Source organism: Oreochromis niloticus, linkage group LG17, assembly GCF_001858045.2.
Source record: "Oreochromis niloticus isolate F11D_XX linkage group LG17, O_niloticus_UMD_NMBU, whole genome shotgun sequence".
Taxonomy (NCBI): Eukaryota; Metazoa; Chordata; class Actinopteri; order Cichliformes; family Cichlidae; genus Oreochromis; species Oreochromis niloticus.
The window spans coordinates 19,475,575-19,726,112 of record NC_031981.2 but is presented as its reverse complement, the minus strand read 5'-3'; the positions used below and the strand labels follow the sequence as shown (position 1 = coordinate 19,726,112).

Sequence of the window (250,538 nt, the reverse complement as noted above, 5' to 3'; positions counted from 1 at the left end):
TCGCTTCTGCTCATTTCCACCCACCCCATTTTTTTGTTCTTGGACTCTATCAGAGCAGCTTTGCATGATTCGCAGTTAAGAATAATCCTCCTTTCTCTTACATCAGTCAGCCTCTCTGCCTGCATCAGAGGAAGAGGAGCTGAAGCAGCTCAGGGAACTTTGAAAAAAAATTGGTGTGGGCCGAAACTGAAGCACAGCAAACACAATCGGAGCACGTGTGTGCACTGCGTGTGTGTGCGCGTGTGTGTATGTAAAATCCTCGATAGACGGTGAGTCAGGATAGATAGGTTCAGGGTGTGGTGACATTTGTTATATTTGTGTGCGCGGAGGTCACAACCTTTTTCCTGTTTGTCCCCACCAGTTTCTGTTCATTCAGAAGCAGAGCGGGAAGTTTGCAGAAGTATCTTCTGCAAATTCCCACGTCCTGCTCCTGGCTGGAGCTCCAAAGATGAACTTTGTTTACCTTCAGTCAAGTGTGTGTGTGTGTGTGTGTGTGTGTGTGTGTGTGTGTGTGTGTGTGAGTACAGAAAGAGAGATGCAGTGACTAGAGTTCCTATATCAGGTTTCACGTGGCAACGGGTAAATAAAGAGCACATGAAGGTGTGTCGGTGCTGACATGATGTTTATCTGTAAAACGGGCGTGATTTAATCTGCTCGGACCACTCCCACATCATCGCAGACATAATAAAGTTTGACTATAAATAATTGTTTTGATTCTGTGTGTTTGCCATTTACCTGACTTCATTTAACCAGCTCAGAGTAAGCTGAATGTGACGATGGATCTTATGATAACTGGTAGATGTTTTGGTAACCCTAGTCAAACATAATATGCACGTTTATTGATTTTTCTTTATTTGGACTCTGTCCCTGTATTCCTCCTATAAGTGTTCTGTTGTGACTTTTATCAAATGTATTTTAAATGTATTGATCTTATTCTAATCAGTATGCTGGATGAAAATAAATAAACAACAATGTTGTAATTTTTACTTTAACCTGATGGTGGCAGTGCTGTGTCATGTCTAAATATGATGCTGCTGCACAGCTTTGACCTTCATTATTGGAGGACTTTGATAATGGCAGAATGAGAAAATCAAAATTAAACATTTCAGCAAGATGACACAAATAATCTTTTACTCGCAAGAAAGTCACCTTTAAGTAGACATGCACATTTTATTCCTGCTGGCAATAGTCTGCTCTATATTAAATATTATCTTGTGTATATACCTGGAAATATTGCCATGCATTACAAATTCTGAAAGCGTTTCTTTCCCCTGACTGAGATGTTAAAGGAAAGCTTTAGAGCTTTTACCTCCAGGGAGCATTGAAGTGCTCGTTAACCACCATGTCTATTTTGTTATTGTGCTGCTGCAGAGTTTTAACACCTGATGTCGCCAGATTCTGTGTAAAGTTGGCTCATTCAGTTAATCTCAGTCTTCTTCTCCCTCCAGCTGAGTGGTTGCCTCATCCTGGCCGTCTCCATCTACCTGAGAGTCAGCAAGGGTGGAAACAAGGTGAGTCAGCGATGGACTTTAAAGAGACTGCAGTATTGCATAGATGCAATACTTGAGCTGTTTACATCCCCCCACATGCTGATAAAGCTACAGCTCGGGATGAACTGTATGACGTCATTGTTGGATTTGAGAACTGAAACTGAGCTCAGAAGTGCATGTTCTAAGTCTTTGGGCAGGCGATGATGTAGTATAGTGGTGTGACAGTGGGTCTCTTCAATGGATTCCAGATGATGTGTGGACTTCACACACAAGAATAAGTCTTTACCATGTTAACACTCAGAAGGTGACTTGGTTTCATTCTTCAGGGAGAATATGTGGTAAATAAAACACTATTACTGTGATTCCAGCTTTCCCTTCAGAGCTTTATGTATCGCATCAGAGCTACTCTGATGCTCAGAAACCAGGACCAATCATCTGAAACTTGCACTCACTTCACATCGCCTATATCGTTGTATTTTCCCATCTGTCACTCAGACATTTATCACATTATCTGTGTGATCACACTAAACAATTCCATAAAGACAAACCTCAACATCCTCTCTAACACATGTAAGTGCTTTTAAAACTTTAGATCAACCTCTGCTTGTCCTTGACTTCCACCTCATCTGTCCACAGATCACCGATCAGTACTTCCCTGCTGTCAACCTGATGATCGCCATCGGCGCGATCATCATGGTTCTTGGCTTCCTGGGCTGCTGTGGAGCCTACAGAGAGAGCCGCTGCATGTTGCTGCTGGTGAGCATTACATTTTGATTACTTTGGAAATGGTTTTGGAGGGAGGCGAAGCAAAACGCATCATCTAGTTAATGAAACCTACACTGAGGGATTGTACTGACACAAATACCTGATGTTCAGTAACTGAAACAGGCCAACAGCTGGTTTGGTTTCCATCCAGATGCTGAAGTAATTTCAGCTAAATTTTAAGATAACAAAACAAAACAACAACAACAAAAAAACCAAGTATGTTGGTTTGTTACTATGACACAAATGCTATTGTTTTGTTGTTGTCTTTTGTTTATTTGTTTTGATAAAAAGATGTGTGAACTTCAGTTGGACCGCAAACACATTCTGCTTTATTGAACTTTACTGAACTTTCCACCACAGAAAATGTTACAAAAATCTTTGCTCTGTATCATGTGTGTTCCCTTAGTTCTTCATCTTCCTTCTCATCATCTTCATCCTTCTGGTGGCAGCCGGCATCGCAGGAGCTGTGAGCCAGAATAAGGTAAAATAGCAACTGTGTGACTACTTAATTTTATTTTTATTTTTGATGAGGCTCAAACATCATGTTGCTTTTCTGTTTGCAGATGCAAGACTGGGTGAACGAGCAGTTAAAAAGTTTGGTGCCACTCTCATCCCAACCTCAGTCAGTGATAAATGACCTGGAGAATCTGCAGAAAGATGTAAAACTAACTCTCACTCTCACTCTCACTCTCACTCTCTCTCTCTCTCTCTCTCTCTCTCTCTCTCTCTCTCTCTCACTTTTTTATTTTCTGCAGTAAAGACACTGCTAGAATCAGTCAATTGGATACCTAAATGTTGAAACACATCTTTAGTATTTAAGAAGAATGTGCTGGCAGTGTACAGTGTATCTTATTGTACTATGGTTTACATTTACTGAAGCACAACATGTAATACAAAAATGAAATACCAGTTAACTGCTGCTCACACATGACCAGAGGGTGTAAACTAAAATGCTGGAGCATCAAATTTAAGATGAACTGCGCCTGAATACAGCTCCACATGTTATGAGACTGATTCTGTTTACTGCACACATCCACCAGAGGGCGACTGTGCGTTCAACTGCCCGTAAGTTAGTCAGCAGTATGATGCAATGTAAATACATGACATCAAATGTCAGTTTTCTGACCCTGAGGCATCTATATGAGGTCTCTTGCAACACTTGGGTCCATAAGTTTTTGGATGGTGACACCACCACAGTCTATTTGAAATCAATTAAGATGCAATTGAACTGCAGTCTTTAATCCATTAAATAATTAAATACTTTGGAATTACAGCAAATTTTATGCTTTTACACTGGCTCAAAACTCAATTTTAAAAATATCGATTGTTTTCAATACTCAAAGGCTGCCTGATGAACCAGAAAATCCTTACATTTGAGATGCATGAACAAGAGAATATTTTTGCATTTCTGCTCCTAGTCAAAGGAACTCTTTTAAGGGGGATCGTTGATGTTAATTGATGAGTAAATGCCTGCTGGAGCATGCTTCAGTTATTTTGAAGAGCTGCTGCTTTTCACCAACTAAACTGAAAGTATAACTTAGTTTAAACCCAATATTGTCCCCTTCAGTGAACCAAGAGTGGGAAAGAAAAAACCTAAACAATATTTTCCTAAAGCTAATGAGATAGCTATCATTATTACCTACAGCTAAGTAAAAATGGACTGCTCCAACCTCCTGTTAAAAATGTTTGAGGTCGTCACAAGGAGTCCCATCTCTTGGCTGCTAATATTGCGACAGGCTGAACAGAAATGAAGGGTTTACTAGGATAATCTGATACTTTGGGAGAGTCACAGTGTATTACACTAGTTCCAATCCTATTTACATTTTCCTCCCAGCTCAAGTGTTGTGGTATCGTCAACGGAAAGTCTGACTGGACTTCAGTTCCAGAATCCTGTCGCTGCAACTATACCATAAGTGCCACCGCTACCCCCGGTGCTGAGTGTGGCTCAGATCGTTACTACAGCACGGTAAGGCTGTGCCTGCTGAACACTGGATTGAGCATCCCAGCAGGAATCTGATTTCAATTTATATTTGTACAAGACATCCACACTCTTACTTTCCTCTCATCGCTGAGACACAGTTAAATGAACCATAATAACCCACGCTGCTCTGCTCTCACCCTGCAGCCCTGCTCCACCCGAATCGTCAACCTGATGAAGGAGAATATGGTGATAGTGCTGGGAATTGCCTTCGGCATCGCCGTCCTGCTGGTCAGCTGACACACACTGTCACCACATCAGTTCAGGGGACATTTGAGTTCACTAGATAAAAAGTCATACTCTTAATTTTTAATTTAATTATTTTTTGTTGTTGTTTTTCTCTTGATAGAAAAATTGTGAAACATGCAAAAAGCAGATTAATTAACTAACTGGCATTAAGTCAATTTTATTTATAGTGCCAAATCACAAAAACAGTTGCCTGGAGGTGATTTATATTGTAAAGACAAGACCAAATTGCCCCACCCCCACCCACCCCCGTTTGAAAGCGGTGGGAAGGACAAACTCCCCTCCTCCCCTCCACCCCAGCGGCGACTGTGGAAGAGAACCAGAGATTAACAATTACCGTTTTTATATTTTCTTTTATCTTATTTTATCAAAGTTTTAATAATGAGCCATTTGTTGTTCCTGCAGATTTTCGGCTTGGCTTTCTCCATGGCTCTCTACTGTCAGATCAGCAAGAAGGACGGACCTACCACCAACGCCTGAGGCACCATCATCTCTGCCCAAATGTAACCACCATATATCCTCCGTGCTAATCTAACTCATCCTGTGCTTTCACTGTGAAGGAGCACACTGAGATTAAAGCTTCTTATACACGAGTATGGAGTCCCAATGGTTACCAAAGAAACAGACCTTTCATATAATCTGTATGTTGTGGAATAGGCATCATGTCACCTGAAATGATAAAATAGTTTGTGTCCAAGAGAGGTGAAGCGAAACAGCTTTACAAATCACCCAGTAAATGCAAAGTAAATAACTGCAATATAATTCAGTTTTGTTGATTTAAAATTTCCCAAACCTTGAACTGTTATGAGTATGTTGGTTATGATTTGATTGTGTATTTGACAATGTATGGAAGCCAATTGAAGGCAAAAATATTCAATCAATAGCCAAGTTAGTGCACAAAATAAAAATTAGTTTCTCATGTTCTCGTAAAAGTGACTTTTTGCTTGCTTGTCACTTTCTTGCTTCTTTTTTTTTTAAACTTTTGAAACTCTGGGTTGTATGGAGGACACATCAAATCTAAGTTTCCCTACTCTTTTTAAAAGGTGAGTGTATAGTCTGGATTTTTTTTTTCTTTGTCTTTTTTTTAAAATTATTTTTTAATAATTATATTTCTGGTTCTAACTGGCTTCCATACATCTTTCTTAGTGTGTGCTACCATATTATTTATATTCTGTTTTTTGGGGGGGTGGGGGGGTTCATTATTGCAAAGACAGTCCTCAGGAAGTTGAAATTGTTCTAACATACCTCCATCAATAAATGTCGCACTCCATCATGGTTATTATTATTAATATAAAAGTTTATGGTTTATGTTGAGAAAACTTTGTTTCTTCTGCTTTCTCTTGTTGGTGCTTTTTAAAAACTGTCACTGGGTAATAAGGGATGCTGGGATTTTGGTTTTTTTGTTGGGCTTTTTTTGTCCGTTTGTTTTATATCAAATGTCAAGCTTCTCGAGTGCTCCAACATTTGCTTGTTTTGCTTCATTTATTTTGTAGTCCATTTTAGGAAAGATGTAGAAAAATACAAAAAAATAAATTCAGCCAACTAAATAAAACTTTCACGTATCCCATAATTTATTATTCTTTTTGTCATGAGTTTGAGTTATATGGTAGTTCCAGCTGATTTGCTTTACTTGTATGCAGAACATTTTACTGTGATAGGAAGTGGCCTGTATCCGCACACTGCTCACATTTCCTTCCCTCGCTTCCTTCCCATTATAATTGCAAGGAACAGAAACCTTCCTAATGTGGTTTACTTTTACTTGCTCCAATCAACTATCAGATGGGGAGATCAAAGTGAGGTAATGATCTGAGAAAGAAAATTCTAATATATTAAACCATTTTTATTAATATTATTATGGCGTTGTCACATTTTCATGTTTAAATGAATGAAAAATGTAACAATAGAAATAACATTTAGAATTCTAAGTGGCCGTCACACAGAATCTGGTTACTCCCATTAATTCTGAAATCAGATAAAGCAAAATCTAATTTGGTACACGGACAGAAACAGGACTTTTAAACCCAAAAGAAATTAAGTTGTGGAATACATTTCCAAAGCTTGCTGCCTTAACTATTTACCCCATAAAGACAAAATCTGATGACCTTCCCTGTGCCTTCAGTGATGAGTTCTGACACCTCAGTATATAGAAACATTTGTTTATTTAGCTGCATGTTCCATGTGAAATGATGTGATAGCTCTGCTTAGCTTAGCAAGTGGAAAATGGGGTCCCAATTCAGTTATACTTGTATAGTGCCAAATCACAACAGCAGTCGCTTCAAGGTGCTTTACATTGTCAGGTAAAGACTAGGAATGGGAATCGACAAGAACCGTTCCTAGTAGTCAGATTGATAGGCAAGCAGACTTGGAATCATTAGTCTGCTTGCCTATCAGTTCCGCTTACCGGTTCTTTTACTTGCGCTATTATCAACTGATTTCAGTTGTCAAGGAGCATGGATGTGGACATTACTTTTATTTTTATCGCACAAAAGGACAAGAGCATAATGTTGAACTGCAAACTGCATCCAATGACAGAAACAGCTGTATTATTCTGCTAACTAACACTTTCAACTCTTTTTCTCGCTGGAGTAATTAAGTAGCGTACTGCATTACTTTTAATAAATGTGTTCTGTGTACTATCTGTAATACATTACTTTTTTGAGTAATGACCCAACACTGAGGAAATGCATCCAAAATGCACAAACATTTGAGCAAAATGCAGCTAATTTGCACAAATGTAATGTTTGATATGCTGCTTAGTGATGGTGGTAACTCTCAAAGCGGAACTAGCAAGAACCCAATGAGAGTCGATATGAGAACTGATAAGGAATCGAATCCTTAAGTGATATCGATAAAGGTATCAGAGTCGCTAAATTCATCTAAATTCCCATCCCTAGTAAAGTAATAACAGTAACACACAGAAAATCCCAACAAATATATGATGCCCTGTAAACAAGTGCTTTGGTGACAGTGAGAAGAAAAATACCCTATTAACAAGAAGAAACCTCCAGCAGAACTAGGCACCCTAAATAACTTAACTCGTACCTAAGGAAGGACGGGTTGGTTTGTGGGTGCCTTTTTAGGTGATGAAGTTTAAAGTTAAATATTGGATTAACTTCATACAGCATTTGGTTACTTGCAAAGTCCAAACGGTCAGTTCTGTGGTGTTCAAGGAGACAAGGCCTTTGGCATTTTTTGTTTTTGAAGCCCTTCAGTCTCAAATGCCATCTGATGTTATGGGGCTGCAGTCGGCACCAATAACAGCCTTAATTTGGGTCCAGTGTCTTGACAGCCAGCCAACTGGATCCTCCAGCTCAGTGCTGTGAAAATGTTTTTGTCTTCCACTTGACTTTTATGTTCCATAACCCATTTAAGAAATTCCAAATAACTGTCTTACTGCCTCCCACCTCAGATGGCATGCTGCGAGAGACCCTGCTTATGTAGTTCAACAATCCGACTGCGTTCAAAAAGGGAACCTAACTTTGTTTTTGCCATCAGAACATCATGACAGTGTGACTACCAGACAGAAAATGAAAATGAATTCATATTTTTGCACAGATTTGTCAAAATGTCCTTTGTCAAAATGACAAATCTGTAATTGATGTTGTATAAAAATGCTATCATTAGCCTCATTATATATAAGTTTAATAATCAAGGCTAAACCATTTAGATCTGTATCTATAAATTACATACTAATAAGGCATAATGCTTTATAAATGAAGTATTCACCATTATCTCACTAATGCTTAATACAGTGCGGTTATGTGTATGTGTCAGGTTAGATATTTGGCGAGGGATTGCAGATGAAAATAAATAAGTGTTTATTAATGTACACTGTGCCTGTTAAAAATAAACAAATAAAAATAAAAATATGTTATGTAACATAACAAAGTAAGGATTTTTCTTTTAAATATTCATTTTACACTTTACACTTTCAATTTGAGTACTTTGGGTGTTTAAGTTGACAGTGCAGTTTTTATCTGTTTCTTGCCATCCATAATTAAAGAAAATAAGATAGCTGACTCACTACCCAAACAGAAATGACAGGACAAGCAACACCACTGTTCTTAGTGAGTCAAAATCAAACTGTGTGATGGCGTGAAATTTGGAAACTAAACCTGGCCCCTCCCCCTTCTGCATAAAATTTAAACTCCTCAGAAAGAAAACCACCTGCGTTCAGCAAAAACAATCAGGAGGATGTTACAGAAACAAGCTTGGAACAGTCAGAATAACAAAGCAGCCAATCCTTATGGTATTAATTACTCATAGAACAAGAGTTACGTCTGGTATCTCACAGCTGCAATGGATGTTTGCACCGCACACGTCATTACCACTGTTTTGGCTAATGTGGCTGATTCCAGAGATATTTTTATATTTCTACCCAAATCTGTAAATGTCTGCTGGGAAACAACCCGGGACACTGTTTATGACTGTTTCTCTAACACACATAAGTTTGGCCATAAACACACTCTGCTGGTCCATCCCCTGCAGCTATTTTTAACCTAAAGTCAACACAGCACCCAGCTTAATGACGCTGCTGGATTCCAGTCTATTTTACTCCCGTCCTGGTACAGCACTTACTACAAAATAGCACTGATATGAAATCGAAATATTATTTTGATAACAGCCAAGTCCATGCAAACAACTCGATCACAAATATGCAAATCAAACTGAAGCCAAATTAACATTTTATTGTAGCTGACTTTGTGCGTCAAGATCATGGAATCCAGTTTTCCATAGCAAAACCGCATCAATCACAGCTAGAAGATGTCCCTGGTATTAAAACGTAGGTAAAAATGAGACTGTGACAATATAATGTGAAATGTTCAATTTGACTACAGCTAAAACATCCTTCCAAAAAAATCCTGGAAGCAGTTTGGGATCTAAATCAGTTTAAAAAGATAATCACTTTTGGAGGTCGTATGTGTGATGGCCCATAATAGTATTTCATAAAGACACAAACAAACTGATCCACTAATATAATCACCTTCTGGTGTGTGCTGAGAACTTGTTATGTGTGAACACATAATGACCATAAAGGATTCTTCTTCTTCCTCTTCTTCTGGGTAAAGATAATTGTAAGAAATGTAAGTTTGCAGCTCACCTGTCCTGTAGAATGATGATTTATGCTCAGCTGAGATGCTTTTGGCCCATCACATGCTGTTCTGATCAGTGCTGGAAGGAGAGAAGGAAAAGGTGAAGGAAGGAGTTGTGGAGCAAGATTGTTGCATTGTTGGGTCTGCAGTTGCCATGCAACAATGAAGTTGGGCTGTTGCTGCTGTGTTTGTTTATGGTGTAAAAGTAAATACGTTATCACATTAGAAATGCTATTTGTCTTCCCTGTGTCCTTTCATCACATTTGTTACTTGTTTTCCTCCCTTTCCTCCTGTCACTTTCACTTTCCTTTTCATATTTCTTTGTCACTTACCTTCCTGTTTTCTTACTGACATTCATATCTCTGTTTCAATCACCCTCCACGCCTAATTAGTTGTTATTGTTACCTGGAATAACCTCTCCTCTCCTCTCCTCTTCTCCCCTTCTCTCTTTTGCTCTCAGCCAATCTTCCAAACTTGGTCATGTTATTCATTCTGCCGCCAAACACGGAGCTTTAAACAACATCCATCACACACACACACACACACACACACACACACACACACACACACACACACAGGAGTGGGCTCTGGTCTTTACTCTGTTTCTATTTTAACTGGACTCGCTCAGACAGCAGCCATGGCTCGCTGCAGGAGCTACTTGCGAGGACTTGCTATCTGTGTCACTGTATTGCTACTGGTAAGCACACTGCTAATTGTTAACTGCATGTTTGTGTGGGCTGTCGGAGGTGATTGGATCTTTAAAAAATGAAAGTTTTAAAATTCTAATTGTCTAAAATCTTAATCTACTATTTTTGAAATACACAGTGTGTCATTCAGGTGTTGATTCAGTGTAACTACTGTCTTGTAAATAGAAGGTGAAAAGCAGAAACATTGTGTTTGTTTTTAACTTTTTTTCTTTTACTTATAATTTTGTAGACATGTAGTTATTTTGCGTTTAGCACACTCAAAATTTTGTTTCATATTGGGTTTAAATACATATTTGTGATAATTGTGGTAATAACTAGCAACTGTTTTCTGGTAGCAGGTGCAAGATTATATTTGTCTAATTTGATGTTTTTTGCACCTGTTGTGTTTAAATCCAATCCATCTTTATTTATAAAGCACTTTAAAATACCCAGCACAGGACCAAAGTGCTGTACAATAAATAGGTTAAGAACAATAGAATAAAACAAAACAGTAAAAAATAAAACACATAATACATAAAAATTAAAGCAGCCCTATATTTAAAATGAGATAAAACAGCATAGAAACAACTAAAACAACTAAAATAAAACTAAAACAAACAAACAAAAAACAGCATTTGCTATTTTTTTCTTTTTTTTGGTGAAGTATTTGTTTTCATGTATTTTTAATACTTATCTAAACATTAAAATATTTTAGGTGCTGTGTTATGTTGCCACAATGTTGCAAGGTGTGGTACTCAAATAGATTTTCTTTTATTTAAAGTAAACATTTAGTCTTGATTTAATCTCTTTACTAATAAATCTCTCTTCACAAAAATGCTAAAACACTAAAATAAAGTGGAGGTCTTTTAGCAAGAATTTCACTTTTTAAGTTCATAAGAGGAAGGAAGGAGGCTGAGGACTAGGGAGCGTCATAATCACTGTCTAGGACGAAACAACAAAGATCCATGAGTACATCAGGAAGATGGCCACACAACTGATAGTGTGATCAGTGAATACCTCAGGCATCAGAAACCCGAGAAAGGAGAGGAGCAAGAAGAGGAACCATCATGGAAGGACAGGCCCCTGCATTGTATGTACCACCAGGAGATAGAAGAAGTGGCTATCAAGAAATCCAACCGGTGGTTAAACAAAGCTGGACTGAAAGACAGCACAGAGCCACTAATCGTGGCAGCACAGGAAAAAGCACTAAGCACGAGATCCATACAGAGTGAGGTTTACCACACCAGGAAGATTCCAAGTACGGGCTGTGTAAAGACGCCTCTGAGACAATCCAGCAGATAACAGCAGGGTGCAAGATGCTAGCAGGCAGGGTAACATTAAAATACCATAACCAAACAGGTGGCATAGTATACAGGAACATCTGTGCAGAGTATAGCCTGGACATCCCAAAGTCAAAATGGGATACACCCCTAGGGTGGTGTAGAATGACCAAGCTAAGATTCTGTGGGACTTCCAGATACAGACAGACAAACCAACCGGACATAGCAGTGGTGGACAACCAAAGGAAGAAGGCCCTTAGTGAAAGATGTAGCTATGAAGCTGTGAAGCACCAACAGCTGAGAGGAGCTTGAGAAGATGTGTAGGGTGAAGCCAACAGTGGTCCCTGTGTTCATCGGAGCACTGGCTGCAACAAATCCCAGGAACAACCTCTGAGATTTTTATCCAGATGAGCGCAGTCCTACCCTCAAGCTCCCAGGCCTCTGGTAGAGGACCAAGATTGAAGCAATTTTTTATATATGTGAATACATTTGTGTCATTAAGAGAAAATTCATTCCACAGCTAGGCTGATGATATACTGCTATATGTGGTCTTTGCTCCTGATAACTCATGACCAATTGATGCCCTCCTTTTTAGATATAGTTTTAGATTTATTTAGGGAAAACAACCACATCGTTAAAGGAAATAATTTCAAATTTTTTCTTATCACTTTTAAGTATCTCAATACTTTTAACTGTTATTTCCTGGTCTTTACACAGTGTCTTTGTGCTTCCTTGTGTTTCAGTCAAGCACATTTCTTCTAACAAAACATTAGATCGAAGTAAAGTTGACAAATGCAAATCAACTTTGTAGAACAGACATTGTCAAAGATTACCTTTGAGGCTCCAGCATTATTAATATAGCTACTATCCATCAGAGAACAGTCCCACTTTCCACATTACATTATAACTTCTTATACAGCAAGTTCACACACTTTTAAACCAAAAAGATTAAGAAAGTAAGTTTTAAATAAAGTGTGTGTCACAAAACGGCCGGAGGCCGAGTACCAAAAATCAAACCCACGTGCAGAAAACCCAAAGCGGAGGCTGAGGAAAGGGTTTAACAAAGGTTTATTAACTAGCACAAGAATGATGTTTACGATGGCACTTGACTTCAGGCTTGACACATGGGGTGTGAGGGTCTTGGCCAGGGGAGAGGGATAAAGCAAGGGGACAGGTCCAAGAAAGCAACGGCAGCTGGCTGATGACGTATGTGCAGGTGGGAGATGGAAGCGTTGAAGGAGAGGTGGTATGGTCCGGGTGTGTTTGGTGGTGTGTCAGCTGTCCTGAGCGGTGAAGATCCCGTGGTGGTGTAAGGGCAGGAGGGCAGGCAGGTGAGGCAAGGAGATGATTCTAAAAGCAGGCGGGTTAACCAGATTTCCAAGATGAGTTGTTCAGTGTGATGGAATTTCCAGGAGTAACTAGAACACAAGATTGCAAGGTTAGTAAAGCACTTGAGAATCATAGACATGAAGCGTGAGGCCTGGTTACCAACATAGGGTAGTTGACGAACTGGCGAGGAAGCAGTGTCAGCAAGCAGCTTAAATCTCCAACCTAATTGCTTCAATCAGCTTCAGGTGAGGGAGGCTGTAGGCCCTGACCATGGGTGGATACCAGGGAGGTCCAGACCTTCAGCTGAATTTTCCAGCCACACACCCAGACCATGACAATGTGGATGGAAAAGTTGTTAGAGGTTAATTTTGTTCATTTTTAAAATCTCTTTTCATTTATTTACTGTTGTTTATTTACTCATTCGTTCTTCATATTTCACCTTCTTTGCATTGAGTCAGTGATTTCATCAGCTTTTTTATTCCTCCTGTTTTACTTCCCAACTTCTCTTCACCACCTGCAATCAAATTTAATGCTTAAAATGACAATCTGCGGTATGATTACAGCAGCTTTTGTTGCCAGTTTGCAATAAATAGAGATTATTTCACAAAAACTCCAACATCGGTATTTCTTTCCTGTTTCCTGTTGTGGCTGCTTCGTTAAGTGTGCACTCTTTATCAGCTGATTATGTTCATTTTTGTATGTTCCAGTTCAGCCCAACTTTAAATCACAAGTGACTTTCACGTCTTTGTTGTTATCATCACACATGAAACCAGAACCACTTTGGAAAATAGTCAGATGCATTTGCAGTGTTTTTGTTTTGGATAATTTTATGACTTTCATTTCAGTACACGCCCACAGTCAAAATTGCCCTCAACGCCCACCACAAAAAAAAGAAAAAAATAGTGGTTTGTAATATGTGCATGCATGGTCAGATTATAAAATGGGAATGTGGAAGTAAAAGAAACAATGAGAGTTTAAGGTGTAGCTGGACTGTTTTGGAAAGTTTCAACTTGCTGACTGTGAGACAGATTACATTTGTGATATAAAGCTGTCAGAGTTCCCAGTCTCTCTGGGGAAGAAAATGCGTTTCACAGGAATGTTTCTGCTGTTAAAGACTTCCTGATCTGTGAACCCAACCAGCAGCCACTTTTGTGTAAACCAGTTTGAGTCATTGCCTTTTACTATTTTTTATTCTTCATTTTCATTATGCAGGTGTCTGGGTTTGTGATGATTGGTGCTGCTTTTTCCTCCATTGATGATATGCCTGTTGCGGAGGTAAAATGGGATTTTTTTTTTTACCACACTTTTGTTATGAAAGAATCAACTATGTAGTGAAGCAGCTCTAATTTCACATTATATTGCCTCAGACTCACAGTTGACATTTTATAACACAACTTCTACTTTCTTGTCAGATTCTGGTGTGTACATTATCCACAATGTAACTGTGAGGCTGCTACATGTAATGTAGCTTGGACTCTAGCAGTGATTGGAAGCAGACTAAAAATGTCTAGTGTCATCTCACAGTGAGACTGTTTACTGAAGACTTCATACTGCTTCCTGTAGAGACACCAAGGGTGGCTATATATATATATATATACGTGTATGATTTCCAAAATTCTTTCTATTTTTTGCTAACAACAGACTATGGTTAAATAAAGGCAGATGTGAATAAATAACTACTGAGTAAGTTTAATGTCATTGTGTATTGCTGTGCTGTCATTAGTTTCTACATTTAGTAGTTATTTTGTACATTTTCATTCTGATATATTTTATCTTTTATATTATTGTTAAATAGTTTTAGTTGAACTTTTATTTATTTTACTTTCCTGTATTTACATTACTGTATTACCCATCACCTGTCATTTGGTTATAGTTTGCTTCCAAGTAGCCAGACCTTCTTGAAGTCTTTAGAGTGGTCTTTAATATAGTTTTCCAGGATTTCTGAAAATCTTTCAGTTTTCTTTGGACACTGGCTGCTTTATCCTCACTTTCATTCCAGCCAGTATACTTAACCATTTTAGAGGATTTATTTCTGTTTTTAGCCACAGAACAGCAACTTAAGAATCATTCAAGCACAAAAAGGAACCTAACTCAAACAATGAACCAGTGTTATGTCTATAATTACAACCAACTTCACCAATAAATCAATTTTCAGTAGCATCTTCAGGCACTTTATTACCAGAAGTGTGTCACAAACATGTTCCTATTTCTTTAGTTGAATCTATAGAAATGCCAAAGATGGCACAGTTTTACAGACATAAAATGGTATTGTTTTGCACCAACAAAGTGATTCCCAGAGAGCTATCAGCTGAAAACTTGGCATATCTCAACACGGTGTGCTATTTGTCCTTAAAATATCTGAGGAAACTGGACAAGTAGTGGACAAAAGAAGTGGCAGGCCTAAAGACTAACAACAGCAGATGAATGGTATCTCAAAGTCATGTCCTAAATAGGAAAAGGGCCTACAAGGACCTGGCACAAGATCTAAAAGATGCATCTGGACCTTCTGGTGATCCATCCCCTGTTCACTGCCTCATTAGAAATGGTCTCAGATACTGTCCTGCATATTCATGTTATTTGTTATTTATTCCTTTTGTTTACGTTGAATAAAATATCTTTCTTATCTGACTTTCTCTCTTTCAGTTGTTTGACCAGCTGTCCAGTAGTAATGGCTTACTGGTCCTGCAGGTGTTTGGTCCACTCACAATGGTTTTGTCTGTTCTGGGCATATCTGCTGCCTCTTTGGACTACAAATCTTTGCTGTTGGTGGTGAGTAACACAAATTCATACATGCGTTTGTTCAAAACTAGCATCTTTGTAGGGATCCTAGCTGATACAAGTATTGCCAACCTCTAATCCCTAATTGCATATATACAAAAACATGATTTTAACCAAAATCCTAAAGCTAAGTTTGAAGCTGCTGTCCCTAAATGAGGCTGGCCCCCAAATGCCCCTGTGTTCCAAAAATGTCCTCACTACAAAGGTTATTACTCTAAATTGGTCCCCACACATAGTACACATACAAGTACAAACACACACACTACAGTAGTGGCATTGACCTGTAATCTTTTCCAGTTTTCTGCTCTGACATTTGTGGAGTTTGTGGCACTAATGATCGTTGCCTCACCGCTGGTTCGGGTTCAAGCTCAGGTAACTTTTTTTATACATTTTTTGTATTTTTATACAGTCCTTGCTTTCTTGTCACCAGTGCCCCCTGGAGGTATGAAATGACTATGAAATATGAAACTGTTATCTTTGGGCTGTAAACTTACTAAATAAGAAAGTAATACAGGTGAAAGTTAATTATTCTTAAAACTCTGCTTGTGTTTGTTTTTGTGTGTCACTCTTCAAATGTTTATATTATTTACTGTAGATGGACTTTGCCGTGGATGAATTGTTTCTCAATGTAACACCCCTACACAAAGCAGCTGATGACATCCAGGAAGAATTAAACAAGCTTCAGACGTCGGTAAGTGTAACAAAGAAAAAATTTAGGATAAAGAAAAGAAAAGAAAAGAAAAGAAAAGAAAAGAAAAGAAAAGAAAAGAAAAAACTTTTTAGCTTCTACTCTTTTTTGTCCTGTTGTCATAGCAACAACTATGACTTAATTTTATACACTCATATATATATATATATATATATATATATACACACTAAGGATAACCTTGAGCTTTAACTGATCATAATATTTGTGTTTTCAAGGACTCCTGTTGTGGTTTGAGGAAATTTGAAGACTGGGAGAATCAGCTTCCTGTTTCCTGTATCTGCACACCTCCCACAACCACCTATACCAGGGAGTCAAGGTATGTGAAGATTGGCTTTTACATAGATTAGCTCAATATTGAATTGCAGAGTCACTTTCTATCTAATTTTTTAAATAATTTCTATTTCATAAGTTTAGAAAATGTGCAGTTTGCTTGAGTTTTTAGCTGTTTTTCACAATAAGGTAGACCCTACAATATAGGGTCACAACAACAGAGGCGACTGTTGTTGTGATTTGGCACTGTATAAAGAAAACTGAATTGAATTGAAGTTTAAGTTTAATATTTTTTTAAATTATAGCTCTTGATTTACCTGTTGATTTACGTCCCTACCCTCACCTGTGATAATGAGCTGTGGGTAGTAACCGAAAGAAGGAGATCGTGAATACAAGCAGTGAAAATGAGCTTCTTCCAAAAGGTGGCTGACGTCTCCCTTAGAGATAGGGTGAGAGGTTTGGCCATTTGGGAGGGGCTCAGAGTAAAGTCGCTGCTCCTCCACATCAAAAGGAGCCAGTTGAGGTGGTTTGGGCATCTGACAAGGATGTCTCCTGGGTGAAGTGTTCCAGGTATGTCACAACAGGAGGAGGCCCCAGGGCAGACCCAGGACACGCTAGAGACATTATATCTCTCGGCTGGCCTGGGAATGCCTTGGCGTTCCCCTGAATAAGCTGGAGGAGGTGGCAGAGGAGAGGGAGATCTGGGCTTCTCTGCTTAGGCTGCTCCGCCCAGCCCCGGCGGAAAAAGATGGATGGATGGATGGATGGATGGATGGATGAATGGATGGACGGATGGATGGACGGATGGATGGACGGATGGGTTGTCGTGGCGCTTAAATTTTGGCTTACTGTTTTTTGGCCACAGATCTCAGCCTGGTAATTCCAGCTCATATGAGCCTTGTGTGATGGTGGGCAGTAACCACAGAGTGCAGTTTGTGCACTCCAAGGTAAATATTTGTTTTGGGGTTTTTTTCTTCTTTTTCTATCAGTAATTTTCAGACATTTCTATTATTTTCCTCAACATCTTTCTTTCTACAATTCTTCCTGTGTTTTCTCCCTTTCTCTGGTTATTTTTTTATTTTTTCTTGCTCTCCTTTACTAGTTTTCCTGATTATCTTTATTTCTTATGTTTTGTTCTATTTAATATTTTCTATTATACTTTTAATTTTATATTTTGTACATCTTTGATCCAGTGGCAGTCTGGTTTAGTTTTTCTATTCCTTAATTCAGTTAATCTTTTATAATGTTGTTTAGTTATAAAGACAAACAGAAGCAAATAAACATAAATGTACGCCAAAAACAGAAGTGTTTTTATTCACGTTGATTCTTCACCTTCATATTTTTGGCAGCCCTGTGGTCCCATCCTAAAGAGCTACTTGAGTTTCCCAGTCAAGCTCAGGATAGGAATCATTTCAGCTTTCACCACTATTGCAGTAAGAAAAAAAAACACTCACCTTTTTTTCCTACTTTAAAACCAAGATCCATATCTTTTTTCTTCGAAATATATAAAGAGCTGAAAAGAGAACAAACTCCAGCTGCTTGAAGAAACTAACAAATGCATGAATGCAAAAATTCTAAAATATAAAAGTTATGATGATTGTAGATATGTTTACATGATTGAGGAAGAAGCAAACGTTGTTCTATACCCATATAAACATTGTTTATATGGGTATGGAAGGAGTAGAGGACAAATTTAAGTTCATAGAAGTTCCCAAGACGTGAATTTTAATTTCTGGAAATGTCTACTTTATAAATGTGTTTGTCTAGAATTTCTGGAATAGTTTCTCTGATAGTGTCCATCCATTCAAAAACACTGGAAGTTTCAAGAAAAGTTTTTACTCTGTGATTTCATTGCAAAATTGATTGTTTGGAAACAGGTTGACCCTAATGGTCCACCTGTGCAATCGCCTTGCAGTCAAAATTAGTTGCCCAGATTCAGGGTGTTACACAGAAATTTGATTTCAGTCTCAAACAGCCAAAAATGCAACAAGATAAAGTCACCAGGCAACCACTGATTTTTGCAGTGCAATTTTTACTGTAATGTAACTAAAATATTATACACAGTGTGTGTGTGTGTGTTGCAGATAACAGCCATTGCTCTGTGTCTGGCTTTGGGTCTGGAGAAATACTGGAAGAAGCCTCCAGTTGAAACTACAGTCGACGACTACAACAGAGTGAAATACCAACCTAAACCTTCCCTCACCTGACCTCTGACCCCTTTTCACCCAAAATTAAGATAACAATACCAATGCGCTTCCACTCTCTGGACTTCTGGTGCCGATGAGATGGTCCAGCATGAACAAATGGTGCTTTATGGAGCTGTTGCCTGAAAATGCTAGTTTTATAGTGTAAAAACAAATCCTTCTTGAAATGTTCATCTTGTGTTTGATGGAAGGGGGTCAAAACAATAGATACCTTAAACTTTTTCATTGTAGCAAAATACCTTCCTGTATTCAGTAGCAGAAGCAAATTTCTAACAGCAGCATCCTGGTGGCATCACCTTCAACCACCACAGCTGCTTCCCGTATCCACATGGAAATTTCTGTTACTGTTTAAACATGCTTCTGGCATCTCGTTAGCACAAAGCAGGTGCCATCAGAGTGTCCTGTCATTAATCTTACCAGGTAATTTGTGTTTTTCCAGAATGACAGTCTTTTATGGGCATAATCATTGTTTATTGGAGGAACATCTAAAGGATGTTAGTCTGTTTTAGACATATTTTTAAGATAAATTGGCAATCACTCTATTTGCAAATGCTAAAATAGAAAGTCTGGGTTTTTTGGTGTAGAATCACTTATAAATAATTATTTTAGTCTTTTAGCTCCATTCAGAGGACTGTTTTAGGACTGTCTCTGGACAAATTGCCACCATTTTCTGAACAATCACAGTAACAGAGGGTGTAACGGCTCTCCTGGATCTGCTCCATATTAATTCTGATTGGTTGTAAAACTAAATTTTTTGGGTAGGCAAATGTTATTACAGGAGCATATTTAAACCCTGGCTTATTTGTCTTGTCTTGCAACCATTTAATGGAACTTATGACACATTAATAAGTCTCTAAGCAGACTATAATATTTTTACTTTTATTTAAGGATATGCGCTGGGTGTAAGTTTCTTTTCTCTGTATTTCAGCAGATGTTTGAAAACTTTCTCCACTTGTGGTATTTATGTGATGTTCACAAAATCAGTGCCAGTAACACCAGCAGCTGTACTGAAAGACTACTGGGGCACAAACATACCTCTAAATAAGGAGGTAAATGTTCTTTGTTTCAATATTTGAAGAGTGATTTTTATTATTATTGTTGTTGTTGTTGTTGTTGTTGTTGTTACTAGTATACATGAGTTCTCTCCTATTCACCTGATAGCCTGCATCATCTGTTTTTTTGGCATTACAAGCTGCAACCTGAAGATGGCAGCGATGGTATACATTTTGCAGCAAGTCAGTGTGCGGGTGGTGTGCTTTGTAAAATTAAATTCTTTAATCTGAGCTTGTTTCTAATCATCCTTAGTGACTAAAACCCTCAAAGAAAAACATCTGAAAGTAAAATGTTAATTCCACATGGAAACATTTCTTTATAAAGAAGATTACCACAAACAGACATTTACTAATTTATCCAACTGGAAGCCTCTCCTTTTATATACAGGGCTCAAAAAAATTAGGAACACTTTTTAATCAGAATTTAGCATCCAGCCAATTAAACTTCTGGATTATTGACCTGGTTGGTTAGGTAGTAGAGGGGGTTGTTAATCAGTTCAGCTGCTTTGGTGCAATACAGAGACAACAATGAGACAACCACCAGAACAGGAATGGTTTTACAGGCGGAGGCCACTGAGTCGTTTTCCCTCCTCATCTTTTCTGACTGTTTTTTGTTTTTACTAGTTTTGCATTTGGCTAGGCTCAATGTCACTGCTGGGGGGATGAGATGATACCTGGAGTTTACATAGGTAGTCCAACTCCTCCAGGATGGCACATCAACAATACGTGCCGTTGCCAGAAGGTTTGCTGTGTCTCAGCACAGTCTTAAGAGCTTAGAGGAGATTCCAGGTGACAGGCAGTTAGTCTAGGAGAGCTGAATAGGGTTGTAGAAGGCCCTTAGACCATCAGCAGGATGGTATCTACTCCTTTGTGCAAGGAAGAATGGGATGAGCACTGCAAGAGCTAGAATATGACTTCCAAATCAGATACAAACTTCATAACAAGCAGTGTAGACTGGGCACTGTGCTCACTCTGGAGCCCAATTAGCATAGAATACCAGAATTGTCAGGTCCAACACTGGCCCCCAGTGGTCGTAGGAGTCATATCCATGGAGCCACACACAGACACCCTACAGACTAGGCAACAGGACTCTACCGTTAGGGATCAGGATGGACCTATTTTTAGATCCTACTCTCATGCAGTAGGTCCCGGGTTTCTCCTGGTGCACAACAATGCCTGGCCTTGTGGCGGCCTGTAACAGTCAGTTCATGGCGGATGACGCAATTGATACCACTGACTGGCCCCCCACATTTACCTGACCTACATCCAATAGAACTCCTCTGGGACGTTATGTTTCGGTCCATCCAATGGCACCAGGCTGTACCTCAGTCTGTCAAGGAGCTCAGTGATTCCCTGGTCCAGACTTGGGAGGAGATCCTCACAGCACTATACATCATCTGATTAGGAGCATGCCCTGACATTATCAGACATGCATGGAAGCATGTGGGGGCAGCAGAACCTACTGAGTATTTCACTGCAGGAACATTCTGAGTTCCTGCAATGAAATTTTTAGTCTGTTGCATTATTTTGTTGCATCACTTTGATTTCAGGAGTCTTTTTGAAATTCAGCCCTCTGAAGGTTGAGCTTTTTGAGGGGTTATGTCAGACCACTTCCGGTTCTGGTATGATGGCGCCTGTGTTTGGCTTTGCCGCTGCCGGCCGTAGTTTCTCTGTGCTGTTTTTCTCGGCCTTTTTGCTTTCGCTTTTTGTCACTAATGTGTTGGCTGTCCTTGTCTATGATCGCCTGACGCTGTTATCCATCCAATCCTTTATGTTAAATGAAGATGCCTCATCCTCCTGCGGTATTTTCCATCCTCCGCTGCCGACACCGGTGTCTGGCTCTTTGTTAGGTGTCATCAGTGGCGCCTTTCTGGGTCCACGCAATCACGGAGGAGGACAGGAAAAAGAGCAGGTGTCCAGGTGAAACTCAGACTGTTCTGGAAGCAGGGACTAGCTGTGCCTGGATCTATGAGACGGCGCTACCTCAGGAGTGTTCATCCAGACTCTCCGGTTGTTTGGCCTTCCATCCCCGTGGTGAGTGGAATTTATGAGCGTTGTGGATCAAACCCTCTGTTTCTACGTCCCCAAATCGGGCCGCTTCTGTTAATATTATGACTTCTACTTCGCTGAGCGTGGCGCTTTTTAACGCCCGATCAATGAATAATAAAATGTTCTTGCTGAACGATTTTATTCTTTCAGCGCGATGGTGACTATCCATCCCTCATTGAACTTTGCCCGAGTGGGTACGCCTTCATCAGCCAGCCTTGGACATTGGGTCAAGGAGGCGGTCTCGCTGCCATGTTTGGAAGCTGGTTTCACTGCTCAGTAATGGTCGGACATTTTTCATCGTTTGAACTACAGCTGGTTAGAATTGGAAATAAAGATCCGTTTTACTGTGCTGTAGTGTATCGTCCACCTGGCATAAACAGCATGCTTTTTAAGGAGTTCAGTGACTTTTTATCCTTGACCTTGAAGCTGTCCAGACTGGTTATAGTCGGGGATTTTAATATACACATTGATGATGACTCTGTCCTCTTATCCAGAGGTTTCCTTAGCGTCGCGGATTCTTTTCATTTTGCACAGCATGTGTCTGGTCCCACACATACCAAAGGACACACACTGGACCTTGTTTTTACTTTAGGTTTAAACATTGATTTTATTTGTACTGAGGACATTTTTATTTCAGACCATCGTTGTATTCTTTTTAACCTGTCTTTTCATCTGTCCCTCTCTCCTATTCCACATGTGGTTAGCTCTCGCATCTTAAATTCCTCTACTGCTGTTAAATTTTCTGATGCTTTTAATTTAGTTTCTCCTTATAACGATATTCATCTTTTAACAAATCTTTTTAATAATCATTGTCTTTCTATTTAGACAATGTTTGTCCTGTCAAAACTAGACTAGTTCCGGTTTCAAAGTCGTTCCCCTGGATAAATGACAGCAATTGCTTCTTAAAGCGATGCTGCCGTATGGTTGAGCGTTTATGGAGGAAAACTCGTTTGCATGTCCATCTCCTTCATTTAAAGGACCTTTTAGTCTCTTTTAACACTTCAGTTCAAGATGCGAGGGCTGCCTATTTCTCAGACTATGTGTCTAAGATCAGAGGTAACCCCAAGGTACTATTCAACACTATTAGTGATATTGTTGCTCCTGCTCCACCTGCTGTCCCAATTTCATCAAATGAAGATTGTGAAAAATTTCTTTCTTTCTTCGTTGAAAAAGTCAGTAACATGAGGAACAAGATCTCTCCTTCTGTGTCTCTGTTGTCAGCTCCAATTCAAGCTAGGCGTATAATTTTAGAAAGATTTTTACCTGTGTTCTTACCAGAGCTGGTCAATTAAGTTGATTCGATGAGAGCATCCTCCTGCTCTCTTGATATTTTACCTGGATCTTTGTTTAAAAATGTCTTTCAGTCTATCGGTCCCTGTGTGCTTACAGGTATCAATACCTCACTAATTTCTGGTCAGGTCCCTGTTTATTGTAAGAATGCTGTTACTCACCCACTGTTAAAAAACCTAAGCTTGATGCTTCTCTTCTCAGTAGCTACAGACCAATTTCAAAATTACCGTTCATTGCTAAGATTTTAGAAAAGGTTGTGACTAAGCAGCTTATAGCTGTTTTAGATGAATACAACATTCCGGGTAAATTCCAATCTGGTTTTCGTAGAGCTCACTCTACTGAAACTGCAATTCTTAGAGTCTCCGATGATATTTTGATGAGATGTGATGCAGGAGAATGCTCCGTTTTGTTGATTTTGGACCTGACCTCTGCCTTTGATACTGTGGACCATCATATTCTGCTAGATAGGCTGAGATACTGGGTGGGTATTTCAGGGGCTGCTTTGGACTGGTTTGAATCTTATTTGCATGAACAATCCTTTTCTGTGGCTACCTCTAAGTACAGTTCCTCTTCTATTTTTCTTGCCTATGGTGTGCCACAAGGTTAAGTTTTGGGACCTTTATTGTTTTTGTTGTATTTACTTCCTCTTCAGCACTTATTGCACACTTTTAAGGACATTTCATATCACTCCTATGCAGATGATATTCAGTTATATATCTCCGTTAAGCCCCAAGATGTTTCCAAGCTACAGATTTTGCATAGGTGCATAGACTCCATTAGAGGTTGGATGGCTGGAAACGTTCTTCAACTAAATGAAGACAAGACTGAAGTCCTTGTTTGTGCTCCTAAAAAATTTGTACAAGGCGACAGAGCTTTTGTCACTGTGGCTCCTAGACTATGGAACTCTCTCCCTTTGAGGTAGAGATCTGTGGACTCAGTGGTCACTTTTTAAAAACAGCAAAAAAATCTTTTTAAACGTACTTTTGGTTGATTTTTATTTTTATGTTTTAGTGTCTGTGAAGCACTTTGTGATTTTTATCTTGAAAGGTGCTATATAAATAAAATTTTACTTACTTACTTACTTTTTCATTTCCATCAAACAATGTGACATCCTTTCATTCCTAACACATTACCCAGTCCACATCAGTGCAGATACCCTGGATGATTTTTTCCCATTGAAATCATTGATTTGTTGGTTTTTTTTAAAACAAAGTGTATAGAACCAGCTTTCCAAAGAAGTGGAAGACTAAAAGTACCAAACAGCCCTCTCTGCATTGAATCATACTTGTTGTTAATCTTTGGCTGTCTTCCACAGCATGTCTTTTATCCTGTCTTCCTCCTCTCACCCCAACCAGTTGAGGCAGATGGCCGCCCCACCATGAGCCTGGTTCTTCTGGAGGCTTCTTCCTGTTAAAGGGTGTTTTTCCTTCCCACTGTCGCCAAAATGCTTGCTCACAGGGGATCATATGGTTGTTGGGTTTTTCTAATTATGTATTATTGTAGGGTCTACCTTACAATATAAAGCGCCTTGAGGCGACTGTTGTTGTAGTTCGGCACTGTATAAATAAAATTGATTTGAACTGAATGGAATTATTACCATCTTCTTGCTCCATCAGGTTAAATGTAATGACAATAAAGAATATAACGCAAACAAGAGCTACTGAAGGGGTAGCTTCCGCCACCATGGACGAAAATGATTGTGTCAGAATGGCATTTAAGCTGTCAGTTAGTGAAAACATAATACAATGAACTCTTACTTTTTAAAAAAAAAATCTATCTAACTCATTGTTGTGTTTAAATAGCTGGTTTGAAGTGTGGTAGTGTCATCATAGATTTATTTATAGCACAGAATATAAAGCAAAAGCTGAATAACATTTAAAATGAAGTTAAACTGAAAGTACTTATTTGAAAAGCAACAAAATAAAAAGAATAATATCTAATAATATGAGTATATACTTACACTAGTATTTACATTGTCCTTCATTAAAAGGCTCAGTATTGATATTTTTTTCATTCATTTTTATATAAATTGATTATTGGTAATAGCAATATTTCTTCTTCTCCTTCTTCTTCTTCTTCTTCTTCTTCTTATTATTATTATTATTATTAATAATAATAATAATAATGAATGTGTCCCTTTCCCCCTTGATGTGTCTTTTCTTCAGTGCAGCTGTCAGAAGAATAGACTTAGAAGACTCTTAGAAGAGTTCACTCTCCAGCACTATCAGTCACCTCGACTTCTCTTTGGATGAAGCTTAACTCTCCATATCACCTCCTAGTAACACACGCTGCTGCTGCTTCAGTTTCTTGGGATCATCAGAACACAGCTCATCCACTTACATTATACACTGTCACCATTGCCAAGATCATCATTGCCAGCTGTAAAAAGAGAAGAAACGGAGATGAATATTCTGTTTACTGAAACTCAGTTTATTCGCTTCATTGATGAAGCACAGCCAGTAAAACATGCAGCAGAGGAGCAAATGGGCAGCGTAACCACTGTCCTCTCAGCTCTCATGTTCAGATGTTGGAGTAAATATATAGAACTTCACACAGAATTTTAGCATCATGTTTGTTCCACTCAAATTCACATTGGAAATGAACTGATGAGAATCTTTAATACTTTGTTGCACTTTAATGATGAGTTTCTTGCTGTTTCAATGAAACAAAGAGTTTCTGCGCATTGATGAACATCTCATCAGCTAATAAATAAACATGCAGGCTGTCACTGAATATATCTAGATGAAGCCACTGATGGGGAAAAAATGCAAATGTAACTCTGGACTTCAAAAGAACTTCTGCTCTGTATGAAGACTAAATGTAGATACTAGATTATTAAATGTAACAGTGGTTCTCTGAACAACAGTCTGCAGGCTTCTTTTAGAACAAAAAGATTCAATGCTCCCACAGTCTGATGAATGAGGACCATTGTTTCTTTAAATCTTATAAGACTGTCAGCTAGAATCCAAGTTTATGTCCTTTAGACTTGAACAAAACAACAGCAATCATCTTTACAACAACTCAAACACATGCTCACAATAAAAAGGGCTAAAAACAACTTAAGTACCCTTAATCACAGGGTCTCTACCCTACAATATAACAACCCAGCATCACGGCAAAACATGTAATAGACGCTTTGGTCCATTGTGTCCATTCATCGCTTTGCCTCTCCTAAGCATGAAATGGACATGCTTGCAGAAGCTGCAGTAGGCTGCAAAATATATATCATCATCACATCATTTTTATTGATAAAGCACTTTAAAACAACCACAGCGCTGTAGATTGGAACTAAATAATAACATTTACACAATATATAAATAAAAACCAAATTTTTAAAAAAAATTATTCATTAGTTAGTTAATAACTAATTATATTACAAGACAAACTAAGTCTCACTGAGATCAACAGCCAAAGAATAAAAATGGGTTTTAAGATGTGTTTTAAAAGTCAACGTGAAAATAATCACAGTAAAGCATTTAAAAAGACATTATTGACACATTTATAAGTAAATACCTATTAGCCACCTAGCTTAACAATTTCTGCCGACTGATGGATTGATGGAATGTACTTCATTTGTTTTTTGCTTTAAATATATTATATCCCCCTGCTGGTAATGCAACCTGCAATCAACTTGCGTGTGTATATATATTTGACGCTTTGGAAAGGCAAAGTGTGAAATGGACACAGTGGTCCAGCGTGTCTATTACACGCTTTGCTATGATATCAGGTTGAATATAAGGTATACTGAGGCGCCTGCTGTTGTGATTTGGTGCTATATAATTAAAAATGAATTGAATTCAATTGTCTTATCACACTGGTTGACTGTTTTCGTCTCTCATAGTTTCACTGAGGAAAGCCAACACTTGGATGATGCAGATTTACAAGAAAAGTTGGATTACATATGTGTTGACCTTTCATAATAACTGTGTTTAGAACAATACCACTCAACTTTTACTGACCTCAGGGTCTCCAGTTTATACTGTGGACTCCTCACAAGTTTAGACAGTTGCTTAACGTCTGAATCCTTCAGGTTGTTGTCACTCAGGTTCAGGATTCTTAGATGTGAAGGATTGGACCTCAGAGCAGACACCAGTGCAGCACAGCTGATCACTGACAAATTGCAGCGCCTCAGTCTGGATAAACAATTAAACATGTACATATAATCAGTGATAATTATATCAAATGCGTTCAGGTTACTTCCCCAATTTTCTTCAGCATGTAAACTGTACTACACGTGGGAAAAGCTACTCTGCTACATCTAGTACTGCATCACCACTGCATCTGGGTGTATGCCAACCAAAAGTTTGGATGGCAAGTGCAGTTAGGACCCTGCTGAGGAACAAAAACTCCCTTCAGGTCTGGTCATGTGGAACTGTACAGTTCAGCCAGAACAAATCTAAAAAAGGGCATCAGATAGGCCAAGCTGGATTATAATAATAAAACTGAGGACCACCTCCACAGCAACAACTTGAGTCGGGTGTGGCTGACTTGTTAACTACAAACCCAGACCCAATGCTGTGGATGGTGACACTGTGCTAGAGGAGAACATGAACTGCTTCTTTTGACAAACTGGCCAGAAGTTACATCATCTAAGCACTTCCACCCACATTCGACAACCACCAGATTGCATGCAGGGATAATAGATCAACAGATGATGCCATAGCCACAGCTCTAAACAGAACCCTGACCAATCTGGAATACAAGGACTGTTATGCCAGGCTTCTTTTCATCGATGTCAGCTTGGCATTCAACAAAATCATCCCTAACAGACTGATAACAAAACTAATCAACGTTAGCCTCCCACACTTCACTTGCCTCTGCATTAGGGACTTCCTCAGAGACCACCCACAGAGAGTCACAGTAGGGTCTCACCTCTCCCCACCACTCAGCCCCAACATCAACTTGAAACAGGGATGTGTGCTAAGTCCACTACTGTATACTCTGTACTTCACCCATGATTGCACTCCCACCCACTGAAACAACTCTATCAGTTGTATGTTGTATGTTGTTAGGGTTGTATGTCCCTTTCTCTAACTTGTGCAATCAAGAATGATTCAAGCACACACACATATGTACATATTAAATATGTACATATTTAATCATGCTTATACTGTATTTATTTATTAGAAACTTTTATTTTATATTTCTTTATTGTTATGAATAGTTAGATTGCTTTCTTTGCTTTCCTTGTTTTTCTTTGCACTGAATAGAACAGCATATAATATCAGTGTGTTTTTGGCATAATGACAATAAAAAAAGATTCTAACGATTCTGATTTAGCTATACATGACTTTATCATTATTAAATGAGCAATCCCTAATTTCTGAATTTCTTTGTGTCTGTGTGTATCCATAATGTAATTATGTATTACAGAATTACAGAAAGTGAACCGACCTCAGAGTCTCCAGTCTACAGAGAGGAATCTCCAGAAAACCACAGAGATGCTTCACTCCTGAATCCTGCAGTTTATTTACACCCAAATCCAGACATTTCAGATTGGAGGGGTTGGCCCTTAAAGCAGAGACCAGAGTAGCACAGCTGATCTCTGACAAACTGCAGCACCACAGACTGAACAAAGAATTACAAATGTGGATAAAATCAAACACAATCCAGCCACATATGGACAGTTTTTAAATTTGCACATATACCACACTATGCCCTCATCAGTAAGATTTTCTTACTCATAAATCATTATCAAAACAATTTTTTCAACTTTAAAGGAAGAAGTTAACTATACTATACACATAAATTAAAAGATTTAGTAATAGCAGACAGTAAGCAAACTGACATCAGAGTCTCCAATCTACATAGAGGAATCTCCAGAAAACTGCACAGCTGCTTCACTCCAGAATCCTGAATTTCGTTTCCACCCAAGTCCAGGTGTTTCAGATGGGAGGGATTGGACTTAAGAGCAGAAACCAGAGAAGAACAGCCGATCTCTGAAAAACTGCAGAGCTCCAATCTAAATAGAGAATAAAACATGTAGATAACCTAAATTTTAATCATTTATACATGGAACTCATGGAAGTCTATCAAATTTTGGTTTTTCAGTAGTCACAGAATAGGTAAACTGACCTCAGAGTGTCCAGTCTACAGTTTGAACTCTCCAGAAAACCATATAGTTGTTTCACTCCTGAATCCTGCAGGTCATTATAAGTCAGGTCCAATTTTTTCAAATGGGAGGGGTTAGACTTCAGAGCTGAGGCCAGAGCAACACTGCTTTTCGGCGACAAACCCCTGAGCTCCAATCTAAGTAACGAATAAAACGATAATAAACAAATTAGATGTGGAAAGGTTGGTAATGTGAAGTTCAGGGAATCTTCTGTGCACCGATGTGACTGTTTAGCAGGCATATGAAACATTTATTTACTTTATTAACTAACAGTGGCCATTCACTTCAATATATGTGCCCAACACTAGTCTTTAGTGACTACAGACCAATTTATATTCAAATAAAACATTGGTTTTTGGATGGATGCTACACGATGGAAATGAATTAATAATGAAATATATAATAGTAACAGAGAGTAAGTGACCTAACCTCAGAGACTCCAGTCTACAGTGTGGACTTTCCAGAAAACAACACAGCTGTTTCAGTCTTGAATCATCCAGGTTGTTGTTGTAGCTCAGGTCCAGATCTTTCAGATGGTAGGGGTTTGATTTCAGAGCAGAGAATAGAGCAACATGGCTGATCGCTGACAAACTGCAGCCCTCCAAGCTGAATCAGGAATAAAACACATTAATATAATAGCATGTTTTTACCTTCTCTCAATCAAATGTGTACTTAGTATCTGTCTTTCTTTCACTTTCACTTTAACACTCATGTTTGGTCAGAGTGATATTATAAATGTAACATGAAAAGGTGTTTGGCCTCTTCCTGATTTATTTTTTTTTTAATTGCATATTTGTCATACTTTAAATTTAAAGTGATTTTAAATGATCGCTTTAGTTTTAATATTACCCCGACCTATTATTCAAACAATATTATACACACCTACCTAGTCCTATGTGAAAAAAAATAATAGACATGGGTTTCATAGAGAATTGTGAAAGTTTCTGTGGAAAAACTGGTCTTGTTAGGAAAGATGGCATTCATCCTACTTTAGATATAAAGGACATCATTTCTATCACATCATTTCATCATTTGGTCAAATTAATAACAAAGTGACTATCCTGAGTTGGTACCAGGAAAGAGAGTTGCAGTCTCACACACCTCTCTGAAGTTTCTGTCTTTATGTTATCCTCGAGAAACCCCATCCCCAAAGAGACTGTGTCTGCTCGCAGGTCATCATCAAACAAACCAAAAATCAGCATAATAAAAAAGAATAATATAACACCCTAAAATGATTCACAGACTAAAACAATTAACTGTGGACTATTAAACATTAGATCGCTCTAAGTTACTGTGAGTAAATGATTTAATGATTGTTCAACATATTGATTTATTCTGCCTTACAGAAACCTGGTTACAGTATGATGAATATTTTAGTTTAGATAGATCAGTACTACTGAGTCCCACTAACTTTCAGAATCCTCAAATTTAGTTCAGTTCAATTCGATTTTATTTATACAGAGCCAAACCACAACAATAGTCACCTCAAGGCGCTTTATATTATAAGGTAGACCCTAGAATAAAAAAGCACAGGCTGAGGGGGAGGAGTGGCAGCAATTTTTCACTCCAGATTATTTATCAAACATGTTTATCAAGCCAGTTTTAGTTCTTATCTGTTGTCCTCCTGGTGCATACTCATACATACAGAACACCTTTCAAGATATTTTTCTGGTTTGCTCTGTCAATTCACTTTCAGGCCTTTATTTTGCACACTAAAATTTGAGTTAATGATTAAACATTTATATATTTAAAACTATTGACTGACTTGAAAGCCTGAATATTTCACTGGTCTTAACATAAAAATCAGTCTCTGTAATTTGTGATAGATACATTTAAAAAAAAACATCTGAGTATTAAATTAAATTTAAATTGAATTTAATTTAATTTTAAAAATTCCAGCACCCCAGAAAATAAAATATCTCATATCACAAAACAAAATATTGTTGTTTTAAGTTTTGAGTACTCTGTGTCTGTCAGGTTTCCTCTTTCCTTTTGATAGTCCTTGTCTCTTGTGTATAACGTTCAGTTTGCTTCCCTTTACTTGGTATGTCTAATTTGTTCCACCGTGTTTCCCAGCTGTCTCCACTCCCCTAATCTTCCCCTTGTTTATATATTTTCTCAGTCTCTGAGTATAGAGATCTGTATGGAAGCGGTTAGTGCAGAAAACAACATGAAGAAACTAAAGGCAAGACAAGCTGACACATGGCATTGCATCAGATAGTGTAGAGTATAGGATTTAACCAATTAAGCTATGTGCACAATCTGGTGCCGAAATTCGAGTCCTGGATACCCAAAACCAAGATACCATAAAGGAACTGGAAAAAGATGGGTCATTCCATCTGACAGTGCTCGAATCAGGTTATAAGGAGAAAACTTTACAGTTCAATTTATTGAAATATCTTCAGAAATAGTAATCAGTGAACTGACCTCAGAGTCTCCAGTCTGCAGTTTGGACTCTCCAGAGCAGCAAAAATGTTTTTTGCATCTAAATCCTGCAGTTTGTTTCCATTCAGGTTCAGCTCTGTCAGATGGGAGGGGTTGGACATGAGAGCTGAGGCCACGATTTCATAGTGAGTCCCTGACAGTTTACAGCCAGAGAGTCTGTGATGACACATATTACAGAACAATTTATTATAAAGAACTAGTGTTTTGTGCATCTTCCAAAGTAAGATGTCATTGAACAAAAGGAAAAGAGCACAATGTTGCAAACTGCATCCAGACAGAGATAACATATTTCCAGAGCGACATTAGCTGCAGCCAGAGGCTGAGTTCAACAAGTAACAATAGCATTGATGAACAGTTAGGCTTGTAGCATTGTAGCCTTGATTTCTAGGTGCGCCTGCTCCGAAAGTACAATCATTATGCTGATTTTAAGTCTCTTTGGACAAGATTTCATCTTTGGTTTTTATTTTTGATGCTGTGCTTAAACATTAACACCAAAAACACAAACACTAAAATACGATGGCAACTGTGTCCTCATTAGGATAAAGATTTGTGTTAACGTGTGTAACATGAAATAATAATTCTCCTCAGTCTCTCTCAGACCTGCAGATTTTAGGGAAATTTCACATTTACTCTATTTACTCTGGTCTGAATTAGTTAGAGTTTGTAAGCAAACAGTGATGCATCATTACAATGCATTTTTACAGTAATTCTTTCATAAGAAATAAACAACATTTTCATAGCAGCTCAACAGCATCTGTGACAAAATCTAACCAATGTATTATTTGCAATAAAAAAGTGGAATAATGAAAAAGAACAATGAGAGCATTATAGTAAGACATTTTGAACACCTTAACTACAAATGTACATTGATTCACAATTTTAATCAGATATTTACTCACTGAGCCTTTTTACAGTTCCTCACAGCAGGAATCAGTCTCCTTCGTCCCTCATCTGATGTGTTATACTTCTTCAGGACAAACTCATCCAAAACCTTCTCTGACATCTGCAGCATGTAGGCCAGAGCTGAGCAGTGGATCTCAGAAAGCTCCTTCTCTGATCTGTTTTTGGACTTCAGAAACTCCAAAATCTCCTGATGTACTGTGAGTTCCTTCATCTCCATCAGACAATGGAAGATGTTGATGCATCTGTCAGGAGAGGTATTCTCATTGGTTATCTTGCAAAGGTTGCTGATGATTCGCTGTATAATTTCTGGAGTGCTCTCTGTCTGGCCTAGCAGACCTCCTAAGAGTCTCTGGTTGGACTCCAGAGAGAGACCATAAAGGAATCGCACCAACAGGTCCAGGTGTCCATTTTTAATTTGGAGGGATTTCTGTATGACTCTGCTCAGAAAGACATCTAAAGATGAGATGTCACCACAATAAACATGTTCACCATTCCCTAGAAACTGCTTCAGCACTTCTGTTTTTCTGTTAGTATGACAGTGAAACATGTAGACTGCAGCCAGAAACTCCTGAATGCTCAGATGAACAAAGGAATAGACTGATTTCTGGAATATCACACAGTCTCGTATGAAGATCTCTGTACAAACTCCTGAGTACACTGAGGCCTCTGTGACATTCAGACCACACTGCTCCAGGTCTTCTCGGTAGAACATGATGTTTCCTTTCTCCAGATTTTCAAAGGCCAGCCTCCCCAGCTTCAAAAGAACTTCACTGTCAGCCTCCATCAGCTCCTGTGGACTCGTCTCATATCCCTCATGGTACTTGTGCTTCTGTGTCTTTGTCTGAACAAGCAGGAAGTGTGAGTACATGTCAGTCAGGGTCTTGGGCAGCTCTCTTCTCTGCTCTGTGGTCAACATGTGCTCCAGAACTGTAGCAGTAAAACAGCAGAAGACTGGGATTCTACACATGATGTGGAGGCTCCTGGATGTCTTCATGTGGGAGATGATTCTGCTGGACAGCTCTTCATCACTGAATCTCCTCCTGAAGTACTCCTCCTTCTGGGTGTCAGTGAAGCCTCGTACTTCTGTTACCCTGTCAATATATGTAGGAGGGATCTGACTGGCTGCTGCAGGTCGGGAAGTTATCCAGATGAGAGCAGAGGGAAGCAGATTCCCTTTGATGAGGTTTGTCAGCAGCTCATTGACTGATGACTTCTGTGTGACATCAGACACAAGCTTCCCTTTAGTGAAATCCAATGAAAGTCTGCTTTCATCCAGGCCATCAAAGATGAACAAAAGTTTGCATACAGTGAGCTGCTCTGCTGTGACCTTCTGTAATGTTGGATGGAAAACATGGAGCAGCTCTAGAAGACTGTACTTCTCATCTCTGATCAGGTTCATCTCCCTGAATGAAAGCAGAATCACCACACTGACATGTTGGTTCTCCAAACCTTCAGCCCAGTCCAGAGTGAACTTCTGCACTAAGAAAGTTTTTCCAATGCCGGCAATGCCATTCGTCAGAACCACTCTGATGGGTCTCTGTTGGTCAGGCAAAGCTTTAAAAATGTCATGACAGCTGACTGGAGTGTCATTGGTGGTCTTGTTCATGGAAACTGACTCCAGCTGCCACACCTCATGTTGGGTATGAACCTCTTCACTCTGTCCTTCTGTGATGTAGAGCTCAGTGAAGATCCTGTTAAATAGGGTTCCACTTCCTGCTCCTTCAGTCACACGTTTACATCTCCTCCTCAGACTGACCTTGTGTTCGTCTAAGAACTTCTGCAGATGACTATCTGCTAAAAGATCAATGAACATATGAAGCAAATTTATATATTATAACTGAATTTTTAATTTTAATGTATGTACCCAGGTGGAAAATGGGGAGGAGGGGTGTGTGTGTGTGTGTGTGTGTGTGTGTGTGTCTGTGTGTTTGGACCATTTCAGCTGTGCATTTGTGAGTGGGCTCTAAGCAATGTAATAGAAGAAGACAAGCCATTGTAGTTGCTGATGCACTCAGAAATGTTTTCTCCCTAAGGTTTGAATTGCTTTTTTTATAATTCAATTTGTTAAGAATGAAGGCCCTTTATGTATATTTTGTGCTTTATCATTTGCTCATTTGGCAAGACACCACATTTTATTTTAGCTTTTAATACCTGAACAACACAAGAAGTCCAGCTTTCAGAAATGAAATAATGAGACAGAGGTTCAGTCTTACTTTCATAGCTTCTCTGAATGCATCCACAGGTGTCCACACTGTGAAAAACAAGGAAAAATTATTCTGATCAGAACGAAACACAGTGAAGCCAGAAATACAAAAATTTAATACTAGCACTGAAATATATATGTCATGGTCATGCTAAGTCTGTAGTGGGCTGTTGGAGCCTATCACAAAGCATGGAAAGGCTGCAGAGCCTAACTTAATGGATAGAAAAACATGCAAGCTTTCCAGATATCATGGGGCACATGTGGTACTTGCGAAAGATGAAAAAGCCTGGAGCCTTAATTAAGACCCAGAATGGATACGAGTATAGTAGGATGTGCTTCATGGAAATGTGGTTAAACTCACACTTCTTTGAACATAACCTGTCAAGCACATAGAGTAGAACACACCTAAACACACCAGAGATGAAGGAAACCATCAGACAGAAGACTTCTTTCCTTCAACCAGAACACTGAGGATGGGTATTAGTTGGGACTTCCATCACGACAGTGACTCAAAGCATACCTCCATGTCAACAAAGAAGTGACTAAAGAAGCACATTAAACCTCGAAACTCAAGTCTTGGTTTGAAACAAGTTTGCTCAACCAGTCTACATGTATTTTGTGCACTCTTTGAAGGTATCAACTTCTTGGTTTGTCCACTGGAGGATCCTTCAGGAGTATGGAGTATATGGCCCATTACTATGGGCTCTGCAGTCTCTATATAATACCTATAGCCTATAGCCTATAGCAAGAGCTTGGTTTGCATTTTCTGGGAATAAGTCAAATGTAAATATTCTAATTTATGAAGACTTGAAGTTTATTGTATTTTACTATACTATATATACTATATTCACTATTTAGGATACAAAGTCTACTAAAAACAAAGGTGTATAATTATGTATTGCTTCATTTCTATTTTTCTGCAGTTGTTTGTTTTGTTTTGTTTTGTTTTGTTTGTTTTGACCATCATGCCTCTAAAGTGACTAAAGATTTGAGATCTTTATCATCCCAAATCTGATCTTTATGTCAGGTTATCCTGCTTACTTATATTTAGCTGTGTATGTATACAGATACATTCAAATAGAAGAATTCCTTCATATGTTTATCAGTGAGCTTTTCACACCAGATAATTTTTTTTCTGGTGGGGAAATACACTGATTTTCAACATCCTCACAGAAGCTTTGCATATTTAGAGCTGAGTGAAGGGGGTCTAACAGTTACTGTAAAGCAACAGTTGTTCTCTTATCATGAATTGTCTTTAGCTTCGTTTACAGAATAAACACTGCCTTACTTTGTGTTTGAGGGTCCAGGTTCTTCACTGAAGATTAGGTTTTCAACTTTGGACTGGTTACTCTTCAAAGACACACAGCTGCATCTTGGAAGCTCTGCACGGTGTCTGTGTTGCTGATCTCTGGAAACACAGGGTTGAGTTTATGAAGCCAAAACTTGTGACGTCTTCAGTAAATTCTTAATTTTTTCCTCTTCTATCCTAATCCTAAACTCTGATCATGACTGTGTAAGGACTGAGAAACAGTGAGAGTGTAGTGCTGAGAGAATAGCATTACACTCTGATTATTACCATCCTCTGTGTAGTCTTTCTGGACAGACCCAAATCTTTGAAGCAGCAGCAGAAAGAGTTTCCACTGAGCAGCCTTTATATCATATAAAATCTGATGTTAACGCATTTTTTATGTCAGGTTATACTGCCCACTTCTCCCGCCATACTTATGTGCTTGCTTGTGTATAGATAGAATGAAACAGAAGCACTCCTTCACCCCTTTGTCAGTAAGTTTATGTTGTGCTTTTTAATCCAAATAATAGTATCTCCTGCCAAATGAATCATCTTCCCCTTAGTTTACAGAAGAAGCTGTGTCCTACTTTATGTCTGAGGATCCAAGTTCCTTCAGTTCACTCATCGTTCGTCTGAGAAAGAAAGCAGCAGTGAGCACAGAACAAGTTTCATAATAAACATGTTTGTCACACCCAATACTGGTAGCACAAGAATTACACACACCGACGCACGAACACACACAGTAACTCAACATTTTTTGTTGGGCAGACTATCAACCAAACAATTTTGCTGACTCGTTTAAGTTTTGCTCCGACTTGAGAACAGTCAGAAACTCAAAAAAACGTTTCTGATTATTCTGACTGAAAATACATTCGCAGTTACACTCACCTTGCTTTGTTTCTCCTGCTCTGTCAACTGATCTCACTTTTAGTTTCCTTCTCAGCTGAAAAGAGCAGCCACTCCCCTCTACATTTAATCACCTGACCACATCACAGGTGAGTGATGCAAAGATTAGCTTCTGTTCTTGCACTTTGGCGTGAGGGCTCAGTCTGCATTACTGTGGCTTCTTACCCTCTTCATCAAGTATGTAGACAAAGGCACACACACAAGCCATTTACTCACTTGTGCAGTTCTAAAATTGTGATTGAACCGTTTTGCTTTTCTACTTGTGCTGTGTCTTCTTCTTCTTTCTTATTAAGTGTGCCTATGCCAAGAGGCACACTTATTACTATTCGTCGGATTTATTATTCTTATTATTAAGCGTGCCTATGCCAAGAGGCACACTTATTACTATTCGTCGGATTTATTATTCTTATTAAGTGTGCCTATGCCAAGAGGCACACTTATTACTATTCATCGGATTTATTATTCTTATTAAGTGTGCCTATGCCAAGAGGCACACTTATTACTATTCGTCGGATTTATTAATAAGTGTGCCTATGCCAAGAGGCACAGTTATTACTATTCGTCGGATTTATTATTCTTATTAAGTGTGCCTATGCCAAGAGGAACACTTATTACTATTCGTCGGATTTATTATTAATTAAGTGTGCCTATGCCAAGAGGCACACTTGTTACTATTCGTCGGATTTATTATTCTTATTATTAAGTGTGCCTATGCCAAGAGGCACACTTATTACTATTCGTCGGATTTATTATTAACTGTGCCTTTGCCAAGAGGCACACTTATTACTATTCATCGGATTTATTAAGTGTGCCTATGCCAAGAGGCACACTTATTACTATTCGTCGGATTTATTATTAATTAAGTGTGCCTATGCCAAGAGGCACACTTATTACTATTCGTCGGATTTATTATTCTTATTTTTAAGTGTGCCTATGCCAAGAGGCACACTTGTTAGTATTCGTCGGATTTATTATTCTTATTATTAAGTGTGCCTATGCCAAGAGGCACACTTATTACTATTCGTCGGATTTATTATTCTTATTATTATTTTCCTTTGAATGGTGTGCCATGACTTTTGGTGTTTATTACTTCTATAGTTTTTTAAATATTAATATTTTAATACAAGTTTTTGCCCATTGACATGAATGGGAAAGATTTATTTTTGGTGTGTTGGCTCCATCTTTTGGTCCCATTGAAACGAATTTCAAACTTCATTTGTGGTGTGTTGGCTCTCTCTAGTGGAATCCCGGGAGTAGTTGAAAGGGTGTATGCTTGCTGGAAAACTCCACATCCCACAATACATAGCACGAGTCAAACAATGGCGGCCACCACTTCGTATTTATATTGATCTTATTACTGTTTCTAGGTCACAAAATAAACCTTTAAGATTTTTCCAGGCGAGAATGTAGGTGTGTAAACTTCAAATATCTGCTCGATTTATCAAGACATCCCATATTAGCAACAGTGCTCTGACAATGTCGGTGCTGCCTGACAGCTAGCCGGCTAGCTAGCTAGCGCGGCTTTGCTGACAAGCGACAGCCGGCCTGGATGACAGTGAGGGCGGCTTACTCTCGTTTCACCCCCCGGTCTTTTGCAAAGTCGTGGTCGAAGCTGGACTTATTTTTCGTTTATATGGGCCGATGATTCATTTATTCATTTTTAGTAACGATATAAACAGTGAAAGGTGGTTCTCCAGATGCTGGTCGATGTGGGAAAAATAACTGAGTTGTTTGGTGGTGGCTAATGCGGAGCTCCAACAAAGGGCAGCTAGCCACCAGTGTATGACAGAAAGGACATGCGGGGAAAGAGACATACGAGGCGGCGAGGCGGCCGCCGATCGACCGGTGGTGGCTTTTTTTTTTTTTTTTTTTTTTTTTTTAACCTGTCCCGTTTGGTTCTTTTGCCATCAGAATTATTGTCTAAAGGCGAAGAAGGATGCCCAACGGATTTACTTTACCAAATGGACCATCCCAGCCTTGCTGTAATGGTCCATCTGATTCACCTTTTATTGTTTATTTTATTTTCACTTGCTGAATACGGGACAGACTTGACTGGTGGAAAGAAAGGGGAGAAAGAAAGAGGGAAAGAAAAAAAAAACCTGAGAAGAGGGACGGGGAAAAAGGGCAAAAAACAAAAACCAGCAGAATAAGCAGACAAAAAAAAAATACATATCGATCACCTGGATCACCTGTTGAGAAAGAAAAAGAGAAAGCAAGCAGAAGAAGACAAGAGTAATAAACAAGATCACAATGATATATGGGAATATGACAGTAAATACTAAATATTAAACATTATGGTGCAGCACGTGAGATCGACAGCGCACAGTGTGCTTTGAGGTAGGAGCTCAAAAGGGTGTAGTTTGTGTGTGTGATCACCCGTGTGTACACCTGTGAGCATGAACGCGCTTGTTTTTAAAAGGTTCCTTCATGTTCATCGACCGGTGGTGGCTAACGCGGAGCTCAAACAGGGTAGAAGCAGACCCAAGGCGGCTGCCGGTCAGAACGTCAGGTTAACTGAATTTCAGGTAAGAAGTTATGAACTGCACTCTATTTGGGTCAGATATAAACCGAGTTTAGGTGTAGTTTATTTTCGTTGTGCTGACTTTTTACAATCAGTTACAATAACTCGTACTGCGTGCTAGCTAGCACGACGGAGTTTCTATACAGCTTTGTGCGCGCTAAGTTACTGATGTTGAACTTTATGACAGCCTCCCCTGTCATTCTCTCGCCTGTTGAAACTTCAGTCATGAAACTGATCAATGATCGGCTTTTCTCTCTTGTTTGTTTATCGCGCTAAACAACAGCAGCACGTTTAAGCTTGATCAGCTGTTGTTAGAATTCATTTGATTTTAATTTCTAGTATCAGCTGATGTTTGCTGGAGCCACAGCTGAATAAAGGGCTGGTCCAAACCAGGAGAGGTCCTTACTGAATCATCAGAGCTGAACTGGTGATGGAGAAACAGGTTTACCTTTTAGGTGACATGAATGAGTTGAAGGGAAGTTATGAACTGTTTCTGAGAGACAAATAAACACCAAGCTCCTTTTTTGTGTAGCTGACAGTTGGTAGCTGTGCAGGGGCGGATCTAGCAAAGCTTTTGCCAGGGGGCCAGGTAGGGCATTAACAGGGAAAGGGGGACACAAAGATATACTTTTCTTTCTTACTCTCATATAAAATATTTAGCTTTTATTAAATAGTTATCTGAATCTTACAACCAAAGTTTGTATAGCAATACACAAGATTGGCTGTAGACCACTGTTAATCATTCAGAACACTGTGTAAAAATAACAAAACACAAAAAGTGAATGCAAAAGTGCATAAATATTTATTTTACGTGTTTGATGTGCGTGGCGGGGCGTGGTCTGCAGTGCCGCTGCAGGGGAGGTGGACCCACGGGTGTAAAGTCTGTGCTCTCTCGGCTGTTTTTTGGGTGTGTGTCGGGCTGTGAGTTGAAAAGCTACAGCTGGCTGTGTGGGTACACCAACCATGTGTGAAAAGTGGTCCATAACGTAATGCTTCAAAGCGTGTTCATGCAAACATTGTCGGGTCTGCCGTGGTACAATGGGACTTCTGCTCATGAACTTGTGTGCACAGCATCTGCAAATCGACGCTGTACGAAGTAACTTCATCTTTACACAAAACTGTAAGCTGTCATCTGTGAGGCGCGAGCGGTGTTTGTTTTTACCATAGTTCATGGTGGAGAATGGCTGCTCTGCTGAGTTTTGCTCTCTGTAGTCGTATGAATGGCAAACTACACTGATTAGCAGCGGCATAGGCACACTTAAAATTTCTTCCGAAATTTTTGCTTTCTAGTTATTTCTAGTTATTCTAGTTATTCTCAATCTCAATCTAAATTTCAGCGCGTAACTCGCCCCACAGTTTTGACACAAGGTTCACATATGTTACCTCATTTTGTGCGGCTGGATCTGGAATGGTGTGCTATGACTTTTGGTGTTTATGACTTTTTTAGTTTTTTAAATATTAATATTTTAGTGCAAATTTTCCCGCGCTTATCTGCCGCACAGTTTTGACACAAGGGTTACATATGTTATATCATTTTGTGTGGCTGGATCTGGACTAGTATGGTATGACTTTTGGTGTTCATGACTTTTATAGTTTTTTAAATATTAATATTTTAGTACAAATTTAGAAAGATTCTTCTTTTTGCCCCATAGAAACACACTTCATTTGTGGTGTGTTGGCTCTCTCTAGTGGTATACCAGGAGTACTACAGCCGAAAGGTTGTATGCTTGGTGGAAAACTCCATATCCCACAATTCATAGCATGCCTCTACAGCACTCAAACAATGGCGGACACCACTTGGATTCTATAATGCTTTTATTCGTGTTTCTAGGTCACAAAATAAACTTTTAAGATATTTTCAGGCGAGAATGTAAGTGTGTAAACTTCAAATATCTGCTCGTTTTATCAAGACATCCCATATTAGCAACAGTTCTATTACGTGTTGCTGATAGCCTGCTAGCTAGCTAGCACCGCTAGCGATCCTTCGTGAAAAAGCACCCGGGCTTGGCTTACAGTGAGGCGGCTGACACTCGTTTCATCACCCGATCGCTCGCCAACAGTCTGTGTCTCAGCTGGACTTATTTTTCGTTTATATGGGCCGATGATGCTGGTCGATGTGGAAAAAATAACTGAGTTGTTTGGTGGTGGCTAACGTGGAGCTCCAACAGAGGGCAGCTATCCACCGGTGTGTGACAGAAAGGACATGCGGGGAAAGAGACATGCGAGGCGGCGAGGCGACCGCCGATCGACCGGTGGTGGCTAACGCGGAGCTCAATCGTGGATCAGGGAAACCGAAGGCAGGAGCGTGAGGTGAACTGAATTTCAGGTAAGAAGTTATGAACTGCACTCTATTTGGGTCAGATATAAACCGAGTTTAGGTGTAGTTTATTTTCGTTGTGCTTACTTTTTACAATTGTACTGCGTGCTAGCTAGCACGACGGGAGTTTCTATAGAGCTGTGTGCGCGCTAAGTTACTGACGTTGAACTTTATTTTATTCATAAGGGTTAGTTCGTAGAGTTGCCGTACAAACGGAATCGTCCCATATTCAGAGAAAATATTACGATTTATAACCTCCCCTGTCATTCTCTCGCCTGTTGAAACTTCAATCATGAAACTGATCAATGATCGGCTTTTCTCTCTTGTTTGTTTATCGCGCTAAACAACAGCAGCACGTTTAAGCTTGATCAGCTGTTGTTAGAATTCATTTGATTTTAATTTCTAGTATCAGCTGATGTTTGCTGGAGCCACAGCTGAATAAAGGGCTGGTCCAAACCAGGAGAGGTCCTTACTGAATCATCAGAGCTGAACTGGTGATGGAGAAACAGGTTTACCTTTTAGGTGACATGAATGAGTTGAAGGGAAGTTATGAACTGTTTCTGAGAGACAAATAAACACCAAGCTCCTTTTTTGTGTAGCTGACAGCTGGTAACTGTGCAGGGGCGGATCTAGCAAAGCTTTTGCCAGGGGGCCAGGTAGGGCATTAACAGGGAAAGGTGGACACAAAGATATACTTTTCTTTCTTACTCTCATATGAAATATTTAGCTTTTATTAAATAGTTATCTGAATCTTACAACCAAAGTTTGTATAATAATACACAAGATTATTATACAAGATTGACCATTGTTCATCATTCAGAACACTGTGTAAAAATAACAAAACACAAAAAGTGAATGCAAAAGTGCATAAATATTTATTTTACGTGTTTGATGTGTGTGGCGGGGCGTGGTCTGCAGTGCCGCTGCAGGGGAGGTGGACCCACCTGAGCGGCATCGGCAATCACGCCTCTCGGGCGTAGTCTGTGCTCTCTCGGCTCTTTTTTGGGTGTGTGTCGGGCTGTGAGTTGAAAAGCTACAGCCGGCTGTGTGGGTAAACCAACCATGTGTGAAAAGTGGTCCATAACGTAATGCTTCACAGCGTGTTCATGCAAACATTGTCGGGTCTGCCGTGGTACAATGGGACTTCTGCTCATGAACTTGTGTGCACAGCATCTGCAAATCGACGCTGTACGAAGTAACTTCATCTTTACACAAAACTGTAAGCTGTCATCTGTGAAGCGTGAGCGGTGTTTGTTTTTACCATAGTTCATGGTGGAGAATGGCTGCTCTTCTGAGTTTTGCCCTAAGCAGCCGTATGAATGGCAAACTACACTGATTAGCAGCGGCATAGGCACACTTAAAATTTCTTCAGAAATTTTCGCTTTCTAGTTTTTTGTTTATTGCTGTGACTTATGTTGACATTGTTATGCATTTCCAGACCAAAGTTATATCTCTTTATGCCAGTAGATGGTGCTCTTGCACTGCTGTCGAACTACCAGAGAGACTCTAGCTCAGGGGTCGGCAACCTGCGGCTCCAGAGCCGCATGCGGCTCTTTAGTCCTTATACTGCGGCTCCGTGTGGTTTGGGCAAATAAATTAGAAGTATTTAGCTGAAGTGTATTTTATTTATGTTAGTTCTTTTTAACTCGTAGTTCTAACTTGGAAGATTATTGTGATATTGAAATATAAAAATAAAATTATATTCTATTATTTTTTCATCGCTCAAAATAAGAGTCACACTCGCGGAAGCCGGTATACCCGCCGAAACGCCGTGCATTTATCGAGACTTTCAACCCCAGGTAGGCCAATTATGGATCTTCGGATCCACATTATGTCAGCAGCTATTCTCCACTGTGAACTATGTTAAAGACAAACACCGTTCACGCCTGACAGATGACAGCTTACAGTCCTGCGTAAACTGACTTCGTATAACCCCGATTTGCGGACTCTGTCCGCAGAGGTTCAGGAGCAGAAGTCCCATTGTAAACAAATCACGGCAGACCCGACGATGTTTCCATGAGCATGCTTTTGAGCATCTCTTTATTGAGCACTTTTCACACACGGTTGCTGTACGCATACAGCCGGCTGTAGCTTTTCAGCTCACAGCCCGACATACACCACCAACAACACAACAGCACAGATAGCGCAGACGTAAAGGCAGCGAGGCGTGATTGCGGGTGTCGCTCAGGTGCGTCCGCCTCCCCTGCAGCGGCGCTGCAAACCACGCCCCGCCGCACTAGTGATGGTAAATTTGATTCTTTTTACTGAATCGAGTTTTAATGAGTCACTCACCAAAGTGAATCGGGTTTTTTGAGTCATTTGATTCACTGAGTCAGTTGACCAGAGAGTGCAAAAAATGTACATTTTCACTCAAACTTAATTTCTTTTCTCTTTTCATGTATATCCTACTGCCTACTGCTAAGATGAGTGATTCTAAAAGAAAACAACTATTTTATAGAGCAAAAAAGAGCAAAAAAATTTCTAAAGGGAACATTTATTTTGTTTATTTTTATTTTATTAGTATTTTCCTTAAATGTGTCAAATATATATTTTCTCATCTAAATGTCCACTGAGCTGTGAGCCAGGGGGCGGTAATGCGCCTTAACATTGGTTGCCAACCAAGAAGAAGAAGAAGCTGTGAGCCAGGAGGGAGGGGGTGAGTGAGTGAGTGAGTGATTCATTCGCTCTATGATTCAGCACAGGAGGGAGGGGGTTAGCGAGTCCTGAGTGATTCGCTGGCTCTATGATTCAGCACAGGAGGGAGGGGGTTAGTGAGTCCTGAGTGATTTGCTGGCTCTATGGTTCAGCACAGGAGGGAGGGGGTGAGTGAGTCAGTGAGTGATTCGTTCACTCTACGATTCAGCACAGGAGGGAGGGGGTTAGTGAGTCCTGAGTGATTCGCTGGCTCTATGATTCAGCACAGGAGGGAGGGGGTGAGCGAGTCCTGAGTGATTTGCTTCCCCTACGATTCAGCACAGGAAAGGAGGGGGTGAGTATCTCAAATGTGCTGTTAGCATGTTAGCAGAGCGATGCTACTGTGAACCGAGGAGCTATTGTCTTGATGTGAGCTTCTACTCAGGGTTTTTTCTTCCAGTTCAGAGCAGAAATGTTTTTGTTAAGATACTGGATGTTGTGTTTTTCTCCACAATTTTAATTATAAGCTAGATATGTTGCTGCTAACAGCAACAGGGATGAGTCAGTGAGTCAGTTGGGCTTGTGAATCATGATTCACGAGTCAGTAAAGTGATTCTCGAGTATTGAACGATTCGTTCATGATTCGCGCATCACTACGCCGCACACATTAACCAGGTAAAATACATATTTAGGCAGAATTTTGCAAATATCTATTTTTCATTTTTCAGCAGCATAGTGCTTTTTTCCAATTATTTTTTAAGAGTCAGGTCAAGGCTCCAACAGCCCAAAGGTGATATAAGGGTGGCGGCTGACAACAGTTTTTGTTTGCTACATGGATCATTTTAGTTCAGGTTGGTGTCTTTCCTTTTGTTATATTTCTTTAAGAGTTCAAAATGTGTTGATTACATAAATATAATTTCATTTTCTCTGTAGCACTTCATGGGTTTCATAAGCAGCACACCTTAGTTGTTCACAGAAAGCATAAAGATAAAAAACAATATATACAGTGTTATCTTCATTTTAGATGTCAAAAAGTATTTGCGGCTCCCAGTGTTTTCTTTTGCATGGAAACGGGGTCCAAATGGCTCTTTGGGTGTAAAAGGTTGCAGACCCCTGCTCTAGCTATAGGCTCCGTGCATGCGCAGCTCAGAAATAAATGAGCTCCGGCCTGAGCAAGATGCTAACTTCGGTGTCCTCTCTATTAATCCACAGTTTGTTCATACTTGGCTACGCAGTGCTCTGTAGCCTGTGTGCCGCTTGTTCCAGATTAACTGGCGTTGGTTGAACAGATGTGTGGTAGACTTGCTTTTCAGGAGCTGCTACCGACAAACCAGCAAATAAACACCAAATGTGTCATCTGTGACACTTGTGAGGTTCCCTCAAACACAGTCCATCAGTCTTGTTGCTCTTGAACAACAAAATATTTAAAAATGTTGCGAGTTTACCTGGTGATATTCTCATGCATGAGGCGATCGCGAAAACAGCAAACAATTAACACCACGCCGATGCTGTTCACAGGACAGCAAGAGTAAACGATCAGGAGAATCTTGTCGTTCCCCTCGTACATTTTATTACTCCGATTTCAGCATTTTCGCTGCACAACTAAAGCGTGCAGTTTACTTTGCATGCACTAACATGGAGTCGAGTCAACTAGCGCCACCTGTGGCCAAGTGCCATAGCCTACAACCATGATCTTCAATTTGTAGCAGATCCACTATCACATAGCAGCTCGAGCAGTCTCAAATGAGGTCAGTCCACTACTGCCACCTGTGGCCAAATACCATAGCCTACTACTAGATTAACTTGTGACACATCTGCACCTGTTTCTATGACCACATTGAGTAGAGACCGAGTGGCTGCACTTACACCTGGTGCATTCAAATCTACCCACAAACATGTTGAAAGATGCAATGCCAGCAATGTGGATTGTCAAGACTAAAACCAATCATTAAGCAAAGACAACAGGGATCATTTTTTTGTCTATTTATTTAGCATGCACAACATTTGTAGTCGCCTTCTGTACAGGGGAAGTCCACACACACTTTGTGGTACCACCTTCTGCAGAAGGTGCATTCAATCTGTAAGAAAAATTAGATTGTCACAGTCATGCATCTCAAGTCAGGCTGTTGAGTGAAGCGACTAAATATGTTTAAGTGTGCAGATACTGCAGATATCTGTGCAAAAGTCTTATCTATAGATCACTCAATGTTTTCATGTGTCCTTTAGTTGCTTCAGTGTCTTTAAAATGCAAAGGCATGCAGGTTACCTGAACTATAATTTTGCTGTTAGTGCATCACACTGACATGTCACCCAGTGATATTGAAGTAACCCATTCAGAGTGCTTCAGGCTCTGGTATTGATTTGGTGATCTTACACACTCGTCGGTTTCTGCACCTGAGCTTCTCTCAGCACAGTCATGGCATAGCTAGGAAAGGTCTTTGAAAATATGCCACAATGAGGATATACATATAAATGCTGACTATGCTGACAGAATGTGTTGTGAGAACATTGGTCAAATATTAATGTGTCATATATTTGTGAAATAGATATTTATTTGCTGTGAAATGATATAAACAAAGAGTGGTGACTTGTAACACTTAAAGTGTATGATAAGGTGAAAAAAATACACAACTGCATGTCATGTAGTTGAAGGTTTTTTTCTTTTGGAAGACCGGAAAACACTGAAAGTTACAAATGTATTGTGCATGAAATAAATTCAAACGTGGTGAGAGAGCCAGCTGCAGACGTGTGTCACAAGTTAATCTGGCTGTATAATAAATAGACAAAAAATGATCCCTGTTGTCTTTGCTTAATGATTGGTTTTAGTCTTGACAATCCACATTGCTGGCATTGCATCTTTCAACATGTTTGTGGGTAGATTTGAATGCAGCAGGGGTAAGTGCAGCCACTCGGTCTCTACTCAATGTGGTCATAGAAACAGGTGCAGATGTGTCACAAGTATCTAGTAGTAGGCTATGGTATTTGGCCACAGGTGGCAGTAGTGGACTGACCTCATTTGAGACTGCTCCAGCTGCTATGTGATAGTGGATCTGCTACAAATTGAAGATCATATGCAAGTTTTGAAAATTACATTATAAATATTCATAACTTAGCTTTAAAACCAAGAAATTCTAACTCTCCCCCACACTCAAAAACAGATGACACACCAACTGACACACATGAGTCACTCATTTTCTTAAATCCACTCACTCTCACTGGCTCTGTTTATTACTAATCACTGTGTAACTGCTGTAAATTCGCAGTAACTGCCATCTCCTTACAAATGCTTATTATATTAATCACACTTATACAGCCTGTATATAACTACCAACTCTCTCCAGCCATGTTGATGTATTTCCTATATTGGCTGAAAATATTCATTTCCAGAGCAAAGACACAGGCAGACTATGCTTACAGGATGTGATGTTACATGTTATTATGTGATGTTATTGAAATCATCAGGAACAACGGGAGTGGTGATTTCTGTAACTTTGTGTATATAATTTGGCATTTCTTACTGATGTAGGCCAAAAATAAATACATGATATCATTTTATTCAGTTCAAAGGTTTATTTGCAAGACACACAAACAGACAAAATAGAAAGTTGAAAGTTACAAATGTATTGTGCATGAAACGAATTCAAACGTGGTGCAGATGCGTGTCACAAGTTAATCTGGCTGTAGGCTATGGCACTTGGCCACAGGTGGCGCTTGTTGACTCGACTCCATTTGAGTGCACACAAAGTAAACTGCACGCTTTAGTTGTGCAGCAAAAACGCTGAAATCGGAGTAATAAAACGTACGAGGATAACGATAACGACAAGATTCTCCCGATCGTTTACTCTTACTGTCCTGTGAACAACATCGGCGTGGTGTTAATTGTTTGCCGTTTTCGCGATCGCATCGCTCATGAGAATATATCACCAGGTAAACTCGCGTCATTCTTAAACATTTTGTTGTTCAACAGCATCAAGACTGACGGAGTGTGTTTGAGATAACCTCACAAGTGTCACACATGACACATTTGGCGTTTTTTTTGCTGGTTTGTCGGTAGCAGCTCCTGAAACGCAAGTCTGCCACACATCTGTTCGACCAAATCCAGTTAATCTAAGCGCCAGTTAATCTGTAACACCGGTCCAGATTCCCCTAGGTCTGGTGGCGGTAACCCATACAACCTGCTGCAGTTGTTTTTCGTTTGATTTGTGTTGGAATAAGTTCCTTTTACAGCAGTGAAACAGAAAAAAAAATTCCCCTTTTAATCCTGTAATCTGTTTAGATTTACAGTTTTAATCAGAAGAAAACACGACACGTAGAGACGTCAAAAATGCAAAGATATACAGCTGTGATGACACAGCTGCTTTTTACAAGCAGCTGTGTCATCACAGCACTCAGGTTTCAGACTGCAAGCTTGGAAGATTCTGTACTACTAACAAACTTCACATGAGGTCGCAAAAGAATGTGGCTTTTCTTTTAAGTACATTTAACATTATCATGACAAATCGAATCAGTAACATTAACAGGGATCTCAAGATGGCTGATAGCTGGTGGAAGCTGCTTGTTCTGTTCAGAGATGGAATGCAGGAAATTCTGTGAAAGACTGTTTTTACAGTAATGGTATTTAAGCAAGGGCGTAGATTTGGTTGTGGCATTGGTGGGGACGGATGATTCAACCACCGGACCCTGCCCTGTTTCTTTTTTTCCCCTTTTTGTCTTTGCTTCTTGATTTTAAAAAAAAGGAGAAATATACTTGCCTACATATGCTATTCTACATGCTTTGAAACCATTTAAAATTACAATTCATAGTGTTATATGTGAATTATGTAATGTTAAATTACTATTAAAAAATGACTAAGTATTTTAGACTTTAGTTTACTTCAGCCATATTTCATACAAATCAGGTATTATACAAAAATAAAAATAGCTTCAAATACAGTCATGACAATTAAAGAATATGACTTTAAGGACTTAACAGCACTACTTCAGTTATAGTACAACAACATCTCTTATACATTAGCACTAAGGGAACACTGAATGACCTGCTGGTTTTTGTCCATAAAACTACTCATCTAAGATTACCACAAAGTAAAAGATCTCTCAGCAAAATTATGCAACATTTTAGGCACTATTGCCCCGATCAACTCAGTGAGCTGGGATTTTTTTATTCTAAACATGAACTACTGTTACAGCAACAGACATGGACTACTGGTGCCCCACACAACAACTCAATGTCCACTATGTGAAGGAGCCAAACACATGCCTTCTCCTCTCGTTAATCTATAGCACCAAATCATCAGTCAGTCACCTGTGACCTCGCCTCTTCACCTCTGTCTGAGCTACAACATGGCAGAGCTGCCTCTGTCACCTGATGAATAACAGTGAGACATTCCAAATACATGCAGTCACACATGTGCTTCAAATACAGTAATGAACCACCAAGTCATCATCCAATTCCACCTGTGATCTTGTATCACCATTGCTCTCTGAGCTTTGTGTTGGTTCTTCTGTCACCTGACAAATAGGACATACATGACAATAAGAATAAAATGGGTAGCTGCTTCAGTGTTTCTGTCAATATGTGCAGATCTTGACTCATCAGTAATGTTTGTAGGGTGAGTGCATTTTTAAAACTAGTTTTGCAAACCGCACTACAAGGTGGAATATTTGCAAAATCATGACTACCTCATGATATTTTGTCTCAAAAATCAACCCTATGAATATGTCAGTACCATTAGGATGAAATTTTTGTGTCACAAACATTTACCGTTAGACATATAATTTTAACAGCCTCTGTAATCTAATATCGTGGCTTGCTCGAGGCTGCCGTTTTGTCTGACAGTTTCAATCAAAATTAGAAATGCTACTCTGAGACTGAGAGAACTAATAGTGCTGCCTGCTGTGCAGTTAGTTTCCAAAACACGTTATTCATGGTTACATACAATTTTAGACTGATGTGGGCCAAAGCCTAGCATAGCCTGTAACGTTATTATGACAGACACATTTTATGAGTGAACTTGACTTTAAGTGACTTACAGGCTTCTTGAAAAATACTTTTTTATATCCAGGTTCTTCCTTTTTGCTGCCATCCTTCTCTCCTCCTTGCAGGTCCGCAGGGTTGCCGCTGCTAAATCGAAACAGAGCTCCCAGTAGAGAACGTAATTTAACTCTTTCTGCACCGCTAGGTGAATGAGACGTTGACAGATCGTTTTTTTCTTTCTATCGGTTTTGTTTTTCTTTACTCGAAGAGATCAAATTATTGGTGGGGACAATTCAATAATCGCTGGATATTGGTGGGGACATGTCCCTTCCGTCCATGCCAAATCTACGCCCATGTATTTGTCCTTGTGTTGTCCTTGGGTCATTTTTGTCCCCTAAAGAAATCTTTTGCTATCAAAAATGTGTTTTTTTATTCATCAAATGGTCTGAAAATAACAGAAGTTATTCATTACTATGCTATGCATGATTGGAATAAGTTTTAAGTAATTTGATTTATTTATGGGGTTTTTATTGGATTTTATAACACCTGTGGTCCTTGTGGACAAAAATGATCCCAAAGTACAAAGTGTTGCAAAAGGCCGTATTTTCACACCATACTGCTTTCAAACATCTTTGATCTTGGATCACTTATGTGTGGGGTCAAGCACTGGTCATAACAACCACAACAACAACAACAACAACAGGCAGCACAATGAGGAAGCAGGTGCTCTATATTCAATGAAATTTTATTTATACAGCGCCAAATCACAACAACAGTCACATCAAGGTGCTTCGTATTGTAAGGTAGACCCTACAATAATACATACACAGAAAGTGCGCTCACAAGCCTTCATTGCACTAGAGATTTGCATACTTTGATGAGCATACTTTTTTTTACCATGTTGTGCAAAGCAATGACCAGTAGAACAAAGCATATACTGTCCTCTAGTATAATGAGGAGGGAGAATCAATGTTCAGGAAGATCCAGGGTTAGAAGATAAAGAAAATATTGTCAATATTTAGAGCACATGCTACCCTTTCTCTGAAAAAGCACATCACCCACCTGCAGAAGTGGAACAAGGTTATGAAGTGAAGAAAAGTGATGAAGAATCTGAACTATGTTCAAGTAGGTTCTCAGGCATCCAGGACATGGTAGTCTGAGGAGCTTGGAAAGAAAGTGACTGGGCTTCTTGAAGTTTCTTGAATTTTCAGAATGTGAAACTCAAATAGAAGGTGTGTCAGAGGACTACACATCTTCCATTTCAATTATGATGAACACAAAGAATCAAGCAAATCAAGCAAGAAAGAGGAGTCAGCTGAGACAGAGGGATATTTGCAGTAATGTGAGGAAACATTGATCTGGTCTTCTATCCTTCCCAGTGACAGACGATGCATGACTCTCTCATGTGCCACAGAGAAAGACAATCTATCACGGTCCAAGCACATATGCCAGGTCCCATACTCCTTCAGTGGCTTTGCTACTCGAGTACTGAAAGCACTATACACAGTGTATTCTGCTTGTATTCTGCTTTTTAACGTTCACATGCCAATAGATGCATCAGAGACCAAGTTGGGGTTCAGTAACTTGCCCAAGGACACCTTGGTAAGAACTCCAGACTAGAGCACACAGAGATTGAACCAACAACCATCCAATTAGCAGATGACCTGCTCTACAGCCAACTCAATGACGAACAAGGAGGGACAACGAGAGAGGAAGAAAAATGGATCGAATGCAGCTGTAGGCATAGGTGATATGTATCCCATTTTGAATTTAAAAACTTTTTTTTTTTTCAACACAAACAGAAAAAGTCACATGAAAAGAACAATTTCTATGCATCAGAAAAGCAGTGAAATTTTTCATGCTGCTTGAAAAATATTTCACTTTGAAATTCAAGAAAACAAAAAACAGGACTCTATGAAAGAAAAAAAATGCATCGTACTTTGGCTAGTATGCCGGGTAGTTGTGCAGCTCCTTGTATTTTGGTGGCATCACGGAGACCATGATGGTGGCTCTGTTGGGGTAATACAGCTGGTGGATCATGATGGAGGACAGAATCATGCCAAGCAGCTGTCGGGGAACACAGGAAGTTGAGTTAAACATCTGCAAGTTGTGAAATGTTGATTCTGATTCTGTATTCATAATGAACTAATATTATAATGAACTTAGACTCAAACTGCTACGTATTTACCTACAAGATGATTTTTCACACGGTTTAGATTTTAGTTCTAGTTTACTTTTTGTTCAGCTACAGATGATGTAATTCTTGAACATTTGATGGAGAAGATGGAGAATTCAAACTTTGTGGAAAAAATATATTACATGCATACTATGACTTTCTCATTGTCATATAAATAATAGCAGGGACTAAATGCAGAGAATGCAGATGTGACATTTATGCTACTGAATCCCTGAATAATTGAAAATACTCACAGCTAGAACAGCCAGAGTGAAGCTTACTGCAAGACCGATTTTGCTAATAAACTGGATGTAGTCCATGATGGTGGGAAAGCAGGTCTAAAAATAAAAGGAAAAATAAACACTGTCAGGTTCTGATATAAACTGATGAATGATTTAAGCTTTTTCAAAGTGGTGCTGGGTCACTCACCTTAGTGTAGACGGACTTTCTCTGCAGCATGAAAGTCTGGAAAAGTTACAGAAATAAAGACGTTACAAACTGTGACACACTGAACAGAAGTGAAGCGAGCGGGTGCGTCGATACTCACGTTGTTTTCGACAGTCTGACACTTGCCCTCCTTCTCCTCCTCCTGGCTGCACACACAGGAGTCGGGGATGTTCTCCCAGTCGTTGTAGCTGAACAGACCACAGCAGTGAAACTACAAACAGCAGCAGGAGAAGAAAGAAAGAGGAGGGTTACTCATCTTCAGGAGGATCATCAGCTGGAAATAGACATTAAAACGTGTGTGAGGGTTTCTTTTTCCCCCTTTTGAAATTTTTTTTTTTTTTAAAAAGTGATCAAATTACTTGTGGACAGTTCGCTTGCTCTTATTCTGAAAGCTCACTTGCTGCCAACTATTATCTGTATATAAATAATGGCACAGTGTATTATGTCATGTTTCAAAGCCCATCTGATGTTATTTTACATCATCACCAGTTTGCAAGTGCTAAATGTTTTATGCCCTGATGGAGTGCATCTTTTTTTCCATGAATGTAACTTGTATGTGGCAATAAAAAAATAAGAAAATCAAATTTTAAATAGATTAAGAGACCACAGCGAGCAAGTTAGAATATCTCACCTTCTCCTGAATGCCCTCAGCCATGTTCCTCACATCCTCTGAAGATTTGTCCAGAGGCACAAACCCACTGAAGGTCTCCTTTGCAATGCCTTTGAGCTTCAAAAAACAAATATTTTCATAGCATGCATTACATTTTGTTAAGTCAAATTGTTAAATGTTGTCATTGTGTTTCTTAAATTTGTAAAGTCTTAGTTCAAGCAGCAGGATCAAAGACATTCCTTTGATCCTCACCACCTCTCCAGCCACTCTGGTGCTGGAGGAGGTTTTATTGTAGATACATCCTATCTGGGAGATCTGTTTCTTGTGTTGTAAGCTTCCTGCTTTTATGATCCTTTTGGTGAGCAGGAGGTCACACAAACACACACACACACGTTCTTGCACATGCATACAGGTGCTTACACACACACACAGAGTGCCTTGCCTTTTGCAACCAAGGGGGTCGGTGGGAGGTGCTTGTGTTGTATTGTGTAAACTGTAACTGTCATGGGAATAAACAGCTGCGAGGAGAGCTGCTCTTTGAAGGATTTGGGCTAGAGACAGGTGAGGAGCATTAAGCTCCACTGCCTGGTTCTGACCAAAGCTTCCCTCGTTAGCAAGTAAAAGACCGGTTGAAGATGTTCTGTCTTGATTTCGTTCTTCATGAGGAATAAGTCTCTAAACTAGCGGGGCCTGTGGAAACACAGACTCAACACATTTATATTTATTTAAAATTAAAGCATTTTAACTGTTATGAAAGGTAATATGGGTAAGGTAAAGTAATGAAAAAGTAACTGTATTTATGTGTTGATTATTTTAAAAATGCATAATGTTAAGGAAAAATATATTTTCTAGTGCTTATTTGCTGTGTATTTTCTTTATGTATTTTAATAACAGGCCTGTATACAAGAAGGCCAGCTTTGAATCACAAACTGTGTCAAAGGTCGTAAATTGCTTAGCCAGACTGAAACTGTGCAGAACAGGAAGTTTTTGTTCAGAGGTGCAGAGGCAGTATTCTAAGAACAGGATGCAGATGTACACACAGGAAAAGCGGAACTAGGCAGAGTGTAGCGCATGTTATCACCCCATCAGCAACACATACACACATACACATTGAGTAAGGGCAGAGGTAAAGAAGTTGTTTTGATCGAAACTGTGTATGACGTATAAGTCGAACAGAGTACCAAATAACATGAGGAGGGAGCAGACTATATTATACACATCCGGCCTGTAATGCTTCAGATCTGCAGATGCTTAGCACCGTGCACATCTCTCTTCTGGAAGATAATGATTGAATAAAATGATTATAAATACTTTGATCACACTGAGTTGCGTCTTCTCTGTCCAGTTAGAAGAATAAAAGAACTGGGGTCAATAATAATTAAAAAGTTTTTCCAGTTAAATCAAATAAATCTCTTCACGTGACTTCGTCCAGCATCCTGCCTTTACCTGAGGATAAATGATGGCAGCAGGGATTCCAATTATGAGCATCAGCAGGGATCCAATGACCATAAACACCAGGAACTGCAGAGGAAAATTCATTCAGTTTTTGAACACTTGCATCATCAAAGCAAGACTGTTACATTCATCACAGATGGTCTTCATTAAGAAATACAAACAGCCTATACCGGAAAGAGACTAACAAGACAAGAGGAAGCAAAACTAAACACAGCACACAAGATGGGAGACCATCAAAATAATACAGGAAGTAGCAAACACTGAGGCACTAGGAATATAGAACATAAAAGACGACTTTGGACTTCAAACACACAACTCATCTTAACATACAGTGAACGTAAGGACCTGTAAAATCAGAGCACCCTACTGTAATGCAAAGATAATAAAAATTAGAAAACCCTAAAACATCCCAAAAACTCAAAACCCATCAAATTCACTCACCATGATCAGGGCCACTTTGCTCTCCTTGTGGGCTCCGTAGGCTCCCAGCACAGCGATCATCATGGTGATGCAGCCCACCATGTAGAAGAAGAAGAGCTGGGTGGCGCGACCCTCCAGCTGTAGACAGACGTGTCATGAAAAGGTTAGTGGGCTTTGTCTGTTTGTTCCCACGTGTTACATTTATGTTTGAATGTGTCCTCACGTTGTGTCCTCCTCGAATGTTCATGAAGAACTGGCACCACAGAGCGAGGGCGATGGCCACTCCACCAACAACCTGAACAAACAGAAACAGTCTGGTTAGAGCTGCTGGATCCTTTAAACACAACCAGGACATCGAATGACTGCACAGCCACACATGTGGACGAGCACAACAACAAACTCTGAAAGTAAGAACAAACATGTTGTGTTTATGTTGCTTTATTTTACTCTTCTAAGCTTAGGTTTCATTTAAATGTAAAAAAGGAGGCAAATGTGGTTGTTTTTGACTGCTGAGTCTGCCTGCTGACTGGTTGAAGTCTTTACTGAGATTCTGGATTAAAGTCTGTGATTATCATTTGCTGAATAATCTCTTTACTCACGATGAAGAATATGTTGAAAACAGTGAAGATGCGTTTGAGGCAGATGTTGATCTGAGCCATGTTTGCAGCTGGAAAATGCAGTTAAAATAACAGTACTGTTCCCAAAGTCCAGACGAGCTCCGACTGCAGCAAAGTGAAGTGAGAGGAGAGCAGCAGTGAGCTGCTTTTAAGGATTTCAGGGCTCCACTGGGCAGGACGTCCGGTATGTTAGAGGTGGAAACTTCTGTGAAAGGCTTTTTTAAGAAGGGGAGGTTCAACACAGGGTCTTCCTCCTTCCAGTAAATTCTAGCGGAAACAGTTGTTGCTGTGAGCAGGGAGGGAAGGTATTTTCAGGCTGGGAGGAGGGGGAGGGGGAGAAATGGTGATGAAATCCAAATGTGGAGACATGACTCATTTTAATTTCATGAGAATCTGTCGTTAGCAGGAGGAGAGATAACTTACCAAAAGTCAGTTTATTCCTCTACAGCTCAAAGTAGTTTTTACTGCATCTGCACACAATGTACTCAGAGTTTTCTTTTATAAGAGTGCTGCACTTATGCTAAACGATTTGTATATAACTTTTTATGTTACATCATTTCTGCTGTGGTTTCAAATGTAATGCAGTATGAGTACTGCACTCAAATACAGATTACATCGACTTTAACTTCCCCCCTTAGTACTTTTATAGTTGCATCTTATTAAATAATACTTTTTGTTTTATGAAGTAGGTTTTGTAGTTTTTTGTCCACATCACACTTGATTCTTTTATTGATTCCTAATCAGTTTTCATTGTGGAATAATTTGATCCACAAAGACTTTGAGCGTCCACAGAGCACTTTTAATCCTCCGAGTGTGAACGAGCTGTCAGACAGAGCAAAGCAATGCAAACACTACCCTCCAATGAGTCCCACGTCACTGTTTTGGAATCTGCAGCTGTGAAAAAAACAGAAACTGGTGAGATGAAAAAATGATCACTGAATGTAAAATTTGGAATTGATGCCTACAACATGTTGGAGTGGTTGGTTTGATTTGTGTTGGATTTTGGATTTTGTGCAGTCTTGCAGTTATTTTTAAATCCTTTCTGTCTTCTCATTTTATTTCTAAAGTTGTAAAGTTGCATGTTACCCTTTTGCGACCCTTTCCTGTTCAGCAGTCAGCACGTTTAAAAACAATTGCAGTTCAGCCTAAAGTGCTGTTTTTCCTTTTCGGGACAAAGATATGTAGGAAGCTAAAGAGCAGCAGAGAAATGCCAGGAAAGAGAAAGTGAGGGAAGGAGGGACAACTTTACTTGGAAGTTAACATGTGGGAGGTACGAGATTAAGTTACTGTGACGCAGCTCAGAGGAACAACAATGAATGCTTTGTGGGGTTTAAAGGAGAAACGTTATTTGCAGGACAGGAAGAATTCATGAAACTGTTTAGTCTTCTTGTGTTAATCTAATAAAATAATAATAAAAAATATATTATAATCATAATATTCCATGATCAGCTGGAAGTGGTATTACTGCAAAGTGGGATCATTTAGTTTTAATTTGGGACAAATACATAAAGTCTCACGCTTACATACTTTTTTATGTTGGATTGAACAAATATGATGAGTTGCACCACAAAAACAAAATTAACAGTCTCACTTATAAATAATCCTGATGTTTTCACATGTTACACTAATTTAAACTTAAAATAATCCTGCTGACTATCAGCATATTTATTTCACTTTTGAGACCTGAGTAGTTTCTCTCACATCATCAAATTTTTAAAATAAGTATTTGCAGTTTGCCTAAAGAGTTATATATTGATTACTTTTCTGTCCGTCCACCGATTTTAAGAAACCTTGTCCTCACCGGTCAACTCACCGTTCTCTTTCTCTCTCTCCCCTCTGTCATGTGTGTCTGTCTGTTCTGGTTTTGGTGCAGAAGCAGGACTGTGTGAGGTTTCCCATCTTCTGCCTTCACAGCCTGGATTGATCACGCACCTGTTCCTGATGCCCTCGTTGTGGCCTCTCCGTAAGGGAGCGGCAGCCCTTGAGTACTCGCTGGATCGTTGTCTTACTAAGTTAGTGCGACCCAAGTACAAGCCAAGCCTTGAGCTTGTGTTTCTACTTACCAGTGATGGGCAGATGAAGCTTCATGAACCACTGAAGCTTTTCATCCAATTGCTTCACCCCAGCGCAAAGCGTCTTGAAGCTTCATTTGCTCTAGTAGGACATCTACTGGACGTAAAAATATTAGTTGGCATGAATTTGAAGAGTGTGGCATTTTGCACACAGCCTGTAAATGTCAACAACAAAAGGAGTGTGTAAAACATGTATATTGTAGTGATGGCAGTATACTGTGTATATTTATACTGGCAGTACGGAAAATGATTATTTGGAAATGCTTAAAACGGAAATGATCATTTACTGTGAGGTGAGGTGTGGTTGGGGTATGGACAGTGGTTGTGCTTTTGTAATGTTGAGGTATGGACAGTGATTAGTGTTTAGGGGCCACATCATTGGTTTTTATTTAAAAACAACAGTTTCTCCACTGTGGCAGGTCGTAGGCGATTTCTTTTTTTGGACAATATTTCCCCTGCTTTTGAAAACACTTGCTCACAGGGCACAGATGAGGCAGGGGTACACAGGTATGTCAGTGCTAACTTATATAAGTGAGGATAGACATATTTTTGTCTCTCCCAGTATTTAAGGGGGTCCTCCAGCCTTCCAATATTTGGCTCCATCATGTAACGTTGGACCTCAATATTCGCGTCTGCTGTCACATTTTGTGTCTGTGTCTGCCTGACACTTTCATCCAGGCGACGCCACAGGTTGTTACCTAAACAATAAGGACAGTTTTATGTGATACTAACAATTCAATTTTCAATTCAATGTTATTTATATAGCGCCAAATCACAACAACAGTCGCCTCAAGGCGCTTTATATTGTACAGTAGATCGTACAATAATAGATACAGAGGAAGACCCAACAATCAGTTTATATAAATGCACCTCAAATGCAATAACAATAGTACCGTGGGAAACAGCCTCAACAGTTTGTGACGTTGATGGCTGTGGTGGTGGTGCGGAAGAAGAGGAGGTGGTGGAGGCCCTCATTACAGAAGCACATTCTGCTTTCAGTCTTTTTTCTGCTTCGCTAGCTCTTGCAGGGCTGAGAAACCCGAGTTTTCTGAACCTTGGGTCCAGCAGTGTCGCAAAGAACATAATGCTCATGGTTTGTATTTTATCTGGCTTCTCTCTCAATAGCATCCTCAGCTTCTGAGCCAGAGAAGACCCAATGGATGGTGATTTTTCCATTTGTTCATTGAGGCAATGATCCAGCATAGCGAGCAAAGGTATGACCTTTGACCCAGACACCCTTTTTTCCTGAGAGAGCTCAGTGGTTGCATCGTTAAATGGTGCTAGGACAACCACACACTCTGAAATTATACCAAATTCCTCAGATGAAACAGGTGGGATGTCTGTTGTGAGACTTGCCAAAGCAGCACCCACTGGCTCCCTTTGCTCGAACAGTCTTTGCAGCATATTATAAGTGCTGTTCCAGCGGGTTTCCACCTCCTGTATTAGTTTGAGTTGAGGCTTCCTTAGTTGTTCCTGCACCACTGAAAGCCTCTCCTTACAAAATACAATTATAAAAGCATACATTAGATTGTCAAGGGAGCAGAACTATACACTTAAGTAGCATTAAAGAAACTGTAATTAAGCCACTTAAGAACTTACCTTTGCAGTGGTACTGCTCCTGAAATATCCCACGATCTTCCTGGACTTGGCTCGGATGTCAGAGACCTCAGCGGTCTGGTCAAGGGCCTTCTTCACCACTAAGTTCAGGGTGTGAGCTATGCATATGGCATATTTGAGTCGTAGCTCCCTTGCACAAGCCCCCATATTGGCAGCCCCATCTGTTACTAGGCATGTGACTTTGTCAGTAATTGCCCATTCTGTCATGAGTGAGCCTTTCACTTGTGCAATATTTTCTGCAGTGTGTGCATTAGGAAAATATTGCACTCCTAAAACAACAGTGTTTAATGTGCTGGACTCATCAACAAAATGGCAGGTGACTGCAAGATAGGCCTCTGTGTTGATGGAGGTCCACATATCTGATGTCAGACTCACAGCTGCTGCCTTCTCAATGCTGGCCTTAGCTTTCTCCTTCATCTCCTGGTACCTGGCCTCCACCATGACTTTCAGGGCCTAAAGGAAAGAAAAAACATTTTGTTTAAAAGTACAACGTGGCTGTGAAGCAGTGTGTAGTGTAGCTACACACTGAGGCTTTGAGCCTCAGTCCTGCCTGTTCACATTTTATTCTGTAAAAACAAAATTTTCACTGCTTTTATGGCCTTTTTAGTGGGGAGAACATAGCTACGATTTAATGATTTAACAAATCTTTTAAATCCTTTGTCCTCCTCAATGCTAAATGGCTGGGAGTCCTCAATCACCATGCTAACCAGGTCTTCATCTATTTGAGATTGTTCTCCTGAGGAAAGACAATAAAAACAAAGCACAAATATAAATATCACACACGTAACTTATTACAGTTGTATAATATTGTTATATCATTTAGTAACATTACTGCATGCTATATTATCATGGCATGTGATGGCTCACCTGGTCTTGCTCCACAATCGGTGTTCTCCTTATTGTCATGCAAAGCTCTGTAGTGCGTAAGCATGGATGAGGTGTTGTTGTTATATCCCAGCTCCCTGGCACATAGCAAACACTTCACCTTGTAGAAAAGTAAAGACAGCTTAACATAAATTGTATTGCACCATCAGTATTATGAAAATACATCTTCTGTAGAAATTTACATACCTTGTTGGGAGGAATAAGATCAAAATGTTCCCACACAGGGGAGGACATCCTCCTCTTCTTAGCTGGCTCCATTCTCTCCTGACTTTCTCTCCTCACTCTCCTAAACCTCCAAACTCTCTCCAAACTGTCTCCAAACTGTCTCCAAACTGTCTCCAAACTCTCACTAACCGCAACTCTCCATCAAACACCCACATTTTCAATGAAGTCTGAGGGGTTTATATCGCTGTCATAGCTCGCGGCAAAGTTCGAACCACTTCCTGAACCAGTCACGTGGTACAGCCGGGCAGCGAGGCTTCAGACGTCATCATTTTCAGCTCCTCCCATAAATGAAGCAAGCCTCGTTACGCACATCGCGGAAACGCCCCCTCCATTACTCGACACAAGCTTTGAAGCCTCGATATAGAACGTCACATCACTACCTGTGAGAGAGATACTTACAGTTGTACGTTCCTCTTCTGGAGTCTTGCAGTCATTTTCACATCATTTCAGTCTTCTCGTTTTATTTCTAAAGTTGCGTCTTACCATTTTGTAACCCTTCTTATGGAAGCCTGTTTCCGCCACTTAGAAAAAACAAAAGGATCCGTAACTTGAAATTTCTAGTTATTTTCTCGAAATTTCAAGTTATTTTCTCAAAATTTTGACTGATTAACTCGAAATTTCGACTTATTTACTCGAAATTTTGAGAAAACTAACTCGAAATTTTAGAGTTAGCACTGCCAATCGGTAATCTACGTGACTGACGTCATTTCCTTGTTACCCGGAAGCTGAAGCTCTCAGGTACAAATGCTACAGCTAAGCTACCGGTATTACATCCAGTCATGAATGCACAGATTGCTCAGTATTTTCAGGGTGGCTTCAAAAATAATGAAATCCTTGTGTTATTAGCTGAATCACATGGCGTTACTATCAGCAAACGTACTCGCGAAAGCGCCAGTATGTTGCGATCCAGTTTTGAGAGCATATTACTCTGCGCCATATGCTTCCGGGTAACAAGAAAGTGACCTCATTCACGTAGATTACTGATTGGCAGAGCTAACTCAAAATTATGAGAAAAGTAACTCGAAATTTCGAGTTATGTTTCTCCAAATTTTTAGTTAATAAGTCGAAATTTCGAGTTATGGATACTTGTTTTGGGGTTTTTTTAGTGGCGAAAACGGGCTTCCATACCTTCTTGTACAGTAGTCCGTACAGCATTTTAGAGTTGACCCTAAAGTGCCGTTTCTCCTTTTTAGAATGAAGAATCTGTGAGCTGTTGGCTTTCAGCCCCGACGACGTGTCCGTGTACGTGCCGTCGGGTGAGAAAGCCGAAATCTCACTGATTCTGATGCGTTGGTCCCCGCTTTGTGTTTTCTGTTTACCTGCTTTCATTTGCTGTTTTAGCTGTTTGGTGGTTGTTGAAATAGTTTTATGAGCTTTGACTTGAGGTTCTGGCGTTTCTGGCAAAATACATTTATTTAACAATCAATTCTGGATTTAATGAATCAATATCACATTATTCAAGCTAAAATCGATTTGAATCTGAAAATGTATTATTAAAACCCACCCCTACTATTAAGCACATTTATTTGTGCAATATTACTAAAATTTGAAACATCATGTCTCAGTGTGATGTTGAAGAGTCAGTTCATAGATTTCTTTTATTATTTCGCTCATATTCGCGTCTCTCCAGTGGTTCAATTAAATTCAGAGTTCATATACAAATTTGAGAAGGATCATATTTTAAAGACCTCACACAACATATTATGCCAACAGAGCAGCTCGCTCTCAGACTGCAGGCTAGCTCACCAAATGCTACTATAACCTTTGTCTACTAACAGTCCATTAAAATGCAATGAGAAAAAGTTCTTTTTGGGGGGCACCAGAAAAATATTTCACACCAACACAGATTTTTTTTTGTCACCTTTTAATCCTGTAAAACATTTAGATTTAAAGTTTACATCAGAAGAATCAAATATGACACAAAGAAAACACCAAAAATACAACGATGTACAAAAATATTTCCCTTTATAAACATTTTTACAAGTAACTGCATCAGCAGTTCTCAGTTTTTCAAAATATAACTTCAGTGAATTCAATGTATTACTAACAAACTTCACATGAGGTAGCAAAGGAATGTGACTTTTCTTTTAAGTACATTTAACATTAGCGTGACAAATCGAATCAGTAACATTAACACTGTCTTCCACAAACACAGCAGGTTACACGTGTCCAGGTGTGAGTGGTCTCCGGGATCTCAAGATGGCTGATAGCTGGTGGAAGCTACGACCTCTGTTCAGAGATGGAACGCAGGAAATTCTGTGAAAGACGTTTTATTTTAGAGATTAAATTTAAAAACTTTTTTTTAACTCAAACACAGTAAAGTTTACATAAAACGAACACTTTCTTTGCATCATAAAAGCAGTGACATTTTTCATGCTGCTTGAAACTGCTGATCTCGCTTGAGTCAACCTCATCATAGAGACATGAGGCACTTTAGACACCAACCTCAACCAAATATTTGAAATTCAAGAAAACAAAAAACAGGACTCTATGAAAGAAAAAAAAATGCATCGTACTTTGGCTAGTATGCCGGGGTGTTGTGCAGTTCCTCATATTTTGGTGGCATCATGGAGACCACGATGGTGGGTCTGTTGGGGTAATACAGCTGGTGGATCATGATGGAGGACAGAATCATGCCAAGCAGCTGTCGGGGAACACAGGAAGTTGAGTTAAACATCTGCAGGTTAAGAAATGTTGATTCTGATTCCGTTTTTATAGTGAACTAATATTATAATGAACTTAGACTCAAACTGCTACGTATTTACCTACAAGATGATTTTTCACACGGTTTAGATTTTAGTTCTAGTTTACTTTTTGTTCAGCTACAGATGATGTAATTCTTGAACATTTGATGGAGAAGATGGAGAATTCAAACTTTGTGGAAAAAATATATTACATGCATACTATGACTTTCTCATTGTCATATAAATAATAGCAGGGACTAAATGCAGAGAATGCAGATGTGACATTTATGCTACTGAATCCCTGAATAATTGATAATACTCACAGCTAGAACAGCCGGAGTGAAGCTGATCACAAGTATGATGTTGTAATGAAACTGGATGTAGTCCATGATGGTGGGAAAGCAGGTCTGAAAATAGAAAAAAAAACACTGTCAGGTTCTGATATAAACTGATGAATGATTTAAGCTTTTTCAAAGTGGTGCTGGGTCACTCACCTTAGTGTAGACGGACTTTCTCTGCAGCATGAAAGTCTGGAAAAGTTACAGAAATAAAGACGTTAGTGATCAAATTACCTTTGTGAAAAAAATTTTTTTGAAAAAAAAAAAAAAAAAAAAAAAAAAAAAAAAAAAAAAAAAAAAAAAAAAAAAAAAAAGTGATCAAATTACTTGTGGACAGTTCGCTTGCTCTTATTCTGAAAGCTCACTTGCTGCCAACTATCATCTGTATATAAATAATGGCACAGTGTATTATGTCACGTTTTAAAGCTCATCTGGTGTTATTTTACATCATCACCAGTTTGCAAGTGCTAAATGTTTTATGCCCTGATTGAATGCATCTTTTTTCCACGAATGTAAATTGTATGTATTGACAACCAAAGAAAAAGAAAAACTCATTTTAAATAGATTAAGAGATCGCAGCGAGCGAGTTAGAATATCTCACCTTCTCCTGAATGCCCTCAGCCATGTTCCTCACATCCTCTGAAGATTTGTCCAGAGGCACAAACCCACTGAAGGTCTTCTCCATGATGCCTTTGAGCTGCAAAAAACAAATATTTTTATAGCATGTGTTACATTTATATTTTAAAAATTAAAGCATTTTAATGGTTATGAAAGCTAATATGGGTAAGGTAACGTAATGACAAAGTAACTGTATTTATATGTGTTGATTATTTTAAAAATGCATATTTTAAAAGTTTTTAAATCAAATAAATCTCTTAACGTGACTTCATCCAGCATCCTGCCTTTACCTGAGGATGAATGATGGCAGCAGGGATTCCAATTATGAGCATCAGCAGGGATCCAATGACCATAAACACCAGGAACTGCAGAGGAAAATTCATTCAGTTTTTGAACACTTGCATCATCAAAGCAAGACTGTTACATTCATCACAGATGGTCTTCATTAAGAAATACAAACAGCCCATAACGGAACGAGACTAACAAGACAAGAGGAAGCAAAACTAAACACAGCACACAAGATGGGAGACCATCAAAATAAAACAGGAAGTAGCAAACACTGAGGCACTAGGAATATAGAACATAAAAGACGACTTTGGACTTCAAACACACAACTCATCTTAACCTACAGTGAACATAAGGACCTGTAAAATCAGAGCACCCTACTGTAATGCAAAGATAATAAAAATTAGAAAACCCTAAAACATCCCAAAAACTCAAAACCCATCAAATTCACTCACCATGATCAGGGCCACTTTGCTCTCCTTGTGGGCTCCGTAGGCTCCCAGCACAGCGATCATCATGGTGATGCAGCCCACCATGTAGAGGAAGAAGAGTTGGGTGAAGCGACCCTCAAGCTGTAGACAGAAGTGTCATGAAAAGGTTAGTGGGCTTTGTCTGTTTGTTCCCATGTGTTACATTTATGTTTGAATGTGTCCTCACGTTGTGTCCTCCTCGATTGTCCATGAAGAACTGGCACCACAGAGCGAGGACGATGACCACTGCACCAACAACCTGAACAAACAGAAACAGTCTGGTTAGAGCTGCTGGATCCTTTAAACACAACCAGGACATCGAATGACTGCACAGCCACACATGTGGACGAGCACAACAACAAACTCTGAAAGTAAGAACAAACATGTTGTGTTTATGTTGCTTTATTTTACTCTTCTAAGCTTTGGTTTCATTTAAATGTAAAAAAGGAGGCAAATGTGGTTGTTTTTGACTGCTGAGTCGGCCTGCTGACTGGTTGAAGTCTTTACTGAGATTCTGGATTAAAGTCTGTGATTATCATTTGCTGAATAATCTCTTTACTCACCATGAAGAATATGTTGAAGACAGTGAAGATGCGTTTGAGGCAGATGTTGATCTGAGCCATGTTTGCAGCTGGAAAATGCAGTTAAAATAACAGTACTGTTCCCAAAGTCCAGACGAGCTCCGACTGCAGCAAACTGAAGTGAGAGGAGAGCAGCAGTGAGCTGCTTTTCAGGATTTCAGGGCTCCGCTGGGCGGGACGTCCGGTATGTTAGAGGTGGAAACTTCTGTGGAATGATTAGGAAGGGGAGGTTCAACACAGGGTCTCCCTCCTTCCAGTAAATCCAGCGGAAATAGTTGTTGCTGTGAGCAGGGAGGGAAGCTGTTTTCAGGCTGGGAAGAGTGGAGGAGAGGGCGGTGTTATGCCCCGTTTAAAACAATCCAGATGTGGAGACACGATTCCTTTCAGTTTCATGAGAATCTGTCGTCAGCAGGAGGAGAGACAACTTACTGAAAGTCAGTTTATTCCTCTACAGCTCAAATTAATTTTTACTGCATCTGCACACAATGTACTCAGAGTTCTTTAAATAATGAGATATATTATAGGAGTATTATACTTATACACAGCGATGTAGGTTACATACTTTTTATGTTATATCATCACATTTCTGCAGTGATTTCAAATGTAATGCAGTATGAGTACTGCACTCAAATACAGATTACATCGACTTTAACTTCCCCCCTTATTACTTTTATAGTTACTTCTTACTAAATAATACTTTTTGTTTTATGAAGTAGGTTTTGTAGTTTTTTGTGTCTTTGTAGTTTTTTTTGTCCACATCACACTTGATTCTTTTATTGATTCCTAATCAGTTTTCATTGTGGAATAATTCGACCCACAAAGACTTTGAGCGTCCACAGAGCACTTTTAATCCTCCGAGTGTGAACGAGCTGTCAGACAGAGCAAAGCAATGCAAACACTACCCTCCAATGAGTCCCACGTCACTGTTTTGGAATCTGCAGCTGTGAAAAAAACAGAAACTGGTGAGATGAAAAAATGATCACTGAATGTAAAATTTGGAATTGATGCCTACAACATGTTGGAGTGGTTGATTTGATTTGTGTTGGATTTTGTACTTTGTGCAGTCTTGCAGTTATTTTTAAATCCTTTCTGTCTTCTCATTTTATTTCTAAAGTTGTAAAGTTGCATGTTACCCTTTTGCGACCCTTTCCTGTTCAGCAGTCAGCACGTTTAAAAACAACTGCAGTTCAGCCTAAAGTGCTGTTTTTCCTTTTCGGGACAAAGATATGTAGGAAGCTAAAGAGCAGCAGAGAAATGCCAGGAAAGAGAAATTCAGGGAAGGAGGGACAACTTTACTTGGAAGTAAACATGTGGGAGGTACGAGATTAAGTTACTGTGACGCAGCTCAGAGGAACAACAATGAATGCTTTGTGGGGTTTAAAGGAGAAACGTTATTTGCAGGACAGGAAGAATTCATGAAACTGTTTAGTCTTCTTGTGTTAATCTAATAAAATAACAATTACAAATATATTATAATCATTATATTCCAAGATCAACTGGAAGTGGTATTACTGCAAAGTGGAATCATTTAGTTTTAATTTGGGACAAATACATAAAGTCTCACGCTTACTTTTTTTACTTTTTTATGCTGGATTAAACAAATATGATGAGTTGCACCACAAAAACAAAATTAACAGTCTCACTGATGTTCCTGATGTTTTCAGATGTTACTCTAATTTAAACTTAAAATAATCCTGTTGACTATTTGCATTTTGTTTAACTTTTGAGACCTGAGTAGTTTCTCTCACATCATCAAATTTTTAACAGGGCAACTTGCAATACTTGCAAAGCAGATATTTCATTTAAAGGAGGAAACACTACGAATATGCAAAAGCATTTGCTCACAAAACACGCGATAACCTTAAATGAATGTCGTGTTTTTAATTCCGCTCCGGACTCGTGAATCTCAACCCAGCAGCAGCGGTAACGTTTGCACGTCCTCTCCCGTTAATGCGGCAGGTAAATAATCAACTAACAGCGCATATTATGTCAGCGCGATCTGCCTTATTACAAAACCTGCCATTACTGTGCATTTAGGTGACCATGATGAGACAGACAGAGTCTGGCTGGCAGTTCTCGCTGCAGTCTACCGGTAGCGTCTCCTTTCAGGCCAGGATAGATGAATGTCACCGAGCAGTGACTAAGTTTGTGGTCAAAGGCTTGCACCCATTTGCCACAGCAGATGCCCCCGATTTTCGGTAAGTGAATGTGTTTAATTGTAGGCAGGGACATTACTGGATATTCTTGTGTAATTGCTACAGAATAATTTATGTTATACTTTGTTATTGCTACAGAAGAATATTTATTTAATTATTTTACATTTACAATTTTTCTCCTGGGGACCCTGTGACACCCCATTGAAGAGCCGTAGACTGTGGATCTCTTAAGATCTCACTGTTGGGTTTGTAAGGCCATGTTACTCCTAAATTTCTATCTTGTTCAAAGAGAAGATATAAAACAAAGTTCTAAGCTAATCGACCTTAGTGTTCTCCTTTTTAAAAAATAGGAATCGATAAGAGAATCGATAAAGAATCGGAATCGTGAAAATCTTGTCAATACCCATCCCTACTCTTGAGTACTCCCTGGATCGTTGTCTTACTAAGTTAGTGCGACCCAAGTACAAGCCAAGTCTTGAGCTTGTGTTTCTACTTACCTGTGAGAGAGATACTTACGGTTGTACGTTCCTCTTCTGGAGTCTTGCAGTCATTTTCACATCATTTCAGTCTTCTCATTGTATTTCTAAAGTTGTGTCTTACCATTTTGTAACCCTTCTTGTAGTCCGTACAGCATTTTAGAGTTGACCCTAAAGTGCCGTTTCTCCTTTTTAGAATGACGAGATCTGGGAAGATGTGAAAGCTGAAAAGCTGCTGAGAAATCCAGGAAAGAAAATGTGAGAGGAGAGTACGCAATACTGCGTAACTTAGGTAAACAGTATTCCGTTTAAAACGATACTCAGTTAGTGCTGAGGAGCCCAAAGTGTGCCAAGAATATATCCTGCACACGATTGCCAGCAGCAGTGAACCACTGATACAAGGCAGGATGGATCTTTTCATGTTGTTTATGTCACATTCTGACTACACCATCTGAATGTTGCAGCAGAAATCATTTTCGCCTCTGCATCACGCTCAAACACTCCACACAGCATGCTCTGCAGACTGTGACAAAGCACAGCTGTTGTTGAATATAAAAGGCCCCTGTGGTTCACTTTTTATTGCCTGTATAATGACTAATACTATAATAATTAAGTAATTATTGACTATGACTAATTATAATAAAGTAAGTTTAATCTGATCATCTCTGTAGACTCACAGGGCTATATTGAGTATATTGTGATTGAAAACATATTTTTGTGCAACTGAGTTAAAAAGACTTGGAATAATGTAAAGCGTCATGAAATTCATGTGTGACCAACTTAATGAGAAATCATGTTGAAGTAAAATGTAGAGAAGAAGAAAATGTAACCCTTGTGATGAAATGATTATAACCGCTGACTTAGCTCTAAATGAAGTATGCAAAAGGTTACTCAGGGGGAGAAACTACAGGGTTTGACTTGTATGGGATGCTGTAGATGTCATATTGTACAATGTGGACATAAAGGAGGGGAGGAGAAAGAAGAAGAACATGATTTAAAACCCCCTGCAGACCAAATAAGTTGTTCTTCCTCTTGATAAATTTCCACATTTTGAGCCACAAATAGGTTAATGTAAGAAGACGCCAGTAGAGATTATTGAACCCCAATCCTTTTTCCCCATGACAGAACAGAGAAAACCGACTCATAGTGTGTTAAAACAGTTATATTTCTTTTTATTCAATCATCTTCCGGAAGAGAGAGACCCCTGCACAGCTCAAACGCCAGTTGCAAGAGCTCTAACATTAGAATCATAAGCTGTGTCTCATATAGGTGTTATTTTGGTACTTTACACGTCACACAGGCTCGAACACTGCTTATATGGAAAGTTCCTCTTTTCTGTGTCTTTATCTATTAATAGGCCTGTGCACTAAAACTTCCTGTTTTTCAGTCTGGCTGAGCACTTATTTGTGAGTCAAAGGTGGCCTTGCTCTACAAGCCTTCATTATTAAAGTACATAAAACAATATAATGAGCAGATACACATTAAAAATATTTCTTTTATTCCTAACAAGATGCAGAAATATCTTGGACTGCTACTGTACATGGCTGTGATGCGCTTCCCCAAAGTGTTTAGACTTTTGGAGGACAAAAACAATTTTCCAAGTTCCCTTTTCTGCCACTATCATGTCCAGGAACCAGTTTTTTGCCAACTCAGCCAATATTCACATGAGCGACACTGCTGAAGATGTCAAAAATGAAAAGAAAACAGGCAGTGAGTCTTATGACTGTCTCCACCGGGTCAGGCTTCTGCTGAAAATGATGAGGACCCAATGCATACCCATATATCATGCGAGGCAGAATATTTCTGTAGATGAGAGAATGGTTGCTACGTTGTTTCCAACAGTCTGACACCTGCCCTCCTTCTCCTCCTCCTGGCTGCACACACAGAAGTCGGGGATGTTCTCCCAGTCTTTGTAGCTGAACAGACCACAGCAGTGAAACTACAAACAGTAGCAGGAGAAGAAAGAAGGAGGGGTTTTTTTTGTTTTTGTTTTCTTTTTTTTAAATGAGGTTTTTATTGACAGTTGAATACTTTTTCTTTTTTTGTTAAATTCATTTTCAATTCAAAGTATGTATTCATGGATTAATAATTCATTTTGAAATATCGATTTATAAATACAGTTTTCATTATCAATTAAATGAATAATAAATTACGAGTGAAATGATTTCTCAATGTGTGGATTCACATTTCAAATTCAAAATTAAAAAACTGTTTTTCAAAATCTTTTTTAAAATACAAAAAAGAAAAATAAGTAAATGCATTCAAAAAAATAAAGATTTATTTCTGACATTTAGAATGCACGTGGCTCTTTTAGTCCCCCATATGACCTAGCCATTTTATCAAGTGGAAGATTTAACAGAGGAGAGCTGCAGCTGCAGGAGTCACGGCTCACTGCACCTAACTAGCATTGCTAGTGGGTTGTATCCTCAGAGGATTATGGCATTGTACTCATTTAGGTCTTTGTTTGGTCTGGAAAAATAATTTGCTACTCTACATCTTATTATTTGTCACTATTTGAGGAAAAAAGGAAGAACCCCAGGTTTCTTTTTAGGGAGGCTGAGGAGTAAAAGATCTGTTCTGAGTCAAGTATTCCTTATCAGAACCATCAGAATGATCCCTTTTTCACTTCTATAGATCTTTCTAAGTTACCTTCACTGATTTCTTCCTTTAAACCATCAATGTGCCTCTTAGACCACATTCCTACAAGACTGTTCAAAAAAATTTTGCCACAAGAATTCAATTTAAAATCTGATTAATCTCTCTTTAGGAACAGGCTACGCATCACAAGCTTTAAAGTGGCCGTAATTAAATCATTAATTGACCTAGTTGTCTTAGCTAATTATAGACCAATTTCTAAGTTTACTTTTACTTACAGAGTTCCTCGCGCCACAGAAACAGCATTAGTGAAGTTTATTATTAATGTTCTTATGGCCTCTGACAGTAGACTCATCAACTCAGCATTGGAGTTCCACAGGGTTCGGTGCTAGGATCAACACATTTTATAGCATACGTGCATCCCTTATGCAATATAATTAGAAAAAAACTGCATAAATTTTGATTGCTATGCAGATGACACCATGCTGTATTTATCTATGAAGCCAGATTATAGAATTCTGCAGATTAAACTAAAAGCTTGTCACAAAAAACCTGGATCACTTTTAATTGCCGACTTTTAAATTCAGACAAAAATTGAGGTTTATTGTACTCAGTCATAAAAAGCTTGGAAACAGGATGTCTAACCAGATATTTACTTTAGATGGCAATTAGATGGGCCCAATAACACTGTGAGAAATTGTAGATCTGTTGTTTACCAGCACATGTTGCTCAGCGCACTTATTAAACACATTAATTTGCACAATATTGCTAAAATTTAAAGCATCGTGTCTCAGCGTGATGTTGAAGAATCAGTTCATAGATTTATTTGTTTCTTATTATTTTGCTCATATTAGCGTCTCTCCAATGGTTCAGTTAAATTCAAAGTTAAAGACCTCACATAACATATTATGCTAACAGAGCAGTTCACTCTCAGATTGCAGGCTTCTCAGCTCACCAAGTTCTACTATAACCTTTGTCTAAATAATCAGCATTATCCAGGACCACCAGTTTCTCTGTTACTATCAATAACTCGCCGGTCTTCGTTTCTTCCTCTGTGAAAAGCTTGGGTGTCATCCTTGACAGTACTCTATCTTTCAATTCACACATTAATAATGTTACTCGGTCTGCATATTTTCAATTGCACAACATTAATCGTCTCCGTCCTTTTGTCACCCCACATGCCGCTGCCGTTCTTGTCCATAGCCTTATTACTTCCCGGGTTGATTATTGTAATTCACTTCTTTTTGGTCTTACTCAAAAATCCATCCACAAGCTCCAACGCGTCCAGAACTCTGCTGCCCGTATCATCACCAGGACCCCTTCTATCCACCACATCACTCCTGTCCTGCAGCAGCTTCATTGGCTCCCGGTCAAATATCGTATCAATTTCAAAATACTCTTGTACACATTTAAGGCTATTCATCATCTCTCCCCTCCATATTTCTCTGATCTGGTTCAGATCAACATCCCATCTCGGTGTCTTAGATCTTCTTCTTCCCTTTCTCTCTCTGTCCCCTCCCCCCGTCTTGCCACCATGAGGAGCAGGGCTTTCAGCTGCTCTGCTCCTCGACTCACTCAAGAAATACCTCTTCCTTCTCTCTCTTTAAGTCCCAACTCAAAACTCACTTGTTCAAAATAGCTTATCCCACATAACCTCTCCACTCTGCTATTTTAAATTTGTTTTGTGTCTTATGCTTTTATGATTGTGTAAACTGCTTGCTTTTATGTTGCTTTTATTATTCTACCATATACAGTGTCCTTGAGTGTTCTGAAAGGCGCTTTCAAATAAAATGTATTATTTGTAGTAGTAGTAACAGTCAATAAAAATGTAATGAGAATAAGTTCCTTTTTTTGTGCAACAGAATAAGATTTCACACAGACACAGACTTTCTTTTGTCACCATTTAATCCTGTAAAACCTTTAGATTTACAGTTTACATCAGAAGAATCAAACATGACACAAAGATGACACTAAAAATACAAAAAAATATACAAAAATATTTCCCTTTATAAACATTTTTATAAGTAGCAGCATCAACACAGTTCTCAGTTTTCAAAATATAACTTCACTGTCTTTGTATTATTAAGAAACTTCACATGAGGTAGCAAAGGAATGTGGCTTTTAATTTCATCAAATGTTACCATAGCAAATAGAATTAGTAACAGTAACACTGCATTCTAGAAACATAACAGGTCACATGAGTCAAAGGTATCAGTGAGCAATAATTTGCCTGGGAAGGGTCTCAAGACTGAATAGTAGGTGGCTAATAGCTGGTGTTGTAAGACATCACCTCTGTTTATCTTAGGAAATCTCTAGATTCAGTTATTTTTCCTTTTTAGACATTTTCTCATTGTTAATGTAATGAAAATAAGGATTTCTGATAGAGGTTGAACGTAAAAGTAAAAATTTTTTGACATTTCCATTTCAATTTAAGATTATTAAGTATCGTTTTTCAAGTCGCTTGAAACTGATGATCTCAATTTAGACAACTTCATCATGAAGACATAAGGTACAATGGACATGAACCTCAACCAAATATGTCATTTTCAAATTCAAGAAAACGGACTCAACAGGGCTCCAGAAATCTGTGCACAAGCTAGCAAAAGAAAAAACTCCATCATCATGACTAGTATGGTGGAGGCTTGCACATCTCGTTGTATTTTGGTGGTCTCATGAGGATCATCATGGTGTGGCTGTTGGAGCGATACAGCTGGTAGACCATGATGGAGGAAAGAATCCCACCAAGGAGCTGTTGGGGAACACAGGAAGATGAGTTAGGCATCAGGTGTTCTGCAAGTTAACAAATTTTAATGTTATTAAATTCTTTTTTTACTTTTTGGAATTAAATTTTGTACTAGTTTCCTTTTTGTTCAGAAACAGATGCTGTCATTTTTCAGCATGTCAAAGGTGGGGGAATCAAACTTTGCTGAAAACAATATATATCCATAGTATGGCTTTATCCTTCCCTCACATTGCTTTGGGCCAGATTTAGGTGGTGGACAGATGCCTTGTATTGGACTCTGGAATACTTTGGTGTACACACGAGTATACCTGACAAATTTCTGCTTCTGTAGAGGTATCCACACTTCCTGATGATCATTTAATCAGATGCATTCGATTAGCAGGTCCTGGCTGCTATCTGCCCTATTCAAGCAAGTAAGGGTCTTCTTAGTTTTTCACCATGCTGCATTAAATAGCTTTACAACACATTTGACTCCCAATATCTGACCACAAAAACATCTCTGCCTGATGGTAAAAAAGATGAATTTCTCACCACTGTGGCACAGGATTTAAGGACCTCACAGTCAACAAAAAGTTATAACCCTAATTTTAGATGTGAATAATAAATAGTGACTAACAGTGACTAAAAGGAGAGAATCCAGATTTTAAGTTGTAGATTAGACATTTATGCTACTGAATCCTTGAATAAGTGATAATACTCACAGCTAGAATAGCCAGAGTGAAGCTGACCCCAATGTTGATTTTGTTAGTAAACTGGATGTGGTCCATGATGGTGGGAAAGCAGGTCTGAAAATAGAAGGAAAAATGAAAACTGTTAGTTTCTGTCATGGACAAACAAATGATTTAAGCTTTTTCAAAGTGGTGCTGAGTCGCTCACCTTACTGTAGACGGACTTCTTCTGCCGTGTTAAAATCTGGTAAAGCTGCAAAAATAAAGACGTTACAAACTGTGACACACTGAACAGAAGTGAAGTGAGCGGGTGCGCTGATGCTTACATTTTTTCTGAGAGTCTGACACTTGCCCTCCTTCTCCTCCTCCTGGCTGCACACACAGGAGTCGGGGATGTTCTCCCAGTCTTTGGAGCTGAACAGACCACAGCAGTGAAACTACAAACAGCAGCAGGAGAAGAAAGAAAGAGGAGGGTTACTCATCTCCAGGAGGATGAGACAACAGCTTGTAGCAGACTATAAAAAGTATGTGTGATGGTTTTTTTGTCAAACTTGTTACAAAAACAACAACAACAAATTAGAGAGAATGATAATGTAATCAAATTACTTGTGGACAGTTTACTCGCTCTTATTCTGAAAGCTTGCTTGCTCCTAAACATTAACTGTAAGTGACACACAGAAGTGCAGTGATGGGAAAAAGAAAACACGTCTTCTATCAGTTCCAAGGTTTTACATATCAGGGCTTAAAATGCAATCTAACACAGGGTCTTCATTTATAAAAATTACATCAAAATGCTGGAGTGCTGTGTGAAAAACTAAGAACACCCACCGTTTAGTATCATGCAGCAATAACTGGCAAACATTACTTGTTGCAGTCTTTTCCTATATGTCTCTCACATCGCTGTGGAGGAATTTTGGTCAACTGTTCTGGTTAACTTCATTAACAAGTTCATTGGTGGTTGTGGACACAGCTCTCTGGAGGTCCCACAACACCATTTCAGTCAGGTTGGGGTCTGGACGTTGACTGGACCATTACAGCACCATGGCTCTTTGCTTTTTCAGCCATTCTGTTGTAGACAAGCTGCTGTGCTTGGGATCATTGTTCTGATCATACGCGGACATACGCGGACAGACAGCCTCACATTAGACTCTAGAATACTTTGGTATACAGAGGGGTTCAATGTCGACTCACGGACTGTAAGTTGACCAGATCTTCCTGGCAACTCCTCCTAACTAAAGGCACTTGTTCAATCTTTTTATAATTGTACTGTCATTAACTCTTTATTCCCCATGCAAGCAGTAAGAGTTAAGTTTATTGTCAGACACTCTAACATAGATTTGTTAAATAAATGATGGCACAATGTAATATGTCATGTTTCATAGTTCATCTGAGGTTATTTATTACCTAATATTAAGACCTGCTTAGGGGCAGATTACGGGTATTATGTCCTGATACGCAAAACGTTCGACTTTAAAGGTGTACTTTCATTTTCCCATCACTGTAGCTGAGAAATGTAGCCAACACTCAAGGGCCCTGAATTCACTATTTGAAAAAATAACATCTAAAAAATTAAAATAGAAAAAAATAAGACATTTGAAATAAATACAGAGCCAACCCTGAGGAGGTTAGATAATCTTACCTGTTTCTGAATGTCCTCAGCCATGTTCCTCACATCCTTTCGAGATTTGTCCAGAGGAACAAACTTGCGGAATGTCTCCTCCATTCTGCTTTTGACCTGCAAACATGAAATATTTTATATCATAAATTTACAGGGTAAAAATTTTAATCTAGATAGATCATCATTAAAAAAAAAACATTTGGCATTTCAAGGTAATGAAAAAGTGTCTGTATTAACTGAGTTGACTTTAAAGTACATATTTTAAAAACATTTCTAGTTAAATCAAATCAAATACTTTTATGTACTTGACTCCAAAGCGTCCTGTCCTTACCTGAGGATAAGAGCTGGCAGCAGGGATTCCAGTCATCAGCATCAGCAGACATCCAGTGAACATGAACACTAGGAACTGCAGAGAGGTAAACAAAGACTTTTAATCTGATATCTTTAACCTGGGGGATTACAGAAATTACTTTACCCTGACCAGTTTCACAAACATGTTGAGGCTTCAAAGTGACATTTCAGAAACACATAATTGAAGCAACACTGTTACATCATCATTATTATGGTTTTCTAAGGAAGAAAAACAAGACAGTGCTGGTCAGTTGGACAGTGCTAACACTGATAGAGTCCTCTAAGTATTTTTCACAGCAGCTCATTTTAGAGCATTCGGAGCTAAATGGCTTCATTTAGGTTGATGAACGATTTCTTTTCAGCAGATTGTTTTTTTCTTTATTAAGTCAATGAGATTGCTGGCAGCTAAATGACTAAACTTTCATTCTGAGGTTATGCAGATCTTTGTGCTCACCATGATCAGGGCCACTTTGCTCTCCTTGTGGGCTCCGTAGGCTCCCAGCACAGCGATCATCATGGTGATGACACCAACAATGTGGAGAATGAAGAGTTGGGTGGTGCGACCCTCCAGCTGTGGACAGAAGTGTCATAAAAAGGTTAGTGGGCTTTGTCTGTTTGTCCCCATGTGTTACATTTATGTTTGAATGTGTCCTCACGTTGTGTCCTCCTCGAATGCTCATGAAGAACTGGCACCACAGAGCGAGGAGGATGACCACTCCACCAACAATCTGAACAAACACAAACAGTCTGGTTAGAGCTGCTGCATCCTTTAAACACAACCAGGACATGACATGACTGCACAACAACAAACTCTGAAAGTAAGAACAAACATGTTGAATTTATGTTGCTTTATTTTACTATTCTAAGCTTTGGTTTCATTTAAATGTAAAAAAGGAGGCAAATGTGGTTGTTTTTGACTGCTGAGTCAGCCTGCTGACTGGTTGAAGTCTTTACTGAGATTCTGGATTAAAGTCTGCGATCATCATTTGCTGAATAATCTCTTTACTCACCATGAAGAATATGTTGAAGACGGTGAAGATGCGTTTGAGGCAGATGTTGATCTGAGCCATGTTTGCAGCTGGAAAATGCAGTTAAAATAACAGTACTGTTCCCAAAGTCCAGACGAGCTCCGACTGCAGCAAAGTGAAGTGAGAGGAGAGCAGAGTGAGCTGCTTTTAAGGATTTCAGGGCTCCGCTGGGCGGGACGTCCAGTATGTTAGAGGTGGAAACTTCTGTGGAATGCTTGATTAGGAAGGGGAGGTTCAACACAGGGTCTCCCTCCTTCCAGTAAATCCAGCGGAAACAATTGTTGCTGTGAGCAGGGAGGGAAGCTGTTCTCAGGCTGCGAAGAGTGGAGGAGAGGGCGGTGTTATGCCCCGTTTAAAACAATCCAGATGTGGAGACACGATTCCTTTCAGTTTCATGAGAATCTGTCGTCAGCAGGAGGAGAGACAACTTACTGAAAGTCAGTTTATTCCTCTACAGCTCAAATTAATTTTTACTGCATCTGCACACAATGTACTCAGAGTTCTTTAAATAATGAGATATATTATAGGAGTATTATACTTATACACAGCGATGTAGGTTACATACTTTTTATGTTATATCATCACATTTCTGCAGTGATTTCAAATGTAATGCAGTATGAGTACTGCACTCAAATACAGATTACATCGACTTTAACTTCCCCCCTTATTACTTTTATAGTTACTTCTTACTAAATAATACTTTTTGTTTTATGAAGTAGGTTTTGTAGTTTTTTGTGTCTTTGTAGTTTTTTGTCCACATCACACTTGATTCTTTTATTGATTCCTAATCAGTTTTCATTGTGGAATAATTCGACCCACAAAGACTTTGAGCGTCCACAGAGCACTTTTAATCCTCCGAGTGTGAACGAGCTGTCAGACCGAGCAATTCAATGCAAACACTACCCTCCAATGAGTCCCACGTCACTGTTTTGCAGAAAATCTGTAATTTGGGAGAAAATACCCGAAAAAATGTGTCATTATTGCCTCGTTAAACATGGAAAAAATTCAAGTATTCCTGTAATGTCCCGTCTTTGAGCACGCACAAATACAAAAAAATTAATTATCTGTAGATTATTGTCAGGGGTCCTAGGTCTGGGGACCCAGAGCTCATGTGTCATTTTTGGGTTTAAGGAAAATTATTAGTTTACTGGTCTTTCTGGATCACTTATGGCTGTTTGTTGGTGTGATCTGCTATTGGTCCCGCGTTTCCCTGTGCACGTGTGTGTGTGTGTGTGTGTGTGTGTGTGTGTGATGTGGTGTGTGAGTTTTGCTGCCACACCAGGCCTGGAGAGTCACCTGCCTTTGAGTCAGACACACCTGAGGATAATCACTCACCTGTTGCTGATCTGCCTAATCAAGGAGTCCTACTTAAGAGAAGTGGAGTGGTAGTTGGTGTGGGATCATTACACTAACACAGTTACTGCTCCAGCTCAGATGGCTGTGTTTTCAGTTGTTTCCTGTTGGAATAGAAGCGTTTTTGTCGGTCGGTGGATGGGGCTGTACTCACTGTGGAATCTCTTGTTTCCAGGTGGATTGCGGAAACGTGTGGAGGGAGCAGCACACTGTTGTACACATGCACCAAGGAGGACAAAACATCACCACGTATCAAGGAGAAGAATCGCAGCACGGGGACTGGGAATCCACGCACTGTGGATTGTTGGCACTGCTTCATAGTTTCTTTTCATTGTAAATAAACACACTTTTTCCATTCAGAAAATTATGCATTTGGGTCGTCCTTCAATCATCCTTGACAATTGTCTAATCAAAGATCATTTCATCTGAGCAGATTTGCAAACCAACACACCTGTGCTCACACGGCATAGTTGGTAACCTGACCCAATTTTGGCCCTCGGTCTTATGTTTCACATCGCTGCTCTCAGACTAGCACAATGTTTGATGTAAAACCAATTCATCTAACTGAGGATATTAGTGTTGCAGAGTATAGCGTGGTGGAAATGAATGGAGAGAATCCTCCACTAAACTTTTGGATTGGCATTACTTTTGATTTTTTTTTTTTTTTTAATATTAATGGCATGCTTTGGTGTTTTTAGTGTCTTGTGTGAGGTGTGGGCCACACCCATGTGGGAGTGGAGATTCTACTCTAGTCCAGCTGCCAGCTATTTGGAGTTGAGTACAGGGAGCAGCTGATTGGGAAGGATTGGAGCCCTTCTCTATTAAGGGGAGAGGAAGTAGGAAGGGGGGAGGTTGTTGTTTTGTTAGTAGGACCCTGTTGCAGCAGGGTAGGGCCTTGGAGACTCCAGGATGAAGAGTGCACATTTTAGAGCAAAGGATTTTTAACCTCGCCTGGTTTTGCTTTTAAAATAATCTGGTGATGCTGGAGGGAGGACTCGTTTTAATTAGGATTCGTGTGGATCTGCTGGGATAAAAACACTGGATTGGAGGCTCTCTATAACAAGCAGCCAAGATATGTTTTTGGCTGCTTGTTCTTCCGAGTGACCACCTTTTCCCTGTCTGTAAACAGGCTGGCAACCCTGACTGCAGTGGCTTTGGGCCTTGGATTCCAGAGCGGAGTTGGGCCTTGAGCCAGTAGTTTGACTCAGAGGGAAAAAAAATAAATCTTGTGTACCCCGTGCAGTGTGAGTGTGGTGGTTTCTTACTGGTCATTATTAGAGCTTAACGCCTTCTTGTACGGAGGCCGTTTTGGGCCATACGTAACATTAGCATAGTTTACTTTGTAGAGCCCAGTAGATGCCCGATGAATCACAGATATCTACCATTTTAAGAGGATAATAAACATAATTTTAAGGATCCTGTATGCTCTGTGTAATATGGATAACTGGAATAACTGTAGCATCAGAGCAGAAGGTACCTTCATCTGACATTGCTGATCCCGATAAGTATGAAGACGCCGTGACTGAGGGGACAGGTAGAAAATATTCTTCAGAGTTGAACCGTTTAAATAATTTATGTGTAGTGTAAAATATAAACACGCAGAGAAGACAGAGAAGAGACGTGATAGTCTAAATCACATCAAGACATTCAGAGTACATCCGCAGGATGGGAGGTAGCCTAATTTATTTCAGCCTATCAAGACAAACAATTTATGCTATGCATCAAAAACTATTATGTAATAGAACTGTTTAAAATTAAATCCTCCGCACAAGACAAGTTAGCTTAGCATTTTTACATGGTTAGTGGTTTAGATTGTTACACTCCAATTTTTCCATTAAAACAAGACAGACTGAGGATGCCTCTCACTGAGTGCTGCCGTGACCTTTCTTTACAAACCAATTACTAAGAATACAACAACTTCCTTTTTTAAACAAACATCAGTGAAACAGAACAAGATTTTAGACCAACACAGATTTTCTTTTGTTATCTTTTAATCCTGTAAGACATTTACATTTACAGTTTGCAGCAGAAGGATTAAATATGGCACAAAGAAGACTCCAAACATACAAAAAATACAAAAATATTTTCCTTTATAAACATTTTTACAAGCAGCTGCATCAGCACAGCGCTCAGTTTTCAAACTACAAGTTTAAAATTCTGAGCTACTAGCAAGCGTCACGTGACGTAACAAGGGAATGTGGCTGTTCTTTTATCCAGTGTTACCATGACAACAGAATCAGTTACATTAATGAACGATCTGAAATTGTCATGTTGACATTGTTCCTGGATCAGCAGTACTAATTTGATTCCAGGTTTGCAAGTTCCAACATTGCAAGTAACCAAATCAAATTATAGTGATGTCATCACTGTCACTTGTGGCGTTGCTTTTTTAATCATTTTAGGGACTTTTAGGAGATACACCTGTGGTATCACTTAGAAGTTCCTGCGCCACTATCGTTCTCGAGTTATGGCATTCACAAACTTGAGTGTCCACACTGTCTGCCCGCCCAGCAGGGTTAGGACAATACCCGATCAGCCTTTTATGACTGAGGGCTAACAACAGGCAGTGCACCATGGTAGCTAAAGAAAAGAAGTCCATTGTATTTTGACTAACACGCTGGGGCGTTGTGCAGCTCCTTGTATTTTGGTGGCATCATGGAGATCATGATGGTGGGTCTGTTGGGGTAATACAGCTGGTGGATCATAATGGAGGACAGAATCATGCCGAGTAGCTGTAGGAGAACACAGGAAGTTGAGTTAAACATCCGGTTGTCTTCGAGTTTCTGTTTTTTAAAGTGAACCAGTATTAGTAACTAATGAGCTGCTACATGTTTACCTAGAAGATGTTTTGGGGGGTTTTTTGACTGAAGAAGATTTGAGTAATAATTTAATTTTTGTTCTGCAATAGATACCAGACCTTTCTAACTTTGAACATGGAGAATTCAGACTTTGTTGGCACATATTTACCCACAATATTATTCTATATATGGACTTTATAAGCGCTATATAAATACAGGCCATTTACCATTTTTTTGAATGTTAGGTGCCTGAATCACCACCCCCTTCACCACCATGCTGATGGTTAATATAAGGGTTTTTTTCCAATGTGACGCTTTCCATTATGACCAGAAATTTCCATTTTAGTCCCAAAGTATCGTCTTTCTCAAATTGTAAAGTCATGAACTTTATTATTTAAGTTGTTAACAGGCATCTGTAGAATTTGACTGTAGTTTGTGGGATTTTTGAACTTCCATCCACTCCTAGTAAAATCATTTCCTTGTGTTTAAACACACCTGATTGTCCCAAAACAGTAAACTGCTTTTATAGAGGTGCTCACACTTTCTGATGATCAGCCCTGCATTTGATTGGCAGCAGAGGCTGTTACCTGCCCTGACAGAGAATGCAGATTGTACAATATAGAGTGGACATTTACACTATTGAATCCTTGAATAATACTCACAGCTAGAATAGCCACAGTGAAGCTGACCACAAGTATGATGTTGTAATCAAACTGGATGTAGTCCATGATGGTGGGAAAGCAGGTCTGAAAGTAGAAGGAAAAATGAAAACTGTTAGTTTCTGTCATGGACAAACAAATGATTTAAGCTTTTTCAAAGTGGTGCTGAGTCGCTCACCTTACTGTAGACGGACTTCCTCTGCCGTGTTAAAATCTGGTAAAGCTGCAAAAATAAAGACGTTACAAACTGTGACACACTGAACAGAAGTGAAGTGAGCGGGTGCGCTGATGCTTACATTTTTTCTGAGAGTCTGACACTTGCCCTCCTTCTCCTCCTCCTGGCTGCACACACAGGAGTCGGGGATGTTCTCCCAGTCTTTGGAGCTGAACAGACCACAGCAGTGAAACTACAAACAGCAGCAGGAGAAGAAAGAAAGAGGAGGGTTACTCATCTCCAGGAGGATGAGACAACAGCTTGTAGCAGACTATAAAAAGTATGTGTGATGGGTTTTTTGTCCAACTTGTTAAAAAAAAAATAACAACAAATTAGAGAGAATGATAATGTAATCAAACTACTTGTGGACAGTTTACTCGCTCTTATTCTGAAAGCTTGCTTGCTCCTAAACATTAACTGTAAGTGACACACAGAAGTGCAGTGATGGGAAAAAGAAAACACGTCTTCTATCAGTTCCAAGGTTTTACATATAAGGGCTTAAAATGCAATCTAACGCAGGGTCTTCATTTATAAAAATTACATCAAAATGCTGGAGTGCTGTGTGAAAAACTAAGAACACCCATCGTTTAGTATCATGCAGCAATAACTGGCAAACATTACTTGTTGCAGTCTTTTCCTATATGTCTCTCACATCGCGGTGAAGGAATTTTGGTCAACTGTTCTGGTTAACTTCATTAACAAGTTCATTGGTGGTTGTGGACACAGCTCTCTGGAGGTCCCACAACACCATTTCAGTCAGGTTGGGGTCTGGACGTTGACTGGACCATTACAGCACCATGGCTCTTTGCTTTTTCAGCCATTCTGTTGTAGACAAGCTGCTGTGCTTGGGATCATTGTTCTGATCATACTCGGACATACGTGGACAGACAGCCTCACATTAGACTCTAGAATACTTTGGTATACAGAGGGGTTCAATGTCGACTCACGGACTGTAAGTTGACCAGATCTTCCTGGCAACTCCTCCTAACTAAAGGCACTTGTTCAATCTTTTTATAATTGTACTGTCATTAACTCTTTATTCCCCATGCAAGCAGTAAGAGTTAAGTTTATTGTCAGACACTCTAACATAGATTTGTTAAATAAATGATGGCACAATGTAATATGTCATGTTTCATAGTTCATCTGAGGTTATTTATTACCTAATATTAAGACCTGCTTAGGGGCAGATTACGGGTATTATGTCCTGATACGCAAAACGTTCGACTTTAAAGGTGTACTTTCATTTTCCCATCACTGTAGCTGAGAAATGTAGCCAACACTCAAGGGCCCTGAATTCACTATTTGAAAAAATAACATCTAAAAAATTAAAATAGAAAAAAATAAGACATTTGAAATAAATACAGAGCCAACCCTGAGGAGGTTAGATAATCTTACCTGTTTCTGAATGTCCTCAGCCATGTTCCTCACATCCTTTCGAGATTTGTCCAGAGGAACAAACTTGCGGAATGTCTCCTCCATTCTGCTTTTGACCTGCAAACATGAAATATTTTATATCATAAATTTACAGGGTAAAAATTTTAATCTAGATAGATCATCATTAAAAAAAAAAAAAACATTTGGCATTTCAAGGTAATGAAAAAGTGTCTGTATTAACTGAGTTGACTTTAAAGTACATATTTTAAAAACATTTCTAGTTAAATCAAATCAAATACTTTTATGTACTTGACTCCAAAGCGTCCTGTCCTTACCTGAGGATAAGAGCTGGCAGCAGGGATTCCAGTCATCAGCATCAGCAGACATCCAGTGAACATGAACACTAGGAACTGCAGAGAGGTAAACAAAGACTTTTAATCTGATATCTTTAACCTGGGGGATTACAGAAATTACTTTACCCTGACCAGTTTCACAAACATGTTGAGGCTTCAAAGTGACATTTCAGAAACACATAATTGAAGCAACACTGTTACATCATCATTATTATGGTTTTCTAAGGAAGAAAAACAAGACAGTGCTGGTCAGTTGGACAGTGCTAACACTGATAGAGTCCTCTAAGTATTTTTCACAGCAGCTCATTTTAGAGCATTCGGAGCTAAATGGCTTCATTTAGGTTGATGAACGATTTCTTTTCAGCAGATTGTTTTTTTCTTTATTAAGTCAATGAGATTGCTGGCAGCTAAATGACTAAACTTTCATTCTGAGGTTATGCAGATCTTTGCGCTCACCATGATCAGGGCCACTTTGCTCTCCTTGTGGGCTCCGTAGGCTCCCAGCACAGCGATCATCATGGTGATGACACCAACAATGTGGAGAATGAAGAGTTGGGTGGTGCGACCCTCCAGCTGTGGACAGAAGTGTCATAAAAAGGTTAGTGGGCTTTGTCTGTTTGTCCCCATGTGTTACATTTATGTTTGAATGTGTCCTCACGTTGTGTCCTCCTCGAATGCTCATGAAGAACTGGCACCACAGAGCGAGGAGGATGACCACTCCACCAACAATCTGAACAAACACAAACAGTCTGGTTAGAGCTGCTGCATCCTTTAAACACAACCAGGACATGACATGACTGCACAACAACAAACTCTGAAAGTAAGAACAAACATGTTGTGTTTATGTTGCTTTATTTTACTCTTCTAAGCTTTGGTTTCATTTAAATGTAAAAAAGGAGGCAAATGTGGTTGTTTTTGACTGCTGAGTCGGCCTGCTGACTGGTTGAAGTCTTTACTGAGATTCTGGATTAAAGTCTGCGATCATCATTTGCTGAATAATCTCTTTACTCACCATGAAGAATATGTTGAAGACGGTGAAGATGCGTTTGAGGCAGATGTTGATCTGAGCCATGTTTGCAGCTGGAAAATGCAGTTAAAATAACAGTACTGTTCCCAAAGTCCAGACGAGCTCCGACTGCAGCAAAGTGAAGTGAGAGGAGAGCAGAGTGAGCTGCTTTTAAGGATTTCAGGGCTCCGCTGGGCGGGACGTCCAGTATGTTAGAGGTGGAAACTTCTGTGGAATGCTTGATTAGGAAGGGGAGGTTCAACACAGGGTCTCCCTCCTTCCAGTAAATCCAGCGGAAACAGTTGTTGCTGTGAGCAGGGAGGGAAGCTGTTCTCAGGCTGCGAAGAGTGGAGGAGAGGGCGGTGTTATGCCCCGTTTAAAACAATCCAGATGTGGAGATACGATTCCTTTCAGTTTCATGAGAATCTGTCGTCAGCAGGAGGAGAGACAACTTACTGAAAGTCAGTTTATTCCTCTACAGCTCAAATTAATTTTTACTGCATCTGCACACAATGTACTCAGAGTTCTTTAAATAATGAGATATATTATAGGAGTATTATACTTATACACAGCGATGTAGGTTACATACTTTTTATGTTATATCATCACATTTCTGCAGTGATTTCAAATGTAATGCAGTATGAGTACTGCACTCAAATACAGATTACATCGACTTTAACTTCCCCCCTTATTACTTTTATAGTTACTTCTTACTAAATAATACTTTTTGTTTTATGAAGTAGGTTTTGTAGTTTTTTGTGTCTTTGTAGTTTTTGTGTCCACATCACACTTGATTCTTTTATTGATTCCTAATCAGTTTTCATTGTGTAATAATTCGACCCACAAAGACTTTGAGCGTCCACAGAGCACTTTTAATCCTCCGAGTGTGAACGAGCTGTCAGACAGAGCAAAGCAATGCAAACACTACCCTCCAATGAGTCCCACGTCACTGTTTTACAGAAAATCTGTAATTTGGGAAAAAATACCCGAAAAACTGTGTCATTATTGCCGCGTTAAACATGGATAAAATTCAAGTATTCCTGTAATGTCCCGTCTTTGAGCACGCACAAATACAAAAAAATTAATTATCTGTAGATTATTGTCAGGGGTCCTAGGTCTGGGGACCCAGAGCTCATGTGTCATTTTTGGGTTTAAGGAAAATTATTAGTTTACTGGTCTTTCTGGATCACTTATGGCTGTTTGTTGGTGTGATCTGCTATTGGTCCCGCGTTTCCCTGTGCACGTGTTTGAGTGTGTGTGTGTGTGTTTGAGTGTGTGTGTGTGTGTGTGTGTGTGTGTGTGTGTGTGATGTGGTGTGTGAGTTTTGCTGCCACACCAGGCCTGGAGAGTCACCTGCCTTTGAGTCAGACACACCTGAGGATAATCACTCACCTGTTGCTGATCTGCCTAATCAAGGAGTCCTACTTAAGAGAAGTGGAGTGGTAGTTGGTGTGGGATCATTACACTAACACAGTTACTGCTCCAGCTCAGATGGCTGTGTTTTCAGTTGTTTCCTGTTGGAATAGAAGCGTTTTTGTCGGTCGGTGGATGGGGCTGTACTCACTGTGGCATCTCTTGTTTCCAGGTGGATTGCGGAAACGTGTGGAGGGAGCAGCACACTGTTGTACACATGCACCAAGGAGGACAAAACATCACCACGTATCAAGGAGAAGAATCACAGCACGGGGACTGGGAATCCACGCACTGTGGATTGTTGGCACTGCTTCATAGTTTCTTTTCATTGTAAATAAACACACTTTTTCCATTCAGAAAATTATGCATTTGGGTCGTCCTTCAATCATCCTTGACAATTGTCTAATCAAAGATCATTTCATCTGAGCAGATTTGCAAACCAACACACCTGTGCTCACACGGCATAGTTGGTAACCTGACCCAATTTTGGCCCTCGGTCTTATGTTTCACATCGCTGCTCTCAGACTAGCACAATGTTTGATGTAAAACCAATTCATCTAACTGAGGATATTAGTGTTGCAGAGTATAGCGTGGTGGAAATGAATGGAGAGAATCCTCCACTAAACTTTTGGATTGGCATTACTTTTGATTTTTTTTTTTTTTTTTAATATTAATGGCATGCTTTAGTGTTTTTAGTGTCTTGTGTGAGGTGTGGGCCACACCCATGTGGGAGTGGAGATTCTACTCTAGTCCAGCTGCCAGCTATTTGGAGTTGAGTACAGGGAGCAGCTGATTGGGAAGGATTGGAGCCCTTCTCTATAAAGGGGAGAGGAAGTAGGAAGGGGGGAGGTTGTTGTTTTGTTAGTAGGACACTGTTGCAGCAGGGAAGCCTTGGAGACTCCAGGATGAAGAGTGCACATTTTAACCTCGCCTGGTTTTGCTTTTAAAATAATCTGATGATGCTGGAGGGAGGACTTGTTTTAATTAGGATTCGTGTGGATCTGCTGGGATAAAAACACTGGATTGGAGGCTCTCTGTGTCCATGGAAAGGAAACTGGCCAAGATTTAGAGAAGTTTCAGCTTGAGAGTGGAAGCCCCAGGATCTGGTGTGGAGACCCATCCTTGAACAACGCCAGGCCTGAAAATGTGGGTGGAAAGCCTTTCTGAGGAAGATATGTTTTTGGCTGCTTGTTCTTCCGAGTGTCCACCTTTTCCCTGTCTGTAAACAGGCTGGCAACCCTGACTGCAGTGGCTTTGGGCCTTGGATTCCAGAGCGGAGTTGTGCCTTGAGCCAGTAGTTTGACTCAGAGGGAAAAAAAATAAATCTTGTGTACCCCGTGCAGTGTGAGTGTGGTGGTTTCTTACTGGTCATTATTAGAGCTTAACACCTTCTTGTACAGAGGCCGTTTTGGGCCATACGTAACATTAGCATAGTTTATTTTGTAGAGCCCTGTAGATGCCCGATGAATCACAGATATCTACCATTTTAAGAGGATAATAAACATAATTTTAAGGATCCTGTATGCTCTGTGTAATATGGATAACTGGAATAACTGTAGCATCAGAGCAGAAGGTACCTTCATCTGACATTGCTGATCCCGTGACTGAGGGAACAGGTAGAAAATATTCTTCAGAGTTGAGCCGTTTAAATAATTTATGTGTAGTGTAAAATATAAACACGCAGAGAAGACAGAGAAGAGACGTGATAGTCTAAATCACATCAAGACATTCAGAGTACATCCGCAGGATGGGAGGTAGCCTAATTTATTTCAGCCTATCAAGACAAACAGTTTATGCTATGCATCAAAAACTATTATGTAATAGAACTGTTTAAAATTAAATTGAATTAAATCCTCCACTGTGGAAAAAGTAGGCGGGGTTTGTGTTTATGCATGGGCGGGGCATAAACCCATACCCAGGCTGGTGGCTATAAATTGCTAATCCTAGCCATCACATGCAAAGTTTTAAGGCGTGTGTCACCCGCCTGTCATGGGGACACAAACGTCAATAGAAGAGTAGTAAATTTAGGTCAGAGTAATATCACGTTCTTTTACCAGTTTTAATTTCACTTTGATATAAAGTGAGTAAATATTTCTTTGTATTTTATATAGATAAATTACTGTACATACTTGAAATTTCACACTGAATTTCTGTTAGTGCAGGTGGGCTGCAGTAATATCTATACACACAACCAGGGGGCCCCAGCCAGCACTTTGTGCCCCGTAAACACAAATTCCTAGAAGAGCCCCACACAAGACAAGTTAGCTTAGTATTTTTACATGGTTAGTGGTTTAGATTGTTACACTCCAATTTTTCCATTAAAACAAGACAGACTGAGGATGCCTCTCACTGAGTGCTGCCGTGACCTTTCTTTACAAACCAATTACTAAGACTACAACAACTTCCTTTTTTAAACAAACATCAGTGAAACAGAACAAGATTTTAGACCAACACAGATTTTCTTTTATCTTTTAATCCTGTAAGACATTTACATTTACAGTTTGCAGCAGAAGGATTAAATATGGCACAAAGAAGACTCCAAACATACAAAAAATACAAAAATATTTTCCTTTATAAACATTTTTACAAGCAGCTGCATCAGCACAGCGCTCAGTTTTCAAACTACAAGCTTAAAATTCTCTGAGCTACTAGCAAGCGTCACGTGACGTAACAAGGGAATGTGGCTGTTCTTTTATCCAATGTTACCATGACAACAGAATCAGTTACAATAATGAACAATCTGAAATTGTGATGTTGACATTGTTCCTGGATCAGCAGTACTAATTTGATTCCAGGTTTGCAAGTTCCAACATTGCATGTAACCAAATCAAATTATAGTGATGTCATCACTGTCACTTGTGGCGTTGCTTTTTTAATCATTTTAGGGACTTTTAGTAAATACACCTGTGGTATCACTTAGAAGTTCCTGCGCCACTATCGTTCTCGAGTTATGGCATTCACAAACTTGAGTGTCCACACCGTCTGCCCGCCCAGCAGGGTTAGGACAATACCCAATCAGCCTTTTATGACTGAGGGCTAACAACAGGCAGTGCACCATGGTAGCTAAAGAAAAGAAGTCCATTGTATTTTGACTAACACGCTGGGGCGTTGTGCAGCTCCTTGTATTTTGGTGGCATCATGGAGATCATGATGGTGGGTCTGTTGGGGTAATACAGCTGGTGGATCATAATGGAGGACAGAATCATGCCGAGTAGCTGTAGGAGAACACAGGAAGTTGAGTTAAACATCCGGTTGTCTTCGAGTTTCTGTTTTTAAAGTGAACCAATATTAGTAACTAATGAGCTGCTACATGTTTACCTAGAAGATGTTTTGTTTTTTTGACTGAAGATTTGAGTAATTTAATTTTTGTTCTGCAATAGATACCAGACCTTTCTAACTTTGAACATTGAGAATTCAGACTTTGTTGGCACATATTTACCCACAATATTATTCTATATATGGACTTTTTGAATGTTAGGTGCCTGAATCACCACCCCCTTCACCAACATGCTGATGGTTAATATAAGGTTTTTTTCCAATGTGACGCTTTCCATTATGACCAGAAATTTCCATTTTAGTCCCAAAGTATCGTCTTTCTCAAATTGTAAAGTCATGAACTTTATTATTTAAGTTGTTAACAGGCATCTGTAGAATTTGACTGTAGTTTGTGGGATTTTTGAACTTCCATCCACTCCTAGTAAAATCATTTCCTTGTGTTTAAACACACCTGATTGTCCCAAAACAGTAAACTGCTTTTAGAGGTGCTCACACTTTCTGATGATCAGCCCTGCATTTGATTGGCAGCAGAGGCTGTTACCTGCCCTGACAGAGAATGCAGATTGTACAATATAGAGTGGACATTTACACTATTGAATCCTTGAATAATACTCACAGCTAGAATAGCCACAGTGAAGCTGACCACAAGTATGATGTTGTAATCAAACTGGATGTAGTCCATGATGGTGGGAAAGCAGGTCTGAAAATAGAAGGAAAAATAAAAACTGTCAGGTTCTGATATAAACTGATGAATGATTTAAGCTTTTTCAAAGTGGTGCTGGGTCACTCACCTTAGTGTAGACGGACTTTCTCTGCAGTATGAAAGTCTGGAAAAGTTACAGAAATAAAGACGTTACAAACTGTGACACACTGAACAGAAGTGAAGCGAGCGGGTGTGTCGATACTCACGTTGTTTTCGACAGTCTGACACTTGCCCTCCTTCTCCTCCTCCTGGCTGCACACACAGGAGTCGGGGATGTTCTCCCAGTCGTTGTAGCTGAACAGACCACAGCAGTGAAACTACAAACAGCAGCAGGAGAAGACAGAAAGAGGAGGGTTACTCATCTTCAGGAGGATGAGACAGAAGAACACAGAGGAGTTCATGGTCCACTCAGTGACTGTGGTATTATGTTAATTCACACCTGACCAACAAACTGCCAAAGCTTCTGCTTTTATAGAGGTGCTCACACTTATTAATGATTAACTAATCAAGTGCATTTGAAACAATAAGGACTTAGTTTACTTTTATACACTTTGACTTAGTTCTTCTTATATAAATAATGGCACCATATGGTGTAATATGTCTTGTTTGACATCTCATCTGAGGTTATTTTTAAGTGATTATAAAACCCGCTAAGGACCACATTGCATTTTTTAAACAGAGGATACTTTCTTTTTTCCATGACTGCAGCTTTTGGTTAAACATTTAATGCAATATCTTACCTGTTTCTGAATGTCCTCGGTCATGTTCCTCACGTATGTCGAGGATTTGTCCAGAGGCACAAACTCGCTGAATGTCTCCACTCCGATGCCTCTGAGCTGCAAATATAGACATTATGTTTACATTGATTAGATTTACATAGTAAAACTTTTAAAAAGCACCTTAAGGGTTCAGGTAATGAAAAAAAAAAGTGTTTATATGTGTTGATGATTATAATAATGTAAAAAAAAAAGCATGTTTATAAGTCTGTCTTCATGTTAAATGATTCGACTCCACAGCAGCACATCCTGGCCTTTACCTGAGGACGTATGATGGCGGCTTGGATTCCAGTTATTAACATCAGCCAACATCCAATGACCGTGTACACCAGGGACTGCAGAGACATGCAGGGATACTTTTTATCTAATATCTTTAACCTGTGGCGTTTAGTAGAAATCTGAGTGATGGAATCATAACTTTTACAGCATTCTGAACTAAACGGCTTCATTCATTCATATTGAATCATTTCTTTTCTTAAATTTACTGAGTGGTAAATGTGCTCACCATGATCAGGGCCACTTTGCTCTCCTTGTGGGCTCCGTAGGCTCCCAGCACGGTGATCATCACCGTGACGCAGCCCACAATGAAGAGAATGAAGAGTTTGGTGGTGCGACCCTCCAGCTGTAGACAGAAGTGTCACGAAAAGGTTAGTGGGCTTTGTCTGTTTGTCCCCACGTGTTACATTTATGTTTGAATGTGTCCTCACGTTGTGTCCTCCTCGAATGTTCATGAAGAACTGGCACCACAGAGCGAGGACGATGGCCACTGCACCAACAACCTGAACAAACAGAAACAGTCTGGTTAGAGCTGCTGCATCCTTTAAACACAACCAGGACATGGAATGACTGCACAGCCACACATGTGGACGAGCGCAACAACAAACTCTGAAAGTAAGAACAAACATGTTGTGTTTATGTTGCTTTATTTTACTATTCTAAGCTTCGGTTTCATTTAAATGTAAAAAAATATGGTTATTTCTGTTTTACTCACCATGAAGAATATGTTGAAGACGGTGAAGATGCGTTTGAGGCAGATGTTGATCTGAGCCATGTTTGCAGCTGGAAAATGCAGTTAAAATAACAGTACTGTTCCCAAAGTCCAGACGAGCTCCGACTGCAGCGAAGTGAAGTGAGAGGAGAGCAGCAGTGAGCTGCTTTTAAGCGTTTCAGGGCTCCGCACACAGAGCAGCATCATGGATATGTTGGATACGGAAACTTCCAAGAAATGGATAGAGAATAAAGGAAACAAATTTAAGAGCTTCCTCTTTGTTTTTCCAGGAAACCTAGCGGAGATCACTGGGTTCGTAATAAAGGGTGGTGGAAAAATTAGTCATTCAACAGGAGGAGAGGCCGCTTACTGAAAGCCAGCTTATTTTCACGGCACCTGAACAAAATGTATTCCGTTTATTGTTGGTTTTCTTTAATAAAAAATGTACATTTCATAGGCTGTAAGTATATTCTCCTGAAATCCCAAAATAAAAATGTTTTGGGATTTAAAATTCTTTAGGTTATTTAAGTATAATGATTAAAAAAATAGACATCGGGGGTTTTATTAATGTAATTTCTGGTTCAAATGTCTTTTAACTAGATGAGTTTCACAACCTGAAACATGGAATGAAACAAAGACATGTCTGAACATTAAATCATAATTTTTACCATCTCATAGTCAAGCTTTTTGCAACACCTGACATTCACCTAAACCTGGGTCAGCCGTGGCACTAACATGACAGAGGGCTGAGTGAGGAAGATAGCATTTTACAGCATTTGGAAATGGAGTCATACTCTGCTGTCAGGAGATGAGGTGGAAGAAGGTCAGATATTGGAAGCAAGAACATGGAAGCTCAAAGGAGGACATAGATGAGGACCCTGAGCAGAGTTAAAGTGGCGACACTCAAATACCATTATGGATAAGCTAGGGATCTGCCAGCCTGTGTGGTCTCACGTTCCAGAAGTTTATTCCCTGAGCAGGGACGGTGTGACAGCAGATCACACTGTCCCTGCTCAGGCTCATCAAAAGCTGGTATGAAGCTTTGGCCTTCCTCCACCTCACCTTCTGATGTCTGGAGGTCTGACTCTTCTTCTACATATTCACGCGGAGACGAAAGTACATGCATGGTACAGTACATGCGAGTGAAATTCTTGTATGCGAGCTTCACAAGCAACAGAGTTGTGCAAAAATACAATAACGTAAAACAAGCAAAATATAAGAATGGCTAAATCTGAGTGTAATAAATATATGTACAATATAAGAGTGTATGCATTACTGGATGTGTATACTAAATATGTTTTTGTTTTTTTACGTGTGTGTGTGTGTGTGTGTGTATACATATTTTACAAATTAAATAGATTAAACAATAAAATAAAATATATAAAATATACAGAGCTTGGTAGTTGAGACGTGCAAAACAAGTGGCATTTATATACAGTGTGGAGTGCATAATGTTGTTGAATGTGGGTGAGGTGTCTATGAAGTGCTCAGCAGTCTGATGGCCTGATGGAAAAAGCTGTCTCTCAGTCTGCTGGTTCGGGACCGGATGCTGCAGAACCTCCTTCCTGATGGAAGTAGTCTGAAGAGTTTATGGCTGGGGTGACTGGAGTCCTTGATGATCCTCCCCGCTTTCCTCAGGCACCGCTTCCTGTAGATGTCCTGGAGGGAGGGAAGCTCACCTCCAATTATTCTTTCAGCACACCGCACCACTCTCTGGAGAGCTTTGCGGTTGTAAGCGGTGCTGTTGCCGTACTCTCCCTGTAATGGATGCTCCCGTGTGTACGCGGACTAGTGTGCTCTTTAGTAATGTGTGGTAGAGGTGGCACTTTTATTTTTGATATTGTAAATAAATTAGTACTTTTGGAATGTCAGAAGCTGTTGCTCATTCGCTATCCACCTGCACACCTCCGCGGCTGACTTCATCTCCACCGCACGTTACAGTGTGGACGTAGCCTTAATAACAACATTTCACGTGCTTTACCTTGTGGTAATTTCCAATACTTAGGACACTGTTATATTTCTCACCCGATACAAAAGGTGTGAAGATTGTTTCCAGAAGCATTATGGGAATTGTATTTCCAAACTTAAAATATGTGTTTGTAATGTAAATAAATGACAGACCCGTGGTTAGAGAAGTTAAACTTTATTTAGTTTCACAGGAAACATTAAATTTATCTTATTATCCAAAAAGAGCTTTCAGAAACATTTCTTAAATAAACTTGAGTATCTTAAATAAATAAATATCAAAGATGTTCAACACTCCATTTTAACGGCAATAATTTCTCAATAATTAAACAACTTTCAAGGAAATTTCCAGAAAAACCTGAAACCATGCCAAATAAATTTCCAGTAGTTAAATATATGCATGAAAATGAATTTGGGTTCCTTTCAAGGACACTTCCCATAAAGGGGTCAGAAATTAAATGCCGCTAAAATAAAGCACTGCTTGATGTTAGCAGCCTCGGACACTTTCAGGTGGTGGCGGCGTCGTGCACCGGGCAGCGTCAGAGCCCTTTGGGTTTTTAATCCGGTTAAGGTGAACTCATCAAGGGAGAAGCTGAGACGCAGAACGGGGCGATCCAGGAGCGAGCGAGCTTGGCGGAGGCGACGGAGAGCAGGCGCAGAAATGATTCAGGGTCGAGTGTCTTTTACAAGACACGGCCGATGCTTCTAAAGTTTGCATCGTACAAAATATAATTAACACATTCTAAAAATATCTCTCTTTGCCACAGAGCGCCACACCTGTCCACACCAGAACACTAAATATGGAACAAAATCCTCCCATTTTTTAAAATGTCGGCTTAAAAAGTCAAAGATCTATAAAATGTCTGAAAGCTAGCTGTGGAGATGTTTCCATCAAATTTAAAGGCGACACAAAAAACATTCGACAAGTTACAACTTCTCACATTTGAGCTCCACCTCCATCTGTTTTCTGATTAAAGATTTAGTGAAAAAAAACTTCTAAAACCTTTCAGATATAGCCTCTGCAGAATTTAGTTTTCACCACCAGGGGGAAGCAGTTTCTTCGTTCATTTTAGCATTACTTCAATTTTTCAATGTGTGCTGCAAATAATGTTTACATTGACTCACTGCACCATCTTGTGGTGCTAAATGGTATTACATTAAGGTACAACTCAGCCTTGGTTTAAGTTTAAGGCGGTATCTCTCCAACACCACACACAGGTGTTATGAAAATAAAGTTGTAGCTGTGTTTCTTAATATTCAGCAATATTTATAGATTTAGTTAATTATGTAAGGTTTTAAACTATTTTTAAATAAAAAGTCTTTAAAACGCAGCAGGAAAAAGGAAAATCTCAGATCTAATTTTCCAGTCTTTTTCCACTGCTCTTCATATGAAACTCTGGGGGCTTCTGTTTGTAGGACTTTCATAATGATGGTGGAGCTTTAGAGGGCGTGGACCTGAGATTGGTCAGTGAAGATGAGTGTTTAATGTAAGCTGCACCAAAATACATACAGCAAAAAAGAAGAAACGACACCAAGCATTTAAAAAAAGAAGAAGAAAAGAAAAAAGAAACCCGAGGCAATGTGAAGCTTGGCGTTACCCGACAAACCCTTGCCAGGCACATTCCAGAGGTTCGAGGACAGAGAAACAGGTCAAATAGTAGAATTATTAACTTTTTCAAGAAAATCTTCTCAGATTTGAAGAAAGCACCCGTATGTGCCCGAGAACTAAAAGTTTATTTTATTTGGGATTTAGTCAAAGTAAATATGCAGTGGTCTCAGCTGAGGTAGGTGAGGATGACAGACTGGATGGGCAGCCTGCAGACTGGGCACAGCTTGTTCCTCTTCTTCAGCTTCCTGGCACAGACGTAGCAGGACATGAGGTGTCCGGTGCGTCCGTGCACGATGCAGCCGTTCTTTGGTCGCGACTGACAGATGAGGCAGGGGTCCAGACACGAGTCCGGCAGACGCCACTCCGCCGACATGCTGCGCTCCATATCGGGGACTTGCGTGGTAAGAGGAGCAGCTTGAGCTGCAGCTGGAGCTGGGGAAGGTGAGAGAAGCTCCTGAGAATCAATGGAGGATGAGTATGAGGAAGAGGAGGGCTGGGATTCGGGAGTCCAGAGCTTCTCCTGCGAGTAGGAGGAGGAAGGCTGGGAGCATGAGAGAAGATCCTGGGAGTTTGGTGCGGAGGAGGCGGAGTCAGCAGCGGCGGAGGAGCATGTGGAGTCTGACGCACACTGCGAGTGCAGAGGAGGAGGAGTTTTTAATCTTTTCCCATCCGGAACGTCGACTCCATTCTCCTCCACGTCAGAACCTGCAGGACACAAATCAATCGATCGATTAGCAGATTATCTGTCACCGAAGATAAAACTGACATCAAGCTGCAGTTCCTCAAGTGGCCACTTGAGGAAAAAAGTGAACCAGTCAGCACCTGCAGGTTCTTACCTGAACTGAACGTATCTGTGTTTTTCTGGAGCGTTTTTGATTAAATTATTTGAACAACAACAACAATAATAATAATAATAATAATAATAATAATAATAATAATAATAATAATAACAACAACAACAACAATAATAATAATAGGAGGAAGAAGAAGAAGAGACTTAAAAATGATTTCTACATTCATTTTGTGATTGGCCATTCATTAGAAAGTGGCTGCAGATAGAGATGTGCACCAAAACTCGAGTATCAGCTACATAGATCTGAGATGAGGTGTACAGCAGCAGCTTGTCTCTTTTTTCCTCTCTGACTACTGATTGGTTTTCTAAAGTGTCGCTTCGGTATTCTGATGTAGACAATGATCATCAGTGGTTTTACGTTGGCTGTGTCTGACTAATATGAAATAATCTGAGTGATGTGTAATTCTGCACAGGTGTGTTGACATCGGCACACAGTGACATTCGACCTGGTTTTATAGACTGAAGTTATGTTAAATGAAGGAGTCCAAACTTCATTGACCTTTGAAACGTCTGTGTCCTCCTCCTTTCATTTACACCTCTTTGACAGCAGTACCCCGAAAACAAACTACTTTGGTCTCTGTAGACATGATAAGATTTACCTGGAGGTTCTTTGGCAGCTAATAGGTTGGTCGGCTTTGTGGGTAGGGCTTTAGGGCTGGAGGAGGTGCAGTTGACGGACACCTCAGGTAGCCAATCCTGGCGCAGATCCCAGCAGCGGAGGCAGTTTCTGGGCAGAGGAGGGTTCAACTCATCGCATTTCGCACAGCGCCAGTAATCCTGCGAGGACAACACTCCATTACACCTGAACAACGTGCTTAAGTGTGTGCGTTCGTGTAATCTGTGTGTTTGTGCAGCAACTCACAGCTTCAGTAATCTCTGTGTCTTCATCAAAGGAGTCGTCGTCATCTGCTTCAAAGATTGTGACCTCATATACCTGCAGCAAACGGACGGGATGGCTGTTAGTAACAGTGTCGAGCTAAGGTAGCTGTTTAAGGTAGATGTTTAATGGCCAGCCCAGTCTATTAAGTGGTTCTTACCTGATCATCAGCAGAGAGAGAAGCATCATCTTCATTGTAATCATCTGAATCTATGGACTCGACTTCAAATTCAACACTGAAGTTGTCGCTGTCAGAGTCTGACGCTGCGTCCGTGACCTCTGATCTCCCAGACTAAACACGCACAGAGTCCACATTACACATGATACATCAATACAGGCTCAATAAAACACTGATTGTGCGTTGTGCTTACTGTGCTGTGCGAGTCAGATGATTGGCTGCTGTGTCTTTCCCGCCCGCTCCCAAGTCCTCCAATCACACACCAGGACAGGCTGTCGTCAAACGTCAGCGAGTAGCTGTCAGACCGTCTCCTTTTCGTGCCTCCCTCTTCCTCATCCTCCTCTGAGTCTTCCTCAACATCCTCGTTGTCTACACTGTGTGAAGGACCTGCAGACAAAAGGTGGGCGGAGTTTGGTTAAACAGTTAAACACCTTGAATGCAGTTGTGGTGGAGTTAGTGCTGGTACCTCTTGAGGAGAAACTCACCTGGCTCATTGCTCCTGCAGCTCCACCTCCTCCTCCTTCTTCTCCTCCTCCTGTCAGGCGATGAAGAGCGACCTTCCGTTTCTGCCGCCTGAAAGCACAAACACATTTTTGAGCTGATTTTGAAACTTTTAAACTCTTGTTGGGCCACAGAATAATCACCACACTCCACTGTAAAATCTGAGGACTTTTAAATTAGATTATACACATTAGATTTGTTTATGATCATCGTCCCCATAAAGGTTCAATTTCTCCCAAACACAAAACAAAAAAGTCACAGGAAGGCAGGAAGGAAACACTGCGGAGTTTCCTGATGTGCAGCCAGATGTGTTTGATTAAACCGCTGACAGAACAGAAAAAAGGAGAAAGCATGTGTTGGAGTATGTGTGTTAATAGGATAACGTGGCTTGTGGTCTAATGCCACAATTGAGTTAACTGGGAATACAGGAAAACACTTTGTTTGTTGGTTTTTGGGGTTATTTGTCTTTAAAAATTCGGCTGCAGCTCTACTCTTTAAATTCACCGCCGCCCTCTTGGATTGTTAAGCTGGGGTTACTGGGACTGCTTTGACTCAATCAAGAATTCACTATAATAGCGGTTTGAGTGCTCAGTAAGAGTAGAATGTTTCTGTCTGTAATTCAGAAGGAAGTCAGTGAAAGTGTCGGTAAAAATATTCCTCAGTGAAGACTGCAGCAGTGTTTGTGCTTCTTAGGTGGACTCATAACTGGAGTTGAGTGCACCTGGAAGTAATTCTCTCATAAGCTGGAATGGTTCAGAGGTTGGAGCTTGTGAAATGGTCCAAAATAGCCTGTGTGAATAGCACAAGCTGAAATTTTACTTCGAATTTATTCTAAACGTCCTAAATGCTGCGCTCACAGCATTTAAAAAGTGATCAGCAGCGAGGGAAAGGAAGCTGAAGGTACGTAAATGTGAAGGAACAAACCCAGGCCAGAAATATCGAAGGTTTATCTGGCAAAAACACAACAGATGTAGAGAATCCAAACATGGTGTGCGTCTTACCTCCGTCCTTCTGTCTGTCTGGCTGCTGCTGTGCGGCTCACTCAGACTTGTTGTTGATTCTAAGAAAGAGAGTGTTTGTCAGAGTCAGAGCAGCAGGATATCATCTATATATACACAAACACACACACCCTCAATATTTAGAAGCTATGCCTTTATCCTCCAGAAGGAAAAAGCAGGTGGAGGTCTGACATTTCATCCCCAAAAGTCAGAAAAACAAGTTCATTTGGAGTCAGTTGGTGTTTATACAGAAACTGCTAAATTTGGAAAGCCCTTGGTTTTCCACACGTGGGTAAGACTGGAAACTTTCGGAGCACGAAGGTTGCAGTGTTGCATGGCTTCATTAAATATGAAGAAGTTAATGCGGAAAAACAAATTAGCTGATTCTGTGGTGATCAGGTGTAAACTTTATTCTTACTACGAAGACCTCAGCTGTATTTAATAATGAACCTCATGTGAAAAATGTGATTCCTACCTGGACTCCTGACAGCCACCAGGTTCTTGGTGATCATTGCAAACAGAACCCTGAAACAGGAAAACATCACGTATTTTATTTACAGGGGTTTTTTTTCCTTTTAGTGAATCTGAAGGACCAAAAGCTTCATCCTCTTCCACTCACTCACCGCGGCTCTTTCACGGAGAAGCTGTCGACTCCCAGCACACGGCCCAAAGCATCCTGGGCGCAGTGGACGATGTGTTGCTGCTTCTGGTCGTACAGCTGCTTCTGGATGATGTACTGACCCAGGTAGAACATTACCTGAAAAAACACAGAAACATAATGGGACGATTGTAGGATGCACAGACAACAGCCAATCAGCTTCTCAGAGTCCTCCTGAAACTTGAGGAACAGGCATATGAATTGCTAATTATTACATTTGGGTGTTTTGTTATTGTGGTTTTTAAACATCAGCAATTTTACCAACATTACAAGACTGCAGTCAAATTAACTGAAGTTATGCACTCTGAAAAAGGAACAGGATAAGCTGAGTTTCTTTTCAAGTATTTTCCGAAACTAATTTATTTCCATTTTAAAACTACCAAAAATGCTTAATATGCCGGAAAAATCCTCATAATATGGTCTGCTTGCAGAGACGAATGAGAAAAAAGAAATTCAAGTCAAAGACGATGAGCTCAAAAAGAAAAAACAATGTATAAATAAATAACACGTCTTAACACAACGAAGACCACTGCCCCCATTTGGATTCCACGATGGTGGAGCTAAGGTTTGATTTTCTCTTTTGCAGTTCACAAAATGACACTGAAGACTGGTATAATAGTGAGATGCAAATGACCAGGATTTAACCTTCAAAATAAAAGACCACGGGCAGGGCAACTGTCCAGAAATTAAAAAGTGTCTATATGTGGGAAACACTACAGACATAAGACTGAGAGGGAGAAGGAGTCGAATAGGGAATTCTGGAAAAATCATGAGGATGAACTAAAGGAGAGCTGAGGTGAGTCTCAAAGTTCTGCTTTTTTCACACCGTCTTCATTAAAGGGCCAAAACACCATTTTTTCTGCATTGGCAATAGATCCTCACAGTGACCAGTAATTTCCAGCTACCACACAGCTCGATCACACCAGTGTACCGATGGAAAGAATCAGCTTGGTCAGAATCACGATATCAGCAATAACGGCAGAGAGTCTGAAACTTTCAGGGGCAACCAGCAGTGACGTGTCAACCGAGTGCCACAAATGTCAATGACAGCAACGACAGCGTGCGAAATCCCCTCCTGCAACTCAGGGTGGGCGGGTCCCACGGTAGCCTTCGGACTTTTCTAAACTTTCAGAGAAGCAACTGAAGCGAATAAGAGCGCAGTTCAGTGTAGTAAATACAATAAAGGGGTTACCTAGGCAACCAGAGCCTGGAACATCCACTATTGACGCGCGATGAGCAAATTGCTTCCCGTTTAGCTGTATTAAAGCAAAAAGAACAATCAAACACTTAAAATAGTTTTGCACTTATAGTTTGTAAAGTTTCTTAAGACTTTCTGCAACTTTCTGTCTTTCATTACAGCCTGCCTATTTTTTTTAAAACATTTTTCTTTTTTTGCATGCCAAAGAGCAAAGTGAACTGGACTTAAATATCTTGTTTGTGTGCACAAACTTGGCCGAATAAAGATGACATGGGCGTTTCTGATAACAATTTTTAAATATTGTAACACCAGATACTATATTTCACATTTTATAATTTTTATTTTGCTGAGCTCATCCTGCATTTTACTTTATTCAGCCGATTTTATTATAGCTGTGTCTAATGTTTTGGCTGCTGTGATAGCAGATTTTTGGACAGAAAAAGCATATTTAATCTCACTCACTGTATCAGTATCCACAACGTATTACTACAAACTTCACCACAAGGTGGCAGTGTTTCATCATAAAGTGTGCAACTGCAGTATGAGGCAGATTTTTTTATGCAGGAGGGGGCAGCGGTAGTAAAGAAAGTTCTGGGTTCATTCATTCATTGCTGTCCGTGAATGCAGGTCCGGTAACAGTTCTAACACCACCTGACGACACCCCTCACACATCAAAGCCAACAGAAAGACCGTCTCAAAGCTCCCGGTGAAATGTGGAGCAGTAAATGGAAACGCCGTACCTCCTTCATGGTGAAAACATCTTTAGTGGCTCCAGCAAGCTGCAGCAAAGAGCAGAACTCTACCTTTGGTCTCACCTGAACGCACACAGAGAGGAAAACGTTAAGTCACACAGTCAGTGAAGAGTTACGAGCACACGGAGAAGTCGGGAATTTGCCGCCCTCACCAGTTTGTTGTCGTCCTCCGCGGACCAGGTGTTGGTATCACTGTCGGCTGACATGGTGAAGCTGATTGTCCCTGCACACCAACACACAGCAGATTATTATAGATTACATAAACCAGTACAGGAATTTTAAAACAGGATAGATTTGGAAAAAGCGCTCCTAAAGTAAATCTTTTTCACAGTTTAAGACAGATTAGGCATTCATCATTAGCATTAATTATATTTCTTTGAAATCCTACCCCTCCACCTGCGGCACTGCAATATAGACCCGGACACAGAAAGTATAATCCCAGGCTTACTGTGTAAATATTATCATCTTCTTCGTCTGAGTTTAATCTGCCTGGTTTAAAAAGTTAATTTAACCTTTTAAGATGATGCAGGTTTGTTTAAAGCATGCTGACCGCCTGGTGTTGCCTGAGAGGAGCGGGTTCCTTTTCTGTGTTTTTATTTTGCTTACATAAAAACACAGCTGGAGGAAAGGGACGAGGGCCACTGAGCCTCCAACTGTGGATCATTTAACTGAAGAAACCAGGCACGTGTCGAGCTGATACTTGGATCAGATATTGGTAAAGAAAAAAGCAGATCAATGTGGCCAATCTATTGAAATCTGTCCTCTGATTACTAGATTTATTACTCTGTGATGCAGCAAAGGAAAAAATATTCATTTGTGCGTTTACAAAATTCAGTTTATTCATTCAAGACTGGTACGGGATTTGCATTCTGTACTGCAAACACCTGCAGTCAAGGTACTTGTACACTAGGAATGGATCAGTGCATCCTCACCTGAAAGTCTAAGGCACCCTACCTGACAGACGTTTGTGTATTTCCCTATTTGATAAACAAAAATATTTTTTTTAACCTTGAATAAATTATAGTTCACCTTAAAAGAAAAAACAAGCCTAATAGGGCTGTGCGATATGACCAAAATCTCATATCCCGATATAAGACATTTATCGTCCCGCAAACGATATATATCACAAAAATTTTACATTTTCTATAAAATTCTGTGAGTCACGGGCAACTCCACTTGCTTGAAGTGTTTTCAGCTGGGTGTCGTGTACCTGAAGTCAAGTGTTTTGACCGATGCATGAAACTATACATTTTTAGACATTAGTTGTAATGGCCGCCATTTTCTTTGTGAGTATTTATTACACGGCGTGCTGTGGCGAAAAGCCTGTTCTAACGTTTGATCTACTGTTTATTTTGAGCACCTGACGGCTCTTTTCAGCTTCTCATCCGTAAACTCTCCGCATACTATTTCACGTAATTCAGTTATTTTTTGAAAAATCTCAACAGGATCCTCAGCTTTATAAACAAGCGGACGGCGGAGCCACACGCTGGGTTTACCGTCGTTGTTGCTAAAGACAACGTGTAAAAACAGTCTCTTGTTCGTCCATAGTGTGGTTATTTTAAATATAAGAGAAAGAGAGAACTGTAAGAAATGAATATAGCCACTACAGTGACCATCAAAACGATGAAAAAATATTGCCGTAAACAGCTTATTTAGTGACACTACAAAACAAACAATAGTGTAACATGAAACGATAGACGTTTTCATATCGTTATATCGAACAGCCCTAAAGCCTGGAGATTTTTATTTTTGTGGAGGGCAGAAACCTCTTTGAGCAATAATCTGATCTAAATACTGAGTTCAACTGTAAACTCAGGAGCACAGGTATCAGTGCAGATATTACCTGTGACTGTAATTAACAGGACATTTACTGATGTAAGCGGCTCATATTTACAGTATCTGATCAGTTGTGACCTGACATGTTGTTGAGATGAAAAGCTCTAAAATCAAACTTATGGAAGATCTCTTTGTTTCTGTGATGTACAACTGGAATATAAATAACCACAAATATGTGCACAGGCTCCCAGCCAAACTGATACCGAGCCAGGATTTCATAACCGGTGCATCACAAATTTTCGTTCAGAACAGAATGTCACTTTTCAACAGGCAAATAAAGCAGGAAAATGTAAAAAACATCACACTCTCAGACAGAATATACTTACAGATATAAAACAAATATTTACAGAAAACAATTCACAGAAGCTTGTAAAAACTTTGTGTCAGTTTTGCTTAAAAAGTGACTGAATCTTTGCTTGTTTTTAACAACACAGACATGTAGTCCTAACACAACACCTAACAGACAGATCAACTCAATTACCACCCAGTCTTTTTGCATTAGCACCAGGTCAATGCTTAATAAATCAGCTGTTAAAAGTCTAAAATGTTTTCCAGTATTCAAGGAATAAAATGAAGTCCTTACCAGTATATGCAGGGGAAATGAAGGAGTTTTAGCAGCTCATCTTGTGCAAATAAAGGCAGATAAAGTGCAGAGAGAGTGGAGCAGGGCAGAGCTGCAGCCTCTTATAGTCCTGCTCAGACATGTCAGGACTAGACCAGTTTAAAGGCCTGGCCTAGTCTGACTGGGGCCTATCATGTCCTGACTCAGCTGTACTCATGTTTGTACGACTGGAACAGCTGATTCAATCATAGAGCTTCTGTAGACAAGCCAGGGCTAGTCTGCAATGACTCATCCCATCTAAGTGACATAATCACACTAACCAGAGTGCTGGTTATCTCACTAACCAGGACTAGTCTTAGCCAGATAACCAGGGCCAAATCAGGGGCGCAACATCTGCTTGATCCGAGCACAGGGAATAGGGAAGATCAGCGCAATACTTAATTCTCCAATTTATTATTTATCCCAACCAAAAGTGTTTTTTTACATATACATTTTCTTTCTGGTCTCAAGTAAAAAAAAAACAACAACACAAAATTAGACCTAAAAAACAATATATTAAAAAGTCATAAATAAGAGTTCTTCTGTTCTATTTCTGTTACATTTTCTGTTTTCAGTTCTTTGTTTCTTGTTTATTTTTTATTATACATTAAAAAAAAAATTAATATTTTTTCTTTGTTTCAGTGTTAGTTTGACACTTCTGTTTTTTAGTAAATGTAGCTTTTTGAAATGCACAGACTTCTGTTAAATAATGTAACATGGACAGGTTGGCTTAAAGGCCCATTCAGATATTTTTTTAAATCAAAAACTGTAAAATCTAGTTTTTATTTTGATTAACAAATATGTGGTTTCACACTTTTTAGTTTAAATCTCATTAACTAAGATGACTAAGGATGGACCTTGTTCTTTCTGTTACTGTAAAAAGACACATACTGATTGGATTTTAAACTTTCCAACAACCCTGGAAAGCACCGCCTATGAGACTGGGTTTTTTTTACAGTTTCCAGCAAAGCAAAAAAACAAAAACAAATCTAAGCTTTAAATTGTGGATAGTTTGATATGTTTACACACTGATCTGAGTGGTACTAAACAGAGTTATGTCATCAAAACTTTGCTGCACTTCCCCACTGAAAGCCCTGTTTCCACAGAGGTGCAGAACTTTTTTTTTTTTAAGTGCACCCACACAGTTCAGAGGTGTAAACTACAAATGGCAGCGGCTCAGAGAAGAAGCAGACCAACCTGACCACAGTACACCGCGGTCGCCAGACATGACAGCAGCACTCAAAGTCACGCTCAACAAAAAACAGCCGTAAGTTTATCTGTTGATTTACCGGCTCACCAGTGACATAAGTTTAAAGTTCACATTTTTCTAATAAAGATTTCCTTTTTTTTTTTCTTTTTTTTTTTTGCAGGAATAATCCGCAAACAAAAACAAAACATACATGACATTTAAATATCTGTATGGGCCAAACTATGTGGTATTCCCAGGTACAGGTTTGCTCTTTTGGGATGGCACCCAACTCATTTGACATCTGCATCTGACGGTTACTGCTAAATATCTGATCAAAATCTCCATTAATCTGGGTTAAATTAAACATCCAACCGGGTTAAAAATTGAGCTTTAGGATTGGCTTAATGCTGTCTGTCTGCATACGTTCATGTTCAGATCGCTGGATAAACAAAAGTGTCCTATACACCCACTACAACCCTGTTTTAGGTAGTTTTCCTTTGACTCGGTGGGGTTTTTTTAAATAGTAAAAAAATGACTTTGTTGCTTTTGTTTTGCTTCTCTGTAGCTTAGAGTATATTCTGATTTAAAGCAGCAAACAGATCAGAAACTGCTGAGAATACGAGATATTCTCAGGCATCTTAAAGCAAATCAACATAATTTCATTAAAAGCATAAAATCCATCAGATCAAAAATGAAAACAATTGTATTGTTTTTGGTTGTTCAGGTTTTTTCTTTTTTTCTGAGTTGAATAAATCCAGATATAAATGAAGATGATTGTTTTATGCTTTTTACTGGGCTATGTAGCTTTTAGTAACCATCTTATTTCTTGTCATGATTTAACTTCTGAGGTGTTTTTGTTTTACTAACAGCATGTGGTCACTGTTTCCCAATTACTAATCTATTGATTTTGTTTAACATTGTCTACACAGTGCTGTGGCTGTAACCTCTCTACTTCACAGTCTTCCACCTGGAATAAAACCGCATTATGAAGAAAGTTTTGCTTGCTGTTTCAGACCCAGAAATTAAACTGCTTGTAATAAAATTTAACTCAAATTGCTGACACAACTATGATAATCTAATGAATGCAAAAATGTGAGGCAAATAAACATGTTTAACCTTATATTATGAAGGATTATTATTATTAACTTTATCTGCATTGAATTGTGAACATACTCAAAATGCTTAAACTAATTATCTTTACAGTGCCACTTTTACTACTTCAGCCTGAGTTATCTTATGGCTTTTCCTGTGTGCACCACTTCCCCATGTCTTCTGTTTTTACGAGCACATCACTAGTTTCCAAAACTGATATTGCATACAAATAAACTTCTTATTTTTTAAGGATCCTAAAAGAGCTACCTAGGTGAAGCCAGTACACTTTGTACTTGTATGGCTATGCTTTTGCCCTCGAGTGTGTAATTTTTCCCCGCAAACAGCTGACCGGCTGTGTGAGTCAGCTGCTAAACCGTGACAACTCAGAGAGGCAGGAAGGTTTGCCCAGACATGTCCCGCTCACTCTCCTCTGTCTGAGTTTCTGTCTTACACAAACAGATCTGAGAGAGCCCGGCCGGAGCCTTTCATCACCTCTGAATATATTATCTCACACTCATCGGAGGAAAATTAATGAGCAGATACTTCAAACTGACCGCAGACTTCAGGAGCTAAAATTAAAGGCCGATTATTGTTTTGTCTGCAGAACGAGGTACTAAAGAGCTCAATTGCTGGCTGCTAACAGTGGACAAAAACACACATCTACTTAAAACTTTATGCACGAAGCAAAAACAATATTTAGTAATACATTTCTATAAATCAGATGTAAAAGCGCCTCTATCTGAACAGTTAAATCCAATTTGCTCTGCGGTATTGACGGCTAACGCTTAAGCTTTAAATATACTTTTTAAATATCCTTTAAACAGTAATTAAAAAAAACCGCAGAGACTAGAAACCCACCAAAAGCGTTAGTGTTAAAGCACAAAGGGTCATTTTAGAGTGTTCTTTTTATCTTACCAGGATGGAGCAGACGCACTTGAGTTGCTAGAAAGCAGCGTCCACGGCGCTACTTCTCAACGCGTGTCAACTTGATCAGGAAACCCCGAGGCTCCGCGGCCTGCTAGCCACAATATGCTAACAACTTGCTAACGCGGACTTCTGCTGCAGTTAGAGCGCTAAACTCTGGCGCAGAAAAGTTTAGCCGTTATTTACGCACATTTCTAATTCACTTGTGATGAAATAATATCCAACAACGACGTTAATCCAACAGTTTCCCGGACAGTTGAGCTACTTCCACTTAGTGTTTACAACGCTCAACACTAAAAGGCTGCGACTTAGTCAGATGGCGCCCCTAGTGGCTAGGAAGCCGACAGTTTCTCAATTCAAATCCCCAAACACACTGATAGATACAACAATAAAAGCATTAATCATCCAATCATCCAATCTGAGCAGTTTGGGCCATAAAATTCCAGCCAAAATGAAAGAATACATTATTCATTTCAAAATAAAGTCCAGTCTACATTCGCAGGACATGTTCAAATATGATCAGTAAATTGCTAATGTTTTATATGAAATTATTTTACCTCAAATCTATACATATGATCATGCTTTCCATTTTTAAAGAAATTTATATGACATGACCCAGAGCTGTGGGAAGTGTGGGGTGAAGTGGAGGCTGTAAAGGTATTCATGTTACAATCAAGTTATATTTTTGAGATTGATGTATATTTTACCCCAGTAGCACATGGTTTGGAAATATTTCTTACATAAATAACTGTAGTTTTTAAATAAAGAATTTGCTTATATGTACATATATTAATTTTAAAACTGTCGAGAGATTTATTCTAAAGACACTTCTTCAGCTAAGAGTCTAAGGATAGAAACACACAGACGCTGCAGCATTTACTTGTATACAAGGGCGATCACAGAACGCTCACACCAGAGTGGGGGCCCTGCGATGCGCGCTCCGTTACCGCTCTGGTCTTTATTTATATACACAAAGCAATACAACGGTGAATATGTCTATTCATAGGCAGAGGAATTTTAGTGCGTAGGGAGTGAAGATAAGAGTGGTTCAGGTGTATGTGTGTGTGTTGTGAGATTCAGAAGGACGCGGCCCCTCTTCTTGTTAGAGAGCGCAGATAAAAGTGTCCAGCTCTCCTCTTCCTGCTTGTTCAGCTATTATCGCTGTGAGAAAGAATTTATAAAACAGTCTTGTAGTGGAGAACAGTCTAAGTCATCAAAAGGTCAACATACAGTATTCTATCATATGACTAACTATACTATATGAATAACTTATATCATTAAAAGCTTATACTGACTACTAAGTACAATTTTCCATTGACAAAAACCCAAACTGGCACCTGTGCCAGCTCGTGTACTGGGACCTGCTTCTAATTAAAATACACAAGGCACTACAGGAAACAGGCTTTTATTTTTTTTATTTTGCAAAAAACAGACAATCGAAAAACAAAACAAAACAAAAATCAACAGCGCTTCAAACACTGCTATGTGTGTGTGTTTCTTCGTTCATGACTGCAGTTCATAGCCCAGCGGGTCGACTCCTCGGTCCAACAGAGCGAGAGACGACTCCCTCAGTTTCTGCAGAAACCTCCTCAGTTCCTCCTTAGAGAACACCTGAGAGCAAGAGGAGAGGGACGAAGAGTGAAAACAAAGAAACAGAAACCAGGAATTTCCACAAACTCAAGTTTCATGTTACAGTACAGCTGATGTGAGTATGATCTATCAAATCCGAGTATGTTCACCCCTAGTTAAGTCTGTCCTTAAGTAGGGAAAGAAAATCTTCATTATAAATGGACCTCCAATACCACGATTCACCATGGCAACCGGTCATTTTAGAGAAATACTGAAGTCATTTTAATCGGCTTAGTCAACTCCATGATCACAGACAACATAAAAGTTCATATAATTTTAGTTTTTATATCTGATGTTTACCCCACTTTAATTTTCATCAGACGAAGATGGAATCCTAATTTTATATTTGCTTTTAAATTTAATTAATCAGCTGTAACCTGAGAGGGACAAAACTAAATAAATAAAAGTAAGGCTTTTCCAGTTAGTCAGCTGTGAGACATTTTTCCATCAGTGACTAAGTACAACACGATCAATGACTGATCATTGAGATCACTGATCAGTGTGATCTGTGTCTGTAGCTTTACACAGATCTGTTTGTTTCTCAGTAATGTAAATGTTTCAGAGACACACAATCTGAAAGCGGCATCACTGTCCAATAATGTCTCTGTCCACATAATACTGATGAATGATTATAAAAGTGTGGATGTTAAACACATCTCACTGTGATTCAAGTGCTTGTAAAAATCTTCTGATGGCCTTGCTTTGAGCTTGGATAGCGACTTCATGAATGAGAAAATGAAACTGAGTGTCAGGCGGTTCAGGTATAGCAGGAGGGGTGGAGTCAGAGCTGAAGAAAACCTGTCTGCTACCATGGTAACCGACTCAGAGTTGAAGTCAACTCTCTTTCTGGAACAGGAAAGTTTCCCTTCAACTCAGGATTAACAAACTTAGTTGATAGCTAAACCTGCTTCCTGGAGTAATACCCTGACAAAGAAAACATAAGTTGACAGTTGGAAGTTCATGGAGGCTTCAGTTACCTGGTAGAGGCGGTGCTGGTCAGACGAGATGATGTCAGCAAGCCGCAGCGCCTCCTGGTGTCTCGAGGAGCTCTGCAGCACGCTGAGCAGCAGGAAGCTAAGACGTGGAAGACACAGAGAGCGCAAAGCCGCCATTTGGTGGCTGCGCTCTGAGTCTGGCTCTGAATCCTGAAAACACAACCAACCAAATATTAAATTACCACATGGTCACGTTATGAATGTAGCTGATGCTCCTAAATTAATCTTTTAGAGTCTGTGTGTTATGATTTAAGCAGTAACCTGTCTGTTGTCGACCATCCAGCCTCCGTCCACGAACAGCAGAACATTGTAGATTCTCTCTTTCACATCTTCCGTCAAAGCATCCAAACGGCAGGACCAGGCGGACAGCGAGGCCTGAAAAACCAGACAATGCACATGTGGAACATCTGCAGTGGTAAAGTTTTTATTTTTAAATACTGATGCCTTAACTACATTAAAAAAATAAATAATAATAAAAAAAAAAAAAAATACCTGGTACTCCTTTTCCCTCATCTCATTGGCTACCCTCTCTGTGAATTTGGCCTCGGGTGCCGGTGCCGGCTTCTGTGGGGCTGAACTGCTGTGTCTGAACCAGTCAGTGAATGCCTCGTGGGCCTCCTGCAGGACCATCAAAGCACACGTTCAGTCCAATACATCTCAGTGAACTGGGTTATAAAAACAACATGAAGACAGGTGTTGCTAACAGACCAGGTAGGCTCTGATGCACAGGTGTTCTCTGATGGCATTCTCGTCCTCAGCAGGAAGTGGTGTGGTCTGACTGATTCCTGACCACTGGGAGCAGATCTCCCTCATAGAGTCTTCTGGGACTTTAGAAAACACCGCCTTGGCTGCGTCATGTTTCTGCAGAGCTAAGGCACGACAGACGAAGGAAGTCAGCTGACCACTGAATCGCAATTTAATTGGAACAAACAAAACCATCAATAAATAAACAGCTAAAAGAAAAAAAAAAAGAAGAGTACCCAAAAACTTCCTCATGATGGCATTTGACTGCTTCAGGGCCTCAGCTCGGTGGGCAGGGTCATAGAGGAGCCAATCAATGACATCAATCTTCCTTTGGTCCTCCTATCAGAGCACAACATCACTGTAGCCATGTTCACATAAACAAAACATCTTCAGCCTGATGAACACTTGGATTAGAACGTCACTGTTGGACATATGGACCCTAAATTAGCTGGTCTGATCAAGACATGCTTGAACAGAAAACATCATTCAGACTCGTCAAACGGAAACAGACGTTGTTGCAGCTGTGTGAATTTCTCCTAATATCTCTCTGAACTTCAACTATTGTTTCTGCTTGTATTTGATATAGGCCAGTTCCAAACATACTGCCATAAATTACATAATTCCCTTAGGGATTATTTAAGTATTCTGATTCTGAAGAGTGGCAATACGGTGCATCAACGACCCAGCAGACTTGTGTATATGGAATAATATTTATGTCAGAAGTTCGGTGCAAGAAAAAAAAAATCCTTAGCAAATTAATTAATTTCAAGGGTGCAGGTATTCATTGCAGAGTCACTCTCTCGCAGGTAACTTCCTGTGAAAAGTCAGTCGAGTTGATCGAGAAGGATTCAGATCCAAGAGCAGAGTTACCTGCAAGAGCGTGAATCTCTCACAGCACTCAAACCACACACTCTCCAGACATCGTCCCTGATTGCTGCTGAATTTAACTGTGCTAGTGGCACTAAATATCTTTTCCCGTTTCCACACAGTTCACCAACACTGCAAACATTCTGCATACCTCTGCTAAATAAGGCAGTTTAGCTTTAACATATTCCACAAATAAAAATTATTTTTATGTAGTGTTTAAAGGTTTAAACCAAAGGTGTGATACATGGCCTAATACAGTAGTTCTCAAACTTTTTGCTAGGCCTCCCTTTGTTTTACAAGAAAATCTTTGCACCCCCGGCACAAACACATCCTCCAACCACACACACATAACAGAAAAACAGACCATCATTGTGGTGTAATTAATTTAAGTATAGTTGTTTGTTTTTTTATTGTGCAATACTATTCAACACTACTGGCAATACATTTTTCAAAAAATGTTTCTCTGTGCAAAATGGGTTTAAAAACATAAACAGCTGTGGGATACTGTTTGTGATTTTAACCGGGGGATCATTATATGATATTATTTGTATCCCACTGTAACTTTAATGTATAAAGAGCTAACATTGCCAAAATTTCATTATAAGAAGTGTTTGTGAAGTAAAAATGAAGAATGTGGGATACTCTTTGTCCGTGATTTGGACAGCCCAGCGTGTGCTCCCAAAGCAGGGGAAATAAATTCTGTTCTGGGTACCTACCCTGGCACCGCCGTTGTGCAGGTGAAGCCAAAGGCAAGATATGCTTCATCATATTTTCTAGTCTTTGGCTTGAAAGGAAGTTGGTTTGGAGACATATGTGGTTCGTTCATCTTCTGCTTTGCGTTTGTGTGGGAGCCCCCCAAAAAAACCTGTCCATTATGCTAGCAGTGTCCAAGCATTCTTTTTTTTCTTTTTTTTTGGGAAATTCATATTGCCCCCCCCCCCGCAATGGCTCTGCACTCCCCCTACTTTAGGAACCACTGGCCTAATATATTCCCACACATGTGCAAAGTTACATTTTTTATAATTTAGACAAATTACTTGAATCACCTCATTAGAGAAACTAAATCCAAAGTGGACACTTTGGTCGTTACCTTTGTAGTTCCCGTCTCCAGCGTCTGGCTGTGGTGCGTGAACTCTGTGTCGTCTGTCTCTCTCACAGTCTCCACCACCAGCTTGGTTATGGCAGAAACATCCAGACCTATGCACACACATGGTCAGTTATCTTTCAGTGATAAAGCGTCTGCTCTTGCTGACCTCAGCGTGTAACAGCGTCTGTCTCACCCGCTTCGGTGGCGAGCTGCAGGCAGCGGGGGCGGAGTTCCGGCTGGGTGACGGTCTCCAGGAAGGCGGCATATTGAGAGGTTGCAAGATCGGCGGGAAGCTGGCCGACGTAGCTTGCCACAAGGTCTGTCTGCTGATCTTGGATCAGAAGGGAGACGTACGTCTTCACCACATCAACGCACACCTCCTCCTAGAGACAAGAGGCAGGAACACGACATTTAAAAACGTGAACCCGTAAACAATGTGAACGCCTCATTCACTGAAAATATAACTGAGCCACTTAAATTCCTCTCAGACTCTCCAGATTTGGTTCCTGAATTTTTTTAGGATGGGGGGGGGGCTATAAGAAAAATAAATCCCATTTGTTGGACTGCACAGTGTTCCTCACGCTTAACCAGCTCCATTCTTTACACTCAAAATTTGGAAAAACTAAAATAAAATAAGGCTGGAAACATGACCAAACATGAAAAAGTGATTCACTGTTTGCAGTTTTGTTGACTAATTATTTATTCTTTGAGAGTTTGTCAGAACTGTCTTCATTACTTTAGGCAAGAAACTGAAAAATACATTTAAAAGTGAGGTTAAAGGTTAAAGTTAGATTACATTGATCCAATCTGCTCTTAGTATTTGTAAAATTAAATACAGACTAAAGCGAAAATTTCTCATAAAATGACCTGTAAGAACCTTTAACATGGATTTTACCTTTAGTGCCAAACCCAGAGAGCGGAAGAACAGCACAAGGTGAGTCATGAAGCGCAGCAGGTGCGAGGGGAGGGGCTTAGAGGCGGTTAGCCAATCGGAAAACTCCTCCAACAGGCCTGAGTGAGACACAAACAAAGAGGTTCATGAGAAACTGGAGCTTACATGTTTATGTGACCCGTCAGGTCAGAGCTGGTCTTACCGTCCAGGTCTCCCAGGATGACAAACTTCTGGATGACGTGATAATGCTCTCTCGTCTCCTCCAGCACCCTCTGCACACAGTAAAATAAATAAACAAACACTGGTTTACTGTGCTGTGCAACTTCAATATGTCCCACCAATCACATTCAGTTAGAACCAGTTTCACCTTCGACTCGGATGATTGAAGCTCCTCAAACACTTTCTCCATGGTCCAGCTGCAAGAGGAAGCAGTAGATCAGAGACGAAGCAGTTTTGTTTTTTTAATTTATTTATTTTATTCTGTGTGTGTGTGTCCTACTTGGCCTCCAGGTACTCCCGCGGTAACGTCTCCACCTCGTGATGAGCCATACCCGAAGACATGAGATCCTTCTCAACCAGTGAGTCAACCATCACACGGAAATATGCCCACACGCAGTCCTCCCACGATTCACACACTGCCAGCAGCTAACACACAAAGACACACACAGAGTCAGGTCTGCCATTATCTAGGATTCGACTGACCGTAAACACAGAGGTGACTCTGAGCTGCTGATTTCTGATTAACACAAAAACTGGTTATATTACCGGTCTGAGGTTCCCACTCAGGCTGGCGTAGATCGCCCTCTCGTATCTGTTTAACTGCTCCTAAAACACACATTTTATTTTGCTTTAATTCTTCTCATTTTCAAGCTTGACTGAACACAAGCTCAGCCTTCTTATTTATCACAAATTTGGTAATGCATGACCTACCTCCTCGGCCATTCTCCAGCAGCAGGCCTTCCATATGCCTCTTTGTGGGTTTCCTTCAACTGGCTGCAACTCGATACCACCTGCAGAGAGAAGAGGACAGATACACAGTCATGCAGAGAAGGATCGTACAGGTATACTTTGTATTTAAAAAGGTGGGAAAAGTCCCAGAAATTCCTTTAATTAGGGTCCTGTTGCTTTTCCTTATTTCTTGTCATAAATGCTGTTAAAATGGTGGATGTACATATTAAACATGGATACAGTTAATGATCACTGTGAGCAGCAAGCCCAGGCTTTAGGAATTGTAATTATCATGGTGGTTCCTCTTCCTTTCTCCCATTAAAGGAGGTGTGTCAAATTTAAGTTCTACAGCTTTTCCTGTAGCTACAGACCTCCCCAATGGTCATTCACACTACACCAAAGTTATTAAGCAATAGGTTAATAATTAAATGGCAGAAAGACAGAAAGATGTAATTTCACCACCTCTATATCCCCTCGTTCTCGAGTTGTTGCATTCACTCGGCGGGGTGATGTCACCACCCCATCAGCCTTTTAGAGCTGAAGGGTAAAAAGGGCTATTTTCTGTGAATTACAAGATTTCTGTTTTCTGAATACAGGTCAGTGTGGGGAATAAGCTTCCTGAACTTTAAATAGTAATTATAATTGATTTTCTTACAGATTAATCCCAAATAATCCCTGTAATGCTGACAGATTACGCTCTTTCATACAGCAGCATTTCTGTGTCATTATGTTGAAAAACAGAAAGCCATGAGCTCAGATTTCTTACAGCATTTCTCTGTTGTTGCTTTGGATGGCTGAGCACAGATATTTAAATTTAGGTAACATCACTCCCTGTGCTCTTTACTTTGGGGCCAGACAGTACCTGAGGTCATGTTGGGGTCATGGTAGAGTTTCCAGCCTTCCAGAGTTGCTGCTCTCCAGGCCTGACCACAGCGTTTGCACAGCCGCTGAGCCTGAAAAAACACAAAGACACAAACAGCTGAAGACATGAACAGGAAATGAAACTTCACAGCATCCACTGTAGACCATCAAAACTTTTCATTATATGCTCCAAACTCCTCTCAGCTTTCCTGTCCTTATGGTGCACCTAAGAGACTGGAAGATCCTCCATGATGTCTCAGGAGCTAAGATCACCTTAAGCACCAGCACGACACCAATAAAGTGCACACTTAAATTATTTGCCTCTTATTACAGCTTTCCAGCTTTCCTGGTGGAAATCCTGCAGAGCTTATAAATTTTCTGGATCATAGCAGAGAGAAACACAACTAAAAGCTTGACTTGTTTCAGCTTTTAAACAAAACACTGAGTGCGTTTTGATTTTTTGTTACCCTGACTGAAGAGGCTGGGATGAGAATTAGAGCGTGAATCTGAACCTGAGACTACGGTTCCCACTCTGGGTAGGAATGAGTTTCAAGACTGGTTTCAGTCTTTTAAAGCACTTTGAGTTGAATTTGTCTAGAAGGTGAACTTCTTTAAAAACATTAGTTTATTGATGCCCCTCTATCCCCTGCTGTGTGTCTCGGTGTCTCTTCACCTCCTCGGTCATCCCCGCTCTGATCAGCGTGAACAGGTTCTTCAGCAGCCGGGCGTCATCCTCTCTGTCCAGGTCAGCCAGGGGGCGCTGCTGCCGGAGGGGGGCGTCTGGGTCCTAAACACACAAATGTTATGGACACATTCAGAAACACAGGGGACAAAGAAATTATGCGATTATGTTTGCAGTAACAGGCCTCACCAGCTCAGTGACCAGAGGGACTGTGAAGGTGGTGCCGCTCTTCCTCCTCATCTTCAGCGCATGGAGAGTATTCTCCCTAAAACACAAATACCCCACCGACGACTTTAAATATGGGCTAACAATATGGGCTTTATGCTGACATAAATAAACAAAGGGGCTCACCAGCACACATTTTTGGCGTAGTATTCAATGTTATCAGAGAAATCTCCAATCTGATCCTTGGCGATGCTCTCCAGCCAATCAACAACCAGCTGCAACACAGGGACCACCAGGGAAACAATTAGCCTTACAATCGGCTCATTAGATCACAAGAAATATAGAGTCCAGATACCATCAAGATCAAAAGACTTCACCAAAATATGAAAAATAATAAAGAACAACACATAAGCCTAATTGTTCTGGAGTTTCTGACTTTTGTTTTCACTTTAGAAAACAGGTCTGGCTACAGGATTCCTGACATTAAAGGCACATTTATGGGCTCAAATTGTGGTCATAAATATTTTGTACTTGTAAATCGTAGTTGTGAACTGAGGTTTGTAACCTTATAAACCAAGATATCTGAAAAATTTTATGTTTAGCGATCTATAGATGAGAATTTGTGTGTGTGTAAAAAAGATTTGTGCTTGTACAAAATATTTACACAAGTTACAAATTTGTTTTGTTAAGGTCTGCTTACAGATAGAAAGCAAAAAAACACGTGTAAAACTCTGCGCTCAAGTTCCCTGGCTGTGTGTGACTTTCAGCTTACCAGTAAGATATTTTGACCAAATTTTCATCCTTTCAGCTGATTGGTCAATGTCATGTCAATCACGAATTTAACAATCCAATCAGAGAACATATGGGGGGGGGGGGGTTTGTTTGTTTGTTTGTTTGTTTGTTTTTTTAAACACACACACACACACACTTTGGTTTACAAAACTCAGTTCACAACTACGCATTTGATTTACAAGTACAAAATATTTATGACCACAATTTGAGCCCATACACATTTCCACTCTTATTCATCACAAAACCATGAGGTCATTTTATAAGGACAACATGAGGGCAGTAAAACCTAAACCCTCTGCAGTCTTATAGCCTGTTTACCACTAGTACCTAATCTACTTGTTTTATATTATACCTGCAGCTCAGTGTATGGTTTCTAGTCAGACTCACAATTCAGTGTTGGTTTCCCTCGTTGAGTTTCAAAAATGCTAGTTTTGATTTTTGTGAAAGACTAACTCATGACTCATCGAGTGACAACACTGACTGTCCAATTAGTGGCATTCAGTCTCTTGATGCCATATTTCTGGATCAACAAGGTTCAGCTAGAACCCCGGCTGAGTAGGTTACTAAAACAAAAAAAACAAAAAACAAAAAAAAACTACCCAGTACCAGGTAATACCACCTAATGGAAAACCCTAAAAACCAAGTTGAGTTGAGGTGAGCAGAGCAGGTACTAGTAGAAAAGGGCTTCTTATGAATTAAAACAAATTAAGTAAAGCACAACCACCAATACTAAAGATCTTAAAGATTTGGTGTTGCTACAATGGAAATGTAAGTACACAACTTTCATTTCATGTGGTACAGGATCACTTTAGTTTTGTGCAGGAGCAGAGGATGGTCGGGTTGAGATCAGTAAAGCTACACAAGTCCCGAGAGTTGAGATAAATTCATTAATGGTGCAGGCCGGATCCAGAAGGACCCAAGTTAACTCACCATTTTCATCTTTGAATGATTTACTATTAAAATCTAACAAAAAGACAGAAATCATGTAACCCTAATTGCAGCTAATCCATGATTAAATCTGCCGTGTAGAACAGACAACCTGCAAACCCTCATCACTGTAACCCTTTCTATTTTGTGTGTGTGTGTGTGTGTGTGTGTGTGTGTGTGTGTGTGTGTGTGTGTGTGAGTGAGAGAGAGAGACAGTTACCTGGCTCTGTCGTATGACGGCATCTCTCTGGAAAAGCTGCTCCACTACAACCTTCTCGCTCTCACTGGGCACCTACAAACACAAACAGGTAATCATTACAGCTTCCAGAAGACTCAGATTCCTGCTGTGGTTGTGCTGTTTACTGAAGCTAGAGCTCTGAGTACTTTTAAAAGAGGCCAAAAACAATCCAGTATACGTTACTCACAACCATGTCCGTCATGAGGTCATCCTCCAGCGCCAACTGGACCCGATCTCTACATGAACACATTTGATTGTTGAGGGTTGAGCAGACAGCCAATTAGTTACAGAAAGTAAATCAGTGAATTAGGTACCTGTAGAGCGAGGCGATGAGCCTCCATGTGCAGTTCTCCTGCTGCAGCAGCCAACGGACGCCGGCTGTTTTACTATTCTGACCCGCTCTGAGCACCACAGACTGCAGCACATCCACCTTAAGGCATGTGACAGAGAACAAAAGAGCATTTAAAATGAGCACACCACAGCTTTCACACACATCAAGCAAACTTGCCTACCTTGTCCTGGCAGAGCGCCTGATAGTCATCCAGTAGCTCAAACACAGCCGAGGAAGAGTGTTTCAGAAAAGCCCCAAGGAACTCAGGGAAAAGACTGGCAGCGGCTTAAAGGAGCAAAAACCGGAGCGTTAGCAGGAACAACAAGACACCTGCAGAGTAACTGGGCATGCTCAAGTGATTTACTCACCAGCCTCTCCTGGGTCATCCTCCTTTAGGAGAGCTGAGCTGAGGTTCCCGATATCTTCTCTGAAGAAACTTGTGTTCTCCAGACCCGAAACAGGCGACGTGTACATGCTGTTAGTCCAATCACTGTCGTCCAGATTCTACACACACACACACACACACACACACACACACACACACACACACACACACACACACACACACACACACACACACACACACACACACACACACACACACACACACACACACACAGCATCATCATGGAGTTAGCAGTGAGTTCAACATAATATGATTGTAAGTAATACATCATTAAGTTCAAGAAGGGTTTGACAAAACTGATACACTGAAGGTCTGGAGTATCTGAGCAAGCTAACTGGTCAGCAGCTGGCCTGTTTGGGTTAGTGACAGCATTTCCACCAATCACAACTCAACTACCTAAACAAAACCCTCACTAATTAATATGTTTTTCTGCTGTCTGTATTTTCACATTAAAGAAAGTTTGTGACATCACTAATACAAAGAGACCGTTCTTTGTGTCATGGAAAACAGTAGAAGTGCGAAGAACTCACGTTTTCATTTATTTAACAAAATATATATACATGAATAGAAAAGTGTGTGTCTTACCAGACTGCTGAGTGCGTTTCTGGGCGTGTGTGTGTATCGAGGCGTTCGACCTCCTGGGGCCAAAATGGATGAAACATCTGGAACTCTGGGAGTAACTGAGACAAACAGATGAATGAGAAGAGAGTGGAGATTTAGTCAAATATAAATGCCTCTGATACCTGTGGGTCTGTCTGTCATATATCTATCTTACCTGCTTGTCTGAAGAGTGAAGCAGGTGTGTTCCTCAGCAAGGGCCGGGCTGGTGTCACTGTGGAAATGACAGGGCTGCCGCTACCGGGTGATGGGACTGACAGCAACAGTCAGGAAAACAAGCAGCTTCTACTTTATCAATCAACACTGTAGCAAACAACTCCACACAACAAAAACCCAGATAAATTAAGCTCTTCCAGTCTACTTATGCCACCATACTAAACACAGATGCAGGTGGCAATCAATCGGTCAGTTTAGTGCATTAGTAAAGTGAAATACAAAATCCACTTTTTTTAAAATAGAAATGAAGCATGAAGCACTTGCTTCATACTACAGAGCTTAACCATGACTCAATAATCACAGCAATTTCTGCACCATACAGTAACACACCAATGGCAGCTCATTTATAATCCAACCCATACACCATGTCCCACCTGGACTGTGTTTATGCGTTTGTGTGTGTAAGCTCCACCAAATGAAGCAGTCCAAACCAACCGACATTAATTGAACTAGGTTATCAAGCCCTCCAATTCTGTGACTCCACCATCTAAAATGGACAAGAGGGGACAAATCACAGTTTAAATCGTAGGGTTACAGGTTCCTGTTCCCATTTCAGAAAGGTGAATGTACCATAAAGCTTGCAGCTATATTTCCACCTTTCCCCTTTATTAAAAGACCCATCAGCAGCTGCTGGGGTGAATGGGTGGGTGTAGGGGCTGGACAGGAATCAGGTCAAAGTCTTTCTGCAGCAGGATACAGGCCACTTTCTTCCTCCTCCTGCGGGCAGCAACCGTTACCTCGTCGTCTCGAACCACCGGAGACGGCAGCTCACTCTGAGCCCTGAAGGACAAGATGAAGCACAAGAAAGCACATTACCTAGAGAATTATAAACATATTAATTTATGTGCAGTTCAGAGGCTTTTACACCACTGAATTTACATCTTTTTTCTTTCTCTGCTCTCTTTAGGGGTCGCGACATTAGATCATCTCCCTACCCGTCATCCTGTCCCTAAAATTCTCCTCTCCAAGTCCACCTTTACACCATCAATGAATCTCCTGAGGCCATCTTCAACATCCTTTGTCGAGTCCCTCCTCTGCACATGTTCAAACCATCTCAGCCTGAGCTGTCCTTGTATCTAATCCTGTCCATCCTGGTCACTTCAGCTTGACGACCTATTTTTTCAGTGCCACCATCTCCAAACCATACATTTTAGCAGGTCTCACTAAGATCCTGTAAACCTGCCCTTCCGTGAAGCCATATTGCTTCTTGCTTTTTAAGGCCCTCACTTCTTAGCTTCAGCATCTCTTTTCCCAGAGCTTCATGGTATGGCTCATCATCTTTATCTCTCTGTAGCCGACACAGCTCTGGACATCAACCTTGTTCTTGACATTACATTTAAATCTTTAAATTACTAGAAGCAGTCAAAAGAAGACAAAGGGCAATTTAATTTTCTAATCACTTATAAAAGGTTACTGTGGGTTCAACACAAAAAAGCCGTGGCACTTCCGACGGTTCTCTTTAAAAAACATTTTAGTCACTGGCTTTAACTGTGCCTAAACTAACAAGAAGCGTCACAGGTCTGTGTGAACCCATGCAATGTAAATAAAACAACTACAGCAAACAATTTGGCCATATATGGCTGATCTATATAGCTGAGAGCATATCAAATGTTAGTACTCATAAAACAACAACATATTGCAATCTTTATAACACTTAACGTAGTTCAGTTATAACCTAGTAAATCTAACTTTATGTAATACTTCCCTAATTGCAGTAGTTCTTCCAAAATACTGGCTGCTAACAGCTCTACTAAACCAGTAGTTCTTATTTTATTCACCCTGGAGAGCAGCTCTTGTTCCCGACTGTCAACGTACCCAAACCAGAGCATTTAGCCGGTTAGCCTCGCCATTCACTGTGAACGGCAGCATTAGCGCTGTTAGCATTGTTAGCGTCAGCTAGCAAAGTTGAAGTCCCTGAATTTAGCACACTAGCGGACTAATAAGAAGCCAACGGTCTGTAATCACCAGACACATGCACAACTAAACATACATAAGAATAAAATGTGTATAACTGCTGAATAACGCTTAAAAACAATGTTTTTACCAGTCCATAGCGGTGAGTTATCAGTTCCCGCTTCACGAGGTTTAACGGGGTTTCTTCTTCTACTTCTTTTCAATTCTCAGCAGACTGCGTCTCTTAATTCACACTGCTGCCCCCACGAGTCGCAATTAGATTGCATCCAGCCTTGTATATGTCTCCACTGTTTTTTGTAAACTTAAGTATTTTATTAATCATAGAAAAAAAAAAACAATCCAAATCTGATTACGTCCAGATCTATTGAATCACTAAAATAGAACCTGTCTGATGTAAGCTAAAAGATCTCAAAGCAACACATAATGCCACGATATAAAGAAATGGATAAGAACCAAAGTCACTGACATCTATCACTGTAGAAAGGGTTACAAAGATATTTCTAAGTCTTTGGGACTCCAGGTAACCACAGTGACATCTATTATCCACAAAACTTGCAACAGTGGTGAAAATTCCCAGGAGTTGCCAGCCAAAAAAACCTCCAAGAGCCCATCAATGACTCAACCAGGAGGTCACAAAAGCCCCTGAACAACATCTAAAGAACTGCAGGCCTCACCTTCCCCAGTTAAGGTGAGAGTTCATGATTCAACAATAAGAAAACGGCTGGGCAAAAATGGCGAGTTCCAAGGAGAAAACCACTGACCAAAGACGGGCCAAAGGCTAGTTTCGTATTAGCCAAGAAACATCTTGATGACCCCAAAGTCCACAGAATATTTTGGTGAAAATATACTTTTGGAAGGTTTAAGTCCTGTTACACCTGACATAAAACTAACACCGCATTTCATAAAAAGAACATCATACTAACAGTCAAACACGGTGGTGGTGTGATGGTCTGGGACTGCTGCTCTTTAGGTTCTTTGTGTGGTAGTTTGGACTTAAATCAGACTGAGATGCTTTGGCACGGACTTAAACAGGCTGGAAAACCCTTCATTGTGGCTGACTTAAAGCAATTCTGCAGAGGACTGGGCTCCACCCGGTTTTCTCTATGGAGTGAGACATCTGCCACATACACCACCTCTGCGCTCCTCTTCCCTCCGGTCCGTTAGCAGCCGCTGTTGCTTGATAGACACAAACGGTAAACGGTGTTAAACTGGGAGGAAGCAGGAACATACTCACTCACTCACTGGGTGTTTTTTTCTTCTCCTCCTGCTGGAAGTCACGGCTGTGTTACGATCTGCGGAAGAGCAGGGAAGACATTCCTCCGGCGCAGCAGCGGGGGTTTGGGCACTGCAGAGGCCGGGAGAGGAGATTCGAACGCCGGGGAAGACCGGTACCACTCCGGGGTTTGTTTGGCGGCAGCGAGGCAAGACGGAGGAGAAGCAGGGAGGCAGATGGAAAGATGACCCGAGGTAAACTTTATACAGTGCGTGGCAGACAGACAGAGAAGCGGATAAGTCTTTTTTTTTTTAAAAATATATACCACGTATCGTTTTAGATGTGAGTGGAGCTGTGAACGAGTAGCTCGACCGGTTTCCACCTAATGGTTTTAAGTAAGTCATAAAGTAAGACAGAGCATCAGGCAGAACTCCGTTATTTTAACCGTTAACCGTTACAAACGGCAAAATGTTCCCTCCGGTAGTCTGAAAGCTTGTAGAGGACTTCACGATTATTATGTTATTTACGACACTGGATTACAATTTAAGGAACTTTCTTCTGTGTGCTTTCAGTGTATTGGAGTAAAAACACCAATATTAATCTGTAATATTCAGTTAGGTCCATAACTATTTGTACAGCGCCACACCTGGAGTGGATTTTAAATTAAACACTGAAGATGTGATTGAAGCACAGACTATCAACTGGTTTATTAAAAGTAGTCCACTAACTGATTAGGAATTACAGACATAAACACAGTCTCCCATTTTCACAGCCTCGGAAGTAATTGGGCAAACTGATAAGCAGTTTCAAGGCCAGATGAGCCCTGCTCCCTCGCAGAAGATAAAAGATCTGGTTCTTTTTCCCAATACTGAATTTATGTTTTAAAGTTTTTCACTGGGGCGCTCAACGTGGGTTAACTGAAGGAGGCCATTATTACCCTAAATACACAAATAAATCTATGATAGAGAGCAGAAACTTCAGAAGTCACCAAGTCAACGCACTGCTCAGCCCAGCAGCACCTAAAGGCCCAAAAGGCCACTACGGACAATTAAAGTGGATAATAAAAACAACTTCATGACATCTAACCAAGTAAAAGACTCTTGAGGAGGCAGGTCTATCACAGTCAAAGTCTATAACTAAGAGATGACTCCATGAATGGAAATGGAGAGGATTTACAACAAGGTGCAAACTACTGGTTACTATTAATGCTTATTTTTGAAGTGATTGCTGACAGAAACATGAGGATGGATTGCAAAGTATAAAGGGTTGTACTCGCTGCTCACATTCAGACAAATGTCACAAAACCGATTAAATGGCTTCAAAGTGGAAATTCATAATGACCTAAAGAAGGCTGCAAAAGTAAACTAAAATAAAAATGTGATATTCTTCATTGGACATGTCAATCACCGGATCTCAAACCAATAAAACAGCCTTTCTGTGACTGAAGACAAAATTGAAATCAGTGAGACCCAATAAAACAAGCAGCAGCTGACAGGAGCTGAAGTAAAGGCATGGCGGAGCATCTCAAAGTAGTAAATGCAGCTTTTGGTGATCACTGACTTTCATCCAAGTATCAAAAATAATCCCTATATTTAAATTAGTTTGCTCAATTACTTCTGAGACTTTAAAAATGGAGGTCTATGTAAAAATATGATAATATCTTTACCTTCATATAGTTAATTCAGTACTTTGTTAAACCTTTTTGAATGAACTTTTTATTGTAGTTGTTGGATTCTCAAATAGAAAAACACTTATTTTAGTTGTAGCTTGCAGATAGATAATAATAATAATAATAATAATAATAATAATAATCCCTTGGGTAGGTTCCTCCGGGAAATTCAGGTTGATGGTAAACAAACAATGCAGGTGGAAGAGGTGTTAAAGTTCTATTACAAACTTAGTGGAGTCAAAGTAATAGATAAAACATGTCTGGACATCTTTCTGTTGAAGAGAAAAAATGATTGTAAACCTGTTTGGTAGAAATTTAAACTGGGGTAAAAATGGAACCCAACCCATGTTTCTAATCATAGGTAAACTGATTAATCTGCCCTGTCTGTGTAAAATTGACCATGAAAAGAATCCAGTAATGTTTGGACTATATTATTTTTTTGGTTCATCTAACTTGAATTTGCATTTCTGTATTAAAGCAGCTGTAAAAATCATGCATGGTACCATGAGCTTCTAGACTTTTTTTGTTTTAGACTTTCTAACACTCGTATCTCTCTTTCACCAGTGTGAGCAGCTCAGCTAAGTTCAACAAAGCTCCATCTGAGTAACTTTAACTCTGAGGCCTCCCAGATCATGGCTGCCAGCTTTTTAGCCGACAGGCGCATTGTCGCTGGCCTGCTGGTCAACCTGTTCTCCTCCATCTGTATCGTCTTCATCAACAAATGGATCTACGTACACTATGGCTTCCCCAACATGACACTGACCCTCGTTCACTTTGTGGTCACTTGGCTGGGACTCTACTTCTGCCAGAAAATGGATGTTTTTGCTCCAAAAAGCCTTCCGATTCGCAGGATTGTGTGGCTGGCTCTGAGCTTCTGCGGGTTCGTGGCCTTCACCAACCTTTCCCTACAGAACAACTCGATAGGAACGTACCAGTTGGCTAAAGCAATGACCACTCCTGTCATCATCCTCATCCAGACTACCTACTACAAGAAGACCTTCTCCACCAAGATTAAACTTACACTGGTTAGCAAAGCCCCATCTGCTTGTTAGAGCTGTAGAAACATGCCAATCTGAATGATTCTTGCAGGATACTGGGGTTTGGGTCACTTTGGGGTAAGTGAGAGACAATGTCAGCACAATCTGTTCCCCTCTCCTCAGGTACCCATAACATTAGGAGTGATACTGAACTCGTACTATGATGTGCGGTTCAACTTGCTGGGGATTGTGTTCGCGTCTCTTGGAGTTCTGGTGACATCACTTTACCAAGTGGTGAGTAAATGTATATGCTGACAAAACACTCCACAGAGACTGAAGTAAAGTCATTAACTGTTCTCCACGTTTCTCTCAGTGGGTAGGGGCAAAGCAACATGAGCTCCAGGTGAACTCCATGCAGCTTTTATACTATCAGGTGAGACCCAGCCACAAACCAAGTAAAAGATCACTGAATACTCAGTATCTAGTGTTAGATAATCTAATCAGTTTTCCTATGTAATGCTGCTTATTATGCGATGGGCTTAGAACTGGACTTAGGAATGCTTACTTTGCTTACCTTGAGTTGTTGGTCATTATTTGGGATTATTTTGTCTGTGGATTTTATAAGATGTTAGAATTTCTTTGGAACTTGATTTAGTTTGGCCTTACATTAAAACTGGAATTGGGACTTGTTATTCTTGTCTTGGGATTCTTAGAGACTTAAAAGTTTCATATTTGATTTGCAGGTTGCTGAATTGTGTCTTGATTTGGATTCGTGATATTTTCTTGGACCCACTGGTACAGAATTATATGGGACTTGTTACGAGTTGTCATCTAGAGTTGTGTTGGTACTTTCTGATACTTTCAGATGATTTAAGGCTTGTTGACATTGTCCTGTAACTTGCTGATATAAAGTATTCAGGACGTGTTACCGTCATGTAGGGCTTCTTCATAATGAGTTGCAAATTGGCTTGAGATCTGCTGATGTTTGGTTTGGAGCTTGTTAGTACCATTCAGTTCCAAATTATGGTATTGGAATTGGACTTGGAATAAAAAAGTACTTTGTCCACTAGATCTTTAGTACCACGTATTTAACGTAGTTTTCAAGGTTTTTGTTAAAAACAAAAAAACAAAAAACTTTAAAATGTATTATTTAAAATTTATTATTCAAAAATGATTGTTTGACGACTGTCACCTCACCAACACAGTGTAGACTAGAGCAGTAAAATCAAACGTTAATCAGCTTCAGTGTTCTATTAAGCATTCTTAAAGACACATTACAGGTCAGAGACAGATCAGCTGAGGGCTTTGGAGTAATAGTAGGATGTTATTTATATTTTATACTTGATATAATGCAATGGCTGTAGATTTTTACTGCGCAGACTGTCCTTTCAGGCTCCTCTATCATCAGCCTTCCTGCTCTGCATCGTTCCACTGTTTGAGCCGCTGACTGGCCCCGGAGGAATATTTGGACCCTGGTCTTTGCCTGCTCTGGTCAGACTCAACATCACACACACACACACACACACACACACACACACACCACTTAAAAAGACACACACAGCTGCAGCTAGATGATCTGCAATTGGAACTAATGTCTGGGACTTTCCAAGTAATAGTCTGCCACATTTTATCAAAGACATTAAAAGCAGGGCATTTATTCTGCCTGTCTGTTCTGCTGACAGTCACATTGGTCAGTTGGTTATTTAATACTGCTATATGTATTAATAGATGGAAGTGTTTAATTTAATACATTTTGACTCATGTTCCAAGTCTTAGTTTGAGATTCGGAGCAGCTGGTAACGGTGTTTTCCTTTTCTTCTCTAGATGACTGTGCTGTTCTCAGGCGTGGTGGCTTTCCTGGTCAACCTATCCATCTACTGGATCATTGGAAATACGTCACCTGTTACGTATCCTCAAACACTTGTGGGCCAGAAGAGGTCTTGCAGTGTCAGTGGTTGCTTCAGTTTTTGTGGATCTCGTTGGAGTTTACTTTAACAGGGGGTGCAAGGCTTATTCTGAAGTAATTTATGGGGCTTCCTTTGGACTTCTTGTGTTCCTGATCTCCTTCAGGGGAGTCATTGGTTTTCTTAGGCAGCTTTGGGAGTTACATATGTGTCAAATGTTCTAGTCTTATTGAAGGGGTTGCAGAACTTCTTAAAAGGGTGTTTTAAGAAGTCTTTTACAGTGAACCTGTGTATGTCTTGGAAAGATTTAAAACCACCTTGAGTCGATTTTTGTGTTTCAGTGTCTTGAAGTCTTTGTGAGGAGCTTTTTAGGGATTCAAGAACTCCAAACAAAACACTTCTTTAAGGGTTGAGAACTTTTATTAAAGGTTTCATGTCTTCTTGATCGTTTCGTTGGTTTTCGTAGAAAGTTTTGAGGACTGGCCCAGGTTTTTGGAACTTTTTTTTGCTTTTTAATTCTTTAAGGCAGGTTTAGGTTTCTGGTTTTATTGGTATTTTGTGAGGAGCTCTCTAACCTAATGCTCATCTAAATCAAAAGTAGGCAGTTGATGTAGTTCAGACATCTAACTAGTGTTTTTAAGGCATGTTGAACATGTTATCCTTCCAGAAAGTCACAAAAGAGAGAAAGGTCTGTACATTTCTCCATTGATTGCTTTCCTTACACGTCTGACCCAGATAAGTGGTAAAAAAAATAAATAAATTGGTGGGTGGATGAATCTGTAATCTTACAAAAATACAATTAAACATCTTGAAGAGGTCTTCAGAGACTTCTGGAAGAGTTGTGGTCTTTTCAGGATAGTGCTGCCTCAAGGTCCTCCTGGTACAAATATTTCAGATGACATTCATAAATGTTGTTATCCTGATTCTAGTTCACAGCTATAACATGTTTGGTCATTTTAAATTCTGCATCACACTGGTTGGTGGATACCTGCTCTTCCATGACCCACTGTCACTCAACCAGGTGAGTCTTCCTGTGCTGCTCTGATGAGTCAAACCAGGCAGTTTTCAAGTGTTTTCGTCAAACCTTCTGCTCTCTTCCCGTCTCTCACTCAGGCGTTGGGGATCCTCTGTACTCTGGCAGGTATCCTGTCTTACACTCACTTCAAGCTGATGGAGCAGGAAGAAGGGAAGAGCCGGCTGGCCCAAAGACCCTAGGCCATCTTAACATGTTGGTCTGCTGCACAGACTCCTGCTATTGGCTATCCACAGAGAGACCAGCTAGAGATACCTCTTTATATATTTTTACCATTTTTATTACAGTTATTTTTTTAGAAGAGAAGGGATTTCATCGTGGATCGTGTCAGATTTAAACGTATATGGCATGTTAACACTGCTGTTCATACTACTTCCACTGAGCTTCAGCAGCACTGATCCAAAGTCTTAAAGAAACCTGAAGCTCATCACAAAGGCAGCTTCTCAAGTGTTAACTCGCTCTCATCACGCAGCTTTAACATAGATGGATGGAGGTGAGGTTTAAACCAACCAATCAATCAAAAGAAGGCTGCAGTTGGGCTCTGTGAAAGATCCTTCAGGACACCAAACCTTCATCTGTTGCTGGAGGCTGAAAAAAAATATTGCAGTGATATTAGAAAAATTGCATCATCATCTGCTGTTTTTCTGATTTTTGGTACTCAGTGCAGACATGAAGGCAGAAGACACTGATGGGAATCCATCAGCAATCTGGCTGGATTTGTTTAAACAAGTTTACATAATAAATACTTCTGTCAGGTCCCACCTGTTATCCATCAACCACTGGAAGAAACCAGTTTGCTTTGAAGTGAAATTTGAAGGATTTTCTTATTAAATCATTTCAGTGACTTACAGATCATGAACACATAGAAACTCAGACACTGTTGGGGCTACAGCAGTTTTCCAAAGAAGTGAGTGGCAGAAGCTTTTCTGTTATCAGCCTTTCTGTATAAGTGATTTCCATAGACTGATCAAAATGAATTTGATTGCTAGTCAAAAGCCAGTAACTTACATGTGGTATGAAGTGATAAATGAGGTTCAATATTGAATAAAAAGTTACTAAATAACTTCTCCATAAACTGTTCTAAAATTTGTGGAAGACTTTATAATCAGGCAGAAATGGGTTAAAGTGAAATGGTTTATAAAATGATGGTTTCTTCCATTTCTGAGTCTCTGGCTCGTATTACTGAGCAGAAAAGTGACTCGTTGCAGTTCTGCAGGGCTGAGTTTGCTGTGTAAAATTTTTGTGGATTTTCTTTGCAAAAGTTATTTGTTTGGCCCTTCAAATCAGACACTGACCTGAATAATTCATTAATCTGTTGGGGGATTTTGTTGTTGTTTAGAGTCTGCGATAGGTCTAGTTTTATTTCAGATTTAGCCACATTCATTGCTGATGTAACTTTTTTAAATTAGTATTTTTTGATAAAATTTTCTTAGCTTGTGTAGCTGTTATTTAGTGACATATTGCATTATTTGGGTTTTTTTTTTTGCAGTCTGATCCTTTGTCTTGACCGTGTTGATGGTACAGGTGGGATTTTGGGGACGTGGCTCAGCAAAGCATGATGATCTGCTATTGTGGATTACAAATCTGGAGAAATGCTCAGTTACTCAAAGAATTGTTGAAATAAAACTTTAATCTTCTGCATCTACAGTGATTTCTTCTTCATGACACTTTGTGATGTACAGCAGCTTCTGAACATGTAGTCCTCAATCTGACATCCTCGTGGTGAGCACGCTCAGTAGCGCTTTCTTGTTTATATTTCACTGTATTAAGCAAATTCAGCCTGCTGAATAAAAACGAATTAAGTGGCAGTTTGGATTGTTTGAGGGTACACAAGTATCTAGATGTGGTGCTCCTGAAAAAAACAAAAAAACACCATCCGTTAGTCTTTATGATCTTGTTTACTTGCTATCATAAATATGCTATTAAAATGACTTCTTGTAATAAACATGGCCAGTCTGAGCCAAATCTTCTGACATGCAGTTTTATCTACTCTTCACTTTGTATTAAGCAAGAAGGAACATCGCATAAACGGACATCTTGTGCACAGAAGCTCCACGCACCTGCTGTTCAAACCTGTTTATTGGAGGCAGCCAATGAGAAGAGAGTTGGTTTAAAGGGAGAGGATGAACTGAGTTTGAGCTTTACAGCTTTACAGCAGTAGCTTTGCATGACTGTAAAATATGGAACTGGAAGAATGGTTTAAACACCCACTTTAGGAAGGGCAGCATTTTCATCGTTGCTCGCCCAGACATGACATCGTAGAGGAGCACACTGTTGTCATCTGTAATAAGCATGTTATAATATAACCACACCTAAGTGGAGTTCTCCTGTGAACGGCCTCACTGTGGAGCGTCCCTGGGTTTCCCCTTAGATGCGTGTGTGCCTCATTCATACCCTGCCAATAAAGCTGCAATTGTAACACACACACACACACAGCAAGGCTGTGCCAGGAGGGAATTTCAGATGAATGAACAAGTGGAAAGAGTGTGTGTTTAAATAAATCTCTACTCTCTGAGGAATGAGCGAAACCCGAGAGCTGTTATTAAACTGCATACTGCGGGCATCCTACTGCTACCACTGTGGGTATGTGTAGAAGGTATTCATAAGTGTTATTTTTGGGGAGAGAGGACTGAAATGCAGGCTCTGGGAGGCTGAATAAAACAAGGAAAAGTTAGCTTTAAAAGCTGATGAAATACATACTGCTAAAATCAAAAGAGGAATCAGAGACTTGTGAAAAGTACAATGAGAGAAAATGGAAAAGAGGGAAAGGCAGAACTAGAGCCACAGCTGAATAGTTCATTTCTCTTGGGAAAGTTTCTAAGTGAAGTGTCCCTGAAGCGCAGCCACAATAAGAGCTGTCTGAATTCTGTGAATACTTAGGAAAAGTGCTTCAGTGCTTCCTTTACGACCTCGTTTAATATTTTCTAAAAACAAAGGAGATCATGTGGTCCCACAATTCACAGCAAACCACCATTCAAATGTCATGAAAGACAATCAGCAACTGACAGCTGATAGAATCTACAAATATTCAAAAATATGTTTTTAATCTCTAAACTTTAGGCTGCTTCTTCTCCATCTTCTTAATCTACTTCCCACCTCTGCACACATCCAAACAATCTCAGCCTTTGTCTTCTGTCAACCACTCAACCTGAAATGTCCCCACTGGTCACTCCAAATGAAAATCTCAACATCTTCAGCTGTGTTACTAGCCTTTCTGTCTTGTTGTATCTGCAACCATCTTCTAAACCATACATCCATTCTCTTCTGCTTATCTGGTTGAGGGTTGCTACCATAGGACGGGAGTCAGTCTGTCTCAGTGCTAACACAGACAGCCAGTCACATCCACTCCACCCTGTCTTCTTCCCTCCTTCGTGCACTGTCGGTTGCTTTGAATGGTTGACCTCAAGTATTTAAACTCATCCACCTTCGCTGCCTCTACTCATTGCATGTTCACCTTTCCACCTGTCTTCCTCTCATTCACACACATGTACACACACACCTTCATCTTTTGGTAGTCTGTCTACACACCTGCATCAACAACATGCAATGTTACATTATTAAGGAGGCTTTGGTAAGTGCAACTGGATCCTCTGAAGTCCTTATGAATTCCCCTTTGCACATTTCCTTGAATTCATAATTTCTTCCATTAAGATCAAGATAAACTGATTAGGAAAAGGGGGTAGTAGGTCAAAATATATGCAGAGGACTGATTGGTAAAGAAGACACAGATATGAACAGCTAAACCTGGATAGACCGAATATAGCGAAAAGAACAAAGCATGAAGTAAAAAAAAAAAAAAAAAAAAACATTTAAGAGATTTAAGAAAATTAACTTCCAGAACAAAACAGGAAGTAACTGAAAGATGAAAGTAAAGATGAAACTGTAAAGATGAAAGTCCATAATAACACCTCTACTTGCTTCTTGAAAACCTGCGGTACCCATGTTGAGTCATATCAGGGCACTAAACAGCCATTATCAACTGTAACCTCTTCACAGATATAACTAATACCTACTCACAGCCCAGGATGTGTGTTGATTAGTGATTAACTGAAAGAAGACAGTGGAATAATCACCCACAGGTTACCTAAAGCTTCAGTTGATGCACCTGTTAACTAGTGGTGAAAAACTATAAATAGGAAAAACAGTTAAAATTGCAGAGAGAGTATAATTATTTCTCCAGGAGGACTCTTTTGTCCTTCACAGTTTCTGTTATCAATGCATGGCATTAAAAACCTGGCAAAAGAAAATACTTTTGAGGAAAAACGATTAGGGTAAAAATTATATCTATATCTATCTATATATATATAGTCTGACCTGTTAGCAGTCTGGAATGCTGCCTGTTGGGGAGACAACAATTTTAATATATAATATAATAACATTCGCTTCTTTAAAGATTAAATTGTTAAGGCAATCGTTTAGAAAGCTCAGAATAAAAATGCTCTCATGTACCGGAGAAAATGTAAGGTAACTTATATATTTTTTTAATCAGGCATAATTTGGAACTCCAAAACGAGAGGGTCCTGATGCTGTTCACCCGGAAATCAGCACGGATGAACCGATGTTTGTTTTGCTACGGCTAACAGGTAACCCCGCTCATCTTTACATATTATTTAGAAGAAACTGGGCTTCTCTAAACAGGGAGTGCTTGCTGTATGTTTGTGTAAATTTGCGTTTTAATTACTGTCTGTCAGTTTTGCGCTGTCTAAGCGTTTGTTTGCGGCTGTTTTCGCTAAGTCCATTTGAGCTAAACCCGCTAGCTGTGCTAACGCTAGCTCTGTTTTGTTGTAAATTTGTTTGTTCATTTAAAAACGTCGCAGCGTCTGCTGGGCGCTGTGAACGCGGCTTTCTCCTTGTCTTTTAAAGTGAAGCTTCTGCTGAGCTGTTCACACGGAGGAAGCTGACGCAGGTGTAGCGGAGGCTCGGCGGATAACAGGCGGAGTCTGCGTGGGCGGCTGTCACGCTGATTTTAACGTTACAAGTTCAACCCCAAAAGGTTGATTTTGTTGAACGTAGCGTTTACAGTGGAAGAACGTTACACGTTTAACGTTAATCTCTTCTTTTTAAACACGTGCACGAACCAAACAGCGTTTACACGCGCGGACAGGTGTCAGCTTTAAGGAGCTTCTCGCCTGATTTACCTGCTCACCTGCAGGGCCCGTTCAGCCGTGTTTACGTGGAGTTTCTGTCTGAGTGTTTGATTAAACTGAATTATTTTTAATTTTAGGCCCTTATGACATCTCACCACGATGACCCTTCCTCCATTTTGTGTCTGGAGACTTTAGACGTGACTTTTAGTTTATATCAATCCTGACTTTGTTTTAATGTCTCAGGTAAACAGGAAATCGTTGGGCTTACCTGTGCGGTTCGATCACAGCAGTACAATGATAGTCTGTGTCTATGTTTAATTTGAGTTAATTACTTTTGATTTGTTTCAAAAGATCTTCAAAATGAATTACTATAGATGTATCTGTCTGCCCCACAAATTTTTATAAATATTTTGTTATGTCTTTTCATGGGACAACGTTGAAGATATGACACTTTGAACGGATTTATTTTTCCAAGTGGACCATTATGGCTTTGCCATAGTCCACTTGATTATTATTTATTTATTTTATTTTATTTTTAACTTTTAAGTTTTTAGAAACAGAACAGACATGACTTTTCATGTTGTTTCATGAAAAGATATAATAAAATATTTACAAAAATGTGAGGGGTGTACTTGTGAGATACTGTACATTGTTGCCTCACTTAGTTAACTGTTACTGTGTACCTGCAGCCCCGCCCACAGTGAGAGTCCAGAGGGGTGTACTCTGAAGTGAGATGAATGGTTTAGTGAGCTGTCTTAAGATTCAAATCAGAGGTTTCAGTGTCTCTCTTTTTAGCTGGCTAAATCACCATGGTAACTGATGCTGAACACATCACTGTGTTGGGAGCAGGTTGTTATCAGAGTTTCAATTTAAAATGCAAATGCAATATTTTCATGTATTCTCTTATTTACAGTATGTTATGAGAGCTCTATTATCTGCAGATACATGTTATATGTGCAGCTTGTTACCTCACTAACATCAGGAATGAAACTCAGCTGTAAAGTACAGCACTGTATGTCACATTGTCAGTGGAATGTGCGTGTAAAACTATAAATGTTTTTATACTTTAATGTATTTTTCGGTGTAAATGTAACTTGGACCCATATAAGCTGAGTTTGTTTGATCGTTAATGGTTGGTTTGTTGATTTGAGGATTTTGGTGTGTTGTGCTTGGTGTGCAGCTGTGTGTGATAAGTGTCAGGACCTGAAGTTTCCCAGGAGAATGTCAACAAGTATTCAAATGAGTTATTCCCATTTCATTGGATTCATAAGGTTAAACAAGGTCCGACAACAAGTTCCATACCCTCCTGAGGGTTTTTTCTTAAATTGGATGGCCTAATAGAGTCAAAGGAAATCAGAACATTTAATAATAAAGCTGATAATTAATATTTCAATTTTAATAAGAGGCTGATTGAAATATTTTCAAAGAAGCACAGATGGTTGTATGATTATTTAACTTATACAGCAGCATCTGTTGTCATTAAGCTTTTCTTGTTGTCCTTCCTCAGTATGCCTGCTGAACGCAAGCGCTCAGTAAACATGGATGAGAAAGATGTTTGCACCTTCAGCAACAAGGAAAAGGAGAAGGACAGGGAGGCTGACAGGAGGCCAGGATCTGCCCGGGACAAGGCCAAAGACGAGGCCAAAATGACCGGCAAAAAAGACGGTGGCAAGGAGGAGAAGAGGAAGCGGCTAGAGGAGGAAAAGAAAAAGAAGGAGGAGAAGGAGCGGAAGAAGAAAGAGGAGGAAAAACTGAAGGCAGAGGAGGAACAGAAGAAGAAGGAAGAGGAGGAGAAGAGGCAGCAGGAGGAGCAGGAGAGGAAGCTCAAAGAGGAGGAAGCCAAAAGACAACGTGAGGAGGAGGCTGCCCTCCTCAAGTAAGTCATCGTGATTGTTAAATTCTGACTTAATAGCGATTTTAGCAATGTTTAAAATGCCATTTAGATCAATGCTACCGCTTACTTAATCTTAGCCACATTTATTGGAGGAAGGCGTGAACACATCAATGTTAACAAATCTGCCAAGCGCAGGGCTGTGATCTTGCTCCATATCATGTAGAAGAACAACATTATCGTCAAAATCCAGCACAAATTTTGGTCAGTAGTTATGCTGAGGCTCATTAGTATATAAGCATAATAAGAGTGGGGAAGGCATACAAAGACTTGTTTTAAAGTCTGTAGAATAATACACTGCACTAAAGTTCACAATAAAATGAAGATTTGGCGACATAAGAGCTGATAAAATGGCGATTTGACCTACAACTTTATCCCAAGATGAATCTCTGTAGTTTTTACTAATTTAGCATTAATAAATTTGAAGATAAACTTTGATAAAAACATTTTGAATTCAAAGATGATCTTTAATGAGGTTCTAATTTACTAGAAATACAAAACCTCTCCACATCAGTGCTTCATCTGCTTGTGCAGTTTAATCTATTGGGTTTAAAAGCTGTACATTTGCTTGTAATAAATGAACTACACAAAATTTCTAGATTCCCTAAAATGGCTGTAGTTCTGTTCAAATGCAAGCTGATCAGGTGAGTTTATTTGAAAATCTCCATGTGGCCTTTGTGTAAAATACTTAATACAGTAGCATGTAAAACAAAAATGTAGTGGTAAAGCTCAAGCGACTTAAACCTTGTGTTAAAAGTTTGTCATACACTGTCTGCAGATGAAAGTTTTCTTTTGTGTCTTCTACTTTTAAAAATCTGATACAATAACATGTTTTTCAATGTTTTAAAAGCATATTGATATCAGCATATTTATTTATTTCTTCATTTAAGAAATAAACATAAGAGAAAGTGATGTGTCTGCTGGTCCAGCGTGTATATGTTTGACTTGACCTTTTGCAGAGCCAGAGTTGTTCACCACCATCCATCTCAACCCCTGATGTTAGTCTTGGAGCCACCGTAGCACCCGAAACAACTGCGCTGATTTCATTATCTTGCTTTAATCATGACTCTTTCTGCGGGTCACCCCATCTTTGCAGGGAGAAGGAGGAGGGGCATCAGCTGTACCAGGAGGCATGGGAACGCCATCAGTGTAGGAAGGAACTGCGCAGCAAGAACCAGAATGCCCAGGAGGGTCGTCCTGAAGAGGCCTTCTTTAGCCGCCTGGACTCGAGCCTTAAAAAGAACACCGCTTTCGTGAAGAAGCTGCGCACGCTGACCGAGCAGCAGCGAGACTCACTCTCCAACGACTTTGCCTCACTCAACCTCAGCAAGTACATCGGTGAGGCCGTGAGCTCCGTTGTGGAAGCAAAGCTGAAGATCTCAGACGTTGGCTGCGCGGTCCATCTGTGCTCGCTCTTCCACCAGCGGTACGCCGAGTTTGCCCCATTGCTCTTGCAGGCCTGGAAGAAGCACTTTGAAGCCAGGAAGGAGGAAAAGGCGCCCAACGTGAGCAAGCTGCGCACAGACCTCCGCTTCATCGCTGAGCTCACCATCGTCGGTCTCTTCACCGACAAGGAGGGTCTCTCGCTCATTTATGAGCAGCTGAAAAACATCATTGGGGCCGACCGCGAGACGCACACCCACGTTTCCGTTGTGATCAGCTTCTGTAAGCACTGCGGGGACGACATTGCTGGGCTGGTGCCCCGCAAGGTGAAACTGGCGGCCGAGAAGTTTGGCTTGGCTTTCCCTCCCAGCGAGATCATCAGCAGCGAGAAGCAGCAGCCGTTCCAGAACCTTCTGCGGGAATACTTCACATCTCTCACTAAACACCTAAAGAAGGACCACCGGGAGCTGCAGAACATCGAGAGACAGAACAGGTGAGGTTCAGCTGTTACAGGAAACCACTGCGTGATTATTTTGAGCGTACCTAACATTTTGTCCTCTTCAGGCGGATCCTGCATTCCAAAGGAGAGTTGAGCGAGGACCGGCACAAACAGTACGAGGAGTTTGCCACTTCCTACCAGAAGCTGCTGGCCAACACTCAGTCTCTGGCTGATCTGCTGGATGAAAACATGCCCGAGCTGCCTCAGGACAAGACTGTGCAGGAGGGTGTGTGGCCACACATTTTTTTTCTTCCTCATATTACACCCTGTCAATTTTTTATTAATATCTGATATTATCACGGCTCTGCTCTCACAGAGCACGGCCCTGGGATCGACATCTTCACCCCCGGGAAGCCTGGAGAGTACGACCTGGAGGGAGGGATCTGGGAAGATGAAGATGCTCGTAACTTCTATGAGAACTTGGTGGACCTGAAGGCGTTTGTGCCCGCCATCCTCTTCAAGGACAACGAGAAGAGCAGTCAGGGCAAAGAGAAGGAGGATGGCAAAGGTATGTTATAAAACACCCATGTTCACAAAAAGGAAGAGATTTGTGTACTTTGTTTTGACTGTGCTGCTGTTGCGTTCAGATGGCAGAGAGGGGAAGGATGCGGGCAGCACCACAGAGGAGCTGGAGCTGGAGCTCGAGGCTCTGGACATCACAGATGAGCCTCTTGAACTAGAGGGACCAGACGAGGTGGAAAATGAAGAGCTGGCCAAAAAACTGCTGGATGAACAAGGTAAACAGGATTTTCCAGGAAACCGCTACTGTACTACTTCTATGATGATGTGTCACTGCATGCTCATTGGCTGACAGTGTTCAATCACAAGTTAGCCAATAAAAATACACCAGTTTGTCTTTCTTTAATCTGATTAGACTGTAATTTACTAAATGAACAATAAGACTTGAAACTCATCATAAACTCATCAGGAAAATGGTTACTGAGGTCAAAGATCAGAGGAGCCAAGTGCTGCTTCATCAAAAACATCTATACAGCTTGTTTAACAGCCAGCAGAAGCGCTCCCTTCTGGCCTTTAGAAGAAATGCAGGCTTAAGTCACTCAAGTATTGGCTTAGTTTTTTTGTAGACCACTAGATGGCACCTACGTCCATCTTTTATGCAGTCCGTGAGATTTACTGGGTCTTCTGCAAGTAGGTTCTTCAGCTTGGAATGCATGAATTTACCTAATGCTTGGGTCACAAGTGTAACAGTGGACAGAGAGGGGGTTACGTGCAGAGGAGGGCTGCTGGGTATATCAGATAAAGGTTGATGAAGATGGAGCTGCAGAGGACAAGAAGGAAAAGAAGCTGCAGAAGGAAAAAAAGATTAGAGAGGAAGGATAGATGTAGTGAAGAGACAAGGGTCGGTGTGACAGAGGAGGATGAGATGGGGGCAGTTGATCCACAGAAGCAGCGCTCACTTATAGTCGATTGTGGAATATCTAGGAGGCAAGAAATCTCATGAACTGACTAGTTGCAATCCTCTTTTATTCTTTCACTAAAAGGAAGACTGCATGGATACAGGACTAAAAACACCTGAATTCAGAGATTAAAAGATGTGGCCTAATACTTTGAGTTTTTAAAATGGTGCAGAAATGATTGTATAGACAAAACTATGAACAATAACTGGAATATACACATTGAATTGATTTTATTTGAACTGCATACAGTGTGAACATTTGTTTGTGTCTGTGCAGAACAAGAGGATGAGGAAGCCAACACGGGGTCTCACCTGAAGCTAATCGTGGATGCTTTCATCCAGCAGCTTCCCAACTGTGTCAACAGAGACCTCATAGACAAGGTGAGGCCAAGAGGACAGACACACTGATCAAAGGAAAGAAATGAGCTTCCAGATGTTGGATGGTTTGTAAATGTTTATGAGCTCTGGTGATTCCTGCAGGCTGCCATGGACTTCTGCATGAACATGAACACCAAGTCTAACAGGAGGAAGCTAGTCCGTGCCCTCTTCACTGTCCCCAGACAGAGGTAGGCTTCATGTCAGAAAACCTGAAGTAAAAACAATCTGTCATAGTCTTTACCTTTAATCACCACAAGGGGGTGCTATCGTCATGACTGATTGTGAGAGATGCACTGAGTCATTCTCCTCTTGCAGGTTGGATCTCCTGCCCTTCTACTCTCGTCTGGTGGCGACGCTGCATCCATGCATGTCAGACGTGGCGGAGGACCTGTGCTCCATGCTGAAGGGAGACTTCAGGTTTCATGTAGGTCCTCTGCTCACTTACATCAGGTTTTAAATAGATTTGTCATACTTGGCTTTTTTCCATCATGTTTGCATTAAAAACACTTGCCAACATTATGAATCGAATCTGTGTTTCTAGATTCGGAAGAAGGATCAGATCAACATCGAGACCAAGAATAAAACCGTCAGATTTATCGGCGAGTTGGCCAAGTTCAAGATGTTCTCGAAGACAGACACACTTCAGTGTCTCAAGGTGGGAGAAAGAAACCGCTGTCTGAGTCACATCAGGCTGTTTGTCTTTAAATCTCTTTACAAAAAAAAGAACACTTTTAGCAACATCTCTGCTCATCCAATCAGATCACAGACAAAATTCCCCATTAAGAAGAAGATGTGAAAAACTAAACTTACCTACTTACCTTCATCCTCACTATGATAACAACTAGAAAATGCTTCCAGAGCTCACTCTGCTGTGTGCATGCATCAGAATAACAACACAGCTGGTGAGATAACCTCCAGCGTAGCTGTTATAGATTTCTGTCCTTGTCTCCTCCTCCAGATGCTGTTGTCTGATTTTACGCACCATCACATAGAGATGGCCTGCACACTGCTGGAGACCTGCGGCCGCTTCCTCTTTAGATCCCCCGACTCTCACCTGCGCACCAGCGTCCTGCTGGTCAGTACTGGTTCTCTTCGCTGGGCTTCGGTTCATTTTGAAGCAGCAAACTAGAATGTGATATAGCCAAGAACAAAACCAGAGAAAATATTTGAATATAAAGATGAATGAGCGATTTTTAGCCTGACTTTTGTCCCATGTGTGCTCCAGGAACAAATGATGCGCAAAAAGCAGGCCCAACATCTTGATGCCCGCTACGTGACCATGGTGGAGAACGCCTACTACTACTGCAACCCACCGCCCATGGAGAAGACGGTGAAGAAGAAGAGGCCGCCGCTGCAGGAGTACATCTGCAAGCTGCTCTACAAGGACCTGTCCAAGGTCACCACAGAGAAGGTGTTGAGGCAGATGCGCAAGCTGCCATGGCAGGACCCCGAGGTGAAGAGCTACCTGATCTGCTGCATGGTCAACATCTGGAACGTCAAGTACAACAGCATCCACTGTGTGGCCAACCTGCTGGCTGGCCTGGTGGCCTACCAGGAGGACGTGGGGATCCACGTGGTGGACGGTGTCCTGGAGGACATCCGGCTCGGCATGGAGGTAAGGAGAAGCATTAGGGATGCACTGGCCCAATATTTGGAATGTATTATCAGTCTGATGCTGACCCAAAACGCTCATGACAATGAGCAGACTGAATGTGTCAGAAAGGTTTTATTTAACTGCAGACTGTGGAAAGATCAGATGGTGGCGAAACATTCTTTCTTTTTCTCTCTCAGGCCCGCTTGTTTACTTTAACTCCGGTCACATTCAGTCAGAGATCATATCGGAGAAGCTAGAAGGACGTTGCTCCTTCTTGCTGTCGATATTATTTCTCTTTAGCTTTCTCCTGAGAAATCTAGTCCTTTTTTCATTCATGCTTCACTACTAAGTACCAAAGAGCCGGTGTTCTTTATATTCTTGAATGTATTTTTTTCCTGCATCTGTTGAGCCTGATGTTTCCTTACACATAAAAACTAAAAAGGATCTCAGGTCGAGTGATAGAAATTATTCATTTAAAGCTACAAACTATCTGCAGTTTTTTTTTTTTTTTTTTTTTTGAGTTTTAATAACTCTTCTGGACGTCTCTAACCTCTCACTTGAAGCTACAGATGCTTCGGGTGTCACATATTCAGCATGTTTATTGAAGGAGCGGTGAGATCAGGAGCAGCGAATAGACAGGACGATCAAAAAACCCCGATGCTGTCTGCTTGACTGGCAGTTCATTGAAGGGGACGCCTGTGTTGCTGCGTTATTTGTGTCTGCTACGTGTTGCAGGAAACGTGGGAATGTTGTCGGATTCCATTTGCTCGGCTGAGGTTGTGATTTTACAGAAAAAATAATTGAACACAAACAGTTGGGCCTGTCACAGCTGCAAATGCTTACTTGCATATTTTAGAAGCCGTGCTTACCCTTTGACCCTGATCTGGCCTCCATCTGACCTCAAAACAGAGTCCAGCCAGCCAAAATTCAAGCATTATCCCTAGCAACCAGGAGGTTGGCGGTCTTGGTCCCTGCAGCAAAAAGCTTTTAGAATTTTCCTCCATATTTTTTTTTTTTTTCTTCTCCCCTGCAGCATCCTATATTATATTGTTGGACATCGCAATTTAGGATCTCCTCTTCTTCCCTCACTGTTTCCTTCCTAGGTCAACCAGCCCAAGTTCAACCAGCGGCGGATCAGCAGCGCCAAGTTCCTGGGCGAGCTCTACAACTACCGCATGGTGGAGTCGGCCGTCATTTTCCGCACCCTCTTCTCCTTCATCTCCTTCGGCGTGAATCAGGACGGCAGTCCCAGCCCTCTGGACCCCCCAGAGCATCTGTTCCGCATCCGCTTGGTCTGCACCCTGCTTGATACCTGCGGCCAATACTTTGATCGAGGCTCCAGCAAGAGGAAGCTAGACTGTTTCCTCATCTACTTCCAGGCACGTAACCTCGTAAAGTGCCTGTACTTTATGTTTGGGAGGCCTGATATTTACTGTAAATCTACTGTGTGTAGTCACTGTGCCACTGTTTTGAGTTTGGCAGACCTGTGAGGTTTGCTCAGGAGGCGCTCTGGTCAGGGGTGAAGTAATTAAGATGTTGTTGTGTGTCTGCAGCGGTACATATGGTGGAAAAAGAGCCTGGACGTGTGGACTAAGGACCACCCGTTCCCCATTGACATCGACTACATGATCAGTGACACGCTGGAGCTGCTCAGACCTAAGATGAGGCTCAGCAGCTCCCTGGAGGAGGCCATCAAGCAAGTCAGCGACCTAGAGAGAGAAGTGCTCGTCAAGCTAGGTAGGAGGGTGACACTAAGTAATCATCTTTAATGTGCGTGGAGCGTGACGGCGTTGGTGTAGCAGCTGGTGTTGCCAGTTTGGTTGCTCTCCGTTGTCCCGGCAGAGCAGCATTCCCCAGTGTGTGGGAGGGCAAGCGCGCATGCTGCGTCACTCCTCTCTCTCCCTCTGCTTTGTCTGTCGGACAGGTTTGAACTCATTGTTTAAAATGCCGAACACATGCACTCCCACTCATTACAGAGACTTCAGGAAGGATCTTTTAAAATCAATGACGACTGTTTCAGACTTCCTCTGGACCTCAGTTTAATCTAGCCTGATAACCTCGAGAGATCTGATCTCACCAAAGATGCATTTGTGTGCTGTTGATAAAATATGTGACATGCACTCATTTGTTTTGCTGACTAAACCTATTCAACCAACAGGAGTCTAAATAATCTTGCACTACTTCAAAAAGCAGTTAATCAGACAGAAAAATAATGTTTTGTCCATTTTGTCTGTTGAGTGTCTGAAATGTGACAATTTGGAGATTTTCTTTCAAGTGCTGTCTGTAGACCTCTTCTAGCACTCTTTAATAATGATGAACATCTTTATATAAATCTGCCCACTGAAAATAATTAAAAACAGGCCAGGATCTAACCTACTTTCTTATTTAGATTCTAGACTCTATTAAGATTCACCACTGAGGTGTAAATAAGCTGCAACTCCTAACACCTCTGTCCCGAACCCTGAAACCACAATGTTTGCGACACATAATCTGAGCTCAGAGACAATATGAATATTCAGAAATGTAAAAACCAGAACACAATCAGGACAATGATATCTGGAGAGGAGGAAGAAGGAAGTGGTGCAGCAGGTGTATCTGACTCTGCGGCGTGATAACAGCGCAGCAATGTGAGCTTTGTTTGACAGTTTCAAGGTGTTGACCTGGAATGTCCCGAGAAAAAATGTAAACCACAGCTGCGCCCTCTGAGAGCAGGACACCCTCAGTTATTTAAAGTAAAAGGGTGTGTGTGTGTGTGGGGGGGGTTGTTAGTTCTTTGGAGTCGGATTCCTCCAAAGAGGCATTAATGGGAGAGAGATGAGGTTAGGAGCCGCTTGTTTAACCTTTGCTAATACATCACCTTTGGTGTGATTAGCAGCACAAGCCAGAAGTACTAAAATGTCAAAGTACCTCAAAACTGTATAAAAGTACATGTAATCAGTAGCTTTCCATCACTGTTGTGTTTATGTGTTTAAACCTTTATGCAGGTAGATAAGCAGTAAGCATGTGTTTGTGTGTGGGAATGTAGGAGAGGAGAGTGATTGATGAAGGCCCCTGAAGCTAAACAGTGGAGCTATTGTTACCTTTCATACTTTAACCAGGATCGGACATTCCTCAGTCCTTGAGTCACTCAAGACCTGATCTTCCACTCCACGCCGCTGCCCGACTTCATTTCTTCGCCGTTACCTTTTCTTGCATAATTATGCTCTGTGATGAGCTGCATAGAAACAATAATTTTCCTCTGGAGTATTTGTTCTATATATAACTGAGGGTTTTGTTTGAGTAAAGCTGGTCTCTCGGGCTGGGCTGGGCTCGGAGGCGTTTATGATATTATTTGTCCTGATTGTTTTAGTGTTACGTGTCCTAACGATGAATATTTCCACGTGTTCTTGCGCAGGTCTGGCCATGGAGAAGGATGGCCGCTCCAGTGCCATGAGCGAAGGGGAGGGCCTTGACGAGGAAGATGATGACGGGGACGATGATGAAGAGGGAGGCGCTGAGACCGAAGAGCAGTCAGGCAATGAAAGCGAAATGAACGAACAGGAAGAGGATGTGAGTGTTGACTCCCCCATTCTGGCGTTCTTCCTCAAAAAAAATCCATCTTGCAACAGAACAAAGTTACAGGAAATGCTAAATATTCAAACTAAGCCTAAAGTTAACAATGGCGTCCAGCAAGTGGACGCTGAGTGCCCAGAAGTGAAACATCTGGTTTCAAAACTCCAAGATGGTGGCAGCGAAATAATCTATTTATGCTCGCCGTCAGGTAGCTGCCGCAGTATTCTCCTGGACATTAGGTGAACTCGGATAAACTGGGATACCCCCACATCCGACATAACCGCACACTCTTGCACACCCGGCTGCAGATCGAAAAACCTGAGAGCTGCATGGCCAGCAAAAGCAGGAATATAGCTATGACTGCTTTTTGTTTGTTTGTTTTGTTTTGTTTTGGGGGTTTTTTCCCCAACAGGAAGGGTCAGAGAATGAAGAGGAGGAGAGGGAGGAAGAGGAAGAAGAGAACACGGACTACCTGACCGACTCCAACAAGGAGAACGAGACTGACGAGGAGAACAATGTAAGCATTGGGAAATGTGTATAACTGTGTATAACTCCAGATTTAATACATTTTGTTGGTTTAAAGATTTGCCCTTTTGCTGATGTCGATTTGCTGCCTGTGTGTGCAGGAGGTCACCATCCGTGGCGGCGGGCTGAAGCACGTGGCATGCGCTGAGGACGAGGACTTCATTCAGGCTCTGGACAAGATGATGCTGGAAAACCTGCAGGTACAGCGTCTTGCTGCCACGCTGGCCATGAAGTACTTTTTATGCTACAAAAGGCTTTACTGAATTTTTGATTTAATTCTAAAAACATCAAAGAGATGAGTGTAATCAGGAGATAAGAATCTTTATGATGTCCCTTAGACAAAAGCTAGTGTATCATAGGCTCAGGCTTATGTCCACTCCATTAACTTACCTAATGTTTTGACACTCTTGTATACTTTCTCCCATTAACTTGAAATTTATAAACAGAGAGGTGAAGCCTGTAGCATGAAGCAGGGGTAACCCTGTGTTTTCAGGATTCACTTATTACTGTGGTACATCACCATGGTAACTTAAGGTGCATGCCTAACCTGCCTCAGAACAGGTTGTCTCCCGGATAAGAGATGAATGTGCACAAAATCACTGCTTTCTGAGCAATCAGTTCACTGGAAACGAGCGTCACCATTCTGGAGGATTTCTTGAGTCTCGCTGTTCAGATATATGAAAGTTTAAGTTTTCAGAGACCACCTTATATTGACTACAAGCAATGCCATTGTTAAGCTTTAATATAGCAGCATAATCCTAAAGCAGACTACCAAGCTTTGCACTTGCTGACCTGTGAAATGTAAAATTTTCAAAAAGTCTTTGTACCATTGGTTCAGGAAAAGTACATCGTCTGTAGAAATGCCTTTGTTTAAAAGTATACAGGTGCATTTAGTCTGATTGTTCTTTCTCTGGATGAATCTGCTTAACATTATTATTTGCAGTTTTTTCATTACTTATCCTTTCTGCACTCATAATAACAACTGAAAATTCATGCACAGTTTCATAGCTACATGCAGCGTTTTTCTTTTAACAGCAGATTTGTAGCTTTTGGCCTTTATTACACTATTTTTCTTTGTTTTTCTTTGTCTCTTTTACGTGAACATGCTCACGGCTAGATTGAAACCCAGGTAGCCTTATGGCTTTGGTATCCATCTTGCTGATGTAAGCCAGATAATGATGGGATATTCTGAACATAATGAATTTGCTCAGTGAAAAGAAGCACTTCATAAACATAAGAAAACATAGAGTAGTACAGGTCTCCTCAGCTTTGATCCAGACCTCGCAGACTGACTCTTCACTGTGTGTTGTGTCACTGCAGCAGCGTAGCGGTGAGGCGGTGAAGGTGCACCAGCTGGACGTTGCCATTCCTCTGCAGCTGAAGAGTCAGCTGAAGAAGGGACAGCCATGCATCAGCGAGGGAGACTCGGACATCTCCGATACCATGCCGTTTGTAATGCTGACTCGCAAAGGCAACAAGCAACAGGTAAGGTGGTATCTATGTGCCAAGCTATTGCAATATTGCAGTTCTTTAAAAATCAGGCTGGTCACAGCAGTTTGTTGCAGGTGAAAAGTCTCTTTTTAACCACATTTTGATACCGGGTTCATCTTCTAGCCTTCTTGGCCAAAATAGTCTTCTAAGGGTTTGTAACTCGATTAATATGCTACAGTTATTTGGCCGATCTTCTGTGGAATGATCCTGCAGGGTAGACTGAGTCATGCACTTAAGGTTTCTAAAATATTCCACATTAACAGTAGAATTTACACGTCACGGCGATGAATAATGGAGCAATCAGGTGTGAAAACTGTCTGTACCATGAACCAGCTCTTTCTCCTGTTCATTCTGGTTGTTCTTTAAGGAGGTGTTGTGCATAAATGAATGCTTAATAATGTTCACTCTGGGTGTGTGTGTCTGTGTACTTTAATTGAACCAGTTTCAGTTTCTATCCATTCTAGAGAGGGGATTTCTGCAGGACCGTTGCTGTTGCTTCTGTCTGAAGTTGATTCAGCAGCTTTATCATTCAGAGTCATGTTTGCACCCCTGAGGTGGATGTTGGTACAGTAATGAGTCTCTTTTTGCTCAGTTTCTGGTCTTCATGTCCTTCTGAGGAAAATCTCCTGCTAAATGCCCATCTGTGTTCTCTGTGTCCATTATGTATGTAAGGCTTCCTGAGAGAAACAGTTTCAGCACTATAGATGGAAAAATTGCGTGCATGTCAGCAGGCGTCCTAACACACATACAGAAACACACCTGTGTCCTTCTCTGTGTGTGTGTGTGTGTGTGTGTGTGTGTGTGTGTGTGTGTGTGTGTGTGCGTGTTGAGGCCAGCCGCTGCGTGGTGGAATGTGTGGTTTGAGGGCAGAGGCTGGTTGTTGTGCTGCTGGGTGTGTCCAGCACTCTGCCTGTGCTCAGAGGTTTCATGCAGCGTTCAGTCTGCTTGAAAAACAGCTACCAGAAACGCCAGCACACACAGAGCGTCTTTGTCGGTGCGTCTGAGAGTTCTGTAGCTCTAGAAATCTCAGGCTCAGCCAGTTGAAGGGCTGATATCAGTTTTCAGGGAGTGAGAAATTCTGCTGTCAATCAAACATTATTTTAACTTCACAAGATTAATCACTTTCTGGCCTAAAGAAAACTGCAGAGTTCACCCTACAGAAACACTGTCAGAAGCTTCCTTTCTGCCCTCTACCGTTTTCTGTCTGTCTGAAGGTGAAGCTCTGCTTCAGTCAGCTGGTCTCTCCTCGATTCTCTCATGTGTCAGGAGAATCCCAGTGAATGGATTTTCATTATACAGTGTGAAGTTAAAATAATTTAAGTTGAGATCTGCCTGTATTTGCGACGCCTGGTGTGAATTCTAGTTGATCCGCCTCATTGTACAGACTACAGACATGTAGTCATGCTACGCTTTAATGAATTAATTAGTTAAAAAAAAAATTTAAATGCTGCGCTGTAATTACTAGAACCTGATCAAAATACTACTATGCTTTATACTTTAAGTCCTGATACAAACTTTCTTTTTGGGGACAATAAAGTGCAAATTGCCAACAGTAAATCGACAGAGGTGAGGGGGGCTTAGCAGCGACGCCTACACAAAAAGGCTCAGCTGATATATCAGTATCAACTTCGTCAGATACCGGATAGACATGGAGAGACATCTATCAGTATCTGATGGATGAATACTATTTAAAAAGCACAGAAGAGACCAGAGAAACACCCTTCAGCCAGGTTATTAGTGTTGATGTTGCATAGTCTATCCACCAGAGGGCACTCTGCAACTTACGAGCTGATCCGAGCGTGAATAATTAATCTGCAATTTGAGACAAAACGCTAATTTTAAACAATGCTGTTGAATTATCGGAGTGTGAACTTATGAAAAATGCGCTTGTCCAGCTAAAATGTCTTTCATTCTCCTGAACAGTATAAGATCCTGAACGTGCCGCTCTCCTCCCACCTGGCGGCGAATCACTTCAACCAGCAGCAGGCCGAGCAGGAGGAGCGCATGAGGATGAAGAAGCTCACTCTGGACATCAACGAGCGGCAGGAGCAGGAGGACTACCAGGGTAACCATGGAAACTGTTTGTTTATTGTTTGTTACCGCATCTGCCCAGGTTACATGAGTGGATCGGCTTCTGTTTCATATCTGACCTGTGAAAGCAACTGTGACCTTTGACCTGAAATCAGGGAGTGTTGTTTTGCTTCCCCAGTGAGTCCTTTGAAGTTCTTTCTCTGTGCAAGGTCACACTGACAAGAAAAAGCTGGTTCATTTCCACCTTAAATCTGCACAGATTATTATAGTTGTGTATTGTCGGGGGGCGTGGTTAAAAAGTCAGTGCATGAGTGTGATTCATTTTTTTCAAGGTATTAAGTTTGTATAGGCTTCTAATAATTACTCTAGAAATGTAAGAGTCCTGATAAACCTTCACTTTCTGCTGCTGCCGCTTACCTCAGAGGAGCTTTAGTAGTAGGAGGTTTATAGGTTCAAACTGGGCCTTTGCAGGAGGGATGTTTTCAGTAGAGGCAACGAGTCTGTGGTTATATATAATTTGGTTCTGAGTGAAACCTCTCAGGGAAATGACAACAAATCCATTTGTAGTGATTTAAAGTCAACATAGACTAAAGTAGCTATAGAGACCAAACTAGGCTTTTTATTTATGCAGTAAATTTGTCATTTTAACGTGAAAGTCTGTGGGTTTGGCTAGTGGCCATCAGCAGAACTGCAGGTTTTGCTACTTGTTGGTACCACATAGTTCAGTCCTGGACGTTGCTGATTTTATTCCACTAAGGTGCAGTTTATCCATATGTGTTAAATCGTCACCGTAGTCACATCGTGACCTCAAACCCTACTCTGTAACTCGCAGACGTGCACATTGAACCACATGATTGCGTCGACATCATGTGCTTCCTATGACTATGATTGTCTTTATGATTTGTCTGTCAGTGTGCCCCAGGGTGGCTGTGGCTACAATGTAGCTTGCCATCACCAGTGTGTGAATGTGTGCGTGAATGGGTGGATGACTGGATGTGTAAAGTGCTTTGGGGTCCTTAGGGACTAGTAAAGCGCTATACAAATACAGGCCATTTGTATACAGGCTCAACACAGAAGCTTAAATTAAGCGCAAGGCCACTGGACGTGCTTCCTGTTCATGTAAGCAGCAGCGGCCTGATAAAAGCCATAATAACTGTTAACACAGAGGACAAGATCAGTCATCCATGCTAGTAGTTTTTTTTTATTAGTCATCAGTTTGTCTGCTTGTCTTTGGTTTTTGTCTCCTTCTTGTCAAAAACTGTTGAAATGTGAAATATTTTTCATGTCAGTTTTCTGACTCCACTTCCTTTTTGCTCTCCATGTCACAGAGATGATGCAGTCTTTGGCCCAGCGTCCAGCTCCAGCCAATACCAACCGGGAGCGCCGTCCCCGCTACCAGCACCCGAAAGGCGCTCCCAATGCCGACCTCATCTTCAAGACCGGAGGAAGGTGAGGCTCAGTCCCTGATCGCTGACAGTCCGGCTGCAGGTTGTGTCAGATTAGAGTTTAAGTTCGCCGTGCACTGACAGCGCCTCATTGGTGTCTCTTTGAACAGAAAGAAAAGAGCAAGAAATGAAAGTCAGGAGAAGCGAGACAGGCAGGAGAGGCAAGACAGGCAGGAGAAGCAGGAGAGAAACCAAAGATATGAGCTGGAGTAGGCTAAAAGAGCCAGAGCTGCTGTGCGCCCAGAGGCGATGCTTTAGCAAGCAAAAAATCTCAGTATCGAGGACATCTTGTTCCTATTTTCACTGAATCTCATTGTTTAGTGCAGAGTTATTTTTTTCCCTTTAAAAGCTGAAGTCTGCAAATAAAGATCACTTCCTGGTTACATTTTGACATCAACACCGTTTTGTGCGTCTTTGTATCTTTAAAACCAAAGCACAACACGAGACGTTATTATTATGACGGTGTATCTGAGTGGCTTTAAAAAAAGAACTATTATATTCTACTCCTCTTTATCTTTGCTCTATTTTGCAAATAGAGCAAAAAAGTCAGTGATCACTGTCAGCCTCACTCAGTTTTTATTACCACTGTTCATTTTAAAGCTTAGTTTTTAAAGCCTTACGATGTAACCAGCCCATGCAGCAGTATGTTAATGACTAACCTCGTATTGTGGATGGATTATCTCAGTTGTTCTCCTGGCTGAAGTTTGGTCCGTTTACGGCATCCTGCCATGCGATTGCATTTGTCCCTAACCATCGGAAACCCTCAGCGTTCATCCTCCAGCTTCACTGTGTTTATGTTATGCTAACCATAGCTGTGTAGTTAGCCCCCACATACCACATCATTATATACCAGCTAGCCAAACTTCAGTAACCCTACAAACGTCACTGCTGTTTAGTTTCCTGTCTTCATTTATGTCAGAAGTGATAGCAGAGCTGTACGTTTTAATTTTTTTCAGAAATTCCTCAGCCAGAACATGGTATATTATGTTAAGGTGGAAACGGTAAGGACGGTACCTTGATCAGGGGTACCTCAGGGTAGGCATTCGACCTGGGAAGTGCTAATGACGTCAGACTTCAATACTGGATTTCCATCTGCAGCAGGAAGCTGTTTTCACATTAAATCTCTAAACAGCCTCTGTACTCCACAGTTAGAGGCTAGCTGCTGCTAGTTAGTGGAGCTTTTAGGTTGTGGAGAACAATAAACGAAGAAATCTTGGACTTACAGCATAATGATTTTTTTTTTTTTTTCGATGTCTGAAAAACAAATACATCCTGTTCTAATATTTTTGTTCCGGTGCTAACAGCAAACAGTAGTTTCACTTATAGCACTTTTACTTTGTATAACACACAAATAGTCTGTCTACTACCTCAATCATTTAACTGATGAATGAAAAACCCAAAAGTCAAGAGTGGAATCCAGGCATTAAAACAGAAACTTGAGCAGGAAAAGCGTTTTTTATATATTTAAGGAGCAGGTTTGGTCATTTCACTTTAGTTGTGAATGTTTACTTTTTTTTTATTTTTATTGTTTTCAGTGATAGATTTAGTAAATCAGTATAGAAAATAAACTTTTTGAAAGTAGCTGACGCTCAGTCGTGTAGATATTTGAAACCTCAATAATCGAAACCTCAAATACAAAAATTTCTTCTGTTATTTTGTCCAAGTTCAAAAAATTGTCTCAATTGGTTTGAGGTTTGGTTTTTCTTTTTTCAAAGGTCTAGTTTTTATTTTAATTTTATTTAAATGAAATGTTTTTTTTCACAGTAGTTTTATTTTGAAGTGGTCAGGCTTTAGCTTTACTTTCAGCACCTCTGCAGTAAATGTCCTGCTCTGTCCTCCAGGAGACGCTGATCGGAGTCTGGGCCCAGGCTGAGCGAGCGAGGCAGAGAGAGAATGAACGAGCAAAAGAGAGAGAGAGAGCGCAAGAGGAAAACGAGAAGATCGGAAGGGAAACCGGTCGAAAACAAGGGAACGAGTTCTCCAGACGCCCCCTGAAGCCGGGGACAGACCAAACCCCTGACATGAACACACACAGGAGAAGGAGAAGAAGAACTGACAGGGGGAGGGAATTGGGTCAGAGGTCAGGGGGTCAGACAGGTGGCTCTCTTTCTTTTTTGTCTGTTACCTGAGATGACAAAAAAAAAACACAACTGTCTGGACCCGAGAACGCATTAGAAACAGCTGACCGGCAGAGTGATGGCGAGGCAGGCGGGGAGAGGCGAGATGAGTGGCTCACCTGCCACCACCACTGCACCAGGCAGGAAAAAGTGACTCATCTTTGGGAGTTGAAATCTGCGAGTGCACAACTTTTACATGAAACTAGCAAGGATTTTTTGTTTGTTTGTTTGTTTGTTTGATTGATGGATTTTGGACTAACTTCATGAACAGCTCGGTCCAATTCTGTGTGAAGCAGCAAAAGACAAATGTGTTGGGTGTTTGTAAACTGACCAGTAGAGCAGAGAAAAACGTGCTAATCGAACAGCGACCGATGGTGTGCAGCGAGCTGATTTATAGCTCTGTGTTGCTTCTTAGTTTTACTAAAATAAAAATGAAAGCGTGGATATGTCTCACAGGTATTTTTTTTTGATAATCAGTTACATTTTTAAAAGAAGTATGTCGCAGTTATTTTCTAGAGTTCATTACAGTTCATTTCTAATCATCGCATAATTGTTATTTATTAGGTACTTGCTCTCCTATACACTCTACAGATTTTAGCAAGACCTTTAAAGGCGACCTATTAGTCTCATTTCCTGCTTCATGTAATTATTCTTGGATTCTCTCAGAGTAGCTTTGCATGAGTCACAGTTAAGCCAGCTGTCTTCGGATTGGCTACCCCCTCCTTAGCCGTTGGGTGGAGCCTGTGCTTTTGGCTCAGAATCTTTCGTCTTGTTTAATGTGAACACCTGACATTGGAACCGGAGATTTAAGATAGTGAATGAGGAGATGTTACACAGGTCTCCATTCCTAAACGAAAAGCCTTGACACAATTGTCTTCATTATTTAAAAAATGTGCTAATTATTGACAGTGTGGACAGTTAACAGAAGATATCCACTGCTAGCTTCAGTGAGCAGTTATTCAGTGAGTATATCACAGTGTCCATCTGAAGAATGACCACATTTTGAATTAATGATGTTAAAGTATTTTCTTCCAGATGTTAACCAATCAGAAGAAAGTGGGTTTTTAGGGAGGCGGGAAACTTAAAAAAAAATCTGTCTCAGCTTAGTTTGGTGAAACTAACAAAAAGTGAAGATTAATGCTCAAAAATGGGCACAGACAATTCAAAGTTATATTTTTGTAGAGGCAGACACCCGTGTCCTCTTTGTTTTTGGTCTTAATGCTCAGCTAATTCATGCCCCACCTGCAGATGTGACAGTGGTGTCAGGTCAGTGCTTTTGCTGCTCAGCTGAGAAATCTCCAGCTCTCGCACCATTGGACACTTTTTGATCCCTTCTGCGTTCAGACTTGTCAGGATCGAGTGACCTGCTCAGTGGTGGACACCTGAGTGTAAATATTCAGCAGTTCTTCCATTTCTACCCAGTTCGATGATTTTTTTTTTGGTTTGTTTTTTTGCTAACATCCAGCTTGCTTTGATTTGTGAATTGTGTAACGTGACAAAAGTTTTTCCTGGATAACCGTGTGCCTGAGAGTCTTCCTTAGTGATGACGTGACTATAATAGATAAATATAACCTGTTAAGCCTCTAGATATATAAATATATCCTCTGTATTCTGCTACATGAACCTTTTCTGCAGCAGCTTTGTGTCTTTGCTATAGTAAAGATGACCCAGAACTCGAGTTTGTCCCTGTCCAAGCTGATATTCTTAAAAAAAAAAGGGGAAAAAAAGCGAGAAACAGCTGCCTGCTAAAGCTTTATGTCTCAGCTCATAACAAATAAAATTTACCACAAAAGCACAAAGTTGTCTCTCTGATTGAGGTCAGTCGTGTGTTTCAGGCATGCGAGGGTGCGCCTGTTTGTTGAGGTCTAATTACAAGCCAGCGAGAGTGGGTATTTCCTCTTTTCCCGCCCACGCCCTCCTCTAAACATTACATATGTGGAGCGCTGGTAACCATGGCCGGATTAACCGGTTAAAGGGCCACGGGGTAATCCACCACCCTATACCTGTGGGGGTCAGGTGAATTGGAGGAGTTTGGAGGCCAGGTCAACACCTTTGGCGCTTTCTTTGAGTCTTTCTTAAGGCATAATAGAAGACCACAGCCACCAGGGATTGGGGTGGTGCTAATTCCAGGATACGCTCTGAACAGGTCACCACTCTGTAACTCTGATACGAGTCAAAGACATACGGTGACATGCAGTGCTCCACATTTTTCCACTCAGCTGTCAGTAATTTGTATTTGTCTCAGGTTTATTTTCAGTGTGTGTGCAATGAAACTAGAACAGAACTGATCATAGAAAGCCTCATTTTGATTATCACAAACTGGGATTCAGTCTGATTCTGTTTCCAGAGTGGAGATGGAAACGTGACGTTTGAAGGCAGACAGGGTTCAGTATGACTATTTGGCTGACCCAGGGCCAACAGAAAACCTGGTGATGGTGTTTCCAGTGAGCAGACTGTTTTCTTTCTCATAGTTTTCACATTAAATTAAACAACTGGGTCTTTAAATTTGTCAGATTTCTTCTGACCTGTGCTGCAGGCAAACAGCAAGCAGTGGAAATCAAAAGAGGGGAGTATTCAACTTAAAGGCTTAGATACTCTTTTCTGGTATACAGTGAGTAAAATTACACAAGTGTCCATTTAAAAAAAAAAAAGTCTGATCATCTTTTTCTTCAGTGCTTCCAGGGGTCCAGTGTTTGCAGAGGGAACAAACACCGGTTGTTTAGGGTTGTTTTCCTATGTGACGCGGTGCTGAGGTCACATCTGGGGCGGGCGTAAATGTTGCCTTTGTTTATGGTCATTCAGCTCAACCTGACTGGAGAATGTGCACAGTGTGAGCACCAGTGTTATAAATCTGTTAAAGTTAGGTATGAACACAGCGCCCACAGAGATGGGCGAGCATGCTCATTAAAAGCATGAACAATGGCAATAAAGGCAGAACATCAGTCATCCTGGGCGCTGCCACTGACGCTGCAGATACCCCTCACACACACACACACACACACACACCTCAGGAATGAAAGCCTCTGTGTCGAAGGCTTATGTAAGAGTCTGCAGTCCAGACAGCGTCTTTAGTGTTGCTGCTGTTTAAAACACAAGCAGCCCAGTGTGAAACGTGGAAAATGGGTCAGAAAATCCTTCCACAATAAAAACATGAGCAGGGAGGGGCTCGAGGTCCGTAGCTGCACTATTAAAGGAGCAATCCAAAGTTATGTGGACATCACATTTTGGGTTGTCTAGACCAAAATACTACATTTTGCTCTACAAGGGCCTGATATCCACTTACGAGGACATTATACCGCCACTGTCCTATCAACATTTAAACGAATGTCCTCTTATGTGGATCTAATTTTTCTCAGAAAAAAAGGTAGTAATTCTTTGGGACCTGATGAATGTGAAAACAATCAGCCCAAATAGCAAAGAAAAATTTAAAATGTATGCCATGAAAGAGTCTTAAGAGGTTAAAGTGGACCTATTCTGCTCATGCCCAGGTCTGTTTTTAATCTCAATCCCTACTAAAGTAGCTCTTCATAATTAAGTGAGTCCATAAAAATAACCTTTATTTAACTTATTCTGGGTCTTGAGCTCTCTGATTGGCTGCCCCTCACAATAGAAAATTCCAAACTGCAGATAGGAGGGGCCTGTGTGTCTGATATGTTAGGGATATCCATCTCTGTGACATCATAAAAAGCTCCAAACAACAGCAGAAAATCTACAGCAGAGAGAAAAAAACAATCAGAGCTGAACCTGATTAAATGCTGTGGTGTGACCTTCAGAGCTGTGCATAAATAAATGTTGCAAACCTAACTGACCTGAAGCAATGCTATAAAGAAGAAAGGGCAAAATTCCTCCACAGCCATGTGAGAGGCTGATAAAGTCATACATACAGTCACACATTTACTTCAAGTTATTGCTGCTAAAAGACGTTCTGAATCATGGAGGCTGCAAAGTCCTGCAAATGAAGATCTAAGGAAAGAAAAGGAGGCGTTAAGCTCATGTTAACAACTTAAAAGCTGGAAAATTGTCAAGATTTGTTGTTCTAGTAGACATGCTGTACCAATATGGCTGCCCTGTTGGCTACAATATGGCTACAAGTGCAAATGAGGCACCTTTGAGTCTCGACCTATGTTTTCCAAGAGGCTGTGCAGCTTTTGTGGGTAAGATCCTCAAAAAAAAGTACAACCCTCAAATCTCCTCTCAGCTGACACTTTATTCAATCATTAAACAGCTGCTTCTTTTTCACATTCCCCAGTTAATCAGAACAAAACAGACAAAGCATGCAGACAGATGTAAGATTGTTCAGTTTAATGGGTGCAAATATTCGAGCAGATGGACTATGTACAGTTTATAACGTGGAAGTTTCAACAGTCAGAAAGAACACCGGGCTGTTCACTTATAGCAGCAACTCTCACACGGCCGCTCAGCTTCCCTTTAACCACACAAGAGGCACTTTTTATCCCAAATCTGTGCAGATGTGACTACTTCACAGGAACATTTCCTCATAAAGTAGCTCCATACTGCAGGTATGCACCATTAGATACTTCAACATGACTGTAGCTGAACTACAGAGAACCGGAGTCTGTAAACATAAGTTTATAAAATATACTTCAAAAGTTACTGTAGGTAAACTACAGAGGCCGGAGTCTTGATAAACAATCGCGCGCACGCACACACACACACACACACACACACACACACACGCACAGCAGTTAAATAACACATTTTCAAATGTCAGAAACAACATATAAGTAACCGAGGATGTATTTCTAGACTGTGTGGTTTTAGTGCTCGTGTTTTGTACAATGCTATGTGCACACCCATCCCTAAAGAGCAGTTTTTAAAGTATTCCCTCTGCGTAGTAAAAAAGTAAAAGTCCTGCCCTCAAGCCCAGACCACCAGTCTGTGGTTTGGTGTGGGAGGTTTGTTCGTTGGAGTAAAAATATCCCCCTGCTCGGCTCCACATCTTCAAGGAAACAGCGTCTTTTCTCCGTTAGTCCCATACATAAGATCCCTTTTTGCTCTTTAGTGTTGATTATATTATAAGTTTTTTTTAAATAAAAAGTTCTTTTAACTGGAAAAACAAATATACACACTAACGTACCACTGACTAGAAAAAATGTCCAAAGTCAGTAAAGAAAACCAGTGAAAACCAGAAAAAAGGCTCCCGTGTAACAGAGGTGATAAAGACTTCACAGTCTGAGAATCCAAGATTTAAACAGAAAAAAAATCAGTGAAAATCAATCCAACCTTAAATCCAAAGAGGCTTGAGAGCCTCCAGATTAAACTAATGCTTTTGGTAAAAAGGCTAAAAAAAACTCTGGATGTTCACAATCGGACTCGTGTCGCAAACAAAGCTGAGACAGGAAGCTAAATAAATGTTTTGTTTCCAAACTTTTTGGAGAGATTTAAAGCAGTTTAGCTCAGCTACGCTATCTGTGAATCTGTAAAAGTCTGTCTTTATCCCTCCACTCATTAGGGGGAGCTATAAGCAAACGACCTCCACCAGCAGGAAAAACTGAGGATAAATCCAGAAAACAAATAAACAAGAGTTCATCAAGACTTTTTCAGCAACCCCAGTTTCCTCAGTGCCTCTCTGCGTGATTCGTTCATCTCCCCTCGACCAGAAAACTGCACTGTGATGCCTTGGGGGCGGAACATCGAGTTGGATCTTCGTCTGTTGTCTGTGGACAAGGACGTCGCTGGTTTCTGGGGAACAACGATGCCATGGTAGGAGTGCCGAGGAGGTCTCGGGGCCGGTGTTGGGGCTGGAGGTTTGGAACCCCTTGCTGGGCTTTCTGAAGTGTGATATAAGCCGGTGACCGTGTTGAAGCTTCGGCTCTTTCCTCCGTAGCTGTTGTGCTCGGGCTGCAGTAGCTCTGATTTGTAGGGCAAGGTTTGACTCCTGTCCATGTGTGAGCTAAGGATGTCAGGAAGCTCGGTCCTGGAGCCAGATAGGGAACCAGGAGTCATGACTTTGCTCTTTCCCCCGTAGGTGTTCGGCTCACTGGGGTTTGAGAGTGCAGAAGGGTGGGTTCTGGGTTCATGGCTTGTTGTTGAGGGTGCAGGTTCACTCTTGGAGCCAACAGAAGGGTGGACCATGATGGATTTTCCTCCGTAGCTGTTAAGTGACAGCGAGGTCACCTCAGATGGCTGCTGGGGGATGGACACTTTGTTTTCCACAGGAGGTGGATAGGAGCTGCTCTGTGCGACAGCTGGAGGCGACAGGCTTGGTTGGGGGTTTCTGTCTTCATTGCTCCTAGAGGAAGATGTCCTCCGAACCTCAGGTTTCCTGTCAGCATGAATCAGGCTCTGAGGTGGGGTACTGACATGGGCTTGGGGCGATTTGGGCCCAGTCTCAGTTGTTGTTGGATGATGAGCCTCCAGTGGTGTGGGACTGCTGCCTGCACCTGTAAGAGGAACCAACGGGGTAATGTTAGGGGTGATTTGGAGAGACATACCCCCAGACATAGCTCGATTTCTGGTCAGGCCTAGCTTAGACAGGGCCTCCATCCTAGATTTGTCTGGTGTGGGGTCGCTGAAGGAAATGCTGCGAGTAGGAACATTTCGAGGCTTCTCCCCTACATTGTGTAGAGAATCGTTCTGCAGCAGAGATTGATTCGTACCTAGGTTTGCCAGCATATGCGCCTGTCTCTCCTGGATGCTCACATTAGGTGGTGGCTGGTTTTGGCGGTCCTTGCTGCTACGGATCATGTTGATGTTGTCAGGGTAGCGGGTAGGCTTGGCAGATGTAGGAGGACCCTGCTTCACTGGATGATCTGTGCTTGGCTTTTCATCCACGCTGAGGCGGTGGAGTGAAGGAAGGAAGTTAGCTGTTCCTCCGGACTGGTTCTCAGCTATCTTCTTGGCAATCAGCACGGGGGTGGGGACACTGCCTGCCGGGTGGTAGGAGGTGTCCGTCTGCCCGGACATGCCACTCGGGAGGGGAGGGTTGTACTCTGAAGGCAAGCTGTCCATCGGATTGTGCCTTGGCTTTATCTCAAAGTGGCTATCAGGGGGTGGCACCATAGTTTGAAAGCCTGGTAGAAACAAATTGCAGAAGTTTCAGTCATCACGACTTTAGTAGTTTAGAGATGTAATTTAATAATCTGCTTCATCTACATAAACAATTTTAAATATTGTAACTGACTACTCTGAACACAAGCGCCAACTGCTGTACGCTACCTCGATGGGTGGGACTGAAGATCGGCTCTTTAGAGTGAACCGAGTCTGCTTCCTGGTGGACCAAGTCAATAATATCGTGATCTTTGGGGTTGGTAGAGTAGGGGTTGGCAATCATAGCCACAGGTCTAGTGACCTCTTGAGTGGAGTTTTCGAAGGGCCTCGCTCGCACAAGCCTCCAGTCGTCCTCCTCTAAACTCGCCTCCAGCGAATCGATGGTTTTCTCAAAGAACTGGATGCAGTCCTGCTCCTCCTGACTCAGGTCTTGATCATCCTGTGAAGAGATATAAAACATTTCTGCTATGTCTTCTTTGTTCCTTAACATTTTTGCCTCAGAGGTTAAAGAGTCGGGTTACTGGGAATCATTGTAGTGCACGCAGCACACATAGAGAAGTTTCTCCACTATTTACAAAGGGAGGGGAAAATTCGAAGGTTGCCGCTTAAGAGGGAGGCACTCTCGGATTCTGATTTAAATACTTGAAACCATTTTTCTTGTTCTTGTTTGTTTTAGTGTGCTAAAATATTTGTGTACTTCCTGTATGTGAAACTGTATACAAAGTATGAACAAAATGTAAAAATGTATCTGCACCTCATGTCCTTGCAAGCGACTACACATGAATAAATGCAGGTAATGGTGTTGGCTGTGTGCATGAGCTACGCCATAGCCTTTACATAGATTCACTGCATATTTATTTATGGAGTGTTACTCTAATAATGATGATAATTTACTAACTGGATTTCAGGATTTATTTAATATTACTCAAACTAGTGACTGAGCTAGTTAAGCTATCAGGATACCATTTTACAGAGGTCACAGGGCAAGAGAGCTGAGAGTCATTTTCCCACAGACTGCTATAAAACTGGAACATGTTTTACTGCCAGAGAAGTCGCCCCCTGCTGGCAACTGAAAAGAATACATTGGCTGCCATGAAGCCATCTTGGCTTCATGGCAGAAGTTGAGGAGGCGGGATTGCTAGACACCTCCCGTCATTTTGTTAGTGCACTGTCTCCAAACCAAACTTTACAGGTCTCACTACCATGTGTTAAATCTTCCTGTTCACTCTAGCTAATCCTTCTGTCACACTTGTATCCACCCACTCCACTCGGCCTGCACTCTCTTCTTCACCTCTCCTGTGCACTGTCCGTTGCTAAGGATGATTGACCCCCGGGTATTTAAATTTATCCACCTTGACCTTTCTGCCTGCCTGCCGCCTCTCTGCAGAAAATACCTCCACTTTGTTTAGTGTTAAAGCGTTTTGAGTTTTTGATAGCTTGGTGCTAGCACAGCAGCTCTTGTTCCATTTACAGTAAGTTCAAATCTCGGCATGTGTTCAGTTTTGAAGATAAGAAAGTTGAATGTGTCTCTTAAAAAAAAAGGGGCCTTAAAGCTGAGTTCTTTCCTACAGCCAGCAGGGGGCGACTCGTGTGATTGCAAAGAGACTTCCAGCTGTATAAAGTCTACAGGCTGACTTTAATATGTTTCCCACTCCAGTTCCAAGAATCAGAAGAATCAGAAAGGTGGATTATGCAAATATGCTCCCAGGTGTTCGACAATGGCAAAAATGCTCGACTTGAGGCTTTCACAGAATTTCTCAAACCTGCATGTGACCTCACAGTCACTACATCTGCCTATTTTACTGTTTATGACTGAAACATACTGAAAAAATGACTGATTGTTGTTCTTAATGCAAAACAAGACAAAAAGGCCTGCTGTGGTGCTGCTTATGTCTCCTCATCACTGAGCTCCACATATATGGGTGCGAACGGTCCACGTATGACTCTCACACAGTAGGCATGTGTAGAGGGAACACAGACCTGTTTGTTCCTCCAGACTTCTTTTCCCACCCTGTTTCTGGCTCAGTTGGCCCTCCCTCTCTCTCTCTCCTTCTCCCTCCCTCTCTCCTGCTGGACGGCTCCCTCACCTCTTCTTCTTCACCTCCACATACTCAGAACCACCACAGCAGGGTATCCAGTGACAACACTCAGTGGCCGCTGATTTTGCTGAGGTCTTTTTGCGGTCCTGATAGGATCGAGGCCGCCTATTTAAACCAAACCACATGGTTTTAGGGGATCCCCTGACACAATGTGTAATGAACCTAAACATAAATAGAGCTGGCCACGAAGAAAAAAAAAGCCTCGTTATGTAAACAAAGTGGTTCGTTATCATTTGAAATTACAGCTGGTCGGGGCAAACTCTATGAAAAACTCTAAACTCTATTTTCTTTCAAAGTTCTTCAATAAAAGTGATTTTTGCAGATGTCACCTGTGACTTTCGCTGGACTTCGCAAATAAAACTCACACACAAAAAAAAATCTGAATCCAGACGTCTTAATGACTGAACTGGGATTCATGACTCAGTACTTACACATGAGTATCACTGCTCTGAAAAGTGGACAGCAGGACTTTTGCCCCTTATTTGTTCTCTGTCAAGGTGATGACCTTCAGGCTGCAGTTGAAACGGCATTATGGGGTTGCTGCTGAAACGAAAAGTGCCACGACCAGGTTACCGAGACACCTGCAAAGACAAAGACACCTGCAGCAACACCCTCCTGAAACTAATCAGAGATAAACACGCAGATCTGCCAGTTTCAGCTGCCGTGAAAGTCGTCCATTGTAGCAAAGCAGCTCAGGACCTAAAAAACTGCAGCTTAACCGGTTCGGCTGTGTCGTGCGCTGATAATAAATCTCATCCCTGAGGCATGTGAAGGGATTAAGTTGTTAGGCAGGTGTAGTTTCCCAGCTTCTGAGATGACTGGCTGCGTTGTGTAAACACGGCGTCGAGGCCTTAGCCGGCGTGAAAGTGCAGCTTGAACAATCAGGTGTTCACCTGATACGCACAGTCTGTTTGCTGTGGTTAATAGGACAAAAAGAACAGGACTGCTCTTTTCTCTGCCATGATGTGACCCGGTGTCGACTACACAGCACCCATTTCCATCAGGGGAATACTCGCGCAGGAGCCAATTAGCAGGTTTTTCTAAAGGCTGGTGGTCTTTTGTAGTTGAAAAATAGCTCCAAAATGATTGTTTCACCAACAGAAAGTTTGTCTTTGAGAAAGACTGATATTGCTGATTTCCTAAGACAACGTCAGACATCTACATCTGTCAGTGTGCAGAGATAACAGCCGAGATCAGCGTGACCTCCTTAATCCAATTTTATTTCAATTCAACTCGGCTGCAAAGCCATGCCAACACTGAACTGAGTAAAAGATTCAGCTCCTTTTGTTCCTCTGTTAGTTGCTCAGGGGCAAAATACTCAAAAAAATCCACAGTAAGACCTCTTCTGGTCAAGCAGGTTACCCTTATGCTGAAGGCTGGCACAGGGGACTATTGCCCCTATGGACATAACTGAACTACTCAGTGGACCGATTCTTCTTTAAGATAGAAAAACTGCTGTTTCATGTCACCAGCTTTAGTAGATTTGACAGATTAAAAACTCTAAAGGAACTTTCCCCCCTCCCTGACTTTCAGAGAAATCTCTTGTGGTAACAAAGTTATTACAATTGCTTTAATTTAAAAAAAAAAAAAAAGTTTAGTTTCAGCCTGTTTCCTGTGTGGGTTTGCTCATAAGAATGTGTGCTAAATTAAAGAGAAGCAACAAAAAGCTCAACTCTGAGTAAACCAGAGTGGTTTTTGAGTACTCACGCCTGGTCTGGAGCTGCTCCCGTTGACCCTGTAGTGGAGGTGAGATTTTTCTTGCAGATGGAAGTCCATATCTGGTTCTGCTCTGTAGAATCATCTAATCTGCGTCTGAACGAGAGTCTGCGGACACAGAGGAGAGCATATCAGCTCAGGCTTCAGTCTGCACTGAAGGCTCAGTGTCAACCTGTTTTTTCTGCTCCTGGCTCCGTGTGATATCAGGAGTATGAGGTGCAGCCAATCAGAATGAAGTTGGCTTAAAGGGGAGGAGCTAAAACAGCTGCTCAAGAATGAAAGAGTATTTATAGTGCAGTTGGCTTAACATAGATATATCTCAAGGGTTTTGCGTTATTTTTTTAGGATAAATGTTTCATTTTTGGGGGGAAATATCAGAGATGTTTACATATTTTGGCCTCAAGACAAGAAAGTCTGGAGGTTTTAAAATTACTAGCAACTTCATAGGTGCTGCTGCTGCTTTATAATCAATAAAAAATATCTTTCAGCCACCTGTTTTTGTTATTACATGCTTTATTATTCAAGATTTCTACATCAAGTTTGTAGTAGATTCACATTTGGCCCAATAAAAAAGCAATAAAATGTAAGATTTTATTACTGCAAAAAAAAACCCCAACTATATGCACAAATATATTTTTCTTTAAGTAAAAGTATATTAAGGTGAACAGATTATGTTTGCGCTTGTAAATTTAATTGCAAAACCTTCAGTTTACAGGAGATTTTTTTTTCAATAGTTGGCAGCAGTTGCAGAAAGCAGCAGTTTTGTTGGTCATAAAGGTCATAAAGAGCTGGATTAATCTTTAACAGCGTTAAAAACCTGTCGGATAAATGTACAGTGTGCAGAGTTTGCCTCAGGAATGTAACGGAGCACAAGGGTAAATTTAGTCCACAGCACCTGATGGACCAGTTAACCGAGAGCAGGCGACTGCAGAACAGGATTGCAGAGCCGAAACCAACGAGCTCCTTGGCCAACACATTCCTGCCTGATGTTGCGCTCATGACAAGAACAAAGAGAAATGCTGCTTGATGAGTTTGAAAAGACAGAAATGAGGAAGTGACTGGAGAGCCAAGAAAAACCTAAGTATAGACGAGGCGGTCACAGTGAATGAGCCTGGGTCTGAAACCAGCCTGGATTCACGTGGGTCCTCAGTCACAGTTCAGCAGGGCGTTAGGTTTAGTACAATGAGCACAACACTTTGTTAGCTGTCACACAGCTAAACTGGCTCTGCAGGTGTGGAGATCAATTATGAACCAACTTATCTCCAAGTTGTGTAAAGAAAACCCTCAAATCAACATAACTCAGATTGAAAAATGCTCAATCTTGAGGCACAGGCTCATTCTGAGCATCATTGTTGGGTTAAATGCCAAAAACCTTCCATAAAAAAAATTAAAAACTGAACACCACAATGATACTTCTGTTTAAGTCTTGACTACTTGAACCCAGACTGTTCTCTTTCCACCACTGTTAAGCTATTATTGTTATTATTTTATAAAGATTTCTACTTTTTTTCTTTTTTAAATTAGATAAAATATGTATCCTTCTAATTCCTGCTAATCTAGAATAATTTCACGGTCACAATTAGGGAGCAGCTGGTTTGCTCTGGCTCAGGACCTGTAGGTAATAAATGCTGAGTCAATGATGAAACACACAGAGGAGTGTTACTACACAGTTATGAATGAAACCAAGCCCAGGCAGTTACACGCACTCATTCCTCTGTTATCAATATTAATATTTCTCCCGAGTCCATTATTTTTTAAGCATCTTTAGATTTTCTTTGGTTTATTTATATCCCTTCATGATTATTGATAAACTGATGTAAACGACTCTATTTTTAATGGTTTTTTTCACTGAAATGCTGTAAATGATCTTTGCTTTCAACATTTGAAATACAGCACATTTTTAATTACTCATGAACTTAACTTTTCCTTTAAACGATAACGAATAATACATACTTTTATGCACACATTCCTGCTCATGGAAATGATTATTAACAGTGGATCATTTCGGTTTTCACGAGATGGTCACAAACAGACAAATCAGTCTTTACATGTGTCTCTCATTCTTATAGGAAAGTCTGTCCATATGTTCTGAAGTGTTTTCAGTGTACTGCATTTTAACTTTAAACATCTATCAGACCATCACTGAAAAATAAATCTGCCTTAGAAAACTTCCTTTTCCATTTTACACCTGGACAAAAAAAACCAAACAAACAAGCAAAAACAGAAAAAAACTCTAAACAAAAACAAAACAAAATGCGGCAGAATGCAAGAAAGTAAAACTTACCCATAAAATCCTCGCACGAATCATCCTGAAGTTCAAACCAGAAGCTGGACAGATGATTTTCCTCCTTCACAGAGAAGGCAGCAACATCAGCCTCTAATCTGGCTGGAAACGATAGTCCGAGCTCCGTGTGCGTAATGACACCACCCGGCTCGTTACGCATCACTTAAAAACACGGGGAAACTCCACCCCCAGAAGGGTGTGTGTGTGGTTTATTCAGGTGTGTGTGACACAGTGGAAATATATTACACACACACACACACACACACACACACACACACCTCAGAGTATCATAGGGATGGGTTCAGAAGCAGTAGGACATGTGAGATTTGTTTTGTTTTGTTTTGACATGTAATTGAACTCATCACATTCCTATCATTCTTTTGGGACTGCATAAAAAAAAAATCAACAATAGAAGAACAATAGAAACAGTTTAAATCAAATATAGATCAGCCAGCTCCCCGAATCTGCATCTTTATAATCTTTATATATCTATATCATATCTCCATATTACACAGTTACAGAGTGACATATGTGTGTCTCTGTTTTACAATAAAGACTCCAAATTGTGTGTAAAATACTTAAATTTAGCTCCACAGTCATAAAACGTAATATGACGTCAGTGACGGGACTCGCTGTGCTGCTCACTGAGTAACTGTAACTTACAGATTACTCGGGTTTTGAGCACCCTGATTTTTTCCCCCCAACTTTATTAAGACTGGCTGACATCAACGCAGAATGACAGAGCGTTAAAATCGTTCAAATACACTCAGTTATACAAGTATATTAAAATGTTTAAAAAGGTGAGGCTTTTTTTATTCTTGTTGTCCATTATTGAGTAAATATTTTGCTTTATATAAAAAAGTAACTGGAGAACTTGAATTCATGAACCACTGTTTCCTATTGGTTCCACAAAAAGTATAATTTAAATTGATATCACCTTCAAGTCTCTGATGGTAGTGGTTAGTTGGATAGAAGCTATGAAGCATTTTAAAAGAAACGTCCTTCATTGGTCAGAAAGAGTTCTAGTGGTAAAAACCAGACTTTGTGCCACCATTTTCCACAAATCTGGACCAGTATGTTTGAGAGGAGGGCGAACATGTGCAGCCCCGAAGAAACAGGATCTAGTAGAGAACAGCTCCAGAGACCCGAGGAAGCACTCTGATGGTGCGGGTTCGCGTCTTCGTGTGTTCAAAGAGCGCACGCACAACAAAACATAGCGCGTCTTTAAACTTGGAAAAACGGGGCTTGTTTGCCCCCTGGTGGCTTTTAATTCTTCTTCACTGTTTATCTTCATCCTCACACACAGCCTCTCTGACTGGAATGAAGTGAACATTTAAAGATTAAAACCACTGGAGACCTTAATCTCAAGGAATATACCACCTGTTTGTTCATTTTTTCCCTCATACTCAGGGACCATCAGGGAATACTATTCCCATTCCGAGCTACAAATTATTATTATTATTATTATTATTATTATTATTATTATTATTAGTCGTAGTAGTAGTAGTAGTAGTAGTAGTAGTGGTAGAAGTAAACTTTCAATTTTGTTTATTACAACTTAAACTTAATAAACTTGGATTTTGTCACTGAATATTATCTCGTCCCTACTATATATTTGAATCACTTAAAAAAATAATTACTGTGTGTGTTTATTTTATTTAATTATTAATTTTGTGTTTTCACAACTTTAACATCGTAAATTTAACATTTAACAACAATTTAACTATCATAATAGTTATTCCCCTCACTGAGCGATATTTTTATTTTATGATATATTTCATATATTGTACCTTTAGTTGTATAAATCTTAATTTTTATTCTCTCCGAACATTATCTCTCTGTCCAAGCACAATATTTTATTTATTTAATTATTATTATAATTATTTTATTTTACAACTTTTAGTTCATAAGTCCAGACTTTTTGAGCTTCATATTAATTTGAATTGTTTTTTCTTAGTCTTTATTTGTTTCTTCTTTCACGCGCTCTCTTTTTTTTCTTTACAATTAAATTAAATGTAATGTAATTTTATTTGTTAATGGGCCTAATGCCGAGTAATGAATTCCTGCTCTCTGCACTGTGACGAACTGCTTGGCGGCTCTGTGGTTTCCCAGCGGACCGTGAACGTACCTCCCGTCAGTTGGAGCTCCGCTCTGCGTCAACAGCCGCTCCGGTGAGTGTCTCTCCGTTTGTTTGTCTGTTTTTCGGGCTGTTTCGGCACGTTACCGTTAGGAAGACTGACCGACTGGGCTGCTGTGCACGCGGAGGTCCGGTGAGTCCACCTTTAAGGCCTCGTTACAGTTTTTATTTTAATCCGTGAGTCGCTGAGTTGGGCGAACTTGCTCAGCCCCACTAGCTTGCGTGCTACATACAAAAAGCATCGATGCGCCCATTATCGGACAGCGTTTCTCCTCTCTCTCAGCATCACTCCGTCACTCTCTCAGTTTTCTGTGTTTTAAAGCGAATCCGCAGTTTCATAAATCCGTGCATTCATCTGTTTGATGTAATCAATGAAATTAGCTAGCCGTGGCCAGGCTTAGAGCAGTGGCCGATAATGGAAGCAGGGGTTCCCTCTGCAAGCCATTCCCTGATGTTTACTGAATGAGAAGGACGGATGTGTTTGGGTTTTGTTTTGTTTTTTTGTTTGTGTTTTTTTTTTTAAATAGTTCTCTTCTTGTCATGTGCTTCATTTCCGTGTTTTAACACACCTGTGCCCACACTCACCCTACTAATGTCAAGTAATTGGCCAGCTAACGTTAGCTGCTCAGCTAATCCTTAGCCCGATGTAGCAGCGAAACCCGAAGCTCCGCGCAGAGACGCCGCTATCATGCATCTTTCAGACAGCGTCAGGTGACAGCCCTTAGCTCTCTAACTTCAGCCCCCCGCAGGTGCTCACGTATTAATGCATTAGCATAATAGGTAACGTCACTTAACGTGCTATCCGCGGCTAATCTATTGCTAGCTGTCCACAAGACACCACCTGAGAGCAGGAGTAGCTCACCTGGAGGAATGACCTCCAGCGTACAGGTGACACTGTAAGCAGCCCATCTGGGTGCAGGGAGAGCTGGAGGTCGGGTAAATGAGCAGAGACGCTGTTGCAGGTGTAAACTCAGGTGATATTTGTGCACATGCTGCAGTTTTTGTGCTGAGCTGGTTTCTCTGAAGTACTACAGTGTGTCAGGACCACTGAAGGTAAGAAGAGGAAACCCCAGGGCTCAAAAAAAATTAAAACCTGGCAGATTTATGAGAAAAAAAACAGTACAAATATAGACGACAACACCTGGCACATTTATGGCAAGAAATGAGAAAATTTATCAGGAAAACCTGGCAAAATTTCAAATACAAATTGTACATTTACACATTTTATGAGAATTAACCGGCAAGTTTTCAAGTGAAAATTTTTAAATGTACAAGAAAACAAATGTCAAGTTTGTGGGCAAAATAGGAAAATGTACGAGATAAACTGGCCAAAAAAACCTTAAGTATATCTGCAATTAAAAGAAAAATCTATTTAGAAAAACTACCAAATTCACACAGAAAAACTTAAATGATTAAAAAAATCCAAATTTGCAGCTTAATTAAATTTATAAGCAAAACCCTGCAAATTCACAAAAAAATTCCATTTTTGAAAATAAAAATATCACATTTCCAGTTTTAGAAAAAAAGGCAAATTCTTGAAGAAAAGCTGGAAATGATTTATTTTTTAAATTGCCAAGTAATTTTTAAAAAAATGTAGAAAAATGTGTGAATAATTACCAATAAATGAATGCAAACTGACCTCCCTTTGCACTTTACATATCGAGGAGTAAGTATAAGAAATCTACAGGCTTAATCCTATTATTGAACAGACCCAAAAGGATTTTAACGTCTGGCTTGTTCTGCTCAGTCTTTAAATCCTGATAATTCAGTTGATACATCTGATTATGGGAACAACCATTACCTGTACACATCTGTAAGCACACAGAAGTTTCATAGGCTTCTGGATCAAACAGGCTCTGTCAGGCCTGGTCGTCGTATGTTTGGTGAAGCAGGTATTCCTTCAATGGCTGTCTGTGCGAGACGCTCTTATTTTTTTGGAGATGTATTAAAGGACGGCGTTCACCTGTTCTTCTTTCTGTTAAATGATAAATGCAGGTCAGTGCCACGGAGCCCCGGCACCTTTATTTTGACCCATTTGTCACCGCAAACTGTTGATGGTGAGCTTTTCATTGTTGTGGTCAGTCGAGCTGTTTGGGATTCGCGTAAACACCGCCACTGAGACACAGGATGAGCCTTCATCGGGCGGCCCGAGTAACCCGGTCTTTGCACGACGTGTCGGGTTACCACGCCAAGCTCTCTAGGACTGGTCTCTATGGCGACAGGCAGGCAGGGAAGAGGAGTCAGGTTGTTTTTAATGAAGGTGGAGTTTCACCTGTGTGTGTTCATGTCCATCACCATGTGTCATACATCCTGGATGAGTTTGTGCTGATGTGTTTTTCTTGCGGCACAGTGTCAGACATGTGAGCTGTCTTTCTTTCTTTTATATTAATATTTTATGGGATGAATAATTAAACCAAAATACCTTAAATTATCTAAAATCACCATCTTTTGCAGTATTTGATTGTTTCAACTCTCTTTGTTGGTTGGAAGTTGTGATTGGTTGGTGGAATTTGGCTCTTTAACCTCTGACAGATATATCCTAATCTGACATTACTTCCTGATTTCTGTGCCCCGTGTTTGAAACCACAAACCTCCTCAACAAACCACACAAGAGGAAACAGGAGATTCATTTATATCAGGTATCATCAGCAGTTTTTTGTAGTCTGATGTCTGATTGGCCTTGAATGCAACGTTAATGCCTGCTGTCAGCTGCATTCCAGCATCAGTGAAACTCGGACCAAACAATGACACGACTCAACGTTAACGGAGTCCGAGACACGGCATCACAGCTGAGGATCATTTCCCAGCATGCCTCACTGCGGCGGGAACAAAACCCCTAATCAGGCCTAATGACGGGCGCAGAAGAAGAGATGACATGATGATACTGACGGAGAAACAAAGCAGTCACTCAGCATGCTCTTAAAATACAACGAGGGAGTGACAGCAGCTTTATTTGTACTTAAGTCTCTCTTTGTGTTTACATTCATCAGGGGAGGACACACCCACTGAACACACACACACACACACACCAGATGGAGCAGGTGTGACCGGTGTGCTGTTCAGCCACTCTGCTCAAGTGTACAAAGCAAAGGAGAGAGACAAAGAAGTAATAAGATTACTTTGAGAACACATCACAGTGATGCTGGTTAATGATATAGCAACTTGGGTATGACGCTTCAAAGGGAACTTCCTGCCTGCCCGCTGAACTTTGACCCCAGCCTTCATGAACTGCACATTAACTTTGGGCAGTTTGTGGAGGAAATGCAGTCATAACTCCACATTACTGGAAGGTAAGGGAGCTGCGTGGGTTAAACTTGCAAGAGGCCCACCTTGTGGCTGCTCCCTTCTTGTGAACACAAAGTTCAGGTGGACTTGGTATCATAGTGCTGGCACATAGAAGACGAGCTAATGTCTAACCGGGAGATGTTTAAAATACAGTGCTGTTTTTCTTTGGTGGTGGTGTTTTGGCTTGTTGAGCTTGGCGTGTGAAGTCTTGTTGGTCCTTGCTACCTTTTCTAGCTCAGAGATTCAAAGATTAGCAAGCTGTGAGTTTCCTGTTTGGACTTCTCTTCTCAGACCAGTGTGTTGGTGCCAAAAACTGCAGTTCCTCTAACGGCCACTTGAGGTTGTCTACAGATAGCCTCCAAGGTTAAAATGTCCTGTTTATAGCAGTGAAGCAGCAGTGCTACTGCCATCAGACCGGGTTCAGAGGGGCGAGGTGCTGGATCAACAAATACACTGAAGTAATTTTAATGCTTCCTGATGAGGAAGACTAAAATTTCACTCACCAAAATCCAGGACGCCGCATTATTAGTCAGATAATTCAGTGTGAAAAGTGCCAACATCACAAACAGTCCAGAGGTCAAGTTCAGGGACTGTCAGTTAGACAGCCTTCAGCCTGTGGTAGCACATTTGTACCACCTGCTTTAACATCGGAGTCTATGGGAACTGACTCAGCTTTGGAGGCGGCCTCAAGTGGACGTCAGGAACTGGAGTTTTTACTCCTAAGCCTGAAGGCTGATGGTGTCCTGTCATCATCCAGGCGGGCAATGGTGACTCAAGATTGGTGTGGGAGCATCTACTAGAAATCTCAGGCGAGCTGATTCTCAGGGAGATTGACCTCAAGGTCAGAGGTCAAGTATACTGAAAATCTTGTGAACATATGTTGCTGTATTTAAATAGACGTTTGAGGAATAACAGTCCATGACGTGGGGTCATGTGTCCGGTCATGACAGTGCAGGGACTGAGAGTGCAGTCAGACATTAAGGATGAGTAAATTATATTTGCTTCACAGGTGTTTCAGGGGTGACCCGGCAAGCAGGTGTACTTCAGCCCAAAGTCTCCCTGGTAGACATCAGTATATAATTTTAAAACTGTGAAATTGTAAAACTGTGTATATACTTTATATTCTGTGTATTTTATCTCATTCTTATTGCCTATTTATGCCCCGTCCTTATCTTCAACGTCATGCTGCTCTGTTGTATCTTAATTGCCCCTTGGGGATAAATAAAGTCTCTCTGATTCTGATTTTTGGCAGTTTGGCTTAATTTTCTACCAGTGCAGTGAGCTTGGTGTGTTTATCGGTGTGAAACCTGCAACTAATGCTCAGTGGCATCTTTGTGGAGAAAGGGAAATGGTTTTAAAAAAGCTTCAGTTTAAATTAAAAGGCATTTTGAGTTAAATGTGAGTTATTGTGTGGACACATCTCAATTAGGGACAGAAAAAGTGGCTTTGAAATCCAAGAGCGTGTCCCACTGAGCTCCTGTCCTCAGTGCTGTCATGCTGAAACCATGAGCGATGTCTGTACACTATGTTCAGACCTGGGGTTTAATAAAAACTGTGCAGGAATCAATAAAACGACGATGATAATGTTTCTTAAGAAACTGAAAAACACACACACCCTCCTTGATATCAGCAGCAGCAGCCTGACAGGCGAAGTCTGGGGCAAAAACATCTCCTGTTTCTGCCTGTGAGATTAATTACTGTTGAAATTTCTGCCCACTCAGCTCTGCTCTCATTTGAGGTTTGGAATCTGGACAGTAAAACGGTAAATGCAGGGACCGCCTCTTCTCTCTAAATGTTACGAGTCAGCATCCATAAACCAGCTAATGCTAGCTCACCTGGAGCTGCTGCTGGGTCAGGCAGGTCTTGGACTGCAAAAAGTGCCTGAGCTCTTGCTACATCCAGTGTTTTGTTTTTTTTTTTTCTTTGAGGAGTGGTCGGGGTTTATTTAAGGATTTTAAAAATACCATTAAAAATAAAGGCGTTTAGTGGATATTTAAAAGATTGACTAAAAGAGTGACTTCTAAGCCTGATGATCTTTGGGATCGGTTATCAGGACAATTGTTTTAAACTCACTCACAGCAGAAAGTAAAACTAACCTGTCTCTGTGCCTCTTTCCCTGTTTTTCAGCTACAGGACAGTCTTTTCCTGTTGGCGTGTGCTGAGTCACTCCTTCACCTGAGTTTTACTGACTGCCTGTCCTTGGGCCTCCACTGAACCTCGAGATTTCTCCATCCACAGCTGCACCATGGTACAGTGAACAGAAAACAATTTGAGATATCAGACGCTTTCACCGAGGTCGTTAGCCTGTTTAGAAAAACCCAAATTATTTATTTTATTTTATTATTTGTTCAGGTCATCAAACAGCTGTTAATAAGGTCCAGGGCTTTCTGCTGTGAGCGCCATGCAGATTTTGTTTCCTTATTAATCTTCTGAAAAGGTTTCTCTGTGCTCACCTTAAGTTTACCACCTCTGAATTTAACACCTGAACTCACCTGCAAGAGTTTGACAGTTTCAGGGTTTAACATGAAAAATAATCACAAGATTAAAACACACTGTTTTCTTTAATTCTGAGGTGGTGATCTGAATTATGCATGTCGCAGTACTCTCCATGTCCAGCTGGGGGCAGCAAACAGAGTGCCAGACTGTTACACTTTTTTTTTTTTTTTTTTTTGCAGGTAGATGGTATTTTATTTTGTGGGGGTGTAGTCGTGAACATGTTTGCAGGAGCACAAACAGAATCAGTTGAATTTCAGACCACCACTGCCTCTTACAAGCTTCACATAAACTGGACGTAAAGGATCCGTTTGAAAGACTTTTGTATTTGTTTGCGTTAACAAGAAACTTTTTAATTGCAAACTTTCAGCGAGGAGAGCGCTGATGGCTGCTAATTCGCCAACAAACATCTTTTGAAGCCTGTGTTTGGGTTCCCCCACTGTTAGTCACCAATTCTCCATCTGCAGTCTGGACTGAAGCGAGACTGCTGCAGCTTTCACACAACTCACAGCTCTGTGTGTGTGTGTTTGTGTGTGTTCAGAGTGTATGATGTCTGACAGCAGTTGCTATGGCCTGCAGCAGCAGTCAGAACAATGCAGAGACTCTGGAGGGGTTCCATGAGGTGAATCTGGCCTCGCCCACCACACCTGACCTTCAGGTAAGGTCGGAGCTCCAGCCGTCCCCATCAGCTCCCTGCATGCGTCACGTTTCAGGAGGTCCACTCTCGTATTTCATCGCTTGAAGTTTGGGAATAAAGACAAAATCATGTTTGTTTTGAAATCTGCGGCGCCTCCGAGTCTTCTCTTGTGCATGATTTTTTTTTAAAAAAAACAAACCCTCGCTGTTGAAGATTTTTTGTGTCCTGTGTGAAAAAATTTGTTGTGTGTTTGTGCATGAAGATGAAATGTCGTAAACCCACTGTTCTGGAGTTTGTGTCACCCTGATTGCTTGTGTTTGCCCTGCAGAACCAATCGGATCAGCGCCCGGCTGCCCGTCACACCACCCCGCCCGCTTCTCTATATCGCACCCACTCTCTGGGAGCGCCTCCTCCAGGCCTCCCCACCTCACTGCGAGCAGATCAGCTGCCGACTCAGCCGGTATACTCGGCACCGCGGCACAGCCACAATGGAAGGTAACAAAAACACAGACGCCTGCACCCAATCGATCAGCCGTAATCCGTAACTCACCCGTGCTGTTTCCCCGCACAGCGTGCCGGGCCTGGAGGCCGAGTCAGCCGAGTTCATGTCCGGAGAGGACGGGGAGGAGTGTGGTGCCCTGAGTGAAAGCCTGTCACGGCTGCGCAGCCCGTCAGTGATGGAGGTCCGAGAGAAAGGATATGAGAGGCTGAAGGAGGAGCTCGCCAAGGCTCAGAGGGTAGGGTGTGCTCGCTCATGGTCACGTCTTCATCACACAGAAGACATCGCAACATCAGCTTCCCCCAGACTAATCTGACCTGAATGTGACCTAATCCTGACTTTAACTCAAATACTCGCGTTTCTGCTTTAAAGGGACAATTCACCCCAAAGTCAGGGTTGCTTTTGTCAGGAGAGACAAAAGAAGTAAGATCAAGAGCAGAGAAATGAGAGAGGACAGTGCAGGAGGCAGCGCCCGTTTACTGTAACGACAGGATGTAAACAACAATCACGTCTCGCCTCAGCTGAGCTGTAATTTACTGTATGCTTCTTCTGGCGGATGTAGACAGTAGAAAGAAAATAGTTCCTGGAGGAAGGTTTGAAGATTTTTCTGAGTAACTGAGGGACGTTACTGCCACGCAACGAGACTAATGTCACTGCGTTCCTTTATGTTTGAGAGAGCTGTATTTGTGTGTGTGCGTTTGTGTGTGTGTGTTGTTTGTATTCACTACATCTCACCACAGCATTCATTACTTTAGAGCGATATCGTGTAATTTTTTTTATTTGAAAGCATGTTTAAAATGATTTTTTGTGTTAAACATGTTTAAATTAATTTCTTCATTTCTTTGTTCGTTTGTCGCCATGCTTTCATTTCCACATGTTCATTTGGTTGTTTTTCTGTTGTGTTGCTGTGCGTGTGTGTGTGGAAGGAGCTGCTGTTGAAGGATGAGGAGTGTGAGAGGTTGTCTAAAGTCAGAGATCAGCTCGGCCAGGAGCTGGAGGAGCTCACCGCCAGTCTCTTCCAGGTCGGTCCGCCTACCCTACGTCTGTCCTCTACTTCCTGTTTCCTTTCCTCCTCTTCCTCCTGAGGCACCGGACAGAAAGAATATGAGTGATTGACACAGACAGTGTGAAAGAGGTGTGATGGGTTTAACAAAGCTTTTAGGTGAACTCTAAACATTTAGTTTTCTCACCCATCAGGCATCGCAAGTTTCCTCTAAAAAAGGGCAGATAATTCAGTTTGATCAGAATAAAGTTAAATTATCATTTTTCTTCAGTCTAGCTTTTGTGTTGTATTATGTTAAAAATCAAGTGCAGCCTTTTCACCTAAGGCCCTGCTGAAAAGCTCAAACTCGACTACAGGTCGAGGCACAATGCTAAAAACCTAAGAATGTTTCCACGAGTGTCTCCTGTGAAATGTGAGGTCCAGAGCTGGCATCCTCCAATGTGTCTGTCCTGAATGAATCTGTCCGGCAAGCCCTGAAAACGTGCTGCTCCTCTTCCTCTTCCTTCGTGCTCTCCGTTCACTCTTGGCTTTCTCTCACAGGTGGTGTTGGGACTCTCTGTGCTCTTGTGTGTCTGTAAATGCAGATTACCTTTATGTTCCTGTTCTGTGTTTTTGAGTTTATTTAAGATATTTCAGTCTCACTGAGCTTGTTTAGCTGCTGATTCACCGTCTGTGTGTTTTCCAGGAGGCTCACAAAATGGTGAGAGAAGCAAATGTCAAACAGGCAAACGCTGAAAAACAGCTGAAAGAAGCTCTGGGCAAGGTGAGCACTCACCACTCCACCACCAGACCAGACTGTTTACCAGCTTACTCTGAGGATTTCTGTTTTCTTTCTTCAGATCGACGTCCTACAGGCGGAGGTTCAGGCCCTGAAGACGCTCGTGCTCTCCTCCCCGACCTCCCCGGTGGGTGAGCTTCCCTCTGTGGGAGCGGGAGGAGGGGTGAAGACTCCCTTCAGGAAGGGCCACAGCAGGAACAAGAGCACCTCCTCCGCCATGCTGGGGACGCAGCCTGACCCGTCGGCCACGCAGCCCATCGTACGCGAGTGTCGGGAGGTAGGAGGAGCAGCAGGAGGAGGAGCGCTCAGGCTCCTACAGCTTTTTCTTTAACAGCCGATGATGAGACTGCACGTAGTTTCTGACTTGCAGGTGGACGGTCAGCTGTTCAGCGAGTTCAAGGCATGGAAGGAGGAGCCGACACTCGACCGGAGCTGCAGCTTCCTGGAGAGGATTTACCATGAGGACATCTACCCCTGCTTGACCTTCAACAAAAGCGAGGTACATGACGACCTCCCGAACTCTTAAAAGCGCTTTATTAGGAGTAGAAAAACATGCAAACATTCACAGATCTGAGATTTCAGCACTGATATTTTCATTTCAATTTTTTTTTTTGTGAAGATCAAAATGTTTAGAAGGTTTAAAACTTCTGATCTTATCTCACAAACTCAGTCACTGTTTATCTCAGATGATTAAAAGACGTAAGGTTTCTGTAGACAAAGCTACAAAAAGTTTGTTAAAGGTGCGTGCATCTGCCTTGTGGGGACACTGTCACCTCACAGTAAGAAGATTTGATCATGAGTGGGTGGCAACCTGGCCAGGCATGCCCTGCACTCGCCCTCTGACAGCTGGAAAAGGCTTCACCGGGTTTGTTTCGGTACGCATTTGGTTTGATGGTTTAAAAAAGTCCTGTAAACAAATGGGCAGGGTTTAGAAAATCCCAGGGAAAAGCAGGGACCGCCCTGAGTCCTCTGGAGACGCATGCTGACATGAATCAGAAGGATTCTGATACCTCCTGCGTCCGTTAACGCCCTCCTCTCCTCTCCCCAGCTGGGTTCGGCCATCTTGGAGGCCGTGGAGCAGAACACGCTGAGTGTGGAGCCGGTCGGCTTCCAGCCGCTGCCTGTGGTCAAAGCATCGGCAGTGGAGTGTGGAGGACCAAAGTGAGCACGTGCACACACTTGAACTTAAACACACACACAAACACACACACTTTCTCCCCTGCATTGAGCTTTCACTCCTTCATCATCACATCTCCATCTTCCGATTTCCTCCTCTAGTGGGCGCAGGTCTGAGCTCGTCACGTAAGTCTGACTCTCCCCCATTAGCTTTTATTTTTCCTTCTTTAGCCTCTCCTCAGTTGCTCCCCACCTCCATCCGGCTCTTCCAAACCCTACTGCTAACTCACGGCATTCCCTCCTTCTAAACTTCTGTCCAGGATGTCAAAGCCATCCCGATGATGCAAACCTTCATCCTGTCATCCTCTTCTCCTCCTCCGCTGCCTCAAGCCGTGTTAGTTTTGCTCCTGTGTAGTTTGTTCTGCTTTGTAGGAGTTTTTTTTTGTTTCTTCTTGTTAAAATAACAGCTAACTCATGTTTTTTGTTTGTTTGTTTTTGTTTTTTATGTCCATCTGGTAGAAAATGTGCCCTGAGCGGTCAGACCAAAACCTGCAAGCACAGAATCAAGTTTGGAGATTCGTCCAGCTATTACTACGTGTCTCCCTACTGTAGATACAGAGTGAGTGTAACACCTAGCCATCCACTCACACCTGAAAGCTTTACCTCCCCTTTATGTCCGGTCCATCTTTCCTGAGCCAGAACATTTTCTAAATTACTCCAAAGCTCAGTGAGCACTAAAACAATCCTGCCAGCTTCTTCCACCATCGCTGTAAGTAAGAAAACGACTCTGAAGGTGATTCAGTCCACGTTACTGCACTTCTACATCAGCAGTCCCTCTGCATGAGGATAAGAATAAAGGGCTTTCAGAATGACTGATTAAAGCAGCCATGCCTCTAACTTTAAGTCTTGTTATGAAGGATGAAACTATCCAGAGACACAAACTGTTTTCTCTAAACGTGTTTATTTATTCTTCAAAGTTTTAACTTGGAGCCTTAAGTGAATGTCACAGGAACTGTAGTTAGAAACCTCCTCCCTCCGTGATTTTTTTTTTTTTTAAGAGTGATTTTTTTTTTATGTAAATGAGAAATTAGAACAGAAATCTGAATACTTTAAATCGTCCAAACAAACAGAAACCTAAGTTTTAGCAAAATCACTAAGCTTATAGTTCAGTATGTAATCCTGTCCTGAAGTTAAACATACGGACTTAACGTATTTATTCCTTAACTCTTTGCAGAGTAGCTTTGCATGAATTCACCTGAAGCTCACAAACTGTTGACTGGTGTTTTCAGCAGTGTCCTCTCTCCTTCAGATCACAGCGGTGTGCAACTTCTTCACCTATATCCGCTACATCCACCAAGGGCTGGTCAAACAGCAGGATGGTAAGAAACGCGCCAGTGGATTCTTGTGGTGGCTCGATATCAGTGTGATTAAACTTCCTGCCTCCCTCTGTCTTTGCAGCAGAGCAGATGTTCTGGGAGGTGATGCAGCTCCGCAGGGAAATGTCCCTCGCCAAGCTCGGCTACTACAAAGACCAGCTGTGACCGGGGCCGTCCTCCAATCACAGCGTCTGAGCTGAAGCCCCGCCCCACCCTGGCTTTTGCCCCTCCCCCTTCTTTTGTGTGAGTGTTTTTTGTGTGAGAGAGAAAAACTGTTTTCAATCATCACAAAAGAAGACTGAAGACTGTGATTTTTGGCGCCGGTGGTCATTACTGATCTGGAATCTTTGGGTTCTGAAACATGCAACACTCCAGTGTGTCAGAAAACTGACATGTTTCTAAAAAATAACACTACAGACCGTTTGGTCATCAGTTACATGTGATCTCTGGAGAGATGCATGTGGGTTTTGAAGCAAGCCTCAAAGCGAGAAAAATATCAAAAATAGATGTTAGAAATATGAGAAAATATCTGATAAAAGTCGTATTTTAAGGGTGAAGTTGAACCGTAGAATAAAGTCATTGTTTTAAGAGGAAGAAAGTTGTAAACAGAATCACAGAAACTGTGGAAAAATAACCCCGTTAGGTTTCTGCTGTGGAGCCATCTGTGGCACCTAAAGTGGCCGTTCGAGGAACTGCAGGTCGTGCTGCGCTTCCAGGTTCGCTTCATTTTCCTGCTAGTTAATGGGACCCATCTTCCTTTTTATTTAGGAGGATTTTTCAAAATAAACCACCATTCATAACATAAACCGTCATTATGGATTTATGTGTGGTGGCTTTCAAAGCAGACTTCACCTTCACCTTAAATACTACAAGAAAATATTATTTCAGCAGTAAAGCTGTAGTAAAACTGCAGCTGTTTAAAATGTAAACAATTTAGAATATTTGGATATATATTTATGATAAAACTCATCGCAGGGAACAAGTGACAGCTGATGTGACAACATCTCAGCTGAAGAATTCAGAATTACAATTCTTCAGTTTTAAAACCTAAATTTTGAATTTTTCTTCTGTAAATGTTGAAATTAACTCAAATTCATGACTTATTCTTAATTGTAATCCTTTAAATTATTATGTATTTACGTTCCTGCAATTTCAGCTTTACTTAGTCAAATTAAAATGAACAATTTTTTTTAATCTCCAAATTTTGACAATGTAATAATTAATGTTAAATTAACATGAATTTGAGTATTTTTACTTATTCTTGTCAATTTTTCATTATTCATATATCAAAAAATACTGAGTTTTTTTTCCTCGTGAAATTAACACTAAGTTGACTCACTCTTTGCACTTTGATTTTTCTCCGTTATTTTCCTCTGAAATTGTGCTCTCACAATATTTTACTTTTCTCATTATTTCATTTTATTTTCAAACAACTTAACTTTTTTTCCAGACTTTACATCAAACTATTGAGCTCTTTAATCATCAAATTTTGGGGCTTCTTGGGGTTTTTTGGGTCTGAAAAGTCTGAGAAATGTCAAATTTTGAGTTAAAGTAATTATAACTTTGCTACAGTACACTTTCCTCCACTGTTGGTGAGTCTATCATATATTTTCAGAGGGGAAAAAAAGATCAAATTGTTATTGTTTAGTAAACTTTGAATAAGCTTGTATTTTGAGTTAATTTAGAGGTCTCGATGATGGCAGAGTGGGATACAGTGTTTTGTTTTGTTTTTACTCACAGAAAAAAGCTGCAGAAATAATTGAGCATGTATCTGCAGGAGGAAGGACTTGATGTCGGCTCTCTTTGAGTTTTTGAGGGTTTTTGTTTTGTTGCTGGATATTTACATTTCCTGCTGTGAAACAGGGCGCTCTGCAGCGAGCTCCGTGTGACCAATCAGGACTCGTGTAGATAATAAGCTCTGTGTGTGTGTGTGTGTGTGCGCGCGCGCATGCGCACCTGCTGTTCTGTAAACTTTATATATATTAATTTAACCCTGACATCTCTCTCTCTCCTGTTCAAAGTCAATGTCACTCTCCTGGTTTGGTTTAGTGCCTTCTCTCTCAGACACTGAAATAAAAACAGTAATACCTCTGAAAACGATCCGTGGACTCCTCCACAATTTTGCTTCTTCAACTGAACTTTTACACGGCTGCATATTAATGACCGACCTTGCCTCCTCAGACGTGCCCTCATGTCTCTGCCCACTGCAGATCCTCAACCTAAACTTTTGAGAGCAGTTTAACCTTAATGCTCCATCTTCCCTCTGGTACTGTGTTCATATTATTCTAACCACAGCTCTGCAGGCAGCTCATCATCCTTTTGTTAACTACACCGTCAATAACCTTCCACCCTGCTGCTAGTTTTTTTGTTTAGACCAGAATTACAGCAGTTTCTGTTCCTGATTTTATTTTTTTGGTTTTTTCACTAAATGGCAGAAACGTCATCTCATCTAAAATAAATCAGTCAAATCCAGACTGAGGGGTTGGCAGTGAAGTTTAATACATCCATGGTCTACTGAACATGTCATGTTAAAAACACAGTGGCTTTGAGCTGATGGTGTGGGTGTGGCTCAGTTATTAAAACCTGTGCTTTTTTTTTTTTTTTAAAAAGATGTTGGTCTCAGATGTTTAGTCAGTGTTTGAGTAACACTAACTCAGGCAGCCAGCAGGTCGTAAAACAGGCAGACAGTTTTTAGTGTCAGTCTATCGAGGCCACGCCCCCCAGGCCAGCCCCGGCAGGATGAGCGCGATGAGGACCGAGGAGAACAGGTTGACTGCGTTGTTGTCTAAGATGGGTTTCCCGCAGATCCACTGGGTGGTGGCGGAGCTGTAGCTCACCACCTTCCCGATGCTCGCATCAAAGCCTGAGGGGACACAGGAGAAAAGTCAGAAAATCTCTGCGCGTCATTGGACAAAAGGAAGCTGCTGAAAACATTACCAAAAAGTTAAACTTCTTTTTTTATTTTTTATTAGTCTGCAGATACGGTTTACTTGTTTCAGTCAGGCTAAACAGGGACTGAGGTTTAGGAGAGCTCCTCTAAAGCTATGTTTTAATTCTGTTTAACTTTTAGTGAAATAAGTTTGAACTCCATGAGCTGGGATTTTCTCCTGAAAACAACGACATTCACAGGAGTAAAAGCTGCTTGATCTCTGGTTGAGGGCCGCTGAGTTCAATGGTTCAACTTCACTTTTATATGGAGAGAAACTGCAGAACTTCACTCTATCTGGGCATGTTCAATACTCTAAAAGGAAGCCACTCACTGTTCTCCTGCTTCTTCTGATCTCTGTATGAACGTCAAGCTTCAGCAGCAGATTCAGTTCAATCTTATTTTTACAGCAACAAATCATCTCGAGGAGCTTCACGTTGTAAGGTAAAAACCCAACAATCAGACGACACCATATGAGCAGGCACTTTGGCAACAGCGGAAAGGAAAAACTCCTTACATCCATTACATCTGATTTACAATCAGCTCAGACTAAACTTTAATCTCATCTCTGTAACACAGCCGTCAGAATGCAAACATATGCTGTACGTTGCTGAGAATCTGTTTAAATCAAACTGATCTGTGTAAAAATTCAGACACTGATCAATCATTGATCATTTTGTAATTGATCACACTGCTGGAAAAACATCTGTTTTAACGGAAAAACATCTGTTTTAACAGATGTTTTTAAATGACTTTAAGACTCTGAAACTGATCTAAATGGATTTAAAGGGGATTTTTAAAAGAGGCTGCAGACAGGCTGATTGTAATCTGATTACATTTCATATTGAAATGTGATCCCGGAATGAGATTCAGTCAGTAAATGATGTCAAACAACATTTTAAAGGTTCAAAGTCTGAACGCGATATCTATATCTGTCTGACACATCTGGGTTTGTGAGACAGAATCATAGAGGCTGTGTGGCAGATCAGGAAGTTTCTCTACGTATGCAACGGTCACATGAGATCTGGTTCAAACCGACCTGAGTACTGCATGTGCGCCCCCAGAAAGGAGTCCAGCATGGACCCGAGCAGGCCAGCCACGCCGCCGTACACGACGATCGGCCACTGGGGGTCGGCCAGGTGGAGATCGCGGACTGTGAGCAGCTGCGTCACAAAGTAAGCCACGCCCACCGCTGCCCCGCCAAGGAAGCTGGCAACCAATCCTATGGGAGTAACACCTCCGTTTGTTCCTGCAGGGAGAACAAAGCAAAACAGAAAAATGAGGCGGCTTATCTAAAAATGATTTTCAGTGCAAAAAGACGCGTGATGAGGTCGACTAAAAGCTAAAAAGAGGAAATTAATTTTTTTTTTTTTTTTCTTTTTACTGCTGATCTTCTAAACCTACAGCCTTTTAATGAAATGCCATGCAGCATGATTCATCTGTGGACTCTCTTCAGATAAATCAATGTGACAAGTCACATTATTAATGAAGCTCACAATCACGCCTCCTCATCCTGATGAAACGGTTGTGAAAATCTAATCTGAATGTTTGGCTTCAGCTCTTCTCAGGAGCCCTGAGCTTCACAGTGGTTGGACATATTTAACTTTGAAAAAAACAAAACAAAACCGTCTGATCTGAACTGTGCTGTGGGACTTTTCCCCTCTTTAACACAAAGTGGAACATTCGCATCATTACCCCACCCTGTTACTGGCTCCTCACCTGTGGGGACTTCCTTCCAAGTGGTTATGAGTCTCGGCTTTGATCGGCTGAGGACTGGCCCCACCTCAGATGCCCAGGTGTCCCCAGTGCTGCATGCGAGCGCGCCCAGTAGGGAGAGGCACATCCAGGAGGCAGAGTACTGCTTATTGAAATCGATGGGGATCTCACCTGGACCCACCTGAAGCAGGAGCAGGAAATGAACAACTTTACTAACATTACACTCGCACAGAGCAGCTTGTTTCCTGTGCTTCTGGGTTTACCTCGATCATGTAGAGCAGTGCCAGCTCAGTGGGAACACCTCCATTGCAGAAAACTTGAACCCAATTCCTCTGACCCCCTAAAAACAAGTAATTCACATTTAATTTAAACTGTTCCAAGACAACTGTTTAAGCAGCCCAGGAGAAGGCGGTGGGCCGAGGGGAGTCACTAATCAGAAGCTTAGTTTTTTTTCTCTCAGTCACAGATCATTTAAAAAACAAACTCGTCACATTGGCCCATTAAAAAGCAATAAATAAACATATTTAGTATAATAATAATATAAAATTATTAGTTGACTTAAATTTCATATGAATAAACTTAATATGCAAAATAATTAAATTTAAAGTTACATTTTCACCACGAGATGCCAGCAGATTACAGATTATGGTCAACAGAGGTCTATTTCCTAACCCCTCCCATTTAAATAGCGAGATCCTAGCTATGGTGGCTGCTGGACAAACGGATTTTGGCCAGCAACAAGAGATCCCAGTATTAAAGTTAGACTGTACCCCATAAAAGCTGTGACCAGAGTGCACGTTTCTACTATTGTTTGTGAAAACATTTCGTAATATATTTAACATATTTAAATCATTTCAGCAATAAATCAGCAAGTGTACTCTTCCTTGCTATCAGTGTACTCTGATAGCAAAGTGGACTCCCCCGACAGTGAAATATGTCAGTTCACCATTTACCTCAGCTGTCAATGCCGGGTAAGAAGCATCCGCCTGTATTTTCTCTGGGAGGGGCTGAAAACTTATGTTAGCTTATAACTAGCTGCTGCTGTTGTTGTTTATCCATCTCATGTCTAATCTGTTGATGATAAGTAATTGTGACAATATCAGACATAAATTAGCTATTTTACGTATGTTTTCGTGTGTTAGAGCCCTGACTTCAGTTCAGGACACGAGGCTTGAGGTGAGGAGGAAGAAGATGATATTTTATTAAGATGACTGATGTCTGTTACCTCTGTGTTTCAGTTTTTTGGAGAAGGGGATCCCTTCTCAGATGATAAAACACAGATCTGATTGTAAGTTTATGAGAATGGATCATTTAGTTGGAAAGTTATTACACACTAATTACGCACATTCATTTTTTTGTTAAATAACCTCAAAAAACTACAAAACAATGAAATGCTGTTCCCTCGCTTAGACACACCTGTGTGTGTTACAGGTGTGTCTGTTAGAATGGTTGAGGATGGCAGCAAAGTTTGTAAGAAACCTGACAAATTTAAAGCTGAGAACAAACACAAGTGCATGCACAGCTTCAGCTCCATCACAGTCAATGGAGCTGCTGATGGACGCTTTACTTCACCCTCAAGCTAATGGTCGGACGCCTTGTGCCGCTCATTTGAGTAAGACATCAAAAGTGTTTTCATCTCTCATTCTCTCTCTGGCTCCGCCTCCTCGCTGTGTCACGGAGCTTCCACCAGTCTCTGCAGCACTGCATCACCTGCGAGGCCTTTACGTCTCTCACCTTCTTTGTACTCGGCGTCGATCTTCTTCTTCTGCGCTCCTCCCCAGCGGGTCAGTCTGGAGGAGGTGATGAAGAAGGCCAGCAGAGTGGAGAAGAAGCTGTAGTTTGCCATCGTCAACACAAACCCCACCAGGAGGGCTGAGGGCACAGAAACGCATGTTAGCGCAAGCTCACCAGTCATGCAGAGCGTGCCGTTCTGTACTTTTCTATTTTCTCAGGTTGGCAAAAGTTTAAAAAGAACAAACCCAGCTGAAGATTTCAAGCTTTACAAAAAACACCCCATAAAGATTGTTTCATTTTGCGTTTCCTGGAAGGCAGAAAAATCACCTCCCTTCTCCATATGCTGTAGATCGCCTGACTGTCACACAGGCATCATTCAGCAGTGTAATAAATCAGATCAGTATCAGTTCTTTTCATAATTGCCCCGACTTCAGGCTGCAGCCTCGTGACTCAGTTTTCAGAAATGTGAGTTCCTGTAGATGTTAAATCCATAAAAAGCAAAAATCAAAACTCTCAAGGAAAACTTCAAGAATTTAATGACTGTCACTTCACATCTCAAAACTTACAGCGCTGTGAAAAAGTAACTGTCCCCTTCCTGATTTCTTAGTTTTTTGGTACATTAGTTACATTTAAATGTTTCAGATCAAACAAATTTTAATATTAGAGAAAGATAACCTGAACAAGTTCAAGATTTACTTTTGAAATTATGATTTCATTTATTAAGGGAAACAGTCAACCAAACGTACCTGGCCCATGTCAAAAAGTAACTCATGAATTATTTGTGATTAATTACCGAGTTTAATTTCACTGCCAGACCTGCTGAATGAAGAAATATCTCAAATAGAACCAACACATCATGCCAGAATCTAAAGAAACAGCTGAGAAACAAAGTCAGTGATTCACGCTGGAAAGGGTTACAAAGACATTTCTAAGGCTTTGGGACTTTAGTGAACCTCGGTGATTCTTCCCAGAAGAGATTGGCTAACCAAAATTACTCCAAGAGGTCATCAGCGACCCATCAAAGAACCCAGAACAACGTCTAAAGAACTGCAAGGTCACAGTTCGTGATTCAACAATAAGAAAGAGACTGGGCAAAAAATGGCAACAGTGGGAGAGTTCAAGGAGAAAAGCAGTGCTGAGCTAAAAGAACACAAAGGCTCGTCTCATATTTGCCAAAAAACATCTGGATGATCCCCGAGAGTTTGTTGAAAGTATTCTGTAGACTGACTAACACTAATGCAGCATTTCATAAAAATAATATCACACCAACAGTCAAACATGGTGGTTGTGGTGTGATGGTATGAGGCTGCTTTAGGATGACTTGCTATAATTAATGGAACCGTGAAATCTGCTCTCTACCAGAAAATCCTGAATGAAAATATCTATCCATCAGATCGTGCTCAGAACCTCGAGCAGCAGGTCAAAAACACACCCGCAAGTTCACTTCTGAATGGCTCAAAAAACAAAATGAAGGTTTTGTGTGGCCAAGTGAAAGTCTGGACTTAAAATAGATTAAGATCACGCCAAAGCAGCTCAAAGAGGTTGTTCATGGTAGAAAACCAATGAAAACAATCGTGCAAACAGGGGTGGCCCAACATTCCTCCACAGCGATGTGAAAGGCTCATCGACGCTTATCGCAAAAAACATTTGACTGCAGTTCTTGCTGCAGAGGTTGGCACAACCAGTTATTAGGTTTAGGAGTTAAATACCTTGTCACACGGGGCCAGGTAGGTTTAGAGATCTTCTTTCCCTTAACAAATGAAATCATGATTTAAACACTGCACTTTGTATTCACTGTTTTTCTTTGTCTAATATTAAAAGTTTGATCTTAAACATGCAAGTGTAAGAAAATAAGACATCAGGAGGGGAGCAAATGCTTTTTCACAGCACTGTAAACAAATTCCACAAAATAAACATCAAATGGAAGATATCAGCAGTAAGCGGAATATTTCAAACTGAGAACAGCAACGTGAGACGTGTGGAAAAGTTCCCTCTGCTTGTCTGTTACACATATTTTTACCACTTTATCGAATTCAGGCTCTGGTTTACATTTTTAAAGTGCCGATTCAGGAATTAAAAGGTGTCTAATGTGAGAATTGAGTCTGTTCATGGGGCGATTTTGTGACAGCATTAATGTGGATTATGAGTTTTAGATCTTTACAGTCCATGACTGCAGCCAGGAATCCTGTTTTCTGCTCTTTAACTCGAGCATTTGAGAACGGGTCTTCTGTGACCACCATAACTTCAGTTTAATGGATCACATGACGAGATCTGTGCGTCATCTGCCGACTCGTAGTAAGAGGCCTGGTTGTTTTCTGGTGTGAGTGCTGGGAATGCGTTACAGTCTTTGGTTTTAAATGCATCGCTTACATCATATAATACCAAGAAAAGAGGCAAAAGCAGCAGCCTGAAGAGTTCGGCGTGTTATCTGAAACTGGAAAAATGGTTCGGATTTCTTAAAATGTGCCTCTTCTTGGAAAAAATGTAAGTACTGGAGAATCCTCTTTATTTTAAAAGGTCATAGAATATCCCCCTTTAAAACGACAACAACAACAACAAAAAACACTCAACCACCACTTTATAAGCCACTCACAATGCAGCAACTTGATGCATGTAGACACGGTGAAGACCACCTGCTGGAGTTCACACCAAACATCACAGCTCTTCTAATGTTCTCTCATAATGACTTCATAACAGCTAAGCAGTGAGCCAGGAAGCTCAAACGACTTCCTCTGACATCATGCAGTTGGGTAAAGGCGAGGGCAAATACTCACCGGCCAGCGCTCCCGATCGGTCCAGACTGCGTCTCTTCAGCGCTCGCATCGTCACAGTGAGGGGAACCAAGATGGAGAACAACCAACGCCACGGCGACACGGGCTGCAGCGTGCCTGAAAACAAACACACACACACACCAAGACCACCATCAGCACATAAAGATCCGTTTTCATTCTTAATTGATCACAGAGTGAATTTTTTTTTAAAAAATATTAAAAAGAAATGAGATGCACTGTGTTTTTAAATAAAACTGATTAAACTACAGCTGCTGCATTTTATTCAGGCTTTTTCTGGCTCATTGTGGGCTTTGGAGGTGATCAACTCCAACAACAGTGTCAGGTCACTCAGAAAGTGTAATAATCCAGTAACTGTGTCTTAATTTAAAACCATGCAGGGACTGAATTTCAGTGGGGACAGCTGTAGAAAGGAAATCTTCTCTCTGACGATGATGATTTCAAAATAAAACTGGAGAGACGAGAAATGAGCCGATGTGCTTCGATCTGTTGGTCACATAAGTCCATATACTGTAAGCTGTTGAAATAATTTAAATGTGGCAGGGTGCAGCAGGTGGAGATGAGTGCAGAAGATTTAGAAGATGGTAGTGAGACCTGCTGTGATGTTTTGTGTGGGGACGGTGGCACCGACAGAAAGACCGGAGGCCAAAGTGGGGGTCTTCAGATTTTCACTGGGAGTGAGCAGGAGAAGATTAGAAATGATCTGAGGGACAGCTTAGGAGAGATGGAGGATATTGGACAAAGGATGATGAAGATGGAGGAGGAGGAGGAGGAAGGAGTATAAGAAGGAGAAGATGGCGGCAGAAGAAGGGAGGAAGAAGCAGAAGTAGAGGAGATCTTGGTGGAAATGCTGTAACATGTCTTGTCATTTGTGAAAATCTGATGCTTGAAGCACAAACAAATGCTTTTTCTTTCTATACCAGGTCCGTGTAACTGATCTCAAACCTTTGAGTAACAGCATGAAACCCAAATTTTACTTGTCATGTTGCTCAAAAGAAAGCCCAGAAACCCTGACTCATTTTTATTCACCAAGTATGTGCACACATACAAGGAACTGAGTTTCTTCAACCGTCAAGTTTGTCTTTCAACATATGCCTCGTGTCCTCATTGCCACACTCTCTCTGTGCATGTACAACTGTGAAAAATGGTACTGAGGTCTGTTCAGCTTTTAACCCACTTCAGGAGAAAAAAAAAATCAAAGTTAGTGTGAAAGCTAAAGTATTTAGGGCACATGGAGGGGCACATGATTTAATGGATTAACTTCCCATTTAAAGGCAGTTTTAAGAAAATAAAACCTTAAAGTGAAAACATTCCCAGGCAGGCAGCTCACCGTAGAATGTGCTCATTGTGAGAGAGAGGATCCAGAAGAAGAGAGAGAGTGCCAAAGTGGCACACAGCACGATCATATCAATCATCATGTTGATGGACTCCTTCATCAGGATATCATTTTCAGAGTCCATGCTGAGGGACGGCCCGTGCTGCAGGACAGGAGGACAGAGTCACGTCAGTGTTTGTTAGATAGTTTCTGCTGCTGTAAGAAAACGACACTGCTACTTCACGTTGATCAGAACATGTTTAATAACAAAGTAAACGCTCTCATTTTGTCAAGACTTTCATTTCTCCTTCGTAACAGTGCCTCACAACAGAAAATACAACCTAATGCAGCCTAAATTCCTTTTATGCTTTATTTTGCTGTATTTAGCTTGCATTGTAAAACTACACAGCTTTTAGGTTTGTTATTTTCTGTATGAAGCACCTTGAATTTACATATAATAAAATATGCTAGTTAAATAAAAATACCATTCCTTGGAATCGGTGGCATTTACAGGGATCATGTTGTGCAGAAAGAGTCACATGACATGTAAAACTTCCCCTCCTGGAGCCTGAACCAGAGAGCCCAGCTTGGTACACCTCTCAGGTAACACCCCTTGTGCCGCCTCATTTCAAACCTCCTGACTGCCCTGGCACTGCTGACCTGTACTCATCCTCTCTCTGCTCTGTTTAAATGAACTGCCTGAGAACCACTCTCTTAATTTGCCATGAAGAGAGTCATGAGGAGGGCGGAACCAAAACAAAGCACCATCAGACCTCCCTTAAACTGAAATTATACACCTAAATGTGAGAACCAAGTGTTCTCAAATTAAACAAAACAGAATAACACTCTATAATAATATCAAACACCGGGCTGAAGTGTCAGTTTGGTACATGTGAATATATTTAGGCGGTACTTTTAAAAAATATACATATATAAACTCACCGTTTATCTCCTGAGCCATCACGACTTATCGGTTAAACGCCCTACTTTAACGAGTAAATTAGAAAGTTAGCTTTCTATTTTCGAAGTGGAACAGCTAACAGTAGTGTTTCTTACAAATATAATTAAAGAGAAAAAGATTTTAGCAGTGAAACCAAACAGAAATCAGAAGCTCAGCTGAAGCTTCCAGGCTAAAACACCTGCCGGAGGGAGAAAACACGACGGACCGACTTCCGGCAGCAAGGCGCTGAGTTCTTAAAGGGACAGTAACCCAAATTATAGCTCTCTTCTTTTTTCTTTTTTTCTTTTTTAAATTTTGTTGTTGTTGTTTTTTGTTTTTTTTTAAATAGCGTGGCACAGGTGGAAACACAAAAAGCACAGGCGAAATCAGAATATTTTATCAATTAATAACTGTGTTTAATTAATAGCTGTATTTGTTATTAAGATAGTTCTGGTTTAAAAAATGTTATAATTTGGTGTTTACTCAGAACACCTTCCAAAGGTTTCATCGTGTTTTAAACTTAAAAAATGAAAATTAAGGCTGTTGAGTCCCGTATAAAAATGAAAAAAAGAAAAGAAAATACCAACATTGCACCCCATTAGAGTCATCCATCTCAGCTCAGATTGGTAAGACTTTGGATAATTAAACACCCACAATGTCATCGTTAAAGATCTTGCTGAGGTGCTGATGATCCTCTTTACAATAATGCCGCAATATTTCTGGAATTTGACCAATGAGGTTCATGCATTTTGTAAATCTACGTTTCCTGGCATGTAAAGGCATTTTACATATGTGGAACTTAAAATTACATTGACGTTCCTCTTTTGGATGTTCAAAAGATCATGAAACTGATTTTAAAACATGTAGAGCAACCCTGGAAAAATTGGTGTAATCGAGGTTTTGTAGTGTTGCTTGTTCGAATGTGCAGCTTACTCCTTAAGAAGCTGGACTCAAGTAAAACATAACCCAAACGGTAAATAACCCTTACAGACAGAATACATGTAAAACGATGTCCTACCGTTTGAGGAAACAGAATAATATCTATAATGAGTCTTGCCATTCTTCTTGGAATTTCTGAGCTTCCAATGACCTTCAAGAGCTTTAAAGCTCCGCTCAAAATGCTGCCTTTAATCTATGATCCCATGGGAAATACTTCTCTTCCTGACAGCAAAGCACAGAGAGACCTCTGTTCTTGTCTTGCATCACAGCAGAACTTTTTTTTTTAATCGGGTGTGTGATGGAAAATCAAAAATTGACACACTTTAGTCAAATCAATTATGTCCTATTGAGAATACAGTTGGAGATTTCAGAAGCTTCAAATAACAAGAAATATCTGTCCACCGGTTTGATCATTTTCCCTTAAAATACCTCTGCAGTTACTGGGCGAATTATCTTTTTATTGTGTGGCGATTCGTGGTTGCCAGAGGATGAATCCTACCCACTCTGGTAATCCTCTGACATGGCCTTAATTTCCTGTGAAATCTTTCCAACTCAAACTGACTGAAAGGCCTAAATCTTTCCACATTCTTGATCATGGTTTTCAGATGATGAACTTTCCCCAATTTCTTTTCCCATTAAATTAGCTCCAGTAACTGCATGGCTTACCTGTCAACATTGTGTTGACATTCACAGTTCCCAGACAATGAGCGTACATTTTTATTGACCCAACTTTTTGTTTAGTGCCATCATGATGTTGACATTTTTAATCTAATGTCTTCTCAGAGATACTGGATGCTTGCAATTTATTTGTTGAGCAATTCAAGGTTCCGACATGATGAATCCCAACTGGATCCAAATTTTCATCTAATGGCAAGTTATTTTGTTTGCAAATATCATAATCTACTTGATGAAGTGAACAAAACCTTTGCACAGGTTCCCAGATGATCAGTCCCAGTTACTTTGGAGATCCGCTGGGCTTCACTCTTGTGCCTCCATGAAGTTTAAATTTCACGTTTGATATCATTTCAGAAACTGGACAGAATTGATGATGTCCAAAGGATGAATCCTGGCAAATGTTATAAACTCACTTCGGTTCAATTCAGTTCAATTCCATTCATGTTTATTCATGGTTCCCAGATGATGATCCCAAAAATCTTTGGTAATCTTCTAATATTCCTTCAATTTACAGAACATTATCAAACCCAGAAAATAAATAATATCATTTCTGATAACCCTCCGTGGTAAATAAATTAAATACATCAGTCATTAGATGCATTACCATGATGCTACATGCTAAGATGCATGGTTCCCAGAGGATAAATTCTTTAAGTTATGGTAATCCCCTGACTTTTCATCTGGTGCCAATAGCTACAAAAGCCGAAAGCGAAGGCTACAACATTTTCTGTGCAACATCTCCAGATGAGCTGGGCGACCCGATTGCACATTGTTTTTCATGGTTCCCAGATGATAAATTCCAAATTCTTTTTAGTATTTATTGTTGTTTTTGGCAAATAGTGTGTGAATATTACTGATAAAGCTCAATGTACACAGGAGCGGGCTGGCAGTGGGTTAAGACTGGTTTGTCTATTCACATTCCCTTAGGGAGGAACTCTAATCACTTTAATTGGTAATCTGACTTTTTATAATTTTGGTTTATAGCCTAATATCTGTAACACATAATCAAAAAACTGCTCAACAAGCTAGCATGCTAGGAGTAAGACACTGAACGGGATGTTAGTAATTAGCTTTGTCATGTCAGAGTGGTTCAAAATGATTTTCCAGCTAAGATAGCACGGTGTACAGTGGGCTGAGCTTCAGCTGATAAGAAAGGTCAGTTTACCTTCAACTCTCCTGTCCTTATCTTAGTTTATGTGGGGTGATTTACTATTTACCACAACAAATGGAAAGTCAGTCTGAGGCTCAGGGGATATTCACTGTGTCACAGGTATTTACACATAAATTAAAGTCTAATTATAAAACTCATCTGAAAATGTTACAGGAATCCATTCAGATAGTTGACTGTGAAGCTCAGCTCAGCTTTAACTATCACACTGATGAGATTAGATGTATTTCTGTTCCACTGCATTTGTACAGACTAATAAAAGTGATTCTGCATCTGCCAGCATTTTAAAAGCTTTTCTGTGTAATGAATGTGGAGCAGTTTGTACACATTACACACTTTTAGTACCAGGGTTAGAAAAGATTGTGTCTCATCATAAAAACACAATTCCTCGATTTTTATAACACCCCATGAACCATTTATGAATCGATTTATGCTTTCTAAGTAAAAGATGCAGCCTGGTTTTTCTGGAAAGAACCGAAAGATGTGCCAATTATGCTCATTTCTGAGAGGGACATCATCACATAACATTAATCACAACTGTCCACAGCAGTGCTGTTGAATAACTGTTCCTTCGTCTTTTTACTAGTAACTAGTTTTTTTCTTTCCAGCATTAAAAACTTAAAAAAAAATGTTTCTGCTTTTACTTGATTACGTACGATTTTGTTACTTAATATTTTCATTTAAATGTGTGCCTTTTTACTGTATTCTATTTATTTTGACTTCAGAGTAGTTTTTTTTTTTTAAAATTACATGATTTCATAACTTTTTACTTATTTAAGCTTTTCCCCCCTGTGTGTTTAAATGTGTTTAAATAATTTTAAAGTAGTAGTAAAGTAGTAATTAGTTAAGTAACAGCCGGCAGCAGAAATTGAGACTCAGGACCAGGAAACATTTTTTCAGTCTTGCATTGCGCAGTTTTGGTGAGGCTGTGTGAACTGTAGCCTTTGTTTTCTTTTTTTTAGATGGCAAGAGTGGCACCCAATGTGGTCTTCTGCTGCTTTAGCCTGTGTACAAAGTTTGAGTTTGCAATGTTCTTCTGCATACCTTAGTTGTAACAAGTGGTTATTTGAGTTACTGTTGCTTTCCTATCAGTATCAACAAGGCATTTTCTCCCACAGAGCTGTGATTTACTTCATATTTTCCTCTTTTTTGGACCGTCCTCTGTAAATCCCAGAGATGATTGTGTTAGAAAATCGCACCAGATTAGCAGTTCGGGAAATACTCCGACCAGCCCATCTGGTACCAACAACCACGACACGTTCAACCCAGTTAAAATAATCTTTTTTCTCATTCTGATATTCAGCCTGAATGTCTGCAGGTCATCTTGACCACGTCTGAATGCATCGAGTTACTGCCACAGGATTGGCTGAATAAATGTTTGTGTTTGTGTTACCAAGGAGTTGAAAAGGTCTACCTAATAAAGTGGCTGTAGAGTGTATATCCAAAAGTATAAAGCAAAATGATTTAATGTTTTCAATAAATGACAATAGACTAAATATCCAAAACAAGAATTTGTATAACTACATCTTCCTCCTACTGATTCACACAGGTGCACAAACCTGCGGATAATTTACAGCTCAAATTTCTTGTAGCCTGGTCTTATGCTCCAATATTAAACCCACACACAGTCATAGTGGTGATTTAAATATCAGTAGTTTATTTTGGATACACACCATAGATGTCTATTAGTCAAAAACATTAACTGAGATCAAACTATGAACACACACACACTAGGGGAGAGCTATTGGAGGAAAGAGAGATTATGCCACCTACCGAGCAGCGACGAGTGGAGGAGGATCAGAGGAGATGTGGTTTGTGCGAAACTGAAGCAGCAGTCACTTTTTAAGAGGGGGGCTAGATCCACCCCTGGAGAGAGAGAGAGCCTTAAGAGAGAATGAGAGAGAGAGACCTTATAACATGTGTTCTGTATGTCCGAGACTCATGGGAAGTGTAGTTGTTGAAAGTGACTTCAATCTTCACCCAAAATTTAAAATCTGTTTGTAGACATGATGTTGGAGTTTAGTGAATCCCCCAAAGACTCTCAGGGCAAATGAATCCCGAGGGAAATCAATGGGCGAGCCAAACTTTAAACCATAGACTGTATATAAAAGATGGGCATAGTCACTGCCAGGCCGCTTTTTTGGTACCGGAAGTGACCCTATTAGGACACGCCTAAGTCGTTTCTTGCTTCAGGCTGTAACAATGTTTATGTCTGCTGTGAAGTTGGATGCGTTAACATGGGAGTCTATGGCAACTGACTCACTGTTTGAAGCAGCATCAAGTGGCCACTAGAGAAACTACAGGAACTTCATCCCCTTAGGTTGGTGCTTGGCTTAAGTCAGGGGTGTCCAACTCCAGGCCTCAAGGTCCAGTGTCCTGCAGGTTTTAGATATCACCCTGTGTCAACACACCTGAATCAAATGATTAGTTCATTACCAGGCCTCTGGAGAACTTCAAGACATGTTGAGGAGGTAATTTAGTCATTTAAATCAGCTGTGCTGGATCAAGGACACAACTAAAACCTGCAGGACATCGGCCCTTGAGGCCTGGAGTTGGACACCCCTGGCTTTAGTGATATTAAGGTTATATATCTTCACCAACACCCCTGACAGCAACATCAGTATTACATTACTTTTAGTCCTCCTTGCAACATATTTCAGTGCCCAGTTAAAAGCCAACAAGAATGAGGACATATAACAGCAATATATATGAAACAAAAACCAAAACCAAGTAATATAAAACTTATTCAGAGTGTTATTTAGTACAAACAAAACAGTTCTTTTAAATAACTGTGTTAAAAAATAAATAAATGTAGATAAAGTAGTGGGAGGTTTTCCACAATTTCAGCCCCATAAAAGATCATTTTAATCTATTTTCAACAATAAAAGCGAAAAATAAGTCTAAACCTTGGATTTGCTTCATTCCTGTTGTTAATTAGAGGGGATACATGACGAAAAATAGTAACGTGTAGTAACGTGTAGAAAAATTGGAAAAAACACTGGCGAAAATAGTGTTGTTGTTGTTTTAGTCAAAGAACAATATCACTTCACTTATTAAAGTTATGTTGTATTTAATTTACATATTAATTTATATATTTGAACTCCTGGGATCAATAACTCATAATTATTTTTCAGTTTACTTTTTAAAATTTGACCATTTTTTCTTGGAAATTTGAGTAAAAGAAAAGCCTTTTAATAAAAATTAAATACAATGAAAATAAATAAAACTATAATAAAAGACGCCTCCTCTATCGCCCCCTAACCTAGGAGGCTCTTCTTTCAATTTCGCGGCAGGTTCTTCATGAATTGACGTCCGCGGCTTTCCGTAGTGTTTACATCCGGCGTAGCCAATATGGCGTCTTGCAGTTGGCCTGTTAGCTTTAAATAGACGTATTTTAATTTTTTTGTTCGTTTCACGTTCATATTTAATGATTTTCTTGGGATCAGTATGTAAAATTAGCTTTTTAAATAGAACCACACAATTTATCAGTTGGTGTATTTTATTTGGAGGATGTTTTTTCTTACACACACTTCCCGTTGCTAACACGGCCGGCTAACAGTTAGCTCGCTCCTCTCCACTCTCGGGGCTATCTGCGAGCCATGACGGAGGTGGAGGAGCTGCGGCCCGTTCCCCGGGAGCGGGCCATCCTGGAGAGCTTCTTCGCCCAGCTCGGCATGTTTTCCTTCGACCGAGCAAAGGACTACGTGGAGCGGGAGAAGGACGGCAGCAGGAGCAGCGGGAGCATCTGGAGCGCGCTGCTGGCCGCTCTGGCTCACCTGGCCGCGGCGGAGAAGGTGTACCACAACATGACGTTCCTGGGACAGAAAATAGGTAGCTTTCTTTGCTGCTGTGGTCTGCTGTATAACTACCACCATAACATGGAGGGTGTGGTGGATTAAAGCAGATAAAATGGAGTATAATATGGGGTCTGTGCATGTACGAAGCTAGAATAATTCGTCGATCTGTAATTGATTTCATTGACATATTAAATGAAATTAAAATGTATTAAAAACGTGCAAATCTATGAGGGAAAAAGTTTCAATTTCAGGTGAAAAACTGCATATTTGTAAGAAATTTTTTTAGAAGATTGGAGCATGTTTATAAGTAAACAAAAAGAAAAGGGTCACTGTAAATCAATACAAGTCTGTTCTGAGCATTCACCTTTAACCTGTGGTGAAATATTTCTGTCGTCATGGGAGTCATCTCCTTCAGAATGACAGTGCAACATCAGTAGGGCATGAGTGGTCACTGAACACCTTCATTAAAACATCAAATATGGGAATGTTTTGGGAAATCTGGGTTCAGTCCATCCAAAATAACTGTGATTTCAGGGTTTTTACTTCTTTTTCCTGCTGTGAGAGTAAACATTTCTAAGTATTTATCTTTTTTTGCTCCTAATAAACAGCTTTTAAATGTAGTGCTGTGAATACAGAGTTTTAGGTTTTATAATTTATGTCCTCGATGGATGTCCTGCATCACATCCTGCAGAACACACAACAGCTCCAACTTTTTTTTATCGCTGCTTCAGTCAGACTTTTAATCCAGTCTGAGCTGAGACTTATTATTTTTTCATCTTCATTATAAGTAAGCAATGATTTCTTATTGTCTAATATTTGTAACCAATTAAACGTTTAAAACTCGACATATAAATGTAACTTCCACCACCAGGTGGCGCTGCAGCACCTGAGTGTATCTGTAGCTTGACACACTCCCCTCTCTCTGCAGGTGGCCAGTCCTTCTTCAGCCGGAAGGACTCCATCCGCACCATCTACACCTCGCTGTACAATGAGCTCAGGAAGGTGGTGATGATGGGGCGCCATGGCCAGTCGAACTCCTCTTCCTCCTCCTCGGCCTCCTACCTGGAGGACCTGCTATCGCACCTTTCAGAGCAGCTCTGCCACTTCATCCAGGCCCGCATGGAGATGGCTGACCTGTACGAGAAAATGCACTCACTGGGCAGCCAGAAGAACGTCAACTCTGAGGAGCTGGTCACAGTGCTCGAGGTCGTCCTCCAGAAATACAGCTCCAAGTGTGTATCTGATTACAGAGTACTTTTACTCAAGTACTGAATACACAGTACAGAGGCACTGCTACATTATATTCAGGGGTGCACATAAGTGGTCCGCAGGTGCGCATTTGCTGTCTAAATAAAAGACGCGCACCAGATAAGAAGTTGCAACATGCGTTTGCGTACATAAGATTTTCTGGAGGAGGACAGGCATTTGTTTAGAACTCTTAAAGATGTCGAAGAAGCAAGCTCCTTTAAGCAATTACTTTGGTGTTCCTCCACCTCCAAAGAAATGTCAGAAGGAGTCCGAACTGCAAAAGAAGTGCGTATTCTCGTTAAAGTGGTTCCAGGAGGTGAGCTGCCTTCAAACAAATGATGAACGCACAGAGATGTGGTGCAGAATATGCTGTGAAAATCCCACTCTAGTGGACAAAAACAGTGCCTTTTATATGCACGCAAACGCGCGTTGCAACTTCTTATCTGGTGCGCGTCTTTTATTTTGACAGCGAATGCGCACCTGCAGACCACTTATGTGCACCCCTGATTATATTTTACCTCCAACTTAATTATATGTACTTCTATATACTTGTATAAGTTTTGAGTTAAAACATTTTATTGATTCAGTAAACAAACTTCAGTCCTCATTTCAGGTGTTAAATCTTCCTTCTTTGTTTTTTTTGGGTTTTTTTGCATTTACTTTTACATTTTTATCACCCAGCAGCCTTTGAAGGACTACGAGGTCAGCCTTAAAGAAAATCTTTTAATTTTGCAATGTAAGAGTTAAGTAGAACAGTTCGAAACTACCACAACTAACATTCGACTAAGACTTCCAGACCCAGGTAGTGTGTTCCTTTGATGTCGATGATAAAAAAGCGAGATAAAAAAAACCCCAAACATGTACGGTTAAGTATTTGGACAATGACACAATTTTGACACAAACCAGGTGACTGTGCATAAAAATGTCTGTAATTCGTAAACAGGTCCTTGAACTAAAGCTGGAAGTCAGCACTTAAATCATTTCCTCGTAGTTTAATTAAAAACCTGCTGTGGTGGTGCACAGAGGCAAAAATTGTGTCATTATTCAAAAACTTGTGGACCCAAGTGTAAAAAAACAAAGAGCGAGAGAGAAAGAGAGAGTGTGACATATTGAGGTTGTTGAAGGGAAACTTTGAGCTCAGGAATCTGGCGTTTTCCCCAGAGACGTGTCAGCAAAGTGGCGTCCTGCAGCCGCAGCAGGAACAGAAAGCGAGTGAGCTGTTGACTGAGCTGTAGCGGGATGCGCCGTGACGTGCCACACGTCAACGGGTCAGCCAGCCGTGAACCGGCGAGAAATGGTGACGTGCTTGCTCTCTCTCTCCCTCGTCAGCAGACCTGGGGGAAACGTTTGTCTCAGCTGCTTTCAGGTTTCTGTAAATAGGCCAGAAGAGAAAATAAAGGATTCTGTCTCCTCAGGGAGATTTTATTTTGGCACCCTCAAAACTTCTTCACATTTTGCCTTTTGCAGGTCTGTCAGCACTATTCAGAAGTGATTGTTTCACTGGAGCCTCAGTGTGTGTTTGTTTCAGGCCTGGAAAAGATGAATAATGTCAGACCCAACAGAAGGAATAATGACTGATTGATGGAGGAAGTTATTGGTTCCTTCTTTACTTCCTCACCTCCTTCTCTTTCTTTCTTTTTTGCTCTTCCAGGTTCCATCATCCCATTGTGGGCCGGGTGGAGGAGGGCTTCCAGATGGAGGTGGACGTAGTGACACAGCTGCTGCGCTGCCAAGCCCAGTTGTCCGAGTGGCACTTCCTGCCTGCCCTGCTCAGCCTTCACGGTGCCAACTCCAAGCTCATCACCTGGGGTCAGCTTTTCCAGCGGCAGAAGGAGACTCGCAAGCACCTGTTCGGAGGTCAGTCCCAGAAGGCAGTGCAGCCTCCGCACCTCTATGTGTGGCTGCAGCGCTTCCAGGCGGCACTGCTTGCCAAGTTCAGCTTCTACTTTCACGAAATTCTGAGCAAGCAGACGGTACCGGCTGACATGAGGGCGCAGACGGCCCGCACCACCCCGGACTACTACGGCAAGATCTCCACCTTCATACGCAAACACGATGCCAGCAATGTGTCGCTTGTGTTTGACAACCGCGGCTCGGAGAGCTTCCAGGGTCACGGCTACCACCACCCACACTCGTACCGGGAAGCACCGAAGGGCGTGGAGCAGTTCCCCGCAGTGGTGTCGCTGCCATCGGGAGAGCGGCCGCTCACGCACTGGCCCAACGTCATCATGATGATGGGAGACCGCGCTGCTGAACTCAACACTCTGGACAAAGTGGTGCACTTCTATGATGACAAGGTCCAGAGCACATACTACCTGACGCGGCCGGAGCCGCACTTCACGCTTGTCGTCATCTTTGACGGAAGGAAGTCTGAGAAGGACCTGCACCTCACCAGCTTCTTGCAGGAGATTTCCGGCTCGCTTCGGAACTCCAAACCTTTCAGCACCCTCAAACCCGGGTCGAAGGGCTGAACTACACATCGACAAGACGCTAAAGTTTTACATGGTCCTGCGTTTTCTGTGGTCCAGCTGGCACTTTTTGCTGCTTTGATTCTCAGTTTGCCAAAAATGTTTCAGACCAAAGAGACTCGAGGTGCTTTGAATTTATTTGACCTGGCCGTGACAGGATGACCACCACAGCACCGCTCGTGCTTAGAGCCTTTTAATTATTTGGCATCATGCAGTTTTAACAGGTTTATGTTTTAATTCGTTATACATTACATTTGTTGTGCTTAATACAGTTTAAATAAAGATTTGAAATGTAAAACAGTAAAGTTTCAATATTTACTTTTTACATATTTGTTGTATGATTTATTTATTTTTAATATCCTTATTTGTTTTAAATTCTGCTTTGGTGCAGCTGCTCAGTTCATCCTATCTGAGACAAGCTGCTTTGGCTCCTCCCCCTGTTTGAACCAACTTTGTTCTGATTGGTTGCCTCTCATAGGCAAGGATACGTGACATCATTTCGAGACCAGAGCAGTTTAACCTGTGAAGCTTTTGGCTCACTGTACATAAAGTGATCTCATTATTTGAAACTTTGGCTATGTTTAACAGGAATATCCATCACTGGAACAGAAAGCTAAATATTTTAAAGGACAATAAAATACTCACATTTTTTGTGAGTATCGGCTGAGATTACAATTTAAAGAGTGTTCAATTACTAATGCACATACACCCACTGGCCCTTTTATTAGCCCAGTGCATTTAAGTATGCAAACACAGTCAAAACGATCCTCCTGAAGTTCAAGCTAAACATCAGAATAGGGGAGAAATGTGATTTAATGGACTTTGAACGTAGCCCATCTGCTCTCCTGCACAACCAGCTTTAAAATTTGCAAAGAAAGATCTGAAAAGAGAAAATGTTCAGTGAGCGTCAGTTTCTGGCCAAAAATGTCCTGGTGATGTCAGAGGAAAATGGAAGGCAACAGTATCTGAAATAACCACTCACTGCAACCAAAGTATGCAGAAAAGATTCTCTGAAAGCAAAACCGGTTGAACCTTGCAGCTGAAGGGGAAACCGGGTACCACTCCCGTCAGCTAAGAAGAGGAAACTTAGGCCACAGACTCATTAAAAACTCAATTTCTGCCGCAACTTTCAGATGGTGGGCGCACAATTTGGTGTTAACAACATTTGGAGAAATTGTGTAAAAGAACTATGAACAGGTTAAATGGCAGCAATTTACTGAACACATCTGGAAGTTTGAGTGAAAGAAAAACAGCGAAGGAAAGGATCAAATTGATGAGTGGCTTGAATGCTAGTTTAGGTTTATTTATAATATAAATACAACACATTGATACAATCCATTTGGCTATATGAGCTCATCATTAGGAAGCTCAGTTTTCAAATACAGCAACACTAACAGACAAAAACCATTTCCTTTATTATCAAACACATTCAAAGAAACCTCCCTTTGAGTTAAAATGCACCAACATGTTATGATGCTACATGCCAAGTACACAATCCTATACATCAAAGTGCAATGTTCACAATGGGTTAATGCTAGAATTCATAATTAGGAAATCTACTAAACACTTTATGATTATTTCATTCGGAGTGCTGCTGCTCTTCGCTCAGGACATGCGTGAGTGGATTCACAACTTCCAAAAAAGGATTTAAAAAAAAAGGCACTTTCACATACACACACACACACACTCACAGATGTGCATCCACAGCCCATCTCAGCACGTCATGTTTCATTTTAATCACCACACTCACAGCCCGGTTGGAGGCCACATTCAGTGTGCTGTTCAAGTGTTTTTGGGCGTTTACACACAGAGCCCCACCCTGTTAGCTTATTGTGAGTTTAAGGTTAACTAGTGACTTCAGTGTAACGAGCAGGTAAACCAGTATTCTGACAAACACACAGATAGTGGCATGCTTTTTGCACTCGTTTTCCCCAACTTCCACTCGCGTGTTCTGGCACTCCTGGCAGGCATGAATTATCTATTATCTAATGCTATTCTAGTACTTCTGCACTTACAAGGGAGCAGAACAAGGGCAGGCAAGCAGAACACACACATACACACACACACTTTACAAGGAGTATCAGGGTCACACTGAGGGAAAAAAAATATTACAAGAAGTTCCTCTTTAATTTTGCAGAACAAAGTCGAAACTTGAAGAATGAAGCTGTAACATCAGAACAGAGTTGAAATAATTTAAGGATCAAAACAAACTACTTGTGTAGGAAAAATCGAGTCAGTTTTAGGAAATGCTGGAAATTATAAAAACTGTGCGGTTAGAAGTAAAGGATTATGGGGACAAGGTTAGTCTTGATTCTAATTTCAAAATCTCATTTTAAAACTAAAAATACTGTCAAGAATAAACTCAACATTTTGCGAACAAACCTAAAACACTATTTCCAGAACAAAACTGAAACGGAAGCTACTCTCAGCTGCTCCTTTAATCACCACACTGAGTAGCTCTGCACGTTTGATATGGCAGAAATTTGAAACGCTATTTTGAGAATTAACTCAAAATAAAAATGTCCTTATTAAAGTTGAGATGTTATGCTGAGAAAGTCGAGATTGTGAGAAAAGTCAAGATTTAAGAGTAAACCTGAAAAACTAAAGCTGAAATTTTGAGGACAAGTCAGAAATTTCAGAATAAAGTCAATATTCTGAGAATTACATTTTGAGAATAAACTCAAAATAAAGTGTCCATATTAAAGCTGAAACACTATTCTGAGAATAGATTTTTATAGAAGTCAAAATGTGTAAATTTTATGTCTGTGCAAATACAATGAGAATTTATGTGTGTGTAAAAAAGATTTGTGTTTGTAAAAATATTTACACGAGTTACAAATTTTTTTTGTTAAGGTCTGGTTACAGATAAAAAGCAAAAAACTGTGCTCAGGTTCCCTGGCTGTGTGTGACTTTCAACTTACCAGTACAAATTTTGACCCGATTTTTCTTCCTTTCAGCTGATTGGTCAATGTCATGTCAATCACAAATTTAACAATCCAATCAGAGAACAGATGGATTTGGCTGTTGGAGGGGTGCTTTACGGAGCTTCAGGTCCTTGAAGATTAAATGCTCTTTTACATGCCAGCCCAGAGTTTTCCTTCATCTCCATGAAGGAAAAACAGTCTGTGCGTGTCTGAGTTCACTGATTTTTGTGTCACAGGTTTACGTGCTTATACAGAGCCTTTTCAGCAGTGCTGCAGACCTCAGGGGAAAGTAGTGTTGTGGAAATGACACAGTCTTCATTAGTGGGGATAGTCACAAAAGTTTCTTCATTATGAATTAGCGATACATGTTTTTATTGAACATTTGAAGATAAAACAACACAAACTGTTGTAGAGGACATAAAGTCAGAGATAGAAATGACAAGGAGCGGGCGCATCTAGTACACGCAGAGCTGCCGCAAAAACCCAGAGAGCAATTCTGCATCCTTGGGTCTTACTTAGCAGTTAGTATTAGCAGCACATGCTGCGTCCGCTGCGAAAGGGCCTTTATGCTGCGCACTGTGACTCACAGCAATGGTCCCGGGTCAGCCCTGACTTTGTGTTAAACTAATCCTAAAGTAATAATGGTATTTCTAACCACTGATATACCAAAACTTTATCCTTTCAACAGCCACCGAAAGTTAAGGAACCTAGCTTGTATGAGCCTTGTGGGATATTTATATAGAAATCCTCCAGCTTCGAACTGTATTAAGCGCAGAGTTTTACATGTAGTTTTTTGCTTTGTATCTGTAAGCAGACCTTAACAAAAAAATTTGTAACTCGTGTGAATATTTTTTTACAAACAAATCTTTTTTACACACACACACAAATTCTCATCTGTAGATGCACAAAGATAAAATTTTCAAATATTTTGGTTTACAAGTTTACAAAACTCAGTTCACAAGTACGCATTTGATTTACAAGTACAAAATATTTATGGCCACAATTTGAGCCCATACATATTCACATTAACGCTGCAAATCTCCGTTGGCGAGTCACCGCTGATCGCCCCATGTGTGGGGATGCACGCTGTCAACGCGTTAACGAGCTAACCACGCTAACGAGTTGACGCCATGCCGCCCCTCGCACGGAGCGATCTGCGGTAACTCGCTAACGGAGATTTGCCGCGTTAATGTGGTTATGGCGTTAACGTCATTTTAATGAGATTAACGCTGACAACACTAAATTAATGTTTCAAGAATACATTTGAAATACTGTTTTGGGCATACAGTTAAAATTTTCAGGATAAAGCTTAAATTTCAAGTTCGAAATTTAATGTAATTCAGTTCAGCTTTATATTGTAAGGGAAGGACCCTACAACAATCGAATAAACTGAGAATAAACTGGTAATACTAATTTTCAGAGTAAAGTAGAAATATCGAGAATAAAATGTTGAAAATAAACTCAAACATTTTCCATAATGAATGGGAAATACTGTTTAGAATAATCAGAAGCTCCTTAGACTACGATGACCTGGACGACTGAGAACCTTCAAGTTGAGTCTCAGAATAAAACTGTTCATCTACAGAACACCTCATGTAGATTACGTCACACTTACGAAGCATTTTCAGTCACTCATTTTCAGTTTTTTCTCTTATAACTCACAAACACTTCATGACCTTTCGACTCTATTCGCAAAATTTAAAAAATAAATTTAATTTTTTTTCATAACTTGGCGCTGATGCTCCTTGATACACACTTACAACCGCTCACAAACACACAGCAACAAAATCGTACACCCACCCCACCCCCACCCGTCCCAGAAAAAGCTCTAACCAAACTCCACCACTCACTCCACAACCCTGTTTGAATGAAGCTCTGGTCTGGGCGTGAGGTTCCCCCGTCTGAAAACACAAGAAGGCTGTTAAAAAGTTTAGCGAGCCGCCGCTGCAGCTCGCCGAACATTCAATAGATGGCTGAACAGTCGTTAAAATACAGGAAACATTCATTAAGTAGCTGGACGTTGGTTAAATAACAAGTTTTCTTTCACTGACGACCTCAGGAGGCGTTTTCGTGGTTTTGAGGTGCAAGTGAGCTTAGCAGCTGAACCGAGTGAAAAAATTAAAAAAATAAATTATAAAGTCCCGCAGACGTTGTTGAACCATCGTTTGCCGCGTCCTCTTCCCAATTGAGTCGCTCGTCCTGGATACAGCAGCCAATCGTGCTCGTTTCTTTTTTTTCCTTTTTTTTGTGGCAACAGTCACATCACTTAAACTACAGTTTTACTGGAGCTGAACTACACTCCCCAACTCCCCCACACCCCCCACGCGTCTCTCTCTCTCTCTCTCTCTGATTACGATCTCACACAGGAAGCCCCGCCCACACTCGTACCTGCATCTCCGCATCAGCAGTTCTTTTAGCTAACCTTTGATAAATGCTTCGATACATGGAGAAAGTAAACTCCTACACACCAAGAGAGTACACACCAACCTGACAACACATAAATATCATGGCATATCATATCATAAGTCATGTCATATATTATATTTTATTACTACATTAAAAGCCTTTTTCATCTTTCCTACCATTTCTACCCTCATGTTGATTATAAACATTAAGCAGTACCCTGATCTCCTCTTCTGGCCCATTTTTGGCCCGGGTAGGCCTGATTCGGCCTCTTATTGGCCTGGTTTGGCTCACATGGTGCAGGATTTGTCCAGTGGCGGGGGTAGAGGCGGGGTGCTGCTCTTGGGTGGGACCATAGGTTTGGGTCTCAGGGCAGGTGGTCGCAGTGGACCCCCGATGCGAGCGGCCGCCACCGGCTTGAAGGAGCCCAGAGCGTCAGGGGATGGGTTGGCAGGTCTGGGAGGTCCAGATGGAGGTCCAGGGAGTGGACTGATGGGGCTCAGAGGACTCAGGGGGCTTGGGGTGCCTGGGGTACCAGGCGTCCCGGGAGTTCCGGGGGTGCCAGGGGTTCCCGGTGTGCCCGGTGTGCTGGGGGTGCTGTGTGGGCTGGGAGACTCGGAGGAGCAGGTGGTGATGGGGCCGTTCTTCACCTGCTCCAGGGTGTCCAGGACCACGTCGGGGGCCGGCCGGCAGCCCTGTCGCTCCAACTGCCTCAGCTCCCCCAAAGCCACACTCACGGTCTCCTCGATGTCCTGCAGGCGGGGAGGACGATTAAAGAATAAGTTAACAGTTTTAAATGAATCCATTCACACATTAAGTGAGATTTTGGTTCCTTGGATGATTGTTCAAAAATTAATACATGTATATTTTAGGGGACCTATTACGTTCTTTTCCAGCTCCATCTGTTATTCCTGGAAAGTAGCTTTTCCGTATTCAGAGCTTAAAATAATCCTTACTTATCCTTTCTTAGGCTTGTAAAAGTAATTTAATTTTGACAAATCAGTTAAGTCTAATTTAACTTCTGATTATTAAAACGAGAAAATCAAGATGCAGCTGTTATTGTGCTGCTGTGCTGTGCTGTTCTTGTTTCCTTTATCTGCCAAAAAACGTATTCATTCAATTTAGCACAGTTCATTTAAATCAACTTAATTAAAAAGACAATTTATTTGAAAGTTTAATAAATCCACATTTTTTCCAGAGTGTGAGTAATCATGGTAAAAGTAATTATCACAGTATTGGCCAGAGAAAATGACTTCTCTGAAACAAACCATTTTACCTCCTCTCCTTTAAATGTGCTTTTTTTCGCTACTGGCTGCCCCTCGCAAACAGAGCCGAGGGTAGAAAAAACTTTCTGAAAGAGAGTGTTGTATTAAAACCCAAACACACACAATTTGGAAGGTAGAGCCTTCAGTCGAACTGTATCTCTTTCTGTAGTAAATCATGAAAACCTCTGGCTGAATCTTGAGACAAATAAGGTAACAGATAAGATTTTACTTTTTAAAAAGTAACATAAATATATTATTTCTGCATGATTTATCACTTTCATTAGACTGGAACCTGTCGTTGTTCTGACTTAACATAGAAGCATTTCGACCTCAAAGAAGACCCCCCATTCATTTTCGCCTCCAGATTAAAACAGCCCCTAATGATGTCATACAGAGCAGGAGTAGAAAAAAAACTGCCTGACCTGAGTGTTTAGTTCACAAGGATTACTTCGCATATGAGGACCTCATGATTTGAATTTTGTCCAAATATTAGAGAAATTAAGAAAAAGCAAACTTTTTTTAAGGAGCAAAAAAAAAATCCAATAAAAATGTCTAAACTTAAACTTAAAACTGAAACCACAAATTTAGAGCTACTAAAGTATTTATAGCTTGTCACAAGAAGGACCAGTTTGAAGCAACTCGATATAAAATCCCTTAAAGCTTTTTTATTTTTTTTGCTGTCCAGAACTGGGTTGCATTTTCTCCCACTGGCGACACTGTGAGAAGTGTGGTGCTCACTCGAGAGGCGTTGTGGTACTACTGTGATTAAAATGGATGTGTCATTGTTGCCGTTCAGATTTGGCAGAGTCGTAGCTGAGAATTTTTTGAGTCTGATATCATCAGTGTCACTGGCTCACTGATATATAAAGGTGTTACTCAGCTGTGGATTTAGGATTTCAATCAGAGGTAGGTAAGTGAATTTCTGTTGTCTGTTTTCAGATCCCCCTCCAGTCTGGTGACACCTGCACGCAATGAAAACAAAGATTTTTTTCAATATTCATCTCACGTTACATGTTTTCTTGACATACCTGTGCCAGCGCGTTGGGGTCGAGAGCTCGGGATCGATGGGAGTCTCCAAAGCCGTGCTGCCCACTGTTGGAGCGTCGGATAGGTGTGTCCTCAGGCCTCCGCAGAGAATCGTGTCGGCTCACCGTCATGGTCACGGCTGCAGAGCGGCGGCGGCGCTCCGGGCTGTCTAGGGGCGGGGTCAAGCCCTGACCCGTCCCAGCAGCAGCTCCCTGGGGCTGAAGTGACCCGTCACCGGAGGAGAGCTGCGCTCCATCACGCCTCCGTTCCCGTGGTTGTCGTTAGAGCGGCAGAGGGGGCGGCGGAATAAACCATCAGTTCGCTTCCTCCTGTGGCTGTCAGCAGGAAGTGTAAACAGCATGAGCTCAGGTAGAATGAAACAAATCATATTCACCAACTACTGAACTACCTTCCCTTTGGAGAACCCGCAAGCTCGTCTCTGCTTGTACCAAAGCTTCTCTGACTTTTTTTTCTTTAATTCAAATAATTAAACAGCTTTGTGGATTTTATAAATTCAGCTCCTTATATGTAATACTTAAGTGACGCTTCAAGTTTTCAAGTTTTACAAAAGTCCAGTTTCTATAAATCTTTAAGTAACTGCAGATGAACCAGGAAATCATGAAAATGCTCCCATTTTTTATTATACACAGCATAAAACATGGATGCAGCTACCGAGTTGGAAAAATGAAGCCAATGTGAAAGTGCCTAAAAACCTATTTGACAGCCACTAGATGGCGATAGGTGTGAGGTTTTTTTGTGTTTTTTTTTAAAGAGTCCAACATAAAAACCACAAAATCTTATGCAAAGTATCAGAAAACGTTTGGTCTAATAAGCATGTCCACAGTCACACTGGTACTGAATGCTTTTTAAGCCTCTTGCACAGATTAGCTTAGCCACACTTGGGTCGCCTTCCTTGACATGTTGTGAGGAATGACTGCGAATAAAATAAAAGGTGTCTGGAGTCTGCAGATGGGGAAACTGGTCACATGAGAACAGCTGTGACACCAGCGTGATGAGATCCGCAGGTATTTTTAGAGGTGAGAGAACAGGATGGGCTTAAAACGCGCCGCAGAAAATCCTCCCTCGTGTCACGATAATGAAAGGTGTCTTACATGACAGACCTGTTGTAGGTCTCTGGAGGTCTCATGTCGGTCGGGGAGCTCAGCTCGCTCCTGGACCGCTTATCATCAGTGCTGCTGCTTCCTCCGTCGCTGTCGGCTTTCTGACTGAGTGTGTCTGACATGGCGTCGGCCCTGAAGACAAAGACTCTCAATCAGGACAAATCACTCTGGAAACTGGAGAGCTGAACTAGCACAGCGCACCAATCATCAATTAACTGATCAATAGTATGTGGTTAGTGACTGCCTCAGCCCAATCAGTCTGTTAATCAACAAGGTGTGCAATCCAGTGAGCAGCAATCCACCCAAATCCATCACTGCAGCTCTTCAATGAGGCCATCAAGCCACTCATGCTAACAAGAACTTCTACAAAGAAAGATTTCAACTCAAAACTACAACTAAACTAAACCATTTACACACACAATGGATCCACTTTGTTCTTGTTCTTGTATTGGAAAACTGAAGATAAAAACTAGGTAAATATGAATATTAAAAATGTACATAAGACACTATATATCTGTCTATGTATATCTATACACATATATCTATATAAATTTATATATTATATTTACTGGAAAACAGAAATACTTATATTAAAATAAAGCTTGAACCAAATTGAAATATTTTGAAAAATATTTTGAAAAATGCTTGAGTAAAATTAAACTTTGCAAACACAGTTTATGCTGTGATAACATTACACTGTAATTTTAAAAATGTGAAATGGAAATGAAGGCTAAATTATGTCTAGAAAGGGAAATAAAAATAATTATACTATTTTTTGTAATTTTTTCCAGTGCTCTCATGTGGTATAATATACATGTTACATTGCGACGATGTGACACAGAAATGCAAATGAATTTAAAATGCTCTTGTTCACCTACATGCTGTATATGAACCCCCAAATTCTCAGTGTAATGTTTTTATATCAGAATATTATAAATTATTACGCAAATAAAAAAAATGAAACAAAAATGAATCAAGTGTTAAAAAAATGAAATGGCTTTTCCCTTTCTTCCTCATTCTGATCCTGTCTACATGCCTAATCTCTACATGCTACATGCAATGAGCTGCTGTCGTATGATTGGCTGATTAGACATTTGCATTAACAAACTGTGGAACAGTTGTGTGTGTTATTTATTAAAAAAAAATCTGGTCACATTTAAGATGTAGTCACACAAAAAAGCCCTGAATGCACTGGCATTATTATCCTGCAAAATCATTAAAAAGTACATAAACAGTACAAACATATGCATTTCTGAATAATGGCATGAACTCAATAAACGACAAGTTTTTGTAATTTATAAACGATATTTTGCAGTTTTATGAGGACGCAAACCAAAAAGAGGAATCATTTCAGAAGCCTGCAATCAGGAAAAAAATCAAATCAATGTGTTTCAGTGAAAAAACACAAACTAACAATCATTGTTTTCTAAACATTTTAACACATTTTATGATGAACTTTGATTATTTTATAGATTCGAGTATTTTCAGACTGTGCTGCAGCTAATTTTAACTTTGTGTTTTTGATGTGTACAAACCATCTCGGGCTGTGCACTCGCCTGTCCTTCACCACGATGTACTGATGAGGCACCAGGCCGTGGTTGCCATTGTGCCGGCCCTCCCACCAGTCATGTGATGCACGCTGGAAGAGCTGTAGGGAGGCTCCCTTCTTGAAGGAGAGCTCGCGGCCCGACCGGCCCACGTAGTCGAACCTCGCCACCGCCTCCACAGCTTCACCCTCTGCCAAAGAGACAGAGAGAGAAAAGAGGAGGAGGAGGTGAAGATAAGAGCCAGACATCGAACTGGAGGTGAACCTGAACTTGTCAATCAACGGTCCCTGAGGCTTTGTTCCGCCCACCGCTCCACCAGTCAGAAAAGAGCTTTAAAAAGAGTCTTTTCTATTAATTCAGATGGAGAGATGGGGAGGAGGGAGGGGAGGCTGGGTGGGGTGTGGATGAAAGGAGGGAAGGAGGGTGGTGGTGGTGGTCGTAGTGTCTCCATGGCTGCTGTTGCCGTAGCAACCACTCTCCAGCACCACCACCACCACCACCACGAGGGAGTACGAGTATGGGAGTGTGGGCGATTGTGTGAAGGTCAGGGGTCATGCGTACCCTCGTCGCTGGTCTGGGTCTCGGTGCCGGCGTCGGGCTCAGCCTCCTCCAACGCTCCCGGCTCGCTGAACGGACTCTCGCTGCGGGAAGAAGAAGCAGCAGATTGACACACACCCGTCCATTCAGTGTGGGAACAAAGGGAGAAACACGCACAGCAGGAGGCGAGCCCGCTCATCGAGTCTGAGGACGTTTACGGCTACAGCAGAATGTCAAGATTCAGAAGATGGTGGGAAAAGAGAAGCTGTAGGAGGTTTCCCACAGCAGAAGGATTACTGTCTGCTCCAACACCTCGTGTTCCTGACAGGCTGCCAGGTGTCTGCTCAAACCAACAGCTCAATTTATTCAAAGGCCCCACCCTGCAGTTAACCTTTATTTATATACTTTAAATGCCATTAAAAGAATGCAGAATTGCCTATAAGCACTTCCTCTTTGCAGTACACGTAGTGATAAACATAGAACTCCTGCTGAGTTACTGTGACAGTAAAGGAAACCTAAAATTGTTCTGGTTTAGGTTCTGCAGGGTGTTTCTTTCTCTGCCCTTTTAAGGAACTCTGAGGTATTTTCCTCTGTTTAAAAATAGCTTAAAGCCTGTATTGTATTGTGCAGAAGAGTTACCAACTCAAGCGGAACCACAGCCAGACTGTACTTTGGTGTCATTTTTACTTCCAGCAGCAGTGGGACATAAGGTAAAGCCTGTGGAAATGAAGGAAAGCTAAAAAGAAATATTAGAAATTAAACAACTGCACACATCTGGAGACATTGCTACACACCCAGTGGTAAAAACAAATATTCTGCCCCCTTGTGGTGAAAGCTTTAGTTAACTCCTGCAGAGGATCATTACAGAAGGTACCTTTAAGCAGATTTGTGGTGTTTATTCTTGATGAACATCAGAATTATTGATGTCCTCGTGAAGTGCAGGTCATACTGCATGATATCAATGTGTGATTTATTTCTGCATTTTTGAATTAAAGATGTTTGAATTAAAGGTGAAATACCAGGGAATACGTGCTTGAAGCTGTCAAAGTAAGAATTTACCAAAATATCAGAAATGAAACGGTTAATCTGGAAACATTAAAATATAAAAACAAAATTCAAGGCTGGCGAAGAAATGGGCATATTAGCTGGACTCTTATTAGCTGTTGTGCTAATGAGTCACAGAACACTTCAGTGAAAACTCAAACGCTTAAGTTTTTGTTTTCCTAAACCAAATATAAAGCTGTCCAGTCAAATCTTTAGCAGGTTTTTGTTTAAATGTAACCCTTGGAATTATAAAAATGGCATCAAAGTTTGATATTTAACACCAAATGGTGGACTTCCTGTTTGGTTTAGGGAATATTTCCCAGAGGCTTTTACTGCATCTGTCTTAAAATGTTACATGTGTGTAACAATTTCAAACAAATGTCTTTCTGTGTTCAGGACATCAAGTAATTTACTTTTGTTATTAATCAAATAAATGAATTTAAATTCCAACAGAGTGTAATAAAGGATAACGTCCTGATGCTCACCAGTACTGGTCTCCAGTCATACACTTCTCATACACTGGGCCGGGCAGCTCCTTGGTGTCAGGGAAGATGTTGTCGTGGTGCAGGATGACCGTTTTGATGACCTCATTTACGTGCGCCTGGCAGGCCACCTGGTCCAGGGTCTCCGGTGTCGGCAGTAGGGTGGGGCCGAACACAATGGCCAGGTTTCCAGCATCCATCATGTTCTCATCGCTGTACTGGGAAAGGCTGCAGAAACGTGGGCAATGTGGCCAAACTTTACTTGATTACAATTAAACTGTTAATTACCAAAACTGAGAGAAACAGAAAAGTATGACTTCTTTTAATGTTTCACTGTATAGTTGTGTCTAAATATTAGAAATATGGCTCTGAGGAGCAGTGAGGAAAAAGAAAAGTGAGCGCTAAAAAAGACTGTAAACACTTTTCCTCATCTGTCTTAAACTGACATTATTTTTAATGGAGTCTAGTTTGAGAAGTGAAGGGAACTATAATTTTCCCCGAAATAAAATATCAAATCTTGCTTAAATAATAACTGTTTGAAAATGAGACTGTTATTAAAATAATTGCTAATTAAACTTCTGTCGATTAAGTGATTGATCACCATTTCGCTCTAATTGAGACCTACAGTGGCACAACAGTAGGTTTCTCATGTAACCATGGTTCTCTGATACTTAATAGCAACATAAAATCATGACTTTTTTTCTGACTTTTTAATCAATAAAAGTTTTCTTCTTTTTGTCTGAGCAACAGTTCACACCTTAAAATATTGAATCTACCTTCAGATAAGACAAAGAAAAACTGCAAATGTTTTTGTTTGGTATTGCATTTTAAGCATTTTTGATGCTTAAATATGACTCACCAGATTAATTATGCAAAAGTCTGTAGTTTTACACTTCTGTGTTGTTTGCTGGTTTCAAAAGGTGACGAAGCAATAAGACTGTAATGGAGAATACAATCTCTATGCTTTTTATTTATTTTTAAATAAAAAAGTTAAAGAAGTTAGTAGATTACAGTCATAAAAGATTAAATAATAATTAAATAATTAAAGATTAGTTATTGATGTAACCATGGTTCTATGAATTTTTATGAAAAATAATAAAATGATAAATTAAAATGAAACATGAATGTTTCTGAACTTCGAAGCAGCAGCCCCCAATCCTCAGAAATATGTAATTTATGATCATATGAGATTTACGAGGTTATTGCTTTATTTTTTATTATTATTACTTGCTGTGTTCTTTGCATTAATTTAGAAAGTTTTGTAATTTTTTAAGCTTTGAGAATGTATAAAATAAATACATCCTATAATCCTGAATTTTTATAATTATTTTTAATTTAAAAAAAGGGAAAAAAATCTTGTATTTTCTGATTTTATTAAAAAATATTCTAAGATCACCAAAAAGTTCCTAATATTGTTACTCTCTGCATGTTTTTAACGTTCTCTTTTCTGCTATGAAACCATGTGTCAGGATTTGTGTCGTGTGGAGGCGAGGAAGTGACCCAAACGCAGGACTCGTGGATAGTGAAGAACTGAAGATTATGAAGCGTGGATGAACAGGGCAGGAACGAAAGGACTGACTGGCTGAAAGACTGAATGGCTGGCTGAACTGAACGCAGGCGGAAACAACAACATAACATCAATGACACGACAGTGAACGAGTGGAAACAGAGGACTTAAATACACAGACTGATGAGGATGATGAGGATGATAATGAGAGACCGGTGAGTACACAGCTGAACATAATCTGGCTAATAACACAAGAGACGAGCTGACACAGGAAAAGCAGGAAATGAGAACGTTGATGTGGCAACATAACCTAAATGTGACAAAACTGAAAACACTGGGTCACCGACCCAGGAACCCTGACACCATGCAGCGAATTACCTGCAAACTACGACTCCAGAGCTCTTTATGTGATGCTCTACTTTGTCTTATTATTTTAAAAATGCTTGCCTTAATACACTTCTAAAGCCAAAAGGCTGTATTCAATAAACTCTGGCATTTTTCCATTATTGCAGCTTTCATTTCAAATAGTGATTAAAATATCTTCTCTGCGCTCGACCGTGAAGCTCCTGGTTTAATAACACTGAAGCTGAATGCATTTCAGAGCCCTGCTAATAAACACACCAGTACATCACTCGCCTGGTACATCGCACCAGCTCATCACACTTCCTGTTCACACCTCCTGCCTCTCCATGCTGCTCTCTCATTCTATATTTATTTGAGAGGCTGTAGAAACAAAATGAGCTGTGTTTTATCATCTATACAAGTGTGCACTTCGAACCCTTTTCACTACAGGAGAGGCATCTCCCCACCCAGCTGGGAAAACACAAAAATGGGCAATTATCATAAATGTGAGGGCCCGGTTTTGTATAAGTGGATACTCACTGGTTGAGGAAGGCGAACAGGTAGCGCATCACCACCAGCGTCGCCCTCGGGACACCCAGCAGGATCTTACGGATACACTGCGCTCTCTCGTACAGGTTTTCTATCCCTGCAGCAGGAAAATGCACATAATCTAACGTCATTATGAGTCCCTGAGACATCACGAGGTGTCTGTAACACGATGACACATCCTGAAACACGCCAGTCGGCGCCGCAGAAAGGGAAGCAGGCGGCTCCATGTCTCTGCTGTGGAGGGGATGGGTTTCAAAGAGACAAAGAGACACTAACGAGAAACAAAGACGAGGAAACCGAGAGGGAAAGTGACTGCGTGTGGGCTGAATAGATAGACAGAGATTCCCGCTGAGCTTCACCGCAGCAGATGGAAGCTGCACAAACGGTTCAGACTCAAGTGTTAAAGCAAATGAAAGTCGAGCTTCACAGACAATCACTTGATTTGAACATTTCACTGGGACACAAATAACCAACTGTTGGATCTTTTCACATTTCACTGCATCTACACCACCCAAGTTGGTTGGAGCTCTGCATAACTTCATCCACTATGTAGCTTGTATAGGTTATACTTGTTCGCCATGTGCAAAAAGTACATGCACTAGTTGCTAGCATCTAGCAACTAGTGCATGTCATCGAGTGTTATGAAGGTTGGTGATTCCATCCCAAGCTCCTTCAGGAGTTTTTTCAACCCCAAGGTGTTGTATAGGTAAAAAGTGCTTAATTAAGACTTTACATTTTTAATTAACCTCCTGTTAGGAGTGATAGTTGTTTTTTTGGTTTGTTTTTAAAAAAAGGAGTGATAGTTGGTCATATTTTCCCATGCTTTCTCCTAAAACACTGCCTGCTTCATCAGTGAGAATGATAATGTGGTTAAGCTATATTTGACAAGGGTTGAACGCCATCAAGTGGCAAAAACACACTGAAATTTGACCAAAGTTCAGTCAAGAGAACATCCAAAATGAGCCCATCCACAGGACGAGGTCAGTGGTTTGGATTATTTGCTATGAAAAAGTCCTGATCCTTAACTTAATATAAACATCTTAATATCAGTATCAAATCTTTGTGATTCTTTTCTGAATCGTTAACATGTTCTGTGGATTTTTGGTTGCTCTGTGATCAAACTGTTTCTTTTACATTATTTTTCTGTTTTTATCATGAATGATTCTGTCTACGCAGTACTTACGGACGCAGGAGATGAGGTCATTAAACCTGTCCTTGGGAAACAAAGGGTTCTCCAAACCCCTGAAGTAGAGCTTCAACACTCCAGCCACAGAATTAATGTCATGGTTGCTTTCCTCGTCAATCAGCGGATCGTTACCTGGACGAGAGGCAGAAGAGAGAAATCCTCAAATACAAGTTTGCCGGCCTACTTATCATGTGACAGTCAGGTTACCTTCCCGTTGACCTCTCACCTCTTTCAAACGAGTTCTTGATGTCATTGACCTCCACTTGTGATCCTGATACCCGGAATATGCCTTGATGCTGAAGACCTGTTGGGAACAGCAGAGGGATGGAGGTTGCAAATAGTCACAATCTAAGCCTAGCTGATCTGTCCCAAATGCTGAGAAGCAAATGTTGACATAAGTTGTAGTATGAACACGTTCTAGTTTTTTATGGCTAAGTGCCAAAGACTGATTTATCTACTGATTTAACAGGATAAAGTACTAATTAATCCATCAATCCTGTAATTCATATGCCTACTCACATAAACTACTGACCACTTCAAAATTGTAGTTGATAGCAGAGGGATGCTAGTAACTAGCTTCAAAAAGGTATTTATTAGCCATGTGACACCAGTGCCTTCGACATCAATGCCTAGTTGATAATACTGGATTGCTAGAGACTAGCGTAACATTCTGCCAAAAAATGGTGTTAGTTAGGATTGTAGTTCTTAATCTAGAAGTGCTAGCTGCCAACTTGGGCTACTAGGTGCTAGCCTAAGGACCTAATGATGAGTTACGTCAGTTGCATATTCAGTAGGCGGCCAAGTAGGCGCTGCCGAATAAACAACACAATCACAATGTCTATGAACTCTTGGGTTGGACTGTTTAGTGCATTTCATAGCATTTCAGACAAAAAGAGCTTTTATTCATGGTCTCTACCTGTTATTTTGCTATTGATTACATAAAATGTAAAATATATCAGGATATGAATATTTGAGTACATTTTACATGCCACCAAAAGTACATTGTAGAACACCATGTCGAGTATGAGGCTAAATTCAGTTTTATAGCATAATTATAAAACAATGATTATCAGCTGCAGCTTGGGAATGATTGAATTAAAATGAAATCACTGTTTTGTACTTGTTCAGCTGTCAGACGCTGGCTGTGATGCAGTTTTGTTGTTTGCAGAGTGAAGAGAGTGAAAGGATGCCAACACGAGAGTTTGACAGTTAAGATTTAGGCGGCTTTATGCGATCAACAAAAAAGGATTTAACTGCCTCCTGCAGCACTACTCACAATGTCCCTCTTTTAGTTTATAAGTGTAAAACACCTCTGGACAGCCCACAAATGCACGCAACAACATTTCTGAACCAGAATTATAGCTGATGGCAAGCAGGAAGAAGTACTTCAGTAAATTAAATTCATACCTTCCAGTCATTTTCTTTGCTGTAACTATGAAACCCTTCATCCCTTTCTCTAATTTAGCCCTTCATCTGACAGCATCAGCCACTACAGCATTTATTTCACATTGTTTAAAGCTGAAAAGTGACACTCACCATGTAGGTTGATGTAGCGGATGCAGCTCTCCACAAGCAAGGGTATGGCTTTGGTTGAATCCTACAAAAACGCAATTAGAGTGCAGAGTATTTTTAATTTTATTATATTTATAATATTTTTGAAGATTTTTTCATGTACATTAATGTATGAATATGTTGTGTATTATGTGTAGACAGGTTGTGGACATGCACCAATCAACAGACATGCAAAACATTACATTTGTATGGTATATCCCTTGATTATGAGATTGATGGCAGATTGATAGCAGAAAAGACAATTGTGGTGTAAATTGCTTTATTATTGTAAAACTAACATATTTATGTTTGAAATGTAGATTTTGCTGTGTTACATTAATATACTAATATTACTACTAATATTTTATGATAAATATTGTGTGTGCAGCTTCACTGTCCTGCTATCTTTTAAGCCAACAATTGATCAAAAAGTATGCAATAAAAGTTCAAGGAGTTATTTTTTCTGCCCCGAGTAATGTCTCACATGGTGCAGGTGCAGGGACGGGTAATATTATGGGTAAATGAATCATAAAAATGAGTCATTATTGCTTCTTAAGCTTGCTGTTCTGAGGGCAACATTAATACACTTTCATTGCATTGTAGATAACAACCTTATTTATATTGCTAATATTTTTCCTCATTGGTTACACACTCTGGGCTTTCAAATCCAAATTGTTGCCTTTGACAAATTAGCAGATTGCGCAGCTGATATCTTGCACAGACTACTGTTGAGGAGAACATTAACCCCCCCTCCAAATCCTCAAAAGCCCGGATGAGGTCAAACTTTACCTGGTGCTTGCTATGGGAGTTCTTCCGCCCACGGCTGAAACAAGTACAAAAAGGAGAAAGAAAGTGAAAGATGAGAGTTTTAGAGAGCTAAAGCACAGCAAAGAGATGCAACACTTATTATCGACGTGACAGGAAAACAGCTTACCTGGTAGTCAGCAGTTCAGCTTTGTATCCTGCAAGAGAAAAAAGGAGAAGATTTAAAGGTGAAGAAATGCTGATCAGAGTCTGTCTGACAAAGTACAAGACTAAAGAAGACTGAGAGAGACTCTTACCCTCTGCCAACGCTTTCTTTAATATATCGTGTTTAGCCTGAAGTTTGGAAATAAGATTACTTCCCTCCAGGTACTCGCGGAATTTCTGAATATAGGAAATCACATAAATGACAAACACAAAGGCTAAATTATACACAATCAAATAAAGTATGAGTGTACAGAATGCAGTGATAACAGTACACACTGTACATTAGTGCAAGTAAAGCAGCTAAAAGCAGAATGAACTTCACATTGAATCAGTACATCTGGTAAGCGTATGTAGAGACACCACCAGAAGACAGATGAATCTGAAATATAAAAAATGTGATAAATGAATAAAAAAAATCAAGGACAGCATTATGTGGTGTTATAAAGGAAACTAAGTTAACAAAACACTAATATAGAAGTTCAGAAATCTAAAGTATAACTGTATTCTGCAGCTGTAACAACTTATTTCAAATGTGATTTATCTGACTAAATGTAGTGTGTTATGGATGTCATGCCGCCCTTTACTCTATACTTATTCAATATTTGCAACTTTTAAAACCAGCCTTCATCTAATATATGTAACGGGGGATGAAAAACTGTGTAAAATCTAAAGAAAAAAATCTCTGCTCTGCTGGGCTTACAGAGAAGTAGAAGAGCTCGGTCTCCTGCTGGTTCGCCCGTCTCTTGGCCAGACTGGGTTTGTTCAAGTAGCCGTCCGACACGCTGGACTTCACCGACTCAGAAGACGGGCTGTGGGTGAAGCTCTGGGAGACGTCAAAGTCGTCCAGCACCGTCATGTCCTGTAAGGTGGTCAGAGTCGCACCCCAGGTCTTCTTCACCTGGAAGGTGGCAGAAAGGTGGAACAGCATAGTAAGTATCCACATGTTACATGATACTGATCCATAGTCACATGTTACTCTCAATATGAGGTCCAAAGAGATGTTAGTGAAGATGAGGCCATCATTTGGCTGAAAACCCAAAATAAACCTATCAGTGAAACTTTAGAAGCCACCAATTAATGTACTGGTCAGCTCAGCATCACAAAAAATTCCTGAAAGACCACAGACGACAACTACAGTGCATCATGACAGAGTGATTTTCATTGTTAATCAAAACAACTTCACAACATTTAAAAAGTCAAAAACACTTTTAAAGGGGAAGGCGGATCACTGTCAAAGTCTACAATCAAAAGACACCTTCATGAATGTAAATACAGAGGATTTATGACAAGGTGCAAACCACCAGTTACACTCAAGGAAAGATCTGAAAGAGCCTGCTCAATACTGGAATAAAAGGAGAAACTGAACCAAGATGAACTTGTATCAGAAAAGTATGGAAAAGGGGAGAAACAGCTCGTGATGCAAAGCATAACACATCATCTGTCCGACATGGTGGCGGCATCGTTATGGCATGAGCCTGTATGGCTACCAGTGGAACCAGACCACTAGTGATAGAAGCAGCAGGATGAAACGTGAAGTGTACAGAGCTGTACTCTCTCCTCAGATTCGGCTAAATGCTGCAAAACTGATCAGACGGAGCTTCTCAGTGCAAATGGATAATGAACCAAAGAAAATGGCAAAAATAAAGAAATGCAATATTCTGCAATAAAGGTCATGCAGAGCATCTCAAGGTAGTAAACACAGCATTTGGTGATGTCTGCTGGTCTACTGGACTCAAGTTTTTTGACCGATCGTAAATGGAAGAGCAACTTTGTAAGCTCTGAACACATTACTCAGTCTCAGCACAGCTCCATGGATCAATGCATCTGAATTACTGTCATTATTTTATGGGCGTGGCTTCATTTTCAAAAATGCCTAAGGAGGTGCAGTGTTCACATATACTACATATGCAAAGAGTGTTTATATTTACAGCAAGAGTAATGAGTCTATGAGTGTTTTTCATTTGTGTTTGTGTGTGTTGTAAGCCGCTGAGATGTGCAGATGCAGCTCATTAATCCAGACTCCTTCAGCATTTTTATGCCCTTTGGGGTGAGTTAACAGCTGCCCTCTGTGCACAACAACAGCGAGGACACCGGCAGTCTGCAGCACCACGCCGCTATCAGATGGTTCAACTTTATTTTTAGAGGCTACATATGCCACATTATCACCCCATTAAATCTGTATAAATTACCATAACTTTGTGCAAAGTTTTTAACTGTTAGAAAGAGGCACCTTTATTAATAATCAATAAGGGGTTTTGGCCACTTTTACCAGAGTCTCTGTGTTGTTTTAATTTCTAAAGCTGGAGCTAAATATCTCAGATGGACAACAGGACAGATTAGTGCAAACATCAAGTAAATTTGTGTCCACATCGATGACATTTTTTTAGCAGCTCAAAGAAATCTGTTGTTGAACTTACTGGTAGCCACTTTCTCGATCAGCGCTTTAAGAAGGATTAGTGGAAAAAAATAAGAAAAAGAGGTAACTTCCTGTACATGAGATGAGACCATAAAAATAAACACAAAAATGTGAAGTCTTAGTCCAAATACCAATAAGTGCCCCAGGTATTATTGGCCAAATCTGCAGTTTTCTTTTAGCAACGTGGGCCTTGAATGATGGCTTTGACTCAGTCTCAGGTCCACCTTATATGGGCCAAAGTTCAGGCGAGTTATGTCATCTTAGCCAACATTAACACTTGCAGTAACACATATCAGGCACATATCATGACTTTTGAGCCACATTACAGCTCTAACTGCACCATAATGGGCAAAAATATTCCACATTTAATTGAATTCAATTAAATTCTTCCATCTGGGATTAAACGTTAGATCAGCTTCTGTGTGGGCCTACCGAGGTTGCTTATAAAACATGGCTTATAAACCATCTTAGTGTAGTCCTAGTTAGTAACTCCAAATAGAGTTAATGTCAAAATGGTTTTCCTGAGTTTTATGAGGTGTACTTGTGTTTCTGACCTCCTCATTTTCTATCTTCAGAGATGCCAGGCGGGTCTGAAGCTGTGTGAGGCGGAGGCTGAGCTCCGACTGGACCTGTGGCTGGGAGGTGATCTGGGCCACCTGATATGAAGCAAAAAAAGAAGACAATTAGAAAATGGCTGTTCAGAGGTCTAAATACTCTGTGGTAAATATTTAAATTTAATAATATGTGTCAGACTCTTATTTTGAAAGGACAAAAAGAGGGTTAAAAAATCTGAAGATGTGGTGTACTGTACTGACTGTGTCGCCCATGTGGGCCTGGAAGCTGAAGTTCTGTGGGGGACAGAAGGCAGTGGGGTAGAGATCCAGCAGACGCTGCCTGTCACGGGCGGGGTCCAGGCCCTCCACAGCCCCCTCCAGGACCTCCAGACCCGCCCTCCTGGAGGCTTCAAGGCTCAGTTCAGCTGACAGGTAGGTCCTCAGTGCCCGGCTCAAAGTGGAGTGGTACCCAAGGTCACAGCACTAATACAAAGATGGGGATTTATTCAGGGGAGGGAAAAGACCGCACATATTTTGTAGAAATTGGTGAACATTTATGAGGAGAATTAAGAGTTTCATGCCAATTCAAGTACTAGAATAGCTTCAAGTGTAATGGATGTAACATTCGCTATGGGAAAAATCTAAGGGAATTTTATTCCTATTACCAGAGGCCCTAAAAATAATCTCATAAAACCTCTCTCCATACATTTTAAAACTGCCTTTAAACATACAAATTCCTATTTTGGCTTACAAACCCAACAACCTTTTTAAGTGATGAATATAAGGTTTGTGCCACAAATACACTCTGTAATTTACTCACATCTATGATATCGGGCAGGTCGTGGATATAGTATTTGAACACCGAGGCGTTGGTGGCCTCCAGAGTCAGCAGATACTCATTTCTGGCTTTCACAGTCTTCAGTTTGTTCTCTGAGTACTTTGCCTTCCTCTAGTAAAGAAACAGACATAAAGAAGATTAAATGGTTGGTTTCTGGTTCTCGTGTACCGATTCCCCTCGTTTGTTCTGCAAATGCGATCAACAAGAAGCAAAAAATAGCTTTCATAATTAGTCCTTTCTGCTTTCAAGTCATGTTGAAATCAAGAAGAAGTGGAAAGTATTAGGATTAAATAAAGAAAGTATCTCATTCTAAAATATCTCATGCAGGAACAGGTTACCCATCTGGTTGCTTTGGATGACACCTGAGAGGAAACACAGTCTCCGTTCTCTATAAAACTGTTACCTTCTCTCTCATTTTCTCCATCTTGCGGGCGGCGTTGCGTCTCTGGTGGCGCTCTTCTATCCGCAGGCCGAACACAGGCTCCACCCCTCCGCCAGTCCCTGACACGCCCTTCACGCGCCCCTCCTGGCGCTCTGCCTCCCGCAGCTTGGTTTCTGCGCTGATCGTCTCCGCGTGGTACATATGATATGTCTTCATCACCTAGGCAACAGCAGCCCATAATAACCCAATCAAATAGGAAAACAGCAGCGCACTGCAGCCGGGGTCGACTGTCTTTTTTTTTTATCCCCCCAAGGTTATCAGCGCTGCTCTAATCTGATTTCTAGTGTTTGGACAAGGAGCTTTTAAGGCCAGCGCTCTGACCTGAAGAAAAACCTGATAATTGGCAGCCAATAGGAGGCAGATTTTTTACTTTAAAGCAGGTTAGAAGGATAACGTCAGACAAAAAGCAGAAGAAAAAAATGAATAGTTGAAAAGTGTGAGGCAGAAAGCACAATTTTTGCATTTAAAAAGGAAGCTTTCTGAGCTGTGAAAAGAAGCCACTGACTTTGCTTTGACAGTTTCCCTGTTACTACCATTAAAGGAACCTATTCTGCTCATTTCCAGAACCATATTTTAATTCTTGGACTCGAATAGCTCTGCAGGGCGGTGAATCAACTCTGAATCACTGCTCTGCAGCCCCTCATCCTCTGGAACTGCCGTATAGGCTTCTTTCCTCCTCCCTTTCAGCCAGCTTTCTCATGATTGGCTCCTCGTTGTTAAAAAACCCCCAGTTGGAACAGCAGGTGGGTGGGGCTTTCTGAGACAACCATATTAGGAATATCTGCTCTCTATGACACCATACAAATCCAAGAGTAGAAAAAACCTGCCTGAAACCTAATTTTTTTTTGCTCACTGTGATTAATTGCACTGACCTCATTATTTGAAACTCTGGCCATGATTTAAATGAACATTCAAGAGAAAGGACATAAGCAAAAGCATAACAGGTCCTGTTTACCTGTTTAAAGGATCGAAAACAAAAACCTTTAGATAGAAAAACTGTAATGCCATGTAATGTTTGAAAGGTAGCGTCTACTAATGTGTGAAAAACTGCAATGAATCACTTTTAATAACTGGCAATGAGGCTTTTGAAGTGGCCCACTCCTCTTTGAAGAATTGTTTTAATTCAGCCACATGGGAGGGTTCTCCATCATAAACAGCCTGTTTAAGGTCATGCCGAAGCATCTCAGTCTGATCCCAGACTTTTGACTAGGCCACTCCAAAACAGTTTTTTTTTTTTGCAGCCAGAGGTGAACTTGCTGCTGTCTTTCGGATCGTCCTGCTGCAGAACCCAAGTGCTCTTGAGCTTCAGTGCACAAAATAATAGCTTGAGCCATGAGCATAATTCATGGTTCCATCAGTCGTCCTGAAGCAGCAAAGCAACCCCAGACTGTCATACTACCACCATCGCCATGTTTGACTCTTGGTATGATGTTCTTTTGCTGTGTTAATTTTATGTCATCTGAAAAATGTATGTGTGACAAATGTGGAAAAAAAGCAAAACAATTCAATTCAATTATAGTTCTATAGCGCAAAATCACAACAACAGTTGCCTTCAGTGCAACCAGGCTCAAAGAGGGGCAGCCATCTGCTGTGACTGGTTGGGGGTGATGGCAAATGATTTGGAGTGACTAGGAAATCAGGAAGGGGGTAAATACTTTTTCACAGTGCTGAAGATGCAGAGGTGGGAGGGGAAGTTAGTGAGCCAACAAAAGGCTGTCAGACACTTGTTAGTGTATTTAATGTGTCATTTTTGTGCATGATTATTGTGCAACCCATTATTGAGGAATGACCCCAACACCAGCTTTAAAAACCTGATTGAAATTTTACAAGAATCCTTCCTTGGTCTTGTTTTTTACTGCTTTATTATCTGATTAACTGCAGATGAATGAAATCTTTAGAAGTGCATTCTTTTCTTGTTGCATTTGTAGACTACATAAAAATGTGTTTAACACTAACACATTAAAAAACTTGTGTCTTAAAGCCTTGGAAGAATAACTTTTGTTCCACTTACGGTGTAAAGCTCATTCAGAAGCTTCATGAGGTCTTCCTGAAGCTGGAAGAGGATCTCCTTACTCTAAAGCACACAAATGAGAAGAGAAACATGTCACCAGCATATTCTCAAATAACGGCATTCACAGTGGGTTACCAACAGATTTATGCGCCATTTTAGAATTTTCTCTTTATACAATGACACTTACAAGAAGCACTCCTCTAACAACTCACATCTTTTTGACCTGAATGATCACAACATTAACAAGCATAAGAAGGGCCCTGCCTGCATTTGAACCTGGGACCCTTTTGCTGTACTAAGTGCCAAGCCAGACGCATTATAGGTCGCTTGAATTTTTCTCTGTGTGAAAAGAAACCAAGCCACAAGGAGAAAGCTACAAGTTTACAAACTCATCAACCGATTTGGACCAGAGTAAACACACTTAATGCATTTTCACTCCTACACCCAGAACAGCAAATCCTCCGACCTCCAGACTTTGAGGTGATAATTCTCCTTTCATCCACTTCACACTCAAATACAAGCCAGCTGGAGGTCACAACTGAGAGGTGATCCTGAGGCCACCAAAATGGAAAATTCTTAACAGAATCTATGTTTTATTTTACAAGTAGTTTCTCTGAACTCCTTTATAACTTTGCTAAAGAAAGTACTGCATAAATTTATTATTATATTTTATAAATAGCCTAGTTTTGACTACTGTAATTATTAATGCTTAAATCACTTACTTTTTAAGGTAAAACATTTAAAAATTCACTTTCCCCGTGATGCAGCTGCTTTTTATAGTTTTTCAGAGAACAGCTGCCCAATCACATTGTCATTTTATAAATTGTTAATATAAACTACGGATTATAGAAGTGGCTCTAAGCACAAGTACCTCAGTACTGTGCTCGAGTACAGCACTAAAGTACCATTAATGTACTTTTACAGTGCTGGAAACCATCCGTGTGCGCAGACCTCTGGGGTTGTTATTTTTTCATACGGCTTCTTTAAGTCGAAGAGTTGATTTTAATGAAAAGTAAAGTCAGTATTCCCCTGAGCTCTGCTGGAGTTTGGCAAATTAAACACACACACACACTGGTGTACTTTTAGCCGCCTCCAACTTTAGCTCGCCGTGTTCATTATTAATCTCGCTTCCGGCTCGTCTTTTATTCATGCTAACTAAAGTGCAGCTACTGCCAGCAGCTATAAACAGCAAGACCTCCATCACATCGCCGCGTCCTCTCAGAAACTCTGCTCTGAAGAGGAACGCCGGGAAGAGACAGACGGCTGAGTGGCCATGACAACGCCGACAGCCCTGTGGCCATGGCGACAAGCTCAACTGATCTTTTCTCAGCGGGCGCTATGGGAACGGGATTCATCCATCCTGGGATTCCTCAGTCATTTAGCATAATGTAATATTAATGCTGCCACATAGCTCCTTCCCAAACTGCTCGGCTGTTTAATGCATGAGACAGAAATCCAGTCTGAGAGCAGGCAGCGGAGCGCGGCTTGTTTCATTTATGAATTCATTTGTTTGTGTGTGGTCAGATTCATTTATATATCTGCTGCTGTTCAGCCTGCCTGATGGATAACCACTGTTTCTGTGCAGGGGCACACACACAGTTGAGGGAGAGGCGCTCAGATCCTTTGCTTAAAGCAGCTGCTAATCAATATTCTGATGGCAATAAAGTATGAGCTGACGTGATGAACCTAATGAGAATGAACAGCTGAGCTGAGTTTCAGCTTGTTTTTTTGCTCTCAGACTCTGAGTTTGCTGTTTTACTTCTATTTTTTTCTTCTCATAGTGTCTCAAAAACGTTCCTAAAGGCAACTAGAGTGCATCAGTTTGAAAGTTGCATGAAATTTTGACCTAAAAGTCCTTTGATATTAAGGAAATGGAGCAATTACAGAAACACTGAAAGGAAAAACTCTTATTTTGGACAACGTTTGAGTGAGATGGAGACAGGTGGACAGGCAAGGAGTAGAGATAGTGAAAGCACCCGGGGTCAAACGTTCAAAGTAACTGACAGTGCACAAGGCGGGTGAAGGAGAGAGTGCAGGCAGGGTGGAGTGGGTGGAGACAGTGTCAGTGTCAGAAGTGACTGGTGACAGAGGGAAAGCAGCGAGAGTGAAAGGAAAGGTTCACAAGATGGTAGTGAGACCTGCTGTGATGTTGGGTTTGAAGATGATGGGACTGACAAAAAGACAGGAGGCTGAAGATGATGAAGATATTAAAATCTTCAATGGGAGTGAGAATGCACAAATAAATGTGAAGATTTGAGTGATTTCATCCGGAAAAATGTAACCACACAAGTCAGCACAACACTAACTTTTGTAGACTTTTCTGTTTTGTTTTTGATACTAACTCAAAAAAATCTGCTTATTGATCTGATGGTACATCTTTAACTTTAGCTTACAAGAATCCACTGTGGTGCTATTGTTACATATTGAATAAAAGTGAAAACTTAAAAGTTGCGTAACAATAAAGCAATGTCATAAAGACAGGAAATTGACTTTTCTGGTGCAGCAAGAAACCTCATACTGTCGTATGTAAAAAAATATTCCTGCACTGATTTTCATTATTCTTAGACAAAAAGGTTTTTAGGACATATCAACAGAAATATAATTATGAGACCGGGCTACATTAATTTATTTGACAACGTAAACAAAATTAGTCTAAAGATGCTGCGGAGCAAATACATACAAAGCATTAAGAATAAAGACCTCTGTTCTTTTAGAAGTGGAGAAACCTTTACTAACAGACTAACACATGAAGGATATATTGTTTGCATAAATATCACAGTATACAGTGATGATAATCTTGCTCACCCTCTTCAGCAGGCGGGCCGAGTCCTCGCTAATGTGTGTGAGGCGGGTGATGACGTTGTTCAGGTAGAGGTCACTGAGGGTGGCATGGTCCTTACTCTCCCTCCTCACCTGGAAAACAGAGATGGGTATGAAAGAATGTAATAATTAATAACAACAGTAGCAATAATAGTTTATTAATCATAATAATGATCCTTGGAGAATTATACGAGATTCTGAGAACTATTGTTTTCAGTGCAAAACAGTAGGTAAAAAGACTGAAAAAGAATAAGTGTATTTAAAAACAAAGAATGTGGTTTTAAAAATTATACAATGCATAAAAGCATTAAGGGCAGACACACATCTTTAGGACATAATGGACTTAATGGAATGCCATTCCCTATAGAACAGCTATTGCAGTCCTTTATTTACAGCAGACGAGAGTTCTGATGGACCGCGGGGAAGAAGCTGTTTTTAAGTCCGGCTCTTTATGTACCTGTACTGTCTGGTCTGCTTGCGGGCAGGAGGTTGAACAAGTGCAGTCCAGGGCGGGAAGGGTTTGGATTATTTTCTTTGCCCTGCTGAGATACAGAGAGCTGGAGATGTCCTCTAGAAAGGGCAGCGGGCAGGCCGATGCTTCTCTGGGTGGTGCTGATAAACCTCTGCTGTTACCGCACTGTGACGCAGTACACTCTCAAAGTGGAGCGTTGGAAAGCCACCAACAGTTTTTCCCTCTGTGTAGTTCCTTCAGAGCGTTCTCAGTAGCCCTGGTCTCTGATGGGATTACTGCTGATTCTACACGATGTTGGTTCCCATGAATTTAAGGAGGAAACCCTCCTGACGTAGAAGAGGGCTAGCAACACCCAGATAGCTCTCTGTATGCTGACTCACCTCCACATATGAATCAAACTTTGTCGGAGGTTTCATCCTGTTAAAAAGGAGTTTTTCCTCCCCACTGTTTCCAAGTGCTTGCTCAAACAGGACTACCTGATTGTTGAGTTTTCTCTCTATTATTTAAGGTCTTTACAATATTCTCTTGAGGCTACTGTTGTGATTTGGTGTTATAAAAATATAATCGAACTAAATTGAATATGTGTACAAGGCGTAGAGGAGAGGACTCAGCACACAGCTCTGAGGAGAGCCAGTGCTAAGTGTGATGGTGGCCAACATTCAAAGTTTGTGGATGGTTGGTAAGGAAGTCTTTAATCCCAGTGGAGATGGGGGCGAGGGGTCTAGGTCATATATTTTACCAACCAGTAAATACGAGACGATTGTGGTGAAGGTGGAAGAGCATTCCAGGATAATTTTCTGGGTATTCAAAATGGCTCGATGAAATCTGGCGGCTGTTTGGTGTATGAGCTCACTCATGTGGGTCAAAGTTAAGAGGGAGGCAGTTTTTGATGTATTGAGATACAAGTCTCTGCAGACATTTCATGACTACTGATATAAGTGCTATTGGTCTGTACTCATTTAGACTGTTGATGGCTGGTCTCTCTGGGACAGGAATTGGGAACGTGTCAAGGAAAGATTGAAAGGATTGAATAAAACCTCTAATAGTTGGTGAGCACAAGCTTCAGCCACATTGCTAAGTACACGATCGAATCCAACAGCTTTTCTTACATTTACCATCTTAAGCACATGCCTCATTGTATATTCATAGCTCATGGATTTCAAAAAGATTTTGAGGATATTCACAAAACCATCAACTAACCTGATTTAACAGCAAATACCAACAGTTGACTGGTGAGAGCAGATTCTGGTCCTTTCTGAAAGAGGGAAAGTGAGAGATGGCTTAAATATAGCATAAACATTAATTTATACAACTTATATGTGGATCATTAAAACTGTGTGGAGAGAATCATTTAGATAAAAGATAAATGCATTTTAGTTCAAGCCCTTAATATCCACTGTTGGCCTTTTCTTTTCCCTTAAGTACCCATCCTATCCTTCATTGACAGACGGTAAAGGTTTGAACAAACTCCCTGGTAAACACATATCAGGGCTCGCAAAATTTCAAAATCCCTGGTAGCCCTTCGGGCAGGCACTCTTCAGTTTTTGGTAGCCCAAAATAAATTTAAGTAGCCCGAATAAAAAAGAGAGCAATTTTTTAATGTTTTGTTTCCTTTACAATATTATACATTAAAGTATAATATTGTAACGGAAACAAAAATAAATCAGAAAATTGTTAAAATACAAATCACAACAACTGTATAAAAATTACAATCATCAACTCAAATACTTGTTTCTAATTGAACAGAAATTTCTATGAACTTGTAAGAACTGTGTAGAACATGAATCAGTCTGTGTCAGATCCTGAATCTGAAATTTCCACTGAAGTCAAGGGTAAGGGGTGAGTGGAACCAAGATCGAGGCCATTTGCTTTTTGAAGTTTGCAAAGACTGCTAAATTTTGACAATGGTAGTTCACTCTTTGCAACATAGTACGCTTTTGAAAGATTTTTCAGGACTTCTTCTTGTGCTTGGTTTATTTTTAGTATGTTTTTTGCAATTGCTGTTTGTTCTGGGAAAGATAGCTCGTCATATTCCAGCCACATAAATTCTTTTGTCCATGAAACCAAAAATGCTGAGCTTTCTTTTTGCCTCAGTCTGATTTGTCATAATTTTTCCGTTTTGTGGTAGGCTTTTCATTGGCTGCCCCTTCTTCACCCTGACCTGTCTTATTTGGCTCAGCAGAACTAAAATACCGGCGTAAATCCTGCTGCTTTTACACACGTACTTAAATAACGGTCAGCGATTCTCTGCGCAATCAACCTCTCACATGTTTAAACTTGCTGTGGGAGATTTCACTTGTCACGTTTGAATAGTAAGCTAATGAGTGATAAGACGATGTCAGAGGAATTGGTGCGCAATTAATCGTCACTCACCAATCAGTGCTGCCGCTCTCTACGCACCGTTCGCGCGATCGCAAAGTGAAAGTGAAAGCAAAAAACAAGCACAAATTCAAACGCGATTTCAATATGTCACATATTGACAGAGGCTCATCGATGCCAATGACATAATTACTCAGCTACATTTGCGAAAGAAAATGCAAAAGCACTGACACATATTTTTCCTTCCTATGATAGCCCGACGGGCAGGGCTGAGGTAGATTTTGGTAGCCCGACTGGAAAAATCGCTAGCCCCGGGACGTCGGGCTAGCGATTTTGCAGCCCTGAACATATATTAGGTAATACTGAGAAATGCTTTAAGCTTTTAAATGAATAATGATTTACATTTTTTACACCAATCTGTTTTTGTAGACATGAAATAAAAGTTTTTAAAGATATTTTGTGCTTCATTTTATATCATTTTCTATCAACATTCAGCCTGTATTTGATTTTAAAATTCAGAATGGAATTTAAACTTTATTTATATCATTACATCATTACTTTGTTCACGACCTAAAAGTATAACGCCCAAATACCCAGGGGTCAATGTATGTTATAGGATATAACATTTTTTAAAGAACAGAGAGCAATAACTAAAAAAAATACTAAAGCCTTTCCTTCCTTTTTCTTTCTTTTTTAAAATTTTTTTAAATGGGTGCGCGGGAGGACCAAAAATAAACAAATAAAATCAGGAAAACTAGCAAGGAAAGAAAAAATTATAAACCTATAACCAAAAAATTTGTGCTGTCAGCTAAATCTCATTAAAATGACATTAACGCCATAACCCCGAGTTAGCGCGGAGAGCCTTGTACGTGAGGCTGCATGGTGTCAACGCGTTAGCACGGTTAGCTCGTTAACGCGTTAGCACTACAAAAAAAATATTAAATAGCTTAATATTGGACAAGTTTTATTAAATTTGTTGTATTAAAATACATTTAAAGTACCTCAAACAAACATACTTATTACACAGAGTGAAGCTTTTCAGAATCATGTATACTTAATTATTTTATCATTGTAGCTGTTAATTATTTTTCTTATTTATATATCACTGGGAGGTTTAATATATATTGAAGCAATTTATCTGCAAAATAATAACTAACTATGTGGTCATTCTTATTCTGGAGGGTCCACAGCTTTAGCTACAATGCTAATAGAGGCTATCAAGCTTTTAAAAAAGCCTACTTAAAACACTTTTCTCCATACTTTTAAATGTTTCTTATTGATGTGACGTGCTATAAGGGGTTATTAAAATGAATTAAAATGAATAAACTTGACTAATATCTGAAAGTGAGTAAATTAGCTTAAGCTTAGGCTAACAGCTAGCGATAACCAACTCAGTTTTAAAGCTCCAAAAGTCATAAAAACCACATTTTTATGGTAAAGTAAATCCCTGATGTGTCACCTTTCAGTAAATACATTTTTTTGTGTGTTTCAGCAACTGCACTTTAATCCTTTCTAATCTTTGTTTTTACTAAAAGATGAAAAAATATCAATTTTAAATCAGAATCAATTCAATCTATTTAATACACAAATATGTGCCACCGAAACATGCAAACATGCATGCGTACTCAGGTAAGCAGGCCTACTTGTATTGCTGATGATCTTTCGTGCTGCGTGTTTTGGCCATGAACCTCTCGGCGAGTTTCTCCAGGTTTCTCGAATACTCAGTTTCGATTTCGGCCTTCTTCCTGAAGAAATCCTGGAGGTCCTGAAGCAGCTGGACCCGCATCTCTGTCTGCTGCTCCAGACAGCGCTGCTGCTCCACCAACTGGGTCCGCACATCTGCACACGGATAATTAAAAAAAACAAAGATACTTAACAAATATTTGTTTTCACAATCATTTCTGTCCACTGGTAGGTTAGACCTAGTTGTGTGGAAAATTCATAAATATATATTAATACTACATACACCTACACACACCAAAATGACGCTTGTCTTGTGGTACCAAATTGGCCTGTTGGGCTGGTTTTGTCACATAGACTTGACGACTCTTCCAGAGTTTTACAGATTAAAAATAAATCTGTAGGATCACCTTCTTTTTCTCAAAATTAAAAAAAAAAGAGTGATGCTGATGTGATGCAGTTGTTACATCTATGTTGTTTCTGTTGATTGACTTTATTTAAAAAGAAATATTATAAATATAAATACATATTTTTCACAAATAAAAATATATAACTGAAATTGAATTCAACTAGTTATTTCTAGAAGTCCAAAAGAAATTTAGAGTTGTGCCGTAACAATAACAATCAACAACCGATCAAAGCTCAGTGTAAACGTTATTTAATGTCCTCCTGATAACCACCAGTAGCGGTTGAACAAAAGTCTCTTCGCATCCAAAATATTCCGACATTCAAAGACCAGAACTGTTGATGCTGAGATAAAGCAGCATTTATTTGAAATAATAAACACATGCAGTGTCCAGGAATTAAGCTAAAGTGAAAATAAGGGTTGCAGTGATTAAGTGGAGATTGCCTGAACTCCAGAGCAGTGTCTGCAGAGACCTAGACGTGAGATCAAAGATTGCATCATCCTGCTCCAACCACATCCTCCATGTAGCATCACCTGCCTTAACCTGCTCTGCACACCAATTCAAGCCACTGGATGGGGCAGACTCAAACAAAGGAGTATCACACTGAAACCATGGTATAGTTTACATAATCTTATCTTCCATCATGTCACTCCTGATTCAGAGTTGAATATGCAGATTATATTCTATACTTACTGTAGTACATGCTTTAAAATGGTTTCAGTGATGGTAAATTTGATTATAGATTTGTCGGTCTACCAGCTACATATGTCACTGAACTAGAAGTGATATACTACTGACCACACTTTGACCTTGGGACTGACACAAGCAGTCCGAACACATTTTCAAAAGAGAAAATCGTGATCCCAGGAGGACATGAGCACACCAAGACATGAACAGGCTGGATTTAAATAGACGGGCACTGGGTAGCAGCTGCTTAATGATAATCTAATCAGTTAATTTGGTCAACAGAAAGGCAACCACTGAGAGACAACTCATCTTTTTTTTATCCCTTTCATCCAAGAGAATGATTTAAAAGTGTACAATGCGCTTGCTCTTTTTTTGTAAGCTCAGCTGCTGATAACCAGGCATCCCTGACTCATTTCAGTTTGGATTTCCAGGAAATTGCTTGTAGTCGTGGTTGTCCTCAATATCATTCAGCTGCCTCTGCAACAGTTCTTTCAGCACTGTCTACTACACATTCACTTTGACAGTGGGGTTGGGATCTAAATATGGGACTCACTGGAGAGGCAGCTCGTTATTGCTTTATTGTTTAATTGGCACAAAGTGGGCCTGCATTTGCAGAGGAACGCCTTTTATATGTTATTAATGTTATTAAGAGAACACAGATTTCTCCTGCAGTGAAAGAATAAAGTCTATCGCTTAGTACACAAGTGTATTTAAAACAAATCGTTAAACTAATCGAGGCGACTGCTACAGTCAAGATAATGAGTTTAATTGATGGGTCTGGTTCTGGTTTAACATGCTAAACTGCAGTATTGATTAACTTTTAATTAACATTGTTTAGTTTTCCTCTTCTTCCTCATCTTCACTCTCTTTGTCTGTTCTACCTCGTGCAGCTGCTGATGAAGATGATGACCATTTTTCCTCTGAGGAGTCACCTTGGACGACATCCTGTGACCGCATTAAAATGACTATACATAAAAACCCACATTGCAAGTACACACGCACACACACACACACACACACTTTGAGTACTACAGCATGGTAAAGCCTGGCTGCACGCTTCACTGCTCATGCCATTTCAGAGCTCGATCAATCTGCAGCAGCAGGAAGAGCGAGCACAGAATACACAGTAACTCCACCTGTCTCTCTCACACACACACCAATCCCAGGGCTCTCTATCCACTCCAATACCTGTTGTCTTGGCAACCACACACTGTGTGTGAACCATGTGATGAGGAAGGTGAAGACAAGAGCTTGCATCTGCCGCATCGACACACACACACACACACACACACACACACACACACACACACACACACATAGGGGTGGAGAGTTTTATAGACTGACCAGTTTTCTGTGGAAATCCATAAAAACATGTGCAGCAAGCAGTGTGTGTGTGTGTGTGTGTGTGTGTGTGTGTGTGTGTGTGTGTGTATTGATTCTGGCATTGTTTGCTGTTGTTTGCTTACTAATTTAAAATGGCTGCCATCTCACGCTGCTCTCACACATTGTGTTGAGCCGCAACACTTTCATATGAATGAATGTCTGCTCCACTGCTCCGTAGCTGCTTCACATCTTACCCCGGGCAGGGGGGAGAACACTCTGCTCTGATTGGCTGATTGGCCCGATGGATCAGCGGTTTAATTACTCCTCTAAGTTGGTGTCGATGCCACGTTCACTATGTATCCTTTAAACGCTAATTATGAGCAGCCGAGTGGAGAAGAAAGGTCTCTAATGTGCTATTCTGGGTCTAAGACATCGGAAGTGTGGCGATGGGGAAACAAGCTGCTACTGAAAACCATAAATGGTTTCATAATAACAAAAACGTATTAGATTCAGGTCTGTTATGTGGATTCATGTCTGGCTCCAGAAGGGGGCCACAATTTCCTGCTTTCAGATGATTTTACCCAGCACTGGATTTTAGAATTTTCACTTTCAATGAAGTTTTTTCAAATGGAATTATCATTCTCATTTTAGGTTTGACAACATTTCTAGTAGGTGATGGCAGATGGCTTGAATAGAGACTGAGGTTTGAGGAAGGCCTCAGAGGGGACTGGCAGTGTCTCCCGGGCCAGACAGATCCCCAGAGAGGGCATCCCCTAGCACAGGGGTGTCCAACTCCAGTCCTCGAGAGCTACTGTCCAGCAGCTTTTACATGCATCTTTGTTCGGACACACCTGAATCAAATGAATGGCTTGTTACCAGACTTTGCCAAACTTGATGGCATGCTGAAGAGGTGACCCAATCATTTGATTGAGCTGTGTTGACAGTAGCTCTCGAGGACTGGAGTTGGACACCCCTGCCCTAGAAGCAGTAATGACTGTATGTTACAAAGGTCGAAGACTGTTGCAAAAAATATAACTAGTAGGCAGGTTTGCAATGATAAGCAACCCGTGACCTTGATTGGGTGGTCAGGGATTCCACTGAGTGGCGCATGTGCTGGAAAAATTTGGAAGGAATGGCAGGAGAAGAGATCAGAAGACATTCTGGACGATGACAGACACTGATAGAGGAATAGCGATGCGACTCAACTCTTAACAGAAACTCTACCGCTGGGCGCATGCTGGGATTTTTGATGCTCGAGGTAATGACCCAACAGCTAGTGAAGAAGTGTGAGTTTGTCTTGAAGTAGTTGTCCTTAACGACTGTGTCCAGGAGAGAGGGTTTACGTGATGCTTTACGCATCTCCTAAAAAGAGGCGCTGCTTTTATTTGTGTGAGAAAGCAAGAAAATAGGGAGCAATGGCGGAGAAACTGACAACGCAGTGCCAAGAAAAGTTTGCTGCTGTTTACTGGAAAGGAGGGATAGTGGAGCAACAAACTGGCAACCCGGTGCCAGTTTGGAAATGATGGACAGATTGCAGAGAAACCAGCAACCAGTGCCGAAAAGTTTTGCTGCTACATTTTGTGAAGAAGGATAAGAGGAGAGAGAATCTGGCATCCCAGTGCTAGAGGGGTGCCCTGCTGCTTTTTGCATATGAAGGATAGAAGCAGAGAAACTGGCATCCCAGGGGTAGAAAAACTTGCTTCTGTATTTTTCGAATGAAGGACAGAGAAAGAGAACCCGGCACCGGTGCCAAAAACCCTACTTCTGCACTTTGTGAAGGAGTGGTAGAAAACAGCGAAACTGGCATCCTAGCAGAGATAAACGGCAATGGAGCAGCAGCAGAACATGGAACTAGCAACTTGTTTACAGTAGTGCATGAAATGGTGGTCCGAGGCAGCTGCACAAAACTGGGGACGTGATGTTTTGAGAATCTAGCTGCCCAAAGAAACATGGCTCCTACTTCTGTTATCTGACCTTGTCCCTACTACCTGACGCTGGTGGATGAGTTGAGTTGCAAGGCATGAGGTAGCTTTGCTGTTAGAAGAGCTATAGAGCAATACTCACTTCTGCCCAGAAGAAGGCTGTTATTTATTTATTTATTGTTTTTTTTTTGATTGACATTTAGATATAGAAGCGTTAAGAAGCTACGAAAAAAAGTCCTCTCTTTTAGGACACGTTGTAACTGGGCTTAATGGAAGGATATTTTCAAGTGTGGGAACGTTTTTTTTTTTGTTTGTTTTTTTGCTGTATCTGTGGATGCTTCACCACAACCAAAACAGCCACAGAACATAACAGATTTTGTGAAAAGGCATACTTTGCTTATGTTGGTTTGAAATTGGGAGACCAAGACAATTCACGAGCACCTGGTTCAGTTTGCTGGGCATATGTAAATTCAAATGATAAAAGACTCATCTGTCACCCAGAGCCAGAATTAAATAATCAGAATTAAATAACTTAGTTTGAGATTTGAATCTGCCAAAGGAAGCGACTGAGATACTTGGGTCAAGGCTCAATTAGAAAAACCTCTTGGCTCCAGGAATCAAATTTTTCTTTTCACAGATTTCAATTAAAATCTACTTTTTTTTAAATGTAGTGCCAAATCTACGGAAGAGGATTAGGGCCACTGGGGAAAAAAAAAAAAAGTGGGCACATGTTTTTTTTCTTCTTTTCCAGAATTCTGAGAAAAAAGTCAGAATTCTGAGATTAAAGTCAGAATTCTGAGAAAAAAGTCAGAATTCTGAGATTAAAGTCAGAATTCTGACTTTTTTCTCAGAATTCGGAGAAAAAATTAAAGTCAGAATTCTGACTTTAATCTCAGAATTCTGACTTTTTTCTCAGAATTCTGAGATTAAAGTCAGAATTCTGACTTTTTTCTCAGAATTCTGGAAAAGAAGAAAAAAAAAACGTGCCCACTTTTTTTTTTTTTCCCAGTGACCCTAATCCTCTTCTGTACAAATCACAACAACAGTTCTCAAGGTGTTTTATATTGTAAGGTACAGACTCAACAATAATAGGAAAAACCCCAACAATCAAACGACCCCTTTGACCAGACACTTGGTGACAGTGGGAAGGAAAAACCCTCTATTAACAGGAACCAGGCTCAGGAAGAAGCAGCCATCTACCACACCCACCTGGGGGTGAGGGTAGGGAGACAGATCAAAAGATATGCTGTGGAAGAGAGTCAAAGATTAATAATAAATAATGATTAAATATAGACTTGTGTGTAAAGACATGGTGAGTGAAGAAGAAGCAGTGCATTATGGGAAGCCCCGAGTAGCCTAGGCCCTCTGTAAGGAGGTTTCGGGGTCACCTGACCCAGCCATACCTATAAGCCTATAAGCTTTACCAAAAGGGAAAGTTTTAAGCCTGATCTTAAAAGCAGAGAACGAGATTTTGTTGATGGTGAAAATCTACTGGGTGAAATGGATTATGAGTATGATGCAGGTACGTGGAAGCTGTTCACTGACAGCTCAAAGCCAGCCTAAAATGTGCATAATAAAAATTAGTCTTAAGAGTTTAAAAAGTCCATTCGCCTTCTTTTTTCAAAGACGTTTCACTTCTCATCCAAGAGGTTTCTTCAGTTGAATAGCTGCAGTGACTTTGCACCTGTGTTAGTTGGTCATTCTGTCCAGTTTAAAAAACCTCTGAAAATATGCAACAATGTGGAGAAAAAAAGGGAAGTGTTAGTAGTTATTGTTTACTATGCTATTACACTTACAATTTTGAAATTTACCCTTTTTGAAGTCTCAAACTTCATCATCCTTTTGAAATCAGATGTGACAAACAAGGAGAAACCGAGCGACACTGCACGTTCACACAGCAGCAACTTGTTAATCATACGCCTGCCCCACCATATGATTAGCAAGTCACTACCATATGAGTCACACCGTATGACTCATACACCGCTTTACTCTATAAATGGGACCAGACTTTACAAAAGGAGCATCATTTTGTGTTCAGTAAGACTTGAAACTAGACAGCGCCAGTGTGTTTGATGGGCTACACTCCCATACATCCCACTATTGCAACTGAAAGAAAAAAAACTGGGTTCTCGCCAGACTGAACATTTTTAAAGGATAGGACTTTTTATTTAGAGGTAAATGTAAGCTGATGCAGTAATTCATTTATAACTGCTTTGTGAAGTCGTACATTGAAATTAGAACATACGACCATACAACCACATTTTTATCCACTTATTTATATTAGGAATTATTAATGGCAATGACTGAAACATACAATTAGAAAGGGGGTTTTGTGAGTTTCAAGTGGTTGTTGGTAGCTAGCAGAACAACAGCAGTGCCTGCAGTGACTCGAGACATGATCGGTCTATCGTATGGATATATGGCACATATCCAGAGGGGGACACGTGGACATGTAAAACTTTATATTCAGCCATGTATTTTAAAATCTACTGCAAGCTATGTTCATTACTTTTGAAATCAGATGATTCTTAGTGACAGTTTTATAAATAGAAAGCCAGATTTGACTTAAGAGCTCACAAACAGAGGGACCTTCACAATGTGATAATAAAATATTAAAATAATAAAATCCAACATCCAACTTTGAAAGTTTTAAATACTGCAATATTTAATTTATCCAACAATATTAAACTTTCATTATTTACTAGTACAGGTACAGTACAAAATAGGAAATGTTTAAGTTAAGGTAAATATAATATCGATAATAAAAATCAAAACTTCTCTGTTATTTTTAAATGTTATCTTTAGTTATATACACTCACATATGTTATCACCATGCACACACTTTCTCGCTACACTGCAGCACCAAACACTCTGAAACATGATGCAGTAATTTTCTTTATTTCATAAACAAAACAAACTGTGGGAGGCTCTTTCTTTGCTCTTCTTGGAAATCCCTTTCACACTTTCCACTGGGATTTCTGACGCCACATCAAAGAGTGCAAACGCTAACTCTGCCTCCAAAATGATGTGAGACTGATCTTTACACAAACGTGCATCAAAGGCAGACATACGATCTGTTGTTGAGCTAAAATCCTCCTTGGATTAAAACATAACTGCGATCAAATTTAAATAATACAAATATTAAACAATATAAAGACACATTCAAGATGAACTATCAATTATTTTTATTTCTGTTGTACCTTCTGTTGAGTCTGAAAGTCAAAATCAGAAACAGTCCTACTAGTTTAACTACACTTAGAACCTGGAATTTTATTGCTCATTTAAAGAATAATTTTTAAACATATACATCATTTTATATGTTCATATTTCTCTAAATCCCACATTCCCCACTGCAGTCCATCTGAAGCTTTTTACATTAAATTTATTCATGGTCACCTGATCTGCTAGAGGCGCAGCTTTAAGATCACATGTAGCCAAATTTGATAAATTCAGTTTTGATCAACACGTGTACAGAAGCCCTCTGCTGCACAGCTGAGGCACCTGCAGAATATTTCAAGATTATGTCAAAGTGACTCGATCAGTTAAGAATTGATTAAAACAAGAGGAGCTGAGGTGTTAAATTTTAGCTGTGCACAACCTTTAGCAGCTAACACCTTCACATAGTCTTCTATGTTACACTTCTGCTCTCCTGCTTTGCTTGTTTTCTACTCTAGTCACCTGCCTGCAGTCATATGACATCCAGCTGTGATGAGCAACTTCAATGCCACTCAGTCTCAGGGAAGAAGACCTTACAATGTACAACATGGCAACTTTCCACATTTTCAATCCCAAACTCTCCTTTTGCTTTATACATCTATTAACAGAGTTCTTCTACTGCAAACGAACATTGAGGCAATTTACAGTAAATTCCAGGATTCCAATCCTGCAATCCAATTCAGTTATGAAATGTAAGATTTATTTTCTAAAAGATAAAAGATAAAAGATATACTTGTTTTTGTGAAAAATGTTGTATATGTGTTTGAAATGGCAGCAGAGCACAACGTCTGCTAATCAGATTCCTGGTTTGATTCCTGGCTGCTCCGGTCTGCATGGCAAACTATTCTTAGGAAAAATATTAAACCCCATGCTGCGCTGTTAGATAGACCTCAAGCATAGAAAAAAGTGCTTGTATGAATGTGTGTGAATGAGCTTCAAGTGCTCACGTAGAGTATAAGAGCCATTTATAAACAGAAATTTTAAAAAATGTATCTATATTCAACATTAGTTAACAATATTCATTACTTACGAAACCAATCTGTTACATTACTTATTATATTCCTTTCACGGTACTCTGTAATGTGACCTGAAATGCACTGTCACATAATTACCAGTTAAGAATATTAAACTAAAGCTACAGTCCCACACACTGATGTAAATGCTGATCCTAATGAAGACACACAGGATCTTTCGTTTCTTTGAGGGTTTCTTTGAACACAAAGCAAAGCTGAAAACTAGCCCAAAGACACTTCAAAGCGATCGCCACAGCGATTCTACCGTGGAAACGGAGACAGGTACAAATGGAGGCTGCAGGCCTGACTGCTCATCACTGCCTCTGTTATGCTTATTTTATGGTACTGTGGTTGTTTCAGTCTGGGGAGGTTTTTGCCAACAGAGACAAGTTCACAACCAATGCAAACATGCTCCTGTGCCAGTCCTCCAGAATCCCAACTGCATGCTGCTCAACATGGATGATGCTGTGCATCAGCTGAATGTAGAGTTGTTGGCAAGTGGGCAAGAAAAAGGAAGGGAGCGACAGTGGAGTTCACCAGGATTGAGAGACGCTGCAAATAAACACCAAAAATAAAAAAGTACAGCATGGAAATTTCAGACAGTGGCTAAAGAGGACATTTTGTTTTTAACTGTTGCTCTTTGTATGTTATATCTTCGCTATTCTCCACGGCTGGCTTACAGACCAACAACAGCAGTAGCAAGAGTAGCCCACAGACCAGTCGCAGCACATAGTTCGTATACTGCCTCCATCAAAAACAGATCTCTCTGCAGGTAGACCGGCAGTCCTTGACTGCTAACACTAAAGCATAATTTAGCCGTTACCTGTTGAATACCAGGCTCTGGCTGCAGGACTGGGGTCCGCATACAGTTAGCTTTTACATGACTCATGCTTTCAAAGCACCCCCCCCCTCCTTTTTTTCTTTTTTCAGCAAAAGTAACAGCATAATTGTAACTGTAATGTGATTACTGAATTTAGAACAGTACCTTTACACTACCATGTTACTGAAAATGTAATAGGACTACAGTAACGCATTACCTTGTAGTGCATTACACCCAACACTGTTAATCAATGAGCAAAAAAAGTGTGGCTATTATTTTGGTGATATTGCAAAAAAATCAACAAAGCCAGATTTTTTTCCAAAAACAATCAACATACGACCAACTACATTAACCCTTTGTATTAAACCACATCAGTTAAGAACAACTTCTTTTAATGTGTAGTGGTAACAGGAAGTGGGCCCGTTTTACACTTGTGTGGAACGGTACTGATCAGTACTGTGAGGCAGTCAGGCTGCAAAAACAGCTGGATAATGGTAGGAAGTTTTGGAAAAAAATGATGGACCTTTCTGAAATACTGCAGAGAGCAATTTAAAGTAATAATTTAAAAAAAATGCCAGACAACCCTGAAGAAAAATCTTTAAAACCAGCCAATACCAAAGAAGAAGGTTGCTTGAAGAGAGTATGATAATTAGAAACATTCCCATCTCAGGTTATATCAGGCAACACGGAGTCTATTCAACAATGCAACATAAAGTTGTTTTACAAGCAAAGATTTAAAAGGAGGGTACAATCTGGTTTATTCTAAAGAGAAGAACACAAAGCCTTACTTTGACTAATATGACAGGAAACTAAGTGTTTGGATTATTTGCATTTTTCACTACAATCAGTAGATCTACAAACCAAACACTTCACGATGAATTAACAAAAATGTCCAAAAGCAGATGCCTGCTTTTCTGTTTGCTTTCTAGGAATAGGAAAAAAAAAAAATAGGAAAAAAAATAGGCTTGCTTTTGCAGAAGAGGAGGAGGAGGATTCAAGCAGATCCACCGAGGAGGCGAAATTATATAAATGAAACTTCTCGGCTGGGATCACAGTCAACTGAGTGAAAGAGGACATCCGCCGTGCGTACCTTTTGATCTCTGAAATGCCTCTTCTTAGAAACCTCCTCGCGTGTCCTCGTAGCACCCCAACGACTACACTCACCCTCTTTGATCAGACGAGCTACAGTCAGCGCAGAATAACGTAGTAAAACACTGACAAAGGGGAAAGCATGCAGGAGTTACCTAGAGTGTAAAGAATTTGTCTTGTTAAATCTGTGGACTGATTTAATCTGAAAGCTTCCCGGAGCTCGTTTTATTCCTTTTGCACCGGGGATGGCGTGCTCGGGTCATGCACCGTCAAAGGTCGGAGAACAGAACCACAAAATAAGAATGAACTGAATGCATAATTATTTATACATCCATTTTCTTTGTTCAAAGTGACCTTTATTAGAGTAAAAGTAAATTTAAATGCTTCTTAATCGCCTAAAAACTTTTACATTTGTACATCTACACACCATCAGCGTCATCTTAAATTTAGATTACCTGTGTCTCTGTTATGGAGTCCTGGATAAAGTTAAGTGAGATTAATTTTTAATCACCTTTGTTGCTCTGCGTTTGTGAGATTAGAGCATGGATGAGATCCCAAACAGCTGAGAATTGAAAAACAAATAAATTAGAAAAAGACAAGTTTGTGCACAAAAACCTGCCTTTTTAGTTAGTTTATTTAAAATTAGGACTTTGTGTCAAAGAACAGACCTGCATTGACCCACAAGGCCGTCTTTGTCAACAAACAGAACAGAATACAACATATTTTATTAAAAATTCAAGGTTGTGTTTGAACACTGAAAAAACCTAAATCTACCAGTCGTCACAGTTTTTTATGGAACAAAATGAAAAAGTACTGCATGTGGGCTGCAAACGGTCATGTACAATAAACAATAATAATAATTTTAAAAATAAATCAGCCAAGTGAAATGACTAATTTTAGAAAAAGGGGCTGTAAAAGATCTTCATATTTAAAACTGGGCCAAAGTAGTCTGAAGGTTGGGAATGGCTGACATACGTTAAAACGATCTCCAGGGGCTTTATTCAGAGTAACAGCCCTTCTCAGTTGGTCTCCTTTCTCATCCAGAAGAGTGTGTTCAGCTTTGGCGAACTGGGTGTTTAACTCACTAAGCTCAAAATGGAGAAAGAAGCTAACAAGTAAATCGAATAAACCCTACTCTGAAGCTTTGGAGAAGCGATGTGGAAGTAAATTGGTGCATGTGTCGTGACTTAATTTTCTGGTTTCTCTCTACCAGCTTCTCAAACACTGAAGATTTGTTTTGTAACACAATAAAATGTGAACTATTTTGCTCTCTGAGAATTTGCAATGCGATTTCACCATTTTATACATTTTAGAGACCAAATTACTCCTCTTCCTGTTCCCAGTTGGCTGACTTCCTCTATCTTGTGTACTTCCTTAAAATGGCCGAAGACATCTTTCAGATGGTTGATGAGGATTTATGAATTACTCTTCAAGAATTATTAATCATGGTGACTTTTATCTATCCTGACCCTTTCTTTGTTCATTTTTATGGAGAAACCTTTTCTGTGCAAAAGCTGCATTCACATGAGCTTTCATTATGTGCTTCTAAAATCGGAGGCACGCAGACTCGTTTCATGCATCTATGCAATATTGGCGACCTGGCAGTGAGAAGATCAGGCCAGCTTTAACAGGCGCACTGAAACCCTGAAATGGCCTTTAGGGAGCTATTTGATTGATCATCATTCTGCAGCATGATAATGAGCCTCACCATCCAGCTAGTCATAAAGAACTGAACTACCTTCAGCTACAAAGAGTCCTACTACAGGTTTTTCAGGCACTCGTGAGCCATTTTCACACATGAACTCTGGAAAATGGCGGGACAATTTGGTCAATAAAGCCCAAAGTTGTGAATAAAACAGGACAGAGCCTACTTCATGCTGGTTCTCAATACTGGAAATGCTGAGCAGTTTCATTCCAGGCTGTTTTCCAGTCAAATACCTGCTCTATTCTTATTTTACTATAACTGGACATCACAAGGACTTTGTGCAAGAGAGATGGGAGGTCAAAAATGGTTTAATGTTCAAACGGACTGTTTAAGAACAGCTTTGGAGTAAGACTGGAATGGCAGAAACAGACTAAAAGCTGAGTGTTGTGAGTTCTTCAAGTGAAAGATCCAGACACTAACAGTAAGAAACAAAAAAGAGCTAAAAAGACAAGTAGTACATCGACATTCTTCTGCACTTTTATACTGTTGTGGTGAAATCTGGGAACCCATTGGTTCGGTCTAGTTATTGACCATCTTTGACTAATAGCCAGTGTTTCAGGACTTCCAGGGCATAAAGATCGCAATCCAAAACACAAAGGTGTAAACTCTACATGTAGAAATTTTATTCTTTTGGAACATCAAGCATGGACATCGCCTGTCTGGACCTAAACTTCCTGTCTGTTAATAGTTCAACTCTGAATGCAGAAAAATATTTTTAAAAAGGTTAAATCCTCATGTGATAGTTGGCAATGCTTTTGATATCTTTTGTCACCACATGGACAGCTTACCTGCATGCACTGAAATCTCGCTCAAGCAAATCAAAAAAGACAGCTACAAATACGAAATTACATGCATTACCTAGAAATTCTGCATATTTTTCCGATTATAGAGAGTGAGTGTAGTTCAAAGAGGGTAGGAGGAGGCAGAAGGAGGTTTACGACACCATCTGACCATGTGATGTGCAGCATCAGTGAGGTTCGGAGCCACCTTCACGTCACACTTAAAGGAACTGCTCGGCCATGAAAACCCATGCAATGAAGCTCCCGGCACACGTTTTTGCTGATGTTAATGCCAGAGAAGGTTTGAAACTCTGTAGTTATGGAGTCAGCAGAACTCCGCTCTGTAACTTTACCTGGTCTAACATTGGCTGAGCTGCTGTGGTTCCCAAAAACTTCCACATTGCAATAACACCACTTATGGCTGATCATGGAAAACTTATTTCAATACCACTCTTGCCTTTTACCAACATGGCCTGAACTAAACAAAACAGAAGCACTGGAGATGCTTTGGTCCAAGGTGTACCCTGCTTTAAGGACCTTGAACTGAATAAGAGGTTAAGAAAAATGGATGGTTCCTGTCCTTGGAGCCATTTGTACTAAAACTGCTATCTGGGAGGGGATCTCTAACCAATATATTGTCCCTAGTAAACAACATGCTGCTAAAGCTGACATTTTAATACATTCATATCAGTGGTTTTGTATTCCAGACTTAGCCCTGTAGATACAGGAAAGTGGATGGTGCCAGAGTATTTACTGAAAGGTTTAAGATCTTTGCACAGATCTAACAAATCTAATTCTTTAACAATATGCTGAACAGTTTTCTGCCTCTGCTACCGTCTCTTCTATCGCACACTGCCCTGAAAATGCAGAGAGACAAAACTGCTGCGAGCCCTCCGTGCCGACCCGCCGAGCACCTTGAAAAGTGACTTTGTGCCATTATCTTTCAAACCATCCTCACGTTTGCCGTCCTATAAATACAGCATGTGTGAGCATGATGTCAGAGGAACAGGAAGCTCACGCCGTGGTTGTTACCACGACGACCAGGTTCAAGGACACAGGGGCAGAGTAGTGCTGGATCATCATTAAGAAATGCACACACACACACACACACACACACACACACACACAGATGAACGTACGTGCACACTGATCGGGGCCTTTGATTTGGCCCTTCAGAGCATTTAAAGTCAAGAATCACTTCCTTCCCTCTTCTGTAATTATTCACCTGTCTGCATGTCTGTATGTAGGTGTGTCTGTCCTGCAGGTATGCAGATGTGAAGTTACTAATCAGCTGTGTGCAGGCGCAGGCAAAAAAACCCCCCAAACTTGCAGCCGTTGCAGCAGGAAACACTTTATCTCTGCCTCTCCTCTCCTCCTGCAGAGCTCTTTTTTTCCTTTCCCCCTCCTTTTTCTCATTAAAACGTTCCTCATCTCGCTCGTTCAGCCAGAGGAAGCATGACACGCTGGAGATGAGGTGACGGGGTGAGTGTGCTCAGTGCAGTTCCAAATATGTATTGTCAGCACTGTGCATAATCTCCACCGCTACCTTTACACCAGGCTCAACTCACCTCAGTGAGTAGACCCCACCTCCCCAGCGGCAGCAGCCACCTCCTGTGTATACATTACACACCACCTCCTGCATCCACCAATCAGGAGCCAGAGCAGGGAGGCAGACTTGGAAAGCACATAGTTACAATGGTGGATCTATACGTTTGGCTCTCGGCAGGAGGCGACAGGGGCGCAGAGATGGTCAGCCGCCCGGAGAAGGAGGAGCAGCGGGGGGCTTTATCCGAGCGGTCATTATGATGCAGGGCATCCCCGAGCGCGTTCTGGCAGGGTGCCAAAGCGAGGGCACACAAACACAAGCAACCACAAACAACACACAGACTCACACACACACACACACACACACACTCCACTCTTGGGGGCTGTAATGGCCACTCTCCATTAAATGTAATCACTCAAAGTCTGTGTCGATTCATTGGAAAAGGTATGAAATACACACACACACACACACACACACACACACACACACACACACACAAACACAGAGGGCAGAGGCAGGATTCTTGAATGAAGGTGCTTGGATTTTGAACATTTCCAAAGATTCGGGATGTGATTGAGGTGAGAAAGCACGAGCGGCTCCTTTTAAAGCGTGGGCGTAGGTGACAAGTGAAGATGGCAGCCTGAGCGTGAGGAGCCATGTGGAGCTGCACAAAAATGAGATGCTGCTGGCATTTTGCAGGCGTTTGAATGAGGCTGTTAAAAGGTCAGACATTTGGAGGTAAAGAGGAACACACACACACACAAACACACAGACGTAGACACAGGTGGATTTTGGCTGATCTCCCATCATCCACCCTGCTTCATGAAATGAAAATGAAGCAGCCTGTAAAGAGCTTTTCATAAAAGGTCATTTGACTCGCCCGCCCCATCAGAGCAGGGATGGAAGGAGGAAGAGGAGGAGAGGGGGTTGTCCCACAATCATGGCAACCACTATTTAAGAGTTTTTCCCAATCATCATCATCACCTGAGAGTGTCCCCGGGGTATCAGGTGCGCACACACACACACTGCTGCAGTCACAGTCTCAGAGGAATACAAATACCAGACAGCCACTTGCCTCAGGTCTGAGCGTAAAACCACACACACACACACACACACACACACACACACACAGTGGGTGAAAAAGATCAAGGGGATCTGCAGAATACACACACCCCTCTTCCTCCTCCTCTCCCCCTCAGGCGCCATGCAGCACTCAGGATGAACCCAGAAATCCTGACGTCTCACGGTGAGGTGTCAGCTCCCCTACAAACACACCCTGCACGGGACTCAATGCATGAGCAGTGAACATGCTGGCACACAGGTGTGTGTGTGTGTGTGTGTGTGTGAGTTTAACGTGAGCATGCAAAGGTGAGAGAAAAAAGGGTGGGTGTGACTGGGAGATTTAGGTGCAGATGCGCGTGGAGATGTTCACACGTGACGAGAAATCAGCTTACCTTTCACATGGCTCTCGTACTCAGCGAGGATTTCTTTGTCCTTCTTGCTTTTGTTTGAGTTTGACATGTCGCCACAGCGCAGGTGACTGACCGGCAGGTAGACAGGAAGAAGAAAAAGAAAACACACACAAGAAGAAGAAAAAGAAAATTATTTCCCTCCGCGTGCACCGCCCGAGGCTTCACCCGCAAACATGCTCGGCGGATCCATCCAGTGCCGCAACAACACAGCCAGCAGTGGCCCCGCACCTCTCCACGCTGAGGAGCAGGAGCAGGAGGAGGAGGGGGAGGAGGGGGGAATCACGCACACTCAGAGAGAAATTACCCACTCGTGACCGCAGACGAAGCCTCCGCGAGGACGAACAACCAGCTGATTAAACCTGCATAAAAAAGAAAAAAAAAGAAAGAAGCCCGACTTCACCGCGTGCAATTACACTCGCGCGCGTGCACACGCATGCACCGGTCTGCAGGGAGGGAGGAGCGGGAACACGCCCACTAGGTAGACATGCGCTGGACCACACACGCATACACGCGCGCGCGCGCAGAGAGGGTCGAGTGTCCCTGTTTAAATGTTATCCTCACCCCGCCGTGACCGGCACGCGCAGACGCACCAGCCCTGCGCGCGTGCAGATAATTCCAATAAGGGAGGAAATAAATAAATAAATAAATGAAATGCCGGTGAGGAAATGGGTGTGTCCGCGCGGTAGGCGGAACCGGAGGCATGATTGACAGCTTCGGCGGCCAGTGAGTCAGAGAGAGAGAGAGAGAGGAAGAGTGTGTCCAGGAAATTAAAGCATCTGTTAAAAAAATGACATTTAATTTTTTCATGTTTTATTTTTCCAATTCAATAGTGCTAAATCACAACAGCAGTTGCCTCTGGGTGATTAATATTGTAAGATAAACCCCCCACAAAAATACAGAGAAAACCTCGACAATCAGATCAGCGAGAACATGGCCACGGAGGGAAGGAAAAACTCCCTTTTAACAGGAAGAAACCTCCAGCAAAACCAGGCTCAGGGAGGGGCAGGCATGTGCCGTGACCTGTTGGGGATGTTTAATCTTTCTATTTAAAACGAGATGACAACAACAACAATAATAATAAGCTTATAGCACTCTGTAAACTCCAGAGAGCTTCACTAGCAGGATAAAGCAAACACTGGAGGACAGTTAACTGTAGACAAAGTAACAGAAAAACACAGAAAAAGCAGTGTGAAGGAAGTTAAAACTCAAATAAAATCAGGAAGATCTTTAGCTTCCGACTGGGCCCCTGGAACAGACTAGAGACCTCTGCGGTCTGTACAGGTGCATCTGGCACTGAGAGGTCTTTGTTGTATACTGATAGAGAAACCTGTCTAAAACACTACGTATCTAGGTTGTGTTCAGTCTGCAGTCGCAGTCAAAACAATTTCTAAGATGACAAATACATGAATGTATGATTCTTTGCAGCAGATGCGCAGAGGAAGTAGTCGACAGGCTATAATTTCTGCTTTTACACGTAAGTAAAAAAATGACTTCACACTCTTTCTGCTGCATTTGGACTGTATGCATGGAGCAGCGTGATATCAGCTCAGACAGAAGCCGCACAGCCTTTTAAAACTGAGCTTATGGTTATATGACGCCACCTGCTGGCTGTATTTGATAATGAGCTGCACCCACAGAAAGCGACTGTAAAAATAATTCTTGCAAGAATCAGCCAGTTGTCCCTTCATTTTGACTTGAAAGAGAAATCCACATAAACATTGATTAAAAAAAGCAAGAAAATACACTCTATACAATGTACAAGTACACTAGAATAACAAATCAGGTTTGGTGTGGATTAACGTGGCCTTTTCACATTTGTTTTCTTTTTCATTTTATTTAATGTTCATCATGTTGATGTGCATGATGGATTTACTATTATTTAATTTTCTATTATTTAACACAACAAATAGCTTAAAGCAAAAGAGCTCAATTAAACACAATAAAACATCACAAAATAAAACCGCACCATAAGGAAAAATTTACAAAAGCGAAAGAAACAATTAAATAGAAAATGCTACAAAGTTGAATACAGTACAATAAAGTGGCTCTTCTTCATGTTTTGCTGTTTTTGTGTGTGTTTAAATAG

At 40.7% G+C, this 250,538-nt stretch overlaps 17 protein-coding genes and 7 long non-coding RNA genes across 64 annotated transcripts in view; 11 read left to right on the top strand and 13 right to left on the bottom strand.

The window, feature by feature from the left end:
- The window catches only part of LOC100707727 (tetraspanin-8), a 15,009-nt gene extending 9,598 nt beyond the window's left edge, over positions 1–5,411 (top strand). The window contains exons 3-9 of the mRNA XM_003448079.5: positions 1,449–1,511; positions 2,127–2,246; positions 2,662–2,736; positions 2,819–2,914; positions 4,090–4,221; positions 4,381–4,464; positions 4,885–5,411. Of these exons, the coding sequence (XP_003448127.1) occupies positions 1,449–1,511; positions 2,127–2,246; positions 2,662–2,736; positions 2,819–2,914; positions 4,090–4,221; positions 4,381–4,464; positions 4,885–4,959 (645 nt within the window). The 3' untranslated portion in view covers positions 4,960–5,411. The remainder of the gene's footprint in view (positions 1–1,448; positions 1,512–2,126; positions 2,247–2,661; positions 2,737–2,818; positions 2,915–4,089; positions 4,222–4,380; positions 4,465–4,884) is intronic.
- A 4,672-nt stretch (positions 5,412–10,083) lies between these two features.
- Positions 10,084–20,111, top strand: LOC102080648 (23 kDa integral membrane protein). Of its 2 annotated transcripts, none has more exons than XM_005475808.4 (9): positions 10,084–10,269; positions 14,080–14,142; positions 15,511–15,636; positions 15,943–16,017; positions 16,241–16,336; positions 16,570–16,670; positions 17,490–17,571; positions 17,974–18,057; positions 18,709–20,111. In XM_005475808.4, the coding sequence occupies exons 1-9, from the start codon at positions 10,210–10,212 to the stop codon at positions 18,829–18,831; spliced, it is 810 nt and encodes a 269-aa protein (XP_005475865.1). In that variant the 5' UTR covers positions 10,084–10,209; the 3' UTR covers positions 18,832–20,111. The 2 variants fall into 2 exon arrangements, with proteins under 2 accessions (XP_005475865.1, XP_019202046.1); XM_019346501.2 differs by lacking the exon at positions 10,084–10,269 and adding an exon at positions 13,118–13,228.
- A 4,926-nt stretch (positions 20,112–25,037) lies between these two features.
- LOC100697696 (NACHT, LRR and PYD domains-containing protein 12) lies at positions 25,038–37,433 on the bottom strand. Of its 11 annotated transcripts, XM_025899435.1 has the most exons (12): positions 37,059–37,432; positions 36,758–36,802; positions 36,171–36,290; positions 34,893–34,930; positions 32,676–34,473; positions 31,759–31,932; positions 29,761–29,937; positions 29,295–29,468; positions 29,008–29,181; positions 28,614–28,787; positions 27,169–27,352; positions 25,038–25,598 (listed from the first exon to the last, which is right to left on the bottom strand). In XM_025899435.1, exons 2-12 carry the CDS (start codon positions 36,793–36,795, stop codon positions 25,548–25,550), a joined length of 3,102 nt encoding a protein of 1,033 aa, XP_025755220.1. In that variant the 5' UTR covers positions 36,796–36,802; positions 37,059–37,432; the 3' UTR covers positions 25,038–25,547. The 11 variants fall into 11 exon arrangements, 8 of the variants coding, with proteins under 8 accessions (XP_025755220.1, XP_019202378.2, XP_019202376.2 ...); XM_019346833.2 differs by having other exon boundaries at positions 28,614–28,730; positions 36,758–37,433; XM_019346831.2 differs by having other exon boundaries at positions 32,676–34,470; positions 36,758–37,433.
- Positions 37,434–51,249: 13,816 nt separating this feature from the next.
- LOC100697428 (tetraspanin-8) lies at positions 51,250–92,729 on the bottom strand. Of its 2 annotated transcripts, none has more exons than XM_025899433.1 (9): positions 92,574–92,729; positions 92,290–92,361; positions 55,652–55,768; positions 55,202–55,276; positions 53,777–53,872; positions 53,246–53,356; positions 53,128–53,163; positions 52,953–53,036; positions 51,250–52,589 (listed from the first exon to the last, which is right to left on the bottom strand). In XM_025899433.1, the coding sequence occupies exons 1-9, from the start codon at positions 92,631–92,633 to the stop codon at positions 52,467–52,469; spliced, it is 774 nt and encodes a 257-aa protein (XP_025755218.1). In that variant the 5' UTR covers positions 92,634–92,729; the 3' UTR covers positions 51,250–52,466. The 2 variants fall into 2 exon arrangements, with proteins under 2 accessions (XP_025755218.1, XP_025755217.1); XM_025899432.1 differs by lacking the exons at positions 92,290–92,361; positions 92,574–92,729 and adding exons at positions 55,854–55,925; positions 56,230–56,427.
- Positions 56,803–61,126, bottom strand: LOC112842605 (zinc finger BED domain-containing protein 4). Its single transcript, XM_025899430.1, has 6 exons — positions 61,008–61,126; positions 60,804–60,921; positions 59,919–60,389; positions 59,213–59,813; positions 58,061–59,017; positions 56,803–57,141 (listed from the first exon to the last, which is right to left on the bottom strand). The coding sequence occupies exons 2-5, from the start codon at positions 60,840–60,842 to the stop codon at positions 58,695–58,697; spliced, it is 1,434 nt and encodes a 477-aa protein (XP_025755215.1). The 5' UTR covers positions 60,843–60,921; positions 61,008–61,126; the 3' UTR covers positions 56,803–57,141; positions 58,061–58,694.
- Positions 62,894–91,174, bottom strand: LOC109195176 (uncharacterized). The gene is made up of 5 exons (XR_003214447.1): positions 91,013–91,174; positions 64,225–64,260; positions 64,054–64,137; positions 63,563–63,690; positions 62,894–63,302 (listed from the first exon to the last, which is right to left on the bottom strand). It is a non-coding gene; the product is annotated as an uncharacterized LOC109195176 (long non-coding RNA).
- Positions 64,376–66,145, bottom strand: LOC109195175 (tetraspanin-8). The gene is made up of 5 exons (XM_019346830.2): positions 66,005–66,145; positions 65,629–65,700; positions 65,427–65,543; positions 64,977–65,051; positions 64,376–64,765 (listed from the first exon to the last, which is right to left on the bottom strand). The coding sequence occupies exons 1-5, from the start codon at positions 66,062–66,064 to the stop codon at positions 64,634–64,636; spliced, it is 456 nt and encodes a 151-aa protein (XP_019202375.1). The 5' UTR covers positions 66,065–66,145; the 3' UTR covers positions 64,376–64,633.
- Positions 68,161–69,483, top strand: LOC109195179 (uncharacterized). Its single transcript, XR_003214451.1, has 2 exons — positions 68,161–68,220; positions 68,851–69,483. It is a non-coding gene; the product is annotated as an uncharacterized LOC109195179 (long non-coding RNA).
- On the bottom strand, positions 73,561–77,800 carry LOC109194222 (tetraspanin-8). Its single transcript, XM_003448125.4, has 9 exons — positions 77,640–77,800; positions 77,286–77,357; positions 77,084–77,200; positions 76,610–76,684; positions 76,300–76,395; positions 74,987–75,097; positions 74,869–74,913; positions 74,694–74,777; positions 73,561–73,998 (listed from the first exon to the last, which is right to left on the bottom strand). The coding sequence occupies exons 1-9, from the start codon at positions 77,697–77,699 to the stop codon at positions 73,876–73,878; spliced, it is 783 nt and encodes a 260-aa protein (XP_003448173.1). The 5' UTR covers positions 77,700–77,800; the 3' UTR covers positions 73,561–73,875.
- Positions 75,049–77,225, top strand: LOC109195178 (uncharacterized). Its single transcript, XR_002056880.2, has 3 exons — positions 75,049–75,184; positions 76,596–76,694; positions 77,124–77,225. It is a non-coding gene; the product is annotated as an uncharacterized LOC109195178 (long non-coding RNA).
- On the top strand, positions 77,963–80,391 carry LOC112842607 (uncharacterized). Its single transcript, XR_003214450.1, has 2 exons — positions 77,963–78,094; positions 78,450–80,391. It is a non-coding gene; the product is annotated as an uncharacterized LOC112842607 (long non-coding RNA).
- Positions 81,306–85,581, bottom strand: LOC102081043 (tetraspanin-8). The gene is made up of 9 exons (XM_019346826.2): positions 85,421–85,581; positions 85,067–85,138; positions 84,865–84,981; positions 84,391–84,465; positions 84,077–84,172; positions 82,764–82,874; positions 82,646–82,690; positions 82,471–82,554; positions 81,306–81,742 (listed from the first exon to the last, which is right to left on the bottom strand). Exons 1-9 carry the CDS (start codon positions 85,478–85,480, stop codon positions 81,620–81,622), a joined length of 783 nt encoding a protein of 260 aa, XP_019202371.1. The 5' UTR covers positions 85,481–85,581; the 3' UTR covers positions 81,306–81,619.
- On the top strand, positions 82,826–85,006 carry LOC109195177 (uncharacterized). The gene is made up of 3 exons (XR_002056879.2): positions 82,826–82,961; positions 84,377–84,475; positions 84,905–85,006. It is a non-coding gene; the product is annotated as an uncharacterized LOC109195177 (long non-coding RNA).
- LOC112842606 (uncharacterized) lies at positions 85,097–88,308 on the top strand. 2 transcript variants are annotated; one of them, XR_003214448.1, is made up of 3 exons: positions 85,097–85,228; positions 87,000–87,973; positions 88,057–88,308. It is a non-coding gene; the product is annotated as an uncharacterized LOC112842606 (long non-coding RNA). The 2 variants fall into 2 exon arrangements; XR_003214449.1 differs by lacking the exon at positions 85,097–85,228 and adding an exon at positions 85,861–85,875.
- Positions 92,730–95,089: 2,360 nt separating the features above from the next.
- Positions 95,090–108,151, bottom strand: mdm2 (MDM2 proto-oncogene). Of its 3 annotated transcripts, none has more exons than XM_005475815.4 (12): positions 107,793–108,151; positions 102,312–102,382; positions 102,148–102,222; positions 100,175–100,308; positions 100,027–100,076; positions 99,555–99,613; positions 98,538–98,625; positions 98,246–98,439; positions 98,035–98,166; positions 97,860–97,931; positions 97,597–97,774; positions 95,090–96,849 (listed from the first exon to the last, which is right to left on the bottom strand). In XM_005475815.4, exons 2-12 carry the CDS (start codon positions 102,363–102,365, stop codon positions 96,311–96,313), a joined length of 1,575 nt encoding a protein of 524 aa, XP_005475872.1. In that variant the 5' UTR covers positions 102,366–102,382; positions 107,793–108,151; the 3' UTR covers positions 95,090–96,310. The 3 variants fall into 3 exon arrangements, with proteins under 3 accessions (XP_005475872.1, XP_025755428.1, XP_005475873.1); XM_005475816.4 differs by lacking the exon at positions 107,793–108,151 and adding an exon at positions 104,579–104,712 and having other exon boundaries at positions 95,166–96,849; XM_025899643.1 differs by lacking the exons at positions 102,148–102,222; positions 102,312–102,382; positions 107,793–108,151 and adding an exon at positions 101,402–102,127.
- Positions 108,152–109,190: 1,039 nt separating this feature from the next.
- Positions 109,191–122,399, bottom strand: nup107 (nucleoporin 107). Its single transcript, XM_003448078.5, has 27 exons — positions 122,244–122,399; positions 120,897–120,979; positions 120,141–120,236; positions 119,951–120,045; positions 119,328–119,463; positions 119,141–119,244; positions 118,943–119,058; positions 118,816–118,864; positions 118,611–118,682; positions 116,858–116,946; positions 116,696–116,771; positions 116,498–116,611; positions 115,826–115,916; positions 114,946–115,025; positions 114,781–114,840; positions 114,515–114,660; positions 114,383–114,431; positions 114,218–114,287; positions 114,019–114,134; positions 113,317–113,506; positions 113,127–113,233; positions 111,406–111,508; positions 111,134–111,294; positions 110,918–111,043; positions 110,687–110,800; positions 110,408–110,575; positions 109,191–109,412 (listed from the first exon to the last, which is right to left on the bottom strand). Exons 1-27 carry the CDS (start codon positions 122,249–122,251, stop codon positions 109,305–109,307), a joined length of 2,727 nt encoding a protein of 908 aa, XP_003448126.1. The 5' UTR covers positions 122,252–122,399; the 3' UTR covers positions 109,191–109,304.
- LOC109195236 (uncharacterized) lies at positions 120,439–120,890 on the bottom strand. Its single transcript, XR_003214539.1, has 2 exons — positions 120,796–120,890; positions 120,439–120,686 (listed from the first exon to the last, which is right to left on the bottom strand). It is a non-coding gene; the product is annotated as an uncharacterized LOC109195236 (long non-coding RNA).
- A 951-nt stretch (positions 122,400–123,350) lies between the features above and the next one.
- slc35e3 (solute carrier family 35 member E3) lies at positions 123,351–130,739 on the top strand. Its single transcript, XM_005475818.4, has 8 exons — positions 123,351–123,580; positions 125,560–126,020; positions 126,156–126,266; positions 126,346–126,405; positions 127,365–127,463; positions 127,797–127,879; positions 128,813–128,897; positions 128,990–130,739. The coding sequence occupies exons 2-8, from the start codon at positions 125,628–125,630 to the stop codon at positions 129,089–129,091; spliced, it is 933 nt and encodes a 310-aa protein (XP_005475875.1). The 5' UTR covers positions 123,351–123,580; positions 125,560–125,627; the 3' UTR covers positions 129,092–130,739.
- Positions 130,740–133,384: 2,645 nt separating this feature from the next.
- upf2 (UPF2 regulator of nonsense mediated mRNA decay) lies at positions 133,385–154,114 on the top strand. Of its 3 annotated transcripts, none has more exons than XM_005475820.4 (21): positions 133,385–133,492; positions 135,504–135,872; positions 136,984–137,763; positions 137,835–137,995; positions 138,086–138,277; positions 138,357–138,506; positions 139,464–139,567; positions 139,667–139,752; positions 139,880–139,988; positions 140,106–140,219; positions 140,523–140,639; positions 140,790–141,179; positions 142,262–142,537; positions 142,712–142,895; positions 144,553–144,707; positions 145,123–145,227; positions 145,337–145,435; positions 146,556–146,720; positions 148,650–148,791; positions 150,086–150,206; positions 152,047–154,114. In XM_005475820.4, exons 2-21 carry the CDS (start codon positions 135,505–135,507, stop codon positions 152,051–152,053), a joined length of 3,825 nt encoding a protein of 1,274 aa, XP_005475877.1. In that variant the 5' UTR covers positions 133,385–133,492; position 135,504; the 3' UTR covers positions 152,054–154,114. The 3 variants fall into 3 exon arrangements, with proteins under 3 accessions (XP_005475877.1, XP_005475876.1, XP_003448171.1); XM_005475819.4 differs by having other exon boundaries at positions 152,044–154,114; XM_003448123.5 differs by lacking the exon at positions 152,047–154,114 and adding an exon at positions 150,313–150,599.
- Positions 154,115–156,508: 2,394 nt separating this feature from the next.
- Positions 156,509–168,276, bottom strand: proser2 (proline and serine rich 2). 6 transcript variants are annotated; one of them, XM_025899911.1, is made up of 5 exons: positions 168,152–168,276; positions 165,430–165,493; positions 163,137–163,253; positions 159,499–159,769; positions 156,509–159,353 (listed from the first exon to the last, which is right to left on the bottom strand). In XM_025899911.1, the coding sequence occupies exons 3-5, from the start codon at positions 163,203–163,205 to the stop codon at positions 157,870–157,872; spliced, it is 1,824 nt and encodes a 607-aa protein (XP_025755696.1). In that variant the 5' UTR covers positions 163,206–163,253; positions 165,430–165,493; positions 168,152–168,276; the 3' UTR covers positions 156,509–157,869. The 6 variants fall into 6 exon arrangements, with proteins under 6 accessions (XP_025755696.1, XP_025755697.1, XP_019202269.1 ...); XM_025899912.1 differs by lacking the exon at positions 168,152–168,276 and adding an exon at positions 167,558–167,691; XM_019346724.2 differs by lacking the exon at positions 168,152–168,276 and having other exon boundaries at positions 156,509–158,723; positions 158,940–159,353; positions 165,430–165,583.
- Positions 167,449–180,853, top strand: rab3ip (RAB3A interacting protein (rabin3)). 18 transcript variants are annotated; one of them, XM_005475823.4, is made up of 14 exons: positions 167,449–167,600; positions 172,979–173,099; positions 173,886–174,002; positions 174,310–174,476; positions 174,553–174,718; positions 175,407–175,502; positions 176,169–176,246; positions 176,323–176,538; positions 176,632–176,760; positions 177,310–177,422; positions 177,540–177,563; positions 177,897–177,996; positions 178,687–178,756; positions 178,836–180,853. In XM_005475823.4, the coding sequence occupies exons 3-14, from the start codon at positions 173,913–173,915 to the stop codon at positions 178,916–178,918; spliced, it is 1,332 nt and encodes a 443-aa protein (XP_005475880.1). In that variant the 5' UTR covers positions 167,449–167,600; positions 172,979–173,099; positions 173,886–173,912; the 3' UTR covers positions 178,919–180,853. The 18 variants fall into 18 exon arrangements, with proteins under 18 accessions (XP_005475880.1, XP_005475886.1, XP_005475888.1 ...); XM_005475824.3 differs by having other exon boundaries at positions 167,568–167,699; XM_005475826.4 differs by lacking the exon at positions 167,449–167,600 and adding an exon at positions 168,183–168,277.
- A 375-nt stretch (positions 180,854–181,228) lies between these two features.
- On the bottom strand, positions 181,229–190,413 carry tmem19 (transmembrane protein 19). 2 transcript variants are annotated; one of them, XM_003448077.5, is made up of 8 exons: positions 190,176–190,413; positions 189,249–189,396; positions 187,904–188,017; positions 185,130–185,267; positions 183,659–183,735; positions 183,399–183,576; positions 182,719–182,928; positions 181,229–181,616 (listed from the first exon to the last, which is right to left on the bottom strand). In XM_003448077.5, the coding sequence occupies exons 2-8, from the start codon at positions 189,376–189,378 to the stop codon at positions 181,456–181,458; spliced, it is 1,008 nt and encodes a 335-aa protein (XP_003448125.1). In that variant the 5' UTR covers positions 189,379–189,396; positions 190,176–190,413; the 3' UTR covers positions 181,229–181,455. The 2 variants fall into 2 exon arrangements, with proteins under 2 accessions (XP_003448125.1, XP_025755708.1); XM_025899923.1 differs by lacking the exon at positions 190,176–190,413 and adding an exon at positions 189,719–189,741.
- A 5,815-nt stretch (positions 190,414–196,228) lies between these two features.
- kics2 (KICSTOR subunit 2) lies at positions 196,229–200,768 on the top strand. The gene is made up of 3 exons (XM_003448121.3): positions 196,229–196,786; positions 197,681–197,984; positions 199,652–200,768. Exons 1-3 carry the CDS (start codon positions 196,555–196,557, stop codon positions 200,469–200,471), a joined length of 1,356 nt encoding a protein of 451 aa, XP_003448169.1. The 5' UTR covers positions 196,229–196,554; the 3' UTR covers positions 200,472–200,768.
- A 970-nt stretch (positions 200,769–201,738) lies between these two features.
- Positions 201,739–249,043, bottom strand: LOC100696098 (SLIT-ROBO Rho GTPase-activating protein 1). The gene is given in 24 exon segments (XM_003448120.5): positions 201,739–206,547; positions 208,089–208,286; positions 208,289–208,421; positions 209,208–209,339; positions 210,764–210,944; positions 211,316–211,395; positions 212,821–213,045; positions 215,207–215,312; positions 216,399–216,533; positions 216,628–216,705; positions 217,938–217,998; positions 218,742–218,775; positions 218,887–218,914; positions 219,014–219,098; positions 219,622–219,819; positions 221,892–221,993; positions 222,153–222,374; positions 222,712–222,840; positions 223,133–223,330; positions 225,183–225,245; positions 227,988–228,095; positions 229,675–229,729; positions 232,437–232,632; positions 248,435–249,043. Coding segments are annotated over 24 exon segments (3,276 nt in total). The 5' UTR covers positions 248,502–249,043; the 3' UTR covers positions 201,739–206,085.
- Between the last annotated feature and the right edge of the window lie 1,495 nt (positions 249,044–250,538).

Coding starts and splice junctions, on each gene's coding strand:
- LOC102080648 (XM_005475808.4), top strand. CDS start 10,210: ATGGCTCGCTGCAGGAGCTACTTGCGAGGACTTGCTATCTGTGTCACT. Junction 16,018..16,240: donor TGGTTCGGGTTCAAGCTCAG/GTAACTTTTTTT, acceptor TATTTACTGTAG/ATGGACTTTGCCGTGGATGA. Junction 16,671..17,489: donor ACCTATACCAGGGAGTCAAG/GTATGTGAAGAT, acceptor TTTTGGCCACAG/ATCTCAGCCTGGTAATTCCA.
- LOC100697696 (XM_025899434.1), bottom strand. CDS start 36,924: ATGTTGAGTTACTGTGTGTGTTCGTGCGTCGGTGTGTGTAATTCTTGT. Junction 34,474..34,892: donor CATTCAGAGAAGCTATGAAA/GTAAGACTGAAC, acceptor TTGATCTTTTAG/CAGATAGTCATCTGCAGAAG. Junction 29,182..29,294: donor TGTAGACTGGACACTCTGAG/GTCAGTTTACCT, acceptor TTCTCTATTTAG/ATTGGAGCTCTGCAGTTTTT.
- LOC112842605 (XM_025899430.1), bottom strand. CDS start 60,842: ATGACAATAAGGAGAACACCGATTGTGGAGCAAGACCAG. Junction 59,814..59,918: donor GGAGCAGTACCACTGCAAAG/GTAAGTTCTTAA, acceptor GTATTTTGTAAG/GAGAGGCTTTCAGTGGTGCA. Junction 59,018..59,212: donor TGTTGAGGCTGTTTCCCACG/GTACTATTGTTA, acceptor CTTATTGTTTAG/GTAACAACCTGTGGCGTCGC.
- LOC109195175 (XM_019346830.2), bottom strand. CDS start 66,064: ATGGCTCAGATCAACATCTGCCTCAAACGCATCTTCACTGTCTTCAAC. Junction 65,544..65,628: donor ACAATCGAGGAGGACACAAC/GTGAGGACACAT, acceptor TTCTGTCTACAG/CTTGAGGGTCGCTTCACCCA. Junction 65,052..65,426: donor GCAAAGTGGCCCTGATCATG/GTGAGTGAATTT, acceptor TTTCCTCTGCAG/TTCCTGGTGTTTATGGTCAT.
- LOC109194222 (XM_003448125.4), bottom strand. CDS start 77,699: ATGGCTCAGATCAACATCTGCCTCAAACGCATCTTCACCGTCTTCAAC. Junction 75,098..76,299: donor CTGAGGACATTCAGAAACAG/GTAAGATTATCT, acceptor TGCTGTTTGTAG/TTTCACTGCTGTGGTCTGTT. Junction 74,914..74,986: donor GTCAGACTCTCAGAAAAAAT/GTAAGCATCAGC, acceptor TTATTTTTGCAG/CTTTACCAGATTTTAACACG.
- LOC102081043 (XM_019346826.2), bottom strand. CDS start 85,480: ATGGCTCAGATCAACATCTGCCTCAAACGCATCTTCACCGTCTTCAAC. Junction 85,139..85,420: donor TCTTCAACATATTCTTCATG/GTGAGTAAAGAG, acceptor GTGTTTGTTCAG/ATTGTTGGTGGAGTGGTCAT. Junction 82,555..82,645: donor GGAAGTCCGTCTACAGTAAG/GTGAGCGACTCA, acceptor TTCTACTTTCAG/ACCTGCTTTCCCACCATCAT.
- LOC100697428 (XM_025899433.1), bottom strand. CDS start 92,633: ATGGCTCAGATCAACATCTGCCTCAAACGCATCTTCACCGTCTTCAAC. Junction 53,037..53,127: donor GAAAGTCCGTCTACACTAAG/GTGAGTGACCCA, acceptor TTTTATTTTTAG/ACCTGCTTTCCCACCATCAT. Junction 52,590..52,952: donor TCACTCTGGCTGTTCTAGCT/GTGAGTATTTTC, acceptor GTTCCCCGACAG/CTGCTTGGCATGATTCTGTC.
- mdm2 (XM_005475815.4), bottom strand. CDS start 102,365: ATGTCAGCCGACAGTGATACCAACACCTGGTCCGCGGAGGACGACAAC. Junction 100,309..102,147: donor ATGTTTTCACCATGAAGGAG/GTACGGCGTTTC, acceptor GTGTTTTTTCAG/GTAATGTTCTACCTGGGTCA. Junction 97,932..98,034: donor CTCTCTCTGCTGATGATCAG/GTAAGAACCACT, acceptor CGTTTGCTGCAG/GTATATGAGGTCACAATCTT.
- nup107 (XM_003448078.5), bottom strand. Junction 120,046..120,140: donor TTCACTCTTCAGACAAGCAG/GTAAGATAGATA, acceptor TGTTTGTCTCAG/TTACTCCCAGAGTTCCAGAT. Junction 119,464..119,950: donor GAAACGCACTCAGCAGTCTG/GTAAGACACACA, acceptor GTGTGTGTGTAG/AATCTGGACGACAGTGATTG.
- slc35e3 (XM_005475818.4), top strand. CDS start 125,628: ATGGCTGCCAGCTTTTTAGCCGACAGGCGCATTGTCGCTGGCCTGCTG. Junction 126,021..126,155: donor CCAAGATTAAACTTACACTG/GTTAGCAAAGCC, acceptor CCCTCTCCTCAG/GTACCCATAACATTAGGAGT. Junction 126,267..126,345: donor TGACATCACTTTACCAAGTG/GTGAGTAAATGT, acceptor CGTTTCTCTCAG/TGGGTAGGGGCAAAGCAACA.
- upf2 (XM_003448123.5), top strand. CDS start 135,505: ATGCCTGCTGAACGCAAGCGCTCAGTAAACATGGATGAGAAAGATGTT. Junction 144,708..145,122: donor TGAACGAACAGGAAGAGGAT/GTGAGTGTTGAC, acceptor TTTCCCCAACAG/GAAGGGTCAGAGAATGAAGA. Junction 145,228..145,336: donor AGACTGACGAGGAGAACAAT/GTAAGCATTGGG, acceptor CTGTGTGTGCAG/GAGGTCACCATCCGTGGCGG.
- proser2 (XM_025899911.1), bottom strand. CDS start 163,205: ATGGACTTCCATCTGCAAGAAAAATCTCACCTCCACTACAGGGTCAAC. Junction 159,770..163,136: donor GGAGCAGCTCCAGACCAGGC/GTGAGTACTCAA, acceptor ATCTCTTCACAG/GATGATCAAGACCTGAGTCA. Junction 159,354..159,498: donor CTTCAGTCCCACCCATCGAG/GTAGCGTACAGC, acceptor TGTTTCTACCAG/GCTTTCAAACTATGGTGCCA.
- rab3ip (XM_005475823.4), top strand. CDS start 173,913: ATGGCCTGCAGCAGCAGTCAGAACAATGCAGAGACTCTGGAGGGGTTC. Junction 174,003..174,309: donor CCACCACACCTGACCTTCAG/GTAAGGTCGGAG, acceptor TTTGCCCTGCAG/AACCAATCGGATCAGCGCCC. Junction 177,423..177,539: donor GTGGAGTGTGGAGGACCAAA/GTGAGCACGTGC, acceptor TTCCTCCTCTAG/TGGGCGCAGGTCTGAGCTCG.
- tmem19 (XM_025899923.1), bottom strand. Junction 188,018..189,248: donor CACAATGAGCACATTCTACG/GTGAGCTGCCTG, acceptor GTTTGTTTTCAG/GCACGCTGCAGCCCGTGTCG. Junction 181,617..182,718: donor GGCGCACATGCAGTACTCAG/GTCGGTTTGAAC, acceptor GTGTCCCCTCAG/GCTTTGATGCGAGCATCGGG.
- kics2 (XM_003448121.3), top strand. CDS start 196,555: ATGACGGAGGTGGAGGAGCTGCGGCCCGTTCCCCGGGAGCGGGCCATC. Junction 196,787..197,680: donor GTTCCTGGGACAGAAAATAG/GTAGCTTTCTTT, acceptor CTCTCTCTGCAG/GTGGCCAGTCCTTCTTCAGC. Junction 197,985..199,651: donor CTCCAGAAATACAGCTCCAA/GTGTGTATCTGA, acceptor TTGCTCTTCCAG/GTTCCATCATCCCATTGTGG.